General features: G+C 40.0%; 3 protein-coding genes, 3 long non-coding RNA genes, 1 other non-coding gene and 1 pseudogene across 23 annotated transcripts in view; 3 read left to right on the forward strand and 5 right to left on the reverse strand.

Annotated features, from left to right (window-relative positions):
- Positions 1-448: 448 nt before the first annotated feature.
- STON1 (stonin 1) lies at positions 449-69,518 on the reverse strand. 3 transcript variants are annotated; one of them, XM_081593752.1, is made up of 5 exons: positions 57,154-57,199; positions 47,781-47,848; positions 16,934-18,901; positions 5,657-5,859; positions 449-3,464 (listed from the first exon to the last, which is right to left on the reverse strand). In XM_081593752.1, exons 3-5 carry the CDS (start codon positions 18,852-18,854, stop codon positions 3,390-3,392), a joined length of 2,199 nt encoding a protein of 732 aa, XP_081449878.1. In that variant the 5' UTR covers positions 18,855-18,901; positions 47,781-47,848; positions 57,154-57,199; the 3' UTR covers positions 449-3,389. The 3 variants fall into 3 exon arrangements, with proteins under 3 accessions (XP_081449878.1, XP_081449879.1, XP_081449877.1); XM_081593753.1 differs by lacking the exons at positions 47,781-47,848; positions 57,154-57,199 and adding an exon at positions 69,361-69,518; XM_081593751.1 differs by lacking the exon at positions 47,781-47,848.
- Positions 25,964-35,819, forward strand: LOC145546594 (uncharacterized). Its single transcript, XR_014083064.1, has 3 exons — positions 25,964-26,406; positions 26,712-27,015; positions 33,780-35,819. It is a non-coding gene; the product is annotated as an uncharacterized LOC145546594 (long non-coding RNA).
- PPP1R21 (protein phosphatase 1 regulatory subunit 21) lies at positions 68,865-140,558 on the reverse strand. Of its 8 annotated transcripts, none has more exons than XR_014083050.1 (23): positions 137,286-140,558; positions 124,108-124,176; positions 120,884-121,030; positions 115,171-115,272; positions 113,772-113,936; positions 113,155-113,213; positions 111,862-111,956; positions 109,176-109,228; positions 108,093-108,242; positions 106,304-106,405; positions 106,128-106,216; positions 103,463-103,599; positions 93,056-93,148; positions 88,989-89,116; positions 85,844-85,996; positions 83,120-83,212; positions 78,922-79,164; positions 76,680-76,712; positions 75,403-75,519; positions 74,691-74,782; positions 73,091-73,189; positions 71,937-72,065; positions 68,865-69,518 (listed from the first exon to the last, which is right to left on the reverse strand). XR_014083050.1 is itself a non-coding variant. In XM_081593744.1 (22 exons), exons 1-22 carry the CDS (start codon positions 137,538-137,540, stop codon positions 69,489-69,491), a joined length of 2,541 nt encoding a protein of 846 aa, XP_081449870.1. In that variant the 5' UTR covers positions 137,541-140,558; the 3' UTR covers positions 68,865-69,488. The 8 variants fall into 8 exon arrangements, 6 of the variants coding, with proteins under 6 accessions (XP_081449870.1, XP_081449872.1, XP_081449871.1 ...); XR_014083051.1 differs by lacking the exon at positions 137,286-140,558 and adding an exon at positions 136,979-137,170; XM_081593744.1 differs by lacking the exon at positions 74,691-74,782.
- On the forward strand, positions 119,797-120,282 carry LOC145544509 (ATP synthase F(0) complex subunit C1, mitochondrial pseudogene; annotated as a pseudogene).
- On the forward strand, positions 137,272-141,316 carry LOC145546591 (uncharacterized). Its single transcript, XR_014083058.1, has 2 exons — positions 137,272-137,620; positions 140,809-141,316. It is a non-coding gene; the product is annotated as an uncharacterized LOC145546591 (long non-coding RNA).
- Positions 141,317-173,161: 31,845 nt separating this feature from the next.
- LOC145546598 (uncharacterized) lies at positions 173,162-175,500 on the reverse strand. The gene is made up of 2 exons (XR_014083067.1): positions 174,086-175,500; positions 173,162-173,916 (listed from the first exon to the last, which is right to left on the reverse strand). It is a non-coding gene; the product is annotated as an uncharacterized LOC145546598 (long non-coding RNA).
- Positions 175,501-176,324: 824 nt separating this feature from the next.
- Positions 176,325-218,250, reverse strand: part of FOXN2 (forkhead box N2) — a 60,353-nt gene continuing 18,427 nt past the window's right edge. For 3 of the 8 annotated variants that reach the window (XM_081593784.1, XM_081593783.1, XM_081593785.1), the window contains exons 2-7: positions 216,724-216,856; positions 201,867-202,417; positions 189,575-189,699; positions 187,276-187,340; positions 179,915-179,983; positions 176,325-178,168 (exon numbers count right to left, since the gene is read on the reverse strand). In XM_081593784.1, coding sequence (XP_081449910.1) covers positions 177,645-178,168; positions 179,915-179,983; positions 187,276-187,340; positions 189,575-189,699; positions 201,867-202,403 — 1,320 coding nt within the window. In that variant the 5' untranslated portion in view covers positions 202,404-202,417; positions 216,724-216,856 and the 3' untranslated portion in view covers positions 176,325-177,644. Of the gene's footprint in view, positions 178,169-179,914; positions 179,984-187,275; positions 187,341-189,574; positions 189,700-201,866; positions 202,418-213,701; positions 213,729-216,723; positions 217,041-217,228; positions 217,335-218,250 lie in introns of those variants that run through there. The other 5 variants (XM_081593786.1, XM_081593787.1, XM_081593788.1 and 2 more) reach the window with 5 other exon arrangements.
- Positions 179,567-179,639, reverse strand: TRNAE-CUC (transfer RNA glutamic acid (anticodon CUC)). The gene has a single exon. It is a non-coding gene; the product is annotated as a tRNA-Glu (tRNA).

The following is a 218,250-nucleotide window of genomic DNA, read 5'->3' on the forward strand; positions in this document are numbered from 1 at the left end:
CAAAAATAATTCTTTAACATCACAAATTGTACTTTGATGGTGATATTTTTCCAGGATGTGCCAAAACACCATGTACACTAACTCCTTAACAGTGAAGCAGTACACATTTGTCTGGGGGCTTCCCAGGTGGCTCAGCAGTAAAGAATTCACCTGCCAATGCAGGAAAGGAGACACGGATTCAATCGCTAGGTCGGAAAGATCCCCTGAAGAAGGAAGTGGCAACCTACTCCAGTATTCCTGCCTGGAGAATCCCATGGACAGAGAAGCCTGGCAGGCTACAGTCCACAAGGTAGCAAAGAGTTGCACACAACAGCATATACACATGTAAGCATACATTTGCCTGACAGAGTCAATTGTTTAAGGTTATTGAAACGGATTTCATACCTTAAAAAAAAACAGCCCCAGACCTTGCAAAAGAAGATATAAGTCCATTGCCTAGCAAGAATCATTTGAAATACATCTTTAATTTTAAAAAATCAATATGCAATCTACAAAATACTTTGTTACATGATTATTAAGGCTCAATATGTTTTACTTTTGTATTGATGACATAAAATCATAGTTTGAGTAAGATATAATAATACTTAGTCATTATTAAGGAAGGCTTCCTGACCAAATTCATAAGAGAAAAGGGGCTATATCAAAACACAAACCCAGAATGAAGGGAACTAAAACCCTACAATTACCTAACACAGAAATCAGGTCAAAATGCCAGCCTTTATTTATGTTAAGAAGGGCTTTTTTTTTTTCATTCTTTTTAAATGAATAAACTATTTCTAGTCCCATTTAAAAAAAAAGGAAATGTCCTTAAATTCAGATCTGTACAATTGATCAGGTAACCATCAAGCCATGAATTCATTTACAGAGTTAATATGATCCTTGGACTGGTAAGGCAACTGGACCAGACCAATTAGAGCAGAGCAACACATCCCAAACTGGCCAACTGCTTGGAAGTCTGCCACTCAGTCAATTAAACAAAGGACCCCTAACGAGTCAAACTCATAAAGCATTGATCTAAATAAATTACCTAAATTAAAATGATAGTAAGGAGTGGTTCCTCCTTCACTCACTTCCTTCCTCCCTTCCTGACCTTACAAGAAGGAGTTTTTGTCATTGCTATTTTGAAGATCATCATTTACTTTCTGGAAAAGGAGATTCTACTTTTTAATTTGTAAGTCTAAGTGGACCCTACCTGATTTTTCACTTAGAGTACCAAGATCACACTTGACCTTCTGCCACAGCTCAGGTCAGAAGAACTGTATTAAAACTTCTCTCCATCCAACAGAGAATGTTAATTTAATGCTAAGTAATGAATATTTAAGGACCCTAATAGATGTGCAAATGAACAATTATGCTGCAGCACCCTGCTGTTCCTACCATCACCCTTTGCATTGCCACAAAAACTCAACTTGGGCTCCAGTCAGCTTTTTGTTATTATTTTCAGCACTGAATCTTGAGATGCGTCTGAAGGCAGGAGGGCTGGTGAATAAATGACTCCAGCAGTGAGGTGCCGGCACATATTGGCAACCTGGAAACACTGAGGTGTGATTAATTGGACCTTTTGCTGAAATTACTTTGAGGTGTAAATATTCATTAAGTTCATCCGAATTAGACTCTGAGTTCTTTATGGGCAGGATGCCATAAAACAGATCTGAAAGGACCAGCAGTAATTAACTCAGTTACTGTCCCTGGGACCACGGAGCAGCACCAAGTTCAGCGTGCCTCCATATTTGCTCTGAGCAGATTGAAGTCATTCCAGAATGTGCCACACCAGGTGAGTCAGGACGGTAGAATTATTTTTTATATGATGCACACACCGATTTGCTCTCGTATATATCTATAGTGAGTCTCAAGCATATGATATTATGAGCAACACATCAAGTGAAGTTAAAAAGAGCAACACCAATTCATTTTAACAGTTAACTTTTGCATTCTTTGCCTTTACAGTAAAATAATGAAAAGTAAATCTGCTGGTTGATACAAACCATCATAAATGTTTGTTTTAATTTGCATTTTGAACAGATTAAAATGAATGTAATATAACATTAAATAAAGTGTATGAGGGCCAACAAATAATGTTGTTTGGAAGAATACTGTCATATCAGTTTTGACTCAAAACAAATCTGGTAAATAGAGAAAAATATCTCCTAATCATATTTAAGGATCAACATAACTTGAAGGTATATTAATATGTATTTTTCCATATTTTTCCTAGTAAAAAATTATCTAGAACATAGATTTCCTAAATTTAAAAGTCTGACTTTTCACTGTAAACACTTAAAGGAAATTATAAACAGAATTATAACTGCTAATGCCATTGACTTTTCATTAAAAAAACAAACATTTATCTGACTTTGAAAAATAGAAATATCACACTTGTTAGAAATGTAGACAAAATAATCTAGTATCTTTCACTTTGCTCATCTTTTAAAGAAAATCACTCTAAATGAAGCAGAATTAGCATAAATAGCATGATAGCAGGACTAGCATAAAATAATCATGATTTAGACTTCTACTCGAGAGGCTTGTGTTAATTACAAATAATACTTTATCAAAATACATTCTCAGAGTCTACACTTTTGAGAAGCAACATTCATGAACTATAAAAATTCATTTTTAACATACATTAATATTTTAACTAGTGTCCATATTAGGATTTCATTCTGAAAGGAATCTCTCCAAGCAAAAAGCAGTATGTCTCAGTGACTTGTACTAAAATATGCATAGTAACAGAACTAGCGTCTTTGCTGCACATATCAGCATACAAATACATTTTGAAAATAATAATACCACGGAGGAAAGAGAGGTACCAAATACAGCTGATGATTACTCACCAATGTGATAACAAGACAGGAAGATAAATAATTCAGAATCAGAGATAGTTCCACATCTTCATTTTAGCCTGTGGTTTCCACATCATTCTACAACAGCCACGTTTCAGAGAAGAGCAAGAGGGAAAATTAAGTACTTTGGTTTACATCTCCTTCAACTGCCTTCTCCTCTAGCACAGGTGCTAACTTAATAAGAAGAGATGGGGCTGGAGGATAATAAACATGGCATCAATACAGAGAGGAAAACAATCAGCCACTGAGTAATCAAAAATCAAAAATGCTTTGGCCAGTGGCTGTCAGGTCACACACTGGAGAAGAGTGCCTTTGAGTTCTACTAGGAAACAAAAACATCACAAAAATTCAAGACACATTTTAGATCAAACCCGTGGGACACAAACATATCAAAAGCATAAAGGATAGATGGTTCGGTTGCAGGTCTAAACTTCCCTGAACATAGTCAGTGGATCTGTCATTTCCACTATACAGTAGCAGGACTTTGTGCGGGTTTGTGAATTACGTATTTGCAAAGTGGGTCATCATCACTGACTCTTGCTACTCCTACTGAGTTACGCAGTCACCAGCTTTATCCGGGTCTTCTCCATCGATTTTAATCCACTTCTTTTCTATTTCAACCTGTTGCGCAAAAGCAAAACAGGAGGAAGCATTAATAAACACAACACAGCGTAAAACTTCAGTTCTGTTTTATAAACCAGCAAGCACTGTAGCCACCTCATCCTCTGCACACAAACACAGCCCCTCCACCCTGCCAGGCCCATTCCCAAGTGAGGCACACTGCTCTTCTTCTGGACAACAAGTCTCCTAAATCCTTCCCTCTAGGGTCAAATCTTGAAGAGGACAAAGTTTCTTCTCAGTCAAACACAAGTGTACACAGAATACACATACTGATAAGACATTTACAAATCTAGCTAGACATGTGATCAATTATATCCCCCAAGTATCATACATCCAGCTTCGGGCCTCCCTGAGATTCAGAGTACACCCAAAATCATCTCTCTAATTAACTAAAACAAACTGCTTTACAACAGTAATGCATCTGGGCCAAACCATCCACCTGTCCCTCACCTTTGTCATCTCACCCTTTCAAACGCAATCTCCTCACAGAGTCCCTCTGGGACCATTCTAGATAAGGAAGCCCTCCATCCCTCATCTATCCTGTGACCTTCTTTTATTCTCTTCTTAGAATTTGTCAATACTTGAAATTATGGTACTTTTTTACTAATTACTTTTTGTTCTGTCACTAGAAGGTAGGCTTTATGAGGACAGGGAGTTCACCTTTGTGTCTCAGCATCTACAGCAGCAGATGGCACTTTGAAATTGCTCAATAAATACTTATTAAATGGAAGATAACATTTTGAAACTGACTGCCATTAAAGCTAAAGAGACTTTGGTATGTAATTCTGAGTGGTCCTCTACAACTGTGTGAAATTGCCACATCCCAGGAACGGCAGACGGTATAAAGTCTCCATGTGCGCCTGACACACATTTCAGTCACACGTAATACTTAGATGCCTAGTGTTATACGTCAGGTTCCCCAAGAAGCAGATGCTGAGATGGAGACTGGGGTACAGAAAGTTTCCTGTGGAGAGCTCCTGGGGTCAACACCTGACTGACACAGAAAGGGGAGGGGAGAGAAAGGGAGAAGGAGGGGAGGGAGGCGAGGGGAGGGGAAGGGGCAGAACAGGAAGGGAGAAAAGCTGGGCTACAAGGCAGGGACAGTAAAGGCTTCAGCCAATCCCCAGAGAGGGATGAAGCTACGATGGCCCTGCAGGGTTATTGCAACTTGAGGTAGAAGGGTGTTTAGACCCCTGATCCACCAGTCACTGGACACAGGCTGCCCCAGGAAGGGGAAGTGACCTGGAGAGTGGCATATTGCGTCATCCAGGGCAATTCCCAGCTGCTGAATCAGTCCTTCGGTCTTGAAGGGACTGCACAGAACAGCACCCACTCATCATTGGTTTTACCAACACACAAAAAAATACTGGACCTGAACATACAGGCTTCTGAACAGATAGTCCAAAATAAAAGAAAAATCCAGACTTAGGTCACTGTATTATAGAACCACTAGTTGGTGCTAAGGATATCATATATCACACCATTTCAAGATACTATGGGAAATGTGTGACAGAGGTTATTTCTGTATCTACTAACTTTGAAGCAGAGAAGGAAAAGCAAGCTTAGGGACAAGTGCAAGCGTACATGACTCTCTAATTCAACCGGCTCAAGAATGCAGATGAGCTGATGGTGAACATTTCAAATTGCGGTGACACAGTAACTCAGCATTTCCCCAAACAGTGCACCACAGAATATTATTACAGAAGATACTGATAGGTGTTTTACAGGAGACAAGATTCCATAATCGGCAAGTAGGGTCAAACTGAGCTAAGTTTAGTAAGTTTCTTTATTGCAGGACTTCTTTGTTCAATATTAAGTGGACAGCATTCCCCAACTTATTTTTTTCTCAGATCATTATATGGGACAGATGTCCCATAGAACACATCTTGGGAAATGTTATTCTGACAAAACTTTTATTACAAATATGCTTCTGAAATGTGAACTTATTTTTAATGCCCTGTTTTTCATTGAGATCTGAGTTAAGTACATGGCATCGTCCTCAGGCTCCTAATGTTCTCTAGAACTGAGAGGAAGAACTAGGCTCACCATCAACTTTCCACAACTGGGCTCTTTTCTAGGTCTAATACATACATACACACAAAGTTACTTAAGAGGGCAAAGCAAGGATCTAAAGCCAAATCAGGTCACAGTTTCGAAAGACCCATCTGAACCCCAAGGGCTTTGGGACATACCTGGATGTTGTAGCAAGCCCGATGATGGATGTGTTTCTGGGGCTGGACATCACTCTCTACCCCCAGAGACCTGACCTCTGTCCTTGAAGCAGTGGTGTCAAGGATCCCAAACTGAACAGTAGCAAATGGATACCAATCAGAGGGAATTTCTTGGTCTGATCCAAGTTCTAGTTTGTAAGACAAACAATGGGGATGATCAGGACCTTGAAGAAAAAAAATCAAAAGGTCAGTCAAAGCATTTCAATGGGCAGTGCACATTTCTCATGAGTGTAAAAGGCACACATCTCCCTCTTTAAAAAACATTTCCATTAGCACTCTGGCTGTGAATTCCATAAATTACATATCTTCAAAATTCACAATCTTGCACTAATGGCGGGAGGAGGAATCTAACTGCATTTTTTTAAGTACTAGCTTTAAAATAAGTACAATTTATAGTACAATTTATCACTATATAGTTACGTATGTTAACTCCCAAAATGTTTTCAAGTAGGCTGTTTCTTTTTTCAAAAAGAAAGTTAAATATTTCATTTAATTATTCAAATAAAACAATGACCAACAACAGTGACAAAAAATTCAGAATTATATGAACTTCATATGTACAAAAAAAGATCTTCATGACCCAGATATTCAAGATGGTGTGATCACTCACCTAGAGCCAGATATCCTGGAATGTGAAGTCAAGTGGGCCTTAGAGAGCATCACTACGAACAAAGCTAGTGGAGGTGATGGAATTCCAGTTGAGCTATTTCAAATCCTAAAAGATGATGCTGTGAAAGTGCTGCACTCAATATGCCAGCAAATTTGGAAAACTCAGCAGTGGCCACAGGACTGGAAAATGTCAGTTTTCATTCCAATCCCAAAGAAAGGCAATGCCAAAGAATGCTCAAACTACCATACAATTGCACTCATCTCACACGCTAGCAAAGTAATGCTCAAAATTCTCCAAACCAGGCTTCAGCAATACATGAACAATGAACTTCCAGATGTTCAAGCTGGTTTTAGAAAAGGCAGAGGAACCAGAGATCAAAGTGCCAACATCCACTGGATCAATGAAAAAGCAAAAGAGTTCTAGAAAAACATCTACTTCTGCTTTATTGACTATGCCAAAGCCTTTGACTGTGTGGATCACAATAAACTGTGGAAAATTCTGAAAGAGATGGGAATACCAGACCACCTGACCTGCCTCTTGAGAAACCTGTATGCAGGTCAGGAAGCAACAGTTAGAACTGGACATGGAACAACAGACTGGTTCCAAATAGGAAAAGGAGTACGTCAAGGCTGTATATTGTCACCCTGCTTATTTAACTTATATGCAGAGTACATCATGAGAAATGCTGGGCTGGAAGAAGCACAAGCTGGAAAAGATTGCCGGGAGAAACATCAATAACCTCAGATATGCAGATGACATCACCCTTATGGCAGAAAGTGAAGAAGAACTAAAGAGCCTCTTGATGAAAGTGAAAGAGGAGAGTGAAAAAGTTGGCTTAAAGCTCAACATTCAGAAAACTAAGATCATGGCATCTGGTCCCATCACTTCATGGGAAATAGATGGGGAAACAGTGGAAACAGTGGCTGACTTTATTTTGGGGGGGCTCCAAAATCACTGCAGATGGTGATTGCAGCCATGAAATTAAAAGACACTTACTCCTTGGAAGGAAAGTTATAACCAACCTAGACAGCACATTAAAAAGCAGAGACATTACTTTGTCATCAAAAGTCTGTCAAGTCAAGGCTATGGTTTTTCCAGTGGTCATGTATGGATGTGAGAGTTGGACTATAAAGAAAGCTGAGTGCCAAAGAATTGATGCTTTTGAACTGTGGTGTTGGAAAAGACTCTTGAGAGTCCCTTGGACTGCAAGGAGATCCAACCAGTCCATCCTAAAGGAGATCAGTCCTGGGTGTTCATTGGAAAGACTGATGTTGAAGCTGAAACTCCAATACTTTGGCCACCTCATGCAAAGAGCTGACTTATTTGAAAAGACCCTGATGCTTGGAAAGATTGAGGGCAGGAGGAGAAGGGGACGATAGAGGATGAGATGGTTGGATGGCATCAACGACTCAATGGACATGAGTTTGAGTAAACTCCGGGAGTTGGTGATGGACAGGGAAGCCTGGCATGCTGCAGTCCATGCGGTCGCAAAGTCTGGACACGACTGAGCGACTGAACTGAACATATGTGAGTGCCTTCTATTGAGTGATTCTAATTCAGAATAATACAATAACAGAAGTGTGCTAAGTTTTTTAAATTAAAAGATGAGTAATATTTAAATTAAGCATCATTGTTGGGCTACAATGCACATAAGACCTATTTAAAAAGAAAACTTTCTCTTAAGTAGACTAAGATCTTATAATAATTCTTAATTTTTTTCATTTTCTTACCATTCTATTTATTGATAATGCAAAGGAAAATTTCAGAGTAAATTCGGTCACTTTAAAAAGAATTATGGTTTTTTTTAAAGTTCAACTTAGTGAATTTTTTCTTGCATTTCAGAAAAGATTCTAAGCCAAGGATTCTTTTTTTTTAGTGGGATATTAATTTTGAGTACATTAATTCCCACTTAACCTCCTCAAAGCTTTGACTGGAACAAACGTACAGAGTGGAGATGGGCAGACTGACTTTCAGTGTTTCCACGTAATATTTTTCTTCACTTAATTCGCTTTGCCATGTACTGAACATTTACACTATACCAAATCAGACTCTCTGCCAGACCTTGGGATATCAGATATACACAGACTCTTTTAAGAGGGGTTATATACTGTGTGTTTATGTGTGTGTGTTACAGTGAAGTTAAAAATATTTTCCATATAATCACTGCAGTAACTCTGTAAATGTTCCATGATTCCATTCCATCAGTCCACAACATCTACATATTCCATATAGCTGTGTGTGCTAAGTCGCTCCAGTCATGTCCAACTCTGTGCAATCCTATGGACGGTAGCCCACCAGGTTCCTCTGTCCATGAGGTTCTCCAGGCAAGAATACTAGAGTGCATTGCCATTTCCTCTTCCAGGAGATCTTCCCAACCTAGGGATCGAACCCATTTCTCTTCTGTCTCCTGTATTGGCATATTCCACCTACATATTCCTTGTAGCTATCTTTACTTATGTAAGAGATGACAATTTCAAAAGCCAGATTTAATTACTATACCACCAACATGACACAAGAAAGAACATTTCCATCAAAAGATAGCTTTAGGCACAAAAACAAGAATGTAAAGGATTTCACTTAATTCTTAAAAGATAAATTGCCTTTCATGCCTTACAACCTGCTTCTTATAGACAGACTAATAGAATTGTAAGGCTATAAAAAGCCCTTGAGAAGCCACCCATCAACAGATGCTGATTAGCGTCTCCACCACTCACTTCCAGGGCAAGACAACAGCGGCCCCAGAGTTGTTTTATACTACCCAGATCACCGTAGTCAAGTGATAACTTTATTCACACACACACACCCAAGGGAGATTCCACAAACCATTAGCTTTTCTAGCCTTCTGTCTGCAGGATACAGTAAGTTTATTTAAACTTAATTCAGGCACTCTTCAGTCCTTTATGGCATCGTGGTTAAGCACATAAACACTCAACTCAGGATGCCCAGGATCAGATCCTAGCTCTGCTACTTGAAAGATGTGTGAGACCCTTCGCAAGTTATTTGATCGCTGTGAGCCTCAGTTTCCCCATCTGAAAATGGGTGTGATGATAGTAACAGTATGAACCTTATGGGATTGCTGTGAGGATTAAACAAGCCAGCCGGCATACACAGCTGTAGAGCCGTAGTACTCTATGTGTTTAGTCCCTCAGCCATGTCCAACTCTTTGAGACCTCATGGACTTTAGCCTGCCAGGCTCCTCTGTCCATGGGGATTCTCCAGGCAAGAATACTGGAGTGGGTTGCCATGCCCTCCTCCAGGGGATCTTTCCAACCGAGGAATCGAAACCAGGTCTCTGCATTGCAGGCGGATTCTTTACCGTCTTGAGAGTTGTACTGAGAGAAATGCAAAGTGCTATTTGATTATAAATTCAATATTATCATTTAATGACTGTAATTCTGCTAATGAAAGGACTATGAATTCTATACTTTTAGAGCTGAAAATAATACTAAAGATGATCTAATTTGACACTCACATTCTAAAGAAAAATTCTTTTGGAATTTTACAATGAAAATAACCCAACTTTAAGACCTAGTACTCCAAAAATAGGGTTAGAAAAAAAAAAACCTTTCTATCCACTTTTCCAAAAAAAAAAGAAGGTTAAAAGATAAAGAACATTTTTCTGGCATATTTTTTCTTGGCTTTTAAAACTCTAAATACTCTACAATGTTTAATAATTCACACTCCCTTTGAACTTTGATATCCATGAAGAAAACTATCATGTCTATCCTTAGCCCAAGTCTGGCACATTTGGGGCTGAGAGGCTATTTGTGGAACTTTCAAGTGAATAACTGCGAGAGGAAAATCATGTTCTTTATCTCAGTACTGACCACCAGGGGGCACTCTCAGGCTTTGGTAATCAGTCTCTCATCGCTTTCTAAGGACTATGCATGCAAATCACAAAACCTATTTAGATCTCGTAGATATCCGGTCCTTCTTGAACCAAAATATTTTACATCTGAAACTGAACTGGTGAGAGTTGGAGGTAATGAATGGTAGGAGGGTGACACCAGTGGAGGAGGAGAGAAAAACCAATGTACTGAAGACAGACAGCAAAGAAAAAAACAGCAGAAGCCACCATTCTCACGTCTCTTTCTAATTCTATGCTACCATATGCACCCTCCATGGCTAACCAGTATTTTCCTCTGTCCTCATTCTCTTCCCCTCCTTCCTGTTTTCCTCTCTCTCTCCCTCCCCCTCTTTATCCACCGCCTTCTCCTTCTCTTCGGTCTTTCCCACCCTCAGCAAAACCTGTGCTCAAGAAAAGTCCTCTCTTGTCATTCACACCTTAGCCTGAATGAACGATCTGGGGCCAACCTTTGTTTAAAATGAAAGGCTCACTCACTGTTAAAGGCATATTAAGCACTGACATGATGGTAGAAAAGACATTTAAGGAGCCAACATCCCTCCCACCTCCCCTAAAATCACATGAGTGATTTCACCAACAGGAAAGGTCAATACTGATCTCATAAATCCCCAAGAAAGGGGCATTTAAAAAAAATTTTGTATTTAATGAGTACAAGTACTTCATATAGTCTTTTTAGTTTCCATTTTCCTAATTTTTTTTTTTTCTAACAGTGTAGGTTTTTCAGAAGCTAGCTTGAATGGGTAATGTTTTAAAGAACTTCTTTTAAAATCCTCTGTTCTCTAAATACCCAAGTGATTTTTTTTTTTTTTTGAAAATTACAAAAGGAAAATCTCATTCATAAAGGCAAACATACAGTAAAGGTAGTAGATCAACCAATTATAAATTTAGTAGAAAAGTTACAAGACAAAATCAGTGAAACCACCTATATCCACAATAGGTAGTTAAGGGATACACACAAAAAGTGATGTAAAATATGACGCCAAAAACACTAACTATGGGGAGAGTAAAAATGCAAGATTGTAAGAAAGCATTCAAAGTGAAAAGAACATCAATTTAAAATAGTCACATATATGTATATGTATGTATATATAGTTATATATATAGTTGTATATGAACCAAAAACCTATAATGGATACACACCAAAAAAAGAGAAAAGATTCCAAAATAACACTGAAGATAATCATCAAATCACAAATGAAAAGAGCAAAAGAAGAAAGGAACAAAACCCTTTCAGTACACAAACAACCAAAAAATACTAAACAACATAGCAATAAGAACATTTGTTGTTCAGTTGCTCAGTCGTGTCTGACTCTTTGTGACCACAGGGACTGCAGCATGCCAGGTTTCCCTGTCCTACACCATCTACCAGAGCTTGCTCAAACTCATGTCCATTGAGTCAGTGATGCCATCCAACCATCTCGTCCTCTGTCATTCCCTTCTCCTCCTGCCTTCAATCTTTCCCACCATCAGGGTCTTTTCTAACAAGTCAGCTCTTTGCATCAGGTGCCCAAAGTATTGAAGCTTCAGCTTCAGCATCAGTCCTTCCAATGAATATTCAGGGTTGATTTCCTTTAAGATTGACAGGTTTGATCCCCATGCTGTCCAAGGGGCTCTCAGGAGTCTTCTCCAACGTCACAGTTCAAAAGCATCAATTCTTTGGTGCTCAGCCTTCTTTATGGTTCAACTCTCACATCCATACATGACTACTGGAAAAACCATAGCTTTGACTATATAGACCTTTGTTGGCAAAGTAATGTCTCTGCTTTTCAATACATTGTTTAGGTTGGTCATAACTTTTCTTCCAAGGAGCTGCTGCTGCTAAATCGCTTCAGTCGTGACCGATTCTGTGCGACCCCATAGACGGCAGCCCACCAGGCTCCCCCGTCCCTGGGATTCTCCAGGCAAGAACACTGGAGTGGGTTGCCATTTCCTTCTCCAATGCATGAAAGTGAAAAGTGAAAGTGAAGTCGCTCAGTCGTGTCCGACTCTTCGCGACCCCATGGACTGCAGCCTACCAGGCTCCTCTGTCCATGGGATTTTCTAGGCAAGAGTACCGGAGTGGGGTGCCATTGCCTTCTCCACCAAGTGATTTTTAAAATCGTATAGAAACATCAAGATGCATTCTAAGTCCCTACTCCTCTGCATGAGGCCCATGGCCAGTGGCCAGCGGCCCTGGCCCTGGCATCGCTGGAGCATGTGTGGGAGACACAGTATGGGGAGCCCCACCTGCCAAATCAGAGTCTACATTCTAACAAGGTGATTCATGTGCACGCAAACACTTGAGGAGCACTGCCTCAGGATAAAGACTTCCTCTCTACCCTAGCCTTACTCTTCCTATGCTTCTCAAGAAAAAAGTGGCAGGAAGACTCTTACTCTTTGCATTACCACCTCCTACCACCCCTGTGGTGGAGAATCCTCGGTGACAAGTCCACGTGACCCCAGAAGTGTCCAGCCCCAGCCTGGCTCAGAGCTCCCCCTTCCCCCAGACTCCACTGGTCACAGCTTCACTGCCTTCTCAATGGGCCTCCTCTTGGTGCACAGGCCTGATTTGAATGCAGCAGCTTTGATCCCAGGGGATTTATTTGGTCCGTGAGGTCTCACTATGTAGTCGGCTGGAATGCTTGTAAAGCATCTTTCTGCATCAGCCTGGAGCTAGGACAGTCCTCTACAAGAATTCCCAGAGGCCAGGACCAAGTCCAGCGAGCCTCTCTGGGAATGCATTCTTCTATTTGTCCTCAATGAGCGCAACTGCTGGTAAATGGAGATGGAAGGGTAGTAAGGGAGCCCTAGAAGACACAGGATGCAGAGAGCAGGGAGGACTGATGCCAAGAGGCCATGACAGTTCTCCCAGGAGAAGTACCAGGCCAGCAGCGTGGAAGAGCCTCTCACAAGCACCAATACCTGGGCCTCAGGCCTAGAGTCTGCTTGGTGGGGATAAGGCCTATAAGTGGGTATTTTAAATATTAAAGCTCTAATGATTCTAAGGACTCTAACATTGCAGCCAGGGCTGGAAACAGATTTTAAAAGGAGTGAGGAGAGGCTATCTTAGCTAATGGCACCACTGCCCATCTTTTCGTAAAAGCCAGAGGCCCTGACCTCCTCCCAGCCCCTTCCTTTCCCCCAAGCCCACAGACCACCTGTCACTGTCTCGGGGTCACCTTTCACCTTTGTCTCAGTTCTCCCACTGCCCCCTCCCCCGTCTTATTCGGTCTCTCTCCCTCCTACCAGCCTCCCGTTACTTTAACCTACTCCTGAATCTCTCCTCCACAATGTACACCTGACTTTCTAAAACAAGGTAGAATTCTGTCACAAATGTGCCTGAAAACATTCCAGGGGCCCTGATGACAATCTCCACACCCCACAGCATGGCTCACAACACTCTTCGCATCCTGGTTTCCTCTCCAACTCTCCCCTCAGTCCTGAAACTCAGGTAAGATCCCCCATCGACACGCCTGTGTTTCTGCTGTTTCTGTCTTGATGGAATCCCACTGATTCTCACAGGCCAAGCTGAAGCATCACCTCTCCAGCAGAGCCTTCCCTACCCACCCCCATCCCCCCGCAGCTGATCACCCCTTCCTCTGGGATCCCCAGGAGGTACATCGGTACGTGCCTGCAATAGAAGAGAGCACAGCGCCATAGAGCATTTGGATAGCTGCTTCCGCGTCTGCCTCACCCGTTAGACATCTGTCTCTGGAGAGCAGGGAACGTGTTTGTGTGTGTCCCCCGAGCACCCAGCACAGAGCCTGTACCTACAGGAAATTTTGTGGGTGTTGGTGGAATAGATGCGTGATGAGAGAGCCCTCTCATTAAATTCTTGTTGAATGGATCAATTACCTATACTATTAATTCTGAGAAAATGCAGTATTCTGAACAGGATCATTTTTCCAAGAAGTTCTATATATGCTGTTGCCCTTCTAAAATCAGAAAAGGATGATTTGCATGGGTTCTCAGTTTGAAAAAGAAGTGTGGTTGCCCTGGCGGGTCTAGGCTGCACCAAGACAGAACAGCTGGAGTGGACTCACTGCACACCTTGCCCCCTGACCCCCAGCCAGACAAGCCAGCAGGCTGACCCCTCAGTGCTCCTCCCTCAGAGGCATAATCGTTCTTCAAATCTGTGCAAAAGCTACACTTGACCTTTTGTTCCAGGTCCAGTGACCATCTCCAGGACTAAAGGAGAACGACAGGAGTCGGGTTATCACCCAGTCCTCAGGGGACATCTCTGGACCGAGGAGATTACAGTCAGCGTTCCAGCCTGCCTCCCCCTCTTTCCCTTTGTGTTTAGCAAAATAAAAGCCACAAATAACTTTGAGAGTAGATCCCTTGGAACCACATACTCAAAACCTCACAATTTGTTTCCCTGGGAGGAAGATAATCTGAGAATAGTTTTAACTTGTTCCTCCAGCAACGTTATCAAGAAGGCAGGAAACAGTCCCTAAATGGATTCTATCATGGAAGACAATCCCATCTTGTTAGAGTTGACCAGGAGGTGCCCTTAGAGGCCACGTCTGTGAGCATACTACCCCATCACTGCCTGTCCCCGCCTGGGCCTGGGCTCTCCTGGCTATTCCTTGGAACTAGGAGGTAACTACGAACTACTGTGAGTCCAGAGAACACTGTGGAAGGGAACTGGGCATGAAAGGAGAAGAGCAAGCTCTGTCAGAAAGGGCTACTGAGCAGGGGCTTCCCTTCAGCACAGGGGCCTGGGGCTTATCAGCCACCAGCTGTGTCTCTCACCTGCCACGCCCTGTCCATAACTCAAGCTGCAATTAGTTGAGAGATGTTAAGCCAGAAAACTGCAGGGTACAGACAAGATGGCACGCTGCCCCTAAGGTCCACTGAAGTCTGTGGCTTGTTCTTTCTGCCCCAGAACGTTGCGAGACCTGCAGAGCAGTGTCCCTCAACTCAGGCTACACATTAGGTTCACCTGGGCCCCTACCCAAGACATTCTGATTTAACTGGCATAGAGTAGAGCCTAAATGGGCTTCCCTTGTGGCTCAGTGGTAAAGAATCCTCCTGCCAATGCAGGAGACACGGGTTTGATCCCTGTCTGGGGAAGATTCCCTGGAGGAGGAAATGGCAACCCACTCCAGTATCCTCGCCTGAGAAATCGCATGGACAGAGGAGCCTGGCAGGCTACAGTCCACGGGGTTACAAAGAGTCAGACATGACTGAGCATAGCACAGCAGGCTATCCTAACAGAGAGCCAGTTTTGAAAAACATTGCTGGAGGTCTACCCCAAATAAAAATGCTTCCTCTGAAGTCTACAGTGTGGAGGTCCTACTATGAAATTAAATTTCCCTGAAGGACTAGTCCAGCTGAGAACTAGTTGAAAGCAGGAAACAATGTTACTTCTCTTGAGCCCCAGCACCTGATGTGGCACTTGGAATACAAAATGTGCTCAATAAAGGTTTGCTTAGATGATGAATGCATCAACTGAAATGCTCCAAACCTGCCCCCAACTTAGCTCCAAAGCCCAGTGTTCTGCTAGAAATAACTGAACTAAAACAGGGAGCAGCCTTAATTTCAAATTTTGCTTTTTTGCTTTATGATGCTACACCCACACTAACTTACTGTGCCTGCGTGCTAAGTCGCTTCAGTCATATGCAACTCCATGTGACCCTATAGACTGTAGCCGGCCATGCTCCTCTGTCCAAGAGATTCTCCAGGCAAGAATACTGGAGTGAGTTGCCATGCCCTCCTCCAGGGGATCTTCCCAACCCAGAGATGGAACCCAGATCTCTTATGTCTCCTGCACTGGCAGGTGGGTTCTTCACCACTAGTGCCACCTGGGAAGCCCCCACTAACTTACTACTTTAACATAAATGCAATGCTAGAACTGTCTGGTCAAATTTCTAAACTTCTAGATTCACTGTTTTCTTTGCAAAATAAAAAAACTATTTCAATGCTTAATTAAAATTAAAACAACTTGTCAAGATGGTCAAATTGGTCAATTCAGCAAAGGATATTAACTTGGGTAAAGATAAAAGGCAGTCTTATGTCAAGGTAAAAGTGAAAGTGAAAGTCGCTCAGTCGTGCAGACTCTTTGCGACCCCAGGGACTGAGTATACAGTCCATGGAATTCTCCAAGCCAGAATACTGGAGTGGGTAGCCTTTCCCTTCTCCAAGGGATCTTCCCAACTCAGGGATCGAACCCAGGTCTCCCACATTGCTGGCAGATTCTTTACCAGCTGAGCCACAAGGGAAGCCAAAGAATATTGGAGTGGGTTAGCCTATCCCTTCTCCAGCGGATCTTCTCAACCCAGGAATCGAACTGGGGTCTCCTGCTTTGCAGGTGGATTCTTTACCAACTGAGCTATCACTTGAAATAAGGAGGAAGTCTTGGTACTGGCTGAGAATATAAAAGGTTCAGGTATATTCAAGGATGACAGATCTTAAAAGGTTAACTAGGAACCTAAGCTATATGAACAATAATTTTAATATCTGAAGTTGATGTGAAGAGGTCTAACTAGAAATTTTCCCTCAGTATCACTATCCATAATAAAATCCTAGCTTCGGATGGTAGTTCTTATGCTATTAAAAAAAAAAAAAATTCAGTTAAACTTATCTGGTAGAAATAGGTATAAAGAGACAAAATAAGTTAGTTGTTTGACTAAATGTTCCATCTCCCACCCACTGATGTAATAAGCATGGCCTTAGCTGACTGACGTTATCATCTGCCTCAGTCTGGTTTCAACTAAAGGAGGAGGGTGAAAACATTTAAGAGATTTCATATGAAAATCAGCTTGGCGTGTTGAATATTTACTTGAATTTTTATCAGGAAGCCGGTCTATCTTCCATACCACAGCCCGGTAGGCACTCTCATATTTTGCTGACCCCACCGTGACCTGTATGACAGGTTCAGATTCAAGTTCATGTAAACTCCCCAGACACGCCCGGCGGTTCATTTTGGCTTTCAGGGACTTCTGCCTCTGGAGGTTCATGGTCCAGAGGGCCTTGATCCACTGAGACGGGACAGGAAAGTGTATCATTATGTTGTCACAGGACCTCAAGGAACCGGCATGGGATGGTCTCTGGACCAACGGGGCCATGTTGACGAAGGCCTGAAGCTCCACATATGCCCCCTGGACAACCACTACCGACTTCAGGGAAAAGGGAAGATCTTCCCCACTGTGCGAAGTTTTGAAACGCATCAGCTCAAACCTGCAGGCATCCAGAGGTACAAACTTAATGATTCTTGACTGCTCAAATTCTTGTGCTTTCACACACTTATGAAAATGACAGTCAAGAATATCAATCCCCTTCTTTTCTGGATCTTTCTCAAAATAGCGTTCATTTCGCTTCTGTAGCTCATGGTCATTCAAGGTTAAAAAGCATTCAGTGTTGCCATTCACAAAGCAGAGGCAAGAGATTTGAGTTATCACAGCACTTTCAACCACTTTTCCTTCTTCTTTAGTGATTTTACCCCAAAAGTTGTCCACAATTTCCAGGGAAATTTCTTGCTCCTCATAGTTCTTCTTTGGTTTTGAAACAGCTGGCAGCTTTATCAGCTCCTCCTCCACAGTGGTCAGAAAGTCGAGGAAGTCATGGTACTCTGTGGACCCCAACTTCAGCATTTGTTCTATGTCTGGTTCGTGAACTACTTCTGTCTTAGAATGGTATTTCCTTTTTTCTGTGTAAGACACGTGTTCAATCTTCACAGTATGGATTTTTCCTGCCACACTAAAGTTCTCAACTTTGGGTTCAGAAAGCCTGCAGTATGGATCGAGCTGTAACTCTTTAAATGGTTTTTCTAACCCCTTCTCATAATACATTTGCAAAATTCCTCCAGGTAAGACTTTTAGAAAAATTGGCCCCCACTGACGGGAAGACATCATGTTCTTCTTCTCTGGAATTCTCATCATGAAAGACCATCCGGCTTTTGGCCGACTCCTGAAGAGCATGTGGGGGACAAAGGAAGAGGCAGCATCTTCAGCATACAGACGCTGCATTGACAAATTTCCAAACGAGTCTTGGTTCTCAGCTGATTGGAGATATTCAAGCTTCTCACAGATGTAGTTGAGTGAACACTGATTTAAGCCTTTTTGATCCACAGGTACCTCTTTGTCTCTTGATGGGAAGATCTTTCTGCTTCCTGGAGGGTCGAAGGTGAGCTGGGAAGCACTGCCTTCATCTTTCCAAAATGGACTTGAAAAGGCACAGTCCTCCCGAAAATACTGAAATTGGGAAGCATCACTTTGAAACCCTTCAGCCTGGTGAGGGCTCATTTCATCTGCAAGACCCACATTGGAGGCTGGATGTACACATGAGTGGTCACTGGGTAAGGAAGCTTGGGAGAAACAGGTTGGCTTAGTAGCCAATGAGGAAGAACCTGTTGCTGTTATAAGTGGACTGTTTGAAGATGATTCTGGAATAGGATAAAGCACATGAGTCCCTGCTTTGGGGATGCCAGGAAAACCTGGGAAGTCTTTGGTAGGTGTAGAAAGAGGAGAGTTACTTGGAGGTCCTGGACTGAAGTAAAAGTCTATGATGGGAGAGGAGAGAGGGGTGCTGCTGGTAGAGGAAGATCCACTGGGAAATTCCTTAGGGCCAGAAAGGTTCAGTTTAAGTCCATTTGGCCGACAAATGCCTTGATTCTCCAGAGGGAAATTCTTTGACTTTTGAGAAGACTGAAAAGTGGGGTCATCATCAAATGTGACCCAGTTGCCTGGGTTCGTGGAACACATCTTTGGGATCGGATTGTGGTCTTGCCAATGAATCAGATATGTTGTCTCTGTTAAAGGAGAAAGAGAAAATAATATAAAATGAGGGGGAAAAAATTCAAGTTACTAGAGGTCTTCATTCTGAGAAATACTTGGATTAAAAAATATCTAGACTTACAGATTAACTGAATTTAAAGAAATGCTTGAAACACTAACAGTTTGATGGCTGAATGGATTAAAAAAAATAAGATCTAAATGTACATTGTTTATAAGAGACCCACTTTAGATTTAAAAAATACACAGGCTGAAAGTGAAAAGACAGAATAAGATATTCTATGGAAATAGAAACCAAAAGAGAACGGGGGGGGGGGGGGCCATACTAATAGGACAAAATAGACTTTAGGTCAAAAACTGTCACAAAAGACAAAAAAGGGCATTATATAATGAAAAAAAGGTCAGCTCACCAGGAAGATATTACAAGTACATATAAACCCAACATGAAAGCACCCAAATATATGAAGCAAACATTAAAAAACTGAAGCGAGAAAAAGACAGCAACACAATAACAGTAACAGATTTCAATACTTCAATTTCAATAATGGATAAAACAACCAGATAGAAGATCAATAAAGAAATAGGGGACTTGAACAACACTGTAGACCAAATGAACCTGTCAGATATATACAAAATATTCCACATAATAGCACCATAATACACATTCTTCTCAAGCACACACATAACATTCTTCAGGATAGATCAGTTAGTTTACAAAAAAAAGTCTCAACATATTTAAAAAGACTGAAACCATATCAAGTATCTTTTCCAATCACAACAGAATGAAACTGGAAAATTCACAAGCAAGTAGAAATTAAGGAATACACTTTGAACAATCAAGGAGTCAAAGAAGAAACTGAAAAGGAAATTAGAAAATATCATAAGACAAACGAAAATGAAAATACAACATACCAAAACTTACGGGATGCCACAAAAGCACTACTAAAAGGGGAGTTTACAATGATAAACACTTACATTAAAAAAGAAAAGTGAAAGTAACAGTTGCTCAGTTTTGTCTGACTCTTTGTGACCCCATTAAACTGTACTCCGCCAGGCTCCTCTGTCCATGGAATTCTCCAGGAAAGAATACTGGAGTAGGTAGCCATTCCCTTCTCCAGGGATTAAAAAGAAGAAAAATCTCAAATAAATAACATGTTATATCTCAAGAAACTGGAAAAGAAAACAAACTAAGCCCAAAGTTAGCAGAAGAAAGGAAAGAATAAATGTTGGAGCAGAAATAAATGAAACAGGGAATAAAAAATTTTTAAAAATCAATGAACCAAGTGCTGATTTTTTTTGAAAAGATTAACATTGACAAACTTTTAACTAGACTGAGAAAAAAAGAGAAAATAATCAAATCAGAAATCAAAGAGGAAAAAGAATAGATATATGTATAACTGAATTACTTTGCTGTACACCTAAAACTAACACAACATTGTTAATCAACTATACTCCAACACAAAAATAATTTTTTTAAATAATCGATCAAAGAGGAGACATCACAGAAATAAAAAATTATTATAAGGGACTGTGTGTGTGTGTGCTCAGTAGTGTTCCACTCTGCAATCCCAAGGACTGTAGCCCACGAGGCTCCCCTGTGCATGCAATTTTCCAGTCAAGAATACTGGAATGGGTTGCCATTTCCTACTCCAGGAGATCATCCCAACCCAGGGACTGAACCTGGGTCTCTTGCATCTCCTGCACTGGTAGGTAGATTCTTTACCACTGCGCCACCTGGGAAGTCCCTATAAGGGACTATTACTATCAACAATTACATGTCAACAAATTGGATAACCTACAAGAAATGGGTAAATTCCTAAAAACATTCATCTACTAAGACTGAATCATAAGAAATAGAAAATATGAACAGCCTATAACTAGTAAGGAATTGAAACAGTAGTCAAAACCTCCCCCCAAAAGTAAAGCTCAGACACAGATGGCTTCACTTAAGAATTCTACCATTTAAAGGATTAGCAGCAACCCTTCTGGTGGCTCAGATGGTAAAGCGTCTGCTTGCAATGCGGGAGACTGGGGTTTGATCACTGGGTTGGGAAGATCTCCTGGAGAAGGAAATGGTAACCCACTCCAGTATTCTTGCCTGGAGAATCCCACAGATGGAGGAGACTGGTAGGCTACAGTCCATGGGGTCGCAAAAAGTTGGACACGACTGAGCAACTTCACTTTCTTTCTTTCTTTTCTTCTCAAACTCTTCCAAAAACTGAAGATGAGGGAAGACTTCCAAAATCACTTTATGAGGCCAGCATTATTCTTATACCAAAGCCAAAGACACTACACTACAAGAAAACTAGAAGCCAAAAAATTCCTCAACAAAATACTAGCAAACCAAATTAAATAGCAGATTAAAAGGATCATACACCATTATCAAGTGGGATTTATCCCTGGGATGCAAAAACAGTTCAACAAATGAAAATCAATCAATATGATATACCGTATTAATAGGACAAAGAATGAATACCATATGCTCATCTCAGTAAATGCAGAAAAAGCATTTTACAAAACTCCGTATCTTTTCATAATAAGAAATCATTTAATAAATTAGGAGTTGAAGGAAATTACCTCAACATAATAAAGGCCACATATGAAAAGCCCGTGACTAATATATTCAATGGGAAAAAACTGAAAGTTTTTCCTCTAATGTTAGAAACAAGGCAAGAATGTCCACTCTTACCACTTTTATTCAACACAGTACTAGAACTCCTAACCAGAGCAATCAGGCAAGAAAAAGAAATAAAAGGCATCCAAATCAAAAGGAAAGAGATTCACTGTGTCTGTTTGCAGATGTAATGATCTTACATGTAGAACACTCTAAAGATTACACTCACACACATACACATACAAATAGAATAAATGAATTCAGCAAAGTTGCAAGATACAAAAGCAAAATACAAAATCAGCTTCATTTCCATACACAAACAATTTACAACCCAAAAATAAAACTGATAAAAATAATTTCATTTACAACAGCATAAAAAAAACTTTAGGAATAAACTTAACTAAAGAGGCAAAAGACTTGTACACTGAAATCTACAAAGCATTATTGCAGAAAGAAACTAAAGAAACTCAAATAAATAGAAAGATACCCCATGTTCATAGAGTGGAAAATTTAATATTGTTAAGATGTCCATACCATCCAAGTGACCTACAGATTTAATGCAAAATCCCAATGACCTTTTTTGCAGAAATTAAAAAAAAAAAAAAAGCAATCATAAAGTTTGTATGGAATCTCAAAGGCCTTTGAATAGCCAAAACAATCTTGAGAAAGAAAAACAAAGTTGAAGGCTCCACACCTCCTGACATCAAAACATATACAAAGCTTTGGTAATCAAAACAAGTATGGTACTGGCATAAAAGCCAACAGACCAACAGAACAGAATATAAAGCCCCCACACAAACTGATACATATATGGTCAAATGATCCTCTTTAAGGATGCCAAGATGATACAATGGGAAAAGAATTGTCTCTTCAACAAATTGTGTTGGGAAAACTGGATATCCATAGCAAAGGAATTGATCCTTGTCCAAGCAAAAAGAAAGCTCCTTGTTGGACCCTTATCCTACACCATATACGAAATAAACTAAAAACGAATTAAAGACCTAAACACAAGACCCTGAAACTATAAAACTCCTGGAAGAAAATATAGGGAAAAAGCCTCATGACATTGGTCTCGGTAATGATTTCTTGGGTATGACACCAAAAGGACAGAAAATAAAAGTGAAAACAGACAAGTGAGACCACATCAAACTAAAAAGCTTCTGTACAACAAAACAAATAATCAACAGAGCAAAAAGGTTAATATATGGAATGGGAGAAAATATTTGCAATCTTACATATGATGAGGAGTTTAATATCCAAAACATGTAAGGAACTCCTCCAACTTGATAGCAAAAAACAAACTAGTAATCCAATTTAAAAACGGGCAACATACTTCAATAGACATGTCTTCAAACAAGATATATAAATGGGCAACAGGTATATAAAAGGTACCTAACATCACTAATAACCAGGGAGAGGCAAATCAAAGCCACAATAAGATCACCTTACACTTGTTAGGATGGCCATTACCAAAACAAAGAAAAATAACAGATGACAAAAACCCACACACAAAACACATAAAAAAACAACAAATGTTGGCAAGGATGTGGAGAAGTTAGAACCCCTGTGCATTTTTGGTGGATTGTAAAATGCAAAACAGAAGTTCTCAAAATTAAAAACAAAAAACAAAAAACACAAAACTACCATATGATCCACCAATCTTACTTCTGTGTATTTATTAAAAAAATTGAAAATGGGACCTCATGTATATGCACTCCCACATTCATTGCAGCATATTCACAATAGAGGTGAAAACAACCTAAATGTCCATCATCTGATGAATGGATTTTAAAAGTGTGGTATATACTTACAATGGAATATTATTCAGCCTGAAGAAGAAAGGAAATTCAGACACATGCTATGACATGGATGAGCCTTAAGGATATAATGTTGAGTGAAATAAGCCAATCACAAAAATACAAACACTGTATGATTCCACTTATGTGAGGTATCTCAGTTAGTAACAGGAAGGAGAATGGTGGTTACCAGACACACCAGGGAGAGGAAAAAGGGGTGTTTCTGCTCGATGGGTACCGAATTTTAGTCATTCAAGATGAACACATTCTAGAGATCTGTTGTACAACCATGTGCAATAGTTAACAATACTGTACTGTCACTTATGTTTTTGATAAAAGATTTTAAGTGTTAATTTGTTAAGTTTTTAACTACTATTTTAAAAACTGCAACACCTTTGAATTCAAAAAGTCTTTATCTGAATGACTACTATGTAGTTAGACCTTGTCAGTGCTGTAGAAAATACAGGAGAATATAAAAACCCAATTTATAATGAACTATAACCCACTGACAGCTCCAAAGGTTTATAGTTTACAGCACTTTCAAATTCACAGTCTCATTTATCAAAATAACTTTGGGAGGTATATATCATTATGCCCATTTCATAGTTGAGATTACTTGGATTTAGAGTCATTGCCTGAAGTCACCCAACTGGTAAGAGACAGAACTAGGATTTTTTCTTTTTAATAATACTTATTGACATATAATTCACATACATAAAATGACAATTCACTGATGTTTCATTTTGTGATATCCAGAGTTGTGCAACCATCTAATTTCAGAGCATTCTTATCAATTTAAAAATAAACTTTGTACCTATGAGCAATCACTCCCCTTTCTCCTCCTCCCCCAGGCCCTGGCAATCTACTTTCTTTTCCTATGAATTTGCCTAGTCTGGACATTTCATCTAAATAGAACCTACAGCATGTGGCCTTTTGTGTCTGGCTTCTTTCACTCAGCATAATGTTTTCATTCAAAGTTCATCCATGTCATGGCATATATCAGAACTTCATTCCTTTTTGTAGCTGAGTAAAGGTTTATCATAAGAATATCCCACATTTTGTTTATCCACTTATTGGTTGAGGGACATTTGGTTTGCTTCTGTTTTTTGGCTATTATAAATAATCCTGCTATGAACATTTGTGTAGAAGCTTTAGTGTGATCATTTCTCTCGAGTATACACCTAAACTTGGAAAGAATCAGAATTTGAACATGGGTCACCTCATCCTGACCTAGTACAGCAAAAATAATTGAACGTATTCTAATGGTATCAGAGGAGAGACGCATATAGGCCCCAGCATGGAACTAGGGGCTGGGTACCCAAATGCTGGTCACTGCTCTGCCACTCACAAACTGTGTTAAGCCACTCCAGACATTCAGTGATTAGAAAAGAATAATCTATGAGGTCATTTCTAACTCTACAATAATTCTATGGTGGTTGACATCCAACTGAATTTTTTTTAAAGCAGAAGTTGTGTTACCACTGGGATTTTTGACCAAACTTTCAAACTGACAGAAAATAAAACTCCACAAGATCTACTGATATGAAAAATCAAAATCTGTTGGAATAAAGCCCATGAGAAAGGCACGTTTTTCTCCTTTCAGTCTGCTTCCTCATCTCTTCTTGTGGATAATGAAGGCTCAACCAATGCAATTATTCAAGCTTGGAAAAGAGCCAACACAAAGGGAGGAAGGGCCTGGGGCTCCACTGGGGACAGGCCCGCTCAGGGTTGTCATTTGCTAAATCTACCCATTCTTGAGGGCACAGAAACATCCAGTGGAGCAGCAGCCCAGGCCAGCTGGCTCTCTCTGGAGAGTGTTTCACTGTCACTGGCCTTGGGCTCAAGTTGCCATAAAGCACTTTCCCTCCGAAGCACCAACAGCGGTGTTTTCCAAGGGATGCAGCCAGGAGGCTCAGTCAGAGGAAATCGGCAACAATATTTCTTGATCCATCCCATCCCATGTTCTTCAGAAGGAATCCAGCCAAAATAATTCTTCATATAGGGTGAGAGATTGGGTAAATATTTGCTTTAGTTGGTTTTATTAGAAATAAATAAAAAGAGAACACCAAGAGAAAAAAATAGCTCAGCTTCAGACTGAACCCTATTTCTAACCTATACCAAACATTTCACTTCATCCGTTTTCCATTGGGAGCTTCACAAATTGAAAGTGATACTGATTTCATCAGAGTTTTTGCTTATTATGGGGGGGGTGGGGGGTGGGGAGTGACTTCCATAAGCTAAATAAAGAAATCAGTCTCATTACTTTTTAAGTGACCCTTGAACTTCTTAAAAGCACACCTTGCAAAAAAATCTACCTTGAAGGCAAAATCTATGCAAAGTGCTCTCTTTGCCCTACGTAGGACTCTTTCACAAGGAGGAACACAGCAAATATAATGTAAGTTTAATTCAACCAAACAGAATTGTGCCCAACAGGAACCCAAGCTTTCGTCCTTGTTGAAAAGACAGCACTCAGATGGACTCTGAGGTAAGACTCTGGCTCCCTGAGGTCCAGGACAGGTTTGCTTCCCACCTGCTCCTCCTTCTCCTCTCCGTATCCCTCCACACCCTTCCTTATCAGTCCTTTCTAGCCAATTGCTTTTGCCCCTTTCCTCTCTCTATGACCTCATCTTTCTATTTTAGTCTCAAAGTTCTAGTTCTCCACCCCAGGCAGTTTTCCTAAAGTCAACAACTAGACTGAATTCCATCCAGCACTTACTTTCTCTCCTGACCCATCCAACTCCCAGCAGGGAAAGGGGGCAACATCTTGTCCAGAGCGCTGTCCAAGGCCCAGGGAGGGATGAGAAAGCTCAGAGTCGAGAGATCTAGAATGCATCTTCTTTTAATCATCTGCAACTTCTCCCCATCTACTTCAAGGCATTGGAATCCAAAAGTATTCAAGCAATAACACCTATTTAACCTCAGTATTTTTTTCCTGTCTTGCAAATGGAATAGGATCTAAATCTATGCCTCCCAGAGGGTCCAAGTTCTACCACTCCAGAGCCCTTTTAAGGGCAACATCTCAGCATCTCAGTGAAAGAGAGGGAAGCCTGGTGTGCTACAGTCCATGGTGTCGCAAAGAGTCAGACATGACTGAGCAACTGAACAACAAAAAGTAATTGCTTTACAAAGTTGTATTAGTTCTGCTGTACAACAAAGTGTACAGCTACACATAAATATGTGAATCAGCTATACATATATTCCCTCCCTCTTGAATCTCCCTCCTATCCAGCCCTATCCTGCCCCTCTACCCTCTAGGTCATCATAGAGCACCAAGCTGAGCTCCCTGTGCTTCCCATTAGCTATCTATTTTACACATGGTAGTGTATATATGTCAATCCTACTCTCCCAATTTGTCCCACTCTCCCCTTCCCACCATGTCCACATATCTACTCTGAGTCTCTATTCCTGTCCTTCTAGTAGAAAAATGGTACGACATCTCATTTAAACTTTACAACAATCCCAAGATGACCAAAGCATTGGACAGCCTTCTCCAAAGTCAAGATCTGGTTAGTGGAGAGCTGGGAATCCAGGACTCTGTGCACCAAGTTCCAGCCGCCTTCCTCTGAAGCAGATTCCCCTGGCTTGACTCCTTGGCTTTCTCTTCAGCTTCAATTCGATCCCACCCTACACGCCCTAATCCTTTCAGAGATCTGTTTTTCAGTCAATCTGGATTATCCTGAAACTCCTATAAGACAATTCCAACCAAACTTCGGCAAACAGGGTAAGACACCAAGACTCCAAACAAGGCACAGATAGAAAAGGAAAATGTATCATGGTGAAAATTTCTATAAGTCAGTCTCTGAGGTTTAAAGGTTTCCAAAGGAGTATGTTTGCTTCCTCTTAAGACTGTCAGGGAACTATTAAGACTATTCTTTTCAGCTGCTTATTTTCAAAGCAGCATCCGAGTCCAGTGAACTTAAGAACAAATTAAAAGCCAATGTCATGCTTACTCACACTGGGAACAGCAAGGTTGTAGGTGGGACAGTGGTTTTCAACCTCTTACCTCAACACGTGGGACAGCTGGCATTCAGAAACCTAGCACATTCCCTTGGCTGTACCAAGCATTTAACAGCCTCTCAAAATGTATGGTGAAGCCCTAAAATTATTAATTATCAGCATCATTCTAAGTGTTAGGTCAGCAAAGGAGGGCCTCAGGTCGCAACAAACATGAAAAAGGCTGTATTCACATACAATTCTTGTACCCAACCCCCTTCTTCCACTGAAGAAATTATACCAGGAGAAAGACAAATGTTATATGCTATCACATATCTTAAAAAGTAATACAAATGAACTTATTTACAAAACAGAAACAGACTCACAGACACAGAAAACAAACTTAGAGTTACGAAAGGGTGAAGGAGGGATAAATTGGGAGTATGGGATTAACAGATGCACACCACCATATTAAAACAGATAAACAATAAGAATTTACTGTATAGCACAGGGACCTATATTCAGTATCTTGTAAAAAACTATAATAGAAAAGAATCGAAAATATATAGAGATATATACATATATATGTGAAACTGCATTACTTTGCTACATTCCTGAAGCTAACACAATATTGTAAATCAACAATATTTCAATTAAAAAAATAAAAATAAAGAAATCATACTGGAATTCTTATAAAAGTATTATGGAGACTGTAATAAATGTATCCTAAATTATTTTAAAAAGTAAACTTTCACCAATAGAAACACCTTAGATATTAATAATAATAATGAAAATGATTTACAATAAGCCTTATGAATAAGAAGCACTGGTGTGGAAAAATAGTCTCACCAAAAAGAATTTAGGGATACAAATTTTCAAGTTAGTGTAGGAAAAATTCAGAGAGTTAGAAGGAGGAGTTGTATCTCATTCATTAGGGCATTTTCCACATTGCCTGAAAATGTTTGACATAAATATGCAGCTCAGTAAATTTTGGATTGAATAATTTTAAATGGTCTTTTCAGTTTTCCATAAAGTAAATCTCTACACTGCCCTCCCGCATTCAAAGAAACACTGAATTTAGAGTTAGGCAGAAATGGGAGGTATTTTGTTCAATTAACTGCACCAAACACACTTGTCAAGTATTTACCAGGTGCTCATGGTCTCCTAAGGACTGTATGTAAATAATCTCATTTAATCCTTGTAACACCATGAAGGTTGATATAATAATATAATACAAATGTATATGGGCTTCCCTGGTGGCTCAGCAGTGAAGAATCTGCTTGTGATGCAGGAGATGCAGGTTCAATCCCTGAGTCAGGAAGATCTTCTGGAGAAGGGAATGGCTACCCACTCCAGTATTCTTGCCTAGAGAATTCCATGGAGAGAGGAGCCTGGCGGGCTAGAGTCCAAGGGGTCACAAAGAGTCACACATGATTTAGCGACTAAATCACCACAAAATTATATATGTATATATATAATATTACCATTTTTTTAGAAAAGGAAAATAAGGCTCAGAGAGGTTAGGCTACTTGCCTAAGGTCACCCAGCCAGAAAAAGGCAGACCTGAACTGTGACCTGAGCTGTCTGATTCCGAAGTCCATGCTTGATAGCATCCACCAGCCCAGAGATCCAAGGACTTGCCAGTGTCACCATGTCATCCTTCACTAAGGAGAAAGTTCCAGGTCAGGAGCCACCACTTCCGGGAGCCTGGAACTCTCTGACCTGAAGGATGCTGTTCTCATCTGCAAAGAGTCAATTTCTCCACAAAGTCCATCCCAAGTGACTGCCCCGGGGCATCAGGCTGTGGGAAAGACAAACTCTGAGACAGCTGTTCTCAACAACAACAGCTGAGGAGCAATTTGGGTCAAATCTGAGAGCGGCTTTCACAACTCACTCTGCTCTACTTCCGGTCCCTTTTTGACTGCCTCCACTGGACATCCCACTCTTGGTGATGAAAACTGTTCAGACTTGCTGCCCGACACATACACTGCGGTCCACCCTCTCCTCTGGTGACCATCTTGGTCCCTGCATTCATCTGTCCTCGCATGCCAGCCCCACCCTCTCTGGTCTCAAGGGTCTACTTCTGCTGTTCTTGCCTGTTTTCCTTTGCTTTTCTTCAGAAACTACTGAAGTAAGAGTAAATACAAAGTTCTACCTTTCACCACAGATGGTCAAACAAAATCAGATTAGCGGCACTTGGTTACTGAATCAGCATTGCAGGGGGTATGCAGCTGTACCCTCTGTCCCATGTCAGTGGGTCATGTGTGAAGACCACCACCCTTTAGGACTATCTCTAGGGTCTGGCTTCTCTGTCTCTGCCAGGTGCTGGGGGAGGACTGATGTGAAGGCGTATCCAGCAGAGCTCAGGGAAGCACCGAGCAGTAGCCTGCTGCTCTCAGCCCTCCCCAAGCTGTCCTTGTCTGGCTGACTCCTACTCAAGCCCCATGAACACATCAGGACCCTAAGCAATGCTCTCGCCTCTGCAGGGGGTTGAATCTAGTCCTTTATGCCAGAGACTTCTTTGCTCTACAGCAATGCTGCATAATCAAGAAAAAGAATGTCTTAATGTCAATTTCTGTGTGGTTTCACTGGCTGCCTCCCAAATAAGGAATTCTTCCATTCTCCGCAACGCCTGACTCCTCAACTGCAATAATGGAACCAGGCTGGAGCTGTGTTTGAAATAAAACAGTCTCCCTCTTGTTTTGTGTGGCTGGAGGTCTGCAATCTAGTTACCCTCTCTGCATTGGGGATTTACATCCCAGAAACAAAGCCAAAATCAAGAACAGCCCAGGGTGCAAAATGCATCTGTGAAGAATCTCTTTAAAAGTGTTTAAGAGAATTAAAAGTGTTTAACAGAATTAAATTCTGTTCTTAAGAGAATTTTCTATGAAAGTGTTTACACAATCAGCTTAAGTGACAGGAAAGGTGTCCACTGCATGTATTGAATATATTACTAGTACATATTTTCTGCAGTCCATAATATTTAATCACAAACACATGCGGCATTTAGTTCAGCTATGTGACAGGAAATACCATTTGTAAAATACTAAACCACAGCAATATGTATCTATGTCTTTCAATATTATTCATGCTGGTTCCCTTTCTACATGTGGATGGTGGTTGTAAGATTAAAACCTAAAACCTAAAACCCTGTATGCAGGTTCTGGAAGCAACAGTTAGAACTGGACATGGAACAACAGACTGGTTCCAAATAGGAAAAGGAGTATGTCAAGGCTGTATATTGTCACCCTGCTTATTTAACTTATATGCAGAGTACATCATGAGAAACGCTGGGCTGGAAGAAACACAAGCTGGAATCAAGATTGCCGGGAGAAATATCAATAACCTCAGATATGCAGATGACACCACCCTTATGGCAGAAAGTGAAGAAGAACTAAAGAGCCTCTTGATGAAAGTGAAAGAGGAGAGTGAAAAAGTTGGCTTAAAGCTCAACGTTCAGAAAACTAAGATCATGGCATCTGGTCCCATCACTTCATGGGAAATAGATGGGGAAACAGTGGAAACAGTGTCAGACTTTATTTTTTTGGGCTCCAAAATCACTGCTGATGGTGATTGCAGCCATGAAATTAAAAGACGCTTACTCCTTGGAAGGAAGGTTATGACCAACCTAGATAGCATATTTAAAAGCAGAGACATTACTTTGCCAACAAAGGTCTGTCTAGTCAAGGCTATGGTTTTTCCAGTGGTCATGTATGGATGTGAGAGTTGGATGGTGAAGAAAGCTGAGCGCCGCAGAATTGATGCTTTTGAACTGTGGTGTTGGAGAAGACTCTTGAGAGTCCCTTGGACTGCAAGGAGATCCAACCAGTCCATCCTAAAGGAGATCAGTCCTGGGTGTTCATTGGAAGGACTGATGTTGAAACTGAAACTCCAATACTTTGGCCACCTCATGCAAAGAGTTGACTCATTGGAAAAGACCCTAATACTGGGTAGGATTGGGGGCAGGAGGAGAAGGGGACGACAGAGGATGAGATGGTTGGATGGCATCACTGACTCGATGGACATGGGTTTGGGTGGACTCCGGGAGTTGGTGATGGACAGAGAGGCCTGGCGTGCTGCGATTCATGGGGTCGCAAAGAGTTGGACACGACTGAGCGACTAAACTGAACTGAAAACCACAACCCAAGACTCAGTCACTCTGTACAAGTGGTTCTCAACCAGAGGGATTTAGTTTTCCAAGGCATGTGTGGCATTGTCTGAAGACATCTTTGGTCTTTACAACTAGTCACTGGGCACGGGCTGCTGTCATTTAATGAGGAGACGCTGCTCAACAGATCCTCTAATGCACAGGACAGCCCCAAAGCAAAGAATTATCCAGCCCAACTTACCAATAGCACCAAGGATGAGAAACTGTGCCCTACACTGAGGTCAGTGAGCTGAGTGTGGTGAGCAGGGTATCTACTCTCCCACATATGTCTACCTTATGGACAGTGAATCAGGGGCTTCAGTTCGCAGATCTGACTGAGACGGCACAACTAGAAAACAGTGCTGTCAGAACTGAACCCTGTGTTGGGCTCCAAATCTCCTGCTTTTTTACTACATCACACTGTCTACCAGAGCAGGAGTCAGGATAAGAGAGAGGGATTTACAACAGCCAAGACACTGAAGCAACCTAAGTATCCACTAACAGATAAACAGATAAAGATGTGGTACATACACACAATGCAATACCACTCAGCCTAAAAAAATAAATGATATCATGCCATTCGCAGCAACATGGATGGACCCAGACACTATCATACCAAGTGAAGTCAAACAAAGACAATTATCATATGACATCACTTATATGTATAATCTAAAAAATGACACAAATGAATTTATTTACAAAACAGAAATAGACTTACAGACATAGAAAACAAACTTACAGTTATCAAAGGGAGAATGGGGGAGAAAGGGATAAATTAGGAGTTTGAGAGCAGTAGATACAAACTACTATATATAAAATAAACAACAAGGTTCTACTGTATAGCACAGGGAAGTATATTCAATATCTTTTAATAAACTATAATGACAAAGGAAAATAAATAACAGCGATATACACTCATTTCAAAAAATTAAACAATACAAAAATGCATAAAGAAAAGTTAATCCTTTTCCATTTATTTTCACTCCACTATTGTAATTCGGTGAAAAGCACAATACGTATTTTTCCACACTGTTGCCATGTTCATACAAATATAAACACACATATATATATATATACATATACATATGGAAGTTTCATTTTAGAACCATACTATATATGCTTGCTTTTTAAAATATCTGCTTAGTAGCATATTGTGGGAAATTCCCTAGCAGTTGGTTAGGACTCTGTGCTTTTACTGTCCAAGGCCCAGGTTCAATCCCTAGTTTGGGAACCAAGATCCCACAAGATGTGCAGTACAGTCAAAAAAACCCCCAAAAACAGATATTCCTCTAGTTCAATAAATATAGATCTAACTAAAAAAAAAAAAACACAGGAGAGAGGGCAATAAAGGGATATTTTAAAAGAAGACTTGACAGGACTTGGACACCTAATGTGACCTAGAAGACAGAGGAATGGGGAAGTCTGACACTGAGAAGTAGAGACACAGGAGAGGCCAGAAGAGGAGCCGAGTTGCACACATTGGTCAGGCCTAGGCAGATCCAAAAGGAAACACCTAGCAAGGAGCTAGAAACCCAGACAGTACCTGGAGAGAAAACGGGGGACCAGACATGTAGAACTGGGGGTCTTTCTTGGATAGACGAGAGCTAAACGCAGGAGAGAAAGGGAGAGGCCATGGTGTGCCCGAGGCTGAGGACTGGGTCACCTTATAGGAAGAAGAAAATAAAAGGAAAAAGGAAGATGCATCCAAAAGGCAAAAAAGCAGGAGATGCAAGGACCCCAAAGGCAGAAAGTGTGTCCTCATGGGTCCCTTGAAGAGCTGCAGGAGGCAGGACAATAGAGACACACAATCTCTGCGTTTGGTGACTAGGTCAAGGGTGACGGGGTGGGGTTGAGGCTAGGCTGCCAGTTCGGAAGCAAAGGGAGCATGAATGATGGGGTCCCATGGGCAGAGGCTGGGCTCTATCTTGGCCACCTTCCCCATCTCAGTTCCTGGGTTTCTGCAGCTCTGGGGCTTTGTTGTTTCCCTGGTGGACTAATTCCTGGCAGCCTGCCTCTTCATATCCTACCCACCTCCTGGGCTCAGGAGCACAAAAAGGCCCAGGGCCTCCCACTCTTGGAAAAATCCAGCCCACCCCTGGCCATGGGGAGGCGGCAGACAAGTGAGCCTTCCAGCCTCTGAGGGCCTGCAAACAAGGCCTGCTTTCAGGGCTGCCTTCTGGTATTTATATGGCTGTGGGTCCCCTAGTGGGAAAAGCCAGGCTTATGAGCAAGGGTATTATCTTCACAGGGGCCACCAGGGCAGGGCTGGGTGGTTATTAGATGGCCCCTCCTGGGTTTGGATTCTGAGTTCTGAAAAAGATGTGGGCTAAAGTTAGCTGCAGGGGGATTGGCTCAGATCACACATCTTAAACATGCAAATCTCCTCCTTCTCCTCTTCCCTGCAGGCTCAGTGGACCTCCTGAAGATAAGCAGAAAGTCCTGGAAGTTTAAAGATCTACAAAGAGGATCTCTCTCTGAAATTCAGTATTTAGTGGTGGAAAAACCAAAGTCAACCACTTTGCTATGAAACTTGGTTAAGTAATTTATCTTAATTACCATGTAATTGCTTTTTTAGTGTTTTGAAAAGAGGCAGGAGCTAAATTGCCCAGAAAGGCTATTTAATGCTTTCAAATGTGATTCCTCCCCACACACTCATCTCACTGCATTCAGACTGGAATCATCTTTATGAGAAGTGAAGAACCATCATCTGCCAAAAGTGATGCAGGATCTTAATCCTTGGATGCTGGGCTTTGGGGAGCATCTGCCAAATGTTCTGGTACAAATTCTCGTCCCACACATCCCCTGCTCATTCATTCAGCTAAGAGGTTAATGGGCCTTCTGAGTGCTGGATCCTGGGAGAAGCACCCTGCATACCACAGGTTAAGACCTGAGTCCCTGGTCATCTGGTTGGGAAAGAAAGGTTTAGTAGTTAAGAGAGATTGTAAATCCCAGTCCTGCCACTGATTTCTGTGTGACCTCAAGCCTCAGTGACATTGATCATCAGCTCCCCTAGGTCTAAAACAGGGATAATAACAGTTAAATTTTAGGTTTGTTAGGGGCTAAACTGTATCCACTCCAAATTCATTCCTAACCCCCAGGACCTCCAAATATGACTGTATTTGGAGACTGGGCCTTTACAAAGGTGATTAAGTTAGTTAGGGTTAAACCCTGGGGCAATCTGAATGGTGCCCTTTAAAGAAAAGATTAGGACTTGGACTACCCAGGTGATCCAATGGTTGGGAAACTGCCTGCCAATGCAGGGGACACGGTTCGATCACTGGTCCAGGAAGATTCCGCATGCCTTGGGGCAATTAAGCCTGTGAGCCACAACTACTGAGCCCACATGACCTAGTGCCCCTGCTCTGAAATGAAAGAAGCCACTGCAACAAGAAGCCCATGTACCACAACTGCAGAATAACCCCTGATCATTGCAACTAGAGAATGCCCATGCATAGCAAAGAAGATCCAGCACAGCTAAAAGTAAACAAACAAAATTTTTTAAAGATTTTTTTCAAAGGAAAGATTAGGATACATGACACCAGAGATTCACACAAAGAAAAAGTCATGTGAGGACACAGAGAGACAGTAACCATCCACAAGCCAAGGAGAGAAGCCTCAGACAAAACGCAACCTGCAGACACCTTGAGCTTTGACTTCCATCCTCTGGAACTATGGGAAATACCTTTCTGTTGTTGGTGCCACCCGGTGGGATAGTATTCTGTTATGGCATATGGAACAAACTAAGACAGGGCTCTTGCACATACTAAATAAAGTAACATCTCTAAAACAGTAGGTTCATGGGGGAAAAACGTAAGTAGAGGCTGTTATTACTATGGACTCTGCTCCTAACGTAACCTACGGTGACTCCTCACAACGGACCGATCACCCCACCATGTTCTCTGTCTCTTGTCTGTATAAAGGCTATACTCTCCCAGGCCTCCCCAGAGTCACAAAAGACTGGTTCAAGAACTAATGATTGAGAAAATGTGAATATGTACTAATGAATGTAGCAGTTGGGCCAGGAGAACTGGTAACATTTTAAACAGTAAATCAGTCATATGGCAGTTACAGAATCTCTAGTTCCTCCCTGAAGTACCTAGATAACTGTACCTGATGCACATTTCCTGAGTTGTTTTCCAGATGCTAAAACCCCTACCAAATGGAAGAAGTTAACTACTTGACGACCATGAGTACATGGTCCCCAGAGAGCCCCTACTAGAGCCTGAGGATTGATAATGTGAACCCCTGTGACCTGTCCTACTACTTCACCCCATCCACCAAAGAGAGAATTGTACAAGAGCTGATCACACATCTTATGACTTCCTCCCCTCACCTTGCATTTAAAAATGCTTCCCTGAAACCCATCAGGGAGTTCAGGCCTTTAGAGCATGAGCCATCCTGTTCTCGTTGTATGGCCCTTTCAATAAACCTTTCTTCACTCCAAATGCTAATGTTTCGGTTTTATTTGGCTTTACTGTGCATTGGGCACATAAACTTGGGTTCAACAACACTAAGGTGCTTATAACCTGGGAGGAAAGACCAGAAAAAGCCACTTCAAGTAACAGGTAGCATCTGTTCATCCTCCTGCACTAACGTGGACCAGAAGGTTCAGAGAAGAGAAGTCTTAGCTCAGGGGCAAGAGGCTTCCCTCGGAGGGGGCATCTGCTTAGGCAGAGATGTGGGGTGGCAGATCAGACAGCAGTGATCATACCCTTCTGCCCATGTGTCTGTGTATCTGGGTCCCATGCCAGTTGACACTAGCATAAGGGATTTCTCCTGCCCGACTGCATTCTCTCCACTACGCTGACACAAAATCCAGTTACACACACCGTGATCATCACTATGGCAGGTCTCCTCTTTGGCCACCCAAACTGGGCCACAAGCCATGGAGATGACCTCAGAGGTGATCAGGGCTGGTGTGTGTTCTCCAAATCAAATGTATTTTGGTTTATCCATGGCTAGTCTGAGGCCATTACTGACCACTAAGCTCACCTGGTAATGCCCACATCAGTGGGAATACAGAGGCAGGAAGAACTGACTGACAGAGGGCAAATACGTTTGTTTCAACTCTCGCGACTGCCAGGAATTCCTTAAATGTACATGTTATAAATATACAAAACTTAAGCAATTCTAAGAATAGGGGAAGATTTTTAAAAATCATTTAGTAAGGTCCTGTTTACAAATCAAGCACAGACGATCACCAATTACCTTGGCTCTTAGTCTCAAATGCAGATATCACACACAAAAATAGTATTTGTGTCTCTAAGCCCACAGGGAGTACATGCAAAATATTCATGAATCTCAGCACATTATGAAGGCCATTAAAGGCTTAATGAAGAATTTTGCACTTTAAGCAAAGTATGATCAGAAATGTGTAAGTGGCTATGAACGAATGGATTTACCAACTGACACTTTGAGCAATGGGAGGTGGCTTATATTTAAACTTAAGGATCTCTCACCTAAGGCAGTTGAGCTTCTAGCAGAGTGACTGCCTTCATCCTGACTTTGAGTCTTCATTTAAATAAATAACTTATTTAACTTATATGCAGAGTGCATCATGCGAAATGCTGGACTGGATGAAGTGTAAGCTGGAATCAAGATTGCCAGGAGAAATATCAATAACCTCAGATATGCAGATGACATCGTCCTTATGGCAGAAAGTGGAGAGGAATTCAAGAGCCTCTTGATGAAAGTGAAACAGGAGAGTGAAAAAGTTGGCTTAAAACTCAACATTCAGAAAACTAAGATCATGGCATCTGGTCCCATCACTTCATGGCAAATAGATGGGAAAACAATGAAAACAGTGACAGACTTTATTTTGGGGGGCTCCAAAATAAAGTGCTGCACATGGTGACTGCAGCCATGAAATTAAAAGATGCTTGCTCTTTGGAAGAAAAGTTATGACCAACCTAGACAGCATATTAAAAAGCGGAGACATTACTTTGCCAGCAAAGGTCCATCTAGTCAAAGCTATGGTTTTTCCAGTAGTTATGTGTGGATGTGAGAGTTGGACTATAATGAAAGCTGAGTGCTGAAGAATTGATGCTTCTGAACTGTGGTGTTGGAAAAGACTCTTGAGAGTCCCTTGGACTGCAAGGAGATCCAACCAGTCCATCCTAAAGGAAATCAGTCTTGAATATTCATTGGAAGAACTGATGCTGAAGCTGAAACTCCAATACTTTGGTCACCTGATGTGAAGAACTGACTCATCAGAAAAGACTCTGGTGCTGGGAAAGATTAAAGGTGGGAGGAGAAGGAGATGGCAGAGGATGAGATCGTTGGATGGCATCACCAACTCAATGGACATGAGTTTGAGTAAACTCTGGGAGTTGGTGACGGATAGGGAGGCCTGGCATGCTGTAGTCAATGGGGCCACAAAGAGTCGGACATGACTAAGTGACTGAACTGAACTGAACTTCCAGCCTCCTCACAAAGTGCCTTGGCTGTCCCTGCAGAGACCTGCCCGGTGAAGTCCACATGCTCCAGTCAGAACCAGCCAGCAAGGGGCTCACCCAGCCTCTATGATGCTGGGTCTCCAATGGATATCACCTCTGTTCTCCTGCTATACCCATCTCTCCACCAGACCTTTGTACTACTGCTCACAGTCCCCACAGCTGCTTGCCCAGCCTGGGAGCTAGGAGGCCAGTGTTTGGGAGGCTCTGTTCAAGCTGTGCTCCTCTCTCCTCTGTAAGTTAAAACAAGTCACTGCTAGCAAGTGGTTTTCAAGGACCCTTTAAACTCTTAACAATCTACAAAGATGAATTCTCCTAAAAAGAGATCTGTAGAGAAGTATGTGCCTCTCTACCAAGTATGTGCCTTCCTACCAAAATGTCTTAGGACTCCTGCAGCCACACTGCAGGCTGGAAGTTTTCCAAAACTGGCCACAACAATGTCTCCCATCTAATGTCCTTCTGAAAGGTCACTCTGTCCCTCCCCCATTGGAAGGAGGGTCCTTTCCCCTCTCCCTGAATCTGGGTGGGCCTTTCACTCCTCTAACCAATTCCATGTGGCAGAAGTGACACTGTGACAATTCTGGGCCTGAGCTGACCCAGAGGCGGCCATTTCCTGCTTGTTGGAGCCCTGAGGCACCACCTAAGAATTCCAGGCTATGGAGGAGCCACACTGAGACACCATCTTAGACATCAGCCACTCGAGTTTTCAGTGATTCTAGTCCCAGTCACCATCTGGCCACAACAACATGACAGACCTTAACCAAAAACCACCCAGCTGAGCCCAGTCAACCCACAAACCAGAAGGGAGAACACTAAACTGTGGTTTTAAGCCTTTACTTTTTTTATGTGGTAAGATACATATAGACATAAAATTAGCCCTTTTAACCATTTTTAAGTGGACAGTTTGATGGCATTAACTATATCCACATTGCTGAACAACCACCATCCATCTACAGAATGTTTTTATCCTCACAAACTGAAACTCTGTACCCATTAAACACTAACTCCCCACCCCCCAACCCCAGCCCCTGGCAACCACCATTTTACTTTCTGCTTCTATGATTCTGATAACTCTACGTACCTCATATAGTGGAATCATACAATATTTGTCCTTGTGTCATGAAAGGGTTATTTCACTCAGCCTTATGCCTTCAAGGTTAACTCATGTTGAAGCATGTGCCAGAACTTCCTTTCAAAGGCTGAAAAACATTCCATTGTATATGTATACTGCATTCTGTTTATCCATTCATCCATCGATGAAAACCTCTATGCTTTAGAGTGGTTTTCTGCAACTACAGATAATTGGAGCAAGGACAATGCAGCCCTAGGACAGCAGAGCAAACCTCCCAAGGAAGATGCTGAGGCCTGAAGAATGTGGCAGAAACACAGAGCACCAGGACACTAACCCCCTAGAGTAGGTGATTGGCCAGGAATCCAGACTGGCATTTCCAACAGCACTTGTCACAGCAGGCTGGGCATCTCATGGGTCTCGATTTTAGGTGGGAGGAATCACAGGGTAGGGACTTGGCAGGATCTTATCTGGGGCTGGGTTCCTTGCCCTGACACAGGCTGATAGGCCAAATAAATGTTTGGTGAATGAGTGAAGAATGTACCTGACGCTGAAGCCAGGTTCTGACTCATCCCAAAGTTTCTTATAGATTCCTGCAGGGCAAGAACTGTGCCAAGGAAAGCACAGTAGAACAGCTGCTTCTAGGTGGAAAGGAAAGAGGGTGAGGAGATGGGCAGGTGGGAAGATAGGACAGAAGGACCTTCTGAGAGGGGAAAATTCATAGCCAGGCCCCAGGCTTCCCAGGAAGCCGAGTCTCCATCAAAGCATCCACCCTGATCTAGACAGCCTTAGCAGGGGCTTCACCATCTGGAATCAGCCTTGCTCAGTTTGTTGTGCCCAGTTCCCAGGGCTCAAGGCAGTAGAACCTGATATGTCCTTTACAGGGGCAGGCACAAGACTTAGAGAAGCTCAGCTCATGGTCACAGTATAGGCCATGGGGGTAGGGAAGGGGACATGAGCTGTGAGCTGAGTTGCATATTCTGGCCCTGGGAGCTTGGGAGTAGGAACCTTCCTTTACTGTAGGAGGACCCAGATTGGTGGCACAGTGACCCCAGCCCTCTCACCCACAACCACTTTACCAAGGAAAGCAGCCTATTCTTCCTGTGGCACTGTTCCATTTGGCCACTCAACTAGGGTGCTGGACACTAGGTCAGGATGAACCAGAACATGAATGCTAATTCCAAATCTAAGAAGATGTCTTGTACCTGACTTGAACAGGGAGTGCCATCCTATAAATGCCCATATAAAGAGTTTAATTAAAGGGCTCAAACTGCATTTCAACTTTGCATTTAGGTTTTCCAGCCTCTCAAGATAAAATGAAACCTTGGTTAATAACCACAAAGGTGTTTTTCTCTATTTCTCTTTAAAGCATATTAGAACTTTGAAGGTTAGGAATTGCTTACCATGTGCAAAGCAGTTATAAGTACTGTACCAGTAACAACTCAGAAAACATGAATTTGGGACTTGGCTCAGTTTCTAAGTAACTGTAGTGCTAAGTCACTTCAGTCGTGTCCAACTCTGTACAACCCTAGGGACTATAGCCCGCCAGGCTCCTCTGTCCATGGGGATTCTCCAGGCAAGAATATTGAAGTAAGTTGCCCTGCCCCTCTCCAGGGGATCTCCTTGACCCAGGGATCAAACCCACATCTCTTGCATTGGCAGGTGGGTTCTTTACCCCTAGCACCACCTGGGAAGCCCCAAGTCACTGTAGGAATTTGAGCAAACCAATGACCCTCTTTGGACCTCAGTTTCCTAATTCATGAACAGAGGAAAAGATTATGTATCCCCATAGTTTGTTTATGTGCATTAATAAGAATAAACATATGTGAGATATACAGAGATATATAGAAAGATATAGACACAAAAACACACATATATGGGGTCTTCATAAGAAAAACTGTAACTATGTAAGAGATTTACTTATGTTTAGTAGGTGCTTACTGATACCTGCTGAATAAATGGCAGAATAAAGCAAGGTTGCAACAAGACTCACATTTGGTGTAAGCAGATTGTCCTTCACACTTTGGACTTGTCAGTTAGCGCATTGACCAGATCCTAGAAAGCCACCTCTTTCCCTATGTCTCAACAACTGACACCCTAGCCTGCATGCTTCCTCCCAGCAGGCTTTATATTCTCCCAATCCACTCGGATGGACGTGGCCTGATCTCCAGGGCCAGAATCTGCCCCTAGCCCCTTCCTCAGACCCCTGGGCCCAGATCTCACCTCCAAACATAGCATGAGGCTATTTCTTAAGCCAATTGAAAAACCCAGAACCCTAGGTTGCCACTATGGTCTCTACTGCCTTTGGTACCAGAGAGAAACAAATCACACCCTTTCCCTGATTTTCCAGAAGCATAAACACAAGGAAAATTTGTGGACCAGGAACCAGGGTGTCTGCTCAGGGCCTCCTCCCGACATCTCGGGCCTGGACTCCACCTGTGACCTTCACCTGTAAAGTAAGGCTCACAGGTGGTCTCCCACCTCAAGGGACTTTGAGGAGCATCACATACCTGAAAGTTTCTTTGAAAAAAATATGAAGCACTCGACAAGTTCTTTGGCTCTGGTCATGCTTGTTAGTTTATTTCAGTGTGTTTGCAGACTATGAGTCTCTAGAGGCCTGAGATTAGTCCCTGGGTAAATTTCTTTTGGTTCAGTGACCACACACACAGAGAGAAAAATCTGAAGCTCTTTGTGACTCCAGTGGTATTAGCAAATGCAGTGTGATCTCTGGACAGTGGCTAGGGCTGGGACAGAAGTCAGGAAGCCCGGTTCCAGTAAATTAAGCACATCACTTAACCTCTCTGGGCATTTTTCCTCATATGCACAATGGAGCTGACAAGCCACCCACATTCCTATTCACCAGTATACCAGGAGACCAAAGAATTTGAAAAGAAAAACACTGCACAAATAGAAACGCCATAGTATACAGCAGGCATAGAGAGCTGAGAAAGAAGAGATGAAAAAGAAAAAAGAAAGGGGAAAACAAACACCAGAAAGAGAAAGCATCTAGGGTGAAATGTGAGGCTCTTGAGATGGCAAGGATGGAGTCCCATGGAAGAGCCCAATGAAGAAAGTTTCCCCCAAGCTTGAGATGAGAAGGTTAACCACAGAGACATCTGAAATGTACCTTCTGGGTGGAAGGAAATGAAGTCTGTGCATCATTTGAGGTGGCACAGGATACAACAGAAGCCGAGGCTCGCTGCTGCTCACTCTTACAGCTCAACACAGAGCGAAAAGGTAGATGAGAACTTAAGAGGCCTCCTACCTTTTATAATTGTGGAATGTCACCAGAGAGGTCCTGGCCAGGCCACATCCTGGCACAGGAGGTCCCATCCAGGGTGCTCATTTTAAGGAGGACATTCAAAAACGATCAGCCCAAAGGCTGGTCACCAACTAATAGTGATAGGGTGTGCTGAGATCAGATCACAAAAAGAATGGCTACAAAATCTGAAAGTGTTGCCCTAAATAAGACCTGGGGAAGACACAAAAAGCAAAGAGCCTCTTAGAATCAGAAAAGAAAAAAAAAAAAAAAAACTTTAAACATCTTCCAGTCCAATCTTCAGAAAAGAGAAATCTCTAGTACCACATCTCTGCTGAGGAATTATGCAGCTGCTGTGGAAACTTGCAGTAATGGAGACCTTATTACTTTATAAGTGAGTTCATCACATTATCATTTGGACAGAATTAAACTCTTCTCTCTCCTATTAACTCTAAATTAACCTCCTCCTGGCTTCCATCAATGTTCTGAGAGGGACACAGACTAAGTGTAAATACTTCTTCACCTACTTATTCTTCAAACAACTGAAGACAGTTGGTCTTGATGACCTGTACTAGGTTGTCCCATAGCCTCTCCAGCCAGGGGCACATTTTTAGCACATCCCTGAAAGCACGTCATTCAGCCCGTCAGTACTTCTTTCCTGGTTATCTCCAGCCAGCTGTGATCTCAGACTGCCATCGGACACTGACAGCTGCCCCTGCTTTGCTTAGGGCATCTCATCCTGGCCAGGAACGCTAGCTCTGTGTTGCCTTTACAACTAGGTCTTTTCCTTCTGCCATTGTTGGGGCAAACACTGGGCCACCTCATGGTCTCAGCTCCCTACCTAGTGCCCAGGGCTTGTCATGAACATGTTCCATGATAAGGCCAAAAAATGTGAGTCCCAAATTCATGCCACTTAATGGAAAGCAACTGGTCATTTGATTTTAGGCCTTCTGATAAAGAGAAATCTAGAATGTTCAATCGGCATTAAATATCTTTTCTAACAACTCATTTGACAAATGAGCAAATAGAGGCCCAACCAGGCAAAGTGATGCTCTCATAGTTGAAAAGATGAACATGAAAAAAAAAAAAGATGAACATGAACTCTCATCTTTGGTTTTCCAGGCCTACGTTTCTACTGCAATTGAGAGGACGTGAGGCTACAGTGCAGCTCAGAGTACATTTTGGAGCAAATTTTCCATAATGTGTATCTGCATTCATTCTTTCTTTGATTCAACAGACATTTACTGAGTACCTATAATGTGCTCTGTAAATATCCCAGTAAGATTTGAAGTAAGCTTCCATAGGGATTTACATCTCGGCGTGTGTGTACACACAGCGTGTGTATGTGAATGAGTTAATTCTTTCATGCATGCACGTATTCACTCAACAACATGATAACTAAGCACCCTTAACACTATGCTAAACGCTGGTGCAAGTGAAACAGTCACAGTACATTACCCCAGGGCAGTCTCTGTCCAGCAGGGACAATTCTCAAATGTCATGTCAATGTGATAAAGCCCAGTACAGGTTGTTTCAGTATTTAATTAAGCCAGATGCTTCATTAAGATTGGTGCCAGAGATGGTGGCAGTGTCCGTAACTGTGGCAGGAGGAATAAAGCTGCTGGTATTGGTGGTTTGAAAAGGCCTTAGGAAGAGTGGGGCTTCTGAACTGGGTCTTGATGGAGGATATGAATTTATCAGACAGAACAGAACAGAAAGAGGTGAGGGTGTGTGCAAAGATGGAGAGGCAGGAAAGAACCTGATCCCATAGGTAGGTGAGTTAATGTGGGTGATAGCGCAAAACAGGCAGATAGGTCAGTAAGGTACAAAAGCCCCACTGTATCATACTAAGGAGCTTGATTCTATCCTAAAGGCAACAGGATTCAGTGAAAGAATTTAGAGAGAGAATAAACAGGATCAGGTAAGAATTTTAGAAAGAAAGTTCTGACAGTGGAGGATGGACTGGAAGGTGGTGGGGCCAGAGACAGAGAAACCAGACGGGAAGCTATTGGTAGCAATCCAGGTTGAACCTGAGGGTTCCTGCCTACACACACACAATTTTAAAGGCTGAAACATTAGAAGAGAGAAGAGACTGTTTTCATGTACATCTCTCCTGGCCACCAAAATTTTGCAGAACCACAGCACCTTCACCATTTTCCATAGTGACATGGTGGTCCCAGAAGAGTGATGTCAGCCACAGCATCACCACCAATCCTGGTGTGTAGGAGCCTCCAAGAGAAGTAAGTTATGGCTGCATGCAAGAGCCACAACTACCAAAAGTGGGTGGGGATGGACCAGCCCTAAACAAAGTAAAGTCAGGGTCCTAGAAGGAGGAGTAAGTCAGGTTAGAGGAATGCAACAAATCGGAAACAAGACAAACAGAAGTTCCAAGAGGGAAGGGTTAAAGGAACCAGTTCTCCATGGGAACAGGGAATGAAGAACACAGAGGAGGAAATCAATACAAGAGCCAGCACCTGTCTCATCTGGTCTCCGCAGGCAGGATGCAGTTCAGGGAGACTACTCAGCACCCTTGTGGGAATCTGGGAAAGGTGTCCCCTCTTTCTAGACCAACAAGAAGGCCACAAGCAGCAGCATCTGCAGCCCCGTTCTCACCCTCAGCTGGTGAGAGCCTGCATGCACACAGATGGGCATGCTGAATGGATAAGCAGGAACATCTGGGTGGAGAAGGGATCGTGTGGGGATGAGGCAAATCTTGACAAGGCGGGAGCTGTTTGAGTCGCTAAACCCCATCAGGAAGAGTACAGAGTCATTCTCACTCGGAGTTTAGAGTCAAAGATGAATAAGAAGAGGAAGGTGAAAAACCTAAACAATTTCCTTCCTTATGAGGGAAAAAAATGCTCATCTAGGCAAGTCTCAGCCTTCTTGGAGTTGGAAGATTCTGAGATGATCACCCAGTTCCTGTGATAAGTCACTTCAGTTGTGTACGATTTTGTGCAACCCCATGGACTACATGTAGCTACCAGGCTCCTCTGTCCATGGAATTCTCCAGGCAAGAATGCTGGAGTGGGTTGCCATTTCCTTCTCCAGGGGATCTTTCCAACCCTGAGACAGAACTTGTGTCTCTTATATCTCCTGCATTGGCAGGCAGGTTCTTTACCACTAGCGCCACCTGGGAAGTCCTAGGAACCCAGTTTCTAGGTAAGTCCAATCAGTTCCTAGGAAAGTCCAATTGCTATTCCCCATGCCCCTGGAAAATTTTTCTGAACATCCGAACACCCGACCAATCCTGTGCTCCTTAGAAAGACCCCAACTAGTCACCTTCCAGTGAAGCCACAACGAGCAGCAGCACCGGGGACTTTCACAAAATTGAAGGGGCTCTGCTTTAAATCACAGACTAGCAACAGGCCTGGAGTTGCACTAGTAGGGGTTCTCAGTTGTGAAGATTTGAGATTAAAACATTTCTCTATGTTTGCATTAATGCTAAACTGAGGCCGACAAAAGCAGGGTTTGTCACATCAATTACCATCTTCCACAGCCTCCAAGTTGGCCCTGAATATGAGTTACCATGAGCTAGGGAGGAAAAGCCTTCAGAGGGGTGATCAGAGGCCAATATGTCAGCCCCAACTCTGAATTTCTGGGCCACGGCTGTTTTAAATTAAGATTCTCAGTGCCGCTTTCACCAGACTCTTGGCTTAGCTCTGCAATGGAAAAGTTATTTTTGTGCTCTGAGCCACAGATATTTATACGGAAGCATATTCATAATTCCAATTATGTTTTGTTTTCATGATGCTCTTTTCTTCTACTTAAAAACAATCATAGCTATCATGATTATTATTTCTGATAAGACACATAAAAAAGCTCTGGGCCAAGTACAGATTCCACAGGACCCAGATAAATGATTGTTGCAAACAGGCAGATTCTATATCTTGTGAAATCCTTAAGAAATAATTTCAGTCTATACACTATGATGGCCTTCTTCTTTGTCAGTTCCCTATGCCTACCTGCTCCTCAATCACTCAGGGCCTTCATGATCTCTCTTGGGAAAACCCAGTCCCAGAAGTAGTTCTGATATTTATTCCTTATGTATGCTCTCTGAGGTCTTTGCATTTAAAATGTTATATTCAAAAATGAAATGAAAGGTTTTTATCTCTTTAAAGAACAGGAGCACCAACAAGTAAAGGAAAGAGATATTTCTGGTTAAGAGAGGCATAGATCTTAAGTAGTAACATAGTTATTCTATAAAAAGGTTGATCTAGGACTTCCCTGGTGGTCCAGTGGCTTCGACTCTGTGTTCTCAAGGCAGGGTTTGATGCCTGGTTAGGGAACTAGATCCCACGTGTAGCACAACTTAAAGAGCCTGCATGCCACAATGAAGATGGAAGATCCTACATGCCGCAACTAAGACCCAGTGCAGGCAAATAAACGAATAAATAAAAATAATTTAAAAAAAACCCAACCCCATTCCCTGCTACCCTACTACATAAATGTACCTATATTTTTAAGTTGGACTATAGGTTGGGCTATGAAGAGGTGGTACAGATGCAGAATAAAAATGGTGGAAATTCATCCAAGAGAAATCTAAACTGATTACCAAGAAAACACAATATATTAAGAGATGTACCCATGGCCTCTCCCTGGAGGTCTCTCTGATCAGAACTACTGAAGCACAATCCTGGTTTGGTAGAACCAGTTCAGAAGGGAGATGATGGGAGGAGACTAACATGTGTGAGCATTAACATATCCCAAGCACTTGGCCCATATTATTTCTTGTTTATCTCACTTAATCTTCAGAACAACCTTGTGAGGTAGGGTTTATTATCACTATTTTATGGAAAAGGAAACTTAGCCTCAGAGAAGTTAAGTACTTGCCCAAAGCAAGTTACTTTAGGTAAGTTACTTAACATCTATGGTCTGAATGTTTGGGTCTCTCCAACATTCATGTCAAAACCCTAACCTCCAAGATGATGGTATTAGGAGGTGGGGCCTTTGGGAGGTGTTTAGGTCACCAAAGTGGAGTCCTCATGATGAGGATTCTTATATAAGAAGTCCTAGAGAGCAAGCTTACCCTTTCTACCATGTGACCACACAGGGGTTGGCTGACTGCAAATTAACAATATTGTGATAGTTTCGGGTGCACAGCAGAGCTACTCAGCCATACATATACATGTAACCGTTTTCCCCCACCTCCCCTCCCATCCTTGTTGGTTATCCATTTTAAATATAGCAGTATTTAATCTATTTTTTTTAATGCAGTAATATTTGTTGTTACAGTTTTGTTCAGTGTTTTGAAGTGTTTGGATTGGAAGGGTTAATTCAGGGAATTCTGCTCCATGTTATGTGGCAACCTGGATAGGAGGGGAGGTGGGGGAAAATGTATATGTACGGCTGAGTAGCTCTGCTATTTACCTGAAACTATCACAACATCATTAATCTGCTATACTCCAATATAAAATTAAAAGTTTAAAAAAAGAGATAAAATAGAAATCTCCAGATAACAGAAATAAAGAGGGAAGTCAAAGTGGATCTGAAACCAAGGGGCTTATGGAACAATCCAGACCAGTTAGAAGCCTGAATGGCGAGGGGCTGAGACTTTAATGACATGCATGCAGTGGGGGGGGTCTTGTAATGGCCACCTGATGCCAGGAGCTGTCGCTGACGTACTTACATAAAGCTGAAGGTCAAAAACGTCTGCTCTGTAAGTGACACAGTTCTAGAAGAACATCACTTGCCAATCTGAGGAAACCACAAGAAAGCTTGTTATGTGCTTGGGCAAAGAGTAGAAAATGAGTGACCTTAAAAAAATCTGAAATCCAGGCTTGCACCACAATGCAGGGACAAGTTTAAATGCGTACTTTCAGGCTGTACAGGGCCTGTATGCCAAGACATTAACAAAAAGGTAAATTTGGGAATGGGCAAAACCCAGATTAGACCAGCAGAAGCAAATGTGAAACTGCTTTATAAGGATATGCTAGCAATCCTGAGGTAGGTAGGATTTCTATGAAAAACAACTCTTGATGAAGATGTAACACACAAGAGAAAATTAATCATCATTTAAAAAATTCAAAAGCAGAAATAACAAATAATCTAAAAATTTGCTTAAAATATTGAAAAGTAGAAAAAGGGCTAGAAATTAAAAAATTAAAAGGCAAAGAGATAATGTTTTTAAAAACCGGTAGATATCAAGTAACCAAATAGAAATTCTAGAAATAAAAACATATCGACATTAAATTTCAAAAAAGAAACAAGGGGTGGATTGAACAATAGACCAAATGCAGTTAAAAAAATTAATAAACTGGAAAATGGAACTGAAAAAGTCACTCAGAATAAAGTTAAGATAAAGAGATACAGTTAATTCTTGAGCAATATGGGTTTGAACTGTGAAGGTCCACTTACGTGCAGATTTTTTTCAATAATAAATACTACATGGTCCTCGATTGAATTTGGGGGATGTGGAATCACAGATTTAGACGAACTGTAGATATAAAAGAACTGCATCTATGAAGGGCCAACTATAAATTATACACAGATTTTCAATTGCACAGAGGGTCAGTACTTCTAACTCAAATTGTTCAAGGGTCAACTATAGTTAAGAAAGGGAAACTTCAGATGAAGAAAACATAGAAGGTAAAATCAGAAGTTCAACACTTGCCTAATGGGTATTTCAGGGAAGACTGGAGTGTATACGGGACTCAAAATCAGAGTAGGGGCTTTTGTCTCTTATGTTCATTTCTATATCTCTAGAACTTGGAAGCATTCCTGATACATGGTAAGTGCTCAATAATTATTTTAAAATAAATTTGTAGAGGAAGCAACTGAGAAACCTTTAGATATAAAAACAGAGATGTGACTTCAGATTAACAAGTGTACAGAATTCCAAGTAGAATATATAGAAACAGATTATATCTGGACACATTATAATAAAAGGGCACAACATGAAAGACAAAAAAGAGAAGACTGAAAGGTTCCAAGAGAGAAAAGAGATTACCTGCAAAAGAATGGCAGACCAAAAAGAGATTTTTCATTAGGAACAATTGAGACAAAAAGACAGTGGAGTAATGTTACAAAATGCTGAGGGGAAAATATCTACTTAGAATTCTATACCTTGATAAATTATCTTTCAAGAGGGCCATGAATAAAGACATTTTCAAAACAATACCAAAGCTACCCACAAGATTGGAGTATTACAACTTTAGACCTTCAGTGAAAAAATTATCAGTATGAAGAAAATGATCACAGGAGTAAGGAATGGTATGCAAGAGGCAATGTTGAGATAAGAAATTGGTAAAGTTAGGAGGGAGGTGGAGGGAGATTCAAGAGGAGGGTATACGTGTATAATTATGGTTAATTCACGTTTTTGTATGGTAGAAGCCAACACAACATCGTAAAGCATTATCCTCCAATTTAAAACAATAAAATAAAATCACACCAGTGGAAAAAAGAAATTGGTAAAGTTAAATAAATTTTGACTATAAAAAAGAAAAAAAAAGTAGAAATAACAATGATGACTAATTTCAGGAATGGGGAGAGGACCATAAATGATATGGGATTAAAACAGGAGACTACAATAACCAGAAGATGGGAAGGACCATAAATGATATGGGATTAAAACAGGAGACTACAATAACCAGAAGATGGGAAGAGAGGCCAGTCAGATTTAAAGGCATCTAAGGCCACTGTACTGATGAGAGGAAATAGAGAAATCAACTTTAGACTTTGTTAAATGGACACAATGTTAAAAATTTAAGAATAACTGCTAAAAGAATACAAGTAGAATTTTGTCTTTCAAAACATTTGACAGAAGAAAACTAGAAATATACAAAACTTGACCAATCCAAAGAAAACTATGAAAAGAAGTATAAAAGAAGCAGCCAAAAAATGCTAAATGGGAAAAACAAAAACTTAAGATGGCAGAAAGAGGCCAAATATATACTGATTACAAAGAATGTAAAAGTTTACATTTGATTATTAAAAGGATTTTCAGGCTATCAAAAAATAAAAAATGAAGCTACACATAAAAACTATTTCTACGATCAACAGTTAAGGCAAAATTATAGACAGAAGCTAATATGAAAGGATACAGAAGACATAAAAAATAATAACCAAGAGGAAGTAGGTATAGCAACATTAATATCAGACAAAATAGAATTTCTGCCAAAAGCATCAATAGACAAAACAAAGAAATGTACATAACATGATAAATTCACCCTGGAGAAATAACAATCATGAATTTGCATAAACACTAATGGATTACAAGGGGAAACTGACAAATCCACAGAGTGGAAGATTTTAACATTCCCTTCTCTGAGACTGAAGAGAACTCGGAAAACAGGCAAAAGAAAATCAGGAAGAACATGGAAAATTTGAAAAATACACTTAATAAACACACTTGATGCAGAATGCTGCATCCACCAAGCAGGGAATATATTTTTCTTTTAAAGCATACATGATGTATTCAGAAGAACTGTTCATGTAACTGGACACAAAGGATGGCTACTATACAAACCATGCTGTCTTTTCATGATGCAACTAGAAGTCAACAATAATTTAAACAAAGTTTAAAAAAAGTTTTTTTTAAGTTGAAAATTGAAAATTAAATACATACGTTCAAAAGAAAATAAAAAATGTACAAAAAATTTAGAGCCAAGTTGTATTGAATGTACACATACCAAAACCTGCATGATGTGGCTAAAGCAATATGTAGAGCTAACTTTATAGCTTTAAAATACATTTCATTATTTTTTTTTTTTGCCATGCCAGTGGCTTGCAGGATCTCAGTTCTCTGCCCAGGGATTGAACTTGGCAGTCCAAGTTCAAGTCCTAACCACTTGAAAGCACAACTAGCCTACCAGGGAATTCCATAAAATGGATGTATTAAAAAACAAAAATATAAAAGAGCTAGGAGTCAACTGAAGTAGCTAGAAATGGAAAGAAGAAATAATACAAATAAGAGGAAATAAAAAGATATGAAAAATGAAAAGTATAGAAAATGAAGAAGCTGGTTATATCAAAAGATTAATTAAACTTCTATATTAACTTTTGAGATGGCACAAATAAACAGTATTAAGAACTAAGAAGAGAATATATCTTAAAAGTCAACATTTAAAAAACAATAAAAGAAAATTATGAATAAATTTATGCTAGTAAATTTGAGAACACATGAAATGGATCATCTAAACAAATTATCAAAACTGAATCAAAAATAAATAGATCAAACTTATCAAAATCATTTATGAAACTAACTTGTCAAAAACTTGACACACATACCCTGGCTAAGCAATTATTTTACAATGAGTTTTACCAAACTTTTAAGAAACAGGCAGTCTTTATCTCTCACAAACTGCTTAAGAAAAATACATATGAAAAAGTTTCCCAACTTATTTCATGGAGCTAATATAAACTTGATACCAAACAATGTAAGAACAATGTTTTTCAAAAAAGAAAATTATAGACAATTGTTTCACTTAATAAACAGTTGCAAAAATCTAAATAAGATACTAGTAAATGATATTCCATAGAATAAAATATATCTGTATATGTGTGTGTGTGTATATATATACATATATACATATATATGTATGTTTCAAAGTCATGGCCATCATCAACTCAATGGACATGAGTTTGAGCAAACTCCAGGAGCTAGAAAAGGGCAGAGAAACCTGGTGTGCTGCAGTTCATGGGGTCACAAAGAGTCGGATACAACTGAGCGACTGAACAGAAAATCTCAAAGTAATTAAATATATTCATACTATCACATTATAACATGAAGAAAGAAAATTACATCACCTCACATAATTTACACAAAACATTAAGGCATTACATAAAATCAACACTCAGTCATGATAAAATGTGAAAAAGTCCTTACTTCAATAAAAAATATCTACTGAAACCTTAAGCAAACTTCATGATTCATGGAGAAACATTAAAAGCACTCGCTAAAGACAGTAAGAAGACAAGGGTGCTCACCATCACTGTTACTATTAAATACTGTCCTGGAGGGTCTACCCAATCCAACAAGACAATAACAAGATATGGTTATAAGGAGTCAAAAGAAAAAAATCATTATTATTCTGTGATTGTCTACCTAGAAAATTCAAGAATACCTGCCTAAGAAACAATTAGAGACTTCAACTGGGATGATCAATACAAGATCAAAATTCAAAAATCAGGAATGTTTCTATGGGCCAGCAAATAATCAATTTTAAAGTATAATTCAAAAAAGATATAATTTATAATACACACAAAACATATCAGAAATAGGAAATGGTTAAAACAAAATCTGTGTAAAAACATTTACACATTTACAGGGGAAGTCACCTGAATAAAAGGAGAAGATGAATATTGTAAAGGTATCAGTTCTCTTGAATAAAAATTAAATGAAATCAACAAAAATCCCAACATGATTTTTAACCTGTGTTCAATGAGACAAACTAATATTTATATGAACTAGTAAAGTCCAAGAAAGCCAAGAAATATTGAAAAAATATAAAAGTAACTGTAATAGCTAACAATTATTGTGTGCTTCCTTATATGGCAGGCACAATTCTAACATTCTGCATATATTATCCTTAAAGTGGATACTATTATCTATTTTATAGACAAGAGAGACTGAGAGAAATTAGGAAACGTGCCCAAGGTTACTTGGTATACTTAGGAGTAGCAACAGACAAAAGAAGACAATGATGTCATATATTCTGAATTCTGAAAGGAAATAATTGTGAGTCTAGAATTCCACACTCAGTCAAACTCTCATTTGTAAGAGCAAAATAAAGATACTTTCAGGAATACAAATATTTTAAAGTTTATTAAAGACTTTCCATGAAAGAACCTCTTAATTTCCATTGACATGAACTCAGAAGGAGGGAGTGGGTTATCAGAAGTAGCAGCCTCCAAATTGCATTGGATAAACAAAACAAAACAATATAAAGTAGGTGAGAAAAGTGGAACTAAGTATCCATAGGAAACAGAAGGTACAGGCCATGAAGTCTGATGCCTATGCTACAACAAAGGCCATTAAGTGGGCTCTGTGCTTCTTTTTGGCCGAATCAGAAATGGGAAACATCAATGAAAGGATTCACAGCATCCACAAGACAAAACAGACAAGTTGTTCACAAGAACCATTCCTAGCACTGGGACCACAAAGACATTTCTCCAATGCTCAAATGGATACAAGATCTGGGACTTGTCCATCTTAGTCCAAGTATGATAATTTAGGAAAGAGGTCCTTGACTCTTACAATATTTTTTCAACAAGAAAGTGATATAGAAGCATTAGCCTGTCAGAAATCTCTTCCTGGAAGAATAAAAGAGAGAAAGCCTCCTACATAAGGTGTGGTATTTGAATGACTAGGTGTTTTGGAAAAGCTCATCTTCAGGTACATTCCAGGAAGAGGATAGTAAGGTGACCTCTGGGAGCCTGGCTGCCTGTGAGGGCACATGGTGATTCAGGATGTGGGCTTCTTTCCCAGAGCTATCCCCAGAATATTTCCATTTCCACTAAACTGGTTCATCTGCCAGTGCATGGGAGCATTTCCAGGCTTCCAAAAAGTATTTTGTGTTTGTTATTGTGTTTTCACAGTAATAAACATCAAGAAGCAATCCCAACATTCCATATAACACATAGATAAGATAAATGGAAATCAGGCATCTTTCTCTGGGCCTTCCTACCCACCTCACTCCCCTGACAATGTCAAGAAAAATGAATGCCAATCATTAATTTGTCAATTTCTAAAAATCCTTCCTTCTACCAGGCAGTGTAGACATAATTTGCTGATCTTTAAAAATCTTGCCTTCTATCAGGACTGCTCTAGAATTCCATGGTGTTCCTGGATTCCCAGGAAGCCTCAGAGGAATTCTGGATTATTTCTCATTAGATACAGCTGGCTCCCAAGGGAAGATGAGCGACCCGGGGCTAAGTCAGGAGCAACTCCCAAGGACTTCCAAAGACAAGCAACAGTGGGAAGTGGATGAGATGGGAGACAAGGGCATTTTCCAATTAATGAAAATATCAGTTCTTACTAAACCACAAATTACTTTGCCTTCCTTTTCTATTTTTTTCTTATAATTAAGATAACAATAATAATACATGTGCAGGTAGAAGGTACACAACAGTGACTGAGATTAAAAGACTCTGGTCACTGACCTGATTTCAAGTTTTGATTCTAGCACATAGAATCAAGGCTATGCAACCTTGGCAAGTTTCCCCTCAGATTCTAGTTTCTGAATCTTATATCATGAGAATAACAGTACTTACCTCTAAAGCATTAATGTGAAATACCATATGTATGCGCTTCATACTCAATAAATGTTAGCTATTACTATTGCAAAACAGTTGAGAAACACAGGCAAGCACAAAGAAAATCAAAAGTACCTGTAATCCCACCATCCATTTCCATGCATATCATTCCAGTATTTTGGGGGTGTATTTTCAGAGTAAGATACAAAGCTTTCTATTTCATAACTTGAAATAAAATTCCTTTCAAAATTTAACAAAATACCCTGAGCATGTTAATATAATTTGGTATCCTTGTACACATGATTTTACAAGGTCACATCGTATTCCTTTAGCTTATTTTTCTTAAAGTAAATAAGAAGTAAAAATAACCCCTTCCCATCTTCCTCCTCTGCACTTTCCACACTCCATCTATCTCCAACTCATCTGGCCAGTCAGATGACAAGTGGCTACTTTCTACTGGCTAACTGGGGATGTAGCCTTCATCTTGCCATCCAGACCACCTGCTCCTTCAGTCAGGGACTGCCAGCCTTCATTATATCCTCATCATTCAGAGCAGCCTATCTGGGGCTGCACAACAAACACTCGTAAACAATGGCAAACCACTCAGCTCAACAAGATTTCATGAGTTGGTACAAAAGTTGAACAAGGCAGAAAGGTGATTTCTCTCCAAACAGTATTAGGTTGACTTCTCAGGCATTAAATACACTATTAAAAATTCCCAGGAAGAGGAAGAAACTGAAGATTATTATCTAAGCTCATTGTTTTTAAGTACCAGGGTCAAACAAGTTCAAAACGTTCAAGGGTTTTCTTTTTGAATGGAAGTCACAATGCTGCCTTACCAATAACATTTTGAAACCACAGTAAAACCTTACTAATTCATACTAATGGGGAGCTACCACACTCAATCAGCACAGAAAAATGAATTACACCCTTTTTATTTTATAAATTTATTTATTTTAGTTGGGGACTAATTACTTTACAATATTGTAATAGTTTTTGCCATACAAACAAGTTTCTTTCTAATGAAATTCATGTTTTGAAATCTTTCTGAATAGCTCAATACCTTAACCTATTTTGATGGACTGTTCTGAATCTGATCTAATACATTTGTTACAATCACATTTATTATCTGCATAGAAACAGGAATGGCTGAAGTTCTTGAGAAGTACCTTCTCTCTAAAAACAGTAAAAGTTCAACACTCCCTACAGTCCTGTTTGTACAGCTCACTCCTTAGGAAAGCTTTCTCTTCCTTGGTCTTGTGGTAGCAAACCCCAGCTCAGGCTGCTCCCCTCTCAGCCCCGTGGCAAGTGGGCAGAAGTTAGTAATATCAACCCAGATCAATCCCTTAAACAAAATCTGAAAACCTCCAGATTCCAGGCTTGACCAGACCCATCTGAGAATTAACAAATTCCCTCTAAGCACCCAGAGAACTGAGCCTGTCATGGAAACACTGATTCAACCCTAATGAGAACAGACATAAAAACCACACAAATGAACTAAACAGTCCTCTACCCAATCAGAGTCAAATTGAAGCCAACAGCCTGAGGATTAAAAGAAGCGAGGTTGTTTTTTCTGTTTGAGGTCCTGCTCATTTTCACCTCTTCCACTGCCTCGTTTTCACAACTCCTGTTTATGAGAAGTTGGGAGAGGGCTGGAGAGGAGGGAAGAAAAATGCAGGGTGAGTAGCCAGGCTGGGGAATGCCAACAGTGTGGTTTATGTCAGGCAAATTAAAACTTCTAGCCTGGGGGAGGCTGTAAGAGTCTGTTTGGGGTTGTCCGAAAATAAGCGCCAGTGAACTCTCAACTCCCACTAAAACAGTTAAGCACAGAATGAAGTCTTTACTTTCTAAAGACCAGGTTCTGCACAATATTTTTTAGCAAGCACTCTTTTTCTCTATTTTCTTGTTTTATTATTATTATTTCCCGTTTCTTTCAGAATTAGAAAGGTTAATTAAATGAAGTTATTATTGGGAGAAAAGAAGAGAGGTTTAAAAAAAACAAAGGTGCCCAACAGAAACAGTAAAATTCCAAGAAGGAATATATTTTAATTTCCCTTTGGACATGCAACGCACAATGTGCGGGGCCAGGGGACCCAACATCAAACTCCAGTTAAAGTCACTCCTGCAGGAACTCTTTGAGCAAGAGTGAAGACCCCTGTGGCTGTGACTCCCTGGCCTGGGTAATCGCCTTCTGGGACTGGAGGGGACACCAGGCTGGCGCTACCAGCCTGTGGGCCAGGAGCCTCCCAGGGAAAGGTTGGAGGGCGGGCGGCGGCGGGGGAGAAAGTCGCTGCACCAGTAACGGGAGCCAAGAAAAAGGAAAGTGCGAGTCCTGGGGTTGGGGGGACGCTGAGCCCCTGGAGGGATGGAGGACCGGGGCAGGTGACCGCGCGCTGAGAGGCTGGGACCGAACGGGTTTGTTTGGATGAACACCCGTCCCTCCCTCCTCCCCCTAACCCCCCCGGAACGGAGTCGAGATTCTTTTCTTTGCTGCTTGAGTTTTCTTTCTCTTAAGAGCCGGACCTCGGTCTCGGCAGCCGCCGCAGAGCCGAGGAGCGGAGGGGAAGCCGGGTGGGGCCCAGTCAGTGCGGGCCCTGCGCTCTGGGGACAGCGAGAGCCGCGGCGGGGAGAAGAGGCACCCGGCGGGGCGCCGGACCGGTGCGGGAGATGCCCGCGTCCCGCGGCGCCGACTGCGCCCCCACTCCCGCCTCCCCGTCCTCAGACTTTCCGGGTAAACCGGGGCTGGCCCGCCCGGGAGAGGGGGCTCCCCGTGCCTCCCAGTCGGTGCCCTGGGGGAGGTCACTCACCCGCAGCGCGGCTGGGGTTCCGACTCTGGCCGCCGCCAGCCACCTCGGAGAGAGGAGCAGGGGGAGGAGGAGGGAGACACAGAGGAGAGGCGAGGAGGGGGCGGAGAAGGCGGCCCCGAGCGGCCGGAGCGGAGGGCCGGGGGCGTGGCCACTCCGCGGACGCTCTCCCGCCCCGCCCCGCCCCACCCCCTGCTCCGCCCCGCTTCCCTCCTCACTCCTTTCCCGCTCTGGATCCCCCAAAGTTTTTCTCCATTCTCTTCCCCGCACCCGCCCCTCGTATCTTTCTTCCGAGTCTCCAGCTCCCCACAAGTCGGGGAGAGGTTACTCCCTCCAGCAAACGTGGGCGGGGTGCGAGGAGGTGTGTGAGTTACCTTTAGAAGTCCCTGGAAGCCAAAGCATGGGGCCTTTGGCAGTCTGAAACTATCCCTCGCCCTCTAGAATCTTGTCCTACATCTAGGATCTAGGATCTTGACCTTCGGGGTGGTGGGATGATTGGGGCGGGACATGGAGGGGGTGGGGAGGGCGGCGGTGGGGGAGAGGGGTGAGGTGACTTGGGGGTCATGCTTTCCACGTTGCTTCATTGGGCTTTGGGGTTTTGTTTCCTCTTGTGATTACAACTGAAGATTTTTGGGTTTTTTGCCTTCTTAAAAATTTTAAGTATAACTGATGTACCATATTATTTTAGTTTCAGATATACAGCATAGTGATTCAGTATTTTTACAGATTATATCCCATTAAAAGTTATTAGAAAATAATTTCTGTAATTCCCTGTGGGATACAGTATAACCTTGTTGCTTATCTATTTTTTACATAGTAGTTTGTCTCTCTTAATCCCACACCTTTAATTTACCCGTCCCTTCCCCTCTTCTCTCTGGTAATCACTACTTTGTTTTCATGAGTCTGTTTCTGATTTGCTATCTACATTCCTTTGCATTATTCTGTAGGTTCAACATGTAAGTGATATCATACAGTATTTGTCATTTTCTGACATTTCACTGTGTAAAATATTCCCTAGGTCCATCCATATTGCTGCAAATGGCAGATTTTCATTCTTATGTGTATACACACACACATACATGTTGTTGTTGCCGTTCAGTCACTAAGTTGTGTCCGACTCTGCGGCCCCATGAACTGCAGCGTGCCAGGCTTCCCTGACCTTCACTATCTGCCAGTTTGCTCAGATTCATGTCCAATGATTCAGTGATGCCATACAACCATCTCATCCTCTGTTGCCCCCTTCTCCTGACTTCAATCTTTCCCAGCATCAGATCTTTTCCAATGAGTCAGTTCTTTGCATCCGGTGGCCAAAGTATAGTCCTTCCGATGAATATTCAGTGTTGATTTCCTTTAGGATTGACTGGTTTGTTCTCCTTGCAGTCCAAGGGATTCCCTAGAGTTTTCTCCAGCACTACAATTCAAAAGCATCAATTCTTCGGCACTCAGCCTTCTTTATGATCCAACTCTCACATCTGTACATTACTACTGGAAAAACTATAACTTTGACTATATGGACCTTTGTCGGCAAAGTGATGTCTTTGCTTTTCAGTACGCTGTCTAGGTTTGTCATAGTTTTCTTTCAAGGAGCAAGCATCTTTTCATTTTGTGGCTGCAGTCACTGTCCACAGTGATTTTGGAACCTAAGAAAATAAAATATGCCACTGTTTCCATTTTTTCCCCATCTATCTGGCATGAAGTGAGGGGATGATGCCATGATCTTAGTTTTTTGAATGTTAAATTTGAAGCCAGCTTTTTAATTCTTTCACCCTCATCAAGAGACTCTTCAGTTACTCTTCACTTTCTCCCATTAAGAGTGGTGGTATCTGCATATCTGAAGTTGTTGATATTTCTCCCTGCAATCTTGATTTCAGCTTGAGATTCATCCAGCCCGGCATTTCACATGATGTACTCCACATAGAAGTTAAATAAGCAGGGTGACAAGCTACAACCTTGATGTACTCCTTTCTCAGTTTGGAACCAGTCCATTGTTCCATGTCCAGTTCTAACTGTTGCTTCTTGTCCTGCATATAGGTTTCTCAGGAGGCAGGTAAAGGTGGTCTGGTATTCCCATCTAAGAATTTTTCACAGTTTGTTGTGATCTTCACAGTCAAAGGCTTTAGTGTAGTCTATATATTTATATCTCACCATATCTTCTTTATCCATTCGTCTGTTGATGGACACTGGGCTGAGTCCATATCTTGACTAAGAATTATTTTTGAAGCCTCTGGTGAATGCCTCCTCTTTTCCCCTAAGGTGAGACCAACCTTCAGAGGCTAAGATGGAACCCCACCTTCCAGGGCCCATCAATAGGCCCATTAAGAGAAAGAGGAGGACAGAGATGCCTAGTGAAAGGCCAGGCTGTGTGGATGCGGCAGGAGGCCACCTGCAGAACGTAGAAGAGGAGAGTCGTCCTCCGAGGAAAGGTTAGAGGCTGACATTTAGTCCTTGATCCATCACTTGCAAGCAGGTGACTCTGGGCAAGTCACTTGACATCTGAATCTCTTCCACAAGTGTAGCTACCTCACTGGAAAAAAGAAGATTCACTTAAGAGACACCCAACTCCAGGATGGGAGACTTGGGTGGACTTTGAACAGACTCAGAAGGTGAGAAAAGAGGGCATTCCAGGCCCTGGGACATGGAGCTTTGGAGGCTGGCAAGGCTGGAAATCTTAGGAAAGGTGGGATATATTTGGATTAGAAGGTGGAACTAGATATAAAGAAGGAAATGGGAAATTCATGAAAGTTTTTAAGCAAAGGAATATTTTCACTGTATATATACATATACATATATACAAAAATATAATTCACTTTGGTATCCCTAGAGCCTGGCACACAGTAGGCACCCAGTAAATCTTTGTGGGCTCATAATGGTGATTGACGAATATTGATTTAATGGTCTGAAAAATGAACTACCTGGGAAGAGAGGGCTTGGGTCAAGGAGAGGAGCTAGGAGGCCCTAGTGAGTATCTTGACTTGAAATGCAGTGCCTGGGTGATAGAGAGGAAATGAGGGAATTCTGATCAAACACTTCCTTGTGTTTGCACAGTAGTGTGATTTTCTTTTTAATGCTGTTTAAAGTGTAGTCTTGTGTTTGACCTCGGAATTCCTTAGTAAAATGGCAAAGATAATCAGTATCCTATTCAACCAGCAGCCAGTGGTTAGAACCTGTGCTGAGGGCTTTGAGGAAGAAAAGGACATATTCAGAGAGGGCACAGGAGTGCCTCAAGTCACACAGCTGGGATCTGTTTAGGAGACATTTAGTTTCAGATCAAATTTCTAATTGTGCTTAAGCTTAAGACACCCTAGGCAAACAGAAAAAAGATATCAGGTCCTCCTCATAGTCCCTGTCCTCCAGCTACCATCCCTGTGATGATCAAGGGTTGAGGGAGAAAAAGGAGTCTAAAACATAGGAAGACAAATGACTGGTAACTTTTCAGAGACTCTTTTATGGAATCAGACAGGTACTGGGCCCAAGCCAGCCCCAGTGCCCAGACAGGTACTGGGCCCAAGCCTTCTGGTAAGGAGCTGAGCGAAGTGCAGAACAAGGACAAAGGAAGAGGGAGGCAGAAGAAAAGAAAAGAGATGTTAACAGTCCCGGGAAAAGTTACATGATGGCAACACAAAGCAGAAAAAAACATGATAAAATATCATCAGCCCTTCTGAATGCAAGAAAACTTCTGAGGGGAAGAGTGGGGATATGAAACAAGATTAAATAATGAAGCTAAGTGGTGATTACTTCATGATCTGAGAAAAGACAATCTAAGTATAAACAAGAGATGTCTTGACTCCAGGCATTCTGGCTGAAATCCCAAACTGAAATTCCTGTGTCTAGCCATTGGGCCATCCAAGAGACCAGCCCATCACAGAAAATGCCACAGCTGACAGCTAGAGAAAGGAACCAATACATTAGACAAACCACTAATTACCATTGCGCTTAAACAGAGTCCTGAGTTCACCTTTTAAATTCCACCTTCTTTTTAATTCCAAGCATTATGGTCTTGATTAGTAGGTAGCCCACCCAGTGAAAGAGATCTTTTTTGAAAACTTTGACACTTCTGCAAAGCAAATAGGCCCATAATCTTCTAAAGGGCAAATACAGTTGACTGAAAACCATTTATCTTTTGCAAGGGACAGGCCCTCCTCTTCTGTGTGACACAGCATGGCCCAAAAGGTTGCCATTTTCAGGAATGCAGATTTATTTCTTGTAACACTTCCACGTGGGTATTTTCAAAGGACCCTTTCTGGCAGTGTCTGTTTGTATCAAAATCTGGTGGTAAACAGCTCAGTCTGGCCTAAATAGCCAGGTGACCACAGCTGTTCATGGCCAGCTGTGACCTCATTTTCCTCCAGTTCCTGTCCCTTTCTTTGCTCTTCAGTAGAGAGACCCTCAGGCTATATTATTCTTTTCATTAGCAGGTTTCCCTTTCCTGGCAGCCTTTTATAGAACCCATTTAGAATTTCCACACTGTTTAACAACAGTTCCCAAGTTGTCTATAAATATGATCTAGAAGATTAACTTGGAATTCCTCAAATCTCGAATTAGCTGAAGCTGTCAGGATCAATTAATATAAATTCAAACCAGCTTTTGGAAATGGCCCAATGTGAAAGGGGACTTTGTTGGAAAGTGAGGACTTCAGATCTAGGACAATCTTAGCCCTAAATGCTTGATAAGAACATCCCTCTCTAAAAACTTTACAACAGTCGGTCTGCTTATATTACAACATTCATTCAAGATAAAGTAAAGCCTTGTGGAAGACGGTATTAAAAAAAATTAACCACTGATGGCTTCAACAGCAGTGAAAAATAAACAGAAAAAAAAATACACACCATTTTAGGTACATGATACATTCTGGACTGATGTTTTTAAACAACTTTATCCATGAGGAAACTGAAATACTCTTTCAAAAGCAATTTCCAGAGAAAAATTAAAAGCGTACATCCTCACTGAGAATGCCAAATGAAGTCAATAATACATAGAGGAATGATCACTTAATCAACTCAGAATGGCCTCAGACTGGCTATCCTTTCTTCTGGAGATAGGACACCCATAGGTATGGCTTGAGCTCCAGTTTTATAGAGTACTTCGGCCTGCTTCCTAATATGTATCCAATTAACATTAACTGAACACCTACTGTGTACAAGACATTCTGCTAGGCACTGTCAGAGAGTAAGTATAAGGCATGGTTCCCGCTTCACGGCACCTGTAGCCGTTCAGGGAGATGGCATGCGTGAGATGTGTCGACAACACAGCAGAAGAGGTACCCTAAGGAAATATAGGGAAGCTGAAAAATTCAGAAATGTTTTTTCAATAAGTTCGGAAAATTCCATCTCTTCCAGGAAGCAATGAATGATGAAAGTCCTTTCTTGTTTTTTTGCTCCTACGTGAACTTCAGCCAACTGGGTCCCTACTCTGTGCCTGGACTGAGAATTATCTCTCATTTTTCACTTTCCAGGTTTTAAGGGAAAATATTTTTCAGCCTCTAAGTGAGATAGTAAGCAACATTTTTTTTGTTAGTTAACGGAACCATGTTTTTCCTATTCTTGGACCTATGAGGTATTACCCACTGGTGTTACCCACCAGCTATCCCACTGGTGTTTGGGAAGCAGTGGGGCCACTGAGGGAGCAGAGATCATTTAAAACAATACAAAGGATTTAAGTGGGGGAGGTGTCTTTTGAGGTGCCTACACTTACAAGCTAGACAATAATAGCCTTTAGCATGTTTTTTGGAGAAGGAAATGGCAACCCACTCCAGTATTCTTGCCTAGAGAATCCTGTGGACAGAGGAGCCTGGTGAGCTGCTGTCCATGGGGTCGCACAGAGTCGGACACAACTGAAGCGACTTAGCGTGTATGCATGCATTGGAGAAGGCAATGGCAACCCACTCCAGTGTTCTTGCCTGGAGAATCCCAGGGACAGAGGAGCGTGGTGGGCTGCCGTCTATGGGGTCGCACAGAGTCGGACACGACTGAAGCGACTTAGCAGCAGCAGCATGTTTCCACCCAGGAATCAATTCTTCTGATCCTCTCTTTACAAAAACAGGTATTCTAATCCTGCTCTATGACTTTTTCTTTCAAAGATTTGGAAGAGATGTAATGGGTTTTCCTGCTCTAATGCTCTGATTGCCAGTTAGTTTCCTATTTTGGAGCTAATTACCAAACTGCTTAAAAATGTATAGCACAGGCAAAACTTACTGACAAGCTTTCCATTTATCGCCACAGTGTCTGAGAACGTGGCCCTTAGCCGAGAACAGAAGCTTCTCTTCTGTCCCAAGACAGACTATTCCTTGTCAGTGTGGCCCTGCCAGATGGTTTCTTAGCCTTCATCAACCAAGTTGCTATCTCCAGCCTTTTAAGAGCTGGGAACAACTTCCAGGGTCAATGCTGCATAGAACAAAACTATAAACTGCTCATTTTTCTGTCTGAGGGTTTTTATGATGAAGAAAGCTTTAATTCATGATCATTTGGAGAGAACCTTTTGCTCCAACATTGTTGTTGGCTTTCTCAGCTAATTGGTTCCTCATTTTGTTTTTTTCTCTCACATTTTTGTTTGGAAATAGTGCAGCTGAATTTTTGTTTTGTTTTAGTGGCTAATGAACTTGGAAAATGGTTGTGTTGCTAAAAAGTATCTGTTAGCATAACTGATGGAGTTAAGCCTCTTCCCGAAAGCAGTGGAGAATCCAGTTTTATTTATCAGCTTTGAAAAGTGAGCAGTATTGCTTATAACAAGCATAATGGGGGGTGGTGTGTAAAAATGACATAACATAATACATGCTATTTATCACTGTTGCTCAAGCTGAACCTGGAGCATCTTCTCCCTTCACCCAGGCCTGCTACAGAACAGAATGTGAACAGTGCCCCCTGGAGCTGTGCAGCCAGCAAACCTACACCCCCGCCCCTACTTCATATTAAAGAGCCTCTTTTTCTCATTTGGAATTTCTTATAATCCCAATGTTTACTGAAAACATGTATCATATATATGCATGCAAAAAGAACAGGAATAAACAAAATTAACAGTTGAATCTCCAAAAAGATGTGCACTCAACACTTTTCCTCATTTTTCAAATTTTCCACAATAAACATATAGTATCTAATGAAGAAAAAGTCAAAAATGTTGTTTCAGTAAGTTCTGAAAATTCCATCACCTACAGGAAGCAATGAATGATTAAAAGTCCTTTTTATTTGCTCCTACGTGAACTTCAGTCAACGGAGTCCCTATCTGTGCCTGGACTGAGAATTACCTCTCATTTTTCACTTTCCATGTTTTAAGAGGCCTAGACAGAACAGATGATTCTTTGAGAGGGCACAGCAATGGTAAGTAGAGACAAGAGACACTCACTGGAAAGGCTTGTGGAGAGAGTTATTTGAAGAGGAGACACGATGCCCAGGATGATGAAGAAGGGAGATCCCAAGACAGCAGCAGTACCACTGGCCTAGAGATCAACCAGGATAGCCTGGCACAGATCAAAGAACTCTTGGAGTGATTTCTTCCTTTCTTTCCTTTTTCTGGCTGCACCACATGCCTTGTGGAATCTTAGTTCTAAAAACAGGGATCAAACCCAGAGCCCCGGCACTGAGAGCACTGAGTCCTAACCATTGGACCGCCAGGGAATTCCCTAGGAGAGACTTCTTGAAGAAGATAAATTTGGCTAAACACCCAGTTGAATCTGATCACACTGAGATGAGAATTATACACCTAGGCACCTGGGAGATAATTTAGGAATAAATTAGTGATAAGCACCATGGAAGACAGATAGATACAGTTATTAACTCCAGGGAAAATAAAAAAAGTTGTACAAGAAAGGAAAAGGCATCATAGTACATGACTCAGATACCAACAGCATTTAAATGATCATACTAAAATATACATGGAGTATCGATCTAATCAAAATGTTGATGAAGCTAGTCTGAAGAGACAACAGGAAAACAGAAAGCGTGTATATGTATGCGAGTAGTAGGGAAAGGGAGGCAGATAAAACAGAGACAAATCCTCATCTTCTAACTGTGAAATCAACTGACAATGCCTAACAGGAAAAGTGAAAGTAGCATGTCATTTGGAAATAGGGAGATAGAGCAAAACAGTGAATGAAAGTGCTTTTCTCTGGGGAGCATGAAATAAGGGTTAAAATCAGGAGACTCTGTCTCTTTTGCCTTGTTTTGTTTTCTCTTTGTAACAAATACTATTTTTAAATATTTATTTGGCTGTGCCAGGTCTTAGTTTCAGCATGCAGGATCTTTAGTTGTGGCATTCAGACTCTTAGTTGCAGCATATGTGGGATCTAGTTCCGGACCAGGGATCAAACTGGGGTCCCTGCATTGGGAGCACAGAGCCTTGGACCATCAGGGACATTCCTGTAATAAGTATTTGAGAACAGCTTGACTCAAATTGAGTTTATAATGTTGGTTAAAATACAGACATTTAATAAAGGAAGTAGCAGCCTCTATGTTTTATCTCTCATTTGCCGCCTTGTCTGAGACAAGCCCAGGGCAGGAAGGAGGACATATGGCAGTTTGTAATTACGCATTTACAGGATCACTTTGTTGTTTCACTAGCAGACTGCAAGCTCTTAAGGGCAGCTAGCAGACTGTTTTGCTTATCACAGTCTCATCGGCACCAAGCACTCAGCAGGCACTCGACACATACTGGCTGAATGAATGATGAAATGGGTGAGGCAGATTAAGAAGTTAGTGCTCTCATCTTTACAAAAGGTATGCATGACTGAAGTGTTCACAGGGGAAGCGGTCCAATGTCTGGGACCTGCCTTAAAATACTCCAGGAAAAGAAGCCGTGTGGAAAAAAGATGAAATCAGATTAACAAAATGTTTGTAAGAAGTGATGGAGACAAGAGGCTTCATACTAATCTCTAGTTCTGTGGTTAGAAATTTCCTTTAAAAAAAATAACAATAAAGTTTGTACAGAAAGTGGATTATAAAGAAGGAGCAGAATCATGGCATAAATTTATTGAATTCAGAATTTGGTAGCTGGGAAGGTTTATGTAACGAGGAATATGTAAATAAAAGTAAGGGTCAGAGAAGAAAAAAATCGTATCAAAGGCAAACCTTGTACCCAGGCCATTAGCTCAAGAAGCTAAATAAATGCTGAAAGAAGGGGTAGGAATACTTACTGAAGAAATGGAAAGGGAAAGTTGCATGAAGTACAGGAGTTACTGAGAAATTTAATATTTTATCCTCCAAATATATAGTACTTGTAGGAAGAGAACTGAATGTCCTCAATTCAAAAGGTTCATACTACAGTAGTGAACAAGCCAGGCTCTGGAATCAGACAAGCCTGGATCTGGATCTGAATCCTGGCCCCACATGGACTAGCTGTGTGACTATAGACAAACTGCTTACTCTCTCTAAACCTTAGTTTTCTAACTGTAAAACAGGGATAGTAATAGTACCAATGAGATACAGTTATTGGAAGTTTAAATGAAATAAGTCAAGTCTTTACCATGCCTGACTTAAATAAATGTTTAACCAGTGGTGGTCATTATATGCTTTGGCAAGAGACTCTGCCTGGAGAACAAAGATCTTAGCAATTAAGTTAAAAAGGGACAATTTTACCAGGAAACCAACTGCACCCTCTACAGTCCTGCCCTGTTCCTCAGACCTAGGAAACCTCCCAGAGGCACTGACCCCTACACAAAGGTCAAGCATTCCACAAGGACTGCCAGCAGGTCTGTGGGACCAGGCACCATGCTGGGCGATAGGGGCCGCTGGTCTGGGAGCTCTGGCAGCTCTCAGCTGGGGAGAGATACAAGTCTCAGCCACCAAAGCAAAGAAGGACACAACCCAAGATTCACATTTTCTCTAAGAGAAAAGCAGGCCCAACTCTCAGGAGAAGTGACACTCTTCCTGACCCAGAGGTCTGAGGATTTTCATAAAGGTAGACAGAGGCAGTGCTTGGAAGAGATCAAGGAAAAAGTGAGTGACAGTTAGTATGCATGTCTCACATGTACACACTACAGCCAGAGCGCAATGAGGGGCCACTGTGAAGGCTTTCTTTCCATCCAGGAGATGGCCCTGCAGAAATGTGCTAAGTGGAGAGAGAGATGTCTGGAGGACAGGAAGACGAGTCATCCAGGCAGCAGGGAGCCAGGGCTCAATTTAAGGCATCAAATAAGAACTTAGAGCCGAGATATGTGAAAACGCAGGAAGGTTCAGCAAGACAAGATAAAAAGTGACATATCTGAGGTGAGGAGGAAGTCAAGGTGACTCCCAGTTGTTCAGCTTAACTCATAGCCAGGTAGAAGCAAGATGCTACTCCCTCGATCTTCCCTTGCAGTCAGGTGCATTCAGGTCAAAATCCCTGGCTTCACCTTTGACTGACTCTTCTTTCTTTCACACTCCACATTCCTGCCCAGGCAGCATTCTTTTGACAAACATTCACTGAATACCAGGCAGTATTTTAGGTACAGGGAAGACAACAGTGAGCAAACCAGACCAAAAACCTGGCTTTATGGAACTGTATCCTCTAAAGGGGAGAAATAGGCAAGAAACAAGATAAATAAGCAAAACATATTGTAGGTTAGATTATGATAAGTATTAGGAGTAAAAGCAGAGAAGAGTAATAGAAGTATAAGGAGTAATAGAAGTATAGAGGGGAAAGAGTTGCGATTTCAGCAATTCCTATCTACTCTCTTCAAAACAAATCCAGAAATACCCTTCACACAACTTCTACTGCCACAGCATGGTCCAGGCCACCATCATCTCTCAACAGCCTCCTGCTACTGAATAGCCTCCCAACCCTTCTGTTTACTTCCACCCTTGCTCCCTACAATCGATTTTCAGCCTAGAAACCCATGATTCCATTAAAGCATAAGGCAGATGACATCACTCCATAGTCCCAAACCCTCGAAAGGAGGAACAGAAATGGACAAGAAATTCAGAAGGCAGGGTCACAGAACACTGAAGGTCTAGCAGGGGTTGGAAACTCTAGGTTTACGGTGGAGCTAAGCAACATGGTGCTTGGGGGCTTAGGCACAGCTACAGTGAACACAGCTGGTTCAGTTGACAGAGAATGAAAATGAGCAGATCACACAAGACAGAAAGGGCCAAGGGGCTAGGGAGGATGCGACCGAGCTGGACTCACCCAGAGATCCCTGAGGCAGGATTCAAACACTTCCATTACTTGAAGACTGGGCACAACAGCCAGTCTGTCTCTATAGCAGGCAGCCAAGAACATGGGGCGGAGGCCAAGGAGTTGGCCTTTGTGCTGAGCACAAAGGGAAGTTAGTGCTGAGCACTCAGGTGAAACTACGAGAGTAAAGCATTCTGGAGGGTGACTAGCAACTGCCTAGAAAAGAGGCTCAAAGGAGATGAAGCTGCAGGCAGGGAGGTGGGGAAGGAGGGGATTCAGTCTGGGGATGTAGACATGGAGTGAAATGGGCATGTGCAGGAAATTCAGAGGAAAGGAGCAACTAAAGATTTGGGGAGGGAGGTACTGGGAGAGACACCTCTGAAATGTACACTGAAATGACACAATGTTTATGAAATAAACCAACAGGAGCCTGAAAGGGCTTAGCAACCTTGCCTGAAGTATAGTTACAAGTACCTTGAGAGGTATTCAAAGCCTTAATAAAGGATTAACTGTACAATTATTCCAATTTGAAGGATTAGAAAGATTATATCCAAATCAACTGAGATTTGGTAATTCTGTGAAGCCTACTTTAATACGTTTCAGTTTCCTTCATAAGATTCTCAGAAGACTGAAAGTTTGATATAAGTATGAATTTATTGACATCAATTTCCTTAAGCTATTATTCCAACACAGAGAAAGTACTGAAGAGCTGAAGACAATGATAATAAACTGACAAGATCTGGAGTTTTCAAGGCCCAATCCCTCCAGAACAGAGAAAGAGAGAGCGAATGAGTAAGTCTTCAAAAAGAATTGGGGACTGTTTTCAATTATAGCGAGAAGTAATGACAGTTTGACAATGTAAGCATTTTATCCAGAAACATATATCTATTCCACAGATACCAAATTGATTACCATATCATCGAGTTTGAAAATATACAAAATATCTGTTGTTCTTACATACTGAAATTAAAACCTAATTTTAAAAAGTGCACAGTAAAAACAGCATAAGGAAACCTACAATATCCACAGTATGTGTATTGTTTTCCATTTTACTGTCAACATCAAATTCTGTATTTGCCTTACTGGTTACAAATATATTTTAAATATTTCAAGGCCATTTACAACACTGACTACTTTACTAGGTCCAACAACACTCCAGCTTCCTGAAGGCGGCCAGCACTGGACGTGGAGGGTCGGCCCCGCAGCTCCGCTCGGCAGTAGCAGCTCTGGAAAGAAGTCGCCAACCCGCTATCCGTAAACTATCGACTCTTGTTCTTTTTAGAATTTCCCTGTGCAAAGAAAAATATCAACTATAAGAATGCCAACCTCTAGAAAAATCATCCACACAGCTTAGAGACCAAGCTGTCTGGAAGCCATAGTTCATTGTGGAAAACTTTAGCTTCCAAGAGGGAGAAGAGCTGATAACCTTGCATTGCTAACTTTTATTTAGGAATCACAGAGCAGTTTGTTACTTTTCACTCTCCCCACTTTTCTCCATCTACCTTATTTCCCTGATGTCTGAGCACAGGTAATAAAGAAAAGAAAGCATATCTTGGATTTATCAAACCTCATATATTCATTTTGTTTCAAAGACAAGGTACTTTATGATTTCATAAAGCTGAATAAAACATTTTAGCCTAAACTTTTTCCTTTGCTGTTGAAATGAACACCTTTTAAAAGTTCTTAATAGGAACTTATTTTTAATATGTGCCAACTAACATCCCAGCGGCAATAATAATCTCAGGATAAAAGGAAGCTCAGATACCAGCTGAGAGAGCAACTTGGAAGATGTCTTAACTTAATTCCCAATTCCCTCATATACAGAGATTTGGACTTTCTAGTTTTATGTAACTTTTCTTTTTTCTGGAGAAGTTCACTTTTTAGGAAAGCATTCTAATTTAATTCCTACATTTAACTATTACATATAAATACTCAGTTTCACACATGAGGGAATGGTTGCAGAACACAGACATTCAGAGCAAGATAACAGCAAACAAATGGCTTCAGGATGTTTACTTGGTATCCAATGGAGACCATGTCAACTCAGCTATCTGATGCTATAGCAATTTAAATGACTAATAAATGGGGGGTGGGAGGGACAAAATATAGGGACCACAGAAAGATCAAAGAAAGGTTAACAACAGAAACTATAAAGTAAAGAAGGGTCGCTAACTCTATGCTTTATTAATAACAGATAATCTAAGGACTAGATTAAAAAATTCCAAGAGGGCTGAAAAATTTCCTCACTTCCAAAGTGACTACAATACAATTAATTACCTTTGGGACAATGAGCTTTGTTATAGCTCACCAGGCTCCTCTGTCACTGGAATTCTCCAGGCAAGAATACTGGAGGGGGTTGCCATTCCCTTCTCCAGGGGATCTTCCTGACCCAGGGATCGAACCCAGGTCTCCCGACTGCCACCAGGGAGGCCCCTATACTCAACACTAACCCTCCTCAATTCAGAACCAAATGCCCTCTGCAGCTCTCCAGTCTGAAAACTTTCCCTATGATGACTGCTACTTTTCTTCAAATGTTAGGTGCTAAAAGCAGGCTCTCTCCTGCTACTCCCACTAACACATGTGCTTTCTACATGAGTCAGCTATTGCCCTGCTGGATACCAAGAGGCCAAAAGGGCTAAGGAGGCATTCTTCAAAAGGACCAATACCCTAACCCCTACCTACAAGCTCAAGTTTCCCCAAGCACCAGTAACCGGAGAACCCTAATCAGAACCACAAAGGCTGGTCACAACCATCACAAGATGTCCCAGAAAAGCATCACAGACATTCTCTGAAGCAGCCAGAGGCCAATCAATATCACCAAACTACACTGAGAAACAAAATTCTGTAAGGCAGATTCTAGTGCATTAACATGATACACTTCCAAGGAGACACCAACTGAGCGGGATGCAGCTCTGCACCACCTCTGGCAGATACGAAAATGAAGCTATGTCTGTTCATCTCTATGTCCTTCCCAGGGCCAGCACGCAACTGGAACTCAGTACATGCCTGCAAGCTCAGTGAGGGGCAGCATGGACTGCAAAGAGCACAGGCTGGAGATAGCAGATCCAAGTTGCTGCTGGCAGGGTGTTGTCTGAGTTACCAAAATATGCCAAGCATCTGAGATCATGCATGAAACCAGCTCTCTGGCCTCTTGAAGTCTACCTTTCATGGTAAGAGTATATATATATTATGATACAACAAAGAGACATGATACATGGATATGCCTTTCAACACAAAAACACTACCCATATCTACTGACCCCAGCCCAGACAAGCAGAGGCTTTATGGGAAATGAAATTTAAGAAGCTTTTGGAATTAAAAGGACAAAACAGTCCTAGGTTATATGGATATGTTATGAGAATAAATTTGCTAATTTCAATGAGACCATTTTAGATTCATATAAATAAAGAGTAATCCCCATCATAAACCCTCTTAAGAGTGTTCCTAACTAACAGAACAGTAGCAAAAATGCCCCAAATACCAAAAAGCAAGCAACACAGAGTCAGGGCCTGGAGGTCAGAACTTCTCTCAACTTGTAACTCAAACAATCTTCATCTTACTTTCAAATAAGAGGACAAGTGAAATGATTTATAAACACTTCAAATTTCTTAATCCTTTGCTCCTGAAACACACAGCAATGAAGTACCTCATATGAAATACATTAAATATTAACTATTACTCTGCAGAGAGACCCTTCCCTCCCCTACCTTACTGGACATCTTTAGTGTGTCAATCTCTTCTCTCTGTTTAGATAATGTCTCGTTCATGCTGCACAGGTGGTCACTCATCATACTTAACTGATCCTCATAACTCCTCTTGGTAGTTGTCAGCTCATCCTGAATGGCCAGGGAAAAAAGAAAAGAGAAAGCAAAACTCCACCAGTTATACCACTCGAAAATTTTTTCAATTTAAGAAAAAAAAAATGTTGGAAAAGCAACCTATCAAGATGACCTATCTGATCAATTAAGAAGCAGGTTAAGCCACAGGTCTAACAAGAGAACAAGTAAAAACGGGGAAGAAGTTTTTCTCAACCTTCTAAATGGGTTCTGAATTTCTTTGCAAAACTGAGTTTCCTTCTATGCCAGGCATAAAAGTGTCACACACACACACACACACAAAAAGAGGGCTTCATGCTCTTTCCCTCAGGTTTTCCTGAGCCTGTGGTGAGGCGGGGAAGGTGGTCTCTGGCACATTCCCACCACCCCACACTCGATGGGGATCCCACAGCCCTCTGGGCAGGACTCTCCCTGGAAAAAGCACCTTCTTCTCTCCTCTCATCTTTCAGGCTCTCTTCAGCCTTTTAACATCTAATCTTATGATTCTAGAAAATCTGATAAATGAATCTGAAACCAGAAGGAAGTGTGTATTGCTGTTAATGAGTTATTTTTTTGCCTGTAGTGTGTTTATATTTAATAAAGGCTTCTGTAAACAAGGCTTTAAAACAAAGCAGTGAGTAAGAAGGGATATTTTGCAGCCCTATCTTTCAGTTTATGTCAGTTTTATGAATCAGTAAAGAGAAGGAATTGAGTCATATGAACAGAATAAACCTCTGGCCAGCCATGACAGGGATTATCAACTGGGAGAAAGAAAAAGGAAGGACTGTGGATAAATAAGTATTATTTAAAGAAATGCTGACTACAAAACTATAATTAAAATCAAAGTAGAGAAACAAATAATATAACCACTTCTTGCCTGCCATAAATGAGCTGTAACTTGAAAATGAGCTAGCAACAAAATGGTAAGAAAAGTATTATATCTAGAGGTCAAATGTCACCATTTTAGAAAGGAAATGCTGATTTTTCAGCCTAAGAACGTTCAATGAAAAAACATACTAATACTGCATAGGTAACAGGAAACTCACCTGAAGTCGGCTAATGTTCTGACTGGCTACTTTCATCTCTTCTGTCAGTGCCTCTTTAGACTTTTCAGCCAAGGCCAGTCTTTTAGAGAGTGCTCGGCACTGTGAAACCAGAAAACATTCCATTATCTCAGGAAGCATCTCCCCACACTGAATTTACTTCAGGGAAGGTTACTAGAAAACTATCCCTAAGACCACACTTCCTCCCTTCATTCCACAAACATCTGCTGAATATCCATAGGCCCTGTACCATACCCTGGAGCACACATAAGAAATGTGAGTGGTCCTCACTCACATCAGTTTAAAGAGGAAAAAAACATCTACTAACCCAAGTTCATTGGTATTTCTTTCTAAGCTCTAGCCTGATGACCACAGGTTACAAAAAGCATGAGAAGTCTCTTTTCTACATTTACCCAAGATTCATGTACACTGGATGAGAAAGGAAGTGGTTATTTCAAAAGTGATCAATGGCATCAAACAGTATGAATTCTAAGACACTTTTCTTCTTGTGTTTTAAGTTCTTTATTGGAGACCATATCACAGGAACAATAAAATCTTTACAGCCTCACTCTATCAATGGGGGAAAAAAAAGTGAGAGCAGTTTAAAGACCTCAGTTGGCTTTTTTTTGGGGGGGGTCTACTAAACCGAGGCTATCTGGAGACAGTACATGAAGAAGAAAAAAGAAAAATTCTATTTCATACTATTGTTCAAAGAAGGTGTGCCATTAAAAGGATCACTAAATTTTCTGATAAACCATGAAGTTGACACGGAGAATCTGTTGAGACACATTTGAATGCTGTGTCAACATCAGATGCTCAGACTGACCATACCAGTAAAGTCATACTGAGGGTCACCACTTCCTGTTTACAGACAAGGAAAAACTAGAACAATTTTAAAATTCCTGTATCACAATTGTGCTAAAAGAATTTACTAAGATAAGCAAATCTCCTGGAAATAAAACAGCCTCAGAAATTCCCCAGTTACTCATTTCATTCCTCATAAGAGAACTTCAGGCAAGTTCAGCCAACCAAATCAACCACTCTCTATTAATCACACATCTGTGTGCTCAGCATTGAACCAGAGAAAGAAGGAGAGAGCTCTGCAAAACACAGGTCTTTGTGAGGATGACAATCAAGACTGGGAGAGGAACTCAGAAGGTAGTTAGGGATCCAAACCAAGGCAAGAGGATGTGCTGTGCCACATGGTTCAAACAGTAAGGCACTGCAGCATCCAACTCGCTGTCCTCATTTTTCTACAATCCAACAGCTATCACTACTGATGATCTTCTCAAACAGGTATGCAACACTAAGCTATGCGTATCATTTATTTCAGCAAGAAGAGAGAAGCAAAGCCTCTCTTCACTTCTAGCACCTGGCTTCCTATCAACCTCCCTGTCTCTGCAGAACAGGAGAAAATCACAAAGTCACATTCTAGTAAACGGTGCAATCTTTCCTTTGTCAAATTCCTTAACAGTTTAAAGGATTATACATCTCTGTCTGACATCTACAACTAACCTTTTAAGAAAAAGTTTCTAATCAGAGACCTTACAAGTATCCTTATATGTTGAGCGATATCCATTCTATTTTATAATTTGTTTCTCACTTCTTGATATCTGTAATTTCTTCTTTCATTTTCTCCTCTTCATCAAGGAATCTGTATAATTTTATTATCTTGCATAGCGTTTATCCAGTCCTCTTAAGGAAATGAATCATATAGTGATGGAAGAAGAAAATGTAACAAAAAGCAACATTTTGTATTTTTTAAAGGTTGAAAGAAGTTACATTTTGCATTTTATCATTTATAAAAACTCATTACCACAAGTTGTCATTTAGAAACTAAAGAGTATACTAAAGAGAAACAAAGGCATACTTTGCTTTGAATTTCCCTAAACGAAAATTCCTTCACCTATGCATGTTAGGAGAAAGCAATGGCAACCCACTCCAGTACTCTTGCCTGGAGAATCCCAGGGACAGAGGAGCCTGGTGGGCTGCCGTCTATGGGGTTGCACAGAGTCAGACACGACTGAAGCAACTAAGCAGCAGCAGAAGCAGCATGAATGTTAAGCTTATAACTCTAAAACAAGGAATCTATAATAATAATGTTCCAAAACATGTTATATAACCCTAAGAAAGTCTATCAGATAAATATTTTTGGTTGGTATGTGGATCAATCTACATGAACTCTAACCAAATCCACATTACAGACACACTGACTCTGATCTCTCTTTTGTGGTGAACAGCAGGAGGCCAAAACAGTGACTTAATTGCTGAAGGGGTTAGGAAAATCCACCTGATTCGATTGACTCTCCACTCACCTCAGCATAGAAGTGCACTGACTTGCTGTCAGCTAGCTGCAGCTGAGACGTCAGTTCCACTATCCTTGCCATGTAGTGATTTCTGATTAAGTCTTCCCGAGATTCCACATCTGGAGCCTAAAGAGAGCACATATAACTCAGTAAATAAATGCCAGTGGGATGAAGCAGTTCTAAGAGGAAAAAAAAGAAAAAAAAAAAAAGATTACTATCACTTTAGCCAAATAAAAAGAAGACATTTCACACATTTTCATTTGAAATATGATGGGAAATCATAGTTTTCCCACATTTTGGAAAAACTTTAAACAGAACAGATGCTTTTATTCAGCTCCCTGCCTGTCTCACAGTGAAGGTGTGGATTCAAGAGAAGAAAGCAGAAGTGAAATCTTGGGAGGCCCCCCAGCCATGAGGCCATGTCTCTCAGTTAGGTGCCACACACCTAACTTTCAAAATCTCTATCTGCCTGCCTCCTATGTCTTCCACTAACTAGAGAACAGGGAGAAGGGGAGCATATATTGGCATTCCTAAAAATAGGAACATTCTTTTCCCCCAAATTATCTTAAGATAGTTCTAATGCTTTTAAACATACTAACAAATTAAACTATTTCTATAATGAACAATTTATGGTCCTTGTTCCAGACTAGTTTTCTACTAATTACTCTACCAATGGCACCTAGTCAGTTGAGTTTAAAAGTATATGCAGAAGTTCAAGATTACCTAAAGTATAAGGCCAGTAAGGAAACCAAAGAACTCACCAACCTACTTGAACTACGTTTGCCAGTTCACCATACTGACCGTTAAGCTGAATGACTTCAGTGTTCTTTTAATGATTATTTGTAAGTTTACATCTTGCAATATTTCAAAACTAAAAGGTGCAAACTTATTTGACAGGCCAAATCTGACCTGGATTCAGTCACTTGAGGGCTCGAAAGAACTACAAGCCCATTGATGGTCAAGCCCCTGAAAAGCCCTGCTCTGCCGGCCGGCCCACTGGGAAGTAACGGCTCGCAGCCTCCCGCCACATACCAGCAAGATGATGGCCGAGCTCATGCCATACCCTGTCAAACTGCCAAGTCAGGTCATTCAAGAAGACAGTTACAGAAACAGGCTGTGATTTGTTGGTGACAGTTAACACTGACCCAAGAGAAAAGCAACATGGATCCACATTGACTAGAATTGTCAGAAATGTAGTTAGATGAAGCTGACTTTTGCTGGACTTTGTCAACAAACATGTGCCCAGATATTTACTAACAAACAACATGATGTTAAGCACACATTACCTCACTGTCAGATGTCCTGGTTAAAATTCCAATCTAGAACACAAGGGAGAAAAAGCTTTAGAACAGACTGTTTATACTTAAAACACAATAGCTTAAACCCTTGTAATATTTTTTCTCTTCTCGAGTCACAAAGCACACTAACGAGAATTCCTTGGTGGGCCAGTGGTTAGGACTTGGTGTTTTCACTGCTGTGGGCCCGGTTTCAATCCCTGGTTGGGGAACTAACATCTCATAACCCGAGTGGTGTTGCCAAAAAATAAAACAAGCAACACTGAAAAAAATAAATAAAACAAAAGCACACTAGCAGTGGAGTTCTGGAACATCACCCTCAAATCAATCATCTTTTGATACAAACCATCTTTTGACACAAGCTGGCCCTTCAGATATATGACCATATTCATGATCTCTGTCATATGGCAGTAATGGATAATGACCATCACTACTTCCTCTATTCAAATGCTGTTAGCCATTTTTACTGAAACCCAATAAATGGTCTGAGAAGAAATAGAGGAAGAACAGTTTTTAACTCTTTGAGTCATTTCTACATTTATTTCCAAAGCAGGCAAGAAGACCTAAAGATAGTTTCATGGTGACCCTAATAACTAAACATTTTCTCACTGCTGTGGGCATTTTCTCATATGCTGCTGATAAAGAGCATAAACTAATACAGTCCTTTAGAAAATAATTTAGCAATAAAGATCATGAAAACATTCAGTCTGACCTGATCAATGAGACAGACTCTGAAGGGAAGTCCACAGATGAGTGCTGGCAGTGTTGCACTTCCCCAAATGGTACCTAAACTGATGTCAGAATTCTGTTCTGTTGGTTAAATGTCCTTCAAGGCAGTCATCTTCCCTTGTTAGAGAGAGAGAGTGACGCCTGCAGCTAGGACTCAACCTCACCATCGGGGCTTACATAGGATCCTCCGGTGAGCATACTGGCCATTCAGGTCACTGCTCTGGGAAGTTTGGTTTATGTTTTTCACTTTTCTAAGAATTTTAATTCTTTTTTCCTCTCCTATATTTTATTATGAAAATATGCAAACACATAGTAAATTTGGGGGAAAAAGGATAATAAAAACCTGTGCACCCACAATCTATTAATACATTTATACATTTATCAATGTACTATCAATACAATTATCAATACATTAATACATTTGATAATGAACAATTTGTTACATTTACTTTATCTGTGTGTGTACATTTCCTGAAGTATCTGAAAGTAAGCTGCAAATATGATGATATACTCTAAGTACTTTGGCATTTACCTCCAAAAAATAAAGATATTCTCCTAAATAATCAAAATATCATTATCACATCTGAGAAAACTAACAATAATTCCAGGTTTCTGACACTGTTAAGATGCAGTGAGGTCTGTATGCATCTTGAAAATAAAAGTTAATTTGTATGTATTACTATTAAGTATGCTCTGAATCAGACACAAGGTAGACGTGAAAGGGACCATGACTTGCTCTTCAATAGCATCAGCAAGATATAAGGGGAATCACATGCCTTAGGACAGGGCCATCAGCAAGTACCACGACTCCCCTCAAGTTTCTCAAAAAAAATGCTAACAAAAATACATTTAATGAGATCCTTCTAATTTTGAGGATCTTATTTCCCTTCCTTTCCTGATTTCTCATTTTTCTAGATTTTTAGTTATTTTTTTACAGTGGGCAGAATACTATAATCAGAAAATTTTTCTCCGTGTAACTCTGAATTCTGTAATTTCAAGAAAGATGTTTCCTTACCTTCTAAGCCACTGCAATTAAATATAAGGCAAGAAATACAAAGCTGCGAAATAACTTGGCACTATATTGCCTTAGGAAGTCTAACTGTATTATATGTAAATCACAAAGCTTTATATTACCTAGGAATATACCATATAATTGGTTTTAAAACGTATTTATGGTCATTTCTGTAAAAAGTTAGGCATTTAGTCCTTTGTCAGAAACATAAGCCCCATATCACAAATGTTTCAATGGAAAAACAGAATCATCATAATTTGACTTAGTGTATCTTCACCAGAAACACAGCTCCTTACCATGGGGAACTCTTGCAGGTAAAATCAAAGAGAATTGAATAAAGTTGTGTTTTGAAGGGGGCATCCTGCTCACCAACCTGAGTTTTCCAGAGCACATGGATTATTACTGTTATAAATTTCTGTAATTTAGATGGTAAACTCTGAACACTAAGGTGGATCCCCACTAGTTACCATTATAAAAAAAAAAGACACTTACCTCACTGGTGCTGTGAATGGGTTCTGGCACAGCCTTAGCAGACGCTTCTTCCTGGCCTGCAGCAGTCACCACAGCAGCCTTTTCCTGGGCCACCCCTAACACCTGCCCACTACTTGTACTCTTCAGTTTATCTGCAATTCGCTGGTTTTCTTTCTCCAGCTTGATTTTAGCTAACTGTGCTTCCAACATCCAATGTTCTTTTTCCTGCTCCAGTTTAGAAATCTTCTCCAAACTCTGCTGAACCTTGAAAGCAACAGAGAATTCTGAACCTTAGAGAATGATATGGACAGAACTTAGTGGCCAAAAAAATATTTTATGGAATGCAAACCAAAACTACTTCACAGGTGTGAAAACAAAACCACTTGATACTGGAATAAGGAAAGTTTTATTAAACAAGATACAAGAGGCACAAGCATAAATTGAGAAATTCAACAAGAATAACATTTTTTTAAATCTCTATTCATCACAAGGTATAAATAAAGAGTAAAAAGAAGTATGTATCCAAAAGAGGACTAATATCCAGAACATATAAAGAACTTCTGTAAATCAATGATAAAAAGACAGACAACCCAACAAAGAAACAGGAGAAAAAAAGACTTGAACAGGCACTTGAATATTACTATAAACATAAAAAAGAAGGTATTCAATGTCACTATTTATCAAGGAAAAGCAATTTAAGACCACCCAAATGACTAAAATGAAAGACAGAAAATACAAAGATGGACATATTTATGGAGCAATTGGAACTATCACATAGTGCTGGGAGGAGTGGACTTAGGGACAAACACTTTGAAAACAATTTGGCAGGATCTTTGAAAATTGAACTTATATCCTGTGCATCATGCTAAGTTGCCTCAGCTGTGTCTGACTCTTTGCAACCCTATGGACTGTAGACCACCAGGCTCCTCCATCCATGGGATTCTCCAGGCAAGAATACTGGAGTGGGTTGACATACTCTCCTGACCCAGGGATTGAACCTGAGTCTCCTCTGTCTCCTGCATTGGCAGGCGGGTTCTTTACCAGTAGCACCACGTGGACTCAGCAATTCCACTTCTAAATATTTGCCCAACAGAAAAATATGCATGTTTATGAAAAGACAGGTATAAGACGCCCATAGCAGTCCTATGATATTTAAACACTTGAAAACACTCATAAGCTATTGTTGTTCAGTCACTTAGTCGTGCTGCGACTCCATGGACTGCAGCACGCCAGGCTTCCCTGTCCATCACCATCTCCCAGAGCTTGCTCAAACTCATGTCCATTGAGTTGGTGATGCCATCCAACCATCTCATCCTCTGTTGTCCCCTTCTCCTCCTGCCTTCAATCTTTCCCAGCATTAGGGACTTTTCTAATGAGTCGGCTCTTTGCATCAGGTGGCCAAAGTATTGGAGCTTCAGTTTCAACATCAGTCCCTCCAATGAATATTCAGAACTGATTTCCTTTAGGATGGACTGTATGGATCTCCTTACAGTCCAAGGGACTCTCTAGATGGACTGGATGGATCTCCTTACAGTCCAAGGGACTCTCTAGAGTCTCCTCCAACACCACAATTCAAAAGCATCAATTCTTCGGCACTCAGCTTTCTTTATAGTCCAACTTTCACATCCATACATGACTACTGAAAAAAACCAAAGCTTTGACAAGGTGGACCTTTGTTGACAAAGTAATGTCTCTGCTTTTTAATATGCTGTCTAGGTTGGTCATGGCTTTTGTTTCAAGGAGCAAGCATCTTTTAATTTCATGGCTGCAGTCACCATCTGCAGTGATTCTGGAGTCCAAAAAAATAAAGCCTGTCACTGTTTCCCCATCTATTCGCCATGAAGTGATGGGACCAGATGCCATGATCTTAGTTTTCTGAATGATGAGTTTTAAACCAACTTTTTCACTCTCCTCTTTCACTTTCATCAAGAGGCTCTTTAGTTCTTCTTCGCTTTCTGCCATAAGGGTGGTGTCATTTGTATATCTGAGGTTATTGATATTTCTCCCGGCAATCTTGATTTCAGCTTGTGCTTCATCCAGCCCAGCATTTCTCATGATGTACTCTGCATATAAGTTAAATAAGCAGGGCGACAATATACAATCTTGACATACTCCTTTCCCAATTTGGTACTAGTCCATTGTTCCATGTTCTAACTGCTGCTTCTTGTCCTGCATACAGGTTTCTCAGGAGGCAGGTAAGGTAGCCTTATATTCCCATCTCTTTAAATATTTTCCACAGTTTGTTGTGATCCACACAGTCAAAAGCTTTGGCGTAGTCAATGAAGCAGAAGGAGATGCTTTTCTGGAATTCTCTTGCTTTTTCTATGACCTAACAGATGTTGGCAATTTGATCTCTGGTTCCTCTGCCGTTTCTAAAACCAGCTTGGACATCTGGAAGTTCTCAGTTCACATACTGTTGAAGCCTCGCTTGGAGAATTTTGAGCATTACTTTGCTAGTGTGTGAAATGAGTACAATTGTACGGTAGTTTGAACATTCTCTGGCATTGCCTTTCTTTGGGATTGGAATGAAAATTGATCTTTCCCATAAGCTGTAAGAATGGATAAATTATGAAATTCACACAATAGAATACTCAACAGGAATGAAAATGGACCAAAGACAACTATATATAACATGGATGGAATATTACATATATAATATTGAACAAAAGAAGCCAGATCTGAAAGAGATGCAGCATAATTCTCATTTAATATAAAGTTCAGTATCATGTAACAAAACAAAGAATACAGGATTATGGTTATCTTTGGGAAAGAGGAGAGCAGCAACTGGAGAGGGGCATGAGGGAGGCTTCTGGGGTCCTGGCAAATATTTTTTAAAATACATGTATTCTTACATGAAGAAATGTTCTTTTCCAAAAATTTGGCCTAGCTACTGGTTAAAATGTTTACTTGTGAAAATTCATTGGAATATATTAATAATTTATATACTTTTCTTTATGTTGTACTTAATAAAGAGTTTTTAAAACGCCAATTCTCAAGGCAAATGAAAGCTTGAGAATTAAATAAAAATAAAAGCAACCTTTGAGTTAATTCCAAATGCTTTACCAAATGATTGAGCAGTTACCACATACCAGACACTGTTCATATATTTTCCTGCCAGTATCCCACTGAAGCCTCCTAATAGTCCTACAATTCTCACTTCTCAAAGAGGAGACCTGAAGTTCCAGCAGCTGCAACGCTTGCTAAGCTAACGGCAGAGCCAGGATTGGGGACCTCATGTGTCTGGTTCATTAGTCTGATTCTTTTCGCCATGTTACACTGCCTCCTACTGGCTCAATTAATCCTTAAGAGACCCTGCACGGTAGATATTATCCTCAATTTAGAGAGGCAGGTATGAGACTGGAGTGCTTATCAGACTAGCCTGCAGCTGGTCTGTGCCAGAGTGGGAAAAGCAATAGCTCTGATGTCAGACCATTCTGCCACTTATTAGCTATTAATACTTTGGATAAAAACTTGTTTTGAGCTTTAACCTTACTCACATAAAATAAGACAGAAATCCAAAATAAATTAAGATACTCCACATTTCACTGCTTGTCTCAGGAATTTTGTTTTTTAGGAATTATTATGTGGATTAAATTTTCAGTTTCAACATCTTCTCGGGTTAATGTTGAAAAGATAAGTGATACGTATCCAAAAATGAAAACAAGGTCAGCTTAGGCAAAACACTGTCTCAGATGAATCTGTGCTCTCTTCAAAAGAAATATTTCCAAAACTAAAAGCAAGCCAGGTGTTAAAGTAAATAAACTACTGGCAAATGCTAAAGTTGGTCAGTTTGTACCAACTTCTGAAAAAAACAGTACTGCCTACCTCCACCTACCCACAAATTCAACTGACCAGTTGAGTACTGGAAATTTTTCATTTCTGCTCCTTTAAGAAATAAAAATAACTCACTGACTCTCTAGCCTTCTCCCTTTTTTGCCTTATTATTTCAGACATTTAAATCTAGCCTAAATAATTAATCAGCATGGCGAAAGTGTGCTGATATTGCTTTATTGGCAATTATAACACCAACTGAATCAGGATGACTTATTTAGAGTATCAACAAGTGTTTTTCAATGAATTATGCTTATGGTACATGTGTTAATTTTAGATGTTTATTTTACATAGCCTTTTAAATCACTCGATATATGTTAAAAATCTTCCATAGGGGATTTAACATTCATGATCTTTAGCAAGCATCATGATTTTCCCAACACCATACCTGTTGTGCAAGGCCTTCTCGACTTTCAGTAGAGCTGAGGAGGACCCGGCGGTTTGCCAGAGCTTCTTCATAAGGCACAGATTCCAAGAGGGGCTATGGAGAAAGCATCATAAGAATTAAAGAAAAAAGCTTCATGATTTCCCTGATCTTACAAATAAAAGTGCTAAATGAAGTTTAATAATAAAATTCAAGTGTGTGTCTATACAGACTGGTTCCTTTAATACATGTGAAAAAGAACTTTTAAAAAAAAAAAGAAGGGGAACATGTCACACCAGTTATAAGCAACACTATCTAAAATCATAGGACTTGCACCAAAATAGACAAATAAAAGAATGACACAGAAAATCTAGAAACAGATAAAAGCACATACAAAAATGTATTATGTGACAAATGTTGCATTTTTATGTCAATTGAGAAAAGATAAACTGGATAAATCATGCAAGGACAACCAGCTAATAATTTAGAAAATTTAGACCCTGATTTCATACTTTATATCAAAATAAATAAATTCAAGATGGGTTGAAGATTTCAATCTAAAAAGTTTAGACCACAAAAATACTGGAAGAAAAAACAGGTGCCCTGGAGTAGGAAATGACAACCCACTCCAATATTCTAGCCTGGAAAATTCCATGGGCAGAGGAGCCTGGCAGGCTACAGGGCACAGCGTCACAAAGAGTTGGACATGACTGAGCAACTGAGCGCACACACACACATGCATATAAAATATTCAGGAGTGATCAAAATGATTAATATAATTTATGTTTATGTCTAAAGAAAACTTTTGGTAATTATAAAATAAAAATTCTAAATATTAAAGAAAAAAAATACAGGTGAACACAGCTATAATCTTGAAAAGTACCCTGATTTTTCAAGATTCCCCTGAGAATCATCACCATAAAGAACAGCTTGATGATATAAAAATTGAAACTTCTAAACTTGGAAAAATTACTGCAGCAAACTGAGGGGAAAATATTTCCAACATAAACAAAGGACTAGAATCCTTAACACAAACAGAGCTCTTTTCAAACCTAATTAGGAACATTTATTTAAAAATAGGTGAACGACTTAAACAGGGAATTGACAGAATAATACAAACAGTAATTTATGAAAGGATGTTCCATTTCAATAAGCAAAGAAACGCAAACTAAAACAATAACAAGAAACCTCTTGTCTCTAAGGTTGACAAATGAAATTAACGGGTTAGATTTATACCTCTATTGCTGGTAAATTATAAACAGGTAACCGTCTCGAAGTGTAGTCAGGAAAAAAATGTTATCAAAATGTGAAACATTTACACACTCTGAACAAGCAATTCCATCTTTAGGAATTAATAATTAAAACATTTAGGCCACCTTATATGTTGCTAGAAGTGTACAACCACCCTTAAGTGTAATCTGGCAGTAAACATTAAAATTTAAAATAGGCAAATCACATCATCCAGAATGTTCCACCTCTCAGTATTCCACACATACGCCCAAGGAGGCATTTACAAAGTTATCCACTGAAGTATAATTCTAACAGTGAAAAACTGGAATCAATCTAAATGCCCTCCAAAAGGAGAATATCTAAATGAACCATGGAACATTTACATTATAGAATTATATGCTGTATTTAAAATGAATATAGTAGCCATCATATGTACTGATATAGATCTCTAAAACTTACTTTAAATAAAAAAAGCTACACAATTAAACACACATACAAGTTTTTTTAAAAAAACAAATTTAGAAAAGTCTTTATATTATACATAGTTCAAAGTTTATACAGATGAGTATAAATATTCCAAAAGAGTCTGGAAAGTTACACATCAAACTGATAACTACAACTACCACTGAAAAGGAACTGGAATTAGGAATTTACCTATAATGTTCTCATGTAATTTTATGCATTATGTATAACTAAAAGTTAAAAAGAAATGAGAAAAAGGTAAAAACAAATACACAAAGTTCCATGTGCAAGAATATGCCATTTAGTGTTGCATATAACAGTGAAAAATAGGAAGCAACCTAAAACTCCATGAGCAATGATGGTTTAATTTAAATTATTACACATTTATAGAGTGAAATACTATATATAAAATACTAGATGAATTAAAATGATAGCAATTTATAAATATAGATACGTATTTTTTGATATATAAAGATATCCACAATGCATTAAAAGGAAAAAAAACAATTCTAAAACAGTGGATGTATCCAGATATACTGCCTTTATAGTGTGTGCACATGCATGCATGTATATACTTTAAAATTTTAGGCAGCTAGAGATTTACTCTAACAAAGTTAACAGTAGCGACCTTTGGGTGGTGAAATTTGATGTGACTATAATTTTCTTCTTGTACAGAAATATTTATTCTGATTTCTTTTTGTAATGATCATGTATTTCCATTATATTGAGAAAAAATTATAAACGTATTTCAATTTTTTTTTTGTTTCTACAAGCTTAAGATTTCCTGAAGTTTGACACTTACTGGCTGCCTGGCTATCTCACCCTAAACACTCTATCAGACGCTGGAAATGGAAGTCTAACACGGCCTAAGAGGTGAAGTTTGGGTCTCTGTCATATCTTACTTTCCAAAGTCCTCCTCCCCTTGTAATACCCACCAAGCACCTGCTCCTCAAAATTGTATAAAGCATAAATATAAACTGTGGGGAAACTATTTCCATTCTCTGGAATTTTTTCAGATTTTCCCTCTGACTTAAATGTTAACAGGAGCTCACAAACCTTTCTCAAAGCCTTCATATATGCAGCAGCTTTTTTCTTATACTGCAGCATGCATTCAGCTGAAAGAGGACTGATGAATCCACTCCCTGTCTTGGGCCCATAGCTCAGGGAAGCAATGAAGCAGTCCACGTTGTTGCTGAAGAAAGATGCAATCTAAACCAAGTGTGACAAGAAGATCGATTTTGTTTTCCAATAATATATTTAAAATATATATCTAACAGTTTTCAGAGCAAAGTTAAGGATAAAACATTTAGGTCACCTTATACGTTGCTGAGAATGGAACTCAAAGTTCAACACATGCTCAAAAGCCCACATTTACCTATTTGAAGAGAATACTTAGGCAATGACTTATAATAAACACAACATCAGTTTAAATTTTCAGTCCAGACTGGTGACATGTCTTAATCTAGACAAATTCTACTGTTCCTGAAAACCAAGGCTGATTCTGATTTATTCTGTAGACAATGTTTATGAGCTGTTTACCTCACCAAATCTGCGCCTGTGCTCAAAATATGTATGTTTGGGTTTATACACTCCATTTGCATCTTAACTTTGACTGTTTCATATTCCAACACAAGATATGACACAAGCATCTTGAATATATAATTTCTACTTAAATTTAATTCTGTAAATCTCAATCTGTGCATTACAAATAAAATAGGAAAGAAAATGACTGAAAATTCAGTAGACCCTTGTCATTTATAGATTTAACATTCGTTTATAACAACAAAGATCCATGACCGTATTTTTTCTGAGCCATGATTTTGAATCTACAATCTATACTAAATGGTGATATAAATTAAAATGTCTAAGAAAGTTATTAGCCAGAAAAATTAAAGCCTTGGATACATTCAAGAGTATTCAATTTCAATAAATAAGCAAAAGTGACTTATGAAACAAAAGTATTTTACCTCGGCAAACACTGCTCAAAAAGTAAGCACTCACTAATGGTCTAAAAGGTTATCTTTTTCATTAAAATTTTACTGTGCCAAATGAAATTCTATGTTAGGTAGTATTTAGAAAAATCAAAACTCTAAAAATCTTGAGTTGTATATTCCATGTACATGACATAGACGAGACATACCTAGAATTTGCATTTAGGTCATGGTAGTATATGGTACGGAGAAGGCAATGGCACCCCACTCCAGTACTCTTGCCTGGAAAATCCCATGGACGGAGGAGCCTCGTAGGCTACAGCCAACGGGGTCGCTATGAGTCGGACACGACTGAGCGACTTCACTTTCACTTTTCCCTTTCATGCACTGGAGAAGGAAATTGCAACCCACTTCAGTGTTCTTGCCTGGAGAATCCCAGGGATGGCGGAGCCTGGTGGGCTACCGTCTATGGGGTCGCACAGAGTCGGACATGACTGAAGCGACTTAGCAGCAGCAGTATATGGTAAAGTTTACTTTCTTTCCTCTCTAATATTTCTGTATTTCCCATGTGTTCTTTAATATGCATATGTTATACCTTCCTAGTGGGTTTTTTAAAAATTACAAATGATAAAATTTAGTTTAATCAAATCACATTAGCTAAGTATTTAGCTGCCACCAACTAACAGTTAGTTCAGATAATTATTTTAGTTAAAAACCATTTTAATAAAAATTGCTGAGTGAAGATCAAAACCTTTCCTTGAGACAACTGTTAAGGTTTCAGGCAAAGCAAATCTAAAATAAACTATGAATTATACAGGAATATTCCAGAGCTCTCATTAAAAAGTGACAAATGCAAAGACTCCTGTAAAATGTCAATATTCTCTTTTTTTCAGAATTTTCCTTAATTGAATCAAAGTTAAAATCATCATCAGAAAGTTTCCAGGATGCTTGTAGATAAAAGCAGAGGAGGCGGCAGTGGGGATAATCTGGTTAAGGAGTCCTGTAGGCACTGATGTGAGTTGACAGAATCTCATGATAACACCCTTTAACTACACCCCTAAACAAGTCACGAAGACCAGTCTGACTTTGGGAAAGATAACACTGAATATCTAACATAATCTATGATCATTTCTGATTAACTTAAACCACTCAAAAAAAGTATGCTCCCTCCTACTAAGGTAAACCTGTCAGAAAAACAATGGTATATAACACAGATAGAGATTAGCATTTTCTTGAGAAATTGTGTTGGATCTGTTGAAATAAATGGGCTAAGATAGTCCTAAATACAGCCCTTTCAGTTTTATATGTATGGGTAGTTCTCAGAGAAATCTTAAGTCACTAAAGGCTTTGATGACAGACACATGAACGTGTCTTCCCTGATAGCTCAGTTGGTAAAGAAACCGCCTGCAATGCAGGAGACCCCAATATGATTCCTGGATTGGGAAGATCCGCTGGAGAAGGGATAGGCTACTCACGCCAGTATTATTGGGCTTCCCTTATGGCTCAGCTGGTAAGAACCCACCTGCAATGCGGGAGACCCGGGTTCAATCCCTGGGTTGGGAAGATACCCTGGAGAAGGGAAAGGCTACCCCACTCTAGTATTGTGGCCTGGAGAATTCCATGGACAATATATAGTTCATGGGGTTGCAGAGTCAGACACGACTAAGTGACTTGCAGTTACATTAACGTGCCAATTAGAATATGACATCTAGTGAAAGCAGTTAGCCAACACAGAACCATTTTTAAAGAAACTGCACTCCGGTCAGTTTATGACAATAATTAAGTACTTAATGATCCAAAAGATCATTATCTAATATTAAGAATTCAATGAGAAGACATGTGTTGAAGTCACCTTAAAAGTACGAATTAAGGTACAAAACCACGGAGGTACAAACAAAAACCTTGGTGGAGAAAAAACAAAATATTAATAAAAGTCTTATAAATCTTTTTCTATACCCCAATTTCTGTAGAGCAGACCTTGAATACACACCAGGATCTATAGTGAGACCACCTGATATCTTTGAGTCAGCAAATATCTCATTAAAACATTAACAGTGAGTGACCCACTTACTCATCGCAAACATTTAACAGCATTCCGTGTTGTGTCACATATCAGGTAGGAAGGAGGAAAAGGGAGACAACTTTATTTTACAAAAAAGTTTGATAATCTAAAATCCTTTTACAGATTAATTTTTCTATGTCATTCAAGAAAAAAAAAGAGTACATTTAAAAATTTAATTTAATGTCAATATAAACCAGAGAAAACTTACCTTTCCTGCTCCATTTGTCAATGCCACTACTGATGACAGGATGCAGTCATTAGTTGTTATGAGCTTCTGTGTTGTTGTTGGAAGTTCAAGCTCTATTGTAGCCTTTTGACTATAATGTTTGGAAATATCTATGAACCCAATCAAATGAAAACTCATCAGTATCTATAGACAAGTTGGATACAGTTAACCAATCCGTTGACCTCTCATATCTATGCTTACAAATTTACAAAACAAGTCTGACAAAAAATGGTCCCAAATATCATAACTGGGCTGAATCACAATTAGGTCTCAAGTCCACTTGGAAAGAATAGAGAGTAGTGACGGTCGCTTAACACCATCCTGGGGTCACTATTATAGCCTAGAGCATGTGAGTCTCGGTCTCCTTCATTTGAGAGTCAGTCCTTATTCTAGTGCTGGGTAAATGACCTTGACCAGTATTTACCAGTTAAAAACTTTGTTTTGACAGGCTAGTAGGCACAAATGAGAATTTTTATTGTGCTTATATAAACAAACCATGAGGCTGGAAAAGAACAGCCAACATAGGCATGGTGACCTACAATCCTTATTGGATCTTAACCAGTTTGCCAAAACACACTTTAACAATAAGAAAGGTCTGCACGGCCAAATAAGGATTGAACACTGCAGTGTCTGGCTTCACATTCTACTGACTCCAGTCCAAGAAAATTACAACAAAGGCCTGTGGTTCTAAAAGCATAGAAGAGAGGCCTATACATAAACATGTTGAGAGAAACAGCAGTAGGTGAAACTCGCCAAACAGCTAAACTTGGGGTTTTCTGGGTCTCTGAGAAATAAAAGAATTTCATCCTGGAAATAAGGGGGAAACAGAATTAGCAAGACAACACTGATTTGTGAGGAAGGACATCTATATTCGTAATTAATAAAGAGCTTACAATACAGCCTTCTCTGAATTTTTAGAATTTAGTTACAACAGCAATATCACTATCAACAAAGTGAAAAATAGATCACAAGACATGGAATTAACTGTTACAGCAGGCATGTATACGAAGACCTTCATATATTCAGAATCAAGAAATTTAGTTGATTTTAGACTATAGATAAATAAGAGGAAATAAGACTATTTAGAAATAAGAGATTTAACGTGGTATGATCATAATATTTTTAGCGCAAAATCACTGCTTTATGAAGATTTCTTTTACTAAAATTTAATGCTAAGAAATTGTGTTATTTATATACATTGTATATATATATACACAAATATATGTAAATTTTTACATACAAAAGCTTTTAAGATAGTCTTAGATTTATAAAAAATTTACAGAGTTTCCAGATACCCTTGGCCAGTTTTCACTATGGTTAACATCCTATGTTAATATGGTACAGCTGTCACAGTGAAGAAACCAACCAATTGGTACATTACTATTATGTCTAATATATTTTTAAAAATAAATGATTATCTTCTATAAATTCCTAAGACAGCCAAGTGAATAAAAATTCAGTTGGAATTCTGGACATTTTTGGTATACTGAACTTGCTAGCTCCCAAAGCAGACATCATCTTTCTACACACCACAGAAAGTTTTACTCAATATTTTACTGTCTGTATACAATGCTATAATACAACTGAGTTGGCAGGCAATCTTGGCTGACTGTATAGGTAATTAAAATTCTTATAAAAGATGTATAATACTAAGAACCCTCCCATGGCTTCTAGTGGATCAAAGCTACTATAGTTTGACTATAATGATTCTCCCCATCCAACTGTTTACTCTTTATTTATTGACTCTAAATATTTTAATTATTTAGGGTGTTCCTTGACGTTAAATTTTAACTTCAAAAAGAACAAGGAAATCATGTGACCTAGACTAGAGATTTATTTTTGTTTAATGTTTTCTATCAGTCTACCTGCTTTAGACTTGAGACTAAAGATCAAACAATTCTCACTTGTTAAAAGATTAATTCACTCCCATTTTAATTCCTTGTAGGACACACATTTTTATAAATCTCTCTCTCTCACTTTTTATATTAAGACCAGCCTGCCTGCTTGCTTGCCTTCCTTCCTTCCTTTTTCCCAACTTGGACCAAGCAATTATGCAAGGCAAAGCATCAAGGGAAAAGATTTGAAATAAGAGCTCTCTCAAAATCAAAGTTTATTCTGTTAATGCCAGTTACTGCTGACTCTGAGTTTTCATGAGAGATATACAACATTCTTCCAACTAGGTAAGAAGACAGATTTGAACTGTAAACCTATCAACAAGAGCCCATAATCTGCCTGCCAACCATTCTTCATGTTTCCCAATATTTTTAATTTATATTATGTACACTTTCAAGAACAGAAACGAGCAGAGGCACAAAGAGGGCTTAGGGGGCCTCTGATCCTCCCATAATCTCCACCAGCTCTTGACAAATAATAACAGTAGCATCCTTTGATTTGGACCACTTGGCATCTAATGCCACATATGAACAAAAGCATCTTCAGAAAACTTAGAAACACATTATTATTTATAGAAATATAAATAAAATCAAGATTTTTCAATGTAAATAAAGCTTTAAGATCCTTCTCCATGGATAGCTCCCCTCCATGGCTCTAGCCCCTCCTTTATCAAAATTCTACATAAAATACTAGTAGGAACAAACCATAATATTAGCACAGGAAAACTTAGGAAACAAAACCAAAAAATCTGTAGCCACAGAGCTATTTGTGGTTTCAATGGCCTAGTTCTAGGTTAAGTAAAATTCTGGAATAGAAGACTATGGTTGAGTCTGAGCTCCCCAAATCAAAAGCTGCACAGGAAAAAAGTGCTAGTCTCTTAGGTTTTCTATGGACCAGACTAGGTTCTGCAGAGTTGGGACTGATTATAGTTACCTGCTACCAAATCTGTCTATGCAAGCTGTGATTTCTGCAACCAGAGCTAGCTCAAGAAGCACAGTGACTTCTACAGTTTCTTATAATTGACGACAAGCCTTAAAAAGGACCATTCTCAAGACTAAGGTGGTATTGGGGTAATACTACTGAGACTAAGATAGATTCCCAGTAACAGGTTATGTGTCAGTTTATAGAAGGGGCCCCAATGTACACATTTTATACATGCAATCCAACAAAATCTTAACTTTTTAAAATGTATTTTCTGTGTACTAACCATACATTAAACACCACAGTGAAAAATCTAGGTACCTGGGCTACTTCCCAACGTGGTGGTTTAGTCACTAAGTCATGTCCGTCTCTTGCGACCCCATGGACTGTACCCTGCCAGGCTCCTCTGTCCATGGGATTCTCCAGGCAAAAATACTGGAGTGGGTTGCCATTTCCTTTTCCAGGGTATCTCCCCAAACCAGGAATCAAACCCAGGTCTCTTGCATTGCAAGCAGATTTTTTACCTGCTGAGCTACAAGGGAAGCCCTACTTCCAATAGTCCTTAATAAATGCCCTGCCCTCTCTTTCTGTTCCTACTCCAATAGCCACCAAAAGGAAAAGAGAGAGGGGAAAGAAACCAAAAGCCATGCAGAGATATAGAGTAAAAAGTCAGGACTCAGAATCATATGCTAAGAAGCAAATGAAATGCCTTTCAACAAGCATATTCTTAGGAGCACACAGCAAGTGAAAACTGACCAAAGTTTAAAAACAGACCTTCAGTCTGTAAGTTTCTCCTGAACAAAACAGGATTTATAATGAGTACTCTCAACATAAAAATGCACAGGAGGGTGGAAAACCAGTACAGTATTTCTAGGAACTTTACACCTTTGTTTCCTCAGTCTCTTCATGCTTGGGCTCTAACAAGTGCAGTATTTTGTTAAATGCCTCTGAATAGCATCTCTGAACTGATAAAATTCATACACCTGCCTTAAATCAGTATAATGTATTTTTGGCTAAAGTTCTGCACACAAGGGTTTCTCATCAGTACTTTGTTTACCTTCAGGAAAGAAGCAGATGGGAAAAGCAGAAGGCAGTAAGCTGCGTACTTTAACTAAGCCAAATGCTACTGAGCCTTTATCTGGGGTTTATTAGCCTTGGCAGTATTTGTTTAAATCTCATTCAGGCAGATCTCAGAAAAGGGATGAAGCTTATTTATGTTCTTTTTCAAGTCTCACCTTTCATGACATCATGGAATCCATGAAGAGCAGCTCCAACATTTGTTAACACAGAACTGTAGTTTGTCCGAAGGAGTCCATCTGGCTCTGTACCTAGGAAACCAAGACCACAGACCTAAGCATTGTCCAAGAAGACTTCACCTGAAAAACTGAGCCCATCATCTTCTCTCCACCCTTGGGAAGAGAATCAGTACCACTTGTGGCATGTTGAAAAAAATGGCTCTCAAAATTCCTGCAGACACATTCAGACAGAATGGTGATGATTACAGACACCTAAACTGATCTGCAGCGGCAGCGGCGCAGCACTGGAGCGACTGTGAGGAGATACTTCGCGTCCAAGGGCAGAGATATAATGGTCATCAGAGGTAAATTCATCCATTCCAGTCTATTTTAGTTCACTGATTCCTAAAATGGCAACGTTCACTCTTGCCATTTCCTGTTTGACCACTTCTAATTTGCCTTGATTCATGGACCTAACATTCTAGATTCCTATGCAATATTGCTCTTTACAGCATTGGACTTTGCTTCTATCACCAGTCACATCCACAAGTGGGTGTTGCTTTGGCTCTGTCTCTTCATTCTTTCTGGAGTTACGTCTCCACTGATCTCCAGTAACATGTTGGGCACCAAGTGACCTGGGGAGTTCATCTTTCAGTGTCCTATCTTTTTGCCTTTCCATACTGTTTATGGGGTTCTCTAGGCAAGAATACTGAAGTGGTTTGCCATTCCCTTCTCCAGTGAACCACATTTTGTCAGAATTCTCCACCATGACCCATATGTCTTGGGTGGCCCTACATGGCATAGTTTCATAGTTTCACTGATTTAGACAAGACTGTGGACCACGTGATCAGATCAGTTAGTTTTCTGTGATTGTGGTTTTCAGTCTGTCTGTCCTCTGATAGAGAAGGATAAGAGGCTATAGAAGCTTCCTGATGGGAGAGACTGACTGAGGGGGAAACTGGGTCTTGTTCTGATGGGCAGGGCCATGCTCAGTAAACCTATAATTCAATTTTCTGTTAATGGGTGGGGCTGTGTTCTCTCCCTGTTATTTACCTGGGGGCAAACTATGGTAGAGGTAATAAAGATAATGGTGACCTCCTTCAAAAAGTCCCTTGCAGGCACTGCTACACTCAGTGCCCCTAACCTGCAGCAGGCACCGCCAACCACTGCCGACCCACGCCTCCACCAGAGACTCATGGATTCTCCAGGGCAAGTCTGGGTCAGTCTCTTGTGGGGTCACTGTTCCTTTCTCCTGGGTCCTGGTGCACACAAGGTTTTGTTTGTGCCCTCCAAGAGTCTATTTCCCAGTCCTGTGTAAGTTCTGGCAGCTCTATGGTGGGGTTAATGGCAACCTCTTCCAAGAAGGCTTATGCCATACCCAAGTCTGCTGCATCCAGAGCCCCTGACCCTGCAGCAGTCCAGTGCTGACCCCGTACCTCCTCAGGAGACACTCAAACACAGTTCTGTCTCAGTCTCTTTGTGGTCTCTGGGTCCTGGTACACACAAGGTATGTTTGAGCCCTCTGAGCATCTCTGGCAGATAGGGGGTTTGATCTAAACATGATTTTGCCCCTCCTACCATCTTGCTGGGGCTTCTCTGCCCTTTAGTTCAGTCACTGTCATGTCCAACCCTTTGCGACCCCATGGACCACAGCATGCCAGGCCTCCCTGTCCATCACCAACTCCCAGAGTTTACTTAAACTCATCTCCATTGAGTCGGTGATTCCATGCAACCATCTCTTCCTCTGTCGTGCCCTTCTCCTCCCGCCTTCAATCTTTCCTAGCTTCAGGGTCTTTTCCAGTGAGTCAATTCTTCGCATCAGATGGCTAGAGTATTGGAGTTTCAGCTTCAGCATCTGTCCTTCCAATGAATATTCAGGACTGATTTCCTTTAGGATGGACTGGTTGGATCTCCTTGCAGTCCAAGGGACTCTCGAGAGTCTTCTCCAACACCACAGTTCAAAAGCATCAATTCTTCAGTGCTCAGCTTTCTTTATAGTCCAACTCTCACATCCATACATGATTACTGGAAAAACCATAGGTTTGACTAGACGGACTTCTGTTGGCAAAGTAATGTCCCTGCTTTTGAATATGCTGTCTAGGTTGGTCATAACTTTTCTTCCAAGGAGTAAACGTCTTTTAATTTCATGGCTGCAGTCACCATCTGCAGTTATTTTGGAGCCCCAAAAATAAAGTCTGTCACTGTTTGCACTGTTTCCCCATCCACTGGCCATAAAGTGATGGGACCAGATGCCATGATATTAGTTTTCTGAATGTTGATCTTTAAGCCAACTTTTTCACTCTCACTCATGAGATACTCCACGTCCAAGGTCAGAGAAGCCTCAGCAAGATGGTAGGCGCTGGAGCAGTGGCCGCACAGCACTGGAGCAGCTGTGAGAAGATACCCCACGTCCAAGGGCAAAGGAGAAGCCCCTGCAAGATGGTAGGAGGGGCGAGTTCGCATGTGGAATCAAACCCCATTCCTGCTAGTGATGCTCAGAGGGCTCAAACAAGCCTTGTGTGCACCAGGACCCAGAGACCACACAGAGACTGAGACAGAACTGTGTTTGAGTGTCTCCTGAGGAGATATGGATCAGCAGTGGGCTGCCGCAGGGGCAGGGGCTCTGGGTGCAGCAGACTTGGGTATAGCATAAGTCCTCTTGGAGGAGGTCACCATTAACCCCTCCATAGAGCTGCCAGAACTTACACAGGACTGGGAAATAGACTCTTGGAGGGCACAAACAAAACCTTGTGTGCACCAGGACCCAGGAGAAAGGAGCAGTGACCCCACAAGAGACTGACCCAGACTTGCCCGGGGGTATCCAGGGGTCTCCAGCGGAGGTGTGGGTTGGCGGTGCCCTGCTGCATGGTTAGGGGCACTGAATGCAGCAGTGCCTGCATGGGACCTTTTGAAGGAGGTCACCATTATCTTCATTACCTCTACCATAGTTTGGCCTCAGGTTATACAACAGGGAGGGAATACAGTCCTACCCATCAACAGAAAATTGGGTTAAAGATTTACTGAGCATGACCCTGCCCATCAGAACAAGACCCAGTTTCCCCCTCAGTCAGTCTCTCCCATCAGAAAGCTTCCATAAGCCTCTTATCCTTCTCTATCAGAGGGCAGACAGACTGAAAACCACAATCACAGAAAACTAACCAATCTGATCACATGGTCCACAGTTTTGTCTAAATCAGTGAAACTATGAGCCATGCCATATAGGGCCACCCAAGATGGACAGGTCATGGTGGAGAGTTCTGACAAAATGTGGTTCACTGGAGAAGGGAATGGCAAACCACTTCAGTATTCTTGCCTAGAGAACCCCATAAACAGTATGGAAAGGCAAAAAGATAGGACACTGAAAGATGAACTCCCCAGGTCACTTGGTGCCCAACATGTTACTGGAGATCAGTGGAGACGTAACTCCAGAAAGAATGAAGAGACAGAGCCAAAGCAACACCCACTTGTGGATGTGACTGGTGATAGAAGCAAAGTCCAATGCTGTAAAGAGCAATATTGCATAGGAATCTAGAATGTTAGGTCCATGAATCAAGGCAAATTGGAAGTGGTCAAACAGGAGATGGCAAGAGTGAATGGCAACATTTTAGGAATCAGTGAACTAAAATAGACTGGAATGGATGAATTTAACTCAGATGACCATTATATCCACTACTGTAGGCAAGAATCCCTTAGAAAAAAAATCGAGTAGCCATCACAGTCAACAAAAGAGTCTGAAATGCAGTTCTTGGATGCAATCTAAAAAACGACAGAATGATCTGTTTGTTTCCAAGGCAAACCATTCAATATCACTGTAATCCAAGTTTACATCCCTACCAGTAATGGTGAAGAACCTGAAGTTGAACAGTTCTATGAAGACCAAAAAGACTTTCTAGAACTAACATCCAAAAAAGATCTCCTTTTCATTACAGGGGACTGGAATTCAAAAGTAAGAGTGAAGAAATACTTGGAGTAAATGGCAAATTTGGCCTTGGAGTACAGAATGAAGCAGAGCAAAGGCTAATAGAGTTTTGTCAAGAGAATGCACTGGTCACAGCAAAAACCCTCTTCCAATGACACAAGAGAAGGCTCTACACATGGACATTACCAGATGGTCAATACCAAAATCAGATTGATTATATTCTTTGCAGCCAAAAATGGAGAAGCTCTATACAGTCACCAAAAACAAGACCAAGAGATGACTGTGGCGCAGATCATGAACTCCTATTGCCAAATTCAGACTTCAATTGAAGAAAGTAGGGAAAATCACCAGACCATTTAGGTAAGACCTAAATCAAATCACTTACGATTATACAGTGGAAGTGACAAATAGATTCAAGGGATTAGATCTGATAAGAGTGCCTGCAGAACTATGGACGGAGGTTCATGACACTGTGCTGGAGGGAGTGATCAAGACCATCCCCAAGAAAAAGAAATGCAAAAAGGCAAAATGGTTGTCTGAGGAGGCCTTTCAAAGAGCTGTAAAAAGAAGGGAAGCCAAATGCAAAGGAGAAAAGAAAAGATATACCCATTTGAATACAAAGTTCCAAAGAACAGCTAGGAGAGATAAGAAAGCCTTCTTCACTGATCAATGCAAAGAGGAAAACAATACAATGGGAAAGACGAGAGATCTCTTCAAGAAAATTAGAGATACCAAGGGAACATTTCATGCAAAGATGGGCATAATAAAGGAAAGAAATGGTATGGACCTAACAGAAGCAGATGTTAAGAAGAGGTGGCAAGAATACACAGAAGAACTGTACAAAAAACATCTTCTAGTTTGATCACTCACCTAGAGCCAGACATCCTGGAATGCAAAGTCAAGTGGGCAAAGCTAGTGGAGATAATGGAATTCTAATTGAGCTATTTCAAATCCTAAAAGATGATGCTGTAAAAGTGCTGCACTCAATATGCCAGCAAATTTGGAAAACTGAGTAGTGGCCACAGGACTGGAAAAGGTCAGTTTTCATTCCAATCCCAGAGAAAGGCAATGCCAAAGAATGCTCAAACTATGAGTGCACAACTGCACTCATCTCACACACTAGCAAAGTAATGCTCAATATCCTCCAAGCCAGGCTTCAACAGTACATGAACCGTGAACTTCCAGGGATGTAGAAAAGGCAGAGGAACCAGAGATCAAATTGCCAACATCTGTTGGATCACAGAAAAAGCAAGAGAGTTCCAGAAAAACATCTACTTCTGCTTTATTGACTACACCAAAGCCTTTGACTGTGTGGATCACGACAAACTGTGGAAAATTCTGAAAGAGATGGGAATACCAGACCACCTGACCTGCCTCTTGAGAAATCTGTATGCAGGTCAAGAAGCAACGGTTAGAACTGGACATGGAACAACAGACTAGTTTCAAATCGGGAAAGGAGTACATCAAGGCTGCATATTGTCACCCTGCTTATTTAACTTCTATGCAGAGTACATCATGAGAAATACTGGACTGGATAAAGCACGAGTTGGAATCAAAACTGCCGGGAGAAATACCAATAACCTCAGATATGCAGATGACACCACCCTTATGGCAGAAAGTGAAGAAGAATTAAAGAGCCTCTTGAGGAAAGTGAAAGACGAAAGTGAAGTTGGCTTAAAACTCAACATTCAGAAAACGAAGATCATGGCATCTGGTCCCATCACTTCATGGGAAATAGATGGGGAAACAGTGGAAACAGTGACACTTTATTTTGGGGACTCGAAAATCACTGCAGATTCTGACTGCAGCCATGAAATTAAAAGATGCTTGCTCCTTGGAAGAAAAGTTATGACCAACCTAGACTGCATATTGGAAAGCAGAGACATTACTTTGCCAACAAAGATCCGTCTAGTGAAAGCTTTAGTTTTTCCAGTAGTCATGTACAGATGTGAGAGTTGGACTATAAAGAAAGCTGAATACCAAAGAATTGATATTTTTGAACTGTGGTGTTGGAGAAGACTCTTGAGAGTTCCTGGGACAGCAAGGGGATCCAACCAGTCCATCCTAAAGGAAATCTGTCCTGAATATTCATTGGAAGTACTGATGCTGAAGCTGAAACTCCAATACTCTGGCCACCTGATGTGAAGAACTGACTCATTTGAAAAGACCCTGATGCTGGGAAAGATTGAAGGCGGGCGGAGAAGGGGACGAGAGAGCGAGATGGTTGCATGGCATCAGCGACTCAATGGACATGAGTTTGAGGAAGCTCCAGGAATTGATGATGGACAGGAAGGCGTGGCGTGCTGTAGTCCATGGAGTCACAAAGCCTCCGACACAACTGAGCAACTGAACTGAACTGAAACGGATTTGCGTCCCCCATGTCCACAGTTAGTAATGGTTAAGAATCAAAATTAAATTGCTAGGCAGATTATGTCTTTCATGATTTTCTATGAAATGAAAAGTCTTTGTGAATTTCACCTGCTACTACAGAACACATTTCTCATTTTGTTCTTTTCCCTACATATTACTGTTTGCTGAACATCACTAAAAACACTATTATTCAAACATCATAATTCTAATTCCAGCATGACAGCATAAGCAAGCTCCACATATCCACTCTCCAGCCCAACTGATGAAAATTATTTAAAAACAACCACTTAAAACTCTGGACCGTGAACTTCCAGATGTTCAAGCTGGTTTTAGAAAAGGCAGAGGAACCAGAGATCAAATTGCCAATATCCGCTGGATCATCGAAAAAGCAAGAGAGTTCCAGAAAAACATCTATTTCTGCTTTATTGACTATGCCAAAGCCTTTGACTGTGTGGATCACAATAAACTGTGGAAAATTCTGAAAGAGATGGGAATACCAGACCACCTGACCAGCCTCTTGAGAAACCTGTATACAGGTCAGGAAGCAACAGTTAGAACTGGACATGGAACAACAGACTGGTTCCAAATAGGAAAAGGAGTACGTCAAGGCTGTATATTGTCACCCTGCTTATTTAACTTATATGCAGAGTACATCATGAGAAACGCTGGGCTGGAAGAAACACAAGCTGGAATCAAGATTGCCGGGAGAAATATCAATACCCTCAGATATGCGGATGACACCACCCTTATGGCAGAAAGTGAAGAAGAACTAAAGAGCCTCTTGATGAAGGTGAAGGAGGAGAGTGAAAAAGTTGGCTTAAAGCTCAACGTTCAGAAAAATAAGATCATGGCATCTGGTCCCATCACTTCATGGGAAATAGATGGGGAAAGAGTGGAAACAGTGTCAGACTTTATTTTTTTGGGCTACAAAATCACTGCTGATGGTGATTGCAGCCATGAAATTAAAAGACGCTTACTCCTTGGAAGGAAGGTTATGGCCAACCTAGATAGCATATTTAAAAGCAGAGACATTACTTTGCCAACAAAAGTCCGTCTAGTCAAGGCTATGGTTTTTCCAGTGGTCATGTATGGATGTGAGAGTTGGACTGTGAAGAAAGCTGAGCGCTGAAGAATTGATGCTTTTGAACTGTGGTGTTGGAGAAGACTCTTGACAGTCCCTTGGACTGCAAGGAGATCCAATCAGTCCATCCTAAAAGAGATCAATCCTGGGTGTTCATTGGAAGGACTGATGTTGAAGCTGAAACTCCAATACTTTGGCCACCTCATGCGAAGGGTTGACTCGTTGGAAAAGACCCTAATGCTGGGTCGGATTGGGGGCGGAAGGAGAAGGGGACGACAGAGGATGAGATGGTTGGATGGCATAGCCGACTCGATGGACATGGGTTTGGGTGGACTCCGGGAGTTGGTGATGGACAGAGAGGCCTGGCATGCTGCAATTCATGGGGTCGCAGAGAGTCGGACACGACTGAGCAACTGAACTGAACTGAAAACTCTGGAAATTATCCTAAGAGCATCTAGCTAATGAAGAAACAGTTACTCAGGAAAATCTGTATCTATTAAGTGACAACAGCAACAATCTGAACCAGAACCCACTCCCTCCCCACTGGCCCAGTCAGTGAGCTAGAAACCCCAGTCCAGAGAGTGCAGCAAAGAACACCAGACTCCCTCACCCCTAATTCAGTAGAGAGCCGCATTCCTTATCCTGCTCTCAGCTCCCTGTTGCTGAGGCTAAATTCTAGTTAAGTATGACTCAGGGGTGGGGGTTCTCTTCTTTCACCCAGCCCTGACTTGTGGGATGCTGAGAATCTGTGTCCATGAACACCCTGGCCCCAGCTCAGTAACAGGAGTTCCACGCTGAAAGAGGCAAGTAGAGGCGATGGGGGGCTGCTACCCTCTCCATGGAGTACTCAGCTATACATACAGGGATGTCACTCTAAGAGAAGTACATCATTGTCCTCACCCCCAGCACAGAACTATGGCTCAGAGATTTAACCCAAGGGAGAAACAGTTATTTAAACAGAAAACTCTGAATCTCTTCCCAAAGGAATTGACTTTATTCACAACAGACTATGGAGAAGTTCAAGCCTAAAGGTACCCTCAAAAATAATGGCACCTGTGCTGAAGGTAATGAGGAGGAAATTGGTAGGTTCATTGGAGATATAGGGTAAACAGACAATGATGATCAACCAATTTTTAACAAGGGTGCCAAGACCATTCAATATGGAAGAAACAGTCTTTTCAATAAATGGTACTGAGACAACTGGAAAGTCACATGCAAAAGATGAAGCTGGACCTTTACCTCACACTATATACAAAAATGGACTCAAAATGGATCAAAGACCTAAATGTAAGAGCTAAAAGTACAAAACAAAAGAAAACCTAAAGGTGGGCAAGAACCCCTTAGAAGAAACGGAGTAGCCCTCATAGTCAACAAGAGTTCAAAATGCAGTACTTGCATGCAGGCTCAAAAGTGACAGAATGATCTCAGTTCGTTTTCAAGACAAACCATTCAACATCCCAGTAATCCATGTCTATGCCCCAACCACTAATGCCAAAGAAGCTGAACGGTTCCATGAAGACCTACAAGACCTTCTAGAACTAACACCAAAAAAAGATGTTCTTTTCTTCATAGAGGACTGGAATGCAAAAGTAGGAAGTCAAGAGACACCTGGAGTAACAAGCAAGTTTGGCCTTGGAGTACAAAACGATACCCGGAGTAATAGGCAAATTTGGCCTTGGAGTACAAAATGAAGCAGGGCAAAGGCTAATAGGGTTTTGCCAAGAGAATACACTGGTCATAGTAAACACCCTCTTCCAACAACGCAAGAGAGGACTCTACACACGGACATCATCAGATGGTCAAAACTGAAATCAGATTGATTATATTCTTTGCAGCCAAAGATGGAGAAGATCTATACAGTCAGCAAAAACAAGACCTAGAGCTGACTATGACTCAGATCATCAGCTCCTTATAGTAAAATTCAGGCTCAAATTGTAGAAAGCAGGAAAAACCACTAGGCCACTCAGGTACGACCTAAATCAAATCCCTTATGATTACACAGTGGAGATGATTAACAGATTCAAGGGATTAGATCTGGTCAACAGAGTGCCTGAAGAACTATGGAAGGAAGTTTGTAACACTGTACATGAGGCAGTAACCAAAACCATCCCCAAGAAAAAGAACACAAGCAGGAAAAATGGTTGTCTGAGGAGGCCTTACAAATAGCTGAGAAAAGAAGAGGAGCAAAAAGCAAAGTAGAAAGGGAAAGATATAACCAACTGAATCCACAGTTCCAGAGAATAGCAAGGAGAGATAAGAGAGCCTTCTAAGCAATGATGAACCTACACAGCATATTAAAAAGCACAGATATTACTTTGCCAACAAAGGTCTGCATAGTCAAAGCTATGGTTTTTCCAATAGTCATGTACAGATACAAGAGCTAAACCATAAAGAAGGTTGAACACCAAAGCACTGATGCTTTCGAACCGTAGTGCTAGAGAAGACTCTTGAGAGAGTTCTCTGGACAACGAGGAGATCAAACCAGTCAATCCTAAAGGAAATCAACACTGAATATTCACTGGAAGGACTGATGCTGAAGCTGAAACTCCAATACTTTGGCCACCTGATGTGAAAAGTCGACCCCCTGGAAAAGACCCCGATGCTGGGCAAGAGGAGAAGGGGGAGACCGAGGATGAGATGGTTAGATGGCATCATCGACACAATGGACATGAGTTTGAGCAAACTCTGGGAGACAGTGAAGGACAAGGAAGCCTGGCGTGCTGCAGTCCATGGGATCACAACACGACTGAGTGACTGAACAACAAGTCTTAGTCACTAGACCACCGGGGACGTCCCTGTACATTCTTAATTTAAGTCACACATTTACCTTCATTTTATATGTGGGAAAACAGAAGCAGAAAAGTAAAGCGATTTGCCCAAGGCCATAAATGTACAAAGGGCTGCATGATATGAATTCAAGTTTTTCTGGCCCCAGATCCTAGGCTCTTCTCACTCAAACATGGCAAACCACCTCCCTTCTCCAATTTCTCGTACTCTAAGTTCTTCACATTGAACCATGAGTAACAAAGACACTTACTGGGCAAGGCAAGAAGAGCAATGTAAGTCTGCAGCTTCTCAAACACAGCTGTCATCTTTTTCATGTCCTGGGACAGCTCTAGATTCCTGGCTCGTAATGCAGATGTGCAAAGGGAAGCTTCACATTCTTCTTCTAGGCTAGGAATGGGCAGATTTTATAAAAGTGAGCATCCCGAATGATTTTCAATCAGCTATAAGAAACTACCTAAATTCTCAAACATCTATAACTGAAGAGAGAATGTACCAAAAAAAGAAACTTGAGCTCACTGACAAAGTTGCATTTTGTTATACCATCATGTACACACTGGCTTCCTGCAATGCCAATGCAGCAAAAGACAACTAAATGGAAGAAAAGGTGCCCACTGTCTTCCATCCTGAGAGCAGCACAAAAATGCTTCCCTTTAAAATATTTTCAGGAGAAAAATATTTCATAGGCTGAATTTCTAAAGAGAATTAAACAGGAACTGGGAGAGAGAATCAATAAGAAACCTTTTTCAGTGAGTCGTTGTTTAGTCACTAACTCATGTCCAACTCTTTGTGACCCCATAAACTGTAGCCCACGAGGCTCCTCTGTCTGTAGGATTTCCCAGGCAAGAATATTGTTGTGGGTTGTCATTTCCTTCTCCAGGGGACCTTCCTGACCCACGGATTGAACCCATCTCCTGTATTAGCAGGCGGATTCTTTATCACTGAGCCACCAGGGAAATGTATGTAATTTCAAAAGTCAGACAGATTGGAAAAACCAATCTATAAGCACAATACAAAAGTAAATGCTTAACATTAATAAAATATAATCATTTTCCATTTTAAATGGTGCTTGGGAAAACTTAATTATAAGGTTAAAAAACTATGTAGACTCTTAAGAGTACTTATTAAAATGTGCAATAATCAAGTAAAATGCTTTATACACAAAGCTAGAAAAATTATTAGCACAAGAATGATATGCTTGTGATGTGATATCAAGAATCATATCCATTCCCTTGACCTTGACACTTCTGCTCTATTTATTTATAGCAGACAGCTTCATTCAATACTAAACCTGTTTACTACTAATGAACATGTCATCTTGCCAACTAGAGTGGTATTTAAACTAATGGCAAAAAAAAATTGCCTAAAATACATGAAAATCTGATAAGGTAGGGCTGAAAGCATATGGGACAGAACATTCCCAAGAATAGGAATCTTAGATCAAGAAAGGGCTTACCCAGTGTTTCTAAAAATGTAATAGTGAAAAAATAAATTAAGATAAAATAAAAATGCATTAACTCTTTCAAGTAGTAAATACCACTTTTACAATGGTTCTTACACTCTTTTAAACATAAGCCAAATCAATAAAGTATATTCAATTCAGTGTTAAACTTTCAGAGTCAATTTTCAGAAAAACTTCAATTATACTGAACTAAAACATTTAAGGATCTGAAAGAAACTATAATTCACAATTATGAGGTCATAATTCCCTGATTCCTAAAATTCTGTCATGTGCACAAATCATAGAATTCAGTTACTGAAATACCTTGTTAGGTTAGAATTAGGAAATAAGATGGTTCTTAACATATATAAATTTTTTAATAATAAAATTTCATATTTTAAAAAAGCTAAAATCTACTATACTTTATAAGAACTAAAAAACTATAATTACATGTATATTTTCACTATCTGTAAGCTTTTCATCTATGTCTTCCCTAAACCTTATTATGCAATCTACTATAATACCTATGGGCTTCCCAGGTAGCTCAGCGGTAAAGAATCTGCCTGGCAACGCAGGAGACAGGTTCAACCCCTGGGTCGGGAAGATGCCCTAGAGAAGGAAATGGCAACACACTCCAGTATTCTTGCCTAGAGAATCCCCAAGGACAGAGAAGCCTGTCGGGCTACAGTCCATAGGGTTGCAAAGAGTCAGTCATGACTTAGGGAATAAATAACAACAATAATAATACATATCAATAATAGTACATATATGTTCTTATTTCTCTTATTTCCAGTTGTATTATTCTTTGCTTTTTTTTAAAGACTAAATCTTAGGATGAAAAGATTTAGATGAATCAGGAGTCTTCGTAGTTTTAGATCAAAAGTATCAAAATGTACAATCAGTAGTCTCAAATTTCCAGTTATATAAATTATTTTCTCTTGCCTTTTCAGGAATGTTTAAGATGGAATATTTAAGGTTACTAAATGACTCATCCTATGAGGGATGGAGGATGTACACAGTTTTTATTTTATAACTTAAATCACCAATAATAAAAACAGCATACTATTTAAAAGAAACCTAAGGATCACAGATTCAAATATAGAGGTTAAATATTATTATCCCCATCTAGATGTTTTCAGTAAAAGGATAACAAATACCCAAAACTGAAATATTTCCTTTAATAAATGTGTCATTCACAATCACTAAAAATACTGGTTCAGGTTGCATTACATGGTTATAGCACTAACCACAGTTCAAAACTATTGAAGAAACTCTAGCTGAGAAACTACAATTCAGTTTTTTTAAATATAAGTTTGTGCTGCTCAAGCCATGATTTTCCTTTTCACAAACATCCAAATTGGTTGCGGTGCAAAAAGGTCAGGCAGAGCACAAGAGGCACAGGTTGTTACTTTATTAACTCCAGCACAGCTCAGATGATACCTCACAATTCCCCAAGCTCCCTGGCCTAGAGCAGTACCTTTTTAATTGATAAGGAAGAATCTTCCTAAGAAAACATATGTAAGAGGTTAAATGCTCTGAAAAAGTTTTCAATTTCACAGTTGTCTCCTGGAAAAGAAAAACAATTTCAAGATTAATAATTTTGTTTGAAAAAGAAGCACTCCCACTTCTAGAAGTAAAACAGAAGACAATTACCAGGACGGTCACAGTATCCTCAGTAATACTTTCAAATAAATGAAGCATTCCTTCCTCAAGAGGGCGGACGTAGGATGCATTTTCATGAAGATACTGTGAGAACTAAATAGAAGGGGAAGAACTCTGAGTTAAATCACTGGAAAATAAAGGATAGCAAAACATCTGTAAATGGACCCATTGAGTTAATTCTTAATTCTTTTGCAAACTTTTTTTTGGGAAATTTGACTTTTACACAAAGTTCCCCTCTAACAATCCCAGATACTAAACCCAAGAGCCCATTCCATGGCAAAGTGACAAACCAGCAGACGAATGACATAATTAACAACCAGGCATGAGGCAAGTGGGAGGGGATGCTATTAACAATACACCACCAATAGGCCTTCTTCCTGAACAAACCACTTCTTCATGGGGTGCCAGTTAAGATAAAAAAAAAGATTTGATATTTGAGTCAAAACTCTAGGACAGATTTTTGTGTTACATAACTCATTTTTTAAAAACAAGACTTTTGAGTACAGCTTATATTCATTGCATACAATGTTCAAGGTTAACACATTCTAGGAATGTAACTATCATCAAAATGAGAATATAAAACCTTTTATAACTGTCATGGATACTGTAATACTTATGAAGAACTAATTCAGTATGAAGGACAGATTCAGAAAAAGATCCCCCAGGCATTGAGACAATTGAGTATACAAATGTAAAGTCTCATTTCGCAGAAATATGATTCAACTAGTCCAACTGCAAACTACACAGATATATGGCCCTGGGAAACTCAGTCTCTCTGGGCTGTTAAATAAGTTGAACTCTAAGCTCAGGTATAAAAGTCTACTTTATGATGTTATGAACAAGTCTAAATGCTTTGGTCATCTTTTAACAAATGGTTACTGAATCTTCAATAATAGAGACTTAATAGAAAAGTCACAGAGAGTCTTTCAGAGATAAAAGTACCAAAGGTAAAATACTGAGAAAAATATGAATTCTTCAGAGTAATGAAATATTTCCATTATGATTAACATATTTGATTCTCACTGTGTGAGCATAATAGGGTAACAAGCTAAGCAAAATAATGGTGGGAATTCCCTGGCAGTCCAGTGGTTAAGATGCAGTGCTTTCACTGCTGGGGCCCAGGTTCAATCCTTAGTTGGGAAACTAAGATCCCACAAGCTGCATGGTATGGCCAAAAAAGGCCCCAAAAACAAAAAAATGAAAATAAAATAATGGACAAAGAAAACCAGTGGGGGAAAAATGCTTTTATATTATAGGAAGTGTAAAAGAAAATATAACTGCCTTAAAATGCTACAGTTCCATTTTCCTTACCCAGGTCATCTGAAAGCTTTTTCCCACGGTGATATTAAAGAGCATTTCAAAGATTCAAAGTTTAATTTTTATGAACTTCAAAAGGTTTGTGGTGAAAAGTTTTGTAGGGAAAAAACACCTACCCTACTTCTCTCCTCCTATGCAAACCATGCTCATTTTTCAAAGCCCAGTTAAATCACCAAAGAGTCTCCCAAATACTGCCACCAATAGCAATCTCCCCTCTTCGATGACGTCATATTCACTCACTGCCCAGACCACTTATTCACACTTAGGTCTTCTAACATATCCCTCACTATTTCATTTCTTAAGAATCTCCATGTTTACCCTATTTCTTGATGGTAAAGATTATGACTTAGAGTTTCTCCCCATGTCCTCTACAGTTCTTGGCTGAAGCACAGAAGTAGTCTAATAAATAGCAAGTCTCCAGATTTGTTCAGGGCAGACAAAAGGTATCCTGAGTTAAACGTACCTTCTGATTCAATGGAGATATTGTGTCAATGGCAGAATCAATAGGAAAAATCTGAATCCTCTGTTCTGTATAGGTGTGGAAGTTCAGAAGAGCCTTGACAAGATCTTGAACAAAAGCCAGGGCCTGCCCAACAATATCCCGCATCTTCAGCTTTATAATGAAAAAGATACAGTTAAAGTCAACTATCAGGTTATTACTCCCAAACAACTTTATTAAGTCTGCTTTTAGAGAAAACATTTGAACTCTAAAATAATTATTCCTTAATTTAAATTCCTTTGCTCCCACTTATATTTTAATACTACCATCTAAGTAAATTAGAAAGCTGTCCATTTTGGCTAATATACCTCTTCCACTCAACCTAAAGTGCAAAGCCTACCAACCTAAAAGAAAGGTATGACAAAAATCAGTGCATCCCACAATTCACTCTAATGTTATAAGACAAGAGACAGCAAAAATCTGTATTATTTATAGATTCAAAAAATAGTGTGTTTCACAGTTTTTTTAAATGTATGAGAAAAGAAAGTAAAAGATAATGCAATGGTTTGGCACACTAAGTTCAGATCAGTCGCTCAGTCGTGTCCGACTCTTTGTGACCCCATGAACTACAGCATGCCAGGCCTCCCTGTCCATCACCAACTCCCTGAGTCCACCCAAACCCATGTCCATCGAGTCGGTGATGCCATCCAGCCATCTCATCCTCTGTCATCCCCTTCTCCTCCTGCCCTTGATCTTTCCCAGCATCAGGGTCTTTTCCAATGAGTCAGCTCTTCGCATCAGATGGCCAAAGTATTGGAGTTTCAGCTTCAACATTAGTCCTTCCAATGAACACCCAGGACTGATCTCCTTTAGGATGGACTGGGTGGATCTCCTTGCAGTCCAAGGGACTCTCAAGAGTCTTCTCCAACACCACAGTTCAAAAGCATCAATTTTTCGGCGCTCAGCTTTCTTTATAGTCCAACTCTTACATCCATACATGACCACTGGAAAAACCATAGCCTTGACTAGATAGAGGCCCAAACAACTAACTGGTGTTTCTGAAAAGTTTGACATGCACATTATTGAAAATAAAAACTTCATCTTTACCTGATGTCTCCTATTGTGGACTGGAACATTCAGAGCATTATATTGGCTATATTCTACAAAACAAAAACGGATGTACATTAAGTCATTTTTACATTTACAGAAAAAGAACTTAACTGAGAAATACTAAATGCTCACTCCATTTGCCAGCTCATCTCCACTCAGCCCCTTCCCTTTCTGATCATTAGGGTACACTCTGCAAAGGCTTCTTTGTACTCTATAACCCTCATTCCCACCATTCCCAACAGAGGGGCTCATCCATCCCAACTGGGTCAATATCAGCTTCTCTCCCCAGCTCTAGACTTTTATTTACAAATGTGCACACCAGCAGGTAAAGAGATGCACACCAATCAGTTAGACTATTAAGCCACATCCAAGTTAACCCTCTCATCTCTCCTGTAAATCTGCTCCCCATCTGCCTCTCTGATCTGTCAACTGCACCACGTCTTTTCCCCACACTGCCTGCTCTGCCTTGCCTCCTTGCATCTCCTGACATCTCAGGTTCCAGCCCCCATCCCAGCACACCAGGACTATCACTGCAACAGCATCAGTCTCCTTCTCCCATTCCAGTGTAGTCTACACTCTGTTGCCAGATTAACCAAGTGAGTGCGCAAATCTCATCAAGACATTTCCAGGGCTTCCCTGGTGGCTCAGTGGTAAAGAATCCACCTGCCAATGCAGGAGACATAGGTTCGACCCCTAATCCAGAAGAATCCCACATGCCTCGGAGCAACTAAGCCCACACAGCTCAACTGCTGAGCCTATGCTCTAGAGCCTGGGAGAAGCAACTAAGCCCATGTGCCGCAGCTAGCGCCTGTGCACCCTAGAGCCTGTGCTCTGCAACAAGAGAAGCCACTGCAATGAGAAGCCCTCACACCGCAACTAGAGAGTAGCCCCCACTCACCACAACTAGAGAAAAGCGCATGCAGCAATAAAGAGCAAGCATAGCCAAATGTAAGTAAATAATTTTTTTTTTAAAAGGGACATTTCTAAAATCTTCTCCAACAACCTTCTGCCTTGTGAATGAAGTCCCAAGTCCTCTGCCCAGAACTTGAGGGTCCAGCCCCACCCACCCTTTCAGAACTTACCCATCATTGGCCTCCACATCCCATCCACTCTAGCCTCCAGTCATACTTAACTAATTACTACTGTCAGGCCCTGACAGCACCTTTATCCTACACACCACACTCCATGCAATTCCCTGGCTGGTTCTCCCTCACCTCTCTGACCAATAAAACCTACTTTCACATCTTGGCCCAGCTCAAAGCACACTTCTTCCAGAACGCTTCCCCAAACAACCCCACGAGCAGTTACCCTTCCTCTGAAACCCCAAGAAGTTCTTCATGGAATAACTTAGCTTATATTTCAGATATTTCTCTATCTTATCTTCCCCCTACTGGACTATAAATTCCTTGAGGGTAGAGATTTTTGTCTTATACATTTTTGCATATTCTATACAAAATTTAGACCTTCAGCAAATAATCTCTAAATACTTCAGAACTAAAAGTAGTTACTCTACTTGTGACATGATAAGGACCTAAAACAGGGTGACAACTAGTACTGGAAAAGAAAGGATAAACCCAAAGAGATTCAGACGGAAATGATTAGAACCTGATGACTAAGGAATAAAGAGCAAATGAAATGCCAAGGATTCAAGTCTAGTGGATCAAAGTATGCTGAGGCTATTTACATTAATGTAGAAAGCAGTAACAGGTGTTGTTTTCAGAGGAATTTAGTGATATGAAAATGACATATGCTGATTTCAGTTTTAGAGCAAACTGCTATTTTTCTTTTTCTTTGTCTTTTCTTCCCTCTTTTTTTAGGTCTTTCCTAAGAAAAATTGAGAAGTCGAAAATTAATTTCAATCATATAATTGTAAAAAAGAAAATGTATACTACATTGAATTTAAGTTTCAAACAACTGTTTTCTTTGTCTTTAAGATTTTGACTTAATATCTGGGCTTCCCTGGTGGCTCAGAAAGTAAAGAATCTGTTGCAGTGCAAGAGACCTGGGTCAGGAAGATTCCCCTGGAGAAGGGAATGGCTACCCACTCCAGTATTCTTGCCTGGTGAGTTCAATGGACAGAGGAGCCTGGTGGGCTACAGTCCATGGGGTTGTAAAGAGTCGAACACGACAAAGTGACTAACACTTTCAAACACATACACGCAAGTCAATTTTTTTTTAAGTTCTCTTTGGTGCTCTTGGTTATGTATATTACCAGATCCTCCCCAGGATGAGGGGGAAGCAGGCATACCCAAGTCAGCTCTGGAACTATCACTGCGCATTGTCCAAAGGGCTGAAAATATCTGACAGAGAAGATTCACCTCCCACCGATCCCACTACTCCTCTTCCGCCTTGCCGTTCATTGTGATCAGCTTTTCTTGAACAAGTATTCAGGTACTTTATGTGTACAGGCTGGTTTTCACGTTGGGATATGTTAAATACATGCAATTGAAAAATGTAGCTTTGGGCTTTTTCCAAGAAGACTAGCTTCAGAATAGTTATGTGACAACTTAAAATCTCCCTATGAGACATGAGGGCCAAAGCTGATCAAAAGGACAAAAAGAAAGCAACCATCTGTTGGGTGAGTGAGATTTTCAGCCAAGTACATTAGAAACTATTTTAATAAGATGGCTATCCTAAAGAGGTTCAGAGTTGCAAATAATGGAAAACCATACATAATACCTACTTGTATCATTAAAAGGTACTTTCTCATTGATGATTGATAAAGATTCCTCTAATCTACTTGACAAATCTTCATGAAGATTCTTTAACTGTAACTGACTGAAAGAAAAAACAAAAAAACCATATGATCAACAGACAGTGGATCAACATTTGCATGTTACCTCAATAGCTGGTATCAGCCTTTCAGACTGACAGGCTTACCTGACATCTGTATACCCTTGGTAGTAGACAGTTGTTTAAAAAAAAATAATGAAGATAAGAAAAATACTAAGCCTTGATTTTAAAGACCTTGAGACTCCCGCTGAATAACTAGAAGTTTCAAAGAATTTATCACAGTCCCACTATCTTATACAATTTTAAGTTTATTTCCCAAAGCTCAAAATTATCTTAGAGCCATTTCAAACTCACAGATTTTCTCTTTACAACACAAGTATTTGTTCAAGTATAACGGTAAAAGGTTTTAAAGTATTATAGCAGATTTTTTCCTTGAGCTCAAAATCTGATCATTTTTGGTTTTGATTCAATTAAGAGTATAGGTACATCATGCATTTTCAGTACAACTAAATTGAAGAAATTCACTTGATTGATCCTATCAAAACCTAAAATGTGTCACTTATCAAATAAATGTTGGTGCATGCTCTTACCATCCAGAGATAAGTAATATTTTAACAGGTAAATATCTCCAGATTAGATTACACAACCTCATTTTATTTAAAAGGTACCATTTCATTAAAATGTTGGGCTTCCCTGGCGGCTCAGCAGTAAAGAAACTGCCACATGCCGGAGACACAGGAGATGTGAGTTCAATCCCTGAGTCAGGAAGATCCCCTGGAGAAGGAAATGGCAAACCACTCCAGTATTCTCACCTGGGAAATCCCATGGATGGAGGAGCCTGGCAGGCTACAGTCCCTGGGGTCTCAAAGAGTTAGACACGACTTAGCAACTAAACATTAAAAGGCTGACACCACGATCATCAGTCAGTTTTCATGCCTGGGACTATGAGAAGACTGTCTCTTTAGAGTAGTCTGCCACAGAAAGCACCCAGTCCTCAGTACAGCAGCCCCAGAATGCCATCTGCCACAGGCCAGAACATCTGCAGGCTGAGGACTGCTGCATAAGCCACTCTACCAAGAATTCTTAAGGTCCCAGAGATAAAATAACTGAAAAGGCCCCTAGAAATGACCTACTTCTGTCTCACTGCAAATGTGAGAAAATTGAGACCGAGAAACTACTAAACCAAAATTCAGGTCTTCTGATTCTCACTTCAGGGCCCCTTGGAATTCACATTTCCACATACCATTCTTCTGTCCGAAGTCGACATTCCTTGGCCTCCTTTTCTAGAGTCTGAGATTTTACCTAAATTTTAGAAGGAAAAGAAAAGCATAGCACAGGGAACTCTACTCAATAGTCTGTAATAACTTATATGGGGAAAAATATCTGAAAAAGAATGAATATATGTATATGCATAACTGAATCACTTTGCTGAACACTTGAAACTAATACAACATTGTCTATCAACTATACTCCAATAGCATTTTTAAAAATAAAAAATAAACTATGCCAAACTATATTGCTTGGCTTTCCATTTTGAAATCCTGAAGGTGGTGAGAAATTTTTTCTACTCTTTTTCTTTTTGGTTTTCCCCTATAAATTTTATATAGCTATTTATTTGAAACTGTGTTCTATTTGCTAGAAATGTGGTATGACAACCACTATTAACCAAAATATATGCATATTTGTCTGTGAGAAAAAAAGAAAAGCAGATGAATCAGGCCACAGATGACAACACGCTGAGTAGACACTGTAGGCTGCAGTCCCGCCTTGAGTGGCGAGCTTCTGTTCTCCAAAGCAGGCAGACCATTTATAAAAGCCCAGACTATTTCTGAACAAGCTCTCACCAACAGCAGGGCTTACCTCTAGTTTAGCCTTGTCGTTCTGCAGTTTCTCGATGGTCTCCATGTATTTCCGCGTCAGGCCATCGACCACGGCTTGGTGCTGAGCCGCCTCCGTTTCCAGAGTGGACAGCCGACTCCTCAGCTCTGCTTCCACGTGCTTGTGCTTCTCATCAGCTTCAAAAAACTGAAAAGAAAAGATCACGTTTTCTTCTCACAACCTCCTCATATACACAAGTGAAGAGAAAACAATGGCAGTGACTAATCATTGAGTGACTTCCATAAGGTTCCATACGCTCAGTGTGCGAAACGGCACAGGCAAGAGCTCAGTGGACCCTCCCAGTAGGTCAGAGGCAGTGTTACTTGCAGACCCTCCTTTACAGATGAGAACCTGAAGCTTCAAGGGGCTACCTGTCAACTGTTTCACAGGCACAAATAGACTTCAAAGCCTACATTTCCTTCCCTATCCTATCTCATGGATTTCTATTTCAAACTACCTCTGACACACGGAGAACTAACTCAACTGACCAGTTGAGCACAACTCTTGCTATACTGTTATGCAAACTTCTACAATTAAATAATCAAAACTCAAACAAGTGTTACTCCTGTATCAGGTAAAGCTCCTTTCCTTAATGAGAATCCTAGCCTATCCCTTCTCCAACAGAACTTCCTGACCCAAGAACTGAACCGGGGTCTCCTGCATTGCAGGTGGATTCTTTACCAACTGAGCTATCAGTGAAGCCCAATGAGAATTCAACAGTAATTAAGAATTATGACTACTTCACACAAAATTCATGAGGTCAAAAGTTCATTTTGTAAACATTTTCAAACACTAAGAATGAAAATTTATTTTCCACTGTTTGATTATGCTCACCATTTCACACAAGAAAAATCAGGAGGCACAGTTGAATACACTATACTGACTCTTAAAATATGTTGACTGGTTTGGAGCAACATTGATTACTCAACATTCCATAAATATCTGAAGGCATGCCATGAGTGAAGCCCTGTTCTGAGGCTGGGCAGAAAAAACTGGCACGGTCTGTACCCTAGTGAGACCTTATACACTAAAAGGAAAAGAGACAAAAACCAACTCAACTGTCACAAATTAAAATGGTAAGCCCCATCTAAATAATCCATCTAAACATGTCCTATATAAGAGTCACCATTATACTTCTGTATCTTAACTTATAAAGTTATTCAGCTGTCCTCTGAACAAGTGCATATTCAAAGCACACATCTGTATTAAAATGTGAGATCTTAGAAATGAACGAACGACAGTGACATATGTACCCACCAACCACAGGAAACGTTAAAACACCTACCCACATACAAATACTCTATCATGCGTTGTTTTTTCCACATGCCAGATCATATAACCCATCTTTCAATTCATACAGAAAAATAGAAGATTTTCTCACTTGTATATGCAACCTTTCATTCTCTTCTATCTTCTTTTGCAGGTCTTCATCAAAGACACTCTTCTGCTCTTGACTCAACTGAGAAGAAGATTCTCCACTTTTCTGATGGAAAGAATAAGTTATGTCCACATAACTTTCATCCTTTAGAGAAACATCCTAAGGTACACAGATTCTCTATCACCTTAGTAGCTTGTCTCTTCTACGTGTTCACCTCTGTCAAACAATCCTGCAAAAGGTATACAACCATCATTTAACTTTTCCTATGGGACATAAGTTGGAAATGCAAATACTGCAATGAGCAGAAAAGCTTAAAAGAGAGAAAAAAAAAAGAACAGATAAGGCTCACTATTCTTTGCAGATGAATTTGGGAGTAGTTCTGCTGGAAGACAGAGTAGATCCAGAAAGTTAGCAACATAAATGTGTTAATAAATATCATTTCAACAATTGATCTCCCAGTTTAAAAAATGACAGTTTTAGCAATTCCATGAGTCTGAGTTGTTAAACTCCTTTAAGAAATTAACAGCATTCACAAAACTACATTTATACACAAGTTCACATACATTTCTAATGTAAAAAAATACAAGATAAAGCTGTTACAAATAAATAGAAGGAAAAAGCACAAAGACTATGAAAAATACCTTCCTTTTGCCTTTATACCAATATTAACTTTTTCTACATAGAAGAATAGCACTATTTAAGAGCCAATAATGATCATTTGTTTTCATGGAATACACACAGAAATGACACTATTCAAGGGACAGCCTAACAATGAAACTGTTCAGACATCAGTCACCACTCTCCTCTGCCTTTCGTATACTTCACTCCTCACTTAAAATGAAGTCACTTACTGATCCAACATGAACCCACGATTAGAAAGCCCTCTGAAAAAGGAGCAGCTATGTAATAATCAAATACATAAACACCAAATGTGAACACAAGATGTACATTCACACAAGGAACACTGCTGAATGACATATTCTGGTTGCTCAGCAATTCCAAATTTGGAAAGTTTTTATTAAAACTAATTCAGAAGTAATTACACCTAAATCTTCTAAAACATCCCTGAGAGAAGATCTCACTAACCTGGCGATGAAATACAGATGGCTATTTCCCCTCCCCAAGCATCTTCCAGAATTTCCACAGCGTGTGCATTTTGACAAAGTTTTCCAAGCGATTCCGATACATATCGGTTTTGCACTCTCTGTTCCTCTCTCTGTTCCAATTTCAAGGTAAAAAGGAAGTGGTCATACCAGAGATGGCAAGAGTGAACATCGACATTTTAGTAATCAGTGAACTAAAATGGACTGGAATGGGTGAATTTAACTCAGATGACCATTATATCTACTACTGTGGGCAAGAATCCCTTAAAAGAAATGGAGTAGCCATCATAGTTAACAAGAGTCTGAAATGCAATACTTGGGTGCAATCTCAAAAATGACAGAATGATCTCTGTTCGTTTCCAAGGCGAACCATTCAATATCACGGTAATCCAAGTCTAGGCCCCAAACAGTAATGCTGAAGAAGCTGAAGTTGAACAGTTCTATGAAAACCTTCAAGACCTTCTAGAACTAACACCCAAAAAAGATGTCCTTTTCATTATAGGGGACTGGAATGCAAAAGTAGGAAGTCAAGGGATACCTGGAGTAAGAGATAAATCTGGTCTTGGAGTAGAATGAAGTAGGGCAAAGGCTAACAGAGTTTTGCCAAGAGAATGCACTGGTCATAGCAAACACCCTCTTCCAATGACACAAGAGAAGACTCAACACATGGACATCAGCAGATAGTCAATACCGAAATCAGACTGATTATATTCTTTGCAGCCCTATATAGAGAAGCTCTATATAGTCAGCAAAAACAAGACCAGAAGCTGACTGTGGCTCAGATCATGAACTCCTTATTGCCAAATTCAGACTGAAATTGAAGAAAACAGGGAAAACCACTAGACTATTCAGGTATAACCTAAATCAAATCCCTTACGATTATACAGTGGAAGTGACAAATAGATTCAAGGGATTACATATGATAGACAGAGTGCCTGAAGAACTATGGACGGGGGTTCGTGACATTGTACAGGAGGCAATCATCAAGATCATTCCTGAGAAAAAGAAATGCAAAAAGGCAAAATGGTTGTCTGATGAGGCCTTACAAATAGCTGAGAAAAGAAGAGAAGCTAAAGGCAAAGGAAAAGGAAAGATATACCCATCTGAATGCAGAGTTCCAAAGAATAGCAAGGAGAGATAAGAAAGCCTTCCTCACTGATCAGTGCAAAGAAATAGAGGAAAACAATAGAATGGGAAAGACTAGAGATCTTCTCTTCAAGAAAATCAGAGATACCAAGGGAACATTTCATGCAAAGATGGGCACAATAAAGGATAGAAATGATATGAATCTAACAGAAGCAGAAGATATTAAAAAGAAGTGGCAAGAACACACAGAACTATACAAAAAAGATCTTCATGACCCAGATAACGATGACTTACATAGAGCCAGACATCCTGGAATGTGAAGTCAAGTGGGCCTTAGGAAGCATCACTATGAACAAAGCTAGTGGAGGTGATGGAATTCCAGTTGAGCTATTTCAAATACTAAAAGATGATGCTGTAAAAGTGCTGCACTCAATATGTCAGCAAATTTAGAAAACTCAGCAGTGGCCACAGGACTGGAAAACGTCAGTTTTCATTCCAATCCCAGAGAAAGGCAATGTCAAAGAATGCTCAAACTACAGCACACCTGCACTCATCTCACACGCTAGCAAAGTAATGCTCAAAATCCCCCAAGCCAGCCTTCAACAGTACGTGAACTGTGAACTGACAGTGTTCAAGCTGGATTTAGAAAAGGCAGAAGAACAAGAGATCAAATTGCCAACATCCGTTAGATCACAGAAAAAGCAAGAGAGTTCCAGAAAAACATCTGCTCTATGGACTATATCAAAGCCTTTGACTGTGTGGATCACAACAAACTGTGTAAAATTCTGAAAGAGATGGGAATACCAGACCACCTGACCTGCCTCTTGAGAAATCTGTATGCAGGTCAAGAAGCAACAGTTAGAACTGGACATGGAACAACAGACTAGTTCCAAATCGGGAAAGGAGTACATCAAGGCTGCATATTGTCACCCTGCTTATTTAACTTCTATGCAGAGTACATTGTGAGAAATGTTGGACTGGATAAAGCACAAGCTGGAATCAAGATTTCTGGGAGAAATATCAATAACTTCAGATATGCAGATAACACCACCCTTATGGCAGAAAGGGAAAAACTAAAGAGCCTCTTGAGGAAAGTGAAAGAGGAAAGTGAAGTTGGCTTAAAAAACTCAACATTCAGAAAACTAAGATCATGGCATCCGGTCTCATCACTTCATGTCAAATAGATGGGGAAACAATAGAAACAGTGAGAGACTTTATTTTCTTCGGCTCCAAAAATCACTGCAGATGGTGATTGCAGCCATGAAATTAAAAGACACTTACTCCTTGGAAGAAAAGTTATGACCAACCTAGACAGCATATTAAAAAGCAGAGACATTACTTTGCCAACAAACGTCCATCTAGTCAAAGCTATGGTTTTTCCAGTAATCATGTATAGATGTGAAAGTTGGACTATAAAGAAAGCTGAATGCTGAAGAATTGATGCTTTTCAACTGTGGTGTTGGAGAAGATTCTCAAGAGTCTCTTGCATTGCAAGGCGATCTAACCAGTCCATCCTAAAGGAAATCCATCCTGAATATTCACTGGAAGGACTGATGCTGAAGCTGAAACTCCAATATTTTGGCTACCTGATGTGAAAAACTGACTCACTGGAAAAGGCCCTGATGCTGGGAAAGACTGAAGGCAGGCAGAGAAGGGTATGACAGAGGATGAGGTGGTTGGATGGCATCACCGACTCAATGGACATGAGTTTAAGCTCTGGGAGTTGCTGATGGACAGGGAAGCCTGGCATGCAGTAGTTCATGGGGTCACGAAGAGTCAGACACGACTGAGTGACTAAACTGAACTGTTCCCCACTTACCTGAAAAATTACCACTCTGAAGAATTCTTCCATGGAGGGGAAATGAGACATAATTATGTCACCATGCCCATCATATGCACATACAGTCCTGGGTACTTTACATGATCTCATTTAATCCTGACAACAAACCTGAAAGTCTTTCCCACAACTGAGGCTGCGAGGCTAAAAAATTTGCCTAAGGTCACAGACCTATAAATGGAAAACAAAGAATTCAAATCTGGGCTCAGCTCCAAAGCCTGCCCTCTTTCCTCCCCATGCACTGCTTCAGAGGTACTGTGAACCTTCTTCCCTCCAACCATTTTTTCATCATTGCCTCAGTCCACACATTTCTGGGGTGCTGTCCAACAAACACACAGGATTTTTAAAGACTCAATCACTAGCTTCTGCCCTTAAAAAAAGAAGGAACTTCTTAACCACAGAATGATTAAAAGTATCAGATTATCCATCTTAGATCAATCAGAATCTCACCTCACTATATAAAACCAGAAGGGAAAGAAATTTATATTTACACCTTGGGACTTTTTTTTTAAGAGAAACATTGTTTTTCAAGGTAAAGCTTAGCACACTCCAGTGTCGGGCATGACCTGAAGTTGAAGCAGGAGGGGTGGGTAGGTGACCTCCATGGAGCTTCATGTAGTGAAGAGGATGAGTAAGATGAGCATCAAACAGAAGAGTAAAAGCCAGGAGACTGAAAAAACACAGGCCACCAGGGCACTAGGCATTCCTCCTGCTCTGATCCACTCTTCAACCACAGGTCCCATCAGGCCTTTGTCTGCCTCCTTCCTGAGTAGGCCAGAGATCTCAACTGAACAGCGTTCCCACACCAGTGTCCCACCCCAGGTGGCCAGGCAGGAGTACTAGACCAGTGTTTTCTCCTGGGATATTGACACAGCAGCCAAGTTTATTGGCGGTGGGGCTGCTACAGTTGGTGTGGCTGGCTCAGGGGCTGGCACTGGAGCACTGTTTGGCAGCTTGATCACTGGCTATGCCAGGAACCTGTCTCTGAAGCAGCAGCTCTTCTCCTAGGCTATTTTGGGCTTTGCTCTGTCTGAGGCTGTGGAGCTCTTCTGTTTGATGGTTGCCTTTCTCATCATCTTTGCCATGTGAAGCTCCATAGAGGTCACCTACCCATCCCTGCTGCTTCAACTCCAGGCCATCCCTGGTGCTGGAGTGTGCTAAGCTTTACCATTAAACACAATGTTTCTCTAAAACAACAAACAAACAAACAAACAAAACACACACCAACTGAACTCCTGAGAATAAAAACAAAGAAAATACATCTGTAGCAAACTTACAAGCCTCATGTATGAGTACTTCAACTGCCACTTCCATAGACAGTGGTTCATATCAACAGTGCTTCTCATTCTATCTGCCCTATCTTGAGTTAAATGCAAACTTAGTATAACTAAAAAAACCAGTACTTTTGACTAGTATGAGATACACCATTCATTTTCCTTAGCCACTAAATCAACTATGTGCATGCTGGTTTCTCATAAACTCTTGAAAAACTCACTTCCATGTGAAAATGGCTCTAATAAAAACTTAGTATACATTAATAATAAATGTTTGCTTTCTGGACCCAATAACCAGGTGTAATAAATAGACCTTTAGAGTATTTGGAGGTGAGGTCTTCTGCTAAAACCAAGATGGCCTGGAGATGTCTGCACCTAATGGCAAGGTCACCCTACCTTGTTTTGACTTGACCTACCTTGTTTTTCTTGCCTCGGGGTTCACTTAGAGCCAGTTCATCTTGAAGTAGCTCGACCCTTTTGGCAAGTTGCAGATTTCGGAATGTCAAACTGTCCATTTCCTGCTGCAGTTTCCTCAGTGATTGATCCTTCATTTTCAGTTGTTCCTACATCAAAGTGAAAACAGACCATTCCTTGTAATTTAGTCTTAACATTTAAAAATGATGAAAAAAAATTTTTTTTGTTTCGCCAAAATATAATCAAAACCTCTTTCTTTAAGGAATTAAAGTTATATGTTTATCATTCCAGTTCCTATGTTTTTTTAGCTCTGTTTGGTGACAAAATCATTTTCTGGTCCAACAAAGCAAATTTAAAAATAAAGCTGAAGAGTATACTACTGAAGTAACATTTATCAACTTAAATATCCACAACAACGTGTTTTTATATAATGTTGTTATTCATGTGTTTGGTGGTGAGGAGTCACAAAGTCTGAGGCTACAATTTTATAAATTTGAAATTTTAAAGAGAGCCTCAGACTCACTGATGATGCCCTTCAGTCCAAGAATGGAAGAAATATATTTGTATTCACTTTTTCCTATAAATCCTCCTTGAATTTAAGTCAGTCAAAATGAAGTTTTTTCAATACTCTTAACTTTAAATTATTCTGATTTGTCAAAGATAAAAATCAATATTATCCTAACAAAGACTATTTTCCAGATATCTTAACAAAGAATATTTTCAGTTCACTTTAAAGTGAAAATAGGAACAAAATCTAAAATCTAAGCAACACGTCTTCTACTGACCGTGCTGTACTGTTTATACCACAACAGGGTAAGAAAATGGGAAACAAGAGAAATATTTAGTTTCACTCTATTTTTAAAACTACTATTATTCTAACCATATTTTCCTTACAACATTCTGGTAACTTTGTGTTCACTAGTAATCAAACACAAATGGCCATATACTACCATAAATTGAAAGATCTGTATGTTTACTTTACTTTCATTGAAAAACCACTATAAAGCTAAGAAGAGGTCAAGTTTTAATGAACAGGGGATTTTTTTAATTGGAGGATAATTGTTTTACAATGTTGTGGTGGTCTCTGTCGTACATTAACTGAATCAGTCATAATTGCGTATATATCCCATCCCTCTTAAGCCTCCCTCTCCCACTCCATTCCACCCCTCTTGGTTGTCACAGAGTGCCAGGCTGGGCTCCTTGTGTTATATAGCAGCTTCCTGCTACTTACCTATTCTACACATGAGAGTGTATATATATGTCAATGCTACTTTCCCAGTTTTGAATAGTGGATTTTGAAGCAGCAATCTAAAAACCAGAGGCTGGTTCTGCAATCTGCTGACATTATTTGCATGTTGAGGGCATAGCTAGAGGGACAGAATATGTTTCCATTAAAGAGAAAAAAAAATTCCTTTTCTGTTGTTTGGTTAGTAAGTCCTTAATGTTTACTTGAAGTTCAATGGTAAACTTAGGCCCAGCCCATGTCCAAATTATTATATATTTCAACTTAAGGAAATTCAAATCAATAAATGCTCACTGTATCTAACAACTCATTGAAGAGACAAACCTAATATAATCAAAATGCCTACTGCAATGAACAGTTCAATTAGAAGTAATCTCTTTACATCCTTATAATTAATTAATCACTAGGTGACTAATATTCCAACCCCATTAACCAATCATTGATTTCAGAAGACATCCATCCCAATCTCTATATATCCTAGTTCCTGCAATGACAATGATGACAGTGGCATGTGCCCTCCCAGGGCTGTTGTGAAATCTGAGAAAATGGGTATAAGGTGCTGAGAGCAATGCCTGCCTGACACACAGCGAGTACTCAGTGAATAGGGCCTGCTGTCACCATCACCGCCACTGTCAGAGTTAATCAAACACAAGCAGCCACAGGAGGGCGTGAAACACCAGTGTGGGCAACTAAGATGAGTTAGGAAATACTTTCCCCAGGGATAGGTTTTAAACATCATAAGGAGATAGATAATGATCAATTTCTTCAGTGATTTAGACAAAATAATAACTTAGCTAACAAATCCTGACTATAAAGCTTAATTTTAATCATCTCAGCGTAAGTGCAGAGAACTTAGGGTAAGGTGCTCTGAACCATCTCAGCCCCAAGTCTGTGGAACAGCACCCAAGGAGGAAGCGCCCTTCAAGAGACAGGTTTCTCTAGAGAAGGGTCCAACACTAGCCAAGTTAAAGGACGCATCTCACGATCTTGGTGATCTGACTGGAAATATGCAGGAGATGTGTCACTGGTTGCAGGCTACTCCAGAAAGACATAAAAGTAAAGGGACTCCTAAGCCCTTTTCTCTGAAGAGGGAGCAAGGGAGGCAGCGCAAGAATGAGGTAGGCAATGTATTTTACTGAAACTTGGCCAAGAAGGAATCCATATCCTAGAATCAATTTATCCAATTAAGAATATCACTAAGCAATATCTGGGCTTCCCTGGTGGCTCAGATGGTAAAGAATTTGCCTGTAACGTGGGAGACCTAGGTTCAATCCCTGGGTCGGAAAGATTCCCCTGGAGAAGGGACTTGCAACCCACTCCAGTATTCTTGCCTGAAGAATCCCATGGACAGAGGAGCATGGCAGGCTATAGTCCCTGGGATCACAAAGAGTTGGCCATGACTGAACAACTAACAGTTTCAAGCAGTATTTATTACATGCAAATGAGGTAGAAACAAATTCTTCATCTCTCATCATATTTCTCCTCTCAGTTAAAGGTGCTGATGGATCACTCAAACAATCATCATTAACACAGGTTATTACTATGAAACAGCTCAACCCAAAGCAAGATTAATGCACTAAATGATTCACACTTTCAGACCCATTTATCAGGGGACAATCTGCTGAATGATAGGGATATAAACATGAATATGACCCAGTCCTTGCAGAGTGCTATCAGATGAAATCAGATAAGAAGCCCCATTAGTCCTGATGAATTTAGCTATGAAAAAAGCTGGATATGAGAGAAATGCGTTAGATACAGTCCAATAAGACATTTTTGTAATCTCCAGCTAAGAAGTCAAAGCACATCACATTCATACCTAAATAAGAAAGTTAAACACAAAAAAATTCCACTACCCTCCCTTATCCCTAGTGAATCAGTGTCAGAGTTGGGAATTTAACCCACAAAATGGGCTGAATTCCCTGCTGTAAGCTTCACCAAACACTAACCTAACTCTCACAACACAAACACTCAGTAGCCTACCTTCAAAGCAGCAGAATTCGCTTGTTCATCCACGACACCTTTCTTCAAGACCTGATTCTGAGCCCGAAGCTGAAAACAGAGGAAATAATAATTAATTTTTAATATAAAGCTACCACTTATAGCAAGGAAATCACCATCACTTTATAGGAATCTGTACACTGAGTAACTATCAGCTCACATACAAATGAGCCCTCAAGAGGAAAGCAGAGATCACCAGTCTGCCATTCTACAAATAAGGACATAGAGGCTGAGCTGCCCAATGACCTAAAACAATGCACAATTAAGACTAAAATCCAGGTCTCTCGACTTCCCATATACATGGTTCTTTCCATGAAACCAATCACCTCCCTAAATAAAAACTAATAAACATACAATAGTGTACTAAGTATGCCATTTTCCTTGTAACTTTGACATACCACTCACCTGTAAATACATACAACTGGACTAAGTATGGAATGAGAATTCTACAGACAACCAAAGTATAGGGCATCAACACACCCAGCAGGATACTGTGCCTAATATTAGCCATGCAACTATCACTCACTTCAGCCTCAGGAATGGAGGGCTTACAATCAGGCATCAGCGGAAGCAGTGTACAAAAGCAACTGAGAAGCAAGTTCAATTCAGAAATTAATAACAATAGCAGCTAGCATTTGAATGCTCATTACATACCAGGCACTGTCCTAAATACTTTACATATACTACCTCATCAATCCTCACAATCTGATGAAATAGGTGCTATAATTACCACCACTTCACAAATGAGCAAACTAAGGTACAGAGAAGTTAAGTGGCAATGCTGAGAATCAGACACCAGTAGTTCTGACTCCAGGCGTAATGCCATTTAGACAATACTGGCTATTGTTTTATAAAGCTAAATATAAATGAGAACAGTAGTAGGCTGGTGAGATGGAAGCCGTTTTGGGGAAGGTAGGACTTGGGTTTCTGTTGCAGTTAACTTTTCTAAGTTGGGGTCGACCTTTATATCTTAAAATATACAAAGCAAAATCATACAGCTTGATGAATTGTTATTCGTGGTTACATCTGTATCACCATCACCAGCAGGGTTTTAAAAGGTAAATCTTCTGTAGCAATCCCCTTCTGTAATTATCAACAAGCACAACTCAGAGCACGTGAGTACAAACACACCAGCACAGCGCAGCTGACACCAAACGGTTACACACAAACAGCCTGAGGACTCGGCACGAAGACCACAAAAGATCAGGTTCTTCTCTGAGAAACTAAATGAATGAGATGATTTCATCTATGAGCTTTAAAACAAAAAAAAAAATCTATTTCTAATTCTGTGCAGTGCACATCTGTGTCTTAAAAACAGAAATGACCCTTTTCTGTGCCAAAAGAATAGGAATATTTGAATGCTAAACTTTAAACTGAGCATTTGACACTCAAGAGAAAACTGAGCTAAGATTCTAAGAAAAACAGGATCACTACAGGATCTTCAGTTTGAGCAAGACAGGCTAAAAAGATGAGCTGCTTCTATTTTTAGAAAGTTAGTGATCAGGGTTCACTACCACAAAAGAAGATCCAAATTTTGCTCTGCCACTTCCTAGACAATATAAACTAGAGATACTCACTTAATCTTTCTGAGTCTCAGTTATATGGTCTACAAAGTGGGGCAATACATCTACCCTATCTTCATTCTTGAGGTTGTGAGAATCAGATAAGAAATCTATGTCAAAGCATTTTCTAAACGATAATGTGCTCCACAAACAGTAACAGAGCTCTTATTAAGAGAGTAGAATCAAAGGAACAACAGATACACTTCTAGTTTGCCATATAACCAGGAGCTAACTGTGGTTCAGATCATCAGATTCTGAAAGAAGATGCTGTTAAAGTGGTGCACTCAATATGCCAGTGCATTTGGGAAACTCAGCAGTGGCCACAGGACAGGAAAAGGTCTGTTTTCCTTCCAATCCCAAAGAAAGGCAATGCCAAAGAATGTTCAAGTGAAGTCGCTCAGTCGTGTCCGACTCTGCGACCATGGACTGTAGCCCACCAGGCTCCTCCATCCATGGAATTTTCCAGGCTAGAGTACTGGAGTGGGTTGCCGTTTCCTTCTCCAGAGGATCTTCCCAACCCAAGGATTGAATCCAGGTCTCCCAAATGGCAGGCAGACGCTTTACCATCTGAGCTAGCAGGTAAGCCCTAAGAATGTTCAAACTACTGCACAATTGTGTTCATTTTATATGCTAGCCAGGTAATGCACAAAATCCTTCAAGCTAGGCTTCAATAATACGTGAACCAATAACTTCCAGATGTACAAAATGGATTTAGACAACACAGAGGAACCAGAGATCAAATTGCCAACAACTGTTGCATCATAGAAAAAGCAAGAGAATTTCAAAAAAAATCTACTTCTGCTTCATTGACTATGCTAAAACCTTTGATTGTGTGGATCACAACGAACTGTGGAAAATTCTTAAAGAGATGAAAATAACAGACCACATTACCTGCCTCCTGAGAAACCTGCATTGCAGGTCAAGAAGCAACAGTTAGAACCGGACATGGAACAACAGACTGGTTCAAAATTGGGAAAGGAGTAAGTCAAGGCTGTATATTGTCACCCTGCTTCTTTAACTTATATGCAGAGTACATCATCATAGGGCTTCCCTTGTAGATCAGTCAGTAAAGAATCTGCCTGCAATGCAGGAGACCCAGGTTCAATTCCTGGGTCAAGAAGATTCCCCTGGAGAAGGAACTGGCAACCTACTCCAGTATTCTTGCCTGGAGAATCCCCATGGGCAGAGGAGCCTGGCAGGCTACAGTCCATGGGGTTGCAAGAGTTGTACAAGACTTAGTGATTAAACCTCCACATCATGCAAAATGCTGGGCTGGATGAAGTCCAAGCTGCAATCAAGATTGCCAGAAATATCAATAACCTCAGATATGCAGATGATACTGCCCTAATGGCAGAAAGCAAAAAGGAACTAAAGAGCCTCTTGATAAAGGTGAGAGGAGAGTGAAAACACTGGCTTAAAACTCAACATTCAAAGAACTAAGATTATGACATCCAGTTCCATCACTTCAAGGCAAATAGATGGGGAAAAAGTGGAAACAGTAACAGACTTCATTTTCTTGGGTTCCAAAATCACTGTGGACAGTAACTCCAGTCATGAAATTAAAAGACGCTTGCTCCTTAGAAGAGAAGCTATGACAAACCTAGACAGTGTACTAAAAAGCAGAGACATCACTTTACCTACAAAAGTCCATATAGTCATAGCTATGGTTTTTCCATTAGTCATGTATGGATGTGAGAGTTGGACCATAAAGAAGGCTGAGTGCTGAAGAATTGATGCTTTCGAACTGTGGTGCTGGAGAAGAATTTTGAGAGTCCCTTGGACAAAAAAGAGATCAAACCAGTCAATCCTAAAGGAAATCAACCCTGCATATTCATTGGAAGGATTGATGCTGAAGCTGAAGCTATAATATTTTGGCCACCTGATGCGAAGAGCCAACTCACTGGAAAAGACTCTGATGCTGGGAAAGACTGAAGGCAGGAGGAGAAGGGGGTGACAGAGAATGAGACGGTTGGCTGACATCATCAACTCAATGGACAAAGGTTTGAGCAAATTCTGGGAGATAGTGAAGGAGAGGGAAGTATGGCGTGCTGCAGTCCATGGGGTCACAAAGAATCGGACATGACTGAGTGACTGAACAAAACAAAGGGACTATGCTAATGATATAAGGAGAGAAAGAAGTAAAAGAAATGGTCCCTGCTTTCAAAAAGCTTATAATTTAAAGGGAAGAAAAAAGATAATTAATAATATTAGCACTTCCTGCTTAAAAAAATAATGTTCTAGAAAAAAAATTTTTCTAGAACAGGGGTTATCAAACTAAGGTCCCTCGGCCAAACTGGACAGCTACTTAAAGTTTTGCAGGAACACAGCCAAACTCATTACTGATGAATTATCTATGATTGCTTTTGAGTTACAGTAACAGAGATGAGTAGATGCAATGGAAACCATATGGCCTCAAGCCTAAAATGTTTTCCATTAATATTAGGTTCTCTACACTCTGCTCTAGAAGTTCAGAAGCGAGACTATACCATCACTTTAGTACTGACTTCCATCACATAGTATATTACCTTTTAAGTAATATCAATATGATGCTACCTAGGTAACATAATTCAATAAATATTTTCAAACTCATATAGCCAAAGGACAGCAGTACTACTTGAGGGTTAGGTTTTATTTCGTACCCCTGTAGTTGGTGATGGACAGGGAGGTCTGGCGTGCTGCGACTCATGGGGTCACAAAGAATCGGACACAACTGAGCGACTGAACTGAACTGAACTGTTCTAACTTTGATTTATGATCATCTTCTTTGTGCGGTCTTTAGCACCTCTTACTGACTGACTCAAAGACTAGGGATGAAGTTTGAAATCTGCTGAACTGATAATTTTCTGTAGGACCAGAATTGCATTCATTTTTAAAACAAGCGAGCAAACAGGAAAACCTCACCTGTAATTTCTAAGGCACACTTAGAAGCTACTTAAAGCAAACTGAACAGCCTACTTTGTCAAAAAAAAGCAAAATTAAATTTTTCAAATTACTGCTGTTTGGAAGTTAATCTCATTATAAAGAAAAATGATTTTGATTTTCCTTTGGAAAATACTGTTGGCTGAATTGATAACAATTCAAACACAGTGTTTCAATGGTACTACTCAACAGAAAAATGCAGCTTTTAGAAATATTTATCTAAAATCCCTTTCTATTATTTGGTAGGTAGAAAAGGATGAGCTTGGCCAACTCCATTGCCTTGTTAATTACACTTTGCATTTGGCATCTTCCTGCATTTCAGCCACTGCCACATCTCTGCATTACTGACCAGCATCTTGTCAAATGCAGATACTGCTGTGACCAGCCTGGTCTTTCAGAATCTTATCTTTCTCCTCACCAGCATTCACCACAGTGGGAAGGCAAATGCAGTATTTGTCTCAGAAACAGTTACAGATGGTCACTAATGCCTCTAGGAGACGAGTGTGAAGACTCCAGTGGACGTGGACTTAACTGAGAAACAATTGCCCTGAAGTCTCCATTAGGGCAGGGAAATTCTCCAGGAGATGATATAGCCTATTTCCAGCAGCTGCGCCATCCACTACTGTTCCATTCAGTAGAGAAATGGTCCTCTGAATCCCAACTCAGAAACCCTCTTAGTCTTTTCAAACTCATTTTTCATGGTCTTGTGATCTTCTGACTAGCTTGACCTTGACTCAAAAACACAGCCTTTTCTCATGTTGACCAACCAAACCCCAACTGTTCTTCTAGAGCCTATCTCCTACTCTGATACTACTTCCATAAATTTTTCCCAACTATTCTCTATAGTGCCCCTATGGTCCACAGAGACCATGCCCTCAGTTTCCTGGGCACTTACTAGTAACAAGACATCACTTACAGAAGTATTGTCTTAATTTTAATCGTTAAAGTAGTACATTTTACATTCACTAATTTATGTATGATCTCTATACTCGTGTCCCATCTGCCAATTAAACTACCCTTCACAGTAGAGACTACAGTATAACCCCTTGTATCTCCTGCCTACAATGAAAGAGCAATGCTATGGGCAGAGATCAATGCTTGATAAATGTTTAGTTAATTATCTCATAAAATGCTGTAAATCAGGGGTCCCCAACCCCCAGGCCACCTTCCACTACTGATAAGTGGCCTGTTAGGAACCAGGCCACACAGCAGGGGGTGAGCTGCACACAAGGGGGTGAAGTTGTGGCTATATTTACAGCTGTTGCCCACTGCCCTCCCAACACCCCCGAATGGGACCGTCTAGTTGTAAGAAAACAAGTTTAGGGCTCCCACTGATTCTGCATTATGGTGAGCTACATAATTACTTCATTACACATCACAATGTAATAATAATAGAAATAAAGTACTCAATAAATGTAATATGCTTGAATCTTTCTGAAACCACCCCTCCCCTCTGCCAGTCTGTGGAAAACCTGTCTTCCACAAAATCGATCCCTGGTACCAAAAAGGTTGGGGACCACTGATGTAACTAAAAGGTGTCTATATGTAATCCTTTGTAGGGACTTTCCTCGTGGCTCAGTAGTCAAGAATCCACCCACCAGTGCAGGAGACACAGGCTCAATCCCTGGTCGAGGAACTAAGATCCCACATGCCGCGGGTGCAACTAAGCCTTGGGTGCTGCAACTAGAGAGAAGCCCGCATGCTGCAACTAAGACCCAACACAGCCAAAAATAAACAATAAATGTAATGCATTCTACAACTACAAGAGACCGTCATTATTTCAACAGTCCCTCTTTAAAGCCCTTCTCCAAATGATTTGAACCTCATGGTCCTACTGGACACCAAGCACCTTCAAAAGTCCTGAGCCTAACTCTCTGACAACCAGTGCCCAGACTGCTCTGTGTGACTCTGGTTCTGGAACAGCCCGGCTTCAGTCAGACTTACCACAAAGCTGCTTCTCCGGGGACACAAAGAGTGGGGTGAGCCACCTATGATCTCTCCCATGCCACTCTGCTAATGTGTGGTAGAATAACTGGTCCAAGATTAGAGATTTACTACCTTCTATCACAAACTACTGGAAGAGTTTGTGGGGAAAGAGAGGTGAATAGCCTATATGCTGTTTCTCGCCTAATCCTCAACAAGACTGTGTTATAATTCACTCTTACATAACTGCTTCCATACAATGGGCCTTCTGACGTTTATACATGTTTTCGTGCGGGCTCAGTCCAAGTCTTTGCAACCCCATGGACTGTAGCCTGCCAGGCCTCTCTGTCCGTGGAATCTTTCAGGCAAGAATACCGGAGTGGGTTGCCATTTCCTCCTCCAGGGGATCTTCCTGACCCAGGGATCAAACCTGCATCTCCTGCATTGGCAGGCAGGTTCTTTATCACAGTGCCATCTGGGAAGCCCTTATACATGTTTTACAACCCTATAAAACAAATCTTTAGACATCTAGCTTTTCTCTATTACAAAATAATGTATGCAGCAGACAACCTGAAGCCCATTCCTAAGCCTCACCAAAAACCCTGATTTCAGAATACTTAAGTCACCAGCAGACCACAGTTTCAGTGTCTCTAGCCTGGATGAGTCTTTAAAAAACTCCCAGCTGTAACATTTTAGGTATTCTACAGCTATGGGAATACCACTCAGTCTTTCTCTCTGCCTACTAACTTGCTCCTCACCCTGGAAAAGCATAAAGTAGCTGTAGGCTACATACTGTGTACTAAAGGCTGAGATCCTTTTGTCACTGAGTTGGGAAGAAAATCTTCTTTCAGACCTGCCTTGAAACAAAACTCTTTCTCTTGTCCCTTCTCTCGTGTAGGGAAATTCAGTAGGACAAAACCCCCACCCCAACTCTGCAGTCTGCCTCACCAGTGACTGCTTGGCAATTCAGCTGAATTAAAAGAGTAGGACACCCCTTGACTTTCTAAGGCCTTGCTATGCAAAGTGTGGTCTAGGGACAGCTGTAGCAGGATCACCTGGGAGCAGAATCTAGGCCCCACCCCAGACCTACTGAACCAGAATCTGCAGTTTAACAAGGTGCTTCCCTGATGGCTCAGATGGTAAAGAATGTGCCTGCAATGCAACAGACCCAGGTTCAATCCCTGGGTCAGAAAGATCCCCTGGAGAAGGGCATGGCAACCCACACCAGTATTCTTACCTGGAGAATTTCACAGACAGAGGAGCCTAGCGAGCTATAGTCCATGGGGTCGCAAAGAATCAGACATGACTGAGTGACTACCACTTTCACCTCTCAGGTGAGTCACATGGATATTTACGTTTGCGATGCACTGATCTAGGGGCTAACCTAGCACAGTTCAGCAGGGTGGTCAACAGCCACATGTTCCTATTAAAACTTAAATGACTGAGACTTCCCTGGTGATCCAGTGGCTGGAAATCCGCCTTCCAGTGCAAGGGACATGGGTTCAATTCCTGGTTGGGGAACTGAGATCCCCCAAGCCACAATTAGAGAAAAGCCTATGATGTGCAAAGAGGAGCCTGCATGCTGCAACTAAGATCTGATACAACCAAAAATAAAATAGAAAATAAATTTAAATGACTTAAATAAAATCCAAAATTCAGTTCCTCAGCTGAGCTAGCCATGTCTCAAGTACTCAATAGCCCCACGTGCTATTGGATGCCCTACCAGACAGCAAACATGCAGAACATTTTCCTTCTCCTGGAAAGCTCCAGTGCACAGCCCTGAACACAGTCTGTTTTTCAATCCACCTTTAGTAGTGAACCCAACACATTAGGGTAGAAAAAAGCTGATACTCTGTTTTCCTTTAGTCCAGCTCCTGAGTCTTTACTTCTTTTATAAGAGGAAGCAATCAACCAGGTTCAGCCAAGCCCTGCTCTCTGGTAAGCAAAACTGATCCTTTCCTAAAAGGAGCAGCTCAAAGAGTTATCAATCTAAAAAGTTTCCAAAGGCAATCTCCTTCATAACTACAAGAAACATCAATTGCAAAGTAAACTGTTCGAGAAATGGGATCCAGCTTTCCCACTGGTTTTTATAAATTTGAAAAGAGCTTTAAAAAGATTACCTTTATCTGAGCAAAAGCTACTATACTGACACCATTTCTTGGTGGTTCTCAAACTCTGGTGTGCACGCAAATCACTGGAGAGGTTTGTTACAACACAGATTCCCAGGTCTGACCACCAGTTTCAGATTCAGTAAATCCAGGGTAGACACAACCCATTCACAACACCGATGCTGCTGATCCCGGGGCTACATTTTAAACCACTGACCCAGAGTAACACAAACAATGGAAAGATGGTTAGACTTGACACTTGCTTCCACACGGACACTGTGCCAGGCAAGAGTGCAGAAGGCTGTGCAGAGAAGGCAGACTGAAATCAAATGGGTCAGGACTGTGTGCCCTTAGCCTCTTTTCCAGAAAGAGATGTACCAGAGCATCCACACAGAATAGGCCGTGGACAAAACACCAAGTAAGAAATGGTCTCTGATTCTTAAGTCAACAGTGTAGTCAAAATGAGGCCCTGATTAACTGTCCCTCACATCTCAAAGAGGCAGCCTCCATCTATTACCTACTAACTTCATAAATCTCTGAAAACCAGCTTCTAACCCCTTCCCCACCCCCAAACTGTTAAACCAGAAATTTTAAAAGCCTCCAATGATTGCCTAATTGCCCAAACCACTAACGTCTTAATCGTCACTTTAACTGGCCTAACATTTTATTATGTTTTAGCAACCTGTCTGCCTCAGAAATTTTCATCTGCTTCGGCCTCCATGGTTCATCTTTTATCTAATGAAACTCTCAGTCTCTTTAATGGAAGGTCCTCAGACTGTTTTTGCTCTTTCTCAGGGGGAAAAAAGATTATGACAGAAATTATAAAGGGAGAAATGGGCCCGTTCCTGGCACACAGGCTGAGATCTGCATTAAATAAGAATGAGAAGATTCTGCAAGTGTCATTGGCTGAGGGATCATGCTTGCTGCTCTCTTGATATTTAGGCCTCCTTCTATAGCTTAACAGGACATCATTTTTCTTTGTATCCTAAACAAGTAAAAAGGGAGACATAACTTAAATTCAACATCAGCCCACAAAGTCTGCACCAGGGAAGCTAACAAAAAGGTAGAATACCCCTTCCATAGGCACAGGGCTGAAGGTAGCATGTAGACTGCATGCTCAGTCACTCACTTGAGTCTGACTCTGGCAACCCCCTGCAGCTCACCAGGCTCCTCTGTCCATGGGATCCTCCAGGAAAGAATACTGGAGTGGGTAGCCATTCCCTTCTCCAGGGGATCTTCCTGATGCAGGGATCAAACTGGGTCTCCTGCATTGCAGGTGGATTCTTTACCACTAAGTTAGTAGGCTTAGTCGGTAGCACAAATCTTATCTAGAAATTGCTTGGCACTAGAACCAACAGGGAACAAAAAGCACATGAAATCTTTTGACCAATCCCTGTTCTCACATTCTGAAATTCCCATCATGTTGCAGTTAAAAGAATGAAAAATGGTCCAGGCCAATAGGGAGATAACTTCAAGTCTGGCAGACCCCCTACAGTACCCTTAGCATCTCCTATCGTCACAGCCTTCCCACAGGTGTTCCCCAAAGAATCTACCTAAAGTGATTAACTTTCAAAGTTCAACTATCATCTTTAGGGGAATTATTTTAAAAGTTCTGGCCTTTGTCCTGACTTTTAGCCAGTCTGTCTCCACTAGAAATTTTCGACAATGACCCCAACGTTACTTCAACCTACTATGTGAATCAGATGGTCTCAGCATGCCTTCCAACCATAATACTATGACTACATCTAACCTTCACTCCAAACTGGCACGCCTTCTGACCCACCTTCCTCTGCCAGTTGGCAGCAGTGTTCCGTCAGAGCAGTCCATGGGTTAATTTCAGGGTCAACTCTCAGTCTTCCCTCACTCATCACGTCCCACAGAATGAATGAGACACAAGGATGAGTGCCCTGACGCTTCCATATCCTTCCTAAGTCTGCTGCTACATGCAAAGCAGGCACTCAAAAAACAGATAAGCTAAACCATATCTGTCGACCGTAATTCCTAAATTTAAGCCCTTTCCATCTTCACAGTCGCAAATTTTATTTAATCCTACATAACTCTCTCTGATACTATTCAAAGAACCTGTAGTCTGGCCTCCTTTTCACCAGTCTTTCCCCATTTCAGTCTATCTTCCACACAGCTACCAGTTATCTTTCTAAAAGCAATGTCACGCTCCCATTTGAAAACCTTTAGCGTCTATCCCATTTATTCAAAGTTCAAACTTCTTACTTGACATCCACAACTCTTCATGATTGGGTCCAAATCATGCCTCCAACCATACTTCACCACTCTCTGTCATGTATCTGACCATGTCTTCATGTCAGCAGAGACAGTCTCCTTTGCCTGCAAATCATGCCTCCAACCATACTTCACCACTCTCTGTCATGTATCTGACCATGTCTTCATGTCAGCAGAGACTGTCTCCTTTGCCTGGAATACTACCATCCATCCTTTCCTCCCTATCCGCTACTCCCTAATCTGAGTAACTTCTACTCTTACCTGCCATTTCTTCTGTGCTCCCACTGATCTAACACTTGTTGTCTTGTATTAATTTTATGTACAACATTTGAATATTCTATTAAAGGGTTCTCCTTAAGGTGGAACTCTGCCTCACTCAGTGGGGTCTGGCAGACTGTTCACAGGTGGCACATAACTGTCTGCTGAACAAAAGAGCTTACATAGCCAAAAGAATAAAATCTTTTCAAAGTTTTTACTACGTTTGGGAGGCTGTTATTTCAGCAGTGCGATCACTGCTCAAAATATTCCTGGAACTTTCTTCTTCCATTTGGAATTGCCTTCTGAGCTTGTCTACTCTCCGGAAAAGAAAATCAATTCCCTTATTTTATACTCATGAAACATTTTCACCCCAAAATAGGAGAGCCAAGTGTGCGGACTGCCATCCTCTACCCACCACACTTCATCACATGGATTTGTTCCAAATAATTTCTGGCCCTTTCAAATAAACAAACAAAAACTGCCTTCAAAGGATAAAAACTTGCCATCACTAACATCTTGCCAGAGGCTCTTAAAGACAAATTCAAATGGAAATGCAGAAGTTTTGCCAATGGCCGTGCTTAGTCGCTCAGTCTGTCCGACTCTTTGCGACCCCTTGGACTGTAGTCCGCCAGGCTCCTCTGTCCATGGGGATTCTCCAGGGAACAATAATGGAGTGGGTTGCCATGCCCTCTTCCAGGGGGTCTTCCCAACCCAGGCCTCCTACATTGCATGCAGATTCTTCATCTTCTGAGCCACTGGGGAAGCCATTGCCAATAGCAGCACCACTGGATTATTAGTATCTCAAAAGGCTTCGATGTGATTGTGAAGACTCAAGTGTGTATGTTCAGGCACAGGTTTTATTGTTCACAAAACAATGCATTTCACCTTGCTGCATATGCGTTATATGAAATTTTTTAAAGTGTGTCTTGGTTTCTCCAAAGTAAAAAGGAGTCTAAGCTTCCCCATGCTCCTTTGAATGCCATGATCATTGAAAACCAAGTTTAATGACTACTGAATCTATTTCCAAAGATGCAAGATACTGCTTTTAGAACTTCATTAGAATATTCTTGAGGCAGAACCACACTACACAGAAAAGCAGCACCGCCCTTTTCCAAGAAAAGGGTCCCATCATTTAAAAGACTGATGCCATAAATATGACAAAGGGAGAGGTCACTATTTTGCTTAATTCAACATGTCCTGAGCATCTTCTGGGTGCTCTGCCCCACTCCAGGTGACCCAAGAAAAAGAAAGAAAAGGACACAGCCCTAGCACTCCAGCTTTCAAAATCATTTTCAGACAACGTCTTTCCAAAGCACTGAATCCATTCGTAACCACCTATCTCTGGTTAATTAGTTTACACGCATGACTCTATTCACACTTCATATTTAATTGCGGGGGGTTGGAGGGAGGCAGATAAATCTCTTTATCCTCACATCATCCCTGTGGGAAAGGAGAAAGCTTGATCCTTCCCATCGCCAGGCTGGGAAAATTGAGGAAGCAGCAGGAAAGCTATGGTCCTCACTTTTCCCTGCCCCTCCCGACCAGCACCAGAGGCGGAAGCCAGGATTTCTAACATCCCTGTCCAAGCCCGCTAGTTCAGTGAGAAGGAAGAATCCAACTCCTGCTCCTTCCCGCAGAAACGCACACCGACCAGACACCGCCCGGCCCCATCTCCTGGGAACTGCAGGTGGAAGCGAGGTAATGGTGGATACAGAAGGCGGAGGATTCAGGAGGGGCGCGCTCGCGTGCCCCCTCCGCCGTCTCCCTCTGTCCCGACAAGTCGCTGCCAAGGCAACCCGAGGCCGCAGGACCGGGGAACCCCTACTCCCCGCATACGACGGGTACCTTCGAGTACTCCTGAGCCAGCTTCTGGTACTTCCCCTGCAACTCTGCCGAGGCCATGGCCTCCCCCGCCCTGTCCAGGCCAGACTGCCCAGGCCACTCAGCCCCACCCCCCGCCCCCAACCCCAGACACGGGCCGGGTATGGCTCCACCAGCTCCTGCCCGCTCTGCCACCGCCGCCGCGCCTCCTCCTCCACTTCCGGGTTCGCCGGGTGAGAGGAAGGAGGAGTGGGGCCAGGGGTGGAGCGACCACCGGGGGCGGGGCGACGTCTGACATCACCGCCCCACCCTCCCGCGCCGGAGCACGTACGCGCGCAGAATCCCTGTCGCTCCTGGGCTCTGCCTCTGGGACCGGGGGCGCCATCTTGACGCATGGTCCAAGATGGCGACCCAGAACAGGGAAGGAGAGCGTTAAAAGGGGAAGAGAATGATAAGAGCCCACAGAATGGGCGGGGGACGGCCGAGGGGGGCGGTGGTGCGAAGAATCGAGGACCGGAAGAAGAAACATTCTAAGCGCATCAAGAATTCTGGTCGAACACACCGTCCTCCCACCACTGGTTCCCATGGCAACCGTGGTTTGATGGTTACATCTTTCAGAAGGTGCTCGGAGAGAAAGACCTCTGTATTCCGCTACCTGCTATCCGGGTATGGTAGCACCGGACATGGCCTGCATTGTAAACTCTCCCCCAGTTTTATTACGCGCGCAGCTGTCACCCTGTTCTGCTCCAGACAAACCTTCTTTGTCTTATATTTTGACGCTGGGATGTCTTTGTGTCCATTCTCTACCCATTCCACCCGCCCAGCCGTGCCTCCATACTGGCACTGCATCAGAGCGTTTTCTCAGAGAATTGGGTAAAAAGCTTTTAGGAAATTTCAGGGAATGATGCCTGCTATGCATGCAGATAGGGTGGACGTTAACGACATGTAACTGGACAATTGAAGCAAATAGTAATCTGCCTGAAATACTTTATGGCGCTTTGCTCATTAAATATGTTTTGAGGACGTATTATATGTTAGCTATTCTAAGCATTGCATTTATTGCAACATTGAAATGTTGATAGAGGAATAAATAATTTAGGATACTTGTTTGCCATAAATTACAGCACCGCAGTTTAATAAAACTAATAACCTAGATCTGTATATATCTGCATGAATCTGTGTCTATAGATATGACAAAACACTGTTAAATGTAAGAAACAAATTGCAGTATACTAGAGCATGAAAAGATACATTTGAAGAATATAAAGAAACATTGGTGCTGCTCATGGACGCATGAACATGTACTAAAAATAGAGAAACAAGAACTGGAAGGATACACATCTAATTCTGGCTTGTGATTGCCTCTAGTGAGGAAACGAAGAAAAGGGAATGAAAAAGAACAAAGAAGCATAAATTTTATTTTTATTTAATTTTTTCAAGTGAATGTGACTGGAAGTTAATATTTATTGTCCGGGTAGTAGGGAAAGGGATGTTAGTTATACTGTTATTTTAGAACGTTTGATATTTTCCATGATTAAGAAAACACCTCCTATTTCCCTGTTTGACATTCGACTATGAGTATGCCTGGAATTTTAAAGTGAAAGCATGAGCTGGTATATGCACTTTTCAGCCACTGTAAAGTAAGCTAAGGATTACATACTTTTTTAAATGTTGTTTATACTTTTCAGTTGGCTAACAGCCAAGCCCTACTATCCAGCAAACTTGCAGAATTTTTAAAATTATTATTATTAGTTTTCCATTGCACCACCAAGCGGCAGAATTAAATATTGTTAAGTGTATTTCTGTAGTTTGTAACACAATGGAATTTTCAATTATTTAAAAATAAAATGCCATTGCAGAACTAACATTCCAAAGAAAGAATGTGCAACTTTGGTTAGAGAGCCTATGTTCTGACCTGAGAAATTTATATTTCCACTGCTTAATCTAGTTGTTCTGTCAGTTGCAAAAAATTGTTTCCAAATCCCAACTGCTAAATCAAACACATTTCAGAATATCTTCCTCAAAAGACACCATTAAGTGAGTGAAAAGGCATTTGCAATATATATATCCAACAAAGGTGTCCCTTATCCATATATATAAAGAGCTCTTACAAATCAATAAGAAAAAAGACCAGCAACCAGATAGAAAAATGAGCAAGGGACTTCCAACAGGCACTTCACAAAGGAAAATACACAAACGGGCCATTAAATGTGCAAACGGGTGTTAAGTTTCATTAGCAACCAGGAGGAAGTGAAATTAAAACCACAGCAAAATGCCATACACACCCACACAAACAGCTAATATTTAAAAGATTGACAAGAGTGAATGAGAATATAAAACAAGAAACTGTCATAACATGTTGATAAGAGAGCCTTCCCTAGTGGTGCAATGGTTAGGAATCCACCTGCCAATGCAGGGGACATGGGTTAGATCCCTGGTTTGGGAAGATCCCACATGCCATGAAGCAACTAATCCTATGTGCCAACTACTGAAGCCCATGCTCCAGGGCCTGTAAACTGCAGCTACAGAGCCCACGTGCTGCAACTATTGAAGCCTGCGTGCCTTGAGCCTGTGCTGTACAATATGAGAAGCCACCACCACGACAAGACTGCCCACCACAACTAGAGAGTAGCCCCCACTCTCCACAACTAGAGAAAGCCCATGCGCAGCAATGAAGACCCAGTACAGCCAAAAATAAAATAAAATTTTAAAATGTTGGTAGGACTGTAACCTGGAAGAGCCAGTTAGGAAAGAGCTTGGTATTATCCACTCACCTGAAAAGATACATATTCAGGATCCAACAATTCTTCTCTTATGTATACACTCAAAAAATGTATGCATGTATTCACCAAGAATATTCATAGCAGTATTATTCATAATAGCCAAAAAAGCTTATCAATGAACAGATAGTTACTAGAAATAACTTTATTCGTATCATGGAATACTAAACAGCAATGAAAAAGCTGAACTACAACTACAATTAACTACTGGATGAATCTCAAAAAATAATACAGAACAAAAGAAACCAGATTCCCCCAAAATATACTATATAACTTCATTTATATATCATTCAAAAAATGGCAGAATTCAACTAGAAGATTCAGGATGCATGCCTAAGTACTAAAACTAGAAAGAAAATTAAGAAAGTGATAGCCATGAAAGTCAGGAGCTTTATTATTTTCAGGTGGAACAGGATGATAACTACTAGAAGAGGCCATGAGATGGGCTTTGGGTAGTATTGGCTTTGGGTAGTAAATAGTGGTAGTATCACTATTTATGTGTGATAGTTACACAGGAACACATTACATAGTTACATATTAACTTTGTGTTAATTCCTCACAAGGTACATTTTTGTTTTGTGCACTTTTTTTGTATGGATGTTACATTTCACAATAACAAAAATTTAAAATTTTTCTGTTAACTCATATGCTTGCCAGTGATGGTTCTCAACTTGTAACCATGATATACTTGTAGGGAGTGGCATAAGTGAAGGTCACTTGAAATTATTATAAGTATGCAAACACTGTGATGATCATTAAAGCATTTAAGAGCATACTGTTTTAGGAATTTTTTTCAGTTGCAGGTGTCAAGAACTGACTCAAACTATCTTGGCTCCAAAGGAGTACTTTCCTAGAAGGATGTGTGGGTAGCTCAGAGAACAGTAGGAAGAAAACAGGAGCTGCAGAGCTCAAGTTCGGAGTTGTTGGCCATTAGTTCAGTGTTAGTGAATCAACAATATATATTAAATAAGGTGCCTTTAAATAGAAACACATCTAAAACTAGGTTATATGTTGTTTGGTTGACAAAAGTGTGACCAGAGGCTTGTCATGATCCTAACCCTGTGTTTTCCCTAGGAGCAATGCTATTCACTAATTCAGTGGATGCGATGATTTTATAGAAGACAACTCTGCAAATAAAGGGAATCAACTGTGTATACATTGAGAACAGTGTGGAACTTCCTTTGGTCATAGGGACAATGACCAGACATGACATTGGGTTACTCAGATGATATTGTCAGCCTCTGAGTAAACATCATTTCGTGGTACAGTAGAGTCAGGTGTTCTCTGTCCTTGCATACCTCTGAAAATCAAGAACTTTCTTCAAGCTTCAAAGCTCCACCCGTTCTACTTCATAGCCTGCTCTGTGCAGCAGCTCTTAGAGTGACATTGGGAGCTCAGCTAGCCCCACTAGCACCTCCCGATACAGTCATTCAGAAAGCTAAGTAAAGATTTTCTCTGGCCTGGCTTCACATTCCGATGGCCAGTCACCACACATGATTATCGAGGTAATGGACAACAAAGAGTGTTTATATGAGTGGATATAAGGAAAGGATTAAAGAAAGCAATTTATGAGTCTTTTATGAAGACATATTGTCTTTGTTATTATTTTATGTTCATTGGAAGGACTGATGTTGAAGCTGAAACTCCAATAGTTTGGCCACCTCATGCGAAGAGCTGACTCATTGGAAAAGACCCTGATGCTGGGAAGGATTGGGGGCAGGAGGAGAAGGGGACGACAGAGGATGAGATTGTTGGATGGCATCACCGACTCAATGGACATGGATTTAGGTAAACTCCGGGAGTTGGTGATGGACAGGGAGGCCTGGCGTGCTGCGATTCATGGGGTCGCAGAGTCGGACACGACTGAGTGACTGAACTGAACTGATTATGTTAATCCAGTCAGAAAATGTATATCATGCTACAATGAAATTTTTAAAAGTTGGGAGGGAATAAAAGAAAGAAAAGAAGTTTCCTTCTCATGAGTTTTCCTGAGCAGTTAGCAGCAAAGTCTATATTTTGTAAAGAGTAATCAGTGAGGTGAAATCTGAAGATTTGTAACTTTGAGGAGCTCTACTAAAAATTAGAATTCCGGGCTTGAAATTTTGTAACTTTTTCATTTGGCCAAACTCTTATGCTTTGCCTATTTCAATCACAGCAAGAAAGAATGACGGAATAAGCCCAGAGCCCTGATGCATCTTGCCCAAAGTCGCATGAAAGACACTGACAGAAGCAAAACTGGAACCCAAGTCCTTCACCTCCACTGCAGACTGTATTTTTGTCCGTTAGGTTAAGTGCCCACATGTAGGAAACCCTTAATATTTAGTTCAAATAAAGTGAATGAGTCCTAGACTAGGCGTGAGGATGCCAAAGGGTACGTCATGTTCCTTGGTATTTTTCTGGACTTGTACCTTCATGAAATAGATACCTTTAGAGCTGTCTAAAAGGGGTGGGGCTAGTCTACCCAGGGGTCTCTCACTTAACCCAAGGGCAAGGTCCAGGAGGTAGGGGATGTGCAGGTGGGAAGTAGTAACATTTTACTGCTCAGACCTAATGTCTCACCCCTGTTCCACTCTGTGCTTTTGCTTCATAATTGTTATTTCCCTTCTGGTTTTCTCTGTCGCCCAGTCTTACTGGAGGAAATGGTCACATACAACATCCAGATTTATATACATTAAGCTATTAGGTTTTCTAAAGTTTCTAACTTTATTCTGTATGTATTTATGTAGCCTTGCATTTTTAGAAAGAAGTCTGTTATTCACTATTTTCTTCCCAAGCCAATCCAATGTCCACTGTTTCTCACCTCCATTGCTACCATCTCTTGTCTAGATGTCTCAGAAAGCCTTCCAACTGGTCACCCTTCTTCCATCCTTGCCCAGCTGCAATCTTTCCTCCACAGAGCACCCAGTGTGATATTCTGAAGCATAACATTCTTATTAAAACTTTCAAGAACCCACAGAGCACCGGGAACAAAGTCCACATTCCTTACCATGCTACTAAGGCTTTACATACTCTAGTTGCTGTGACCTCCCCACTTCATGCTCCAAAAGGGCAAAGAGCCAAACTTTGAGCCTTCCTAAGGTCTAGGCTCTAGAATTTGTACCTCACTGCTGCCACATTCTATTGATCAAAGCAAATCACATGGCCAGATCATCAATCTGGTTGACTAGATTGAAGGGACTGGAGAAATACACACTGCCTCTTGATAGAAGGAGGAGGAAGGTCAATTGTAAACAGTATGAACAAAGAGAAGCCTGATTCACTGAGGGCCTTATATTAGAACAATCTGCCACCCCTCACCTCCTATACTACCCTTCTTTCTGTTCCTCAAACAGTCTTCAAAAACTTTGTACCTGTTTTTTTCCAGTGGCACTCCAGAATTTCTCTGTAGGGAGAATTTAGAAGGCTAGATCTAGTTGGAAGAGGGAACTGAGTAGGAAACACTTAGAGATGAGTTTGGATAGTGAACTTACTGTACTTATTTAGGATGGTTCAAGGGAGTAAAACCCCAGACACCACCACCCCTTCCTTGGTGCTGCTGCTCATTACATTTAGCCTGGCCTTTCCCAGAACTGAGTACAGTTGCACCCTTCTCAACATTCAGGTGCTAGCCCACACATTGCCAATTCAAAGAGACATTCCTTGAGCGTCTTCTTAGATATTTCCCTTTCCCATCTCTCTCTGCTATGTTTTATTGTCACCATAAAACTTATTGCCATTTGAAATTACCTGAGGCAAATCAGTAGCTTTCATGAAATCCTCCATGTAGCTCACCTTTTAAGACTCTAAGCAACTTCTCCAGAAGGGTTTGGTGGCCCTGTCTGTGCAGAACTAGTTGCAGACATAACATTCTAGGTTAGACAGAAAAATGGCCTCTCAAAGATATCCGTGTTCTAGTCTCTGGCACTTATATTGTATGCATACCTTTAGTTACATAAATTAAGGTTACACATGACATTAAGTTTGCTAATCAGCTTTCCAAAGAGACCAAAAAGATGGGAGCATGAAAAGGAATCAGCCCAATGTTGTGGCTTTGAGGATGGAGAAAGAGCCCACACAGCCAAGGAATGCAGGTGGTCTCTAGAAGTTGGTGAAAGGAAGAAAAAGATCCTCCCCTAGAGCCCACAGCCTCCAAAAGGACCACAGCCCTGCCAAGAGATTGATTTTAGCTCAGTGAGACCCCTTTCTGACTAATAACCTCCAAAACTGTGAGATGACAAATTTGTGTTATTTTCAACCACTAAGTTTGGAGAAATTTAATACACCATTAACAGGAAACTAAATAACCTGCATAAGTGAGGTAACTCATAGTGCTGCACCCAGCTCCTTCCTTCTACTGTGACCCAAGGTCATTGATCATCCATGGGTCAGAGTCATCCCACCCACTTCGTTTCCAGTCCCCAGCCACATGTTGTATATGACCATGGCTACACTGCAGTATTGTGACAGGTAAATCAGTGGTGCATGGGAGCAGGCTCCTACTAGCTTGAGAGAGCCATTTGTTAAATTTTCAGGAGTTGTGCAAATTAGTTATTGAACACAGCCATCACTGAAGATTAAACTATATGAGCATTAAATAAGTTATACTACAAACATAAATACTCTAAATTCATCACTTTCTTATTTCACTATATTTGCTATATATAACTATTATCTAAGCTCTTGAAATTATTTACTTTTACTGTATCTATACAATACTATACAGTGATGTGCTATGCCTATCTTTGCAACTCTGAATTCAGTGACATCATGTTGGTAGCTTGAAACTGGCCATGATGGAGGATTCACGCTGTGGAAATAGGCAGATGCTACAAATGTGGGCTCCCTCCACTCCACAGTTGATTACAAGTTTGCCACCTGTGTATAGGATAGATGATACGTAACTTTGGAGTGTGCCCTACAGGTTCAGGGTGCTCTTTTTATTTTTCACAACAAAGACTGTAAACATCTGTGTGAGGCAAGACCCAGGAACTACTGAGGGCAAACTCATCTGCTAGGCCGCTGAGGTCTCACAGAGTCTTGGTCTAGTTCATCTTTATTTTTCCTAATGCAGTGAGCGCTCATGAAATGACTCCTGGGAACTTCCCTGGTGGTCCAGTAGCTAAGAATCTGCCTTGCAATGCAGGGAACATGGGTTCAGTCCCTGGTCAGGGAACTAAGATCCTATATGCCATAGAGCTACAAATCCCGCATGCTACAACTACTGAAGCCCATGCTCAGAATAACTAGCACTCTTATTTTTTCTATAATTAATAGATCATCATTGTTAGATAATTAACTTAAATCAATAGGAAATGTTTCATAAACATTAGTAGCTACTATCATTACAATGTTAGTAGCAACTATTATTACTTTTAGCTCACAATCTATCCAAGTCCACTGATATATCAATGTTCTTCTATATTAGGGATCCTTTTTCTTAAAGCCAGGTGAGCAAATTCTTATATTTGCATTTTAAATAGTACTTAATTATAAGAGTTTTTCTTACCTTAGCCTTTTAAAAAGTTTCTAACAATCGGAGCTGAGAAAGCTGAACAGCTACATGTAAAATGAAATTAGAACATTCCCTTATACCATACATAAAAATAAATTAAAACGGTTTAAAGATCTAAATGTAAGACATGACACCATGAAACTCCTGGAAGAGAATATAAGTGAAACAGTCTAACATAAACCATGGCAATGTTTTCTTAGGTCAATATATGTAAAACTATAACTCATCCATAAAAACAGAACGAAATCCTACCTTTTGCAGTAATGTGGATAGACCTAAATAATATTCTGCTTAGTGATATATGTCAGCGAAAGACAAATATAAGTGATATCACTCATATGTGAAATCTAAAAACTAATACAAATGAATATATATACAAAATAGAAACAATAACAGGTATAGAAAACAAATTTATGGTTACCAATAGGGAGAGGGAAAGATGGAGGGAGAAATTAGGGGTATGGAATTAACAGATACAAATTACTATACATAAAATAGATAAGCAATAAAAATTTACTGTGTAGCACAGAGAATCTAAGATCATGGAATCTGGTCCCATCACTTCATGGAAAATAGATGGGGAAACAATGGAAACAGTGAGAGACTTTATTTTGGGGGGCTCCAAAATCACTACAGATGGTGACTGCAGCCATGAAATTAAAAGACGCTTGCTCCTTGGAAGAAAAGCTACGACCAACCTAGACAGCATAGTAAAAAGCAAAGATGTTACTTTGCCAGCAAAGGTCCATCTAGTCAAAGCTATGGTTTTTCCAGTAGTCATGTATGGATGTGAGAGTTGGACTGTAAAGAAAGCTGAGCACTGAAGAAATGATGCTTTTGAACTGTGGTGTTGGAGAAGACTCTTGAGAGTCCCTTGGACTGCAAGGAGATCCAACCAGTCCATCCTAAAGGAAATCAGTCCTGAATATTCATTGGAAGGACTGATGCTGAAGCTGAAACTCCAATACTTGGCCACATGATGCAAAGAACTGACTCGGGGTCTTTGAAAAGACCCTGATGCTGGGAAAGGTTGAAGACAGGAGAAGAACGGGAAAACAGAGGATGAGATAGTTTTATGGCATCACCGACTCGATGGACATGAGTTTGAGTAAGCTCTGGGAGTTGGTGATGGACAGGGAAGCCTGACATAACTGCAGTCCATGGGGTCGCAAAGAGTCGGACACGACTGAGCGAGCGACTGAACTGAACTGACGCCCAATTAATCATCCTAGCAGAGAGGGAGTGCTGGCTCTGCAGAATGGCCCTTTCTGCCTGGTATAATCTCGTGTTGCCAGCAGGGGGCGCGCCCTCACCGAATTTGTTTAGAAAAGATAAAAATCAGACGACAGTCCGAGTGGCTGGTTGTTGAGTCTTTCCACACGAACTATGGCCAAGGTTTGTAGTTGTTTAGACACGTCTCTAGTGACCTCATCCCACTACACCTGATTCTTTTTGAGGAAACAATTAGCCTGTTTGAACAGAACAGGCAAGGCAAATTAGTAACTGGAAAATTACTAAGTCATTCCGCAGAATGCGTTGGGACATCCGGTATTCCCTTGCGGCTTAGAGTTAGGGTGTGGACCCTTCCTCCTCACCTGATGGCTGGGAAAGGAGACAGGTCACCCCTCTTCACAGGGCGCAGCCTCTCCTTTGCTCTGAGTAGGCTGGGCGAGCAGAGCGGGGACAAACCTGGCCTTGGTGGGCAGGGCTTCCCTGGGAAGACAGAGGGCCTCTCTGGCTGCCTCGGTGGACAGGTCTTCCCTGGGAAGTCAGAGGGCCTTTCTGGCCACGTCCTAAGCCAGGAGATGCAGCCTTAGGAAACCTCTGTGCTAGAGAAGAGCCCGAAGAGGTGGTGCCATGTGTTCTACAAACCCGGGAAGCAGATTCTCCAGCATATCCTGGGCCCTCCCGTTCTCTCCAGCCACATTCCAAGAGACTAGTGGATTCAAGGCCACATTCCTGCCCCTTGTGCAAGGCCCCAGAGGACAAGAGGCTTAAGGGAGAGGATGAGAAAAGGAGGGCTGAATCTCTCTCAACTGCAGGCCTTCCCTACACAGCCATCAGCAGAGGGGTGTTCTCGATGAGAAGAGGAATCCATGTCGGAATTACATTCTGGCCACCATTCACTTATACCTTCATGGGTTCATTGAAGGGGTTTCCCAAATGGCACTAGTGGTAAAGAAGCTGCCTGCCAATGAAGGAAATGGGAGAGACATAGGTTCAATCCTTGGGTCAGGAAGAGCCCCTGGAACAGGAAATGGCAACCCACTCCAGTTCACTGATCCCAGTGGGGGTGGTGTGTGCCAGGCACTGGGATAGGTGTTGGAAGTACCTCGAAGAGCCCACCAACAGCCATCTGCTGGGGGAGGCAGATCATAAAATCATAAAGATACAGCATAAGCTCTTCAGTTCAGTTCAGTCATTCAGTTGTGTCTGACTCTTTGTGACCACATGGACTGCAGCACACCAGGCCTCTCTGTCCATCACCAACTCCTGGAGTTTACTCAAACTCATGTCCATTGAGTCAGTGATGCCATCCAACCATCTCATCTTCTGATGTCCCCTTCTCCTCCTGCCTTCAATCTTTCCCAGCATCAGGGTCTTTTCAAATGAGTCAGTTCTTCACATCAGGTGGCCAAAATATTGGAGTTTCAGCTTCAGCATCAGTCCTTCCAATGAATATTCAGGACTGATTTCCTTTAGGATGGACTGGTTGGATCTCCTTGCAGTCCAAGGGACTCTCAAGAGTCTTCTCCAGCACCACAGTTCAAAAGCATCAATTCTTCAGTGCTCAGCTTTCTTTATAGTCCAACTCTCACATCCATACATAACTACTGGAAAAACCATAGCTTTGACTAGATGGACCTTTGTTGTCTCTGCTTTTTATTAAGCTGTCTAGGTTGGTCATAACTTTTCTTCCAAGGAGCAAGCGTCTTTTAATTTCATAGTTGCAATCACCATCTGTAGTGAGTTTGGAGCCCCCCAAAATAAAGTCTGTCACTGTTTCCACTGTTTCCCCATCTATTTGCCATGAAGTGATGGGACCAGATGCCATGATCTTAGTTTTCTGAATGTTGAGTTTTAAGACACAAGTATTATACAGTGAGGCTCTGGACCTTTTGTGAATGGAGATGAGGAAAGTACAGAGATTAGGGAAGGTTTACAGAGGAAATGGGCACTTGGAGATTCAGTCAGCCAGCCAGCCAATAAATGCTTACTGAGGATCTCGTGTGCCGGATACTGTTTCAGGCACTGGGACGCACGAGGAAAGAAATAGTCCCAAACCCATACTCTTGTAGAGGTGGCGTTGTGGTGGGAGACACAGAGCATGTGTAAATATTAGTAAACATAGTCAGTACCTACAGGTTAGACTGGAAGGAACACAGGGCAGCTGGGGAGGGGGTGGAGCTTGTGGGGAGGGGGTCAGGTGAGCTTCACTGAGAAAGTGAGATTTGAGCAAGGACTTCCAGACGAGCAGGAATAGCCCCCCTTCCCTTGGGTCTCTGCGGGGAGTGTTCCAAGCACCGGGAGCAGGCAGGGCCAGTCCCTGGAAGTGAGAATGTCCTGGAAGGCAAGGAGGCCCATGTGCCTGGAGCAAAGCGGAAGGACTTGGAAAGGGAATCAGCTTCCAGGGGGACTTGCAGGCAGTTGTGACAAGTTTGGCTTTTACTCTGAGAGAAATGGGTCACCATCAGAGCAATGGTGTGCTGGTAAATTGAGTCTCAAAAAAAGAAATGCTTTTTTTTTTTTAAGCATCTGCCAATTTCTGTGGTATAAATACTCCCACCATGGCTTATTCTAAGCTACCAATGTGACGCCACTGAACACAGTAGAGAAGGCACGTGAGGGTGGCTTCTCACCAGCTGGGACCAGCTCCTCCAGCCCAGCACTGCTTTGGAGGGTTTTGAGAAAAGTGTGACACGATCTGACTTGTGTCTCGAGAAGGTCACTCTGGCTGCTGTATTGAGAGCACCCATGGGAGGGTGGGAGGGCAAAGGCCAAAGCAGGGGGCCACGTTGGAAGCTAGTGCCAAGATCAAGCTGAGAGAGAACAGCAGAGACCGTGAGTCCTGGACAGATTGTGGATGTATTCTGAAGGAGGTATATTGCTGCTAAGTCACTTCAGTCGTGTCCGACTCTGTGCGACCCCATAGATGGCAGCCCACCAGGCTCCGCCGTCCCTGGGATTCTCCAGGCAAGAATACTGGAGTCGGTTGCCATTTCCTTCTCCAGTGCATAAAAGGGAAAAGTGAAAGTGAAGTCGCTCAGTCGTGTCCGACTCTAAGCGACCCCATGGACTGTAGCCTACCAGGCTCCTCCGTCCATGGGATTTTCCAGGCAAGAGTACTGGAGTTGGGTGCCATCGCCTTCTCTGGAGGTATATTGAAATCCACCTAATTTCTTGGTGGACTGGATGTAGGGTGTGAGAGAAAGAAAGCAAAACAGGATGGCACTGAGGTTTAGTGGAAGGTTTGGGGGTAATGAGAGGAAAGGCATTCCAGGCACAGGGAACAGCCTGTGAGAGTCGTGTTGTAAGCACATGTTGTATTAGGGAAACAAAAAACAAGGAAGGGGTGTGGTTAGTGAGCCAGTTATATGCGCAGAGGCTGTGGTCGGGGCTGGACAGAAGGTGCCCCCCACCAGAGAGAGCCAGGACTCAGGCTGTAGCCAGGGCAGAGCCCCTCATGGGATTTTAGCAGAGAAGTATGTGCCTAGGTTCATAATAAGAAGAAATAACTAAAGAATCCAGAGGCAGTGAGACCAGTTAGGAGGCTGTAGCATTGATCAGCACAGCCGAGAGCTGGCATCTCACCTGGACAGTGGTGGTGAGGCTAGAGGGAGGAGGAGGGAAGAGGAGGGAGGAGGAGGGAGGAGGAGGGAGGAGGAGGGAGGAGGAGGGAAGAGGATGGAGGAGGAGGGAGGAGGAGGGAAGAGGAGGGAGGAGGAGGGAGGAGGAGGGAGGAGGAGGGAAGAGAAGGCGGGCCCCGCACCAGTTCCAAAGCCATCCTTGCACGTGGACCACAGAGAACCATGGACACATCGTACCAGTTTGTTCAGTAAGTTAACTGATCAGCTGATTGATGTGAATCTTATCTTTACAAACCTCCTCCCATTCCTCCACTTATCTCCCAACCAAAGATATCTTTTCCAGAGGACAAATGAATATATTATATTAGAAATGTAGCTTAAATGCACATGCCTCTCTGAGGGGGCTGGGAAATTCTCAGTGTCAATCCAAGGGGTGACTGCATAGGTATTCTTTAGGCCATACAAGGCAGGTTGCACACTCAACTGGGTGTGTGTACATACCTATTGGTTAGCCATGATTCACTCTACCACGTAATTGACAGAACACAGAGCCCTTCCTTAGACCAAGACCTTGTTTCCAGAAGGGAAAAGAGGCCAGGAGTGTTGAGTGAGGACAGAATGTGTAGACAGAACACAAGAGACTCTAACTTTACCCGCTTGTTTGCTGTTGAAAATTCACGTGGCCAGGCTTATCTGTAACATCCACATCTTTCACCTGATGTCACACCTTATCTAAGGTGTGTATGATGGGAGGAGAAAGGACAGATCAGCACTTGGTGGCTGACTCAACAACACAAGACAAACTGGTCTGAAAGTTCTGAAAGTTGCGCCTAAACAAGGCTGTGTAGGATTATCCCAAGGCGTCATTTTTTTATAGCACTGTAAAAGCCCCGTCATCAGCAATCTGATCCATCTATCTGGGAGGAAGCTGACTTTTCCATCCTTCAAATCTCTTCCCACCCCACAGATAGCTTCTCCTCCATGCACAGGCCATACGTGTATCCCTTCCACAAGGCATGTACCCCTTCCACAACATGTGCAGCTACAGACCTGTAGACTGCTCTGGACGATCAGCAGCTCAAAGCCCGCCTACTCCACAGAACCAGTGATTACTTCCTCAGTGACAGTCGGGGGTTGTTTTTTATTCTAGTAAGCTTTGTTTTTGTAGTTAGCCTGCAAGTATGAGTTCAGGGCTGAACTCCCAGAGGCTCTCGGGGGTATTTACTCTTTTCAGACAATGACCAGCACCCCAGAAAGGAAAGAGTGGATGCCACCTCTCATGCTCAGCCTGTGAGGAGAGTATCCATTTGTCTCTACTAGAGTTGGGTTCTCTGAAGAGGACCAGAAGAGTGTGCATGTGTGTGTGTGTATGTTTCTGTGTGCACACATGGCTGAATGTAGGTGTGTGTCTATTTTTGAGAGAATAAACATATTGTTGTTTTTGTTGTCATTTAGTCGCTAGGTTATGTCTGACTCTTTGTGACCCCATGGACTGCAGCCCACCAGGCTCCTCTGTCCATGGGATTTCCCAGGCAAGGATACTGAAGTGGGTTGCCATTTCCTACTCCAGCAGATCTTCCCAACCCAGGGATCGAACCTGTGTCCCCTGTTTGGCAGGTGGATTCTGCACCGCTGAGCCACCTGGGAAGCCCATAAACATGTTAATAACTATATTATTAATTATTATTAACAATGTTATTAACTATTAATAACTATGTTACTCTAACTATGTTAGATTCCCATTGGGCACCAAGAACTTAACACTCTCATTGAATCTTCACAACCCAGTGAGGAAAATGTTATTATAGAACCTCTGAAGAATAAATCTGTTACAAGCTAGTTTTGGGAATGACATAAGACTTTCTGATGCATTTTCTCTTTGGAGATGTTTGAAGATTTTCACAGCAAAGTCAATTTTTTTCCCACTTAACCACTTTTATAGGACTACACCGTCTGTAATTCAGGCTAAGTTATACATGATAACCAAGTTTAATAAGAAAAACAATAATGCATTTCTGCATTTCAACATTTTTAATGAGTGGTAGTATTATTTGTTAACAGTTCTAAGTCAAGTGATTCTATTAAATAAAAATGCTCACTTAAGTAACTGTTAGATCATGAAGAATAAATCTTGAGCCAAAAACAAAATCATAATAATATTCATGACAAATGGGTATTCAGTGTGCTTTGATAACTAGCTCTGAACATTTCCTTAAGGACACAAGTTGTTAAGTGCCTCAGTTGCTATACTGATATGCTGAGAAGTAAAGAGACTTGCTCAAGGTCACACAAACTCAGTCTCTGGATGCCCTTTGTCTGCCTCTGGCTGGACAGAGAAAGTCATGAGTGAAATACAGGTCTCTCTGCTTTCCATGTGGGTACAAGTAGGGGGCTGGGATCCTTTTCATTCAGGTTGGAAATCCCCAGGAAACAGTCATCATAAACGAATCGTAGGCCAAAAGCAAAAGAGGATACATCTTTCAAAAGAAGATGCTATTCCAGAGCTCACACTGGTGACATTACTGACTGATCCTCACTTCCTTTCTGGACCTGAGAACAAAGGGTTTTCTAAGAATGAAGATTCCAAAATGCACCTGGAAAAGAGCCCCAGACAGTCTTGGGGTAGTCATCAGGCAAACATCACTCACCCCATCCTCAGAAACAATGACACCTTTGCCTGCACTTGGGTTTTGTCGTCCTGGCAAGATCATCTCTAAACAGTTCCTCTTCCAGACATCCCTGAAAGAAGATGGCTAAAGAGCGGGGTCAGGAGTTTTGATCAAGATATAGCTCAGCCTGAAGTGCAAGGTGGTTAGGATTTATCTGGGGAAAAGGTAAAGATGTTCACTGCCCTGAAAAAAATGCTTAAATTTGTTGGTTTTATATCCATTTTTACTCCTATACGGTTCAAAGAAGCAGGCATAGCCCCTGGCATAGTCTTACCCACAGAGGAGGCAATCAAGCCACAGTTGTGATTAGATGGAATAAAGTGATATGACTTTAAGGACGTCATAACATTTTTTTCCTCAATTGTTTTTGCAGGTGAGGAAACAGACCCAGAAAGGTTAAGTTACTTGCCCAAAGCAGCTTAACCACCTAGCCCAGTCCCAGAACGTCTGAGCATCATCTGGTGCAGGAAGATTCCACTGATCTGCAGTCTACACAGGGGTCTCTTCACCTTGCTTCGCCTGGGCCAGGCTGCACAGGAGACACAGCCACTCTGTGTCCCCCTCCTTGGCACAAGATGAAATCAGGTGGTCCCATTCTTCCTGTTCCACTCTGCCAAGTTTATCTGAACATATTTCCTCTCCACAAAGCCAGCTCGCCAATTATCTGCTCCAATTAAGGCGTGTGAAATGTGGTTAATTCAGTCACTCCAGTGGGGTGACCGGGGTGAACAGTGGGTTGGCCATGCTGAGTGCAAGTCCCCCGATGCCCCTGGCCGTGCTGCTTCCCCTGGCATTCTTCCTACCCCCAGATGGCCTCTGTGGTTTCTTCCCCTGCCTGCTCCTTCCTTTCTGAGTCCCTGGAGTTCCAGAACTGTGCCTTGCCCTGGCTCCTCTCCTATCAATGGACAGTTCTGTCCTAATTTTGTGTCCTCTGATAAACTAACATGTATAGAGTTGTCAGTGGTAAGTGGCATGGTACTACTTAAAGTATTACCATAAAAAAATGGTAATACTTAAAGTCTCTCACAAATAAGTAATTCTCAGATGACATTGCACATGAGGCATCTTCTGTATTTATGCCCAAAGCCAGCCTTGTGACCAATGAATGTAAAAATCATGCCTGTTTTCCTCTGACATACAAACCCCAAACACTCAGCTCTCTAAAGCCAATCCTTTCTGCCTCTTAGCATGAAAACAAAGAAGGCAGACAAAGGCTGAGTGTGTATTAGTTTGATCAGTTAGGACAATGGACACAAGGTCAAGTTCAATGCCTTCCTCTCTTTTATGAAATAAATACTATGACCCTGAGATGAAATGTATAAGATAATATAACCTACCTATACATGTGCAGTGCTGGGCTCAGTCACTCAGTCATGTACGATTCTTTGTGACCCCATGGACTGTAGCCCACCAGGCTCCTCTGTCCATGGTATTTTCTCGGCAAGAATACTGGAGTGGGTTACCATTTCCTCCTCCAGGAAATCTCCTCCAGGGTTCTTCCAGGGATCGAACCCTCATCTCCTGCATTGGCAGGTGGATTCTGCACCACTGAACTACCTGGGAAGCCCCTATCTACATAAGCCCCTACCTTCTCAAAAATAAGATCAACATATTGCCTTGACTGGAAAGATTCAAAGGAGAAATAAGACAGAGATCATTTCTAATAAAGTAATACATATTTCAATATGGAAACACTTGGGCCCAACTATGTTAGAAAATAAGATGAAGGAGTCAAATGTAATTATTCATACATTTACCATGAATGGGACAACTATAAATGTAGATCAATACAATTGTATCATGTTGCATACAGTTAGTGCTGTGAACAAATCCTAGTAAACTTCCAAAAACCAAAGTACCAGATTATTTTGCTTCATGTGGCAGCTGCATTCTTGGAAAATTAAGTGTCTCTGAAACTATGCAAATATATATTTTATTTATGTGTAAAATGTAGTTAAGTTTGAGGCACAGGTAATTATAAACGTTGTTATTGTCATTTTAAATCTACATGAGCATCTGTAACAGGACATCCCATGGCACTTAGCTACTATTTTATTGTATTTACAAGTAGTGTCATTTATTGTGACAACAAAAAAAATACAACCACCCCCCCAAAAATTCCCAAATGCTCCTGGGGGTAGTACTGTGCCCCTCACTCAATAGCAAGTCATTCCATTAGCAATTACAATTAGCCTCTACTAACAGAGTCAAGAGACAATAGTTAAACAAGATAGGGGTTTGTTTTTCTCTCAGGTAAAACGAATCTGGAAGCAGGCAGTTTTGGGGTGATTTTTTCCAAGTCTCCTATCTTTTCCAACATTCCTAGTACTGATTTTCATCCTTAAGTTCATGGTCACAGAATGGCTGCTGGAGCCCCAGCTACTACTGTATCTATGATCCAGTTAAGATGAAGAAAGAAGGGAGAAAGTCAGGAAGAGCAAAACCATGTAGTAAATGAATAAGGCTCCTTTAGAAGTGTTTCTAGAAGTCTCTCCCAACAATTACCTTTATATCTCATTAGCTACCCCTGTCCTCAAAGCAGGCCTACAAATGTAGTTAGGTACTTTGCTGTCTCTAATAATAATGAGTTCCATAGTGAAGAAGCAGGAGTGAATGGACAATGGGTAGGCAGCCAGTCATCTCTACCATATTACTTCACCCACTGATAACGTCCAGAGATCCTGCCAAAACTCCAAATGCAGATTCAAGACACAGGTGCTAAGAAGGGTGTGCAGTCTTTTGGGTTGCTTACCTCAGGACCTCAAGCTTATGTGGGCTTCAATATTTGTATGCTATTCCCTGCAAGGGAGCAGTGTGACGTTTCATCACAGTGACATATTCTGACTAGATCCTGGCACTGAACAAATCTGGGTCAGCAGACAGAGCTGAGGAGGGGTTCAAAACTCAAAATCTGCCTGAGTGTCTACCGTAAGAATTCAAGATGACAATGGTTGAGCTTCTCACATCTGGCATTAGCCATTCAAACACATGTGTGTGTTTTCCAGACTTGGGCCAGCCCCTCTAAATTTTCCTAGGGGAGCTCTGTTCAGGCTCACAAACATGCACTGCATCTGCTCATTTTTCCTGCTGTGTCACAGGGATGCAAGATAAAACCAACAAAGGTGCTTCCCTGAAAAGCTTATACTCTGGGTGTGGGGGAGGAGGCAGGGAAGGAAGGCTAGGGGGAGCAGAGAGTGTTGAAGTGGTCCATCCTATGGAAAGGCATGTACTGGGTATTGTGTGTCCGCAGCAGCCAGCACCATGCCATTCCTGGTATCCACTCAATAAATAGTTGTGGGTACTTCCCAGGTGGTCCAGTGGCTAAGACTCCATGCTCCCAATGCAGGGTGCCCTGGTTCGATCCCTGGTCAGGGAACTAGATCCCACTTGCTGCAATTAAAAAGGTCCTGCCCCAGGGCAGCCAAATAAATAATAAAAGAAAATAAATAGTTGTATTTTTGATTTAAAATTCTTCTCTGTGATGCTTGGAGAGGAATCTGTTCTCTTCTGAGACTTCTTGGGCTGAGGAGTTATTCATCACAGCTGAATTGCTTTGTTTTCCCTTCCACTTCATTCAGTCAGCTATGTCCTAGAAAAAGTTCCCAAAATATAGCTTAATTTTTCAAACTTGCAGAAAGCCTTCTTGGTTGAAGCCATGCCAAAGCTTTTTGAACTGGGAAATATCAGTGATATGCAAAGATAATAAAAATAATTTCTGTACTTGGAAATTTCTAATTCTTCCATAGCCTCAGAATCCCTCCAGAGGGCAATTTGGCAACAATTTTCAAGGTTTTAATAAAACATTCATATCTTTTGACTCAGCAATTCTAAGAACTTAAACCAAGAAAATAATGAAGGATATAGAGGAAGATCCAAAAATAAGGGTGTTTTGTTAGAGTTTGGTCTATTGTCATGAAAAACGATAGATGTGGTTGTTTCCAATGTTTTCTAACCAATAATAGGAGATCAATGAATAAATATAGTGCATTTCATATAACACATTATAGCCACTTGAAATGATTCATTTAACAATTGTGTATTGATTACCTGTTGTGTGCCAGTCACTATTGTAGATAGAAGGACACAAGTGAATAAAACAGACAATGTGGATCTCAACATTCTGGTAATGTGCCATGATTGTATTTATTAACATGAAAATATATTGCTAAATTAAAAAGGCAGTATAGCACATGGAACTCTACTCAATGTTATGTGCCAGCCTGGATGCAAGAGGAGTTTGGGGGAGAATGGATACATGTATATATATGACTGAGTCCTTTCATTCTTCACTGAAACTATCACAACATTGTTAATCAGCTACACCCCAATACAAAATAAAAAGTTTAAGGTTTGGAAAAAAAGTCTTTTTAAAGTGGGTTAGAATGTCAGTATTCTTATTGTTAAGAAAAATAATAGTTAACACTGACATAGTTTTTATTATGTGCCAAAATTATGCTATTATGTGCCAAACATCAAACATTTAATTTATGTAAGAACCCAGTATGATCCAATACTTGTTTAAAAGTATTTCTCTTACTATTTGTTACTATTTTGTTGTTAAGATGGCCACAAATGTGATAATAAAGTAACTGTTTTCTTTCCCCCACATTTACTTCAAACCTATTTTCTGGATTTGTCCTTTTCCTGCCTATGGATGAAGTCTCAGGCAGGTTGCAAAGCTTTTCTGGTGCCTTTCAGTCAGGTGGGCAGTCTTAATTCAGTAACTTGAATGTGCAGTCCAATCTGAACTTTTCCTCTTAAAGGGAATCTTCTCCTCCAGGTCAGCCTGCTGTGAGCTTGGATGCCTGAGCGGCTGCATGCTGCCACAGCTCCTTGGCCTCCCTTCTGCTCCTGCCTCTCCAAGGCTGGGGCCTTGGGATGCGACTGGGGGAAGGAAGGGCAGTCTCCCCTGGCATGCTTGTCTAAGTCCATCATTGATTTCTCTGTGTGTGGCACAAGCACCTTTGCAGCCCCTTTTTCTGGCAGATGCCTTTGCAGGTTGCTCCCAGGATTCACTGTTGAGGATGCAGCCTCTTGTCCAGGTGGAAGCTTCCAGTTCTTCCTTCCACCCACGGAGTGTTCAGCCATCTCCCTCACACTAACCCTCTCTCTTGGACTCGCTGCCCTCCCACTCAGGCATCCTCCTATATAGTTGTCCCTTTTTCATCTTTTTGACTGAGACACCAGGCAGGCAGGATCTCAGTTCCCTGAACAGGGATCTCCCGTGTCCCCTGCAGTAGAAGCTTGGAGTCTTAACCACTGGGATATCCCCCCTGGTCTCCTTTTGAAAAAAAACTCAGGCTAGATCCCTCCTCAGATCCACACAGCACTGGCAAAGCTCACACATCTTTGCTTGCCAACATGGAAGCGCGGTCTTTCCCTCTCCTTGCTGTCATTGCAGTCTTAGGTCCAGCCACAGTCTGTCAAAAGGCAGACACCAGTCCCCAAACTCCAGAAGGACGTGTCTAGCTCTCTAAGTGGGTCTTGGAAGGCCCTCTTACTTGGATTTGAATGAGGAGATGTACTTCTCTTGCTGCTGGAGGAGGCTTTCCATGAAATTTTCTCTCACTACTTCAGTTCTTACTTTTTAGGCTGATGGAGTGATCGCTCAATCCTGGAAGAACCTGTTTCATAATCTCTCAGTTTACCCTTGCATAGATGTCATAGCACCTTAACTTGAATATTTAGGATGTGGGATCCTTGGGCACCTACTGTATTTTTATCAACCTTTAGGGCGTCAGCCAAAAGTGAACAGGAAGACTCCCATTTTAATCTTCTTCTAATATATATACATATATATACACACACACATATGTGAAGGTTTCATTTCAAAATGCTATCAGTTCTCTTCGGGTCACAGAGTTATTTTCCTCTTTTCTGTTTATCTGTACTTTTATCTATACTTTAAACACTAGAAGAAAATGACTTTTGAAAAGTTTTGATTAAAGTATAGTTGATTTGCAGTGCAGTGGACTGACATGCCCCAGACGCTGCTGCGGCCGGCGGGCAGCCCGCTGGGGCAATGAGCCGCGGTGGCCAGTGAGGAGCGCATCGCGCACCTTTTTCATCCCCCTCCTTTGCCCACCCCGCCTGAGAGACCGAGAGGAAACGTGGCGACCCCACTGCGCCGATGTTGCGTGGTCCTGATCCCTGGAGCGACAGCGGCGGCTGCCTAACCTGGAAAATGGCGGAGTAGGAGAACGTGCTTAAAATTCTCGAAGTCAGGCTTCAACAGTAAGTGAACCATGAACTTCCAGGTGTTCAAGCTCGATTTAGAAAAGGCAGAGGAACCAGAGGTCAAATTGCCAACATCCGTTGGAACATCGAAAAAGCAAGAGAGTTCCAGAAAAAAACTACGTCTGCTTTATTGACTATGGCAAAGCCTTTAACTGTGTGGATCACAACAAACTGTGGAAAATTCTGAAAGAGATGGGAATACCAGACCACCTGACCTGCCTCCTGAGAAACCTGTATGCAGGTAAGGAAGCAACAGTTAGAACTGGACATGGAACAACAGATTGGTTCCGAATTGGGAAAGGAGTATGTCAAGGCTGTATATTTTAACCCTGCTTATTTTACTTATTTGTAGAGTACATCATGCGAAATGCCAGGCTGGATGAATCACAAACTGAAATCAAGATTTCTGGGAGAAATATCTATAACCTCAGATATGCAGATGGCACCCCCTTATGGCAGAAAGTGAAGAAGAACTAAATATCTTCTTGTTGAAAGTGAAAGAGGAGAGTGAAAAAGTTGTCTTAAAGCTCAACGTTCGGAAAACTAAGATCATGACATCTGGTCCCATCACTTCCTGGCAAATAGATGGGGAAACGGTGGAAACAGTAAAAGACTTTATTTTGGGGGGCTCCAAAATCACTGCAGATGGTGACTGCAACTATGAAATTAAAAGAGGCTTGCTCCTTGGAAGAAAAGCTATGAGCAACCTAGATGGCATATTAAAAAGCAGAGACATTACTTTGCCAACAAAGGTCTGTCTAGTCAAAGCTGTGGTTTTTCCAGTAATCATGTATGGATGTGAGAGTTGGACTATAAAGAAAGCTGAGCGCTGAAGAATTGATGCTTTTGAACTGTGGTGTTGGAGAAGACGCTTGAGAGTCCCTTGGACTGCAGGGAGATCCAACCAGTCCATCCTAAAGGAAATCAGTTCTGAATATTTATTGGAAGGACTGGTGCTGAAGCTGAAACTCCAATAGTTTGGCCCCTGATGCGAAGAACTGGCTCGCTGGAAAAGACCCTGATGCTGGGAAAGATTGAAGGTGGGAGGAGAAGGGGACGACAGAGGATGAGATGGTTGGATGGCATCATCGACTCGATGGACATGAGCTTGAGTAAGCTCTGGGAGTTGGTGATGGACAGGGAAGCTTGGCGTGCTTCAGTCCATGGGGTCGCAAAGAGTCGGACACAACTGAGCAACTGAACTGAACTGAACTGATTTACAATGTGTTAATTTCTTCTGTGCAGCAAAATGACTCAGTTATATATTTTCATATTCTTTTCCATTATGGCTGTCACAGGATATTGAATAAGTTCCCTGTGCTATACAGTAGGATCTAATTGTTTCTCCATTCTATATATAATAGTTTACCTCTGCTAATCCCAGACTCCCATTCCTTCCCTCTTCTGCCCCCTCTTTTCTTTGGCTACCACAAGTCTGTTCTCTACATCTGTGAGTTTGCATCCCATAAGTTTTGGTACTTTGGATTTTTGTTTTATGCATTTATTTTTCTATTTTTCTTATAAATTTCACTTTTAAGAGTGTTTAGTTGACCAGACTCAAATTAATGAAACTGGAAAATATTCTATATTTGATCTACCCAATAATACCCTTTAGACAGTGTTCCACCCTGCCATGATATTTTGGCTGTTCAGGCTCCCCTTGGGATTGGTTTGAACAATAAGTGCTACTTAAGATATCCATTTGCTGCTTTAAATGGCTCTCAGGGCTTCAAAGGCCCTTGTGTCCACTGGTTCACATGGCTATAGTCTGCTACTCTTTAATACTAAAATACAGGCAAATCTCCCATGGAATAAGAGCTTTAAAAGTTTAAAAGCACTTTTTAATTTATATTCTTTAATTTTACCTTTTATTCTTTCAACAGTTATTTATAGAGCACCTGCACGTGTGATAGTCACTTCAGTTGTATCCAACTCTGTGTGATCCAATGGACTGTAGCCTACCAGACTCTTGTGTCCATGGGGATTCTCCAAGCAAGAATACTGAAATGGGTTGCCATGCCCTCCTCCAGGGGATCTTCTCAACCTAGGAATCAAACCCACATCTCTTACATCTCCTGCATTGGCAGGCAGATTCTTTTCCACTTGCGCCACCTGGGAAGCCCTATAGAGCACCTGCCATAAGCCAAATATTGCACCAATCCTTAGAGACACAGAACTCTCAAGACAGTTTTGGTATTTGTGGCCTTGATGAGCCTGTTTTACTTCTGAATTGGACCTGAGTTTATTTTCTCAACCTCAGTATAGTCTTCAAATATCTGAGTACCAACATATTGAGGACAGATTTAACAATACTACGTAAGGCATAAAACAAGTCAGTAGAAAATGAACTTTGCCTCCTGCATGATTATAATCTAAATTAGTTTCCACATTGACCTAGTTATAAGGGAACCTGGTCACTTTTAATTAGATGTATGAATTGGTTAGTTATTTGAGTCTCAATTTCCTGAATTAAAAAATGAGTATTATACTAGTTAACTTGTACGTTTTCTTACAATGCTAATGAATTACATATAATTCTATTGGGTCCCCCAAGTGAATACTATTAACTAATTATGCAAAGATATATGTGCATTCACTATGTGCCAGGCACTGAAAGAGAAAACATGATACCAACTGTCCTCATGAAACTCACTAAGTGTCTGCTAATTCATTTACTATCTGACTGAAACAATAATAATAAAGATTTCTGTTCTTTAAACCCACACATATGGTCAATTAATCTTCGACAAAGGAAGCAAGAATATACAACGGGGAAAAGATAGTCTATTTCAGCAAGGGGTGTTGGGCGAGTTGGACAGCTGCATGTAAATCAGTGAAGTTAGAACACACCCTCAGAGCATACACAAAAATAAATTCCAAATGGCTTAAAAGTTTAAATGTAAGACATGACATTATAATGCTCCTAGAAGAGAACACAGGCAAAAAATTCTCTGACATAAATTATAGCAATGTTTTCTTAGTTCAAGACAATAGAAATAAAAGCAAAAATAAACAAATGGGACCTAATCAAACCTGTAAGCATTTGCATAGCAAAGGAAACCATAAACAAAACAAAAATACAACCTATGGACTAGGAGAAAATACTTGCAAATGATGAGACTGACAAGGGCTCAGTTTACAAAATATACAAAGAGCTCATATAACTCAATAAGAAAAACCACAAACAACCCGATCAAAAAATGGGCAGAAGTCCTAAATAGACATTTCTCCAGAGAAGACATACAGGTGGCCCATAAGCCCATGAAAAGATGCACAGAATCACTAATTATTAGAGAAATGCAAATCAAAACCACAATGAAGTACCACCTCATACCAATCAGAATGGCCGACATAAAAAAGTCTACAAATAACAAATATAGGAGAGAATATGGAGAAAAAGGAATCCTCCGACACTGTTGGTGGGAATGCAAATTGGTGCACCCACTATGGAAAACAGTATGGAGGTTTCTCAAAAAACTAGAAAATAGAGCTACCATATGATACAGCAATCCCACTCCTCAGCACATCTCTGGACGAAACTATAATTCAAAAAGATACACGCACCCCTGTGTTCACAGAAACACCATTTGCAACAGCAAAGACGTGGAAACGTCTTAAACAACCTAGACGTCCATCGACAGATAAAGAAGATCGTGTGTGTGTGTGTGTGTGTGTGTGTGTGTGTGTACACACACAATGGAATATATTTACTAAGCCATAAAAAAAATGGAAAAATGCCATTTGCAGCTGTATGGATGGACCTAAAGATTATCATACTAAGTGAAGTAAGTCAGAAAGAAAAAGAGAAAGGCCATATGATATCACTTATCTGTGGAATCTACAATACAAATGAACTTATCTATGAAACAAAAACAGACTCACAGACATAGAGAACAGTCCTGTGGTTGCCAAGGGGAAGGGGATAGGGGAGTGTTAGATTGGGAGTTTGGGATTAGCAGATGCAAACTATTACGTATAGAATGAATAAACAACAAAGTCCTATTGCACAGTTCAGGAAACCATTAATATATTCAATATTCTGCAATAAACCATAATGAAAAAGTATATATATATGTATATATATATATACATATATATATGTATAACTGAATCACTTTACTGTATAGCAGAAATGATAACATTGTAGATCATACAACACTGTAAATCAACTCTACCTCAAGTTAAAAAAGGATTTCTCTTCCTAAGGAAATCATTATACTGTATAAAGGAGGGGCAGAAAAAATGTTAAACAATTAGAGCTCTCAAATTAGCAAAAGATAAGTTTCATGAGAGAAATTAAAAAAGAATTTGCTTGTCTGGGAAGCAGTCTGAACAAGATGATTCCGGAAATCTAGTTTGGAAGCAATACCATCAGTTCACATGTGGGTCTGTCAAGCCCTATGCTAAATTCTCTGGCAGAGTCAAGTGCAAAAGAGGAGGGACAATCTTGCAGAACTTTCTGTTTGGAGAAATTAGATATACTTACAAAGTCCCCCACCCAAGAGCTCAGAGAGCAACTCTGTGCAAATTAGGAAAAAGCACCATTCCAGGCAGACAAATTACAAAATGGCACTCCCACAGGGCGACAAATCAGATAAAGACTCATTTCTTGAGAATACTTCAACCAGAGTGTGTGCGGACATGGGCAGCCTAGGCTGATTTCAGCTCCACTCATTCCCTGGATTTTGTGTTGGGCACTGACCACACACCTGTTTGACAGCCTGGCTTACAGGGAGCAAGAAAACATCAAGTCTGAAGACACCAAGGAGATAATCATGTGAGTTAAATCATGACCCCTGTGAAAAAAATTTCCAAATTTACCGGTCTTTTTAAACCAAGTAAGGTCCTTGGTCTAAATAGGAAGTTTCCTCTCATTGCCCTTAGAAACATAGCTTTAAAAAAAAAGCTGTCATATTCTTATTAGGCCTTTTGTCCAGAGATCATTGCCATACCAGCAACAAGAAGCCCTGACAGCGTGAGGGTTAAGTGTTTGAAAATTCTTTTCCACTGAAGGCTGATCTTGTTGCCTAGTGACTGCTGCATTGCTTGCTGCTGTCACTCACCTTGTCTCCAGAGAATTATCCCCCACTCTCATACAGAAGGTTATGATTGGACAAAGCTGACATCATAGCCCAGAGAGGAAAGGCATCTCTTTGTCAAGACAGCACCAATGAGATAACTCAAGAGTTGGTGGCCAAGGATTTTGGTTTCTTTGTTTTGTTTCTTTAGTATAGAGCCAACAAATTGGCTGAAACATTTTCCTCTTTTCTTGCCGAGCCAATTTTGCAGGTGTTAGTAGTGAATTTTTACCCATAAAGATATTCCTTGATAGTGTGTGGATTATCTTCCCATCCATTTAATCAACACTGTCCCCCCAAAGTCTTTTCTCCCCCATGCACTTGGTCAGCACTTGAGAAGCTGAACAGATTACAGGCAGAAAATGAGTACCCCGGAGCTCATTATCACACCACTGGTTGCAGTGTGGAATTTCACACAAGGCAGATTCTTCTGGGTGCTTCTCTGAAAAGTACCTGAAGAAGTTCCAAAGCATCAGTTTCAAGGACAGCCTTGCTTCAGCGCACATACACCAGACACCAAAAAAGTTTTTTGAAAGTCGATTAAACTTGAAAGCACACCTACTTTTAAAATCAAGCAGTTGGAAAACTCTCACGCATTTTAGATAATAAACAAACATAAGTTCTTTGATCACTTTTTAAAATTTACATCACACATTTGCACTGCTTTGAAAATCAAGCTTGATAAGTCTTTGTTTTTCGCACTGACTTGAGCTACGTGTGTACTCTTGAATATTTCAGCCATTGAAGACATTAGCTATATGACTGGAGTGTCGGTTGCAGATTCATTATGCCAGGCTGCTGTATTAAATCATCTGTTAAACGTGTTCTTTTCTTGGTAAATATTTGGTATATAGCATAGTCACAGCTGTTATAATTGGATAATTACTTCCAATTAATGCTCTATTTCAAAATCTGCAATTCCATATAAAGCTTAGAGTTAAGCTGTAACAAAGGCAACCCCCTCCTGCGGAAAGAGAGAGTGAGAATTCCTTTCTGTAATTCTCCTGGAAAGCAATTAGAGAGAGAGTACTAATAAATTATATATGGTCCTGCTTTTACCTGTGCTGATAAAGAATCTGTAGTGTGTCAGCTAAAATGTGTAAATACACCACTGCCTCTCCCAAGAGCTGTCTGCAAGTATTTGAAGATTGCAATTTCTTATTTGAATAATTAACATTTTTCTTAGCGTGAATCAAAGCTGACCAGACAGTCCTGGGGAGAATTTATTTAAAAGAAGGGAGAGAGAGTATTTACACAGAATCAAGTTATAAAGAAACACTTCATCTCGGAGTTATCATCAAACAATATAAATTCAGGAAAACCCAATTTCATTTACAATATAATTTTCTTTAAGAATTCAAATTGGTGTGTAAGTGCAAGCAGAAAGTGGGTGGGAAGTCTTTTAAGTGAAATCTTAATAGACCTGAGGAGCAGAGTCTGCTGCAACACGGTTCTTGCTCATTTGACCAGAAAGATACCAAATGTCTGGGTTCTTAGAGTGTTAGTTAATGTCTTAGTTCTTAGAGTTTCTTTGCTTGGAAACAACAGTGAGTTAGGTGTTGCAGAACTGATAGTGCTATAATTTGATCAAGATTCAGTTTTATATTTACTTTAACTATTAAGAGATTTAATACTGTAAACAACATCTTATGGAAATGCTTGCATTACTTAATGAAACCTCTCAGACAGGCTGATTGTAAGATTATTCTTCTCTATTCCCATAATGCCATAAAAAATGTGGATAGTTTAGAACCAATTACACTTAAAACTAGTAAATATATACTTTAATAGACTGCAGTAATGTAGCCTGACCTTTGTACTAATGAGAAGAAGTAAGATTTTTACCCATGAAACTTATTAATAAGATACTGTAATACATGTAGCAGTTTAGAGAAACACCACTTCTTTCTTAACTGTGCAGATTTTATACCCCCTGAATATTCATTGGAAGGACTGATGCTGAAGCTGAAGCTCCTATACTTTGGCCACCTGATGCCAAGAGCAGCTCACTGGAAAAGACCCTGATGCTGGGCAAGATTGAAGTCAGGATAAGGGGACGACAGAGAATGAGATGGTTGGATGGCATCACTGACTCAATGGACATGAATTTGAGCAAACTCCAGGAGATGGTGGCAGACAGGGAAGCCTGGCGTGCTGCAGTCCATGGGGTCACAAAGAGTCAGGAGCAACTGAACAATAGGGTTATATACATTTCTTGGTTTTGGAGTTATTTTAGCTGGAAGGGTAGCTATAACAAGTGATAGTGTAGAGATGTCGTTTGTCAGAGGTATTTGATTAATAATTTGTTAATTTGTATTGTATTAAAAATTTGCTATGGACACTCTCCAAATCTCAAGTTGTGGTAGCCACCCTTAGAAAACGCAATTTGATTCCATTGCTTCTAGGTCTTGGATTCTAAGTTCTTACCATGGTAGCCACAGAACTCTGTTAAGACCTGGCCCCTAGGACCTAAATACTTTGCAGGCCTCACCTCCTACCAGTCTTTCCTTTTAAGCGATGCTCCAGGCAAATAGCTATTCTTCTTGCTAATGCTGTAAAAACATCAAAGAGCTGCAGCCTCTAATTTAGCCTTCACTGTTCCTTTCCTCCGGAGACTTGTGTGTGTCACTCCTGCACATCATTCTAATCTCTGCTTAGAGCCACCTAGGTGAAAGGTCCTCCCCATCTAAAAGACCAACAGTTGGGCTGCATCCTGCAGGCCTGCAAGTCCTGGACTTGCCTAGCTTCAAGACTGAAGAGCTCTGAGTCAGCAACAGGTATCACTGGTTTAATAGATGGGGAGGTTACCTATCTGAAACAAGGTCCTGGAGCGACTACCCACTGTGTGCGGCAGGTGACTAGCTGGACATGGTGGAATTCTTCGCTCCCGGTGGAAGGGTAAGGTTACCAGTTACAGGGGAACTGACATCATGTTGACGCATTGGTTACCAGGGAAATCAGCCAAGGGGCATGCCCCTCTTGCCCCTTTGATAAGCTATCCTAGTAGAGATCATCTGATCTGATAGTTAGAACAATCACTAGCGGGGGGCCAGGGGCAAGCATGTAAGAAGGTCAGCCATGTGACTGGTGCAGGTGAAGCAGCACTAGCCAAGTAGCAGGATGTATTGCTGCTGCTGCTGCTGCTGCTGCTAAGGCGCTTCAGTCATGTCTGACTCTGTGCGACCCCATAGACGGCAGCCCACCAGGCTCCGCCGTCCCCTGGATTCTCCACACGAGAATACTGGAGTGGGTTGTCATTTCCTCCTCCAGTGCATGAAAGTGAAAAGTGAAAGTGAAGTTGCTCAGTCGTGTCCAACTCTTAGCGAACCCATGGACTGCAGCCTTCCGGGCTCCTCCGTCCATGGGATTTTCCAGGCAAGAGTACTGGAGTGGGTTGCCACTGCCTTCTCCAAGCAGGATGTACAAGAGAGCAGAATAGCCATGTTGAGGGGCCTGATCATACAGCAACTGTCACCTTGCCCCTTCCTTACCTGTTTTTCTTCATAGCACCTATCACTTTCAGTATTTTATTTCAAATTTTTTATTTTGTTAGTCTCCTCCCACTAGAATGTAAGCTCCATCAGGGCAGAGAGACTTTCATCTGTTTTGCTCACTGCCAAGCCATGAGGGCCTAGGCAAAGATTTGTTGAATAAATGAAGAAAAGGCCAAGCATTCTTCTTGTTAGTTCTGTAAACTAGAGGCGGTAAAACCTGGTAGTTAAAGCACAAGTTTAGGAACTAGACTTGCTTTTTCCAGGCTTCCCAGGTGGCTCTGTCGTAAAGAATCTGCCTGCCAATGCAGAAGATGCAGGAAATACAGGTTCAATCCCTGGGTCGGGAAGATCCCCTGGAGGAGGAGATGGAAACCCACTGCAGTATTCTTGCCTGGAGAAACCCACTGGAAAGAGCCTGGAGGGCTACAGTTCATGGGGTCACAGAAGAGTTGGACACAACTTAGCGACTAAACACAGCAACAACAACATTAACCTCAAAGACGTGATGTAAGAATTACATGAAATAAGCTATCCAAATGTTTGATTTAGTACTTGCCAAGTCTGTCAAGTAGAAAAGACTCAGTAAGTAGTTATAACATTTCAGGTAATACCCTTCATAGATTACTAAATCAGATTCAGGTAGCTCTTGATTAAAATCGAAAATCCATTGAACTCCCAGCAAATGATTTTCCATACCCACCCAACCCTCCCCAGAGAATATTTCTTTTGCTCCAATCTATCTCATATTCTGTAGGGGAGCCACCTGTCTGACTTGAAGGGTTTTTATTCAACTCTCAGCTCTGAAGCTGTTGAATTTAACTTCTCATTTGTTCCTTACTAACAAATTTTTATTAACTCCCTTACTCTGCAATTCAAATAGGACAACTTATTTTTGGTTTGCAAAAAAGAAATTAGAATGTCAAGGCTCTTTTCTCTCGACACTGTATGTTTCTTAGCTCTCACTCCACCCACCCTGCCTGCCTGCGAGTCGGAGGTATATGGATCTACTTTCTGTCACTATAGATTCCATTGCTGTTGTTAAGTCGCGAAGTCGTGTCTGCCTCTTTGCCACTCCAGGGACTGTAACCTGCCAGGCTTCTCTGTCCATGGAGTTCCACAGGAAAGAATACTGGAATGGGTTGCCATTTCTTTCTCCAGGGGATCTTCCTGGACCAGAGACTGAAGTCATGTCTCCTGCATTGGCAGGTGGATTCTTTACCACTGAGCCACCAAGGAAACCCAATTAGTTTTTTCTAAAGTTCCATGTAAATGGAATCACATAGTGTCTATTCTTTTGAAACTATTTTCATCTACACTGTTACTAGTATCAGCAGTTTGTTTCTTTTTATTTCTGGGTAGTGCTCTATTGCAGGAACTCATAATGTATTACTGATGGGCATTTGCATTGTTTTCCATTTTTGGAGCTACTTTGAATATGACTGCTATGAAAGCTTACTGCCATGAATATTTAGGAGAAAATCTTTTATTTCTCTTGGGCGGACACCTAAGAACAAAATTTCTGAGTGTTACGGGCTAAACTGTGTCCCCTTCCAAATTCTTATCTTGAAGCACTAACCCCTAGTACCTCAGAATGTGACTGTAATTGAAGATAGGGACTTTACAAAGGAAATTAACCTAAAACAAGACCATTGAAGATGGGTCCTAACCCAATCTCACTGGTGTCCTTGTGAGAAGATGAAATTTGGACAAAAAGGGAGAACAAGGGATTCAAGTGCATGAAGGAAAGGCCATGTGGGGTATAGTGAGAAGGCAGCCATCTGCAAGCCAAGGAGAGAGGCCTCAGGAGGAACCACACCTTGCCCTTGGACTTCCTGCCTCCAGAATTGTAAGAAAATAAAATTTTGTTTCTAAGCCATCCAGTCAGTGGCATTTTATTATAGCAAACAGCCCTAGCCAACTAGTACATTGGCCTATATAAGCGTATGTTGAACTTTATAAGAAACTGCCAATCTATTTTTCAAAGTGTTTGTGCCATTTTATATTCCTGCCAGCCATCTATGAAGTTTATACTGGCTTTGTATTTTTAAGTACACTTGGTGTTGTCAATCCTTCTAATTTTAGACGTTCTATTGGATGTGTAGTAGTATCTCATTGGGGTTTTAGTATGCATTTCTCTTATAGCTAATGATGTGAACATGTTTCCATGGTCTTATTGGCTGTTCATATATATCTTTGGTTAACAGTCTGTTCAAATCTTTACCCATTCTTTACTCTATGTCTCTTTAATATGGAGTGGTAGGAGCTTCTTATATATCCTGAATACAATCCTTTGTCTGATATACTTGTTGTATGTTCTCCCAGTGTGTTGTTTGCCGTTCCGTTTCCTTAATGGTGTCTTTCAGAGAGCAAGTTTTCAATTTTGATGAAGATCGGTTTATAAACCTTGTGTCCTCTTGTGGTTTGCATGTTCTAGGAAATCCTTGCTTGTTCTGAGGTCAAAAAGGTTTCCCTCTGTTTTCTTCTAAATATTACGCTGTTAGCTTTAACATTTAGATCAGTAATACTGATTTTTAAATAAATTTTCTTGTATGGTGAGAGATGAGTCGATATTCACCATTTTCTACATGTATATCCAACTGTCCAGCACCATTTGTTAAAAGAAAAAAATTATCCTTAGTCCTTTCAGCACCTTTGTCAAAAATCAACTGCCCCTTGGATGGGAGGGGAGTTTGGGGGAGAATGGATACGTGTATAAGTATGGCTGAGTCCCTCCACTGTTCACTTGAAACTATCACAACATTGTTAATCAGCTATCCTTGTTTTGCTTCATTTAAAAATGAAGTTTTAAAAAATACCATTTACATTAGTTCTTAGTTCATTCGCTCAGTTGTGTCTGACTCTTTGCGACCCCATGGACTGTAGCCCGCCATGCCCCGCTGTCCGTGGGATTCTCCAGGCAAGAATACTGGAATGGGTATACCCCAATACAAAATAAGTTTTTATAAAAAAATCAACTGCCTCTATATATGTGGATTTTGTTTCTGGACTATCCTGTTTCACTGAAATATATTAAAGCATACTCTTTATTATCATACCTTTATAGTGAAATTTGAAATCAGGTAGTATAAGCCATTCAATTTTTTTTTAATGCATTTGGCTATTCTACGTTATTTACATTTCCATATATATTTTATAATCAGCTTGCCATTTGCCTCAAAAAAGCCTCCTAGATTTTGGTTGGTATTGAATTGAATGTATAGGTGAATTTGGAGAGAATTGACATCTTAACAATATTTAAGTCTTTTGATCCATAAACACAGTATATCTATCCACTTATTTAGATGTTCGTAGCTCTCTCAACTTGGCTTTATAATTTTCATTGCACAAGTCTTGCACATTTCATTACATTTGCTCCTTCATTTCTTGCATAGCTGAGCACCGAAGAATTGATGCTTTTGAACTGTGGTGTTGGAAGAGACTCTTGAGAGTCCCTTAGACTGCAAGGAGATCCAACCAGTCCAACCTAAAGGTTTAGATCAGTCCTGGGTGTTTATTGGAAGGACTGATGTTGTAGCTGAAACTCCAATACTTTGGCCACCTCATGTGAAGAGTTGACTCATTGGAAAAGACCCTGATGCTGGGAAGGATTGGGGGCAGGAGAAGGGGACGCCAGAGGATGAGATGGCTGGATGGCATCACCGACTCGATGGACATGAGTTTGGGTAAACTCTGGGAGTTGGTGATGGACAGGGAGGCCTGGCATGCTGCCATTCACGGGGTGGCAAAGAGTCGGACACGACTAAGCAACTGAACTAAGAACTAATGTAAATAGTATTTTTTAAAACTTCATTTTCCAAAAGTTTGTTGCTACTATATTGAAATACAATTGATTTTTATCAATCACTGGACCTAGTATCCTGAGGGATTGCTCAATTATTAGTTCTAGCAGCTTTTTGCAGATTCCTTAGGAATTTTTACATATATAATCATCTCTGTACAAAGCTGGCTTCATTTCTTCCTTTCTAAACACTATGCCCTTTATCCCACCTCCTTCTTCTTCCCCCTTATTTTTTCACCTTACCAAATTGGCAAAGAGGTCCAGTAAAATATAGTAGTAATGAGAGGGGACATGCTTGGCTTATGCATAATTAGAGGGGATGTGGTTAGCCTCTCATCATTCAATATGATGTTTGCGGTAGATTTTTCACAGATGCCTTTTATCAGACATAGAACTTCAAGAACTGTGAAGGATGAGGCTTCCGTGGTGATCCAGTGGTTAAGAATCCACCTGCCAATGCAGGGGACATGGGTTCCATCCCTGGTCTGGGAAGATTCCAAATACTGCAGGGCAGCTAAGCTCGTGTGCCACAGCTAGTGAGTCCGTGAGCTGCAACTACTGAACCTGCAGGACCTATAGCCCATGCTCTCACACAAAGAGAAGCCACCACGATGAGAAGCCTGTGCACTGCAACTAGAGTAGACCCCACTTGTTGCAACTAGAAAAAGCCCACGCACAGCAGTGAAGACTTAGCACAAACAAAAATAAATAAATGAAAAAAAAAAACAATGGATTATTAAAAAAAAAACTGTGAAGGATGTGAGCTTTTACAGTACTTTCATGGTAACAAGCTTACTTGCTACAGTTTCATGGATGCTGGCAGAAAATATGACTCCTGGGTCAGAGACAAAGGAATTTATTACTCACAGCAAGCAACATGAGCTTCACAATCAGGGTTTGGGTCTCAGTTTTCCCATGGGGATGTGCAGAGCAGCCCAGTTGAATGCTGCTTAGGAAACCCTAATATTTTATAAAGGCTGCAAACAAATGTGTCTGACCTTTGCCCCAGAGGGAGCCATTATCTTTATTATACTGGACTGCAAACAAATCTGTCCTCCATTCTGAAGGAAGACACTTTTATTTTTCACATTTACCATACACATATTCTTGAAAATATAGTCTGCAAGAAAATACTGCAATGCCTCTGCTTGCAAGACGTGCAAAAGTGTGACACACCCTACTTCACCCCCATTAGGATGATTTAGGATGACTATTATAAAGGGAGAGAGGGAGAAAGGAAGAAAAGAACAAGTGTTGGAAAGGATATGGAGAAATAGGAACATTTGCACATTGCTGTGGGAATGTAAAAGGGTGCAGCTGCTTTAGAAAACTCTATTGTGGTTCCACAAACACACACAAAAAAACCCCAAAACTGAACACAGAATTATCATATCATCTGGTAATTTTACTTTTGGTGTCTACCTAAAAGAACTAAAAGGAGGGATTTAAACAGATACTTGTACACCAATGTTCACAGCAGCGTTATGTACAAGACCCAAAAGGTTGAAACAATGGAAATGTTCATCAATAGATGAATAGGTAAACAAAAGAAAAAGGAAGAGAACAAACAAAACCCAAAGTCAGTAGAAAAAAAGAAGTAAAGGTCATAGCACAAATAAATGAAACAGAGCCTAAAAAACAATAGAAAAGATCTAAAACTAAGATCTGGTTCTTTGGAAAAGCAATACTTTCAAAAAATAGCCTTTAAAAACATTCTGAAATTAAAACTTTTATCCTTCATCTGTATGACTCCAGCTTTTTAACACTGGTGGGGAAAGTGTATGTGTGCAGGAGTATAAAACCACCTACATCTATATTACCAACCCCCAAAAGACAGAGAAAGGACAAAAATGTTATAAAACAACATTTATTCTGTAATACTTTATCATAGTGAATTGCATCTCTTTGGTAAAAATAAACTTTATAAACAATTTAATAATCAGAGATTAGATACAAAAGCTAAACATTTGTTAAGTTGTTTTTAATATGAGCAAAGACTGGCAACTAAGAAGTGGTTCACTTGGACTGGTCTCTACTTACTGGCAGTTGTAACTCAAACTCAGGGTAATTTTTATCCTACGTTAGAAGAAAGGATAAGGACACAATAACTCAAATTTCTTAAATCAGAAACCATTCTTACACTTGCACTTAAAAATAAATAACAGTTACAATGAATTGGCAATTACACATTTTTATACACTATTTAAAGGCAACATAATACTTTAAAATTAAGCACTTAATAAGAAATGTACAACAATTTTGACAATGGCACTGGCAGTCAGATGCAAAAAAAAAATGTGTGCTTTAAGAAAAAATGGCAGTTATAACATTAAAATACTTTGTTTTTCAGAAAATAAATATTTTGACTACATCATTAATGTATTGAAGCAAACTCTGTTTAAATCAAAGCTTATATAACATTTCAAACAAAAAAAAAACCCTATAAAATATATATATGTAAACCAGAAAGCCTCAAAGTTTCTTAATTAAATGCTATGGTCTTCACAAAAGGTTGTTAAGCCACTGTAGCCTTTAAGACAATAGTCTTTACAGCTTTGTGAAGTATTCACAACCATTGCTTAAATTGCTGAGAAAGGCCTCCTGGTCTACCAAGACACACACACACACACACACACACACACACACACACCCCTTACACACACACACCCCTTACACACACACCCCTTACACACACACACACACCTTACACACACACACCCCTTACACACACACACCCCTTACACACACACACACCTTACACACACACACACACACCTTACACACACACACACACACACACACACACACCCCTTAACACTTTCTCTAACTTTGAATTCGTGGTCTACCAAGACAGACAGACAGACACACACACACCCCTTAACACTTTCTCTAACTTTGAATTCGTGGTCTACCAAGACAGACAGACACACACACACACCCCTTAACACTTTCTCTAACTTTGAATTCGTGGTCTACCAAGACACACACACACCCACCCCTTAACATTTTCTCTGACTTTGAATTCATGCTAACATATATTTAACTGACCACCTAGTATGACCCTTTACACAATGCCTCAGAGAGTAGGAAAAGAAAAAAATATGTATATTCTAAACTTTACTATATACAAAGGAGTCAAAGTTAAGAGAAGCCATGTTGGTTATAAGGAGGACAGGCAAGGCTCAAAGGTGGAAAAAAGTAGGTGATCCATCAATTCATTTTCCATGTAATGTTTTCTTTCTCTGAATTTGAAAAGTAAAACAAAACATGAACTAATTGAGTTATATATTGCACAAATAAATTTCAAAAATATATATTCATGAAACACTGATTCTATTTGGGATGTGCAAGATGAAGATTAATTGTTAAAACTTCTACTAGGGATCTATCATAAACTGAGATTGGCTGTAACAATTTATATTGATGCGAGGCAAATTATACGTTAGCTTAAGTCATAATTTTAAAAGACTGAAACTTTCCAGAATTTCCAAGTTGTCTTTTATTACAGTAAAATTTGCTAGTAATATATTCTTAGAAATACAATTTCCAGTCCATAGGACTAGAAATGACTTCCCTTAATTGGGTGGTAATTAGCCATGCTTTTATCTCAATACACCTAAGGAATGGGATTATGTCTATGGAAGTAATAAAGGGGGATGGTAATTAAAAAGGTTCTTCCCCTTAAAAATAACTGCCTTGGTAAATCAGCACATGGAAAGTGATACAATGAATTCTATATAAGAATTCAATAAAGCATCCTGTAACTTCTTCCTGTTGGCATTTAGTGTGAAAGTTTATTGACTTTGCTAGTGATGAACGTAACTTTTAACTTTTAAATTTGTGGTAAGAGTACATGAAGAGGGAAAGAAAATCAAGTTTAAAAGTTATTGCTATTTATATTAAGACAAAAATAACTTTAAAGATCTTTATTTGAACTGGGAATGACTCTCCCTTCCTTAGATCATTTTCCTTTACTTACAAAGACTAATGATCTAATGGACAAGAACCAGAGAGAACATCTGTAGTACAGAATTTCAGTTAACAAAATAAAGTGGAACCTGATCATTTAAACACTGTTAATAAGGTCTATCCAGAGGACCACAGTAAACAGCTTAAAATATTTTGTTATTAAAATGATTTTTATAATCTGTGTACTATTTGTGTGTATACGTGTGTGTGTGTGTGTGTGTGTGTGTGTGTGTGTGTGTGTGTGTGTGTGTGTGTGTGTGTGTGTGTGCGCGCGTGCTAGTCTCTCAGTCATGTTTGACTCTGCAACCCCATGGGCTGTAGCCCACCAGGCTCTTCTGTCCATAGAATTATCCAGGCAAAAATAATGGAGTGCGTAGTCATCCCCTTCTCCAGAGGATCTTCCCAACTCAGGGAGTGAAGCTGGGCCTCCTGCACTGAAGGCAGATTCTTTACCACTGAGCCACCAGAGAAGCCCCATGTACTATTTATACTGTGGTAAAAACAATTTAACAATTTTTGGTGTTATGTTCACTGTGCATAGTAAAAGATGTTAACTTAGGTTAGCAACTTTTTGCAGCAGATGTGATATATATGAAGAACAAAAAATTCAATACCTCATCCTGCATACTTATTATCAACAAATTGAAAGATTATTATTTTCAACAGCAGCAATTCTATTAATGTGGCTATCCAGGTTCAACTACAATTAACATGGAAACAGGACAGATGAAGTTGTTATCCCTGACTTAATGTCTTGCCAACTGAAAAAGACATTTTCATTATGCTTCTCATTTGACAGTTTTGCCCAAATAAACTCAACAAGTTAAAAGAAAAATATGTCTTTAAAAAAAAAAATGCTTTATCATCATAGAAACAGCCAAAAGTTAACAAACCAAAATCACAAGCTTATGTGTCTATGTATGTATATGTATACATGAAATTATCAGAAAATAAAAGCAAGGTCATTGTCCATGAAACAGGATGTATCATGAGATAAGACTGAACTTTTAGAAAGCTGCTTTTGCCATTGTAAAAAAATACATTACGAGTAAGTTTAGCTTTATTAGTATCCTTTGTCCTTTTTGAATGATACAGTCAAGCTATATAAATGATATGGAAAAATGTGTATCATATAAGCAGATTTGTTCAAATACTGAAAAAGGCCTTGGTCAATACACATTTGGAAGAGTAACAAAATCTTTCAGGATGGATGTAATGGCACATAATTACACTGCCTCCTTAAAAGGATGTATAAAATTTTATACAAATTTTAAAATCCATGAAGGCATTTTATATCTACATTTTTGTTAAATCCTTTAACTTAATTGGGTGCACATACAAATTTAATTCATACAAAGCTTGAATAGAATTTTTTTCCTAAATGATCTACCTTTATTTATGATGACATAAATAACACATATTCAAATGTTTATATTAGATTACACTCCATTTGTGTAATTTTCAGAATGCAGTACATTTAACAAGCCAATGAAAGATCCTCTTATTGCAAAAGTGTGCCTAAATGGGACTCGATGGCTATATCCTTTCATTGGCTACTTTCTCCTCAACAAAGACAGCTAGTGGCTAAAATCAAAATAACGGTTGCAAAACACTTTGGGAAAGAATAAATGGCTCCAATCGACACTATGGAATATCTGGGAAGTTAAAAAATTTGAAAAAATAATATTGTAACAGGAATTGAAGTGTTCTTAGATGAAATTACATCACAAAATTGCCTTTTTAAATCTTAGAACTTTTTGCTATCTCTTTGCCAATGTATGCAAAAGGAACTTTCTGGACATTTAGGATCTTTTCCAACTTACATTTAACTTTGTTCATGTGTCAACAAAAAATAATTAAAAACAAAAATTAAGACAAAATATTCAAATCTCATCCTACTGGATTACATGTGTCAAGAGAAGAGTATGTGAGGAAGAAAGCAGCAAAATTTCTAGCTGGATCAGCAACTATAGTTAATTACAGATAGGAAAAGAAAATGAAAAAAAAGTTAGAGTTGCCAGTTCTTACACTTGGACATATTAACAGAACAAAAGACTTCCCTACAAGTTTAAGACAGAGGCTCGGGACTTTTTTTTTTTTTACATAAAATTTCCAATCTTGGAGACACTTATCACAAAAATTATGCTTTTAGGATTTCACATCATATTGATGATTGGGCATGATCCTAACAGCAATTATTTTATAAAAATTCAAAAAACAAAAATATTTTGAAATAAACAAGTAATTAGCACCCCTTCCCTACCCTAAAACAAAAGAAGTCCACTATGGCTTTGATATCCCTTGTAAAGAATTAAGTAGAAGAGTATTGCCACATTTAAAAATAATTTCACACTAGTAAGTATTTCTATTTTTTCCGCTGCTTTTGATTCTGTGTCTTTGCAGTACTTATTAGGGAACCTAGACATGTACGAATACCAGCAAGGTGGAGCAGAGATCCAGCTGCCTCTTTGAGCTCCTCATCAATTTCTTGACATGCCTGTTTTCGCATCTTTTTGTCTGGCTGCCCCTTTTCAGTGGTATCTGCACAAGCCTGAGATGCATAGCCACTGTCTCCAAGAGGATCATCTTCATAATCAACGTCTGTGTCTTCTTCACTGTGAAATCCTTCACTGCCATCACTTCCTACATGGCTACTCTTTGGGATAAATTCATACACCTCATCCACAGAAGACAGAGAAGACACACTAGACCTGGACGCACAACGCTGTGCTGCCATGCTACTTGCGCTGTAATTGTGGTCTTCCTTTGGATCAATGCTGGTGGCTAAAGAATCACTCTCATGTAATCGCATAGCACTGGAATGATTAAATGCACTGCTATAACTCCTCTTTTTTTGAATTGCTGTTTTAAGAGGCAGAGGCTTCTCACCTGTGGAAAATAAAGCTTCCATCAGTAAATCAAATGCATCTGATTGCAGAAACAGCCCATTTAAAACTATCACATCACTCCTGAATAAGTGCTTTAGACCGGCGATGTTTCGTGGGTCTTTAAATTTTATGCAGACCATCATCCTGTAGGAATCAATCTAAAATATTTTTAAACGACTTAATGGTATGTCTTGACCTTCCCATGGAAAATACAATTATTTTGAGCTGCTTGCAGAAAATGCCTCAATATTAATGTGTCACTGGTTAGCTAACAATTTCCTTGTTGATATTTAGGTTGTTGCCAGTTTTTCACTATTACAAGTAATACTGCAATGAAAATCCTTATACATGCGTTTTCTTACACATATGGAATTTTTCTAGGAGAGATGAAAAGAAACAGAATTACTAAGTCAAAATTATATACATTTTAAATGTTAGTTGGTATTTCCAAATTGTCTTCCAAAATAGTTGCATCAATTTATATCCTACATTGCATGACAACACCCAGTTCCTACACTTAACCTCTAATATTATCAATCATTTTAATTTTTCATAATCTCATGACAAAAAGATATTATCTCAATATTGTTTCATTTTGCATCTCCTTGATTTCTAGAGAAGCTGTATCTTTTCAAATGTGCACTGTCCATCCGTATATTTCCTCCTCTGAGGCCTAGCTCGGAGAAGGCAATGGCACCCCACTCCAGTACTCTTGCCTGGAAAATCCCATGGACGGAGGAGCCTGGTAGGCTACAGTCCATGGGGTCGCTAAGAGTCGGACACTACTGAGCGACTTTACTTTCACTTTTCCCTTTCATGCACTGGAGAAGGAAATGGCAACCCACTCCAGTATTCTTGCCTGGAGAATCCCAGGGACAGCGGAGCCTGGTGGGCTGCCGTCTATGGGGTCGCACAGAGTCGGACACGACTGAAGCGACTTAGCAGCAGCAGAGGCCTAGCTATTCATCTATTTTGTTGAACTGTTTTCTTATTTCTTACTTATAGAATCTTTTTATGTTATGCACATATGTATACTCAACATTATTCCTTTGTCTGCTATATACAGTGAAGAAATACGTCATCTCAGTATTATGCTTGTGTTACTTTTCTTACAGATATCTGCTGTTGTCAGAACTCTAAATAAGAGTTTGATGTTTAATTAAATTTACACAGCTTTTATGGATTTCGCATGTCAAAGATAGCTTTTCTCATTTCAAGGTTACAAGCATACTTTCTATGTTTGCTTATTCATAGCTTTCATTTTTACTTTTATTCATTTCTTTAAAATATTTATTTTTATTTATTTATTTAGATGCACCAGGTCTTAGTTGCAGAATGTGGGATCTTCAATCTTTCGTTGTGGCACATGAGATCTTTTGTTGTAGCATATGGGATCTAGTTCCCTAACCAGGGATTGAACCTGGGTCCCCTGCACTGAGAGCACAGAGTCTTGTCCACTGGACCACCAGGGACATCTCTATTTTCACTTTTAAATCTTTAAGCTTAATTTCTAAACATGCTATTTATTTCTTCATTTCTTGGTCAATGTAACAAGAATTATCATAGCATTAACCTCAATTTCACAACTGCTCACATAAATTAAAAGAAAATAAAACAGAAACTAAGTTATTCAGATGAAAACACAACCTAGTTAGAAAGAAGTAATTTTGCCTGTAACACTGAAATATTTAGCGTCCTAAATGACATTTGAAATGTGCTCACAAAAAAGAAAAGCATGATTGCTTACATTCCAAAATTCCTTGTTCTATAGAAGTATTTAAAAGCATCATTGCAGTCACAGCATCAATATCAGATTCTAAAAAAGGAAAAGAGTGATAATATTAATGTTCTTTATAAAAAAGAGGCTATTATAGTATATGCATGTACCCAAAGGTAACCAACATTAAGGTTTTGGTGTATTTTTTACTTAAAAAAAATGTATACTGTATGTAATATATGTAATTTATACACACACACATATATAGATGTCAAATATATACATAGACACAAACACATACAAATAAATGTACAAAACGAGACTTATTATTTTATAATCTACTTTTGTTCACTTAAAATTATGAACAATATTGTATAAAGGAGAATTGAGAGGTACTAGAGATAATGAAAGTTTTCTTCTTTAATTATTCACAATGAAAATAAGAACCTGACCTGCATTTCAATAAGGACTGCCCTTAAACAATTACATTAGCTAAGAACACACATAAATATTAGCACTGTCTTTAGTCATAATTACATGCAAGCCTATAAGTACTACAATTATGGATATTCCATAAGAAAAATGGATTTTAATAGGCTGGTAAAACCAGCAGGTTCTATTCCAGAGGTCATTATGCTCTCATATCTACTTTTGCACTAGAAGTTCCTGTACATCTTGGCAATCTGTTAGCCTTTATAACTGTAATCGAATAAAAGTAAAATGGTACAATCTAAAATGTTAAGGAAAGTTAGAAAATGTTTACAAATTTTAGATTATAAAGGATAGGTTTAAAACAAGACTCAAAAACATTCCATTTCTGCCTCAAAGTTGGAAAATTTTTATTATCCCCAAATTTTATATTTTATTTATAATATCTAATTATAAAATTATATTAGATAATAAAGTCATGTTCCTCATCTTGACCACAAACTCTGAAAAGGCAGGAAATGTTATGATCTTAAAAAATAGGTGTAAGTAAATCAGAAGATTGTTGCTATGAGAGAGCACATACTGTTCTCCCTTGAATAAAGTGTGATCTCATTAATCAGAGTTTCTATATGAATGTCTTTCCAATTAGACTGTCAGCTCCCTTAAGGTAAGAATCATGTCTTATCCTCTGTATTCCTTAATCCCTGGAACAAACAGTAGTTCCCTGATAAATGAGTGAAGAATATATTCTATCTCTGCCACATCTCCTTTCTTTAGATTAAGCTGATTATCACCAAATTACTAAGCCCTTGTTGGCATGTTCTAAGTATTATTAACTCATCTCACTCTCATAAGTTTATGATGTGGTACTATTAGTATTTCCATCTTAAAGATGAGAAAATGGACAAAGAGGGATCTCTAGGAACGATACAGATGGGATTTAAACCTGTGCAGTCTACCTCCAGAATCCATGCCTTCAATTTGTAATCTCTCATCATCCCTCAACACTTACCAAGTATCTATAATTAGAGTAGGAAATTTTGCAGGAAATCATAGAGTATAACGGAAATTCTCTATTCTGTTACCCATTCAACAAATTGAGTGTCCTATCTGACACTCCAGGCTGAAAACAAAACAGGAAAATCCCTGACTCTCAGAACACAAAGAAATACAACTTCTGAGAGATAAACACTAGGGAGAAGAAAACTGGAGGGAAGGAAGATGGAGAATGTGGGGAAAAGTAGTTGCAACTTTAAATACAGAGGTTAGGGAAGGCCTCAAGGAAAGGTAATAGTTGAGCAAAAACCTCAGGAAGGTGAAAGAATGGAAACCATGAAGATATTCAAAGGAAAAGCATTTCAGGCAGAAAAAAAAAAAAAAATCAAGTTAAAAAGAACTTGAATCAATGATTCCCACGTCACAGACGCTAGTAAAACGAAGACCTCTCCAATTGCCATCTTTTAAATGAGACTTAACTATAATAGAGTTCAGTATTCTAACATGTCTTTAAAGAAAAAAAGCTAGTACAGCTCTAGCCCATATTGTATCTCTGTGTGAATTGGAAAAAAAGCAACTGGCCTCCAGGTGAATGCTTCTCTAAACCAGGGCACACAGCTTGAGGACTGGGTGTGGTCCAGTCCTTCTGAAATCAGCCCACTCATTGTCTCAGCCAGGTGTCCTTTGTGCAGGGTGCAACCTGGGTGGCATTATACTAACAGAGAGACTTCTGTTCCACGAAATAATTTTTTTCTTTTAATAAAGAAAAAAAATTTTTTTTTAAAAAAGGAGGAATGGTGGTGAGGGAAAGAATCTAATACTGAAATGAGTTACAACAAGTAACCAATTTCAGGAAATTTATTAATCTTATAAATGAAGCACCTATAAAAGATTCTTAACTTTAAAAATTAGTATACCTTTATAGTTAGTATAGGGGCTTCTCTGGTGGCTCAGAAGGTTAAGAATCTTGCCTACAATGCGGGAGACCAGGTTTCGATCCCTGGGTTGGAAAGATCCCTTGGAGAAGGGAATGGTAACCCACTCCATATTCTTGCATGGAGAATTCCACGGACAGAGGAGCCTGGAGGCGATAGACCATGGGGTCTCAAAGAGTCAGATACGATTGAGCAACTAACACTTTCACTTTCTGTAACAGTAGAAATCATAGGAAAATTGTTCTTTAAATACAAATTCTTGTAGGAATTTGTTACAGCCAAATTAATTTGAATAGTCCAATATGAAATTACTTCTTTGCAAAAGGATTTTATCTGCATCTGACTTTGATTTAGAACATTCGTTAAATATGCTCCCCACAACATCTTGTCAATTAACTCAAAAAAAGTTTAACTTCAACATTAAAATAGGCACCAGAGAAATGATCCCATCTGGTAATCAAGAACACCTGATTATCCGACATGGTAGAAGTGTGGAGCCCTAACCACTGAATCACCAGGGAAGTCTCCTATCCAACACTGTAAATCAACTATACTTCAATAAACACCACCACCACCTAATTATCAATGATTTGTCCAAAGTACATTCTTGAACTTCTTGGAACAAAAGCAACAAAACTGTGTAGGTTTTACAATTCTTATTTATAGTACCAAATCAGTTTTGGTATTAAAATTAAACTTAAGACTTACTTATTGTCACAGCTGAAAACACTTTATAATGTTTTTTTCATTAATAAGTATAGGGTTGGTTCAGGTTTTTCCATAACATCTTACTGAAAAATCTGAAAAAACTTTTTGGTCAACTCAATACCTTTTGCAATTTTAAAGATGGCTCTGTGTTCTTAATAAACATACTATTAGCTATATTATCTAACATATTCAGTTTATGAAGAATGAAAATTTCATTTTTTATAAAGTCTTTTGTATATACTTTCTCTGACACTATTTAGGTTAATCCAATAATTCACTTCCAGCTTAAAGTCATTTGTCATTAGAGCCATGAGAGCCATCCAAACAGTGAGTTAAATAATAACAACAATAACCTGTTAAAAGTCATATTAAACAGTATTAAACAGTTCCCTTTTTATCCTTCATAGTTCTGACTAGAGTTCAAAATATGCTACTGATTTAATAACTGGTTCAAATAAATCTCTGTCAAAACTGTTAACTTATGCTTCCTAGTTTATATTTTCTTAGCCTTGATGCTAAGAAATTATTAACAATAATTGAGAGAAAATTAAAAAGACATCAGTTTTAACTATGTGAAAGTAAGAGTTATAATAAGACAAACAAGTTTCTATTACCTGATTCTCAGTCCATTTGCTTAAGGAATGATATGAGAACCACAGTGGCAGAATTTGAATGATTATAATCCAAGTATTAACTATAGCAGGATTTACTGCCTTTATCAAAACCAGTATACACATTTACAGAGCACCCAAACAAGGAAGCTATTTCTCATGATTCTTCAAAGTAGAGTGATTTCAATAAACTACTAGTATGTGAAGCTGTTTGGACTACCAGTTTACTTTCATTTTAATTAAGATACAAATTATGCTAATTTGTAAACTTAAATTTGAACTTAGGTTTGCATTTAGTTTCTACCTTCATCATTAACTATCTGAATTTTATATTTGCTTGTAATATGCTACATACACTTTAGTGCTTAAATATATATACTAAAATTTACTAATTAGACTATGGTTCCATTTTTGTCTTCTTTGTTCACTGATGCATCCTTGGTGCCTAGAATAGTGACTAGCATACAAGTGCACTCAATAAATATTTTTCAACACATGAATTTACTACAAACCCACACCAAATAAAAATATTGACCAAAAAAGGTTTTGTTCTGCTATCTCAGTATGAGATTTCTCTGCCTCCTGCTGCCTATTATACAACACTGTAACATTGCTATTGGCCAGATAGACTTTAAAAAGGATAATTCTATGAAGTGACACGATGAATTTTATATTCGATTCTACTATTATTTTCTTAGACTCCAAAATCACTGTGGACAGTGACTGCAGCCATGAAATTAAAAGACACTTGGTCCTTGGAAGAAAAGCTATGACAAATCTAGACAGCATATTAAAAATCAGAGACATTACTTTGTCAATAAAGGTCCATCTAGTCAAAGCTATGGTTTTTCCAGTAGTCATGTACTGATGTGAGAGTTGCACCTAAAAGAAGGCTGAGTGCTGAAGAACTGATGCTTTCAAACTGTGGTGTAGGAGAAGACTCTTGAGAATCCCTTGGACAGCAAGATCAAACCAGTCAATCCTAAAGGAAATCAGTCCTGAATTTTCATTGGAAGGACTGATGCTAAAGCTGAAGCTCCAATACTTTGGCCACCTGATGTGAAGAACTGACTCACTGGAAAAGACTGATGCTGGGAAATACTGAAGGCAGGAGGAGAAGGGGATGAAAGAGGATGAGATGGTTGGATGGCATCACTGACTCAACGAACATGAGTTTGGGCAAACTGAGAGATGGTGAAGGACAGGGAAGCCTCGCATGCAGCAGTCCATGGAGTCGCAAAGAGTCAGATATGACTGAGCAACTGAACAACAACAAAGTTGGAGCCAACACTGAAATTTCAGTGATATTTACAAAACACAAAACTGACAATGTCACCTTATTCTTTAAAGACCTTCAGTAGTTCCCCTAACTCCTCATATCTGGTAGGAGTGCAGGCTCTGAAACCAGAGTTCCTTCTATACCATTTACTGGTTGTGTAACCTTAAGAAAGTTACTTAATCTCTCCAAAGTTACAGATCTCTCCCCTTATTTGTAAAAGGGGGTAACAAAACCTCAGAGTTGTTGTAAGGATTAAGTGAAATAATGCAAGCAAAACACCACAGTCAGGAACTCAGTGTAAACTAATGCTACAGTTACAGGAAGAAGTTCCACCTTATTATGCTAAAGAAGCTCTCCTTGATTTGGCTAATGCCTGCTTAAACTTTTTCATTTGCTTTGCCCATGCTAAACGATCACATCTATAGCTACAGGACCAAGGCTACTTAGTCTTCTATGCCCTTAGGTTTCAGCCATGCTTACCAACCCGCAGTTCATAGCAATTGTCCCAGACCAAACCTCTAACCAAGGTTAGTATCCCTCCATCTTTTGAGGCCCAGAGCTCAGGCATCACACTTTCTTCTCTCAGAGGCCTTTCCCGACCTACCTCTAAGCTTAATTTGCCACCCACTTCCTTTTCTCCCAATGTGTTCTGTATAATTCTAATCAATTAAACAAGAATTAATTCTTCAATTAAACTGTATATTTTCTGAGACTAGGGCCTGGGTCTCTTTCTGCATATCCCAAGGCACCCAGAATTCAGTGATTAGCACAATGGATGAATTCAACAAGTACTTGAATGTTTAATCAATTTATTGCTGTATTTTTCAAACTTTTCCCTAGAAATAATATCAAGAGTTAAGAAAAAGCAAATTTCCTCAGAATCTGTGTATATGTACTAAATCAACCTGATTTAAATATAAAATTTCTTAAAGTTTTTGTGTGGTACAGTATTTCATTTTTCTCCTAAAACTTATGAGAGATGATGGATAATACATATAACTCATTAGATGAAGAAGTACCTATGCTCTCCTTGTGGAAGCTGATCCCCAAAGGAAGAAGCAGAATTAGGATGGAACAGAACAAGAACAAGAAGAAATTCTAAATAAACCCTAGAATTCAACAGAGAAAATGTTCTCAAAATGTGCATATGAGCTAAAGCTTAAAAGACTATGGGTCAGAATTACTGAAGTAATAAAAAGAAAAAAGAAGTTTCAGCAATACCTAAACATAAAGAGAACATATTTACTCATGTAGGTAACATGAAAATGGGTACTTGCCTTATGTTCAGTCACAACATTTTCTGAAGCAGACTCATAATTCCATTAACTTCTTTGCAGAGTTCTCTTAAGCTTTTCACACTCTTTCTCTCCCTTATTTTTACCAACCATCATCATATGTTTCCTAGGCTTGGCTTAGTGTAGTTTTAAAGAGCCAAAATGTCTCTGATACACAGAAAGGCTTTTCATCTGATAATTTTTATTTTTATAGGTCAGAGTAACACCTGCAAGCTCCAAAGCAGCAATGTGAGGAAAACTTATGTTAGTATATCACTAACCTATAATATTAACTATGAGTAGAGGAAAAAACAACTAATTCAAAATTTTGATCTACTTTTTAAAAGTCAACCAAGTTCAAAAGTTAGCTTTTGAAAGCTTATTGCTTTCTTCCTAAATTATAGTTCTTTACACTTAATCTATAAAAGAATTATGTAAAACCATCCCTAACTCAAAGGCCATAACAAAACGAGTGGCAGGCCAGATTTGGCCCACGGGCCATAGTTTGTCAACTATTCTAGTCCGACAGACTTGAAAAGATAATTCGGTACTTATCGCATTACTAAGAAATATTTCTCTATTTTCAAGGAAAAATATACAATAAAAGGAAATGAAAACAGGGATATAAAACAGTATACACAGTATAATCCAAGTATATGGAGAAAAAGTGTTTTGGAGGTGGGGGGGTGGTATGTGCATATATGGGCATGCATACAAACATATCTACTCTTGTGTAAGGCATAAAAAGGACCAAAGCAATTATATTAAAAATGTTAACAGCAGAGGGGCAAGACAGATAGATAGGGTAGGGGATTAAGAGGTATAAACTACCATGTAAAAAATAACTAAGCTTCAAGAATATACTGTACAACACACAGAACACAGTCGATATTTTATAATTATAACTGGGGAATAACCTTAAAAACTGTGAATAACTATGTTGTACACCTGAAACATACAATATTGTACATCCAGTATAGCCCAATTAAAAAGTTAACAGCGAATAAAGGGTAAGTTTTAGTTTCTTTTTTATAAATGTTTTTTATTTTCTAAACCCTCTATAAGGAACATGCAATACTTTTATAATTAAAAAATAATTAATTAAAATTCTGATTTTAACCTGAGTTCTTATGATTTAAAATACTGATCTTTCACATACCTTTGAGAGTTCGCACCTGGTTCTGCTTGAGTACAGAGCTTAAGTAGTGAGGTGATAAAGAACCACTGAAAAAGAGATAAGACAAGCACACTTATTAAAAAAAAAATCTTTATTTCACATTTTATAAAACTTAGTTACAAATACAACTAGTTTGTACAATAAAAAACAGTTTTTACCTTGTTTTCTCTGCTAACACTATTCAGTTTAGCAAGAGTCTGCCAAAGCAGAAAGAGCATAAGATCCAAGTTTAAATCACAACTATCTGGGCGTTCTTAGGCAAAATAATTAACCCTTTAGTTTCTTCATCTGTAAGACAGGAATAATTAAAACTCCCACATAGGGTTGTTGTGATAAGTAAGAACATTAAATTTAAAATGCCCAGAACAACAGACAATACATAATAGTTACTGTTCGATTCTACACTGGATGCCTAAGTTTGATAAGATATTAATATAGGTTGTACTACAGAAATGAAAGTGTTTATCAAAACAATGTTTAAAGAAGACTATATGGTGATGACAAAAAAAAAAGATAAGTTCATGATTTAATTAAAAATATCAATTACAAATTAAAATTTCTATATTTATGAAAAAGAGACCAGCAGTTTCATTTTTTAAATTTCAAAAATTTTTAAATATTTTTGGAACAAACTTTCCTCTTCTTTGGAATTTGTGATAGTATTTAAAAAAAATCTGTTTGGCTAACTAAATTAAAAGTCTATTTCTTAGTCACAGTTTCATATACACTATAGTTCATTCTCTTCCTCAGACTTAACCAATTATGGCATGAAAGGTCTACACAAAGGCATGTCAGATGGAACTGTCCTTTTGTCAAACAATAATAAAGAGAAAATATTTCTAAAAGTATTTTAAAGTCAAAGATTACAACCTCTATGCTGCTGTTTATCTACCTCTTTTTTAAACCACAAAATCATCTTTATTTAACATTTAAACATATAAAAAATTAAAACATGAAAATGTATCGTATCAAAGGCACAGGAAAGTTTATTTTTGATGGTATACAAAAAAAGTGTGCCAATTCTCCCATTTAATTTTTAATAAAAAATAGCATTGCTAAATAAAACACAAAAGCAGTATCAGCAGAACTTACCATTAGTTTCCCAACTATTGTTCTTTTAAACTAGGACATCTCATAAGCACCAACACTAAGGAAAGTATCAACTCCAAACAATGAGAATATAAACTCTGATAACATCTTTTCGGAGTTTCATTTCATAAGGATAAACTACTTCTCATTACAATGATCCTTCTAATCTACTAATATGGTAAATAAGCTTAAAATCTCAATAAGTATGTATGCATATATACTGCTGAAATTTCAACTTTAGGCTAATTTTTTAAACTGTATCAGCTACAAACACTCCTCTAAAAGTTATATAATATTTTAATTCCTTAAACACTACATGAAATGCTGGTAACTGCTGCAAATGGGAGTTTACTCTCTACTTTTGTGTATGTTTCAAAATTTTCATTTATTATTTTACTAAAAAGCGTTACAAAACTTTTTATAGACTATCCTTAAAAGTATTTTGACAAAACTGTCATTTTCAACTCAAATGAATATATATAATAGAATTTAAAAATAAAGATTCTGAAGGCTTCTTTCAAAGGCAATAGTCAGATTTAAAGTCATCATTTTCAGATTCAACTTAAAATGGGAAAGCTATAAGATCAATTTAATGATCACCGAGTTAGAAAACAAAAGCCAAGGAAAAGCATATTTGCCAATAGAAACAAATCAAATAAAAATCCAAAGCATTATTTTACTTGACATTTAAAAATTTGAGACTTGAACATAATTTTCAAATTTAAACATGTTGTGAAGGAAAAAAGTCTTAAAATAGAAAAACGAATATAAGTGTAAATATAAAAATGCTGCGATGACGAACAACTACTTTAAAAAATTTTAAATATACTTCTACTTTCTTGTGGCTTTAGGTCAGTATTAGTACTGCAGACAATGTAAATCATCCGATCTTTACAAAACGGTTTCAGGTTATACCTGAATTCATATTATCACTATCTTCAGAGTTTAGTTAGAATATATTATTAATTATTAATACATTTTCCAGAATTTATGCTCTCAATTACCCAACATCTTGGTTCCTAATAAGTTAAGACTATAAGTAAAAATGACTTAGTCTAATGTCTTATCCATAAATAATTCTCTATGTAATTCAAAAAAAAAGATGAAAAAACCCCCACAACTTTAAGTTATTTCATCTCATTTAATGAAATCTTATATATTGCCACTGACATTTACATCTTAGATCTTGTACCTTTGTGGTGATGCAGGAGGGCTGTAAAATGTGGATTTTGAGGAGAAAGGTTGCTTCTTCAGCGCCTGCATAAGGTTGGGTTTATATTCTGGATCAACACACCATAAGGAACCTTTTCCATTAACCTAGAATAAATTACATAAGAATTAGTAACCTGGAATCAGACACAAAAAGTGTCTGAATGTTTTTCATAAATGTGTGGGGCAACAAAACCCAATAGCACCTTTTGAATACAATGCAAACACTAAAGTAAACTTACTAGCAATGAACTGTGTGATTGAAACCCCTAGAGGCAGATAGCCTGGGTTCCTATCTCCAGCTCTGCCATTTACCCGCTGTGTAATTTTTGGAAGGTTAACTAACTTCTATTTCTCTAGGTCATTATTCCCATATTTGGAAGGTATGGATAATAACAGTACCTACCTCATAGGGTTGTTCCATGGATTTAATTACACACAGAGTACTCTGTACAGTGCATGGTGCATAGGGCCACAAGACCACAACACTCTAGGACACACCATTCACATCACAGTTTGTGAGAATGATAACAACACCAAGCTATGCAGAGAACAGCACGAAGGGCTATGCATGATGGTCCTTCAATCAGATGGCGTCATTCCCCCCAAAGTGCTAAACAATATGATACTGGGTGATGCATCCAAAAATAATTATTTTTATGGCATTAACACTAGTGTTTATTTTCCCATTTAAACTGCTTAAATTCAAAACAAACAATTTAATGAAGTGATGGCAAAAGTCTCAGAGAATAAAATCAAAAACTGAGGGATGGAAAAGACTCTTGTAAAAGATAAAAAAGAGGAATAAGTACCATCCCTACCCTCAAGATGGTTAAGTTACAACATTTGAGGGCCTTTTGGCTAATAAGGTAAAGGGTACACAAGCCCAGATTTCATGGAAATAGTCATAAGAATCTAAAAATAATAGAAATGTACGATTATTGGAAACTAGAGAAAATATAAACAGAAGCATCCACTAAATGGCAAATGAGAGATGCCTCAAAGAATGGCTTGCCTGTTCCACAGTTCCTCTAATATGAAGGAACAGCTTACCAGGAAGGTAAGCGGACAATATATCTGAAGAACATCACTAAAATGATCTAATGTGCAAGGGAAAGGCCAGACCAGGAGATAATTCCTTCAAAGAGGTTTGAAAAATGCTGCATATTTTACCTCCTTCCTTCTTAGAAGGTCACACTACATATTAGCAGATTGGTGGTGGTTTAGTCGCTAAGTCATGTCCGACTCTTGCGACACCATGGACTGTAGCCTGACAGGCTCCTCTGTTCATGGGATTCTCCAGGCAAGAATACTGGAGTGGGATGCCATTTCCTTCTCCAGGGGATCTTCCCGACCCAAGAATCGAACCTGGGTCTCCTGCATTGCAGGCAGATTCTTTACCGACTGAGCTATGAGGGGTCCTAAATACCCTCGCTTTAATTAAACCTGTTTTATATTAAAAACACTGATGTAACTGATGAATTCTTATAGAATATACTTTCCTAACGTTAACACTGAGAAATGGGGGTTTTTCTGGTAGAAAAAACTACAAACATTGATTAGAACATGAAGAAAAATAAATCACATTTAAAGATCACTCTAGTGCAAATAGAAAAAAAAAAAAACCCAACAGCAAAATTCTCTGACCACTTGGAAATTTATAAATGCTCTTGAATTTAAAAAGATATCCAAACTATAATTACAGATTATAAAGGGCATAAGAAAAACATAAAAACTAAGTGGATGTGGTCAAATGCACAGACATTAGTTGAGCTAGTTAAATGAAATAACTGAAGGAATTCAGGAGCTGTAACATCACCTGCTAACTCTTCCTTAAGGATATATCTATCCTATTTCTTTAGCTGAACATCCATCCCTATCCACCAACCTGAATAGTCTGACTAGAAGAACATCCCTACAAATGTACCACACGGACCCATAGCTTACATGTAGAAGCCCACAGCCATGCAAGGAGGAGGTTCAACTGCAAACTCATCTCACTTCCCCAGAGCTAAACACCACTTGCACAGAAGTTAAGAGTACAAGCCTTGAAGAAGAATACCTACCTTTGGAAACCTGGCTCTGTCACTTAACAGCTGTGTAACCTTTAGAAAAATGTCTATGTTCTCTGTGTATTAGTATGCTCAAAATACATATAAAACAGTACCTTCTGGACATAAGCCCTTAACACCAAATACTACTATTGTTATGTTTTATGTTCATTTTCTTCGCAGTTTTAAAAACTGTTCCTCTTTCAGTCTAATATCATTGTTTTTATTCTCTAACAGTTTGTTTTTCTGCTTCTATTCCACTAGATACTGACATTAAATTTTAATAAATATTTTTGAAGATATTTAATCTTTTGAAGATATAAATGTCAAATTAAATATAAGGTATAACCTGAACCCCTCTCACCATGGTGTACAAAATTTCCTCACAAGATTAGTGAGATTCAAACTGCTACTAATTTTTGTTTTTACATTCAGTCAGTTCAGTTCAGTCGCTCAGTCGTGTCCAACTCTTTGTGACCCTGTGAACCACAGCAAACCAGGCCTCCCTGTCCATCACCAACTCCCTGAGTCCACCCAAACCCATGTCCATTGAGTCGGTGATGCCATCCAGCCATCTCATCCTCTGTCATCCCTTTCTCCTCCTGCCCTCACTCTTTCCCAGCATCAGGGTCTTTTCAAACGAGTGAGCTCTTCACATCAGGTGGCCAAAGTATTGGAGCTTCAACTTCAACATCAGTCCTTCCGATGAACACCCAGGACTGATCTCCTTTACAATGGACTGGTTGGATCTCCTTGCAGTCCAAGGGACTCTCAAGAGTCTTCTCCAGCACCACAGTTCAAAAGCATCAATTCTTCGGGGCTCAGTTTTCTTTATAGTCCAACTCTCACATCCATACATGACCACTGGAAAAACCATAGCCTTGACTAGACGGACTTTTGTTGGCAAAGTAATGTCTCTGCTTTTTAATATGCTGTCTAGGTTGGTCATAACTTTCCTTCCAAGGAGTAAGCCTCTTTTTAATTTCATGGCTGCAATCACCACCTGCAGTGATTTTGGAGCCCAGAAAAATAAAGTCAGCCTCTGTTTCCCCATCTATCTGCCATGAAGTGATGGGACCGGATGCCATAATCTTAGTTTTCGGAATGTTGAGCTTTAAGCCAACTTTTTCACTCTCCTCTTTCACTTTCATCAAGAGGCTCTTTAGTTCTTCTTCACTTTCTGCCATAGGGTGGTGTCATCTGCATATCTGAGATTATTTCAAAAACCCCTTTTGAAAATTTGAATTATACCTTACAACATTAACAATTATCTAGATAGTAATAAAACTGACCTGTGTCTTATTCCCCTGCTCCTTTCTGCTTGTATAAAATCCCATATGATGTAAGCTATTATGATTGCTGAAGATTTAATGTGATGAATTCCAGGGTGCTTCCATTTCCTAAACTGTTTTCAAGGTAACATTAGTCTATTACTGAGGTTTTTTTTTTAATTTCTGAATACCATGTCATAACTACTATAGCAGAACAGTATAATGAAAGAAGAGTTTCACAGGTTTTAAAAGTGAAATCTTAAAACACTGCTTATTGACCAGCTACATGACACTGGACTAATCATTTAATCTCTGTCTGTCCTCTAATTCATATTTTATCTGTAAAAAAAAACAGACCACTTCACTGAGCTGTGATGAGATTCAAATAAGATAATTTTAATGTAAGTGACAGAGCTGCAAAGTAAATGAATACTAAGAGTTTATACTGAAAATGGCAGATAGTCAGTTTATGTTCCTATTCTTTTCTTCTAAGAGATGAAGGAATTTTTAAAACAAAAACAATAAGAACAAAAATTAATTAATTTTAAATATGAGACAAAAGTTAGAAATAAACAAGAATTAAACTGATAAGGGAAAAACACTTGTGTGTGAGGAAAAGTACGGTAATTGAGTGTAAGGCAGTTTTTAACATCCCAGCAACTTAAATATATTGGAAAAGAAAAACCATGGGTGTCATATCACACTGTAATACAGAAAGTAACATACTATACTATCAGGTGAAACTTTTTCTGGCCTATGGCAGCAAGATATCACATGAACTACATTGAAATTTTAAGTTTTTTCCAAAGGAAGTCAAATTCCTACCCATGTATTTTTGAATTAAGTGATGGACCATCCCATCTTAAATTAGATGTATTTCCAATCACTTGGCCTACGTGGTAAGTGTATCCTGAAGACAGAGAAATAAAACTTTAAAATGATAGCACCCACATATCCTTTGTCCCCAAACCACTTCAGTTTCATATAGAAAAGAAATACATAAATTATTTTTCATATACAGACTAAGACAATTATTTTAATGATTCTAACCATGTTCTATCTTGGTATTCCTGAGATTATACTCCCAGAAGCTGTTTAGTTCAAATCTGCTTTTAAAATTCTATTGTGAGAGAACTGCAAATTGTTTTGATCATAGAAGAATTGGTATTTCCTTGAAATAGCAAATTGGAAGCACTAGTACTGAAAACTTGCAGTTCAGGGCAGTTAAGTATCTTGAGTAAGGTCTCCAAATAACCGTCTGTTTTGCGTTACCATGGCAGCACTTCCGTTCACTGAGCCCGTTCACAAACTGTCAGTAACAAAATAAAATTATGTATTTGCTAATCTATGTTTTAGAGTCTCTTATTTTTAAATCTAAGTCTCAGTTAAAAACTATGCCTCTTTATTAAGTTGTGCTTAGATGATAGAACAAAAATAATAAAGAGTTTAAGAAATATTGTTTTAAAGTGAATATGACTATTACAAGACATGTTTTTTTGTGCAGTGGAAACAGGAAATGTGCATTCTCTCATGTACTATTTTGCATTTTGAAACTCTAAGGCTTTTGGACATATTTGGTAAAGAACCACAGAAGGTTTTGAAGAAATAAGGAATATACTAAGAATTGAACTTTAAGATTTATCTTAATGGAAGTTGTAAAGAACATTGGGAGAAGAAACAGTGCTCACTATTCCTGAAATGTTTTTATGTACCTGCACTGTACATTTTAATACTTCCCCCTCTTGACTACCTTGTTCAGTGGTTTTTAGAACCACTGAATTTAAAATGGCATTCATAATTCTTGCTCATAGTGTGAACTTTTAATGGTGGCTTGCATGACTTCATTTCTTGGGATTCAGCTATTGAAGCAAATCACCACCACGAAAATATACAGCCTGAAATTGTACTAAATCAGGCAAAACTTCTGATTTCACGTTCCCCAGCTAAAATCTCACATTAAATATTTTAGTCTGGCTTTTATAACAAAGTTTGAAAAACAGATTTTAAGACTTCAATGTTAATGTTCAAAACATAAAAACAAAACAAAAACACCTTGCCTAGCTTTTCTGATTTTAAAATTCATAAATAACAAGCCAAGATTTTTTAGGCCTATCTTTTGAGAGTGGTAACTATGGTATGGATGAGGGCAGGGAGCTAAGCAGCAACCATAGCAGGTGACTAGATATCTATATCAACCTGTAGTTTGACCTGGACCTTTGTCATCTTGCTTTCTTTTTCGAGATTATCATCTCCAGACAACTATTCATCAGAAAAAGTGCTTTTCAAGGTTGCCAAACCTAATGGAAGAAGTATAGCTTACTTGCCTTTTGCAGGTTGAAAGAGGAAAAAAAACAGTATTTTGAGGTACTGATTCAAGCAGTATTTTATTAAAAAAAATAAAAATGAAAACAAATCACAAGCACTCCCAATCTCACTTGAATCCATCACTTTTTGTCCAATATTTGTTTTTAATGACATAATGTTGACAGCTTGAAAATGGCCACAATAGAAATATTTATATCATGGAAATCGGCAAAAGTGATACCTTCACCCTCACCCAATTGTTAAATATTTACCAATACACCACTGTTCATTTATTTTTAATTCTAATCTTTTGGCTGCTACATGATGCTAATGAAGTTTTTTTTTTTTTCTTTTGGCTGTGAGATGCAGCATGTGGGATCTTAGTTCCCTGACCCATATCAGACCTGCACTCCCTGCAGTGGAAGTGTGGAGTCTTAACCACTAGACTGCCAGGGATATTCCCATTTTCAAATTTTTTCTTGCAACATTTGACATTGTTGCTCATTCACACTTAAATTTACCCTCATTGTCTTCCATTATACCGTACTTTTCCTAGACCCGTCTACTGAAAACCAATGCTGATGACTAGTTTCTTTTATATTTTGCCATAAGCATACATACAATAGGTCTAAAACTATAAAAGAATTAACTGATACAGTTCAAAAAATAAAATCTAACGATGCATGGTGGAAAGAATATATCCAAAATATTCCACACTTTCAGTCATCAGAAAGGAGTTTGACTGAGAGGGGAGTTCAGTTCAGTCGCTCAGTCGTGTCTGACTCTTTGCAACCCCATGAATCGCAGCACGCCAGGCCTCCCTGTCCATCACCAACTCCCGGAGTCCACCTAAACCCATGTCCATTGAGTCAGTGATGCCATCCAACCATCTCATCCTCTGTCGTCTCCTTCTCCTCCCGCCTTCAATCTTTCCCAGCATAAGGGTCTTTTCAAATGAGTCAGCTCTTCGCATCAGGTGGCCAAAGTACTGGAGTTTCAGCTTCAACATCAGTCCTTTCAATGAACACCCAGGACCGATCCCCTTTAGGATGGACTGGTTGGATTTCCTTGCAGTCCAAGGTACTCTCAAGAGTCTTCTCCAACACCACAGTGCAAAGGCATCAATTCTTCTGCATTCAGCCTTCTTTATAGTCCAACTCTCACATCTATACATGACCACTGGAAAAATAATAGCCTTGACTAGATGGACCTTTGTTGGCAAAGTAATGTCTCTGCTTTTTAATATGCTGTCTAGGTTGGTCATACCTTTACTTCCAAGGAGTAAGCCTCTTTTAATTTCATGGCTGCAATCATCATCTGCAGTGATTCTGGAGCCCAGAAAAATAAAGACTGACACTGTTTCCACTGTTTCCCCATCTATTTGCCATGAAGTGATGGGACCAGATGCCATCATCTTAGTTTTCTGAACGTTGAGCTTTAAGCCAACTTTTTCACTCTTCTCTTTCACTTTCATCAAGAGGCTCTTTAGTTCTTCTTCACTTTTTGCCATAAGGGTGGTGTCATCTACATATATGAGGTTATTGATATTTCTCCCGGCAATCTTGATTCCAGCTTGTGCTTCTTCCAGCCCAGTGTTTCTCATAATGTACTCTGCATATAAGTTAAATAAGCAAGGTGACAATATACAGCCTTGACGTACTCCTTTTCCTATTTGGAACCAGTCTGTTGTTCCATGTCCAGTTCTAACTGTTGCTTCCTGACCTGCATACAGGTTTCTCAAGAGGCAGGTCAGGTGGTCTGGTATTCCCATCTCTTTAAGAATTTTCCACAGTTTATTGTGATCCACACAGTCAAAGGCTTTGGCATGGTCAATAAAGCAGAAATAGATGTTTTTCTGGAACTCTCTTGGATTTTTGATGATCCAGTGGATGTTGGCAATTTGATCTCTGGTTCCCCTGCCTTTTCTAAAGCCAGCTTGAACATCTGGAAGTTCACGGTTCTTGTACTATTGAAGCCTGGCTTGGAGAATCTTGAGCATTACTTTACTAGCATGTGAGATGAGTGCAATTGTGCGGTAGTTTGAGCATTCTTTGGCATTGCCTTTCTTTGGGATTGGAATGAAAACTGACCTTTTCCAGTCTTGTGGCCACTGCTGAGTTTTCCAAATTTGCTGGCATATCGAGTGCAGCACTTTGACAGCATCATCTTTCAGGATTTAAAATAGCTCAACTGGAATTCCATCACCTCCACTAGCTTTGTTTGTAGTGATGCTTCCTAAGGCCTACTTGACTTCACATTCCAGGATGTATGGCTCTAGGTGAGTGATCACACCTTCGTGATTAACTGGGTCATGAAGATCTTTTTTGTACAGTTCTTCTGTGTACTCTTCCACCTCTTCTTAATATCTTCTGCTTCTGTTAGGTCCCTACTATTTCTGTCTTTATTGAGCCCATCTTTGCATGAAATGTTCCCTTGATATCTCTAATTTTCTTGAAGAGATCTCTAGTCTTTCCCATTCTATTGTTTTCCTCTATTTCTTTGCATTGATCAGTGAGGAAGGCTTTCTTATCTCTCCCTGCTATTCTTTGGAACTCTGCATTCAAATGCGTGTATCTTTCCTTTTCTCCTTTGCCTTTAGCTTCTCGTCTTTTCACAGCTATTTGTAAGGCCTCCTCAGATAGCCATTTTGCTTTTTTACATTTCTTTTTCTTGGGAATGGTCTTGATTTCTATCTCCTGTACAATGTCAGGAACCCCTGTCCATAGGTACTCTATGAGATCTAGTCCCTTACATCTATTTCTCACTTCCACTGTATAGTCATAAGGGATTTGATTTAGGTCATACCTGAATGGTCTAGTGGTTTTCTCCACTTTCTTCAATTTCAGTCTGAATTTGGCAATAAGAAGTTCATGATCTGAGCCACAGTCAGCTCCCGGTCTTGTTCTTGCTGACTGTATAGAGCTTCTCCATCTTTGGCTGCAAAGAATATCATCAATCTGATTTCAGTGTTGACCATCTGGTGATGTCCATGTGTAGGGTCTTCTCTTGTGTTGCTGGAAGAAGGTGTTTGCTATGACCAGTGCATTCTCTTGGCAAAACTCTATTAGCCTTTGCCCTGCTTCAGTCTGTACTCCAAGGCCAAATCTGCCTGTTACTTCAGGTGTTTCTTGACTTCCTACTTTTGCATTCCAGTCCCCTATAATGAAAAGGACATCTTTTTTGGGTGTTAGTTCTAGAAGGTCTTATAGGTCTTCACAGAACTCTTCAACTTCAGCTTCTTCAGCGTTACAGGTCAGGGCACAGACTTAGATTACTGTGATATTGAATGGTTTGCCTTGGAAACAAACAGAGATCATTCTGTCGTTTTTGAGATTGCATCCAAGTACTATCTGCTTCCAAAATGGCTTACTCATATGTATACTGAGTCTGATTTCCTGCCATATGGGTCTTTCCATAGGGCTGTTTAAATGTCCTTATGATACAGCAGCTGACTTCCCATACAGCTAACTGGCCAAGAACCCAAGATGGAAGCCATGTCTTTTATGACCTGGATTCAAAAGGCACACTCCATTTCCACAATATCCTCTTGGTTACACAAACCAGCCAAATTCAGTAATGAAGGGGGACTCTACAAGGGCACAAATACTGGAAGGCAGGGCTCATTTGGGGGCCATCTTGGAGGCTAGCTATAACAGACCGATCCTTAAAAATTGCTGAGGCTTTTTAATGGCCAAGCACATAGCTGGCCTTCATAAATATTCCATGCGTAGTAAAGAATGTGTTAAATAGCAATTTATTACATAGCAATAGATAACTAATACAATCTCCTTTAATCGTAAGATTAATCTCCTTTAATCTCCTTTAATTGTAATGATGTATTCAAATGCCTTGCTACCCAGGGTGTCTCATGGATTAGAGGCACCAGGATCACCTCAGAGCCCATTAGAAATTAGAAAGCCTCAGTCTCCATCCTAGATTTGCTGAAGAAGAATCTGTATTTTAACAAGATTCCCAGATGATCAGTAGATACTTTCAAGTCTGAACAGCACTGTCCTATGAAACCCTTCAGTTATCTAAAGATTTAATTACTTGCTTTTTAAACTTTTATTCCAAATAAAAATCGGAGCTTTCTGCTACCACTTGGGTTATAGAAAACTACAAAAGAACAACACTCCTAGATTAACAAGAAAAAACCAAAATAATCTACAAAACCATAATTTTTTGCCTGAGAATTTAGGCTGCAAGAAGAATTGAATTTTGAGGTGTGACAGGTCCTGTGAGGAGGGCTGAAACATAAGAGCTATTTCACTTTTGGTAGAGCATGGAAAAAGTGGCAGTCACAATAAAAAGTAAGAAAACAAAATACTCAAGGGGACCTAAGGAAGACACCCTTGGAGATGGAGATAGATGTGTTGAGCTGACTATGGTCTGTGGTTGGAGCAAGGATATCAGGCAAAGCTCATTCATGCTCCAGGCGCTGAATGAGTATAAGGTAAGATCAGGTGTCACTCTAGGAGAGGCACTAAACCTGCCTAAACCCTGGACCAAGCAAATAAGAAGCAAAAGCTCTTTGCCACTGAGAGAGAGACAAAGTACCCTCCATCACCCCAGTCGCCAGCAAAAGACGGCTGCTGTTGAAAGAAAAGTACAAAACCCAGTTATCCTCACACTTTACTGATACTAGGCAATGTAGTACACATCATGTGGAGAAGGACAGGAAATTAGCTCATGCCCAAATGCTCCAAAGATACAAAGCAGGGATCTGCTGCCACTGGGAAATCGTCACTCACTTATACCCAGAACTTCCCACTGATATTAGGTAACATTTACTTACCATGATGGGAGTGGACAAGAAACTGTCCTGAATGCTGGAACAGTGCTGTTCAAAAGGAATTTATACAATGACAAAGTATCCTATATTTGTGCTCTCCAGTATACCAACCACTAGCCATATGGAGGTATCTGGCTATTGATAAATGCAGCTCTGGACTTCACTGGGTAGATGGGAGAGTCTGCTCATGGAAGAGACAGGGAAGTCCCACATTTGAGGCACAGGCATACAATAAGCCTGCCTGACACTAAAACTGGAGAAGAAACCAAGAAATCTATCCTGTTCACACCAAGAACCTTGCACCAAGTAACAAGGAAGAACAATCTATTGCTAAGGGAGGAGCAAGAGTACAGAGAGAAATATTTAACTCCCCTCCCTCTTCTAAGCTAAATGTGTCACAAACTGAAAGATAAAGGTGGAGCAGAAAAGCTAAGAAAAATCACCTAACATTCCAGGCCTCATACTAAGTACAAAGTATCAGTAGTCTCTCCATAGGAATGTAAAGACTATGGTATATATCAATGGTAACTATGACAACCACAAAACCCAAACCCAACTCAACTGTTAACTAGATTGACCAACACCTGTCCATACTAACAACCTGATAGAAGTAGAGGCGTATCTATTTCTTAATAGAAATCTTTACTTCAGTTTCTACCATTTTTTAACAAATAATGTCTGACATTTAATGCAAAATTATGTGACACACAAAAGCAGGAAACAAAACAATTAACAAAACCAGAGCCAGAGACGGCCCAAATATTGAAATTATCAGACAGACACTGTGACTATGATTAATATGTTTAACAGACCTAGTGGGAAATTTTTAGCAGAAAGATGGAGATTATTTTTTTTAAAGGAAAATGAAAATACTTTAAAAAACAATGAAGATGATTTTATTAGGCTAATCAGCAGAATGGATACAAGAAAGAATAAAACTGTACAAAGATCAATAGAAATTATCCAAACTGAAACAAAGAAAAAAGTGTAGGAAGAGGGACAGAGCAATCAAGAGGTGAGACAACAGGAAATGGTCTAACATATTTTCACTTGGAGCCCAGAAGTAGCTGGTGAATCACAAGAAATATTTGAAGAGATAATGAGGAAATAAGTTTCTAAGTTTAATGAATGACAACAAACCACAGATCCAAGATCGTCAGAAAAACCAAGGCAGGATAAAAATAAAGAAAACCACACTTAGGTACATCCTAGTCAAACTGCTAAAAAGTAATGATAAAGATAAAAATCTTGAGGACGGTAAGAAAAAAAGACTACAAACAGAAGAACAAAGATAAGAATGGCAACAGACTTCTCATCACAAACTATGCTACCCAGAAGACAAGAGAATAATGTCTTTAAAGTATTTAAATAGAAAACAAATAATGTAATGATAGATTTAAATCCAACCATATCAATTATAAGGCAGACACTATCATATTGAATAAATAAGAATATATAAATACAGCAACAAGAACATTACAGAAACTAAGAACAGAAAGTTGGGACATTAAAAAAACTAATTAATTATAACCGAACCACTTTTTTGTACACGTGAAACTAACACAACATTGTAAATTAACTATACTTCAATTTTTTAAAGTTAAAGAAAATAATAAACTCCTAATTTATACCTAATTTGTACCTTTAGTAGACTGAACATAATTCTGCTAGATTTATATCAATACTGAAGAAATTTTAAAACATCTAAGATGAAAGCAATTGGTGAATAAAATTAAGTTCAAGCTGAAGTACTCTGACTTGACTATTTTTTGTCTTCCTTTGACTTTCTAATATTTTAAGATCTCCATGTTATTTTCCCCCACCTCCCTAAATATAGCAACGTTCATAAACACTGACCTTGCCATGGCTTCTTTCCACTTTCTGAAAACATTTATTCAGGGACAGATTATGTCGAACAGAATTCTTCCAGCCAGTTGGTGCAGTTGCAAAATATGGGAAGCGGTTCAGAATCCAGCTATAAATTTCTTTGACTGGCAAACACTTATTTGGAGAGTGTTCAATAGCCATATAAATGAGAAGACTAAAGGAGTATGGGGGCTTTGAAGTTGCTGATTTTTTTTCTTGGTTCTGATAGCACGATGGTCCAAAGGATGGTACATCATCTCCTTCTATGTCATACAATGGACTAACAATTGGAAGACCTTCGCTTCCAAAGCTGAAGTTTGTTAGGAGATTAGTACTTTCGTGAAGCCAGTTCAAGTTTGTGAGTTCATCATCTGCTGACTCACTGTCCACTAGAGTGGCCTTTGGCCTGGCAGCATCAACAGCTTCAGGCAAGCTTCCCATTTTGTAAATCTGGCTTAATCCTGCAACCTTTTCAGCTCCTGGAGTTTCAGCTCTCTTTTCTGGAGTCATTCCAATTACTGGACCCATTTACTCTTACAGTTCTGCAACAAAAGAAACAATTATCAATCAATGTTATACTTAAGATTTATAAGCACATGGAAAAAGGAAACACAAATTTAAAAATCCCCAAATCAGAGAAATTTTACAATCAATATCCCATATAATATTTAAGTATAATATTTGCATGCTGCTGCTGCTGCTAAATCGCTTCAGTCGTGTTCGACTCTATGCGACCCCATAGATGGCAGCCCACCATGCTCCCCCATCCCTGGGATTCTCCAGGCAAGAACACTGGAGTGGGTTGCCATTTCCTTCTCCAATGCATGAAAGTGAAAAGTGAAAGTGAAGTCGCTCAGTCATGTCGGACTCTTAGCAACCCCATGGACTGTAGCCTACCAGGCTCCTCTGTCCATGGGATTTTCCAGGCAAGAGTACTGGAGTGGGGTGCCATTGCCTTCTCCATAATATTTGCATAACAAATGCTAAACGTTATAATACAAGGAACAGAACTTATTTCATGTTATTTGAAATGGCTATAAATAAAATGCCCCACTATAGCACAATATGCACAGGTGATATTAATAGTTGAATGTATTCTGAATACTTATTACAGTCCCTAGTCCATAGTAACTGCCTAATAAGTAATGTTTGCTATTACTAAAAATGAATAGATTACTTCTTTGAATTATAAAATTCTATAATCTATTCATCTATAATTTCACTATAATTACAGTGAAATTAACAGTCATACATATGGCTCAAAATAGATAATCAAATTTAAAATAAGCTCAAACAGTAATTCCATATGAACTCTTTCCTCAAATGATTATAATACTATAAAGAAATAATTTCTAATATTTTTATAGTATATCATACTAAAAAGACAGCATTTCTTAATCACTAAATTCATTACTAGCAAAATCATATTTACTACATGACTACAGTAAATATTAGTCCATTGTACGACACAGAAGGAGATGATGTAAATATTGTAAATTCCAGTATTTTTAACTGTTCCTTCTATATACTATCACATCAAGTACTGATGGTGAAAGGTTGACATTCTTAGTAAAGTTTGAACTGTCACTGTATTTTCAAGGGAAGGAAAAAAAGCTGTTTCTAAGCTATCCTTTTTTATTTCTATTCTCTCAATGATTTTTGTTTTGCTTCTGAAACATACTTCAATTCAAAAATCTTACTATGGAAGAATAACTGACCAAAAAGGAAAGTGGCAGAACTAATGTGCCATTTAATTCATTTTCAATGGTTCATCAAGGTTCCTCATTTCCGAATTCTGTGAAGAACCCTCTACATGTACTATTATTCTATTCAAATTTCTTATACTTATGTAAGTGAAATAAGAGAAGCAACCCCAGGATTTTATTTTATTTAAAACACAGCTGGCAGGTTTCTCTAAGAATTATGAAAACTGGTCAATGTTGGATATAAAACAATCTGGATTCTTGTAGCTATTAGATGTAGTCTCAGAATACCCAATTATCATTAGCATCCATCAGCTAATATTTGGGGTGTAAGTCATTTTACTCAATACTACATATTGTATCTCGAATGACTATCAATTAAAATGCATAAACTTTATTTACACTATTACTTAGTTCTACATACGGTCCTTTTTTCCCCCCACTGTGAATCCCGTAATAAGAGTCTTTTACTTTTGTACTCCTAATACATCATAACAAAACGCTGGGCATAAGCAGGCACTCAAATTATAATTTCAAACTTAAATGACCTTATAAGCAACAAATACCAAGTGCTGTGCTACCTGCTTTTAAAAGTTACTTTGTTTTTGAAACAAACCATTAATGCTAGAAAATATCCCTACTAGTTACAACAAGAAAACTGAAATCGCTGTCATGGAAGCCAAGTAAGTAAACTGCCTAATGTTCTAAAGCTAATAAAAAGTGAAGCCAAAATTACAAACTAGGCTGAGTTCAAGATTCAAGCTTTTTTGTCCATTTGAATACACTCAATTTCTTAAGGAACGTTCATTTTTAGGAACACTACTTAAAACAGATACTGTTGACAGTCTCATCAGAAACTAATTCAAATAGTTGCAAATCTGTATTCCTCTGAATCACAAGTTTAGAATGAAATCCCATTACTTTAAGATGCAAGACAATACTATGGCAGCAAATATGCCAAAGATTACATAAAGCATTGCTTGCTTGCTTACTTTGCCTCAGTTGTGTTCAACTCTTTGCCAGCCAGGACTGTAGCCCGCCAGGCTCCTCTGTCCATGGGATTCTCCAGGCAAGAATACTGGAGTGGGTTGCCATTTCCTTCTCCAGGGGATCTTCCCCACCCAGGGTCTGAACCTGCATCTCTTATGTCTCCTGCATTGGCAGGTCGGTTCTTTACCACTAGCGCCACATATAGCCAAGCAAAGTTAAAAAATCAAGTGGAAAGACGGACATCCTCTAGTAAGGTTTCAATTGTCATGAATTTTCAAGGAAAGAAAAAAAGCTGTTTTTAAACTATCCTTGACGGGTACTTTAGAACACCAAGTCCACCAAAATAAATAGGCAAATGATCTTTCCTTACAAATAAGTATATAAATAGCAAACATATGTATTAGAAAATATTCAACTTCACTGATCATTAAAAAATGCAAAACAAAACAAAAATGTGACATTAAGTATGATAATATACTTAGCATAGTGTCTGATAAACACAAATAATTGGTTACATTATACAAGTAACAACATCTTCTGTTGCCCAATATCAACGGTTTCATGCTAATGCTCAGTTGCTCACTGTTTGTGACCCCGTGGACTGGAGTCCACCATGCTCCTCTGCCCATGGGATTTTCAGGCAAGAATACTGGAGGGGGTTGCCACTTCCTTCTCCAGAGGATTTTTCCCCACCCAGGGATCAAATCTGCGTCTCCTGCATTGGCAAGCGGATTCTTTACCGCTGAGCCACCTGGGAAGCCCTATCACCAGTTTAAAAAATTTATAATACGCAATTTGGGGCAAGGACCTGGGGCCATTTTAAAAAACAAGATGGCAAAATGCACCAAGCATCATTAAAAATATCGTATTTCTTGATTCAATGCTTCCACTTATGAGTCACTCCAGTGAAATAATCCTAAGTCAGAGAAAATATTCTCTCCTTATCTTTTACACACACACAAACACACACACACAGATTTTTATCCAGGAATTATGAAAAAGAGAAAAACTATAAAGTTTATATATCTTATTATAGAGAAACAGTTAAGTAAACGAAAGCATATCTATTTAATCTAATATTTAGTAGTCATTAAAAATGAAGATTGTGAAGTAAAAATTGAAGATTGTGAAGTAAACAAAAAAGCTTACTAAAAACTGTCAAAAAAAAAGTAGGAAATATACAAGAAGCTAACAGTGGTTTATATAATAACTTGGTAATTTTTTTGTTATATTTTCCAGTGTTTCTTTAAGATGTTTATTACTTTTATAGTTTAAAATTAAAACTATATACTCAAGGCAGAAAAGGTTGTGTTAGATATTTTTAGTTGTATTTCCATTTCACACAAAACAAAATCACAAAACAGTCAAAGACTGATCAAAGGCCTCTAGTCAAAAACAGAAGCAAAGCAAAAACAATACCCAACTGTGGATGTGACTGGTGATAGACGCAAAGTCCGATGCTGTAAAGAGCAATATTGCATAGGAACCTGGAATGATAGGTCCATGAATCAAGGCAAACTGGAAGTGGTCAAACAGGAGATGGCAAGAGTGAATGTTGACATTCTAGGAATCAGTGAGCTAAGATGGACTGGAATGGGTGAATTTAACTCAGATGACCATTATATCTACTACTGTGGGCAAGAATCCCTTAGAAGAAACAGAGTAGCCATCATGGTCAACAAAAGAGTCCAAAATGCAGTGCTTGGATGCAATCTCAAAAACGACAGAATGATCTCTGTTCGTTTCCAAGGCAAACCATTCAATATCACGGTAATCCAAGTCTATGCCCCGACCAGTAACGCTGAAGAAGCTGAAGTTGAACGGCTCTATGAAGACCTACAAGACCTTCTAGAACTAACACCCAAAAAAGATGTCCTTTTCATTATAGGGGACTGGAATGCAAAAGTAGGAAGTCAAGAAACACCTGGCGTAACAGGCAAGTTTGGCCTTGGAGTACAGAATGAAGTAGGGCAAAGGCTAATAGAGTTTTGCCATGAGAACGCACTGGTAATAGCAAACACCCTATTCCAACAACACAAGAGAAGACTCTACACGTGGACATCACCAGATGGTCAACACTGAAATCAGATTGATTATATTCTTTGCAGCCAAAGATGGAGAAGCTCTATACAGTCAGCAAAAACAAGACCAGGAGCAGACTGTGGCTCAGATCATGAACTGCTTATTGCCAAATTCAAACTTAAATTGAAGAAAGTAGGGAAAACCACTAGACCATTCAGGTATGACCTAGATCAAATCCCTTATGAGTATACAGTGGAAGTGACAAATAGATTTAAGGGACTAGACCTGATAGACAGAGTGCCTGATGAACTATGGACAGAGGTTCGTGACATTGTACAGGAGACAGGGATCAAGAAAATCCCCATGGAAAAGAAATGCAAAAAAGCAAAATGGCTGTCTGAGGAGGCCTTACAGATAGCTGGGAAGAGAAGAGAAGCGAAAAGCAAAGGAGAAAAGGAAAGATATTCTCATCTGAATGCAGAGTTCCAAAGAATAGCAAGGAGAGATAAGAAAGCCTTCCTCAGCGATCAGTGCAAACAAATAGAGGAAAACAACAGATTGGGAAAGACTAGAGACCTCTTCAAGAAAATTAGAGACACCAAAGGAACATTTCATGCAAAGATAGGCTCGATAAAGGACAGAAATGGTATGGACCTAACAGAAGCAGAAGATATTAAGAAGAGGTGGCAAGAATACACAGAAGAACTGTACAAAAAAGATCTTCACGACCCAGATAATCACGATGGTGTGATCACTCATCTAGAGCCAGACATCCTGGAATGTGAAGTCAAGTGGGCCTTAGAAAGCATCAGTACGAACAAAGCTAGTGGAGGTGATGGAATTCCAGTTGAGCTATTTCAAATCCTCAAAGGTGATGCTATGAAAGTGCTACACTCGATATGCCAGCAAATTTGGAAAACTCAGCAGCGGCCAAAGGACTGGAAAAGGTCAGTTTTCGTTCCAATCCCAAAGAAAGGCAATGCCAAAGAATGCTCAAACTACCGCACAATTGCACTCATCTCACATGCTAGTAAAGTAATGCTCAAAATTCTCCAAGCCAGGCTTCAGCAATACGTGAACCGTGAACTTCCAGATGTTGAAGCTGGTTTTAGAAAAGGCAGAGGAACCAGAGATCAAATTGTCAATATCCGCTGGATCATCGAAAAAGCAAGAGAGTTCCGGAAAAACATCTATTTCTGCTTTATTGACTATGCCAAAGCCTTTGACTGTGTGGATCACAATAAATTGTGGAAAATTCTGAAAGAGATGGGAATACCAGACCATCTGACCTGTCTCTTGAGAAACCTGTATGATGCAGGTCAGGAAGCAACAGTTAGAACTGGACATGGAACAACAGACTGGTTCCAAATAGGAAAAGGAGTACGTCAAGGCTGTATATTGTCACCCTGCTTATTTAACTTATATGCAGAGTACATCATGAGAAACGCTGGGCTGGAAGAAGCACAAGCTGGAATCAAGATTGCCGGGAGAAATATCAATAACCTCAGATATGCGGATGACACCACCCTTATTGCAGAAAGTGAAGAAGAACTAAAGAGCCTCTTGATGAAGGTGAAAGAGGAGAGTGAAAAAGTTGGCTTAAAGCTCAACATTCAGAAAACCAAGATCATGGCATCTGGTCCCATCACTCCATGGGAAATAGATGGGGAAACAGTGGAAACAGTGTCAGACTTTACTTTTTTGGGCTCCAGAATCACTGCTGATGGTGACTGCAGCCATGAAATTAAAAGACGCTTACTCCTTGGAAGGAAGCTTATGGCCAACCTAGATAGCATATTTAAAAGCAGAGACATTACTTTGCCAACAAAAGTCTGTCTAGTCAAGGCTATGGTTTTTCCAGTGGTCATGTATGGATGTGAGAGTTGGATGGTGAAGAAAGCTGAGCACCGCAGAATTGATGCTTTTGAACTGTGGTGTTGGAGAAGACTCTTGAGAGTCCCTTGGACTGCAAGGAGATCCAATCAATCCATCCTAAAAGAGATCAATCCTGGGTGTTCATTGGAAGGTCTGATGTTGAAGCTGAAGCTCCAATACTTTGGCCACCTCATGCGAAGGGTTGACTCATTGGAAAAGACCCTAATGCTGGGTAGGATTGGGGGCGGGAGGAGAAGGGGACAACAGAGGATGAGGTGGTTGGATGGCATCACCGACTCGATGAACATGGGTTTGGGTAGACTCCGGGAGTTGGTGATGGACAGAGAGGCCTGGCGTGCTGCAATTCATGGGGTCGCAGAGAGTCGGACACGACTGAGCGACTGAACTGAACTGAACCTCTCATATTTTTAGTACAGTTCACTTTGTTACTAAGCTTTTCGGTAACACAAATTAGCTCACTGGTATGGAGAAGGCAATGGCACCCCACTCCAGTACTCTTGCCTGGAAAATCCCATGGACAGAGGAGCCTGGTGGGCTACAGTCCATGGGGTCGCCAAGAGTCAGACAGGACTGAGCGACTTCACTTTCACTTTTCCCTTTCATGACTGGAGAAGGCAATGGCAACCCACTCCAGTGTTCTTGCCTGGAGAATCCCAGGGACGGCAGAGCCTGGTGGGCTGCCGTCTATGGGGTCGCACAGAGTCTAACACGACTGGAGCGACTTAGCAGCAGCAGCAGTATGTAGGGGAAAGATTTTAGTACAGTGTGAAAGTCACATAGGTTTGTACATGATTTTTCTCAGCCTATGTCTTTATACTACTAAGTAATAAAAGTTAAACCTAAAATAAGCTAAGATAGTGGAAAGCAGTAAGCTGCTGATAATACACCACTGTACGCAATTCTCATTCAACCCATTTTCCTCCTCTTGGCACAGCTTGGCCACATGCATTTTCTAGAAAATACTTAATGAAATCTCCTCTCCAGATCTTTATGCATTTTCCTGTCTCCATAACCCTGTAGCTTCAACCTTTCCTTGCACACCCTTCAATCAGGCTATCTTTGTCTTTTTTTTTTTTTAAACCTCAGGTTGACTGTAATATTTCTTTACTTGTAATAGATTTAATCTATCTTTTAAAATATTCTAGCATTCTTATTAAGATTTACTTCTGTTAGTGTTCTGGTTACAAAGCTTTGCAAGTTTTGGGTGTGATCCATTACCTATGCACAATTTCAGTGTTTTCAGAAATATATAATATATAATACTGTAACAGAAGGTCTATATATTTTACACCAAAATCAAGAAAACTTTTAGTTTTAAGTTTTTATGAAACTACTTCTTAAAATGAACTGAAAATATTCAGTAGCAGATAATAATATGCATAGAAATTTGATTCATAAAGCAAAATAAGTACAAAAATATAAGGAAATCTGGACTAGTGATGTAATACTTCCTTTTAGTAATCTTTTAAGAACAGTACTTCAATCAACCAAATATAATTGTTACACATAATAAATGTAACTCAAAATAGGCAGTTAAGCCTAGAAAATGTGAGATTTGAAAAATATATCCTAGGCTTCCCTGGTGGCTCAGGGAAAGAGTGGTTAACAGTCTACATGCCAGTGCAGGCGACAGGGGTTTGATCCCTGATCTGGGAGGATCCCACATGTCATGGAGCAACTTAAGCCCATGTGCCAAAACTATTGAGCCTGTGCTCTCGAGTCTTGGAGCTGCCAACTACTGAGCCCATGTGCTGCAGCTACTGAATGAAGCCTGCATGCCCTGCAGCCCACGCTCAGCAACAAGAGAAGCCTCTGCAATGAGAAGCCTGCCTGCCTGCACATCACACTAGAGTAGAACTGTTTGCCAAAACTAGAGAAACCCTGAGTGCAGCAATGAAGAAGCTGCACAGTCAAAAAGAAAAAGAGAAAAGAAAAATGTATCCTAATTTATTAGGTGTGTAACTAACATAACTCAAATAATGAATACATTCATTATAACCCAATTTCTAAAACCAAGACACTGCTACAAAAAAAAAAAAGGAAGTAAATGTACAAGACAATTTAGCAAAATACACATTTGTGACTCTAATCCCAGTATTATTTGAGCCCTTGCCTAGAGTTTCACTGTGTAACGGCCATGGCAGTATCTTGAGAAGAGGGCTCAGTGCACCATATTTTTTTCACAACTATGCAGCTCATGCATCTCTAAAGGTGTCCAACAGAGAACTGCATGTCTGCATATCATGTTCAATGATACAGTGATACTCAACCTCAGGGCAAGAAAAATAAGATTTCATATTGTAATTCTTACATCACATCTCAAAATGTTAGAGGAGAGCACTTTTGCTTAGGCTTGTATTATTAATAATACTGGTCTGAAAGGAAATGCTTGACAGAGAATAAATAAGAGAAACTGAGGCAGTGAATTTTCAGTGTTACACGGTGCTGAATTAAAGGTATTAGAGATCACATTGAGAGCTTTTTTTTTTTTGCCCAAAGTAACTAAAAAACCTCCTAAACATACAGTGTTGTTTAAAACCACATAGATTTTATGACTTAATCTGTTCACATTTTAATTAATTGTATCAAAGACTAAGCAAATGAAAATTTTTTCCTTTATAGTTAGAATCCTTGAATATTATATTACTTAGCCCTCTAAGTTTTTCACACATCTTACAAAGTTGAGTCGTACTGAAGCTTGTTTTCCCTTCCACCAAATTCATTAACATTACTGCAGTAGTAATTCATTTGTTTTTTTACAGATGACTTACATTCTACTTTATGAATATACCACAGTTTATTACACTCTTTAGACATTCATTTCTGTTTATGTTTGGGGCTATTATAAGCAGTATTGCTATCGACATCCTTGTTTATATCCCTTGGAACACAACTGTAAACAAGTTTTCTGAAATTCTAAAAGCACAATACACGTGAAGCAGCAGAGTTACTGGGTCAGAGTATTCTTTTCTTCAACTTTAACTGCTAATGACAGATCACTACCAGGAATGTCCAAGTGTAATGTTTGCTCCATGAACTCATCAAACACATTTTTTTGCCAACCTGATGACTGTGAAATTGTATCTCCTTGTAGTATAACTTGCATCTCCCCTATTATTGATGGAGTTGACTATCTCTTCATGTAAAAAAGAAACCTAGAAGGCAAATGTGTATGTGTGTGTGTGTATATATATATATAATTTTTTGTGTGTGTGCCACTTAGACTCCTTTTTCTATTAAGTGTCTACTGAAGCCATTTGTATTGTTTGGATACTAATTTTTATATGTAATGCAAATATCTTTCCCTATTTAGATGGCTCTTTATTAGTTGCCTATTAATGAAAAAGTTCTCAACTTTAATAGGGTGAATTAACCCTTTTCTTTATGGTTACTATAGTTTGTTTCTCATTTAAGAATTTCTTCTGTATACAAAATTCATAGGAGTTTTATCCCATACTGTCTTCTATATGTATTATAGCTTTTACCTTTCACATTTAAGTCTTCAATTCCCCCCCAAAATGTATGGACGTATTTTTTAAAATTCAATTTCATCTTTTACATATGAATACACAATTGTTCCAGCATCATTTACTAAAAATTTGTCCTTTCTGTTGGGAGAACCAATCCATCATTGGCTCTTAGCACTCTAACATTCTCACCAGGTATGCCAAGAATGAAAGACCTTTATGTGGCCCATTTCTCAGGATTGTGTTTGCCACACACAAAATTGAGGAATGACTGAACACTTTCTAGAGAAAGCGCAGCAAGAGTTCCATTAACATTTTCTTTTTCATACGTAAGTTATTTAAGGTGAAATTTGTCATTTTTTCCTGGTGGTTCTATTAATATATGTTTTATTTGTGGTTTTGATTATTAGTTGCATACAAATTTAAAACTTCCATATATTCATGGAGAAATGAAACATATACTATTGTGTATCAACTCTTTTATCTCTAGTAATTCTACTTGCCTTAAAAGTCTATTTCAAATGATATCCCAGTTATCATTTCATTAATATTTGCCTGGCATATCTTTTTCCATCAGTTTACCTACAACATGTTTTCCTTTTGTTTCTTTGCTGTTTAGTTGCTAAGTCATGTCCAACTCTTTGCGACCCCACAGACTGTAGCCCACCAGGCTCCTCTGTCCGTGGGACTCTCCAGGCAAGAATACTGGAGTGGGTTGCCATTTCCTTCTTCACTGTTTCTTTGTGGTCTGTACTAAATCCCATATAGCTAAACATTTTAAAATACAAGGCACTGATATAATTGGATTTACTTGTATCACCTTACTTGTTATTGCACTCTGTTTCCTTCTCTCTTATCTTGCTTGCCTTCTTTGGGATTATTTTTTTCTGGTTCCACCTTTTCATCATCTACTAGTTTGGAAGTTATGTATTTCTATTACTTAAATGTTACTTAAAAATTTTTACCACACATACTTATCAAAATCCAAAGTTACTTTTAATCTTCTCCAGAGTAATAAAATGATCTTTTGAATACTAGCTCAAATCACCTCCTCCCAGTTTATAAAATAACTGGCATTTAGTAAATAACTAAAATAACTGCTATTTTAGTTCTAGCTTTTTTTAACCCCTGAAGACACTATTATTATTGTCTATACAAGTTTTGAACACAATGGAATATTACTCAGCCATTAAAAAAAATACATTTGAATCGGTTCTATTGAGACGGATGAAACTGGAGCCCATTATACAGAGTGAAATAAGCCAGAAAGAAAAACACCAATACAGTATACTAATGCATATACATGGAATTTGAAAGATGGTAACGATAACCCTATATGCAAGACGGAATAAGAGACACAGATGCATAGAACAGTCTTATGGACTCTGAGGGAGAAGGTGAGGGTGGGACGTTCTGGGAGAATAGCATTGAAACATGTATATTATCATATGTGAAACAGAACACCATTCCATGTTCGATGCGTGAGACAGATGCTCAGGACTGGGGCAATGGGATGACCCAGAGGGATGGGATGGGAAGGGAGGTGGGAGGGGGGTCCAGGAGGGGGAACACATGTAAGCCCATGGCTGATTCATGTCAATGTATGGCAAAAACTACTACCATATTGTAAAGTAATTAGCCCCCAACTAAAATAAATAAATTTATTTTAAAATAAATAAATAAATAAATAAAACTAATAAATAGGAAAAAAAAGAAAATTAAGTTACACTTTATTAACATACACTTACCACTGTTCTTTGATCATCATTCCTTCCTGAATCTCAGACTTTCAATGACCATTTTCCTTCTATTTAAAATGGTCTGCTAGGGAGGTGGGGGAGGGATGGCATGCGAGTTTGGAGTTAGCAGATACAAATGATTACATACAGAATGGATAAACAAGGTCCTATTGTATCGCACAGGCAACTATATTCAATATTTTGTGATAAACCATAATGGAAAAGAATATATATATATGTACACCTGAATCACTTTGCTAAAAAGCAGAAATTAACACACTGTGAATCAATCATATTTCAATCTAAAAAAAAAAAGCGGTCTGTTAGTGAACTTTCAAATTTCTCTGAGCATGTTTTTACTTGCCCTTGTTCTCAAGTTTTTTGTTTTTTTTTTTTAATTAGCTATAGAATTCTGGGTTGAACTAGAGTAGTTCAATGGCAACCCACTCCAGTATTCTTGCCTGGAGAATCCATGAACAGAGGAGCATGGTAGGCTACAATCCATGGGGTCACAAAGAATTGGAAATAACTGAGGGACTAACACTTTCACTTCAGTTTCAGAGTAGGTCAGTTACTAGATTTATTTTCACTGAGTTTATTATTTTCAGGGTCTCTCACAATAAACTATGGAAAATTCTTAAAGAGATGGGAATACCAGACCATCTGACCTGTCTCTTGAGAAACCTGTATGCAGGTCAGGAAGCAACGGTTAGAACTGGACATGGAACAACAGGCTGGTTCCAAATAGGGAAAGGAGTACATCAAGGCTGTATATTGTCACCCTGCTTATTTAACTTATATGCAGAGTACATCGTGAGAAACGCTGGGCTGGAAGAAACACAAGCTGGAATCAAGATTGCCAGGAGAAATATCAATAACCTCAGATATGCAGATAACACCACCCTTATGGCAGAAAGTGAAGAAGAATTAAAGAGCCTCTTGATGAAGGTGAAAGAGGAGAGTGAAAAAGTTGGCTTAAAGCTCAACATTCAGAAAACTAAGACCATGGCATCACTTCATGGGAAATAGATGGGGAAACAGTGAAACGGTGTCAGACTTTTACTTTTTTGGGCTCCAAAATCACTGCAGATGGTGATTGCAGCCATGAAATTAAAAGACGCTTACTCCTTGGAAGGAAGCTTATGGCCAACCTAGATAGCATATTTAAAAGCAGAGACATTACTTTGCCAACAAAAGTCTGTCTAGTCAAGGCTATGGTTTTTCCAGTGGTCGTGTATGGATGTGAGAGTTGGACGGTGAAGAAAGCTGAGCACCGCAGAATTGATGCTTTTGAACTGTGGTGTTGGAGAAGACTCTTGAGACTCCCTTGGACTGCAAGGAGATCCAATCAATCCATCCTAAAAGAGATCAATCCTGGGTGTTCATTGGAAGGTCTGATGTTGAAGCTGAAGCTCCAATACTTTGGCCACCTCATGCGAAGGGTTGACTCATTGGAAAAGACCCTAATGCTGGGTAGGATTGGGGGTGGGAGGAGAAGGGGACAACAGAGGATGAGATGGTTGGATGGCATCACCGACTCGATGAACATGGGTTTGGGTAGACTCCGGGAGTTGGTGATGGACAGAGAGGCCTGGCGTGCTGCAGTTCATGGGGTCGCAAAGAGTCGGACACGACTGAGCGACTGAACTGAACTGAACTGAACTACTCCTTGGAAGGAAGGTTATGACCAACCTAGATAGCATATTCAAAAGCAGAGACATTACTTTGCCAACAAAAGTCCGTCTAGTCAGGCTATGATTTTTCCAGTAGTCATGTATGGATGTGAGAGTTGGATGGTGAAGAAAGCTGAGCGCCGAAGAATTGATGTTTTTGAACTGTGGTGTTGGAGAAGACTCTTGAGAGTCCCTTGGACTGCAAGAAGATCCAACCAGTCCATCCTAAAGGAGATCAGTCCTGGGTGTTCACTGGAAGGACTGATGTTGAAGCTGAAACTCCAATACTTTGGCCACCTCATGCAAAGAGTTGACTCACTGGAAAAGACCCTAATGCTAGAAAGGATTGGCGGCAGGAGAAGAAGGGGACAACAGAGGATGAGATGGCTGGATGGCATCACCAACTCGATGGACACAGGTTTGGGTAAACTCCAGGAGTTGGTGATGGACAGGGAGGCCTGGGGTGCTGCGATTCATGGGGTCGCAAAGAGTCGGACACAACTGAGCGACTGAACTGAACTGATTTCCACTATTGCTATTGAAAACTGATAATCCTTTCAAAGTGCTCCATGTTTTCTCTTAAATATTTCCCCTTTATTAACCTCTTTTGTAATTTTCATTTTCTTGTTTCTCTGGATTTCTTCAGGTTTATCTTTCATTATATCATTTTTTTCTCCAATGGGGGAAAAAATTTGCTTTTATCTATCCTTTACATTCTAATTTCAGTTACTATATACTTCCATTTCTAGAACTTCTGATTCTTTTACAAAATGTTTGCTCTTTTCCTCATTGGACATATTAAATATACTTCTTTTATATTTTACATCTGATAATCCCAAGACATGATCTAATTGTAGGTCTGATTCTACAGATTCTCTTATATTATGCCCTATTTCCTTAGATGGTTTGTAAACTTTTATTTTAAGCATCTCATTTTTCATTAAAGCTTTACCAACAGGAATTGTTTCATGATTATGATTTGTGCTACTTCTGTCGGGCCCCTGGGAGTAGCAACAATCCAGGATCATTTAAAATTCTTAGCTTGTGGTCTAATGTGAATTCAGGCCGCAAACCAGTGTGAGGGCTGGTTTGTGGTAACAAATTTTCAGTAGAGATCTATTTTTCCTGTTCACAGCAATATTCTACAAAGATAACTTTCTTTGTTGGGAAAGAATTTCTAGATCACTCTTATACCTATAGTAAAGCGCTATTATTGGGGAAGACCTAAATGTTTTTACTTTGGCTGGCTCTGGGTTTTGATTCATGATCCCTGAGTCCCCACAAGGCCATGAAAACAGAAGCTCACTTGATTTGGTAAATACCTTCAAGGCAATAGCCAGCTTCAGTACTCAGCTTACCTCACTGTTGTTTCCAATTAATGTTCGGTTTAAATAGTCTTTACTTTTGTGCCTGAGCACTGATGCATTTGATCCAGCATTTTACGTGGTTTTCAGCAGAAAGGCTGGTCCAGGTACTTAGTTCGCCATGTCGCTGGAAACAGATGTTTACATTAGTTTCTGAAGGCAGTATCTCTGAAGTATATTATCCTGTATTTCAGAGCACTGGTTCTTAAGTTTCTTCTGCTTCCCTACATCTGGGAACTTTGACTTACTATCACTAAGAGTTGCTTGTAATGACAGTGACTGCCAGCTGGTAGTAGGTAGAAGACAGTTCCCTGGAGGTGAAAGGTAGTAATTAAAAGTCACGTGTACATGTTTTGTTCAAGAGGGTGCTTCTTCTCATCCCCTTAAAAATCATACTTTTTAAATATAAGAAAAATATTTTAACCCCTTAACTATGATTCAGGCTGGGGGCCCGTGATCCTCGCTGGGGCCCCCACTGGCATGTCTTGACTCAGTCTACCTTTGTGTCCTCTCCTCTCAAGACTCTCATAGTTGAGGCAGATCTAGAAGCCTTAGGAGTCAAAGGGAAAATGTGGTTCCAAGTGGAAGGTGAAGTTTAAGCCCCACTTCAATGTTTGTATTGTTTCCATGGCAGCAGGTCACAGAACACCAAAGCGAACAGGGGCCAAGAGATACACTCCAACCCTTTCATTTTACTGTGGAAGAAACAGCCTCAGAGCCAGTGATTTTGCCAAAACCATTTCCCGTGAGGCAGTGCATCCAGGACAACACCTGAGTTTTCTGAAGCCCACTCTCTCCATCCCAACCCTGCTCCACTTTCCTCTCACCTCTTCATCCAAGTGCCAAGCTATTTGGCACATAGCAAAAACACTCAAAGTGTTCAGAAATGCTTGGTGGCTTGCAAGAAAAATCATTAGCCTTCCCAACTCCACTTATGTTTGTATATCTCCTAGTTGCATATATGAAGGGCTTCTCCAGTGGCTCAGTGGTAAAGAATCCGCCTGCAATGCAGGAGCCACAGAAGATGCAGGTTCGATCCCTGGGTTGGGAGACACCCTGGATGAGGGCATGACAACCTACTCCAGTATTCTTGCCTGGAGAATCCCATGGACAGAGGAGTCTGGTGGGCTATAGTCCATAGGGTCGCAAAGAGTCGGACACAACTGAAGCGACTTAACACACACATGATTCAGGCTATTATAAACAAAGATTTGGCAAAGAATAATACTTACAGGGATTGTTCAAACACATAGGACTATTTGCCACTTTCTCAGTATTTCTGAATTAGTATGTGCCATAGATAAACTCTGGGGGACACAAGTTTTAAAAATTTCATTTTGTGCTTTCATTTCAAAAACAATATAAAGGAAAAAATCAAAGACTTAAAAATAAACTTACTTCAGAAACTAAAGTCAGTGATTCTAAAAATGGAATCTATAATTATTTTCTTTAAAAGAGAACCATGTATTATTCCAGTTACAAACACTTTTCACACTGAAAGGTCTCACATTTGCTATGCTT

Source organism: Giraffa tippelskirchi, chromosome 4 (assembly GCF_054371585.1).
Source record: "Giraffa tippelskirchi isolate mGirTip1 chromosome 4, T2T-mGirTip1v1.2.pri, whole genome shotgun sequence".
In the NCBI taxonomy this organism is placed as follows: domain Eukaryota; kingdom Metazoa; phylum Chordata; class Mammalia; order Artiodactyla; family Giraffidae; genus Giraffa; species Giraffa tippelskirchi.

Excerpts from the sequence above, each read along its gene's own strand:
- PPP1R21 (XM_081593744.1), bottom strand. The coding sequence starts at position 137,540 with ATGGGAACCAGTGGTGGGAGGACGGTGTGTTCGACCAGAATTCTTGAT. Across the intron at positions 113,937-115,170 it reads ATGAAAGGTTGCATATACAA|TTTTTTGAAGCTGATGAGAA; the intron begins GTGAGAAAATCT and ends TTTTCTTTTCAG. Across the intron at positions 83,213-85,843 it reads ATATGAAGGCTTTGAGAAAG|CCCCTCTTGGAATCTGTGCC; the intron begins GTTTGTGAGCTC and ends CTTTCTCCATAG.
- STON1 (XM_081593753.1), bottom strand. The coding sequence starts at position 18,854 with ATGTGTTCCACGAACCCAGGCAACTGGGTCACATTTGATGATGACCCC. Across the intron at positions 5,860-16,933 it reads GCTTCCTGATAAAAATTCAA|GTCCTGATCATCCCCATTGT; the intron begins GTAAATATTCAA and ends TTTTTCTTCAAG. Across the intron at positions 3,465-5,656 it reads GGGCTTGCTACAACATCCAG|GTTGAAATAGAAAAGAAGTG; the intron begins GTATGTCCCAAA and ends TTTGCGCAACAG.